The sequence below is a fragment of the Doryrhamphus excisus genome, linkage group LG19, assembly GCF_037039965.1.
Source record: "Doryrhamphus excisus strain RoL-2023G ecotype Guam linkage group LG19, RoL_Dexc_Guam_v1.1, whole genome shotgun sequence".
NCBI lineage: Eukaryota > Metazoa > Chordata > Actinopteri > Syngnathiformes > Syngnathidae > Doryrhamphus > Doryrhamphus excisus.
In genome coordinates, this window is record NC_136375.1 from 8,351,247 (window position 1) to 8,639,604 (window position 288,358).

Sequence of the window (288,358 nt, forward strand, 5' to 3'; positions counted from 1 at the left end):
ATGGAGAATTTTACAACATGTTATGTGCTTTTTATAATACAATATTTTGCCACCAAAGCATCAAAAGTAGCCTATGTACATTTATCACTCAACTCCATGATTGTCACATCAAAACACAGGAAGTGAACATTTTTGGCATGCACACTTTTTTTCTATGATGCCCTGCTGTTTTTATAATATGCAATATGAAATTAAAAAAAAAGTCATATATAAGAAAAAGCAGCTGCAGGGGTATGAGGTCCTTGAAAACCACCCATACTGAGGCCAAAGAGCCACTTATTGTTTTTTGTCATATTCACCTCCCAGCAACTCTTTGGCTGCTTTCCCATCCTTAAATTTTCCTTCTTGGAGATGTTTGAGATGCTCACAATTCCACAATACCCAGATGCTGCCCTTTACCCGCCCCCTCGAACAAACCCCTCCCTCAACCCACGGCTATCATTCATAACCTGGGAGAAAAAGAGGTGGGACGGCGAGGGGGGGGGGGGCGCGGAGAGCAACACGGCAGCTTATTTAGAAGACTTCCTTTATTGGAACATGTGCAAGCAGTTCACACACAAAGGACTTAAATAGGATATTTTCTGTTCCCTATAGTTGCTTTCCCCTTTTAAGTGCTGAGGCAAAAAAAAAGTAAGTTTACAACTCCCTCCTCAATGGGAGCTCTTCACTCTCAGGTTGCGGGGACCTGAGTGACCTAGGAAAGTTAATTAGGAGGCCAACAAAGAGCGAGCTGGAGCAGAATGCCTCGCCTCTCCTCCAGCCAAAGATGTCATCCATTAATTAGGAAAATCTTTAAGGTGGCCTCATTGAATTTACAGAAAGCCCTGTGGTTGGCGGGCAACAGTTTTTTGATCAAGCCCTGACTCAAACAATGCCTTTCTGGGGGTTAAGAAAGAAGAAGAAGAAGAAGAAGGGAGGAGATTGGTGGCTGCGGCGTAAGGAGAAGAGAAGGTGGAAACGTATGGGGCTCGGCGGCGGCGGCGTACAGTTTAATGGTGGGCCGGCTGCCGATTGTGACAGCTCAGATTCACATGGGTGTGGGGGGGCATAGTTTGGGGATGATGTAATGCAAAGGCAACCTGGGGGCTTGGGAAGTAGGAGGCGGGGGGCAAGGGGAGCACTCAAAGTTAACATCGCTGCTTGCATCTGGGCCAAATCCTTGAGAGCTTTTCTTGACTCCTCCTCCTCTTCCTCCCCCATCATTCACAAATTACAGCTAACTTTAATGCTAATGGACGAGCTAGCAAGCCTATATTCATACTTAAAGGGGAACTGCACTTTGGAATTTTGCCCATCATTCACAATCAGTATATTTCTATGCCTTTTCTGTGCATTATAACATGAGAAAACAAGTTAATATGAGCTAGCTGACAATGGACGTCATTGAGACACACATCTTTTTCCACTATGAATACCTCTGAAAAAAAAATGTTACAATTTTGCATGATTTGATATCCATGCTGTGATCCTGCATTAACACGTACACTGATGATAACATGTAATAGTTGCAGTATCTTGCCGTAGTTTGATGATTTAAAACACTACCCAAACTGCTCTCATTGTGATGGCTGTATCTTCCAGCACAAGACATGTGCTCCAGTCCTCAGCTCAAAAATGGCCACAGCTAGGTATCCACTCTTCCGTCTGTGAATGACACCGAGACAAGCGATTAGCGACGGCTTGTGTTAGTCCGAGATAAAATTTGTTTTTCATGTTAGCTGCTACAATAATAATATAGTAGCTGTAGCTAGGTTAATATACAAGTCCGTTATGTAAATTGAACACTGTGGAAGTTTTTTTGTTTTTTTTTTCCCCCCCAATGTCGGCCGTTGCTAACTAGCTTATATTAACTCGTTTTCTTGCCCTGGAATGCACAGAAAAGGGAAAAAATATGTGTTCATGTTTCATATAAGGATTGTGAATGATGGGCAAAATTCCCCCCAAAAGTGCAGTTCCCCTTTAATTAGCACAAAGGCATATTGTGAACAAGGTCCCCCCCCTTTTTTTAAATTTTCATTTATTTAGATTTTCCACATATTTCAACTTTCTTAATTTATCTTTATAATTTCTTTGTCAAAATTTTTTGACTTCATTCCCGTAACTTTTGCCCAACCTAATTTTCCAAAAATGACAACTTTATTTTCTTTAGCTTCTCATACTATTCAGACTTTTTTCATCAATATTTCAGTTCTATGCATCTAAAATGACATTAAAAATGACTTTAAATATTACATCTTTATTCTTAAAAAATCGCATCCATTTTTAAAAACTTTTTTTCTTCTTTCTTTTTAGAAATATTCTTCACACGGTTATGACTTTATTCCCATAATATTTTACCTTATTCTCATGCTATTATAACTTTTTTCCCAATCAAATTTTACCACAAATTGCAACTCTATTTAGTTTATTTCTAATAATATTATGACTTTTTCTGTTATATTTAAACTTTTTTTAAATATTTCACATTAAAAAATATCTCAACTTTGTTTTTCCTCATGTTACATTATTCTCGTATAATTAAGACTTTTTTTCTCTTGATATTTTGACATTATTCTGGTAAAATTACTGCTGATTATTCAATTTATACATATGTACATAATAATACATACGTAATATGACGCTGATTTTTCCATTTTGGCTGTTGCTGTTGTTTTCTTGTTGAATTAGAGTTTTGGAATGTGCCGCAGACCAACAAAAAAAAACCACCCATGACGCCCATGAATGGCCCCCGGGTTGCTCTTTGGACACCCCTGCATTAGATACATATCAAAATAATGTGCTTTTCTGTTATTAAATCTGGTAAACACAAAGTTTGAGATTAAAACAACCACAGATTCTTCTCTTGAATGAAGTGAGACTCCTCTCTCGGACGGAAACAAAGGTCACCTAATGTCACAATGGAAGTGGATTAAGTTTATTTGCAAGGGAGGGGAAAAACAGGCTGCCTCTCTGACCTTTGACCCCTTCAATGACTCGTCAAGATGGCTGCATGCGTGCTGATTTTGGCACAAACACGCAACGTGTTGATTTTGCTGAAACATTCTCAGTGACATGCATGTTGATGCTATCTGCAGGCATGCGGTCGTGTCCACGCCTCCCCTTGGGATGTGACCCCCTCACCCCATCCCCTCCTGGGGGACTAATTTGAGGGGAGGGTCCATGTGTTTTGTTGCCTGCCAGAAACAACCACCCCAAGGCCCATTATGTTGACGGCAGCTTTCAACCCCTACCAGACCCAAAGTTGATGAAAATGTGCCATCATTTCCACGTCTTTTTTAATTAAAACTGTTAGATTAAAATGAATAACAAGTTGATTGAGCGTCCCCCCGCCGCCCTTCACCCTCCCTTGGTCTCCACCACGGCCCACCCGTCCTCTCTGTTCTGTTTGGGCACTGGAGGTTGTCGCTCGGGGTTTATGTCCAGTTCAGTGGAGCTGAAAGAAGTCAGTTTGGTGTCTTGTTATGGAACAAGACGTCTGGGCTTCTCGGGAGCCATGAGAGGTGTTCTGGGCGAGCGGGGAGCTGGGACCGTCCCCCTCCGGGGCGACCGGCAGTGAGGAAGTCAAAGCGGCTTTTGTGTGGCTGCAGTCGTCTGCGTTTGGTAATTATCCCACCACCCCCTTTGCCGTAGGAGCACAGAAAGCGGCTCTTCCAGGAGGGATCCGACCCAAGTGACCCGCGGAAGAGTGCACAACACTCCGTCAGCAACCATTAACTTCTAGCGGTGGCCGCTGAGGTGCCTGATTGGGGGTGACACAGTCAATATGTGAACTCCGGTGTTGTGTGACGCTGATAATGGGTTGTCAGGTTGATGCAAAGCACTGCTGATGGTGTCGTTAACTCATATACGTACATGTACATATACGTACATATATATATATATATACTATATACACTATGTATATACAACATTGTTCATTATCATTACTGAGGCAGCACCTTAAGGCTGAGCCCCCACATCATCTTCGCCTGTGTGATTTTTGATTTTTAAAATTTTGACATAAAAAAACCCTTTTTTGTGTTGTAGCAAAAGCAAAAAATATGTGTGTCAAAGTGAAAGTTGTGCTTGTTTTAGTTGGGAAGTGATATTTTCCTGAAACTTACCGATGTTATTCTGTTGATTACTAAAAAATGGAAAAAGCGAGAACCAAACTTTGTTTTTCTGATGAAAGACAGGAGTCTAATCTTTCTTTTGGGTAGGTTCCATGTTTATTATTATTAGTTGATTATTAGTATTATTTGTCTTTTTTAGGGATGTCTGATATTGGCTTTTTTGCCGAAAACCGATATGCCGATATTGTCAAGTTCTCAATTTCCTGTACCAATATGTGTTGTACACAGTATTTTTTTTAATATCGGTCTTCATGATCAGGAAAAAATCTGATACAGATATCAACCAATATCGCATTTTTATGCTGATATCGGGATGATAATTATCAGACATCTCTAGTTTGATTAGCATCAAAATGTTTATTTTTTTCTTTTTATGTTATGTTGCTGTAGTTTTTGGGGGTTTAATTCTATTTTTAAAAATTGCCATAGAGCAATCAAAAACAAAATTAAGCTGCAAGTTTTGTAAAAAAAAAAAAAGTAAAATTTGTATTTGAAGGTAAAACTTTATTATTAGTCTTATTAGTGTCAAATTTTAACACTTTTTGCTCTTTTTACTCCCCCAATTTTTTATTATTTTTTTGACATCATGCCAGGGTGTACCCCGCCTCTCGCCCAAAGTCAGCTGGGATAGGCTCCAGCATACCCCTGTAACCCTAATGAGGACAAGCGGCCTAGAAAATGGATGGATGTTTTGTTTTCTTGAGTTTTATTTGTACAATGTGTCAGGGGCCCCCATGTTGCACTTTGGACACCCTTGAATGCAAATGTATTTAACAGTATGAAATAAATGTCTTAATTAGTCATAAATATTGTTTAATGTATTTAAGATTTGAGTTTCTGTAGTGTGTAGCATGGTCTACATCCACAATAGAAGGCTAATATGAACAATAGTGTGGATTAGCATCAAGGCTAATGACCTGCCATTGTTTTTATTGCATTTATTTTAGTTTCTTATGCAATAACTAACTCCTTTGTGTGATTCAGGCATAAAGGTCTCTTCAGCCTCCCTCAAGGCGTCATGGTCACCTCTCGCCTACATGGCTCGCTAGAAATAATCTGGCAAGCCAACAAAAGCAAAAAATACGCAACCTGAGCTGTCTCAGTTCATTTGCGGGAAAGAAAGTGAAGAGCATCACTTCTTGTCCGGTCCAACTCCATTTCAACTCCACCGAGCTGGGTTTCTTTTGAAAGACACAGAATAGCCCTGCCTTGATCTGCGTCAATTGTCATCCCGGGTCCCGGGGCCACTTCGGCGGGCCAGTATAGCGGACGAAGTCAGGGCTAATCCCTAGAAAAGAGGAGAATCACGGGAGAGGAGCAAAGCAACAATAACCAAGTCAAGCGTATAAAATGAAAGCGAAATCTCTATTATCACTCGCCGCGATTCCCAGCAAAGTGGTGAAAATCAGGGTTAGTTTGCGATTCGAGTCAGACGCCGAGGGAAGAATATGGGGGTCCCCGCGGGTTGGGAGACTCACACGACGAAAAAGGCCGATATTGGGGGAGAAAAGGGGGAAGAAGAAAGCCCCTCTCCCATCGCGACATAACCATTAAATGCAGTCTGACTTTATGTTGTATAGCGAGGGGGGGACAAGAAAGGAGGCACAGTTCTCCGATGAAAGAATGAGGTTTTGGGCGGATTAGGGACGGCCCGAGGGATGAAGAATAACTTCTGCATAACTTTACAGCTACTTTCTCTCCCTCACGCCAAGAGCCAAGTTGAAGGCCGCGGGGAGTAAACCCGTGTTTGATAGAAGACAGAGAAAGCTTTTAAAAAAAAATAAATAATAAACAGGATGTGGCTACCTTTGGGCAGGGGGAGGTGGCTAGTTTAAAGCTTAAAGTTGGGGTGTCCAAACTGTTAGCGAGGGCCACTTAGTGAAAAATGAAAGGGCCACATGACATGTTGTGTTGCAAAGCAACACATTATTATCAACTTTGGTCCCCCCCCATTTTGTTTCTCATTATATTATCGCATTCAACTTTTTTTTGATTACTTTCATGATTCATTCATTCATTCATTGTCAACCGCTTTTTCCTCACGAGGGTCACGGGGGTGCTGGAGCTTATCCCAGCTGTCTTCGGGTGAGAGGCGGGGTACACCCTGGACTAGTCGCCAGCCAATCACAGGGCACATATAGACAAACAACCATTCACACTCACATTCATACCTATGGACAATTTGGAGTCGCCAATTAACCTAGCATGTTTTTGGAATGTGGGAGGAAACCGGAGTACCCGGAGAAAACCCACGCATGCACGGGGAGAACATGCAAACTCCACACAGAGATGCCCGAGGGTGGAATTGAACCCTGGTCTCCTAGCTGTGAGGTCTGCACGCTAACCACTACACCGCTGTGCCGCTACTTTCATGATTTTATGACTTAAAAATTCATTCATTCATTTTCTACCGCTTATCCTCACGAGGGTCGCGGGGGTGCTGGAGCCTATCCCAGCTGTCTTTGGCCGAGAGGCGGGGTACACCCTAAACCAGCCAATCACAGGGCACATATAGACAAACAACCATTCACACATTCACATTTTTTTCCACATTTTTTTTTGGAGTCACCAATTAACCTAGCACGTTTTTGTCAATGTGGGAGGAAACCGGAGTATGGAGGGGTAGGATTTAATAAGTTTTGCTTCTTCCTACTCCTTTTGGACATGTGGAAGTGTGAATTATGTGATGCACTCAATTGTAATCTGATGCATGTTCAAATTAAATTAAACCATTACCATTCTACTAAAATGGTAAATGTGTGACTTTCATTACAAAATCCATTCAGTTCTTAAACTGCTTCATCTTATATTCACATCACACAATCAGTTTCAATTTTGTTCACATGTACTTGCAGATGCTTAAATGGCTGGAAAATAGCCCACTATAAAAGTAACATTGAGGTTTGTATCATTTCCTTACACTATTAGGAACAGTTTACATTCATTTCAGTGGTCATTTTCTGCGCTATAGTAGACTTAATGTACTTTTTCTGTACAATACCTTGGATTCTAAGTGTATGTCATTTTCTTCGGCACTTTTCCATGTGCATAAAATCAAAAGAAAGTTCAAGCCTCACTATGTATAGTTCCACAAGAGCTCTCATCATCATCATCATCTATTTTATCAGTCTAATTGATGATTTTTGTCCTCTTGGTTTCTCTATCTAGCACATGCTAATGAATGCATTTTTCCCCCTCCACCACCATCTGACAATAACGGTCATCTCAAATAATCATATGCCGATTTTACTTGGTGCTCTCCTGATTAGACCAGTAGAGGAAGAGAGGCAAATAATACTGTAATCAGGATGAAACCAACCCTACCACTGCCTTATATGTCGTAGTCATGCTCAAGTTACTACTATAATGATGCATGTGATAATAATGGTTATCACAGCTGTCATTTTTTTAGTGCACGGACGTTCACAGCTGCTTATAAAGAACAACAAAGGGCTGCAGTTGTTTTGTACTGAGCCCAGCGAGAAAATGCCCGAGGAATGAAGCAAAGTCTGAACAATTAGTTGGTCGAGGGAAGAGTTAATGAGCTGTCGGTGTGGTGTGCACTGAGAGCAACATTAAGGGGGCTCAACTCCATATTTACCACTCGAGTGGTGCACGGCCATTAGAATAGGCAGATGATGTTGCATGCATGCTCTCCCCCTTATTTTCATTAGTCGCTGATGGCTGCAGAATTGATGCGGCCTGCAACTTATCAAAAGCCACTAATTTCACATTAATGGCCATTGACTGCGGTAGCTTGATTCAAGGGCTTTATGACAATTATCACAATCAGGAAGGGGGCCCAGATCGTTGAAGCGGACTCTGATTATTTGCAGCAATGGTGTAGGATGCAACAAATAGATAGCTAGATAGAGTTAGCATACATCCACTTTGAAAGCTGTGTCTCCAAAACAATAGCATTAGCATTCAAATGCTTTTAAATTCAATATTCAGGGCCAACCATTGTTAATATATTGATAGTTGTATTGCAAAAATAGTGACAAAACAAAAATAAATTATTATTATTATTATTATTAAAATATTGTACACGTGTATGATATCAAACAATGTAAATAAATCTGTATTGTCATTTTAATGCCGTAGTCTGCTGAGGTCTCGCGAGAGTAGGAACAATCACATGATCCCACTCAGCACAAACGCGGAAGTCATGGGTTCTCTCACGGGAACTAATTGAAACGAAGGCAGCGAGCTGTCAAACATGCCTCTTTATCAACAAAACACACTTTTAGCGGTGTTGCTGAGCTATATTTACGCTACTGCGTCAAGCGAAGAAGCTAACGTCACACTTTCCGCCTCGGCAGTGGTCAATTCGCCCGTTTTCAAGCCCGCGGAGGTGGGCTCTTCCGCCTCGCTTCGGCTGTTGTCTACTTTCCCGGGCGACTTGGAGATCAGCGACTACTGCAGCGAGCTGCTTCGCATTTTTGGTGAGCGGTATGTGGCCTATGTCAACTGCCTGGTTCCGTCGGCACGGCCGGTTAAAGTGTGTCAGAACTGTTTCGCCAGCTATGGCAGCCTGGTGACAACCTACGCGAACATCTCTTCTGAGGTACCAAAACAGCAACACCAGTGTCACATGACTCACCGGTCTGATGATGTTTACTTCCTTCTTGTGTCTTATTTAAGGACAGTAGTTCTCATATTCCTCACCCCACTTACTTAATGTTGCTTAAATTGCAATATGCATGGCTATGTTGTTTATAGATGGGTCCTGCCAATGAGAGCTGCAGGGACAGTCTTCTTCGAGGAGATCGACTGATGATCATTTATCTACTCTTCAACAACCTGAAGGACCTGTGGATCAAATCAGCCTGCGATAGTAAGTGCATTTAAACACGCCATGGTTAGTTAAATATCTTTCCTGAAAGTCTTAAGAACTTATTATCAAAGTGTACCCGGCAACCCCCACTTATTTGCATGCAGGCCTGGATAGAAATACTGTAGTTGCATACAAACGGTAGGATCCATTCAGTGTTGAACAGCCATGTGACTTTCTCTTTAGTCACTGTTGCTAATCTGACAGTGTGTATCTATTTCTACATTGTCCTGTCCCATGACGTTCAACCATGTGCAGGACATGATGCAGTGGCTGTTTAGATGAATGTGGATGCTTCTGATCCGCACATTGTCATTTGAATTGCATTATGTTAGCACCAACAGTTGTTCCATTAAAGTAAAAGTCCCATTTTTAAACTAATAGATACTGTAAAACATTGGAATGCGTTGAAATTCTTCACTGTGAGACAAATAAAGGGTCACTCACAATGTAGTCATGAATAGAATTCAACTGTTTCAAGGTCAACTGAATAAGTTTTATACAAAAATAAGTTTTTAAGTGTAAAAGAAAGGTAGCCACTGTCGATATTAAAACACTGGAGTTGCATGTTTTGAACCCTGTGGCTTAAACAATGATGCAGCTAATTTATGGCTAAAAGAACTACAGTTCCCATGATGCTTCAAGCACAGCTTCAGGAAGTAGTCAATTGGCTATAAATATCATATTTTGTAGTCTAATGCCATGATTGTGTTGTGATCTGACAAATCTTAAGTAAGTTTGATCAAGTGTAGAATTACGACAACTTCTACTTGATTTGCATGGACCGCGGCAGCTGAGGAATGCATCGACGGCATGCAGGATGGCATAGGTTTATAGTATAGTCGGCCCAGATATACATATATAGATTCACCCACCCACTCAAACTGGTTATTGTTTCCTTGCAGACTGTATCGTAGATGGATTCCAGAACCTAACTGATGACTCGCTATACTTCATATCCACCCTCAACCAAACTCTCAGCTGCTTTGAGAGATACCAACAGGTATGTTGCAAATGGTTTGTATCCCTTTCACATATTCCCGATCAGATGCTTAAACGTGTGGACCTTTGCGTCCCATGTCTTCACAGGGGAACCACACCGAGCTGTGTACAAACTGTAAGAGCGTCTACAGGAGCCTCAATGAGCTATACAGCAGCATGGAGAAGAACCAGACGTTGTGCATCGACATTGAGGATGGGGTATGTGTGTAAAACACAGGTTTTAGTGTTGATTATGTAGGTTTGTGTTCTTTGACTTCACCAAAAATGCATCATTTGGACGTTTGAAGGGGGAAATGTGTGTTAAAAGTGTGTTATTATGTAAAGTTCTTATATACCTGCATTTGTGAGCACCATACACCTAATTGATGACTGGTACTCAATGAAGTTGTATCAATAAGCACCTCCAACCGCTAAGCGAGTATACACATGTCGATAAGGCTCAAGCATGTAGCAGTAATGGACACAGTTACTGTGACAAACACAAGTAGTTTTATTTCCGTCTTAAGTAGCTTATGTACTGTTATTATGTCTACTATATTGCATAATGCAAGAGTAAATCCATTTAAAGCTGTCATTGCAAAACACTGATGAGAAAGTAGAGTAGAGACAGTAGAGTAGAGACAGGAAGTACGCTGTCCAGAAAAAAACAAGGAACTACTAATAGTGTTAGTCTGTTATTTTATTAATGTCTGATATGTTTTATTTCCTCTGATTATAGCAACTATATTGGGTAATACAAATGTAAAGTTGACTATAGGGGGTTATTTAATGTCTAGAAGCCTCTAGTAATGTTAAAAAAAACTATTTGGAAGCTCGCAAACTACGAAAAATATTCTTTTTATTAATATTGAAGCCCACTTTGCCAAAATTTGCTTATCACTGTCGGGTCTGGAACCAACTAACCGTGATAAATGAGGGATGAGCGTACTTGCATTAATGCATATCAGATATTATTACAACTTTGCTGAATGAAAGTTCATTCATTTTCAACTGCTTATCCTCACAAGGGTCGTGGGCATGCTGGAGCCTATCCCAGCTGCCTTCGGGCAAGAGGCGGGGTACACCTTGGACTGGTCAACAGCCAGGGCACATATAGACAAACAACCATTCACACTCACATTCATACCTATGGACAATTTGGACCTAGCATGTTTTTGGAATGTGTGAGGAAACCGGAGTACCCAGAGAAAACCCACGCATGTACAGGGAGTACATGCAAACTCCACACAGAGATGACCGAGGGTGGAATCGAACTCGCGTCTCCTAGCTGTGTGCCTTGTGCACTCACCACTCGGTTGCCGTGCAGCCTTGAATGAAAGTTGTGACAGACCAAACAATTCTAGCGTTAGGATTTGAATGTGATGAACATATTCTTGCCTCATTTTTGCTCATTGTTGCGCATTTGAGCGGCGTTGAAGCTGACAACAGCATTAGTCTATATTCGCTTTGGTTTGTGTAGGCTCTGCCGTGTCACATGAAGCGTCAATAACTGCAGAAAAACAACAAATGGTGGCTTTCCAAGACGGGTCGACTTAATAGCAATATCGCGCCGTAATTGTGGTCATTTGAGCTGAAAGCTTATGTTGGAACTTTGCCTCCTTCTCAGATGAACATGACCCGCAGACTGTGGAGTAAGAATTTCAATTGTTCCTTCCCCCGGGAGGAGACGGTGCCTGTCATCGCCGTGTCCAGCTTCATGCTCTTTCTGCCCATCATCTTCTACTTGAGCAGCTTCCTTCACTCGGAACAAAAGAAACGCAAGCTCATACACCGTGAGTAACCAGCTTAATTCCCCCATTGTCACATCCAGATATTTTGACAGGGTTTTGAGGGCTCTTTGTGGGCTTGTAAGGAGAATGGGGTGGGGGGGTACGTTGACTGACTGTGATAGTGGAGTTTTTCCTTGGGATGGAGGAGGAGGGGTCGTAAAGACTGACCTCGGTACGTTCCAATTTGGTCATATCATGGCCCACATAAACTGGTTCAAGCTGAATTGCTGTACCGTAGAACAGCACAAGTACAAGGACGGAATCGCACCCAAGTCCAGCACGGATGGAGCCTGTAGTAGAATATGGAGATGTCTGGTGGGATACATTGTGTCGTCATCTACACTCACATAGCAAAGTCAATTCTCTCTCTCTGTGTCCATTCGCAGCCAAGAGGGCGAAGTCCTACACCTCCAGTCTGATGAACATCCAGGACAAGCAGAGCTGATAGAAGCCAACGGGGGTGAAAAATTGGCATTTTGGAGGTTTGACGCTCTTCACAGCAAGTTGTTTACAGGCTGCATTCACCTGTCGATATTTAAAGAACACATTCACTTTAAAATTGAATTCCCTGGTATTTTCAATGTACATAGGTAACACCATTTTCCCGTCATGTATATTGTACAACAAGCACACACTGTAAACTTGTCATTAACTTAAGTTACCTTTTTATTGCAGTTGTGATCAGATATTAGGATTTTTCACCCTTTAAGTTTGATAGTGCGGTACGTTGTTACATATACAATACACACATTTTACACACAGATTGTGATTTGATGTAAATGAACTTAATATACAGGAGGTTGGTATTACTTTAGGGCTTTTGGGCCTTGGCGGAGGTCTCCACGAGTCCCATTCTATTTCAAGATTAAACTCATATTGAGCCATTTAATAAGTCGTTATTTAATCTTGATGTGTAAGAGGCCGGTTACTTCCTAGTGACTATTAATTACACATGTTGGTGCACAAAGATCCTACCCCATCCGTGTGTGCATGTTACACATGACTGAATGAGAGTATGCGCTCTGGTTATGGATGGAGAAATGGGTTTTATGTCTGTAATGCATGTTCAGAAGAGAGCCACAGAAAAAGGAAGCACTTGATGTCCATTAGCGGTGACATGTGTCTGCTGCGTGAAGAGGGTGCACATCACTGGGTGTGTTTTGTTATTAGGAGGGGAAAAAAAAAAAACATCACAAGACATAAGTCATGAGAGCAGTCAGTAATGCACTAAGATGTTACCTGCCTCCTGAAATCAGTCTTTAATGAATGCATTCATTTTTTTAAATCTAATTTGTGCTTGTTTTGTTAATTTAATTTACACATTAGATTCATGAGTGGTGATGAGCAAAACAAATATTAGTCACTAATGTCTCATCACTGTTTTAAATGCTTCCATTTCCTCAATGATTAGTGTGGAAACCCATGATTTTTTATGGCTGTGCCAAAGTCTTATTTAAAATAGGATTATCTAAATATAACAACCATGTGGCTATATTGTCAACATGCATCTCTTCTATGTATGAGGTGTGTTATAAAGCTGAACCGTTGATATAATGGCTGGGTGATTAAAGGTGCAGACATGTCCCAAAATCTATGTGTTTTGATCTGACAAATTTTAAGTAACTTTGATCAACTACAGAGCTTATACACCATAGGAAGGTTTGAAATTTTGTTTTTATTTTTTTCAAGCTGCCGCGCCTCCCAGTGAAAAACCTGTGTATTAGATTGATACTGTAACTGCACTCACAGGCCAAGGTACAGGGCGTATAAAGCCGCTCTTCCTCCACACAGCAGGGACCCTTGTTCCAGGTGCTTAAACGTGGTTGCCCTCCAATTTCTTGCATCAGGGCTTTTCCTCCGTCATTAGCCGCTAATCGCTAACAGTGGGATAAAGATACTTGGCCGTTAAACTCATTTTTGGCTTCTTGGTCTTATGGAGTGCAGCCACAGCGGTCCATCAGCTAAGAGCATTACGCACACGCCAAGTCATATGAGCCCCTTTGCAGCCAGCGTGGAGTGTGAAAACACGATGTGTTACTTACGGGTGTGTGTGTGGGGGGGGGGGGGGGGGGGGCTCAACAATGACAGCTTACATTCCCGCTAATCTTTGCGCCAAGCCAGGTCCTTAAGCGGGCCTGAAAGTCAAACTCCACACCCCCACGAGGGCCCATGTTGTGCAGCCACCGGCCGCTCAATTTGTTACTGCTCAATTTGACACTGTTGTAGATCATGGATTGGATTTTATACAGCGCTTCCCAAGGCACCCAAAGTGCTTCATTGGGGTGGCCAAGTTGATACCGGAAATGTCTAAACGTCTGCAGGATCGAACCACCGACCTTCTGATTTGCAGACGACCTGCTCTACGTCCTGAGCCACTTCCGCCCCAACAGGTGAACATGTAAATGTTTGTAATGACGTATTGTAATGTCAAATGACTTTTCACCAGTTAGGGGCACTATTTCATTTGTCCATTTGTTTTAGCAGACTAAAAACAGCGGAATATGAAAATGTTGGAAGGGAAAATGCAGACTGGATGTTAAAATGTATGAATGATTACAGCAGGGTCAAGAATCTAACCAGCAATGATGGGGTTTGGACAAAAAACATTCGACTTCTTGAGTTATGTCACCCTGGTAAACAACATAAATGTTACAGTAATGGAAAACGATTTTACACCAATAGTGTGTCCAGATTTTACACCTGGACTGGTGGCCAGCCAATCACAGGGCACATATAGACAAACAACCATTCATACTCACATTCATACCTATGGACAATTTGGAGTCGCCAATTAACCTAGCATGTTTTTGGAATGTGAGAGGAAACCGGAATACCCGGAGAAAACCCATGCATGCACGGGGAGAACATGCAAACTCCACATAAAGATGCAGAGATGGCCGAGGGTGGATTTGAACGCGGGTCTCCTAGCTGTGAGGCCTGTGCTCTAACCACTCCCATCATATTTATATTTTGCATAAAAAAAATAGAAAACACATCATACTACTAATGTCTTATGCACTTAAAGTGACCGTAACAGTAACATAATGTGTTTTTGTTTCACATACAATGCTAAACATATTTTAAGTATTTAAAAAGAGCAGTTATGATTAACTTCCATTGGATTTTTTTTTGTTGCAAAAAAATAAAATAAAATCCAGAGGTAGGCTGCATGGCGACCGAGTGGTTAGCACGCAGGCCACACAGCAAGGACACCTGAGTTCCATTCCACCCTCAGCCATCTCTGTGTGGAGTTTGCATGTTCTCCCCGTGCATGCGTGGGTTTTCTCCTGGTACTCCGGTTTCCTCCCACATTCCAAAAACATGCTAGGTTAATTGGCGACTCCAAATTGTCCATAGGTATGAATGTGAGTGTGAATGGTTGTTTGTCTATATGTGCCCTGTGATTGGCTAGCAACCAGTCCAGGGTGTACTCTGCCTCTTGCCCAAAGACAGCTGGGATAGGCTCCAGCACCCCTGCGACCCTCATGAGGATAAGCGGTAGAAAATGAATGAATGAATGAAATCCTGAGGTAATCATGGCCTAATGGCACACATAAAGTAATAACTGTCCACCTAATCCACTCACAAAGCCATTTGATGTAAACAATTCATTGTAATTATGTGTGCTGGATTAGAGGTCAAGCAAAAAAAAAAAAATGTGCTGAGTTTCAATCTCTCGTGCTGAATTGTCACATTGCATGAAGCAACACTAAATCTGACCCACTCCAATGAAGAAAACCTCTTCAAATTAAGGGAAATGTGAGATGCGAAAATGCATATCCCTATTTTGCACACTAACAATAGTGCTCGCTTATTGTTTCCCATTGACCTTTGAGCACACTGTGTACATCAGTTATGACAACATAGAAACTGTTAGTTGGATGTTATGCAAGCCCCTAAACCCTCCCGCAACCACCAGCAACACCTTAATCTGTCACTTAGTTAACTGGCTGGAGGTGCGAGCTGAATATGATTCTTTGTTGACTAAGAAGTAAACATATGCCCTCGGGGGGGGTAGGCATTAGCACGCACACTTACACATGCATCCATGCAAGAGTGAATGGGGTGTATTATACACCTGCGAGAGGGGGTCAAAGTCTGTCAATCCCAAGATTATGGCATTATAATAGCTTATGGAATCACTCTCTAATGGCAGTCATTCGCTTGGTTAAGCTATAAATGCAAAAAAAAAAAAAGCACTTTGTGTTCTAGTAAGAAAATGAGCCTTTCTCCTCACTTGTCCCTCGCTTGTTGCACAAAGATCTTATGACAAGTCAGCTGTTGGTGACATCACAGATGCTGGCTGGATCATATGTCAGAAACCTTTGCTGGGCCTGACTTAACATCCCTCATAGGGGGCAGAGGCGGGAGGCCACTTCAGGTTCAAGGAGTGGTGAGGGGGGGTCTACTATTTCAGGGCAGGAACATCTGACCCCCTTTTGTGAGTTTTGTGTGCCATCATCTTGACAAGACAGTTATCATGTGTCTGTGCCAAATGTGGCCTTCTGTTTTTGGTCGGTCTTCATATTATAATATTATAATAGATATTTTTCAAGTCAACAGCGCCATCTGACGACATTGTTTGGAACTGGCTTGAAAGAAAGCTTACCTACAATGCATATAGTATAGTGACAACAACCGTATACATCCATTCATCCATTTTCTGTACCGCTTATCCTCACGAGGGTCGCGGGCATGCTGGAACCTATCCCAGCTGTATTATTTATTGTAAAACAATGATCAATTTGTTTATTATTATCTTCATTATGATCATATTACTTATTTTGTGGTTGCATCATATTTCAATACAAATGCCAGCAGCAAATCAGATGTTAAAAATCCATACTAGTACTGGTAGTACTACTACTACTAATTCATATTTACATACTAAAGTCATATAATAGGAAGAATTATCATTGCATTATTATTATTATTATTATTATTAGTAGTAGTAGTAGTAGTAGGATACAATTAATAATAATAAAATTGACCTAGTATTTTTTCTATAAAATTATATTTAGAGTCCATGTGTGAAAGGAAGTCAGTGACAAAATCTTTATGTATTTATATGAAAAATATTTGTATAATATATTGTTCATTGAATGTCAATATCTCACTATTTTTATTAATTGTCATATTTTTTGTATGTATTATTTTTATTATTCACTGGAAATTATTACATAGAAAATAATCTTTATAGCAAAGTAAATATATTATTAATAATACATTAATAAATGTATGAATTACATATTTAAAAAAAGAACTCTATTGTGCTATGAATTAAAGAAACATTTGTTACAGGTCTTATCTAACCTTTCGAAGGCTAAATGTCCGTGGGTCCCTGACTGTAGCACGGCTGCGGGCTGTGTCGTCATAGCAACAGGTCGCTAACGTAGCGCGGTGATAAAATACCGGCCTGCCACTTCGTCATTCGGTGCGAAACTTTAATTTACCACATTGCAAATATGGAAACAAGTAAGGAAGCGTATGGACACTTACATTTTTCCAGAAGCAAAGAAACAGAAAACAGGTAACGTTGTTGTTCAATTCAACCAACCATGAAACTTTATTTTCAACGTAAGGATAATTCAATTGTATATTAAATGCCAGGGACATGATCATATTTAGGCATTCACTGTATTTATATATGTGTAGTTTTGAATAACCATTTTATTTGTGCACCGTAGTTTTTGTATGTAGAGTGAAGAAAATGAAATAAAATAAGCTGTCACTGTTCAGATTGTCCCAGCAGGAGGTCAACAAAGGGAGCCTGACTCAAGGAGAAGAACAAGATGGAGGGGTTTGTATGCAAATTTTCATTTTATATTCTTAATAGTATAATTATTGTCAATCGTAGTAGTATTAATAGAGCCTGCATTTCCATGGGATTTCACTCCATTTTCACATGTATTGCATTCTAAAAAATGAAATACATAGGTTTATATTTCAGTATACTATATTAATTCATCTCAAGGGACAATACTGTGGAAGTGTACTGTACACTGAGTCAGTGTACCGCTTAGAAACTAGTATCCTCAGTGGCAGCTGTGACTACAGATGTAGAATACCGTCACCAGTGTGTGTAAATGAAGAATGGGTTCTTAATCCATAATCCATTATGTTAGGCACTTTGTGCTCCTCCATCTTCTGTTGGTCCTTTCATGAACCTACCACACTGCTAAGCATAAGCAACTAATTCCACCAAATAATGTCTCTGTGTTGATAGTAAATGCTGCGACACAAGCTGTACACTGACTACTCTATTACTACTTTATTTAACATTCAGCAGCAAGAGTGGCTTTTATTAATGGGTGTTTTATGGGCATCCCACCCGTGTGCAGAGGATTTCCCAGCTGGAGAGACGTTTGTTGGAATTAGTGATCAACATCCAAACTGAAGCTGACGCCAAAGAATCAATGAGAAGGTCGGAATTGGAGGAAGCGCGGAGAATCAGGTGATGATGAAACACATCGAGCGCGGTACAGTCCCGTTTCTAGCTAGCATGCCTGTCCCGCTTGATTCAGATCAGAGATGCTGCAGAAGGAAGCCAAGTCCAGCCAGGAGAAGTTTGAGGAGATCACCAGTAGGTGGTCCCTGGCCGAGCAGACTGCCATCCCTCAGGAGCTGCAGGAAACTTTGACCTGGCAGCAGCTGTTGTGTGCGGAGCTCATTGAAGACAAAAGGAAAGTCATAAAAGATCTACAGCAGGTGATGGAAATACAGATGGATAGATATCAGAATATATCGCTTAACCATCCTTTGACTGAGCAGGAGTTGAAATTTGAAGATGATCGCTACGTGAAGGACTTAAGGAGGCAGGCGGAGGAGATGGATGCGATGATGAAGCGGTCCGAGGAGCTCATAAGTACTCTGATTCAGGCCTACAGGGAGGAGCTAGCCCACATTGAGGTAGAACTGTATCCCATATTTCCTGGAAAATTGCATTGTTTTTATTTAAAGTACATATATATTTATATGTGCTGTGCTAAAAATGATTAGCAGCTACTATAAAAAGTACAAAGTTCTTGCAATAGTTCAATCAGAGGAGGCCATCCATCCTCATTCTGAGTGCATACAGGCACATGGAGGCCATACATGCTACTGAGTCACATGATCGAATTCATTTGATTTTGCTTTCCAACAATCATTCCGACCTTATTTTGTTCTAAAGGAATCACAGCATATATTGAATGAAGTTGGAATGCGTACAAACTAAGCTTAGTAATGTAGCTGCTAAAAGTGTTATTGTTCCGTATGTCACTAATGGTTGCCCCTCTATATAGAGCGTGTACCAGCAGGAACATGACGTCTTGCTGACAAAAGAGCAGACAGAATGGGAGAGCTGCGTCAAGGAACTATGGGACAACCAGGTCAGCAGCACTGGAAAAAAAAAAGGGGGGGGGGGGTGACAATGCTCATTTTTTTTTAATCAATCTGCTGTGCTTTGAATGATTGTGCTTTGAATGCAGGAAGTGAGGCTGATGGAGAGGAGGAGGGCGGTGGAGGAGTACGAAGCAAAGATTCATAATCTGATGATGAATCCGGAACAGAAGTACGACGCCATGAGGGCGGAATACGATGCAAAGTTTCAGGTATGATGATGCACCCTCGTGGAGTGGGAACACAGCAGACACAGCAGTAGCGTGATAAGAAGCTAGTATCTATTCATCTTCTTTTAATGTAGATACATCCAGTTGTAACCTCACAGCTAGGAGACCAGGGTTCAATTCCACCCTCGGCCATCTCTGTGTGGAGTTTGCATGCGTGGGTTTTCGCCGGGTACTCCGGTTTCCTCCCACATTCCAAAAACATGCTAGGTTAATTGGCGACTCCAAATTGTCCATAGGTATGAATGTGAGTGTGAATGGTTGTTTGTCTATATATGCCCTGTGATTGGCTGGCCACCAGTCCAGGGTGTACCCCGCCTCTCGCCTGAAGACAGCTGGGATAGGCTCCAGCACCCCCGCAACCCTTGTGAGGAAAAGCGGTAGAAAATGAATGAATGAATGAATGAACATCCAGTTGTGATAAAACCGCTCCCAGTAACAAAAGAAAATATTACATACATATTTCGACTTCCTTAGGATCTGGAAAGGGAACATCAGCAGATGTTGGCCGACAGCATGATCAGTAATATCAAGCACATGAAACACAAGGCTGACAGAGATGGGTCCAGTCTGGCCCACATGAAGAGCAGGATCACGAGGTAAATGATCGATGCACGTACGTTGTGGCAACATTAAGCTCAGCTCTCACGCTGTTTTTGTTGTCCTAGTCTGCAGACTGAACTGAAGAACCTGAGGAGCAAGTATGCCACTCAGCAGAAACGGTCGGAAAAACAGAGCAGGCGTTTGTCCGACGACTACAAACGTAGCATTGAGCAGTATGAACGAATGCAACTGAGAATCAAGTGAGTCATTCACATGAGCCCATCTTGCTATTCTTCGGTCTGTTTAATCCCTAGTTACCCCCCGGGGGTGCTGTTCCCTGTAAATGCACGTTTACCAACATGAGGTATCAACTAACTTATGTGTTGTATGTTCACATGTCTAAAAGCAATAGATATACTGAGCATGCTAGACTGTGTTCTGTTCCCTGATTATTACAACTTTAATCTGATTTCTGCTTTGATACTGCTGTTTTCACTATGTCTACCTCTGGTGGACAAATGGTAGAATACACTTTTAAGTATTTTCACTAATTCTGACCCTTGGAAGGAGGTGTTTTTCCAGGTCACTCGACAGGTCTCACTTTATAATAATCCATCCATCCGTTTTCTATGCCGCTGATCCTCATTAGGATCACAGCCTCACTTTGTAATACGGTACACAAAATACAATAGCTACTGAGGAACTAATGAGGAACTAAACAGTAGAGTAGTAATAGGAACTAAGACACATACATTTAGAGTAGTTACTGAGGAAGTAATGAGTGGAGTAGTTACTGAGTATCTCAAGTACATACATTTAGATTAGTTACTGAGGAACTAACGAATAACTAACGAGTGGAGTAGTTACTGAGGATCTAAGGCACATGCATTTAGAGTAGTTACTGAGGAACTAATGAGTAAAGTAGTTACTGAGGAAGTAATGAAAAACTGCTGGGTAGAGTAGTTACTGAGGAACTAAGGAACATAGATTTTGAGTAGTTACTGAAGAACTAATGGCTAGAGTAGTAACTGAGGAAGTAATGAAGAAGTGCTGGGTAGAGTAGTTACCGAGGAACTAAGGCACATGGATTTTGAGTAGTTACTGTGGAACTAACGAGAAGAGTAGTTACTAAGGAAGTAATGAAGAACTATTGGGTAGAGTAGTTACTGAGGAACTATGGCACATACATTTAGAGTAGTTACTGAGGAACTAATGAGTAGAGTAGTTACTGAGGAAGTAATGAAGAACGACTGAGTGGAGTAATTACTCAGGAAGTAAGGCACATAGATTTTGAGTAGTTACTGACGAACTAATGAGTAGAGTGGTTACTGAGGAAGTAATGAAGAACTATTGAGTAGAGTAGTTACTGAGGAACTAATGACTAAGACACATAAATACTGAGGAACAAATAAAGAACTAATGAGTAGAGTAGTTACTGAGGCACTAAGGCACATAAAATTTGAGTAGTTCCTGAGGAACAAATGACTAGAGTAGTTACTGAGGAACTAATGAGGAACTATTAGGGTTCCTCATTAACTACTGTAATTTTGTTTACCTTATTGTTAACCTTGTTTGTTTACCTTATTATTATGAAGTGTTACCCTATTTGTCATTCACTACTTTATTATATCTTATTCTTACACACAAGAAACAAGTAGACACTACATTAGGTACACTGTCATTTCCCATAAAGGTTTTTGGTTACGTGACAGTCTGTTTGGTTGACGCTAATATAATGGAACCTCCCATAGACGGTGATTGTGATCATTTGAAAAAAAGTACTGAACAGCTGCTGTTAAAATTGATGCAGGCACTTTGCAGCGACCGACGCCAAGCAATTCGAGGAAACGTGGCGGATGCTTGACAAGGAGATCAGGCAACAGGCCGAGAAGGCCGTCGTCATCGACTCACTGATATGCAAGCACCACCTGGGTCTAGCTTGGGAGAGACCTCGGGGGGACTCCTTTGTGGGTCCAGTCCATCTTCAGAAACAGACAAGTATGGAACACGGGGCGACAAATGTCAACTCTGATGGGATGGATGCGGCATCAGAGACGGAAAAGGTCTCCATGGAGACGCTGAAGGAGCTCATGGAGCTGCTGTGTGACGAGTCGGTGAGTAATATATATTATTAATATGAATATCATTTAATTTAATACCAAAAAAGTCATTGTTTTTGCTTGGAAGGTTCACCATTCGCAACACAATATCACTTAATGTTCAACATTCAGCCATTTTCTGTATGATTTTTTTGTATTGTCCAATTTCATTTCATTTCCAAGGAGCAATCAAACAAGGTTAAAAATCAGGTTGCAACAAACCACACTGACTCGTATATCAAATTCAAGGCCATAATGAGGGCTTTCCAAATCTATGCTTATTATGTCAATGTGACCTTATATGCTGACATAATGATCAAAAATCCATTGGATCGCTGTTCTCTACTGTTTAAACTGTGTATTTAAGTGAAGTCATCACAATTTAAAATAAAATATGAATAACCTGAGAGATTGTTAGCAACCAAAGTTCACAGGAAAATACAAAAGCTTACTAAATTATCATGATAAAATAAAATGTACTCATTTTTTTCTGTTACAGGGCTTCCTTGTGGAAGACAAAGTCCAGCTGCTGTCCACCTTGGACAAGGAAGAACGGAACGTTGTGAAGCTGGATGCACTTCTCTATGTGGGTTAATGTCCACGTTTTTATCACAGCAGTAATTTAGAGTCTGCAGTGTCAGTTTGAAATTCCCAACTCTGTTCCCACTTTTAGGCCTTTGGCATAGAAGAGGAGGATATGTCCAAATTGGCTGCCTTCCTTCTAAATGACCACCAGAGGGAGTCCTATCATGTGAGACTGCCATGTACAACCGTGATCACTATTCCATCATTCATATATATTTTTTTTCCTGTCTGCAGGATATTAGCACCAAGACACAGGGAGGGGCCGCCAGCTCCTCCTCTAATCTGACCTCTGACCTCATCCAGCCAAACCGCATCATGCCTGCTCTTAAGAACTTCCTCAAGCAGCACCACCGCTTTAGGTTTAATATTCATTCATTCATTTTCCTCACGAGGGTCGCGGGGGTGCTGGAGCCTATCCCAGCTGTCTTTGGGCGGGAGGTGGGGTGCACCCTGGACTGGTCGCCAGCCAATCACAGGGCACATATAGACAAACAACCATACACACTCACATTCATACCTATGGACAATTTGGACATAGCCAATTTGGAGTAGCCAATTAACCTAGCATGTTTTTGGAATGTGGGAGGAAACCGGAGTACCCGGAGAAAACCCACGCATGCACGGGGAGAACATGCAAACTCCACACAGAGATGGCCGAGGGTGGAATTGAACCCTGGTCTCCTAGCTGTGAGGTCTGCGCACTAACCACTAGACCACCGTGCCACCCGTTTAATATTCAACATTCTTAAATAGTTTGCAGTAGTTTGTTTCTAATGTTTGGATGCGGTGCTTTTGAAGGAGGATCTCCACTTCTGAGCAGCCTCGCTACTGGAGTGCCGACATGTGGGATTCCTCAGCAGATAAAACCCACTGGGAGAGTCTGGCCAACATCATCCCTGAGGATAAACTCAAAGTGTGGGATGCAGCTGAGATCATACTGAAAAAGCACTTGTAGGTAACACACACACATAAAAGAACCATTTATTAGCAAGTAACTCCTTCTCGTCTGCAGGGCTGTCCTTACAGAGATCTCAGATTGCATGCCTGAAATTGAGGGTCTGGAGCAGCAGAATGCAGAACTTCGTATGCTGCTGCAACAAAACAACTCATGAGTATGTGCATTTTTCATTCTTCTTCTTCGTTATCTTAGTTTTAAAGCTCTAAAGTGGGAAAATATGTGCAAAAAAGATTTGTTATTAAGTCAAGCATAAAAGGGTATCTATGTACTTTTATCAGAAAGTCACCACCACAACATTGTCATACATCAACATAAATAACCACCGACGCAATGTTGTTGTTGTTCTGTTTATTTCAAAACCAAAAAAAAAAGTATTGCACACGTTTCTATAAAGTGAAACCCATGGTAAAAACAGGCAGCTTTAGTGCAAACAATTAAGTGTGTCGTCGGTGAACACCAGGATCACAAACAGCAGGTTGAGCACAGGCAGGCATAGAAAAACACACAAAAAAATGTCGTCTGATTTTGGGTGGGGCCGACAGTTCCCATCCGTTTCAACCAAAGACCTATGTTGACGACGACAAAAGAAGCTTTATCAAGACATGCTAACATGCGACCTGCATGCCCTTTGATGTATACGTCCACATTTGTGTGCAAAGACAATACTATTTGCATGATGCCAGATTTATTGTATGAAATAATACTAATTTTCTAACTAAATAAATATTTTTTAGACGTCTTGGTTTATTTCCTTAACAAAATAGACATCTGATTTCTTTTTCTGGAATATTTTCTAGATGTGTGCAAACACTGCGCGAGCTACACTTGATTTAAAAAAAAAAAAAAAAAAAAAAAAGCTTTAAAGTGGAAATGTAACAATTCCACACTATTATACATTAAATTACACCTGTATAATAAGAAAATGAAATCATCCTTGTTGGGACATTCCACAGTGGGGGCTACCTCAGAGATTTATATAATGTAAAACATCATGTGGACCAGCCAGGACACCTCATGTTTGATTAGCAATTGTGTGCATTGTACAGTCTTGGTAAAAAATATTGGCATACCAAATATGTGAATATTTCTGCCCATGACTGTGCGTATTGAAAATGGAACAAAATTCCACTTGACACCTGTAGGTGGTGCCCTAGAGCAAGATAACAAATTATTCCCGATGTTTGGAGAGTGAAATGACAAAGTAATGTATTTCCTCGCTCCCTGCGGCTGATGGAGAGAGCCTTCCACGCTTTCAGGCGCCAAGCAGTTTCTTGACAAGGTAGCCTGGCATGCTGTAGAGGAACAGGCCCAGCATGACGAGCAGGAGCAGGGCCAGCACAATCTTGATGATGAGCCACTTGTAGCGGTTGCACACCAGGTAGCGGATGGCTTTCAGCGGGCTCAGGAACCACAGGAAGGTGGTGTCTGGGCGGCTTGACGAGCAGAAGAGAGGAGGAGACACTTAATATGCATCATATTTAAAATGATTATAAAATAATTCACAAGGTGGTGCGGTAATGCAGTGTTATGAAGTGATGGCACATGCTGAGTTGCCAGACTGTGGGTCATTTTTCTTTACTATAGTGTTGTGTCCGTTCATGCAATGGCCCCACTGTGGGCTACTTAGTACCTTATATATCATCTAAAGGCACATTTAAATGCTACCATTAACTATTTTAAGCACAGTTCAAAAAGTTAATCCAAGAGAAATTTCAAGTCATGGTTTCTAACAGTGGTTAAAATCATCACGGCACACTATTATTACTGTACTGATGTCAATCTATTATAAAAGCACATTATTAAGACCTTTAAATGTAATATTTTTACAACAAATTTGGAGTCAATTAAGCTAACCTATTTTGGAATGTGGGAGGAAACCGGAGTACCAGGAGAAAACCCACTCATGCACGGGGAGAACATGCAAACTCCACACAGAGACGCTCGAAGGGGGAATTGAACCGAGCTGTGTGCTAACCACTCGATCACCGTGCGGCCTTGTCATTATAAAATACTACATTAATATTAAATATATACTGTATACACATTGGGCTGCACGACGGTTGTGTGGTTAGCGCACAGACCTCACAGCTAGGAGAACCGGGTTCAATTCCACCCTCGGCCATCTCTGTGTGGAGTTTGTGTGGAGTTTTCCAAAAACATGCTAGGTTAATTGCCGACTCCAAATTGTCCATAGGTATGAATGTGAGTGTGAATGGTTGTTTGTCTATATGTGCCCTGTGATTGGCTGGCCACCAGTCCAGGGTGTACCTCGCCCGAAGACAGCTGGGATAGGCTCCAGCACCCCCGCGACCCTCGTGAGAATAAGCGATAGAAAATGAATGAATTAATGAATATATATACATTCATTAAGTACGCTGGGTGAAAACAATGTAATACACAGGGCACACCTGTGTGTGGCGCTGTAAATCTGGGGTCTCGACCCACACAACACGTATTCAAAAAATCTATGGCTCAAATTGATGGCTCTGCTTCACTGACACCCATTATCTTATGAGCATCACAACTTCTCCCCTGTTTGCTAACTTGTCAGACCCATGAGACAAATTTTCCAGGCATGTATTTGTGTTTTTCCGACTAAATGTGAACTGATCGTATTTGTGGTGCTGTGTGGTGTATTTAAAAGATGGAAAGAAACAGTAGGAGTTGAAGACAAGACATAGAAAAGCTTCTACGGAAGGAGTGAAACTTTGCAAGTACATGAGGGCAGGGAGCAACATGGACAGAAGAAGCAGAGGAAGACGTGGTGGGGTTGGTGGAGGGAATAAGGCTACCGGCACATCAGGCCCCCAGCATCTTCTTCACCAGGTAGCCAGGGATGGAGTAGAGGAAGAGGCCCAACATGAGCAGCAGCAGCATGAGGCCCAGAACCTTGAGAATCAGCCAGCGGTAGTTGTGCCACAGGAAGTAGCGAATGGACTTCAGAGGGCCCAGAAACCACATGAAGCTTGTATCCGGGCGACTTTTAAAGAAGCGGGGGCGCGAGAAGGCAGACGGGGAAAAGTAAAACACAGAAAAAAAGGTAAGAAGACACAGGAGGGGAGACAGTTGAAGAAATGGAGGAGAAAGTAGAGATAGCGAGAAGGAATCCTGAGCGGCAAACTAAATGGAATTAAATTAACCATGCAGGTCTACAGGACCAGGAACCTTGCTGATGTCTCACTTTGGTTTCTCCAGTGGATCAGGCTCGTTTCGTCCCAGTCCCACAGGGCTTTTCTCCGCCTCTTCTGCAGTCACCAGATGAAGTTCAGCCTCCACTTTGCCCTGGAGAGGTAACGGTAACTATAGATGAGGTATAGCTGCACAAATAGGATGGTTCAGTTCACTCACGCTACTTGCACTTACACTGCTAGTTAGTGCTAGCACCAAATTAGCCTAGTCAGAAATCATATGCTAACATGAATGAAGGAATAGCAGAATGAACAAGGTGAGCGCCTGAACACCGACGGAAAAACAATAACCCATGGAGGTGTTGCGCGCTCACAGACGGTGTTGCTTGCTACATTGCAAAATATCATTTTGACAACTGTGTCCGGCTACTGTGGCTCACACAGGTACCGTATGTGAATTACACCTCATGACAATCATCAAAAAAATGACTATCGACGATAATTCGTAGCATAATTCAACCAGCAAAATGTGTTACGATACAAAAAAGTTGCAATTTTACAAGATCAAACATGTAATAATGTAATTTCATTTCCCTGACAAGCACAGCACAGCACAGCACAGCACAGCCTACCTTTGGCCTAGACAAATACAACTTTTTTTGTTAATATTTTGACTTTTTTTTCCTATTTCTGTTGTTTTTTGGGGGAATTTTCCAACTCCTTCAATATTTTCTCCTAATTAAGACTTCTATCCCGTAATATTTGGACTTTATTCTCCTAACTTCCACGCAACCTAATTTTGCAAAAATGACAACTTTATTATTTGTTTTTTTTTATTTTGTTTTTCATAATATTCCAGTAGAAAAAAATAGATTTTTCTTGACTCTATCATTTTCATCCTACACAAATAAATACTCCTCTATTTTATTACTTATTACTTATTATTTTACAATTACTCCTGATTTTTTAAATTTAAAAAAAAGCTTGACGTAAAAAAAAAGTCAGCACCAGTTGTGATATTAGCAGTGACAGGCCTACTTATACTGTACATATACTTTCTTCACGTTGTTTTGTTTATTTGAAGTCATTCTGTTTCATTTCCATTGTAGAAGCTGGTGTTTATCATTAATAACTGGTTGAGGGACCAATTGCATTACGTGAGTGAGCGAGCGCACTGGCTCCGATTGTGTTTCTATTATGCAAGATATTAATAACTGGCAGGAAGAGTGATGGCACTGCCTATATGACGTTTGAGGTCACCCTGACATATATATTGCATAATTTACACATCTTTTTAAAATCCTTTCATTATCCTGCTGTTTCTGTCTTACCGTCAACTCCATCTCATCGTTCTCATCCCGGGCGACAAACGGCCACCATCCCTTCACCCTCTTTTGCTTGAAAATGGAAATAGCAGGAAGTTCCTGCTCATTTCGGATCATGTCGATGGAGCACTGCTTGGACGTCTTCGCCCCTCGAGGGAACCGGTTCAGATCCAGCTCGATGGCACCTGGAAGCGATTCAAAATTGAGGTGAAAAGTGCAATCATTGTTTAGGAAGCAACCCGATTGGTTCTTACCGAGGAAGTCATCAGCAGAGAAGTGGTCGGCGTCCCACACCTGTAGCGTGAGGCGAGGGGGGATCTTATATTCAGTCTCGTCCCAAGAGAACATCGATTCTTTCTTGGAGATGACGATCTTTTCCTCCGCCATGAGGTAATCGAAGGGGAAGACGAAGCGCCAGTTGAAGTTTCCCTCCCCGGTCAGGGAGTGGTAGTGGACATCCGTGTCCTGTCTGTCCTCCTGCTGCCCCTTCAGCCACCTGCGTTGAAGACCAGTGAGAGCACGGATCAGTCCCTGGTGACTTTAAGGATCTGACTTTAAGGGGGCGGGGACAGGTTCCTAGAGGCATGCATAGTGTTGGGAATGTTGGTTAGTCATTGAATTTCATTTGGTTGCTTTAATCCAGGAGACCAGGGAACTTGATGTTGGAACAAGAGTCAAGAATACATTTATCTAGTTTTTACCTCCTGGGGCGCCACCTACTGCTGTGTATTATGCCAATATGTTAGCTAAATGTATTTATATTTTAGGTCTACAGATTTACATTATGTTGCGCCAAATGACAAATTAGAGATTTTCTTCCTGTCACTCACGACACAGGAAACTAAGGCTCTCCAGGTGAAGTTATGAAGCTGATTTTAAGAAATATATGATGTTCCTCCTGGTGCTAATATTACTTTCAATTCTCACTTAAAGCAACACACTGATTATTTAAGGGAGACGTGCAGGAATAAGTAGATTCCAGAAAAACCCGGTCATCAATACCAGAAAAAACATTTCCCAAGCAAGCACTTTAACATGTCGGTGTTCATTTAAGGAGCATTAGCGTATAACCTTGTCAAAGCAATGGAGATGCACTCCAGGCATGCAGGCTCTGTGCTGACATACATCCATGCAACAGGCAGGACGTGTTGCAAAATGTAAAGCCACCATATACCACACAAGAGTCATACAAATATGTTCAAGAAAAGATATGGGCTATGGTTTTTGTTTCTGACTGACTTTATTACGTCTACAGAGACAAGACGGGTCAAGATGCAGGATAGCAGAAAAAAAGATTTAAAGGGATGTGAAAAAGGGAGGAAGCTGTGCGAGCCATGCGATGGAATTGTGTGTTTTACCCCCTGACATAGATGTCAGACATCTTCTCTCCTGTCAGGAAAGCATCGTCCTCTAGAATTACGTCATCAGTGTTCCAAATAATAACACGTAGCTCAAAGCTGGACACAAGCAGAGACACACCACAAAGACAAAAAAAAATGGACACACACCACAAATGGAAACAAAACAAAAACAAAAAAAAGTAGTTAACTGCAAACAAAACAAAAAAGCACTCTACACACGACACTCAGCTTACACCCACGGGACGCGGTACCACGTGGACGGCTGCTTGCCCGCTGTACCTACCCCCTGACAAATATGTCACTGGACTTTTCCCCAGTGAAGTAATCATCGTCCTCCAGTATTACTTCGTCTGTATTCCAAATAATCACTCTGAGCTCATATCTGGTAAATGGGGAGGAGGAAGGAACACATGTACATACATAGTTGCACTGCAAATGGAGAGCTCAAAACGGATCAGAAAAAAATAACCAATTCTTCAGCTAGAAAATATTCATAAAGTAACATTTGCATGGTATACTTTTGTTGTATCACTATCATAATTTACATATTTTTTAGTTCATTTTTGTTTTCAATGTAGAAGTTACAAGTACAGTTATATTATTTTCAATTTTTTTTTGTTTTTTTTTAAATGAGTCCAGTGTTTCCAACAATCAATTTTAATAAAATTTTTGTCTAACCATTTTAAAAATCATCCAAAATATGTTTCTTATTTTAATATTATTTAGTTTGTATTTAATGATTCCAATATTTCCAAAAATCAATGTTAAAGATAGATGATTTTTTTTGTATATATATACATACAATGACTCCAGTATACATAAAAACGTTTCAGTAACAGCTATGAAAATAACTGCTTCAGCATACAATATAATAGTAGTTGTCATGACAACACATTGCATTTCACCATGATGCTAAGTTACGTTTAAATCTGGTTTGATTATATATTAAAGTATATATTTCCAATAAACATAATATAATAATGGGATTATTGCGGTACACTACCTCAGTGTTGCCACTGAAAATGATGCCAAATCCCATCATCCCACGCTGGTAAAGTACATATTTTAATATTGTTTTGTTTAAAAAAATAAACAATCTTACCTTTTAGGCTTTCGGGGTGATATGTCGATGGCAGGTCCAGGAGCTGGCATGTCCATCGGAAACATGTCCACCCACATTTCGATACGACCCTTTGCGCATGATAACATTGTAATGGTTTAGTTTATGTTGACAAAGTAGGAAAGTAACACTGTACCATCAATCTTAATACACACTTTTAATGACTTCAAAATGTCTTACCTGCTCAATGCCTGGCTTGTCAGGGTTCAGCAGGGGTCTTGTCTCCACATGTTCCGGGACGAGCCGACAGCCCACCCGGGGGACCTCCTCCCAGTGGTTTAGCACGGTCAGAGCTAAATGTTCTTCTGTTTGTTTCTTCAGACCTTACAACAAAGAAAGAAGCAAAAACTAAAAAAAAAAAACCTAAAACAACATAACCGGAAAGCTTGTAACTATTCCCGTCCTACCGTTTTCATCCTCGATCTCTGTTGGTCCAATGAAGATCCGGTTCGCAACCTTGACTTTTCCTCCAGGGCCGTATTGAGGGGGGTCAATCTTGCCCTCCTTACACAGCTTTGCTAGGATCTGGCTGGGCTTCATGGGATCACGCCACACATTGTATCCATGGCTAACAAAAACACAAACATGGAAGATTTCTATTTGTTCAGCTGCTTTGAGTGATGTCATATTGGTGTCGCTTACAGGGAGTAGCTGGATGAAATGCCACAGGTGGCTCTGTATTTACTATAAAAGCGATTCTCCAAGTCGATCTTTGTCTCTCCAATCAGGTCGTCTGTGCCGACAAGATCCCAGTCGTAAACGGAAACCGTCAGCATGGACTTCATGGGGAATGTTGCTTCGATGTCAAATGACCTGCGTGGAGTGATGGGGAACGGAGACATGGATTTCGGTCAGTTTAATGAGTCGTCTTCTGGTTGCTTCAAGACATAAAGACGAGGAAACATCAACTCGTGAATACAAACAGCATAACCTATATGACCTAAATTTTGATTGACAACATTTTGTTCACAAATCTCCCCAGGTACAAATGTGAGGCGCTAACTTCAACAGCTTGGGGAACTCCACTCCATTCTCTTTTGCAGGCGGTGAATTCATTCATTTTCTACCGCTTTTCCTCACGAGGGTCGCGGGGGTGCTGGAGCCTATCCCAGCTGTCTTCGAGCGAGCGGCGGGGTACACCCTGGACTGGTCGCCAGCCAATCACAGGGCACATATAGACAAACAACCATTCACACTCACATTCATACCTATGGACAACCTATGGAATGTGGGAGAAAACCAGAGTACCCGGAGAAAACCCATGTATGCACGGGGAGAACATGCAAACTCCACACAGAGATGGGTGGAATTGAACCCTGGTCTCCTAACTGTGAGGTCTGCGTGCTAACGACTCGACCGCCGTGCAGCCCGCGGTGAATTCAATATTGCAATATATCCATCCATCCATTTTCTAGACGGCTTATCCTCACTAGGGTCGCGGGGGTATGCTGGAGCCTATCCCAGCTGACTTCCGGCAAGAGGCGGGGTGCACCCTGGACTGGTCGTGCAGTATATCCAACTTTTTTTTGCATTGATTCGATTGTGTTGGCTTTGTATTACACAGCCCGTTTAGGCAGTTAAAAAAGCCCACACTTTTTAAAAGTTTATGTCTTTATGCTTGTTAGGCGGTCCTTCAATGCATACCATAACTGACAAAAAAAATGTTTTATGCCCTTTACTTTGAATCTGGAATGACTCACTTGCCAAATACAGGATTTAGCTGCTTGGAGATGTAGTTCTCTTTGTCCTTGACTTCTGCCTTGCCTAGCTTGATGACGATATATGGGTCCGCCTTGCCGTTTATGTCTGCAGGATGCAGATCTGTGGCCTGAAGTCAAGAACAACCATTAGCGCTAAAGTTGGCGTCAATTTATCCAGCAAGAAGCTAACGTACCCTGACCACATACACTCGAACAAGGACATTGATGGGGTCGTTATGAGGAATGCTCTGGAACATGCCCATGTTTGGATCAAATCCCGCATCTCTTGAGATCTCCTCTGACAATGGCAGCTTGTACATACACAGGGAACCCTAAATCACAGAGCAATGTCACGTTATGGAAAAAGCTCACATTTAGAACCTTACATTACATTCAATTATGGCACAATACCACCTTAAATCGTCCAACAATTCTGTCGTCATCTAGTGTATGTTCGTCGTCATCGCCGGCTTTCCCTCTGTACAGGTTGAAAGTGTGCAGCCAGTCTTCAAAGTCTCCGTATTCGGTCTCCAGCTCCTTGTTGTACACCTGAGCAAGCCAAAAGAAAAACGCAGATTGTGAGTTTGCACAAACTGATCAAGAAATACAATTTTAAAATTAGAAAATGTATTCTTATATGTAGCCCATGGTGTTCCTCAAGGGTCTGTTTCGGGTCCGTTATGTTTTCTATGATATGGTTATTGTCCATCCTTATGGACATGCCACAAATATTTGTTGCTAGTGTCACAATCCGCATTAAATACTTACCACTAACTCGTCCACTTTTGCTTTAATTGTAGGTTTCTCCACTCCATCCACAGCATGACCCCTCTTCTTGTCTTTGGAGCTTTTCTTGTCCTTGTACTTTTCCCTTGTCCTGGAGCCTTTCCGAACAAGGTCATCAGATTTGATATCTGACCAGAGGGTTGATTGGAGGTGGAGGAAGGATGGCATCATGGGGTGAGGCGGAATTGTGCACAACACGCATGAATGTCATGATAGCCGTAAGGCTTGAAGGACATACGGCACATCAACTTACATTACATAGGCCAAAGACTGGGATAAAAGAATGCTTATATTTGTTGCAAATTTCCTGTGCATTGCAGTGCTGTGAGGTTATGGGGTGATTATGAACATGACGATAATTCCGATAAAAATGACTTATGACATCAGTTGCACACAAAAAGAGAACGTAAGTGCAAGTTCCCATCGTTATCCATCCATTCTCATTAGGGTCGCAAGAGAGCTGGAACATTTCGGACATAGTCTCACCCGCAGACAATTTAGAGTCTCCAGTTAAGCTAATGTGCATGCAAGCAAGGGGAGAAAATGCAAACTCCACACAGTTATGTTGCATAATATTGATCATACCTGCCGCCTCTATTGCAATCTCTAGGTCTTCCCTCTCCTCCGCTTCAGCCTGAGCTTCTTCCTGAGCTTTGAGCATCTAAAGCGGCAACATTTTTTAAATCTCATTAGGTTGTAAGGACAACCATAGAATGCTGAAATAGACAAACCTCTTTTAATGTCTCTATGGAAGCAAAATATTTGGACCACCAATCTAACACGCTTTCGTCAGGCTCTTCCTCTTCCTCCACTCCTCCCTTCTTTTTCTTCTTCTTCTTCTTTTTCTCTTTGTCACTCTCTTCCTCAATCTGTTGACACAGTTGAGACTCTGAAGTGATTCTGTGTCTCATCTTAGTACTGAGGTACCAGTGAAACTAAAGGATAATGCTGTACAGTATTTTCACTGCCAGGTTTCTATAGGAACAATGAACTCACCATGTCAACTTTTACAACAGCGTCAGACGTCTACAACAGGGATTAATACAGGGATTAATAACACAGTCATGCATGCAAGGGAAGAGAGCAAAATACACACATATAGTACAAACACACCCTATAGAAATTAGCAGGGAATGCTATACTACAAAAAAAATCTTACAGCTTCTAGCTTGACAAATGTATCCATTTTGCGAATCGCAGGTTCCGGCTCCATGTTCACGATGATGTCACCTGTGGAGCGAGAGAAAGTGCGCGAGGAAACACTGGGTGAGAAGCGAGGCTGGGAGCCACCATTGGTTAGGACCATGTAGCCATTCATTAGTTTAGCTGTTTGGATGTAGCGAGGCCCAAAAGCGAGGAGAGACAGCAGGCAGCAGGAGAGCAGAAGACAGTCCATGACATGCAAGACAAGCAGAGAGAGAAAGAAACGCAATGGAAGGAAGGTTAAAACACACACACAAAAAAAAGCCCAGCAGCCCAAAGCAAGCGTCGAAATCAGCAAAGTTAGTGAAGGAAATTATTATATTTTTTAAATATATACTTTAGCAAACCCCCAAATTTATACATGATTTTCACACAGAGAAACCAACAATTCATGGGATGAAATAAATTTCCCTAAAATCAGTTACCACTGAAATGCTGCACATTTTTTTACTATACATTAAAAATATGTGCTCATGAAAATAAATCAAATTAAAAAAACACATTTTGAAAACTAAAAAACTCTCTTAAAGGGGAACTGCACTTTTTGGAATTTTGCCCATCATTTACAATCCTTATGTGAAACATGAACACATTCTTCTTTCTTTCCTGTGCATTCTAGTGTGAGACAATGAGTTAATTTCTGCTTGCTAGCAACTGACGACAAGATGCTCGTTTCCCGTCAGCATTTTTGACCTTGTGCTGGAAGACACAGCCATCCCAATGAGAGTGTCATCGTAAGTGTTGCAGCTGCTGTGTTGTTGACAGAACTACCATAAGTACGTATGTGTATCAATGCGCAGAAAATAAGTTTGGGTATTGTTTTAAATCATCAAAATACGGCAAGATACTACAACTATTACATGTTATTATCAGTGTACATGTTAATGCAGGATCACATCATGGATATCAAACCATGCAACATTGTTAGAGGCTTTTTTATACAGGGCTTTATAGTCGAAATAGGTGTATCGCAATGACAGCATTGTAAGCTAGCTAACTCAAATTATCTTGTTTTCTTGTGTTATAATGCACAGAAAAAAGAAAGAAATATGTGTTCATGTTTCACATAATAATTGACATTGAAAGATGGGCAAATTTAAAAAAAAAAGTGCAGTTCCATTTAAAGTAAGTAAAGTAGGGTGTTCCTCAGGGCTGTGGTTTAAGTCACAATGTGTTTTCCTTTTATTCATATCTGATACATTATCTCTCATACATTATCTCTCTCTGTGTGTGAATGGGTCGTACCTGCACTGCCCCAGTTATTGGACGACTTGTCTGGAGCGCAGTAGATGAACCGCCTCAGACATGTGACAGCATGGGAGCCAACCAGGGTGTTGCGACCAAACGCCCGGCAGTCCACCACCCTGATGTTGAGCGGAGGGTGGAGAAGCTCATTCTCTGGGAGGTCCTAATGCGAAAACAGGTACACATAATATTTGATATTCTGAATTCTTATAAACCTAAAAAGTTAATCTTGGTTAGATAGTGTCACTCACTACTTCAAACCATTTGACCAAAGTGCTGAAATTTGGGTTCTTCTTGTAATTTTGGATAAGAACAGACTGAACACCTCTTCCCGCACACTCAATGTCCACACGGGGCCGATCCACCTGGGCCAGGTTAATTCTCTTTAGGTCCCTTAGGCCCCAAAACAAAACCTGAATCGGACAAAAGCAAGATATTGCAACAAGAATATTCCAATTGATTCAGCTGTCAAATCTTACCTCTATGCGGTAGCGACTCAGGACAGGCCGGATCCCCAACGGCACCGGGACAATTGGTCCTCGCTCTGAGTCTGTTGGTCCTTCAAGAGGAGGAAGGTCGACTGTCCCTCCTTGACCAATCTAGTGCGGGTGGAATAATTCTTTATTTCATGCTGCATAAGCACAAGCTCTATTAGCTGTGGTGCTGTGATGGATGTCACTACTTGGCAGCAACCTATTAAGTTTGCTGACATCAAAACAAAACGTTTGATGTAGGGTTACTCTGAATCAAGTTTGTTATACATACGGCAATTTAATATGTAGCATATAGACCGGTGGAAATTGAATGCAGTGAAGTTCCCTAAGTTGCACTTTAGTTTCGGATTTCTGTTATTTAAAGCTTAATTGCCTTGATTGAATTAAACAAGGATGGGCAGATAACTGTGAAGGAGACAAAAGCTTGAGAAAAAAAATGCTGATGGTTGGAAAAAAGAAAAGCACCTTTATCTGAGGAACAGCAAAGTTATGGACAGCAATCAGAGCTCGCCTTATCTCCTCGCCATCGAAAGGTATCTAGAGGCACCAGGAATGGAGGGTGCAAGAGGGCGGAAAGGGATGGATATTTCACAGGAGGAGGAAAAACCGCAGGAACACCAAAGAAGTTTGTTTACAAATGGCAAAACAGTGGTATGAAAGCAGGAACAGAATATATGATCAAGATCAAGAAAATGAAAAATACAGAATGGAAACTCCTATTGACCACTCTTGTAAATGGAGAAGTGTGTTATCCCTTATCATTTAAGCTTATGGGTTACCTGAAGCAGCTCAAAAGCAGCCAGCAGTTCTCCTGCAGTGCAGTTCCCTCTGTAAATCTGATAGTACTCCAACTGCGGTGGAAACCTTGGAGGGCCATAGTGCTCATCACACATCTTAATAGTCGGTTTGGCAAATGTCCGACCTATGAACTCTGCCTTTCCCTGGACATAGGATCATAATAATGGGCAGTGGAGACAATCAAGGGACAAAGGAAAGGAGTTTGACATGGACGTGGGACGTGCAGTTATTTATTCTAACCGCTGGATGGCAGTGTTGCTTAAAGGCACATAGAACGTGGATGGAAAAAAGCCTGCAAGTAAAAATTGGACTGGAAACGCCTAAGCTTGAGAAATGTAGTGATTTTTTTTTATAGTGGAAAACTTTCCATGAGATTTAACAAAGATTTAGTGTGAACAATATGGGAAGAAAAAAGAAATGTGCACATTCATGTTTATGTATTTAATGTCAATTATAATTAATTCCCATGGAGAGCATTCAACTTTTAATATTTCTCAAGCTTCCCAGTGAAAATATTCCTATACATTCAGCTTCTTATCAGTGCCAATAAAGTAGAGCTCCTTCTGTAATGCGTGCAGCAATGGTTGTTGAAGGACTGCATGCATATTTTTGTATACATTTTCAGGTTTGAACTGCAGCAGTTCATGCTACATCAACTATAATCCCACTGCGGGATTGCTAACTCCAATTCAGTGTCTGCAGAGCAGTGCAATCACACTCTATTGGTGCATGAAAGAGCAAGGCCGGTGTTCATATGAGGGACAGGATGTAGGAGTGAGTACAAAAAGGTCAGAACATGAGGAATGGAGAAGCAAGACATTTCTATGAGCATAAAGCGTTGACTTTTCTTTCCGTGCGAGATGCTGTTGGGTATAATCCTACCACAGTGTCTTGGTCGTAAATTTCAATCACAATGATTGGCGGGTCGTCTCTCAGCTCACTGGCCTCCCCAAACAGTTCCACATCGTCAAAAACCAGCAGCTGGTCCCACGTAGGGCAAAGGGTCTCGCTTAGAATCTGCAGCACAGATAGTACATGACATGTTTGTGTGGAAACATGCCTAAAGTAGAAATGACAAAATAAACACAGTGTGTTCCTTACCTCTGTGACCTGGCTATGCGTGGAGAAGAAGACTCTGGCGAAGGGGTCGGAAAGTCCGCTGTTATCGGCTGCAAACAAACTTCGAGCCTGGTACATGTGCGCTCTCAACTGGAAGACCTGCTTCACTGTTGGACACACATTTAACTAGATGGGCGTATCCTTGTAAAAAGCGATCACCGTAACATGGATTTAGGTCGTGTGTACATACTGTCATACACAAGGCTGACAGGGGGCGCGGAGTGAAGTGAAGGGCCCGCTTTCGCAACTTTAACCTCCTCGAAACCATTAGGCAAACCGCTCAGGAATTCATTCTTTTGCTTCTTGAGGCCGAGCCATAAGTACAGCTCAAGCTTAGCCTGAACGGTCCAACCAGCCGGGCCGAAACCTTTTTTACCAGGTAACTGTGAACACAGACTCAAACAATCATTTGTATTCTGACACAAACGGCCAAATAACGAGCATGAGAGAAAAGGCAGTGGACTCACTTTGAGAAAAACGGCTTTGACTTTACCGCAGTCTTTTCCTGTCTCCTCATCCACGACGGAGTAGAGAATGTCTTTGGAGGGAATTCGGGCGTACGCAATGCGCTTATTGTTGCTCATCATCCACACAAAGACATCAGGGATGCTGTGCTGTGGCTGGATAAGCATCACATAATGAGCTAATAATGAGCAATTAAAACGATAATGCTAAACAGGAAGGCTAAAATGACTCTACTGTAATAGTAATCACACAGTATCAATTACCATACAAAATATACCCCAAAGGTGGCAGACATCAACCAATCAGAGGATGGAAAAATACTGACCTTAGCTGGCCCTGTGAGGTGAATCTGAAATCTGATTGGTCAAAGAAGCAGACCCTTTGCTAATAGAGTTAAGTGACATTGGGCCAGCACTCCTAATACTGAAGGCCCGGACAGATTACATTGACATGGCAACCTACAGAAGCTGAAATCTGAAGCCAAGAGACATGCTACAAAATTATGATAATACATTGTTGGGAATAAATTCATCTAATTTCATGGAACAAATACTAGAATTTGAAGTTGTAGATGTAGTAAATGTGTGTTCTGAGTGTGTAGGCCAGCACAGAAAGCCTTGCTGGCTTTCTTGTTAAGGCACAATTTAAGCTATGTTCTACATTCAAACATTTACCTCATCAGCAAGGAAGCGAAGTCTCTGCAGGAAGTTTTGTACAAGCTTTAATTTGTCTTTCACTGTGTTTTTCTTCACCTGCGTCCTCATCTGTTTGGATTGCTGACCCATGTTCTCCTGCATGAACAACAATAACTGCTTAAGACACTAATACAAGAAGAAGTACCTTAAGGCAATTAAGGCTCTAAAATTATTGCATTGTTGTTATTACCATTTCTCTCATGCAGGACTTGAGTCTTTCTCGGTCCAGTTTGGTTCTACCTGTCTGGTTTATGTCCTTGTTGGCTAAATGTACAAACCGACTGGGAAAAAGCAGAGAATACAGAAAACGAAAAGCATAAAAACACTGTATAAGGAGTGATTTCATTGCTAGATGGTGAAAAATGTTGATTGTCTCTGAGCTTGCCTGCAGCCAATACTCAGTTCCTCCAGAACTCCCCTGAGTCGGCGCTCTGGAAAAGCTTTTTCTGTCTTAATGATCTCCTGAACATCATTTAGACCCTCTTCCTGCACAGGGAAACATATAACAGCTTAGCAGCTAGTAGGACCTCGAGGTGTGTGACACTGTTAAAAAGTTACATCAGGGTTTCTTCTCTTCTGAGCTGATTGATGCTTCAGTCAGCGAGCTCGGGGCCACTATTACCGTGTCATGGCTTAATGGCAAGTCTATGGACTGTGACTGTTATTCTTGGCTGTCTGAAGGAGCTAATAGGCCATTTGGTCGCACAGCAAATGACTGCATATTTAGTTTGTCCTAAACTACGTATCTTTAGAGACAACTGTATACTGACCAGCTTGTCAGCAATCTTGTCCATCATGTTGGAGTTGTACAGTCGTCTTCTCTGGTCCTGCCACCAGCTCTTGATGTACACACATGGTTTCTTCTCAAAGTATGGAAGGTGGAAGTAATTCCTGTCAGGTCCAACAAGCATAGGCAATATTAAAACCTTTAAAACGTGAAGGCAAGAGGATTTCCATCAATATGTGGAACTTTGGTGAAAATATCTGATCTGTCTTCACTGTTTTGAGTCCCTAAAAGTAGCCTGCTATTTAACAAACTGATGGATGGATGGAGAAACGACAAATATGGTGGTGTGTGATTTATTAGAGACTGATTTGAGTCATTGTGGAACTGTTCCTCCTGGCCAAGAATCAACAAACTAATTGAGTTGGTTACAGCATTCATCATCGTCCATGAGCCAGAAAATCGCTTGCTAGCTAAAAAAAAATACATGAACACACACAAAAATGTTTTAAAAAATACTGTCTGTGGTATATTTCTATATCAGCTAAAAGATAGAAACTTATCTCTTGTTTGGGTGGCTTTTTTGCACAGAGGGCGGCGACATCTTTTCACTATCACAGCTACAGCTCAACTAAACACACTTATCATTCTAAATAAGTACATACTTCACAGATGTCGAACACCTTAGCGCCATCTAGGGGCATGGAAGTTGCAACACATGACAACTCCTTAACACCAGCTATGATTGGGTCCCATCACTCTTTCCTTAACATCATTCGATATCCTCTATGAATTGAAAAGTAGCCTGCTAGCTAACATATTGATAGATGGACAAACAACAATAAATAATGTCATCTGGTTATTAGAGTCACTCTGGAACTGTTTTCCCAGACCTGGAATATAAAATTAGTTCAGTTGTACATCTTACGTCATTGTCCATGAACAAGAAAGTAGGTAGCTAACATACCATAAGACAGCAAAGACAAATATGGCGTCCATGTTTTTTTCCCTCCAATACAGTACATTTGGTAAGTCCCATCCCACTATATTAATACTAATATTATTTCTCTCCCCTATGTTTCCACTCTTGTTAGAGATGTTTTTCTTTTTACCGTTTTGGTGCCTATGCAACTGTTCCCCCTGTCCCAGAGTGCAAAATAGTATGCTAGCTACCTAATAACTGGAGGTAAAAACGAACCAAACCCGGCAAGTTAGCAACACTGGGTATGGTCTTGTTGCCGAATGCGATCCTAATGCTAACAAATTGATAAACTGAAAGAAAAAAAATATATATATACATAAAAATACAAAAATACACATATTTTTGACATGATGAATGATGGTGCTGTTACCCCTTCACAGAATACGAATGGTACAGTCCTGGCCTAGCCTATTCTGTCTATTCATTCAGTCTAGTCTATTCAGTGTAACATTCTCCATGAGCCTGCAAGCTAATGCACAAATTCCAAATACACGGCGCCACAATTTTTTCCATTTTACTTGAGGTTTTGTCGTTTCTTCTCTTTACAGTAGAAATGTTATAGTCCTGTTGTCATACGCTGTCATCCGTCAACCAGGAAGTGCTACTCTAATGTGATACTACTCTTATATATTGACTACATGAGCAAAAAAGGCTGTATTATTCCATCTTAAATGTGACAGTGTATCATATGTTCATCACAATCCCGCCCCCAACCCCTTCATCTTGTGACCCCCGACCTCTGACCTGTCTGTGATGACAGGCCTCATGAGGGGGGTAGATGAGATCGACACCAAGTCCCTTTCCTCGTCCGCCTCCTCGTCGCTGGAGTTCTGGATGAGCTCGCTCTCTTCTTCGTCGCTTTCACCGTCTTTCTTCTTCTTTTTTGATAATGACGGTTTACTTGTTCCGTCTATCTGGTTGCCATAGTTACCTTTTTGGGAGACAGCTCACTGGTGAATGGTGGTATTGTTAGCATTTTTGATTAGGCCAGCAAAGACTTTACCAATTGTGATCTCAAAAGTAATCGACTTGTCCCCAATTTTTCGATCAATCATGGTAGCCTCCAGGAAGGCACCGAAGAGGAAGAACTCCTCCATTTTGCCCGTGGCGCTCTGACCAGATGAAAAAACGAAAAAGAAGCAAGAAGGACAGACAGGCAATAAAGAAAACATAAAAATTTTATAGTTGCCTTTTATTGTTGCCCGGTGCCAGCGGTAAGAATTACTGCTTCTTTTTAATTCCTCACTCAGATACACGCAAATGAAAACACATTTTAGAGAACCTACATTACATTTAAGACTGGAGGAATCAATATTGTTATTTTTCCATTGCCAACCATATTGCAATTGTTATTTATTATTTCAGTTTATTTGACTCTGCATCTGCCTGCTTGGCCAGGTCTCCCTTGCAAAAAAGATCTTTGATCTAAATTGGACAAACCTGGATAAATATATAACAATAAACCATTTAATAATAATAAAATGTATATAATCCATACAAATATAGTAGCATCTGTTAGACAAAAGCTGAGCCAATAGAGCAGTAGACTATGGAGCACGAAGTCTATTGTAGGGTCAGAAGGGGTCATGTAGCGTATTGGTCACATGGCTCGCTGCTCATGTTAAACAGCTTTGACTGTTAATTAACCGGTTTAGGTTTTACCGATGCAGCGCTTTTACTTATTTTAGTGATATACCCAAGTTCTCTTACCTCAGAAATGTTGGAGACAGACTCCATCTGCACATCGGTGGAGCTGATGATCTCTGGAGATGTTGTGTCCAGGATCTCCACGGCAATGGAGAGCAACAGCCGGGCACGGAAGGAAACGCCTTCTCCCAGGCCGTCATTCAAGTCCTGGTGCTCGTCCATGAGGGTGTATTGACGTGTGGAGCCGTACATATTGACCCAAGCTGGACCCAAGGTGGGCAAGAACCCTAGAAGCAAAATGAACACAATACAGCAATCCTTCCTGTATTGCAGTGAATTGGTTCCAGTGAATTTCAGAGTTATAGCATAGAGAACTTGTGTACGACCTTCTAACTACGGGTTTTAACATTATTAGAGCCCTCTAGACATGAAATAATACCCCTATAGTCAACTTTTCCAATATATAGTATATGAGATGGCTCGGGCATCTAGTCCGGATGCCTCCTGGACCCTTTCCCAGTGAGGTGTTATGAGCATGCCCAGCTGGGAGAAGGCCCTGGAGCAGATCCAGGACATGCTGGAGCGATTAGGTCGGGAACGTCTTGGTGTCTTCCCGCCATTTACACATCTGAGTGGGTGTGGATCACCCAGGCCAATTTATTTCCAGTATTTTTTTTACTTTAATTGCACTGTGACTAATTAACACATTTTAACCGGATAAGAATTTGTATTGGAAAAAAAGAGGATTCATGTATTTATAGTGACAGCTAATCAATGGTAATTTGTTTTGCTCACGCCCACGACTCTTGATTTAACCTACCTTTGTCGCCATCATTAGATATTTTACGGAGGTCAATAAAGTGGGTTCCTATAGCAACATCATTGACCTTATCGGAGTCACGGATTTGGACCTTCATGCGTTTGCAGAGCGGAGGGAATAGCTCGGTGAAGATAATTTGCTCGTTCCAGATGGGTTCATAACTGCTTTTTTGGACTGAAGTCTTCCCCTAGGGACACAAAATCACATTGGGACATCCAGCATATTACAACCACATAAAATATAAATGGAGGAAAAGATCTTTTTCCATGCATACCAACTATATATGGACATTGGAAGACAGGAATTAAACTATTCCCTCAAACAATGAAAGGTGAAAAAAGTGAAATGGAAAGTTTTACTTTCTGCCCAGAGAAGTGCACTTGAACGTAAGGATCCACCAGATCTCGGCTCTCTCCTATTAGGGCCTTCTTCACATTGGCCATGATGTTGGTGTTCATTTTTGGAAGGCCCTCAGCGCGGTAGATTTTCACGTAGAACCTCGCCCACTGCCGCTCTGCAGGGATGCCTTCTGGGAGAAGAAGGTTGCTGGACAAAGGAAAGTACAAATGCATGCTAAAATATGAGTGATCTTGAGGAGAACCCTGCAGATATTCCGTCTTCCCTCGCTATATCCGAAAATCGCTCCCTCATGGTTTAATTTAAATTAATTAATAAATTATAACCGTGCAATAAACTGCTTCAAAGATTCGGTCCAATAACCGTGCAATAACCATGCAATATACAAGTGCAAGAACCAACATGTACACAGCTGTATATAATTCTTGATTAGTATTACCTTGATTTTGCACTTGACCTTGACTGATTACCTTGATTTTGCCAACTGCTGTTGGCGGAGATTACATTACATACATTACTTTAACTCTGCATGCAAACTCGTGTCCGACATGACGTGCAATGTGGTGTAAAAAAAAAAAAAAAAAAAGAATAATAGCATTGTCAATGTGACTATAGGGGTGTTATTTCATGTCTAAAAGGCTCATCAATGTTCATTCATTCATTCATTTTCTACAGCTTTTTCCTCATGAGGGTTGCGGGGGTGCTGGAGCCTATTCCAGCTGTCTTCGGGCGAGAGGCGGGGTACACCCTGGACTGGTCGCCAGCCAATCACAGGGCACATATAGACAAACAACCATTCACACTCACATTCATACCTATGGAGAATTTGGAGTCGCCAATTAACCTAGCATGTTTTTGGAATGTGGGAGGAAACCGGAGTACCCGGAGAAAACCCACACATGCACGGGGAGAACATGCAAACTCCACACAGAGATGGCCGAGGGTGGAATTGAACCCTGGTCTCCTAGCTGTGAGGTCTGCGCGCTAACCACTAGACCGCCGTGCCACCGATTAATCAATGTTGGTCGATAATATTTGTTTTCGGAACACAGGTAATACTTTTCTTCTTGTGTTTCTAACCGCGCTTGAGATCTCAACATGGACCAAAAATTATATCTGATTCTTCAATTTTGTGAAAATACAACCCGATGATACAGCTACATACATCATAAACAATGGGACAATACAATGGGGTCACCTACAACAATGTATTTCTGAGTAACCCCACTGCTAACAAGTCAGTGTTGCTCCCACACTTTTCATCGTCCTACCCTTCGATGTCATCCTCGTCGGTCTCGTTGGCCTTGTGCGGGGTCTTGATGTTGTCGCCCTTCCCGACCACCGCAATGTCACACTTTAGATATCCTTTGCAACCCGCCGTGATGTCATCAGGATCAGAAAGGATAGCCCACTTGTGGTAGAACTGGTGTTCTGGTATCCACATTAGTAAATTAGCCCGAGACAATACACACATTTGCGTGCATTGTTGCATTATTATAAATCCAAAGCTTACCAGGCTGAGAGTAAACCGTGCCAACATCCATCTTGAAGGTTCCCACCAGTGTTCCACTCCGGAGAAGGTTTTTAGAGTGAATAACCTTGAATTGCAGATTAAGATTAGCATCAATGAATATATTTAAATCATTCAGGAAATGATGTTAACGATCCTTACCGATAACTTAATGATCTTATCAAACATGACATCAGGAGGGACGTGGAAGTCAAAGACAAAATACTGCAACCAGAGAGCAGAGTTACTTCAAGAGCACATTTTCTCACTCAGAGGCTGAAACGTTAAACAGAAGGCTCATTTCTAATGACGAAACAATCTTTTCATTATGGAGTCAGGCTAGTGCTGCAGAGAGATGGTTGATGTAATCTTCCATTTCCGTTTGCAAAAGAGGAGCCTCTTGATGCATAGCACCTCTTTTCATTGCTCCATAGATATCTATGAAGGATGGCAAACGCTGTGGAACGGAGGTAAAAAACCAGGACAGAAACTTTACTTTCCAGTCGGTGTACCCCCAGGGGGTGTTGTCACAAACAAAAGAATCAATAGCAGACCGACTCGCTTTTGTCTCTCCGCGGGACTCACAAGGTTGAGCTCTGCACGACGCTCAGCTGCTGGAGCTCTTTGGGAACACTTTCAAATGAAGTGCAGGAGCACCTGCTCTGCATTGTGCATTGTGTTGCTGTCACTTATAATAACATAATGAATACCTGCTCCCAATATGGGTAATATGCTGTTAACAGATTTGTAAAAAAAATATATGAAAAGAACCAAAGCATAACAATGTATTGACCTGAATATACAGTATATGGGCTGCACGGCGGAGAAGTGGTTAGCGCATAGGCCACACAGCTAGGAGACCCGAGTTCCATTCCATCCTCGGCCATCTCTGTGTGGAGTTTGCATGTTCTCCCCGTGCATGCGCAGGTTTTCGCCAGGTACTCCGGTTTCCTCCCACTCCAAAAACATTCATTCATTTTCTACCGTTTTTTAATCATGAGGGTTGCGCGGGCTCCTGCAGTCTATCCCAGCTGTCTTCAGGCGAGAGGTGGGGTACACCCTGGACTGGTGGCCGGCCAATCACAGGGCACATATAGACAAACAACCATTCACTCACAACACTCACATTCATACCTATGGACAATTTGGAGTGGCCAATTAACCTAGCATGTTTTTGGAATGTGGGAGGAAACCGGAGTACCCGGAGAAAACCCACGCATGCACGGGGAGAACATGCAAACTCCACACAGAGATGGCCAAGGGTGGAATTGAACCCTGGTCTTCTAGCTGTGAGGTCTGCGCGGTAACCACTCGACCGCCGGGCCGCCTATTCCAAAAACATGCTAGGTTAATTGGCAACTCCAAATTGTCCATAGGTATGAATGTGAGTGTGAATGGTTGATTGTCTATATGTGCCCTGTGATTGGCTGGGCACATATAGACAGCTGGGATAGGCTCCAGCACCCGTGCGACCCTTGTGAGGATAAGCGATAGAAAATGACTGAATACAGTATATGATGACACCGCATATAAGACGCCAACCCTTTTTCAAAACTCATTTTTGACATATTTTGTGGACTCACCTCATTGTAGTAGGGACAATTGGTTGACTCCTTCATTGACGTGTACTTCTTCTCCTCTCCAATCTCCACGCACACCACGGGGTCCATGTTCAAACCAATCAGCTGCCGCGCCTCCACAATTGTGATGCTGATCTGTTTGAAGGTGTAAAAATCGCGAGATCATACAAGCCACTTGGTAAAACGGGAAAAAGATTCCAAGGTATAGGTTGACCACCTGGAAGTTGAATAAATAAATCACATTAACCTCAATCAGTTTTTCACGTAATCCAATCATCCTCCTGACTTCCATTTTACAGTGACATCTCCCAAGGCTAAACTAATATAACATTTGAGGTATCTACTCAATCTAACAATTAGCCTTTAGAGGAGACGAGTGAATGAATATGCATGACAAACATAAATCCTCTGTAATAATGTTGCGATTGTTAGAAACCTGGTAATCCACTGGTCGTCCAGAGCTCGGCTCCATTTTAATATCTGGCTTTGACCTGTACAAATGAGCACAATCAGTCATTTAAAAAAAAAAAAAATCAGATTTAACTGAATTTGTGTATGTTCTTCAACAGATATGAGACCTCTTATTGGAGATGTTTGTGGTGACAGCAGTGACTGAAGCTAGTGAGATAGCATCTGGTTCCAACATCCCAGCAAGACGCATCGCCTTCTTGTCCAGATCCACCATATCCAGGACCGCCGGCTCATCTAGGTACAACATATATAAGTATAACAATGTAACCCAGGGGCGCCAAAAGTGCCGCCCATGTTGTTTTTTTTATTCTTAAAATATAAGAATACAAGAGTAAAGTCACAATATTAAGAGGAAAAAGTTGTAATATAACAAGAAAAACATTGTAATGGTCCAAAATTATGTCATTTTAGGAGCATAAAGTTGAAATATCAAAGAAAAACATATTATTTTTTTAATAAAATCAGAAATTGAGAAACAAAACAACAAAGTAATTTATTATATTACTTGAATAAAGTCAAACTATTATGCAGATAAAGTCATAATAGAATAAAATTTTGCCCAAAACATTGAAATAACGGTAAAGAAATGACTCTAATTTTACATGAATAAAGTCAAAATATTAAGAGAAAATACTTCTAACGAGAAACACACCTAAATGCATCACAAAGCCAAGATGCATTTTTTTCTTGAAATCCCGCATTTGTAGCTTCCTAGCATAGGTACAGTACTTGTGTTGCTTTACAAAATATGAAGGTGTAGTATCTTTTTATCATTCCCACTCATACTATGATGGACCGAACTGTGCCACTTGGTAGGGAATGTACAGTATCTTGGTACTTTGCATATTTTGACAATGGAAGTGCTTACTTTGCTGGGAAATTGGATTCATTTGTAAATACGGGGCCAAATATTTTACCTCCTTTCTTGGGATCATCTTTGGAGCTCTTGATCTTTCCAAGCTTCATGACTGAAGACATTCCCCTCGCTGCTCTGTTGGTATAATGAAGACAGGGACAGAGAGATGTAAGCGATATTATGAACACGCCGTTGATAATCTGAACTTGTGTCCTTGAAGGTCACTTTCCATCAGCGGGCCCAGACCCGTCAGTCGCACTCCGACAACCAACTGGCAACCAAACACCAAGAAGTCCAATCAAAGTGACTGGCCACGACATTTAACTCCCGACAATATAAGTCCAACTCATCACCAGCCACAATCCTCCAAAGCCACGTTCACAAAAACAACAGTGTCCGGTTTCTCTACATTTATTTGATCTGGATCAAATAGCCCGACGACAACAAAGACTTGTGATGTCACCCGCGGGAGACCACAAACGAGAGGCCTTAATAATTGAAGAATGTGTGTGACCATCCAATTTGCTGTGGATATGGATACAGGACAGGAAATTGATGAATAAGGTTTTGCCTTTGTTTCCTTAAGCATCCAGAGTCGGGTATACTGTAACAGGGGTCTAGTTTCTTTTTTGATCCCTGCCTCACGTGTGGAAAAACAACAACAACTGACAGTTTTGAACATATATGAAGAATATTATAGAACAAAACATCATATAAAATGAGTTAATACTGTAGGGCTCCTCATACAGGTGTAATCTACTTTTACACACGCCAGTAAATATACAATAATCCCTTGTTTATCACGGTTAATTAGTTCCAGACTGACTGCGATAAGTAGGATTCAATATTAATAAATTGAATATTTTCATAGTTAGAGCCTGTTTCCATAGTTAAACCTGTTCATCCTTTCTAAATAGGATTTTTGACCATTATTAGAGCCCTCAAGGAATGAAATAACACCCCTATAGTCACCTTTACACACATATTACACAATATATTGTATATATTCAGAGAAAATAAGACTCATGCTCATGAGTGATACAATAAATTTTTTCCGAACGTGTGGACAGGAAGTGATGTCGGGGATTCAAATGACATTGACTCAGAACAGTAGCCTGTGTTGTTATTATGTTGCATTAAACTGTATTTGTATTTTAGTTCATTTTGAACATTTTTATGCTTGAAAATGCTTAATTTAGGCCAAGAATATGTAACATTTGCTTCAATATGCATGCTAATGATAGGCCATAGTCAACCACAAAATAGCAATTAATTTATTCATTAATTATTTGTAAAATACAATAGAGTGAAGAAGTTCACCAACAAAGACTCAATGAATGTGCATGCTAAATGCTAGCAAAACTATATAATGCCTTTGTCTTGAAATGCAGCCAAACATTAGAGATGTCCTGGCTGGTCTGCCAATATTATAGACCTCTAAATACGAGACAGTGTACCATAAACAATCTTTCAAAGTTGTTAGGTTAAGGATAAATTATTACATGTTGTAAAATCAACATGCTTTAAAATCAAGAACTGTAAATAAACATTCAACCCTTTACAAAAATGCAGGCAAAAAGCTTGCACCATTGACAGATTTTGAGCATTAAATATTGTTTTACATATTTTACAATCAAGAAGAATATATCATTGTTCAGCCATTCATGAGAATACAGGTATAAGGAGTTTTTCCATTATTCCATTATATAAGTCTATCAAAAATGAAATGCTAGTTTAAGATAATCATGACATCTCCATCAACAAACGACTTAAAGAAACTACTGTATGTTCTTCATACATACCACATGAAACACGTGTCCAAGTCTATTCAAATGAAATAGAAGGTCATCAAAAAATCCCTTTTTATCAAATTTTAAATGAACATATTTGAAGTCTGCAAGGTCCTGGAGCTCTGAAGCAATGCGTGGGTGATGTGTGGATGGTAGTATTGCTGGGGGTGGGTGGCTGGGTGGGAGATAATGAGGGGAGGGGGAAAATGGATGGATAGCTGTTACATGTGACGCAACTGTAAAAATTTCAATGATGTTATCATCATATAATCACCTTGCAGAAGCCCTTTTTTGTAGATTTAATAGAATTACATTTCAAGTTACATTTCAAATAAAATAATAATACATATTATACATGTGTACATATATTTATACTGTTATTTATACTGTTATTCTGTATATTTTGTATTTTTCATTCTTTTTTAATAGATGTGTCTGCACCTACTATACCAAAACAAATTCCTAGTATGTGTTTGATCATACATGGCAATAAACCTTTTCTGATTTCTGATTCTGATAATTAAATGTAAAATTAATATATGCATTTTTAGTTTTCTAATGTTAACATGTATTAACTAAAATTGTGTAGTTTTCAGCTAATTGAAAATAAACATTTATGACGCCTTTTTAATTAGTATTTGTTCATTTTTAGCAGCATGGCAATGATGGCGCAGTGTTTTGCAACATATTTTTCTATATGCTGCAAATGTAAAATGTCCTATGTAAACATAACACAGTGTGAAACAAATGGTCACGACAGAGCCCTTGACACATTTTTTTTGCTATCTGCTGCGCCTCTGTGAAAAGGCTCTTCATATGTCTTTTTGAAATACAAATGCTTGTAAACGGGTTCATAGCTGGTAAATAAATACGTTAAAAATATACAGTATAAATGTTTAAAAAAATCAAAGTGAGACGTGGTCCCTAAAAAGAATCGTATTAGTAGCAGCAAGAGAGAGTGATCACCTTCCTATTAGACAATCTTTTTTCATCTCTCGGTGAAGCCCGACTTAGCAAGGGCCGAAACAAAAGTTTGAAAAAGCTCATAGAAGATGTGCTTGTTCTTGTTTGTGCCTTGGGAAACCTTCGCCTTTGTGAGTATATATGTGTACAAAACACTTAAAATAGCGATGTCAAATGTTCCTGAAATATGAATATGTTCGTAAACTTGACGGTTTAGTCTAGCTGTTAGCAATGTATCCATGTGTTTTTAGCTAGCTACGGTTCTTTAGCATATTTAATGTACTGCACATTTATACACACTAATTGCATACAGTTACGGAGTTGTGTCGAGGCAAGGATAACAAGAACAAACAGTATTACAGGCGAGGTTATGACCAACTTAAAGACGCTGAATCTTATTTTTCCACTTTATTTCACAGGTCTATTGTCTGCTTTTTGAATGAATGCCCAAAGTCCCTCTGCACTTAGAAGGTTGAAGGTATAAATGACACCAATGCACATAAGCAATCAAGTTCGTTCAGACCTTGTCAGGCCAAGTATAGTTAATGACTGCAAGGTACAACACTAAATAGTTTCTGCACACGCAAGTGTGAAGACAAGATAAAAATGAACTGAGCAGTTTATAATAGTGTGTGCAAATCAATAATAGATGACAGCAAGGATAGATTGCCTTGTAGAGCATGTAAATTGCACTGCAGATGGACGCTCTAAGGTTGCCATATTCCCACGATATTGCACCACAAACACCTCTCACATACAGTAGATGTGAGTTTATCTGTGGAAGTGCTTGGATATCTACAACATGACAAGCTTTGAACTTGACAGTGTCAACAGTAAGGAAGGAAGAAAAAACTGGCAATGATCAATAATTCATTCATGTGTTCTGCACGGGGGGCTTCGCTGAATAGTGTTTGACACCATGTCTGTTCCCTCTTTTGTGATCACATGCACATATTTAAGCACATTCAGCATCACACATAGAGGTTCTATTCTTACACATATTTAAATAATACTGGAAGAGTGTGCAGTTCTCCACTGTAGCCTGTAGCCTATTGGCAGGATCATCCCTCCAAATATTTCCAACTCCTGATATTCTCTTTGTGTCCGTCTGACTTCATATTTTATAGTGCGCCTGAGTGGAAGTTGAAGATGTCCTACATAATGCAGACCGAGGCAGCAAGGAAAGAAGTAACCCAGAGTGAGTTGAACACAATGTATCAATGGGAATCAGACATGATATTTTTCCTCATCATATTATACACATGTTTCATCATCACACAATAAATGCACACACAGCACTCCCTGCATCCACGTGTCAAGTATGGGACAAAAAAACAGCACAATTGCTGATATCACTACAAATCACAGAGAAGAGGTCCTTCACGGAAAGTAGTGATATGTTTTCATGCTACTCAATATAGGATTTAATAAAAGCTGTTAAGTGTCAGCCTTGTGATCATGAGTTATATAGCCGACTTTTGACGTTTAATATGACATTACTTTGTGAGCATTTATGTCATAATCAGCAAATCCTAAAGTTACTGAATGGACAAAATGTGAATGTTACCGTCTGCTGCCAGAATGTCATCCCTTAATGGTCAATGTGTATAGAACTAGAACTATATAGAACAGGTGTGTTCTAAGTACAGCCCGGGGGTCATTTGCTGTCTGTCTGTCTGTTTTTTTTTTGTTTTTTTTTTATTGGTATGCCGCACATTCTGAAAATATAATTTAACCAGAAAACCAAATGACAGCAACAGCAAAAAGGGCAAAATCATCAGGAATTTTAGAAAAACTAAGTAAAAATATTAAGGAAAAAATAATGATTTTATGAGAAGGTTGTAATATGAGGAAAAATTACATAATTTTAGTAGCATATTCTTGAAATATTAAATAAAAAAGCTTTGTTTTTAAAATGTTATATTTATTATGAGAAACAAATAAAGTTAAGTTGCAAAAAATAATGTAATGTGAAAATAAAGTCAAAATATTATGAGAATAAACTAATAATTTCAACTTACAAGAAATAGCTACAAAATTTAAAAACAGCAGAAATGGGAAAAGCAGCTGTAATTTTATAAGAATCAAGTCAAAAAGCTGTATTGTAATAACAAAAAAGAAAATAAAGAAAAATATTTTTATTTAAGTTGTAACATGAGAAACAAAACACAATGAGGTTGTAATTTTTAAATTTAAATCATTATGTAATATGGGACTAAAGTCCTAGTACTACAAAAACAAAATTTCCATAGATTATTTAAGAGAAACGTTGAAATTCAGTTTTCCCTTGCAATGTTGTGGTTTGATTATTACGCCTTCGCTATATCGCGGCTTTCAGAAATTAATCAATAAATGATCGCTGTTTCATGATAAACTATTGTCTCTTATTAGCCAAAGCATATTGAACTACAAGTGATATGTCATATTCTGGTCACTAGGTGGCAGTAATGACAAAACATTGAGACATTACATTACCTTAATATTACATGAAGTCAGCCTTGGCATTTCCAACTTGATAGAGTGAAAAAAACTTCTCTCATTCCATGTGGAAGTGGTAAGGTTTTGATACAGAATGAATAACTAAGCCAAAATAATTCCTAGTATCAACAGTAATTCTATAAGACAAAGCCAAAAGAAGGATTTTAAATAAACATGGTCATAATTAATTGCATACTACATGTGATCCACAGCAGATCTCTTAACACTGCAGAGTGACACTAACCCACTTTGGAGGTGATATTTTCATTAGGGATAACAAAACCTCTGCAGAGCCTTTTCACCAAGGCGCAGCAGATAGCAAAAAAAAAAATGTGAAGGACTCTGTCGTAAATCATCATGAAGGCCGAGAGCCTACACGGGGCCAGGTAGAGAGGAGTTTCTCGCCTGTGGCAACTCGCGGTGCAATTTCTTTACATTTAGGAGAAGATGATTAAATGGTATGCCTTACAAGCTGCCTTGTAAAATGAATTTAGATTCCCTCATACTGGCCCAAGTATTTGGAAAGTCGATTACATGACCTTTAAGGTCTCAAAAGTGGAAAGTCAATTCTGGGTTTATAGTTTGTGTATAGTTCATTTGAATTTCTGTCCACAACATTATGAGCTGTATCAAAAATGATGCTTTTACAAAGATAATAATGCAAAGTATTGATATAAAACATAATTTCACAATTGGTGTTCTTTTTTCATGTTACCTAAAAGATTGTGATGTTCTTTTTCAGCTTCAGGGCATGAGTGTCCTGTGTATTTGCATGTTGGTTTATGTATAACAGCACCAGAACAACACAGAATTATTGATGTCATACACTTCCACAGATGATGCCATAGCGAACCGTCTCTCAACTTTGCAATGATAGCCAGCTCTAAATCCCCTGGGGCGAATTGACACCGTCGAACAAGACTACTGCCCGGGTGGATGTTTGAAACCTCCCTGGGGAGAACATAGCTGCTTTTGTGGTTGTTTTATTGACAGTTGTAACTAAGTGTAGTATTATGTACCTGCATTAGGTTGTAATGTACAGTTTTTGTTACTTCCTGCTTGTTCTTCTGACTCTTGGACGCGACCAAGTAACATTGGAGAACGTCGGGCTTCAACAGTTTGTTAGCTCGTCCAGCTGCATACTAGCCCATGTAGACAAAACAGTCTAATGTGAAACGCCGTTGACAGATAATTTTTTTTCTTTTGCTGGTAGGGAATCAGGAACTCCAACCACTTCTCCCTCATGTTTGCCTCATTAGGAATTGTAAACAAGTTTAGCTTTCCCTTACACCCGAAGAAACACTTCCTCTGAGACATTGTTAGCACCGTAAGCAGAGCTTAGGGCAGGGTAGAGAGTGTATCTGGCCTACATCGCACGCCCATATAAGGAAAGGGCACTCTGTGACATCACATACCGCCAGTGTTACAACCGAGCGTTCAGAGCCATCCCAAACTTCTTTTAGGGCTCAAATCCAAATGAGCAAAACTCATCATCTGAAACTTTGGCTTTGTTTAACACGAGAATACAACATTCTAACAACATTTAAAGGTCTTAAAAATTGGGGAAAAATGAATTTCATTCTTAAAGTCCATATTTTTAATAGTTAAGACTATTCCCCGCTTCACGTTCAGTGTTTAATCAAGACTTTTCTGAGAGAATTTCAAAAAGAGTACAAAATTCCTGAAGCTTAAATGTAGAAAAAAGTGAGTCGATGCTGTGTTTCAATTGGATGTAAAACATTCATTGTCTCACCATATGTATTTAACTGTGTATGCAACCATTACAAGTGTGGTTACATTTGTATTTTTTCACAGTTGAATGCAACTTGGAAAGGTTAATACCTACATGCAGATCAACATCACCGCCATTGCATCCAGGTGGGTCCAACAAAGACTCCAGTCAAGGCTACGTGGCGTTGCAGGTATGTTTCAGTTGACAGTGCCTCCACTTCTGCCCATACTGGTGTATGAATGTGAATGAATGTCAGTCTACACCAGGGCAGATGTGTGAATGAGGAGTGAATGAATAATGGGTACATTGAAAAAGACAATCAAAACTAATCCATTGTTGTGATAACAGCTAAGGACTATTTGTGACTGTGATACATGATGATATCATCAATAAAGTGGTGGATTTGTACTACAGAAACGTAAAATCTCTGCATTGAGACAAAAATCTTAGTTGGAAAGCAGGTCCATATATCACTCACACAGAGTCACCAAACTGTACCATGGATGTATTGTTTTCTTTTGGGCCTTCTCAAACCATTCATTGATACATTTTCTAGCGCTTATCCTTACAGAGGCGGGGTACACCCTGGACTGGTGGCCAGTCAATCACAGGGCACACATAGACAAATAACCATTCACACTCACATTCATACTTATGGACAATTTGGAGTGGCCAATTAACCTGGCATGTTTTTGGAATGTGGGAGGAAACCGGAGTACCCGGAAACTCCACAACAGGGATGCCCTCGGGTGGAATGGAACTCGGGTCTTCTAGCTGTGTGGCCTGCGTGCTAACCACTCATAGACTGTGCAGCCTCTTCTCAAACCATTTGGACACAATTCTGATTCAACCATTAAAAGTGATGAAAACAGGCTAGAGATTGTTGGACCTCATCTCAAAAGCATCCAAGATTGAATAAGTCTGCCTCCGATATAATGGTGTCTGATGCTCTGATCCTCACGGTTCCCAATTTGAAAAAGTCTTAACTGTGAGATAAGGTCACTCTATCATTGACCTTACCATGCCTTGAAGGGTCCAGACAACCAGCGCAATTAACATCAAATTTTCCGCATGGATAGTTTGAAGTGAGGAAACTATTTTCAAGACTTTGGATGGACTTTTTCAACAAGTACAGTACACTCAGGGACATGAAGTTAGAAGAGTGGTTGGCAGTTGTGGGGAACTCTGTGTAAAATTGGAAAAGAGCCAGTTACATGCAGGCAGATTTCTACTGGGAGAATGCCGTCTGTTCATGTCAGGCCTGTCTCGAGAGAAAAGAGCTGGCAAGATTTGGTGGACTTTTATTCAGTGGACACAGATCAACTGTTGGATGTCCTGGATCCATATGGATGAGAGTCCCTTCCACAGCCACAACGGTGCCACTATTGGAACTGCAAGTCCCTATGTGCAAGAGTTTCACAGACTTATTGTGGTTTATATTGTTTGTCCATAAAGATTCAAAATGAAAAGATAGAGCACTCTGAAAGCTACAAATATCCAGGCCAAACAGTGATTGAGACTTAAGGCTGGCAGATACAAAGATATCCTATGCAACAAAAAAGTTCCTGTTGTCCACAGAAGAAGGACCTTTAACTAATTGTACTACCGACAATGACTTACGGATGTGAAACCTGGACAAAGATGGCATGGAACAAACTGTAAATGTAATTGTACAGAAATGCTATGCATATTCGAAGGGCAAATCATCTTTTTCATATCTAGATGGCAGCTACAGGTGCTAATGTTTTGCTGCACATTAAATGGTGGCATCAAGTATAGCGGAGCATAAATGGATAAAAATATTCTGAGCAAGTCTCACAATTATCGTATACATTACCTTGGAGGGAGTAGGGTGTGTAGGCCTCCATGGTCACAATGCTAATCATGCTTAAAGGCCAAAGAAAGAAAAACAGACGCATAAACCTGCACTGCAAAGGCTGCAAAGCACCACGCATGACAATTGGAAATGCACCTCAAGGCAAAACGGTAAAATACATTCTCTTTATCCATCTCTTCTCCTCCTCTCCCCTATAGAGGAGTTATACCAGATTAATGTCAGAAGCACAGTCAAGAACTCTCAAGAAGCAATGGCGTACAGTCTGAAAACCTTTCAGGCAGAAGTACAAAGAGGAGAGGGTAATACAGGAAGTATTGAACCCAACTGACGCCAGCGCCCTGGCAGATATTAATCCGACAACTTTTACAATGTGCATGTTGGACTCACTTTCTGAATGTCGCTATGGATCCTTGTAAGGATCGCCCCGCAGATGCACCTGATCCGTGGCTGTGTCCGGACAGCAGGCTCTCTGTCTCGAAAGTAAACACCCCATCGCGGTCATCAGGAACATCCAGGAGCTCTCCGTTATGCCACATGCCCATTGTGCCTTCCATCGACTGATATCTGATGTCTATGGTTACGCTGGTCTGGAAAGAAGAGGAAAGCTCCATTATACACCACAATTGGTCCGAATGACCCCGAATATAAGACGGCCTCGCAATCATTTTCAAGACCCGTTCTTGGGGAAAATATGTAATGACAAATCAAAGACATATGTAATCTTATTTTGAAATTGGGTTTTCAATATCAGTAAATTAAGCATGAGTAGGTTAGAAAATAATGGCTACAGTGGCTTCATGATTATCTTCAAATTGGCATCATAGCTCCTCTAATCTTGGAAGCTACTTTTTCTGAGGCGTCTCCGTATCTGCAGTCCTGGCGTGTGTGCATGGCGGCAGAAAAGTCGCGGCCTTGGCGCCACCTGCTGGTTTTCTGTAGACCCCGAATATAAGACAACGGTCTATCACATTACTAGACTTGTGACAAAATGCGTATCCTGCAACTGATGAATTTTTTGCCATTTTTGTGGTCTGGAATCGACCATTTCCCCTACCATTTTCATATGGTTCATGGCATGACAAACCTAACATACAACATGTATTGTTGTTGAACTTGAATTGCTTTTGAAATATGGTCACGCATAGTATTTACTCTATATAAACAACTTTGAATGAAAACAATACTAATGAAGCATATTTCATTAGTTGTATTTACTTCTTTACCAATCACAGTTACACTATGGCTTAAAGCTGTAAATGTCCTTTATGTACCTAAACCTATGATTCTTCCTAGTGCTGTGTACAATCACACACATTTTACACCACCACCCTGAGGCTAACTTGTGTAACATTTTAGATTTAATGAATTAAATTGTGTGTGAAAGCAGCTGTCATTATAGGAAATGAACTCTGCCAGTGCTATAAATCATCTCCACGGTGCCTGCTGGGCTAAAAATTAGGGTGACAGTAGTTTAATCCCCTTCAGAAACAATGGTGACACTGAAGTTTGTCTTCTGTGCCTCCTAAGGGGTTGGTTTTGACTGTTTATTCTCCTGACTTTTACTTAATTTTTGTAATGTAATGTTTTTGTTCTCTCTTTTTCTGAGCATTCCCTTAATATTCTCACAGTAGTCAGTGTAGCTTTATTTTTTTGTTACTATAGCAACCAGTGTTTTCAGTATTTGCAATTGAAAGGGTTAACCTTGGGCTTCGGTTCTTCACACCACGGTCTTCTTAATTGTCTGTATGTGTGCATGCATGACTCCCCTTCATGTGTATGTGGTAAGCCTTAAAGCGCTCCCACGGTGTGTGTTATGGTGTGAAAAACAATCCCATCAGCACGCCCAGATCCACCAGCACAACTGTGCACTACAGGGAAGCTTTAAACCCACTCCATTACTGGTCTTATTCCCACATACATAGAGTATGAGACCTATAATTTGGAAAAACGTGCACCGACCCTCTCTTTGTTGTTCCAAAAAACAGTTTCACTCAATAGCTTACTGCAAGAGTACAGCTGATGCTAAGAGACAGTATGTTTGTTTCAAGCATTAAGGAACATCATGTGTATGCAAAATTTAAAATATCTGAAAAGGAGGAATCCTACCCCTTCATGTTTGTTACTGATTTTTGCATCTTGACACTTTGTTTACATTTTGTCATTTCGGTTTTGGTCACTTTTTGCAACATTCTCATTTTAAAAACGCTCGCAATGACCGTCGCTGGTAGTGTGCAAGCGCTGACTCACATTTATGGATGTGTTGTTATCATCTACGAGTGTGTCAGTCAACTCGAGCTGCCCCTCCTCCGCCACCTTCTGAAGCACCATGCAGAAAGTCCCCACCAATCTACAGGGGGGGGAGAAGAAAACAGCACCAATCAATATGTACCATTATGTGTGTCCACCACAGATTAACATGTGTTGTCCTGCTGTTGACAGTAAAGACATTTAATCATTATCACAGTGCCGTTTGAGGCATGTACTCGACTCCCTCGCTGTAAGATGGGGAAGAGTGTGACAGCCATGGCTGTTGAGGAGGATGAGCTCTGACAAGCGTTGAGAAAACTCTACGCTGCTCTATCAGTTCATTTTCTTTGACATAGAGGCCATTATTAGAATAATAAACCGGTTTGCTTGTCGTCACAATTAGGCATACTCTATCCTTGCTAGATTTCTGCCAAAAATAATTGCGGCAACAAATATGGTAGATGTTTGCGTTATTCCAGTGTCACCAGTTTTTAAATAACTGTAATACTATTAACATTTATACAAGTGGAATCATAAAGTAACCAGAATAGGTGTACAATACAATACAATTTAACTGTAGAACACTAGACCAGATTTGGATTTGACAAACTGTACCTATTGATTTATCTTAATCAAATATGACGTTATTACCACCACATCACCACTGTCAGAGACATCCAAGTGACATAAACACTAGATATTATGAGGCCTGCCAACAGCTTAGACAGTGGACTCTTCCGCCACACTGAGGTGCTTGTTACTTAAAATTAAGTCAAATCAAGTAAAAACTTATTCATTACATCCTGTTCCGCCTCCAAAAACATCCTTCCATCCATTTTCTACTGCTTATCCTCACTAGGGCAGCGGGGGGTGCCGGAGCCTATCCCAGCTGTCTTCGGCCGAGAGGCGGGGTACACCCTGGACTGGTGGCCAGGCAATCACAGGGCACATATAGACAAACAACCATTCACACTCACATTCATACCTATGGACAATTTGGAGTTGCCAATTAACCAAGCATGTTTTTGAACATGGAATTGAACTCTGCTCTCCTAGCTGTGAGGTCTGCGCGATAACCACTTGCCCGCCGTGCAGCCCTCAGAAAACATATTGTTACAAATTGGGCAAATACATGCAGTTATGATTCTATACTGTGAGTCACCTGACCTGGTCAATTAGAGCTTGTGAATAATTTAAAGCGTTTACCCCAAAAGTGATGCCCACAAAGTAAGGTCACATACAAAGAACACACACAGTACGGCCACACTGAACCACAGGCTGAGCCATCTCCTGCTTGCACTCTATTATGGCCTAACATAAACATGCAGTATAAGCGACCATACAGGAGTGTTCATATTCATTAGGACAGTCATCAGATGGAAAACACAATCACCCAGTGGGAAAAGCTTGCAGGGAGGAAAAATCTTGTAAAACTAGCACGCACAATCAATATTTGAAGCACTTAGCAGACAGAAAGAAAATCTCAGAATTACAGAAGAGAATGAGGAGGCTATACTGTATTCATTCATTCATTCATATACGAGCTGACTTCGAACGAGAGGATGGGTACACCCTGGACTGGTCACCAGCCAACCACAGGGCACACACAGACAAACAACCATTCACACTCACATTCATACCTATGGACAATTTGGAGTTGCAATTAAATGTGGGATGAAGCTGTAAAAAACACACAAGGAGAATACGTTGACATATGGACATAACCCCTATACTCAGCAAAAAATAAGTACTTTGACGTCACCTGTGGGTTTGCATGTATGAATCTCTAGAATGTAAGACAACCTGCCATTTTGTGGCTTATTTTGAAAGAAAAAGTCTTATATTGCAGTCAGCTGATGGATCTTAGTGATGTTTTAGGTGGTCATTTCCTGTTTTCCGCTTTGAAAAACCTCCACCAGAAGAACTGTGGTGGCAATTACCAGTGCCCTTCTGTTGAACTGACAGCACATCTGTCAACATGGCTACCACCAACTTTTTTTTCTGAGGATTGCCAGTGGACACACACATAAAGACAAAAACAATGTTTAATAGCTGTGTGGGCGACATGTGGACGCATGCGCGCCAATAACAAGCAGCCGTTACTATCTGGATGAAGCTGAGAGGAGGAACAGGCAAAGTAAAATATGACAGCAAATATTAATAGCTGTGATTTTTTTTCATTAGTTTGTGTCAATACAGTGTTAAATCAAACGCACAATAATTAAAGCATGAAGCAGGCTCCACATGACATTCCACTTCCATCATCTATCATGTCACAGTGTATTCATCATGATTTGCTAGTCAGGCCCATTATGGACGATCTAATCCACTTTCACAGTTCTCCTGATGGGAAACTCATTGAGGGCCTGCTGGTGATGCGAACGAAGGAGACCACCTAAATTGAGCCAGAACCAAGACAATAGTGCAATTGTGAAACAGGGCATTAAATGAGAAAATGCGATCAAAGATTGGATTTAAGTACTGCGACACCAGAGAAGGCTTTGTGGTCTGCACACCATTTCACAAACAAGTGACTCAATTTAGTACAAGCACTTTGGGGCTTCGTCGTTTCTTCCTCTTTAGTTGAAGTTGTGTCATTTATAACCAATCACATGCTGTTGTAGGGAGGGCAGGGAGACCAGAAACAATTCTATGTTGGAATCATGCTTGATGTGATCATCACGGGTATACCTGTTAGTGAAGACTTTGCTATAATTGTACACTTGGATCTCCAGCATCTCGCTTCCATCCAGGCTGCTAGCAATCGGCCATCGAAACGTCTGAAAGAGGCACAAACCGAATAGTTAAAAACATAACAGAACAGTAACCAATAACCAGTTTTAATATTCTTGTCCAGTATTAGGTCTATACCTTTATTTTGGACTATACTACTTGATATTTTATTACATTAGAACATCTGAGGTTGAATAAGGTGTTCTCTGCAGGTCAAACACATTCTCCATTGTTCCACTGTTCCAAGATGAAGGCTGAAAGGGTAATTTAAAACCCATTTAACGTCTCCTGCTGTTGTTGGCCTCTCATTCATGAAAACACTGCAGGCTGTCAGGCAGGCGATCCATCAGCCTTTTGTTTCTCTCATTAACCAAATCCTGGAGTTTCCCACCTGCTAATCTTTATGGATCCAACAAACAACGGCCGTGTGCACACTCTGCACAAATTTTTCATGAATCACAGCACATGTGGCTAAAGTTGAGTAAATGATACACACAATCATACACACCAGTAGAAACCTAATTTTGTTAACACCTACAGACAATAGAGAGCCATGTTAATTTCCCCAGAGTAAAAAGACAGCAACTCACTGACAATAAATGCACTATATGTGCAGTGTGTTTACAGGCTTCTCTGCACACGCAAAGTCACATGCACTAATTCAAGGATTCTGCCTTCAGCTTGTCGTCATCGTATATTCGTACTCGTACCCCAAGCCATGCTGCAACAGTGAAACACACGAGCATGCAAAATACTGACGTTACAGTCATGACAATTTTATAAAAATAAAGTTGCAAATGATTGCAAATTACACCATATTCACAGAATAATACATTATTTTCTGACCTGGAAAATAAATTATAATTTAAATGTACTTGAAATGTCCCACTAAAACCAGTGCAAACCAAATGCGGTCTTTGATGGATCAGCCTGCAACATACTTCAAAAGTTAACATTTAAATCCCCATGATATAAAATAAATGAAATCTATAACCCTATTTATAGAACCAATTTAAAAGATCAGTATGTGTTATTGCTGAGTGAACTTCTTCCAAACACTCAAAACCAAATGGCTGAATGGCTGACAACACCATTTCCGCAAGACCAATTTTATGCACTATAAAACACAAATTAGTTTTGCACAGGTGTTTCCCTTTAGTTATGAAGGTAATTGGGTACTTAGGAAATTCTAAAAATCCATTTACGGAAGCCGTGATGAAATAAATGATGTCCTGTAAGTGATGTTCATAGATTTGAGCATAACAGGCTCCCAAAAGGTGATCATTCAGTTTGATTGTATACTATATGATACTGCGCTGTGATTAACATTTCTTCCAAGTCCAGCCACACAAGGCTTGTGTCATGAAGTATATGCGAGAACAAACACAAAAAAGGTTTGACAAGAATGGTGACCCATGTTTGGAAGCCATTTATCATTTATGTGAGCAATGAATGGGTGGAAAAATCCTGCATTGTTAATGAACGTAACAAAGTTAAGTTCAGTACCTTTATCTAGATTCACATAAAACTTTCCTTAGTTATTGTCCCAACACTCTGCACTAGTTGTGGAAAGAATTTTACACGCTGAGACGCACAAATAAACAAAGCCAAACAAGACAAGCAACAGGATTTGACTACTAGAGTTTAAGACAAAAACAATGTACAGTACATTTAACCGCTATAAAACCCATTCCAGGCAAAATACAATATATCACAAAAATAAGCGCTTTACTCAGATTTCAGCAACCAGTTCATTATATGTTCTCAGTGGACAATACTATAATAATGAAACTATAACTTAAGCGTAATCAGCTTGAAAAGCAGTGTAATTCACCAAAGATACACAAATTTGAGACCTTGCAGGCCATCATTTACCACCATCACGTGTTGACTGTGGACAAGGCACAAGTATTCACTTATATTTAGACAGTAATGTCTATGTGTTAGTTACGTTCAGTGGTACTGCTATACAAACTGTATACTAACAACTTTTATTGTCTTTTGAGAAGGTATAACAAACATTATGGTGAAATGAAAACAAGCAACTGACTGGCTGAGTTTTACAGCTATCTCTTTTATCTGGGCTGTCAAAAATGGCTCATTACTACTCAAAGATGTTGCCCTGAACCATCCATACAGTACCACAGCCTAATTGGCGGTGGCGGTGTTCTCATTAAAAGTGACACAGGTACGATCTCAATAACCAGAAGCCGTGATGTCACATGCTGTCTATCACGAGAGCTACGTGCTCAACTGAAGCGTGTATTTTACTGCTGTGATCCTATTATATTGTAACATGGCAATGCCGGGGCAATCATGTCATATCTTAGGACTGTTGCCATGGTCACAGAGAAAGAAAAGACCTCAATAATTATGGTGTGTACTTCTTTTTTTTTTGCAGATGAATGGCAGCACTTTGAAAAATGTCATATTGACAGCAACCCTACCTTTTATCTGGATAGAGGTGAGTGCTTGTTACCTTATACATTATGACATGCTTTTTAATCCGAGCCTTCAGGTGTTAGTGTTTTTTTTTTTTTTTTAAAGGATAAAAGAAATGAGGATAGACTGTTGTCGGCAGCCAGTATTGGTAGGAGTTAAATTACAATCTTTGTTTTAAAGTCATTCAGTCACATTCTTATTAGGAAGTGGAAGCCACTTTCTCATTGGGAGGGAACTCATTCATTAGTCATGGCAGATCATTTTTTCATGAAGTACAAGAAGCCACAATCTCATGAAGTAGAAACCCAGAACGGCCCTTAAAGAGACTGTGTGCAGCGGATCCCTACAGCTACCTGGAGGAAGCCAAAATTTGAACGCATGAATGGTGATGGTAATGGTTTAATTACATTTGAACATGCATCAGATTACAATTGAGTGCATCACACAATCAATTCACAGTTCCACATGTCCAAAAGGAGTAGGAAGAAGCAAAGCTTATTAAATCCTACCCCTCCATCTGGTACTTTTACAATCAGTAACTGTTACATTTGTTCAATATAATTTAAGTTTAAGTTTTTTTTTGTTATTATTTTGTATTTTTCTTTATTTTTTGCCACGTACCGAAGTACGAGGTGATATGACCATGCAATGACATAATGGGTACCATAGTAACTGTCAATATTGCGATATATACGTATAGCACATCATGACTGGTTCAAGACTCTTCATCCTTGTATTTAGCAAACATCAACTGCTTGTATGGTTTCATGAATTGGCTCATCGTTGTGCATTGTTTGAGGTCCTTACTCAATCCATTCCATAGTTTGATTCCACATACTGAAATGCTATGGTTTTTTAACGTTGTCCTAGCATATAAGTGTTTCAAATTTAGTTCTTCACCGAGATCATATTTCTCAGTGAGGATAAGCGGATGGATGGATTTTTGTAGCAAGACCATAGAAAACCTGTTTATGACTTTTTAAATAATTTTTACCGTTATTAGAGCCATGTAGACGTGAAATAACATCCCTTTAGTCACCTTCACACTCCTAATATTATTTGTTTGCAACACATTGCTAATGTGCAGGCTACTGCAGGACACAAGAGATGGCCACGGCTTTAAGCATAGCATGCTATTGAGCTAACTACTATGCCTCCAACTTATTTATTCTAAACTTAAGAAAGGGTTTCAAACAAAGTGGGAAAGAAAGAAGCCAAAAAATTACCACTTCCACACGGACTGGGAGGACGACTCTATCATGTTGGACATGCAATGACTAAGGTAATCTTTTCTCATGTAATGTCTCATCAATATATAATTATCCTCCAACATTATCGACTAATAATGGGCCATAGTTAATTTACATGAAAACCTTTTGATGGACAAATACTGTAACTCCATTAAATTGTACTGCCTTTGTAAGATGGACACCAAAACATTCTAATTGGCACCCTAGATACTTATGTGTACACCGTATAATGACGAAAAAATGCTTGTCAGGACCAAGAATTCCTTGAGAAAGACTAGCGCCGCAGGATACCAACAACATTTAAATGCTTTTCAGCTGAGACAGCATTCTTTTCACTGGAATAATTTTACTTACTTGCATATTCTGCTCTAATAATGTTGTTAGACGCATTGTTACTGCTGAGTTGGACTTATTAAAGCCGAGCAGGTCCAAGCTGTCGCAAGTGGGCTCAAACAGACACACTAACTTTACATCATTATTAAGTTTTAGGTCAAACACCGCGATATTCGGTTATACAGTATATGTGAAACCCCTGCTCATTTGGCCTGCAATAATAATAATTGTAGTGAATTTTCTTTTCAGTGGTGAACTGGCAGAGAATATGTTTCACTGGGCTCGTCGTTTAAGATACTGAGATAGAAAGAGATTAAAAAAAAGCATCTCACTGGAGCAGCCCTGGATTTTTAAACTAATGTATGTAGTTTATCAAAGATGTTGGCAGTATGCTTGTTCACATCACAGCAATACTGTCGCGCTTCAGTGATCAGTGGGGTGAAGTAGAACCTCAGAGTGATGTGTTTTAATGATGTGATGATGATAGAGCCTGTCAGATTAGCGATGCATGTCTGCATCTGCCTCCAACCAACCAGCTCTTTGTCGAGCCTGATGTCTCATTTTGACCATGGGACTTAACCGTCCCTCTGATGAACATTTATGGAAGGTGGTGGTCATCATGAATAACTGAGTATGAAAGATTGCATTACAGTTAGTCGTGCCAGAGGAATGCAAGTGTACCAAATCTGAGCATGGATCAGAGCGCTTATAAATGTGGTGGACTTTAAGGGCCCTAATTTCGTAAACCAGGCGCGGCACACCTGCCTTGTGCCACGCCAACGGGGTGTGGCCAATGCACTTTGCAAATTTCGCGAGCAGCGCCACGCACCCACGCCTCCATCCCCCCCACCTGTGCCTTTAAATGCACAGGACTGGACTGCGCATCAGAGGCCACCATCCACGTCATTCACCACAAAAACGCCATCTTGCTGCGCTTCGCCTGCACCCCGAATAATCAGAGCTGCTGAGCTTTCTCTGCACTTTGCTGCACTGTTTTGTCACGAAATTGTCACTGCGCCAAGCTCAAAATGTGGACTCCTCCCCTAGTGCGCTGCCATGCCCATCTCGGCTCAGTCCAGTCTACCAAATTGGCTGCGCACAGTGGTACACTGGGCCAAATTACCACCGCGTGGGCTGCCCCACGCTCCGCCACCCTGCGCCACAAAATTAAAGCCCTAAGTGCTAAGTGGGCCCAAGCAGCGCATAATTGACCTAGTGCGAGTACCCCCATAGGACCCCTCTTGCAGCACCCCAATTAAACTAGACATGAGATCCCATAGTTCTTACTCCTGTCAGAACTGGTTATTAACTTTCAACACATTTCCAGTTATTCAGTGCTCTTATGAATCACAGGATCTGGCGTGGCAGGTCCAACTGAAACCATCCAAAAAGAAGCAATAACATTCAGTCTTGTGTGACATAATCTCAAGCTTCTTATTAAAAAGTCAAACCGCAGCAGCTGGACGCTCACTCATGGAGAAGGAATATTGGCGCTTCATCATTTTTGCATGAGGTCAAAGTCAAGTTTTTGGACATCTTTTTGGTAAACGAATATGCACCTCGCTATCTCATACACACACACACACACACACACACACACACACATACTCTCGGAGCGTTGCCAAGCATCCAAACTTCATATAACTTGCAGGCTTGGCTCTTCTCTGCTCTACTTCTGTCTTAACTAGTGAGGGGGAGGCAGTGGTGGAGGCTGTTGCTAAAAGCTAAATCCCACCATGGGATGAATAATGAATACGCATTCCCCATCCAGGCATTCGGCATACAAGTTCAAAGGCGTTCTTGCTAGACCATGCATAAAGCAACAAGACTCACAGCTCTATGCTAATGGGCCCTCAACACCAGGGGGCCTGACTGAGCTTACTGAGCCATGCAAGTGTTGCAGCGCTATGTATGAAGTAACATTTCGGTAATTCACAGAAAGACTACAGGCCAACAGGACACTATATATACAGACATGCTCTGGCACCAGCGTACGAACACACCCCCACATATACAAACACACAGGGTCTCGGGAGCCACTTGAAGCCTATCTGGACTTTTTATTGATGCTGAGTGATGCTAATGACTCCTCCGGCACAGAGGCAGACAAGAGAGCAACAAATGAGACACTGTCACAAGAGATCAGTAATAGACGCTCAGTTCAAGCAAGGGATAATGTCATCATAGATATTTCTGACACATTTCTCCCCTATGCCTACTTTTCTTGCAGTCATGACCCATGAGGATAAGAACAGATCGAGGAAATCAGCTCCCTTATGGCTGAATGTTAAACCCACATTTGTCAGACATACCTGAAAATGCATAATGTATCATGATCGTTTCGACTTCTCCTCCCTCCCTCATACAGTGGACTATTCCATATACTATTAATGCACATACACGGATTGATTCCTGAAAACCGGAGCAAAACTTTTTGGCGGAATTGTAGTTTTAGGCAAGAAGTTGAGAATTTTCATTATAAAGATATGAGTATTCAAGCAGTTAAACTATGTTGAATGTTGCGTAATGTTCAATTACAGCAAAGTGTTCACTTGGTGGGTAATAATAAGCCTCCAGGAGGATTTTAAGGACTTTATGTAGCTCAGGAAAACAGATAATTTTCTCATATTCACACATAACATTGAAGATTTAAAAATCTTTTTGGTCAGTGCAGTACAAGGATGTGGAGGGCCTGATTTTGTGTTTCCGTTGAATTGTGGACTCATTCAACAATGCTCCTGATTAAACCGTAAACAACAGCTTTGGTTATCAGTTAAGGAAACAGCTCCCCTTTCCCCCCTGCAGACTGAGAGGCCATCAAAGGCTAAAAACCTTTCTGCATAAAAGCAAAGCATGGCAGAGATGAAAGCGATTGGGATGTTTGGTTACTCGTGAGAATCTACTTGGATTGTGTACGCAAATTGGTATTGCAGTGTACAGTTGTGAAAAAAGCACTTCTATTCCGGAAGTGTTGCACACCAAAGAGTGAACTTTTGTCAAAACATGCACCCCAGCTGTGTTGCCTCTGCTATTACTTTTCCGGCGAACTGAGGTTTATGTGTTAATGCGTGCCCTCTAAATCATTTAAAGCTCAACCCATAAGGGGCAAATGTCAGTCATGCAAAAAACTATCCATTTATTTTCAATACTGCTTATCCTCACTAGCGTCGCGGGCATGCTGGAGCCCATCCCAGCTGTCCCAGGGGTACACCCTGGACTGGTCGCCAGCCAATCACACGGCACATATAGACAAACAACCATTCACACTCACATTCATACCTATGGACAATTTGGATTTGCTAATTAACCTAGCATGTTTTTGGAATGTGGGAGGAAACCGGAATACCCGGAGAAAACACTTAGAAACTAGAGGCTTGCATATTCAAATTAGACCGTGGAAAAAAATAACAGTTTGAAGTGCCTTTGAGCAAATTATCAAACCCCGAACTGCATGGAGCAGCCTCCATCTCTCATAGTCCATGTCTATGGGATCTGATTGTGTCTTGAGTGTAACTCTGATCTTTATGCAGCCTGTTCAGTAACAGATTGAATTTGCCTTCAAGGACACAGATGGACTCATGCAGTGTATTTACAACATGACAAGATGTGCACCTTATTGTACGCTAACTGGAGAGTGCACTTTTTTTGTTAACCGAAAACACGCGAACCGAGGTTCCACTATACTTTTAATCTTGTTTGTAATCAACAGTCGCCATGATAATTGTTCCATTGCGAGTATGCTATCATTAATTTAACTGCAAGTTGGTCTAATTTGTTTACAAACAAACTCGTATGTTAAATCAGGGCCTTGTTAACTACATTACAGTCTGGAGAATTGCCCATCTGTCATGATGGAGTAGGGAAATAAAAAGATACAAACCTCATTAAAGTGAGCCACCTCCTCACAGTTGACCACCACATGGCTGTAGAAGGACAACCCTGAAAGGTAAAGAGGAATTAAGACGTCAGGTTAGGTCACGTGGTTGAATAGCCACATGGCAATAAATGTCATTGTTGTTGAAGTGAGCCGTACACACAAGTGCATGCAATCAATTGGAGGTATTTCATTTAATCTGCTCAATTTTGGCATTCAGCAAATATAGATCACTTTGTGTAGAGTGAGCTAATACTATGCATATAACAATATTGTTTGTGACATTGTTAAAATGGATCATGCAGGTGTACATAATGAAGTGTCCAGTGAGTGTTTACACTCACTCGGTGGAGCTGCACCTGGTTGCTTTGTGATGCTCATGAATGGCGGCGGGTGTTTGTGTGTAATTGTCTTTGTGCAGCAGTTTGTTTTGTGCAGGTGTTTTATGTTTGAGGGCAGACATACAGCTCATGGAACTAGTTGGGATCCAAGTAATTTATACTGGCAGAAAGACTATAAGATGATACTTGAATACTGTAATTTTTTTTTGTGAACTAGCCTGTATTCCAGCCCAGTCGGTGGCGGTAATTACGCTTTTAGCTGATTATCTGCTGCCAATCAAACTTCCACTCAAGAATAAATAGTTACATTTTAATGTCATTTTTAACTGCACTTAAATGTTATTTTTCCTAAAGTTTTCCACCTAGGCCCCTCACACACCAAAAAAACACATCCTTTTGATTTTTTTTTTTAAGTTAACATCACTTAAATGCCAGAGAGGGTTATGAAATCCCTCCTACATTATTCAAAACAGAAGCTTTGCTGCCTTCACAATGCATTTTATTCCACCGAGATGTGGGTTTGTGGAAGTAGATGGTGTGAAGCTTATGTAAGGTGCCCCACTTCAAACTAAAAAAAAAAATTAAATTAAATTATGGCCTTGCCGGCATATAAAGACGAAAGAAAAGTACCAGGGGAAGAACGGAAGATTTTTTTATTTGTGCAGACAAGCATGAAAGAAAGAACTTGCATAAAAGTACCGACATTCTTCTGTTTCATCACCAAATCCTGAAAGACTTATTCATCATTTTATGCTTCATATTTGCCGTTTTTGTGCTATTACATTGTGCTGCAGTATTGTGCCATCACTTTATGATGCAACACTGTATTACTGCAACTTTCCTGACTTTGAGTTGTTCTGTCACTTTTGTAGAAGGTGGTGGTGGTTATCATCAATAGCTGGTGAGAGCTGTGCTCGTGCACGCATGTGCTCACACATGAATTGATCGTGAATGCAAAATTGAGTAGAAGTACGAGCTATGCGAACCACAACATTCCCAGCGGCTGTTAAAAGCAGAATGTCTAATGTGAACTCCAATGTAGTTAACTCTTTAACTATGTGTTATATACTTCAGGCTACTGTGCAGCTGCTGAGTAGAAGCATAGATAATTGCAACTGTAGATAAGAGGGTGGGCTTGTCAAAGTCAATGAAGTTATGACGTCTACTTTGTTCAGTCTGTGTCTCTTATCAAATAACAAGCTGGTTCAAAGTTCTCTGATAAAAAGACGATCAATGCTCTGCTTTCCGTGTCTTATTCAATGAAATTATGACTTGTTTAATTCAGGATTATGTCTCTATAGGGTTGCTGTACTTGTGGGCCTTGTGGCCGATAGGAAGTTGTCATACCTCACAGGCATTAGGGGAATAATCAATTATCTGCTGTGTCTTGCCTGTAAAGCATACAAATTCTCCTCAGTTTCTTACAGTTTTTGTATATTGATCTTATATCAGGAATTGCTTATCTCTGGTCAATAAGCGGGGAAAGTCATGACATAATTTGTGATGCAGTATGATAATTCATTCATTCACTCATTTTCTACTGGTCATCCTCATGAGGGTCGTGGGGGTGCTGGAGCCTATCCCAGCTGTCTTCAGGGCGAGAGGCGGGGTACACCCTGGACTGGTGGCCAGCCAGTTACAGGGCACATATAGACAAACAACCATTCACACTCATTCATACTTATCATTGTCCATTCATACCTATGGACAATTTGGAGTTGCCAATGTCGCCAACATGTTTTTGGAATGTGGGAGGAAACCGTTGGATTCTTGGTAATTTGAGTGTGAGTAGTAAGCTGATGATACATACTCAACATTTACATACTCAAAAAGCATACTTTAGCATACTCAAAAATAGCATACTGCCAGTGTAGACACACTGCATACTCAAAGAGTTAGTATGAGTAGTAGTTAAGTATGCGGTTTCGAACACAGCCTACGTCTAAGTATCCTTGGGCAAGATACTGAACCCCCCTGTTGCTCCTGATGTTGCGTCATCAGTAGGTAAATGGGACAGTGTCAAAGCGCTTTGAGCGCCCTGGAGGTGGAAAAGCGCTATACAAGTGAAAGACCAGTTGTTTTACAATATGTACAGTAATTAGACAAGAAGGTAAGACCTATAAAACATTTTACAAAAGAAAGGCAGCCCCTTATTGCTAGGTTCGACTTGAACTGTGCTCAGATGGAGGAACAATTGGTTGTTAGAACAAAACACGCACACGCACAAGACAAGGAAGGCAGTTGAATTCTAGCGAACAGTCTGCATCTCTGCGTGTACCACTAAGAACCTGGTGAATTTGCTGCAACACCAAAAGCCTCCCTCCCTTCACCAGCGAACACACTGAAAACACACACATACACAAGCAGGACAAAGGAAAGGGGACGTGGTCCTGTGACATCCTTATATTGATGTAAAGTCTAATCAGTCAATCAGTTACAAGCCAGGACTGAACGTCTGCTTTTGACCTGTGGACAAAATGCTCTCCTCTTACACACAGCTACTCACACACACACACACACACACACACACTGTCCAATGCTGATGGCTGTAATCCCTGTACGCAACACTGATTCTTGGTCTGTCTGACAGGATGCTCAATGCAGGTCAAGTCAGGAAAAGGATGAAAACCCTAGTTTCTTTAAAAATGGACTCTGAGAGTTATTAACAAAAAATAGAAACTCTATATTTTTATAAAATACTCCTGAACCGCTGCACACAAAAAGTGGACAATTTGGCAAAACATGAACCCCTACTGTGTTGTCTGTGCTATTATTTTTCGGATAAATACAGTAGCCACGTTTACATGAGGAGTTTTTCCTCTTTCCGAATGGAATCTTTCTGAATGACTCGAAAACAATGGTATACATGGAAAGGAATATTCCAATCTCTTGTCTACATGCGCCGCTATAATCAAACAGAATAGTCAATGGGGCATGCACAGTAAAGCGTAAACATCAACGTCACGTGATACCGACTTCCCCAAGTTTTTCTTTCACTTGTTTGATTCTGTATTGCTAGTTTTTTGTTCGTCCAGGATCAAAAACGAACTTTCCACAGCACTCCAGTGCCGATTGCTCGCCTCCATTTTTAAAACTGAAGAACATCTCGAGCTGCGTGTTACGTCATATCTGAGCATGCGCTGAAAGAACGCACCCGGGATAAATTTAAACAGGAAAAGATAAAATTCAATCTTGCTCATATTTTACGATTTTACAATAAACTTGGAACATGTTTTATATGGATATATATTTTATTTTTAAAGAAAAACTGGAATTGTGAATAAAAGTATAGATGGGTTTAGATTCTGTTCCACCAATGGCGGTAATGCACACCGAAAGCTGCTTGCCAACCACCAATAAACAACAGAAGAAGAAAAACACGATGCAGAAGAACGCACCCTGACAACTTTCCGTTTGAGCTGGTATAAGATACCGCAATTGGATTGGGGAAAGGAATATTCCACCCCTGTGAATCCGATTATATGTTCATTCGCATTGGCACTTTTGTTTGGGAATGAGGTGTATACAAAGGTTAAATTCTTTCCGTTTGAGCAAATAAACCGAATTCAATTGGAATATTTGGGTCCATGTATACGTGGCGAGTGTCACTGTTATTAAACACCAAAGTTTGACCCCGGAAATTGGCTTGACTTGAAATTTCTCACAAAGCTCAATGCGCTTGAGCGTTTCGCTACCGAAATTGGTACACACTTTTAGAGGACTGACAAGTATGTGTATGTCAAATTTGAGCAAGATTTATTGGAAAAACATGGATACCATCAAACAAGTCATTGACCATTTGCTAGCATTATGGTGATATGGCAACACATGGAAGCTGAAATCTGATTGGACAAAAAATGTTGTATACACAAGAGACATGCGATAAAATAATAAAACAATAATAATAATAAAATAATAAATACTAGATTTTAAGTTGTAAGTGGAGGTCAGTGCTTCTCATAGTGTTCAGGGCTAGCAGAGAAGGCTCCACTGGCCCTGATGGCGCACTACTGGCTTATATAGGTTATGTTTATGGTAGCTGTTAAAAGCCTTGAGTAACACTGACGTGCATTACCACGATGCACATACAAACACACACCCCTCCAGAGCCCAGTCCGTGTGTGATCACCATGTGACCACATCATTAACAAAATCTAAGCAATTCCAGATATTTATGTCTCATATTGGATTATTTTTCAGAAGTACCACAATATCGTATTTGAAAATCTGATTTTTCTCACATTTGTTGGTCATGAACATGTACAAAGGACAGGTATTACTGGTATAATATCATTAATAGTCCAATTTGCACATACGGGATAGAGGTTGGAGGTCTCATACATGTACTGTATCTATTAACACCGTAGATAGAGAAACTGAGATTCCAATTTGTTCCAACTTTTTACGCAACACAGAGCAAAAGTAACTTTCTCCACTCCACTCCATCCACCTACCTCGAAATGTGACTTTGGCCATGCGGTCACCTTTCCCCCTGAGGTTGTTGACCGACTTCAGGTGAACCGTGAGGGACATCATGAGTCCGCCTGGGCTGGGGGAGTAAGATGTTACTCCACACAGGGAAACTTGAACCTGCCGCTGCTGGCAATCTGGTCTTTGAATGAACCTCTCCTCCTGAGCGGATCCTCTGGAGTCTTAAATCCTTTTCCATGCGCGCAACATGGAGATTCGATTGTGTTTTTCCTGTCTTCTGTTTTGTATTTCTAATCTACACACAAGCGAGGAGTGAGTTTGCTGCGTGTTCAGTTGCTCCGCAGGCTGCAGCATGCATTGAGCATCTCCTCGTTGCTCCGGTGGAGGGAGGCAGGGTGGGTGGGGACAGGGGAAGTAGTGTTGGTGGGGGGGTGAAGTAAAGCTTCCCTGTAACGCAGCCGCTCAACATACATTACACCTCGTGACGACCTATATGTGCATTTTTGTGTTTACGGAGATCACCACGTTTGCTTTTGAAAGGCATTGTCACTGGATGTACTGTAATTAAACAACAGTTATATTGTTGCCGGTTCGATCCTTGCTCCATCCACCCAGTCACTGTTGTTGTGTCCCTGGACAAGACTCTTGACCCACTTTGGCTCCAGTAGTGCCCACACTCATGTATGAACATGACTGAATGTTTGGTGGTGGTTGGAGAGGCCGTAGGTGCGATTTGACAGCCATGTTTCCATCAGCCAGGGCAGCTGTGAAGCACTTGAGTGCCTCGAAAAGCGCTAAAACCGAATCCATTATTATTATTATCCTTTTACATCACATCAAATTTTACAAGTGACCAGTATGTGTATACCTCTATAATATTTTCACTGCAGGATATTGAACCGTGTGGATTTAACAAGACAAAACAAAAACTATAAAAGTGATCATTGTCACTATTAAGTGACTTGCTTACTACGTTGCTTCAGTTAAACTTGTAATGAATGAGCTGTAAAAAATGTGCAAGGATTAAATGGCTTAGACAGATGCTGACCAGTTGCTAAGCAACCAATTTCTCACTTCTTTTTTTTCCCCCCTTATCTATGACAGTTCTGGTCATGCAGGAGTCAGATCAGGTAAGCCTTGTCAACTGGACTATGGGTTTTTTTTATTTTCCAGGCAATTATTAATAAACCAAATCTAAAATGTACTTTTTATTTCCTAATATATCTATATGAACTGGTAACCAGTCATTAACGGGGCACATACAGTATACTGCGGGCTTCTACTCACCTGTGATGATCAACAATGTATAAAAAGGGAGGGAAGCTAACCAGATTTGTTATCATTTTCCAGAAATGTGCTGACTTTCATACTCCAATCTTGTGCATGCATCTGCTGTATGTGACAAGGCATGGTAGGAAAAACCTTTCAGAAATTCAAATATTCAGACAGATAGCACCGCTTAAGAGCATTGTGATGTTTCCTTGAGGAATCTGACAGACAGGTCACATAGAACTCTGCTCTCTGTAAGAGTACAGTATACAATACAATGGATTATTTTGCTATATACAGTAAATGACGTAACTGTGCTGTTTGGAGTTTTCCCATTGGAAATAATGTAACAACAAATGACCCAGGCTTCCAGGGTCAAACATAAAACCTTTAGTAACCTTCAAGGTGATCTGTAACATATTTGAATATTAATTACTTCTCATGCAATGAGTTTAATGACAAAAAAGAGTGCATGTTTCATCCTGATGACGACCCTGATGAAGGAAAATCCAATGTACTCCTTTTGTTGCATTGTTTCCGGCATGTATAGTAAGCATTGCTTTAAGCTTGTTTTTTTATGAATGCAGTGGTGTTTCCCGTTGTGTTGTGGCTTGTACAAGTCTAATTTGACATCACTGTCTCATTTAGGGTACTGTATACTATGCAGTACCGTATAGGAGTGCCAGTGTACATGTATTTTGTGAGTAAAGTGTATTCTTGTGAGGACAAGCTACTCGTATCGGATTATTCATTAGGTCTGTGAGTTGCAGACTTGTTTCAAGGGTAGCAGTGAAAGTAGTAATTAGTGTGAGACCACAGTGATTACTATTGAGGCTGGTGTCTACAGATGTATATGCCTTGCAGCATCACCTGTCCATTCATTAGGTACACCTGCATTATCTAATGGGATCCAATACAATAACTGGACTGAACTCCTCTCTGTATGGAACTTGTTAATTATTTAAGCAGCATTACATCCATCCATTTTCAATGCTGCTTATCCTCACGAGGGTCGTGGGTATGCTGGAGCCTATCCCAGCTGTTTTTGAGCGAGAAGTGGGGTACACCCTGGACTGGTGGCCAGCCAATCACAGGGTACATATAGACAAACAACCATTCACACTCACATTCATACCTATGGACAATTTGGAGTCGCCAATTAACCTAGCATGTTTTTGGAATGTGGGAGGAAACCGGAGTACCCGGAGAAAACCCACGCACGCACGGGGAACATGCAAACTTCACAAAGACATTCGAACCAGGATTTTACCGATCCCCTGACTAAGATTAGCCTACATGCTAATAATGTAGCTGCTGACATGTCAGTGCTTTCTAGTGCAGATAAATAGTCACACCACCAGAGGGGGTGTTAGTCTAGTTTAGGTAAAAAGTGAAAACAATATTGAAATTGGTCTGACTACAATTTGTCTTTTGGTTGAGGTACATGTTGTACCTCCTTGTGACCACAACCTGAAAGTTTGCTAAACTGTTTTATTTATATTTATGTTTTATTTATTTTGTTATTATGTTGTTTTTTATTTCAATGACTTTTCATTTGATTTTTTTTCTTTGTATTTTCCTGATTTTCATTTGAACTTCATTAATATGATCATGCTTTTAGTTAGCAGTAGTGTAAAACAGTGAATAGATGAGAACACCGGTTCATGTGGACCTTTGAAAAAGCGCCTTAGCACGCCATCTAGCGGGCGTCTTTGCCATTGTGCAGCCTTAGTGTGAGCTGTTTCTCAAATAAGGCTCACAACAAAGTTATATCCCACAAGGTACGATGCATTATGCTGATGCTTATACTGAAACCTGTCTTTAAACTTGCATTTTAAATGCAAAACAATTTTCTCGTATCTATTTATGATCATTTCATCTCACAAAACAAAACAAAAAGTTTCTCCACAGCGCAAGAGACTCCCAGTGGCTGCTAATGGGAGGGTCACTGAGTTCCAGCCCCTCTGCGTCTGTCTGCTGGTGCGTCTCTACTTGCAGCTGTGCGCCACACGCACCATGGCTCTGTGCACAAGTAGCACACTCCTGGCGCTCCTTGTCGCTTTCTGCACACCTGGACGCGGATGGACAGGTAAAATAACCACTTTATCTTTGCTATAATAAGTTCATATGTTCAACTATGCTGAATTGTGACTCTCTCTGTGTTTTTTGATGTGAAGAAATTAATGACAGCTCTCATATGTTGGACTTATGGACATACAGGGTGTAAGTTATGAATTATAGAAGTGGTGGAGGAAGAATAATCAATGGACTTGCAGCTTAACATTAAATGCTAGAGCGGCAATTTTGGCTTGAAAAGTTTCATTTCATGGATGCTCAAGTTAACTTATTGGAACTTATGGAAAATTTCTGGAAGATTTTGAGAAAAAAATCCATAGGAAGTAAATTTTCAGTTGGACACCACGGGAAATAATGGATGTTTACCAGAGATTATCATTATTACTATCATTATTATACAGAAAACAACTTGTCCGAAACAGATATAGATGCAAATACTATTTTTAAAAAGTGACAATTTTTCTATCAAGTCACTTTTAATTTACTTGCTGATTTTTATTCATGATTTATGTTTTATATACCCCATTAGACAATACTGTGCTGCATGACTACATGTATGTACTCTTAAAAAGACAAACCTGACATATTTCAATTTCCCAGTTTATTCCTGTTGGAATATTGCAGTGCTGCTGTCGCCCTTCCTACATGTCCAAATTGATCCAACTCAGCATGGAAATTTACTTTTTAATACACTTGTTTGCTTCACAACTCACCATTTTGTTGCATTTGCCTTGTTTCAGTTTCACGTTCACTCTGTACAGTACAGAAAAATAAATAAGTATGATTAGTTTCTCAATATAATTCCAATTTGGAACATATAAATGACAGAAAATAACAGAGATCCACTGTGATTCATTGCAAAACTATCCTTTAAATAACACTGCAACAAAAGCAACAATGAGACTGTCTAAAGCAGTGTACTGTGGAATTTTGTCAAAGTGACTAAGCAGTGCTTTTTCCAAGTCGACATTCCTCTCCGGTCCTCAGCAACTTTGTGTTGGTCTTCTGTATTTTTTTGTACTGATTCACCGCTCACACATGGGAGCTCCTTAATGCAATTTCAGGTCACCGCTTCTTGGCCTCTAAGTGCAGTTCATAGTTAAAAGGCTGCCTCTCGGGACATTTTTACAGTAGTTGTTAAGGGAGAAGTGAGCCTTGCTCATTGACTTTCTCTATTCACATGTCATCGGGTTGTCAGTGTATTATTTATCAAGTCATTTAATGAAACCGGGCCTGTGGGTGTATCTGGACACCTTGGCAACAAGAGAACAGAGGCATAGTGTATTTGGATAATGTCACTGCGCCTCCTCCTGGAAAGTGGGAAAGTAAGTGAGACAGAGCGGGTGGGGGTGTGTGGGGGGGGCGATCATGTCCTTGCAAGCCAGTGGAATTTAATTTCCCTGCCCCACTTAACATGCTGGAATCCCGCAGCTTTCTCCATGAGAATCATTGGATTGAGGAATTTTAGCGACTTTTACTGTGTTTTAATAAAAAGGACTGTACTATAAGAATAATAATCTTTCCACACCACTTTAGCAACCTTTAGCAAAACCACCTGCAACTTGAACGCCGGCCAAAACTGCCAGCAATGACATGTCTTTGGTCATGATGTCATGTCAAGGCAGCGGTCCAAAGGTTTAAACACGTACCACCTGGGCCACAAACACACCTGTCACTACACCGATGATGTCAGAAAGATACAGTAGAACCTTGAAAGGTTGAATGCGGTTCCTTCTGGAAGGCTGTTAAACCGCTAATGTGTTGGGATTTTGAGGTAGTTTTTCCCCCATCATAAATACTGGAAATAGGAAAAACATCAGTTCCAGAGTCATACTGTCACCGTCATAAAACCTATGCTAACTTTAATGGACATTTTTTAAGTCACAGTCTTACTTACTGTTTGCAATATTAAGACTTCTGTCTTGTAGAAGAAATGTTATTATTGTAGTATTGACTTATTATCAGAGGATTCTGAGTTATTTCTTCAGTAATTTTCCTCATTATAACTATTTTCATTCATTTTTGGACTTTATTATGGCTATTTCAACTTCATTGTCATAATTACAACTGTGTTCTCATAAATTAAATTGTGATATTTTGGCTTTATTTCTGTATTTCTGTTTCTATTACAACTGTATTCTCATAGTGTAATTAAAATATGGTAATATTATGATTTTATTCCCTTATAAAGTTCTACCATTATATTATCACTATATGTCAGATTCATTCATTCATTCATTTTCTACCGCTTTTCCTCACAAAGGTCGCGGTCTTTGGGCGAGAGGCGGGGTACACCCTGGACTGGTGGCCAGCCAATCACAGGGCACATATAGACAAACAACCATTCACACTCACATTCATACCTATGGACAATTTGGAGTCACCAATTAACCTAGCATGTTTTTGGAATGTGGGAGGAAACCGGAGTACCCGGAGAAAACGCACGCATGCACGGGGAGAACATGCAAACTCCACACAGAGCTGGCCGAGGGTGGAATTGAACTTGAGTCTCCTAACTGCGAGGCCTGCGTGCTAACCACTCAGTCAGATACATTTTCATAATTATGACTTTATTCTCGTAATTCTTTGACTTTGTTGTTGAAGTATTATGACTTTTTCCTCCTAAAATAACCAGGATATTGTGATATTTCTGCTTCATTTTTGTAATTACAACTGTATTCTCAGATTTCTATGACTATATTGTTGTAATATTATGACTTTTACTTTCCATGATCATAATTATGATGTTATTCTCATAATTGTATACCTATTCTTGCAATAGTGAGACTTCTTTCCTCATAAAATTAACTGTAATATTTCCACTTTTCTCCTAATTCTGTGACTCCTTTATCGTCTTAATGATTCAGCTTTAGTCCCATAATGCAGACTTTATTCTTACTGTATTATTTTTTTCCTATACTACTTCTAGTTCTCTCATGCATGAAAGCATCGGGCACTGCTAAAACACCCTAGGCTGTTGCTTTACCTTACTCACAAAGCAATCGGATAAAATGCCAACATTTCTTCTGACAGTGTACTGATTGATGTGCTGGTGTTAATGTCTGCAGCCAGAGGGCAACAATCACTCTTCGTCATGAAGTACCGCCATGTTGAAAGGAGTTAACTGAGGGTCAGGTGTGAGGGAAGCCTGGCAGAGGTGCAATAAGGAATTCTGTAGCCTCTGGCATGATTTGACATCCAACCCAATTTACCAAATGCTTGGAAATTGTGACACAGTATGCACATTTTAGAAGCATTGATTAAATATAGATAGCCCGCCTCTCGCCCGAAGACAGCTGGGATAGGCTCCAGCACCCCCCGCGACCCTCGTGAGGAAAAAGCGGTAGAAAATGAATGAATGAATGAATGATTAAACAGAGACAGGTTCACAGAATCTAACGTTCTGTTGTTGAACCTACCCAAAAAGACAACGACATCATTGGTGTTCAGAGTGAGTAATGGTAGTTTTTAGTTATGTTATTAGGGTTAAAGGCAAAGTCATTTGGGTTGAGCTGCAGGTCAGCACCTATGGATTTTTGTGGCAAAGCGAGAGGTGCACTTCCTCAGAAGGCTACCGAGTGTTTTAGAAGCCTTTTACAGGCCTGTTTTGACCTCAGGGCTTACCTGAATGTGCTTCTCCTTGTGTGGGCATGTGTGACCCGTATCCTTTAGCCTTCAAACACACTCTTTCACCCAATGTATCATCATGTTAACCGCTTGAACTGAGGCTCATCTCAAGAGTATTGAGTTAAGCCAGCTACTATGGGTGTGCCATTGATGTGGTTTTATCACAACATTCATTTGATACTGCTTTTGTATTGGACAGCATTATCCAATATGACTTTTTCATGGCAACGTATCCATGTCTGATTTGTATTCCAGCAGAGAAGCCCTTGCGGTCGCATAATGGGAGGCCAACTTCAATGGATAAGAGCCTGAGAGAGAGCTGGGAGCCTTCTATTCTTCTGGATGGAAGTCCTGTGGACCGCTTTGTGGTCGGCTCCAACAAACCAATGAGAACTCACCGCTACACTAGAGTGGGCAAGGAGAGCCGCTCACACCCGGTGGAGGATGTAGGTAAGATAGTCACTGAATGGCTGACCATAAGAGGGAAGGAATGAAGAATTAGAAAGTGCTGGTAGAGGTTTGTTGTGCTACAGTCCTGGTTTGCACTGCGTGACCAGCAAACTAAGCACAGCAGACATTGGTTATTGTGGTCTTCAAGATGAGAACATTATTCCTTCAAGATGATGTTAAATTATTCCCAACCTTGGCCTGTTGTTACTTTACGAATACTTACTGTGTGGACAGTGTGACCTGCTGTGATCGTGATTCCATTTTCTTTCTTTGGGAGTCTTAGCCGTACTTGAACAGTTGGCAGCCCATCCTCTGTTTCTCTGTTTACTGTGCTTACCGAGTATGTGTCTCCCTGGAGTTTTAAGGCCACTCAGAAAAAGGAAAAAAATGTAATATTATGAGGAAAGAGTGTAATGTTGCAAGAGTAAAATCAAATTCCAGCCCAGACTGCGATAGGTGAATTTTTGCTAAGTAGGATTCAGTATTAATGAAAGGAATATTCTCAGAGTTAGAGCATAGAAAATCTGTGTATGATATTAACATTATAAGAGCCCTTTATACATGAAATAACATCCCTATAATCACCTTTATACTCATATTACCTAATATAGTAGACATGATAAGTAATAATAAGACTCACATAGACATATACTCCCAGAATACTGCTAGCTTTGTTCACAACATATTGCGCACCGCTTTTGCGCAGGCTATGGGATCTCTGAAGTGATACAAGAGACGACTGCTGCATAGGAAGGACAAAATAAGAAACCAAAAACATACCACTTCCACATGAAATGGGAGGTGATTTTTTTTTTACTTTGAGATTCACTGTTGCAGAATACTAGTCATATTGCAAGAACATCATTTTCAAATTAAAATCTTAACATTTCAAGAAATATTGGTTGCATTGTAAAAAGTTGTTATGATGTTACGAGAAAAAAGTGCTACAAGGGTAAAGTTATTTTCAATACAAGGCACCATTGCAGTCTGTTAGTTCCTCAGCAGCATCATAAATAACACGGCCGCGTTAGCCTTTGCATCATAAAAGTGTCTGGAAAGCTACTTTTGCCGCATCAAAAGCAGATTTGCTTTGACTTAGTAGGAGAAACATGGATGGGGAGAAGGAGAGTGGGGGAAAAAAACACTGATGGAAAACTTGTGACGAATTCCCAGAAGGAAACGGTTTGTACGGTGAAGGTTTGTTAGCACAGTGATTGCGTACCGAAGTTGTACTGAACACCACTCAAAGCTAGGTAGAAAAATTAGGTAGACCTATAGCCTACAATTTAAGGAGATCCGACAGAAGAGCTGTATGTGAAGGTGAAACTCACATATAATTGAAACTAATTGCCTAAAAACTCGGAATATTTGTTGTGGTATCAGGGATTTGCTTTTTACTCCTCATTCATTGTATTTACTAGGAATTGCAATTTCCATGAATATGACATTTATTATTGTGTTAGTTTTTTTTGTTTAGTTTGCAGTGGTATATCACCACTTTATATTAGTAGACAATTTTACATATAATTTTTATTTTTAGATCCCGAATGGGTAAACCTTGACGGCTTTGCTGTGCTGAGCGCCGCACCTGTCAGCAACTCATCAACAGGTAACAGCCATAGTAGCATCATATAATATTATAATAAAGCAACAATATTAGAGACCCCTTGACATGAAATAACACTAGCAATAGTCTCCTTTACACATAATAATAGAAAATAAGGCATAATATAGACTCATACAGGTTACTATTTTTTCTTTTTATACCACCGGTACTTCCTGCGGTGGCTATTGTCTCATAAATGAAAAAGAAAAATGTATATAATATTGCTGAAACAGGCATTGTTGTTGGGTTTTTTTTGCTAATAATAGGCCAGTCATCCACGAAACAGCAATGATTTATTAATATATTTTGAAAAACCATAATAGAGTGAAGCCGCAAAATTGTTCTGTACCACTGCAGCAATCTAATGATAAACAGTTTACAAAAGCCAAATTTGACACAGCTCTAGTAGTGGATCTCATTACATTGTGCCTAATATTGTTACGAACCAAACTGTAAGCACAGGACATCATTAATGCCTTTCATTCACTCATCGCCTGAATTATACAGTAGAGTTGTTTCCCAGTTTTTCCCGATCACATCCCTTTGCTTCCTGCCCTCAATATACACTCACTCTCCTACGCTCATTACTTCATCCCACCTTCAAACTTCTTGCCTGCTCTTAGTTCCAGACAGCTCATTCATCTCCTGCACTCCCTCCTCTGCCACGTTTCTAATTTTTTAACCCTCATCCCCCTCCACCTAAAATAATGACAAAACTCTGCCCTCTTGGATCCAATAAGCTGTCCACTCTTGACGTCACTTGTCAAACACTTTCCGGAAACAACAGACAGAACAATGTGGAATCAATGATTTAGTGGTACGCTAAACTATTCACTTGGATGGTTTTTCAGAGAGACTTTTAGTTGAGTTTGCGGTGCATAACGTTACAGTCTGATTAAAACCAAATGGGAGTGTTTATGATTAGATTCAAACGGGAATTTGAAGAGGGATGGAGGTTTGGCTATATTACTTAGCTCAGTCGCAACTAGAAGAACACAGACCAATCAAAGCTAGCGACCATGGCGGTTTGTTGAGCAATTTGCAGTGAATAGTACATGTATACTGTATACTGACAACTCTAAAGAATATCCAAATTTAATTTCTATTGTATTGTTTTTTATGACGATATACTGAAATAAAATAGTAGCATGCATTGGTTTCCGCCCACATTCCAAAAACATGCATGTTAAGTAATTGGTGACTCCAACGCCTTCGCCGCTTTTTCCCTCCCTTCTCCTAGTGTTGTCCCCCTTCTTCCCCTCCTTCATCGCCCAATCATCCCATCCTGTCACCCCTTGTCTCACTGCATAGTATGTTGTATATGTATGGACGGATGATTGCACTATTTCGCCTGTACTTCTGTATAAGTGACAAGAATAAAGGCTCGTACTCACTCAAATTGTCCATAGGTATGAATGTGAGTGTGAATGGTTGTTTGTCTATATGTGCCCTGTGATTGGCTGGCGACCAGTCCAGGGTGTACCCCGCCTCCTGCCCAAAGTCAGCTTGGATAGGCTCCAGCATACCCCTATGATGGATACTGTAGCATGATACATCATAAACAATTGTCAGTTCCAGATATCTGGTTCCGAAGTCTTTATGCTGTCATAGCCCATATCCGAATTGTGCCACTTAAAAGCAAACAAATCAAATTGATTGTGTAAATACACAGTGAGTGCATGAAAAGTTGGCCTGCCCAGCTGATTTTTTCGCGGAAAAACCAAGCAACACATTTGAACTTCGTTAAAAACACTTTGTTTACATGCTCGCGCTCACCCAGCATGTGTACTGTATGCATATGTTCTCCAAAGTATCTTATGCTTATCTGACAATGATTATGAGAAGTGGGGGGTGGGGGGTTCTGGGAGGATACACTGCTAACGGTATCATTTAGAGCTCTTGCCAGATCCAGAGGATTGATAGATTTACTAGAAGCCTGAGTTGTTATCAATGTGAACTGTAAATCAGTTCACAAGTAGTAAATTGTCCATTGGTGTGAATGTGAGTGTGAATGAGGGTGAGTGAGTTTGTGCTCTATGGCTGAAAAAAAGTCAGTCGGATAAGTGGATTCCATTTATCACTGAGCAGTTGTGTGTGAAGTTGATTTCAAGTGTATACTGAATGACTATTGGTAGTGGAGTAGGTCACATAAGCTGATTTTTCGGATTTGACCTTAGGTTTACCCAGCTTAGTATTTCAATTTCTAGTATAGCATACCTTTTTTATGGTATTTATAGTTGTAAAAACACCTTTGTCTTTTACCTTTTTCCAGGCCCAGCCAGATCGACATATACAACAGCCAGGAATCAGACCTTTCTGAAGCGTGCTAACAGAGTGAACAGAACAGCTCACCGTCCGGGTGCCTCTAACCCTAGGACATACAGGAGAAGGGCTCCACAGTCCTCCTCTGGACCTGGGCCACCTGAGAGATTTCTGACAAGGACAACTTTACTGGAGAGGAGACACCAGCACCATACCAAGCCTCAGTCTGACCAGAGGAACCGTAACTTGCCCAAATTAAGTAAGACAACCCACCTATTTTACATAGTTAACACACAGATCATTATGTTAGGGCGAACAGAAGAATTCAGCTACAGTACATTCAGAATCAGGAGTATAATGACTGTAAACTGTGTTTATTCAACCTTTAGTGTCAATAGTGTAAACCCTGGTCGTGCCTGGTATCCCTTTCTATTCATAGCATCTGAGTCCGTTCATGTGGTGTCACTGCAGGCACAGAAAGCCCTGGGTCAGAGCGCTCCTGCTAACAGAGCGGCAACCAAATTAACCACACCAGGTACAATGCACAGGCTAATTCCCAATATAGGTCATTTTCATACATGTTGAGAATGTACATATAAATGTGCTTTCCAGAACCTCCTGGGTATGAAGCTAAGGACATCAGTGTCAGGGTCATATCTCCTAAATCAGTCCTCATCTCCTGGGTTGACCCTGCTGTAGAAATGTTGAAGGTTGAGTCCAGTGAACTCAGGTAGTGCAAATATCAAAAGCTTTTAATCAATAATATCCGTTTTCCCAATTACAATGAAAACCTGCTTTGTTTTTTAGATTCTACACAATCAGGCACAGAGAGAAGGGAGAGTCAGCACGCTGGGAGTACAGGAACACCACCCAGCGGAGACTGATGATAGACACCCTGTATGCTGATAGCATGTATGAGTTTTCCGTCAGAATCTCAGAGGGGGGAAATGAAGGAAAGTGGAGCGTATCTGTCTTTCAGAGGACCCCTGAGTCAGGTATGAATGCTTTCTGACTTTTTGTATTATAAAGATAACAGGCTTGAAACACAGATTTCTTGTTGCAGACAATAATCAAACCGTGCATTAATAGAATCGTCTTTCGTGGAGTCTCTTTTTTTACTCAGACCACACTCACTTCCTATTTTCCTTTATGTTATGATTGGATTCTACTTCGGACTGCAGCACATTATGCAGCGGTTCACTGCAATGTCAGCATTAACTTCCTGGCTTTCAGGCGAGTTCTCTGTCCAATTCCTTGCGTGATCTCAAAGGAACGCACAAAATGTATGGCAGCAATGTTTTCCTTGGGCCCCTCGTACTAGTCCACTTTCTAGTTTGCTGCGCTTCGAGGAAAAAAAATTATTTTTCTCTTGTTGCGCCCTACCTCTGTTTCTGATTTGTTCTTTCCTTTCTTATAAGCTCCATCTGGGCCACCGGAGAACTTTGAGGTCAAACCATTACGGGGGAAAGGGACTGCTGTGACCGCTACATGGGATCCTCCTGAAGAAACCAATGGGAGGATTCGAGGTATGGACTAGAAGACCAGTAAAGCTCTGTAAAAGTCTAAGTACCGTATTGGCCCGAATATAAGACAACCCTGATTTTTTTTCCCTCTGTTGTTTGGTAGCTTGCCCAGCCTTTGATACATTTTTTCCTCTCCAGGTCAGTGGTGTGTGTGAGTGTCAGTAAGAAAAGCTCTGACTCGCAACTCCTAGGAAATTTTTTTGGCCAAATATAAGACAACATGTCTTTTTCAGACTTTCTTTGTAAGAGCAAAATTTTAAAATATCTTATTTTTGGGCCCATATGACACTCATTCATTGCCAAGCCAAGAATGGGAATGTTGTGTGATACCACTGCACCACCCATACCAGAGATCTCAAAGGATTTTCCAATTCTCCCTCCACACAGAGTACATCCTTTCTTATGCACCCGCATTGAAGCCATTTGGAATGAAAAGTGTGACGTATCGTGGCAGCACAACCACAGCTACCATAGATGGTCTCACACCTGGAGATCGGTACATCTTTAAGATCAAGGCCACCAACAGGAGGGGACAAGGACCACAAAGCAAAGCCTTCAGTGTTGTCATGCCAGGATGTAAGACAACTTTACTATAAATTTGTGAAATGTGGTTCCACTCTAAATTTGAGACATTTCTCATTTGTTGCCAGCCAGCAGTGCTGTTTCATCATCGTCAAGAACCAAGGCCAGCCAGAGAACAAGCCACAAGCCGTCCAAATATGATGACAAATCAGACCTCCAGTCAACAGAGGAACCAGAAGAACCAACCGCACCCAGTCAGCCGCGCAAATCTGCCCCTGTGACCCGGTGGCGACGCCCACTTTCTCAGACTCGTTCTTATCACAGCATCTTCTCCTCTGTCAGAAGTTCAGTCAGGGGTGGAGCAAACAGAGGCAGAAACTCAGGTAGAGACGATGAGGATGAAGATGACGAGATGACAACCTTGCCTCCAGAAGAAGAAATGACAACCACGGTGTTGATGACAAAAGAACCATATAATGAAGTTTCCCCTGAATCTGAAGACGAAATTGATGGGCCCCCAACTCCTGAGACACCCAGCCTCAAAGTTGTTACACTCTCCCCAACTAAACCTGCTTCATCGCAGCAAAGAAAACCCTTCAAGATTAGAGTCCATCAAAGGGGAGGAGACCATACTGGTTCCTCCTCATCCTCCTTTTCATTTCCCCCTAAATCACCCTCAATTTCTACTATTACAGAATCAGATTCCAATAGAAGGAATATAGCTTCTACTTATCACCAGAGCAAAGACATTTACAATAAACCCAGTATAACAGATAGCAAACCTACCATTTCAGCTACAAAGGAGAACACTCCACCGCCGCCTCAAACAGAGGATAGAGCTGTGGGTAAGGGTTCTACTTCATCTGCACGAACCAGCGGGTCTGGCCTCGGTGGTAGGTATGGTTATGGCAGAAGGAATTTCGGACTTCCTTTTAGAGGAAATTCAACCAGAATCATGAATGGTTACAGACCTAGCACAACATTATTGTCACGTTTGCCCAGCAGAATTCAGCACCAAGCAACATCTCAGTCCACCTTACCAGACCCGTCTCACAACAAACAAACGTCAGATGTAGAGAACAACAACAAAGCACTATCAGACCCATCTAATTCAGAGAAATCACAATCAACATCCACATTGAATAGTGCAGACGCAAGCAGCAGGAATACTAACCCTTCTATGTCACAAAGCACCTCACACTCAAATCCAAATAGAGGATCTCAAAGCTCTTCATATAACCCAGAAAATAAAGGGGTGGAGACAACCAAAGCTGAAGAGCCTACTTCAAGCTACAAAGAAGAACCCACAGAAGAGGCTAAAAAGGAGGAGAGCCCTTCTGAAAAAGATCCTCAAACACAAACTCGTCCCTCCCTTGCTGAGAGATTTAAATTCCCAGGCAGGTCTAGTCTAGGAACGAGACTGTCCTCCTCAAGGCCAGGTGGCAGGACCCACATGAGCAGAGTTTCATCCTCCATAGGGGCTGGCAGACCCATTCTGAGGATACCCACAAGGGACTCGGGGACCACAGGCTCTGCTGGAGTGTCCTCAGTACAGGAGACTAGCGAAGATCCGACAGCCACATCGACGCGTGACTCACTTAAGAATGAGATGGTGGTGGATTCCTTAAAGCCGTCATTGACCAGTAAAAATGCAGACTATAGTGACTCCAGAAATCCAACTTCTCCATCTCCTTCATCCTCTGCAAGATCTTCCAACTTTGACTCTCGCCATTCTATAACCTCTAATGAAGACTATCTTGATAAGACTAACAGTGGGATAAATAAACATGTTGATGAACCAATGGACCAAAAGCATCCTGTCCTAACATCAGCTGATCCCCACAGGAACACAGAGGAGAACGAGAGTGTAGCTACAAGAGAAACGCCGTCAAGGACTGGCTCATCTTCTTTGGTCCCACCATCTTACCGTCGTCCTAATCTCGGAGTAAACGGAAGGATACGCTCCCCTCTTTTGACGACAAGACAGTTTGGTGGATCAAGACTTCCCACCAGATCACATAACCCCAGGCCGGGTTCTTCATCCTCGTCGTCTACCTCATCTTCATCAACATTAACCAGGGTCACTCCTCTAACAAGGGCTGGCGAACTCACAGAGTCCCAGTCTTCGTCACCATCTTCATCTCGAGACACCTTGAGAAGCCAAGGGAGTAGAAGTCGCTATCCTATCCTCAGAGGGAAAACAGCCAATGGAGGAGCTCTTACGCCTGCCAATGGAAATGGTAAAGTCAAATGGTAAAATGCATGAAACAGCATCATAGGTGAGACAGTAAGACAATGACTCTGCTTTAAATCATGTCATTGTTTAGGTCAAAATGAACAACCGAATTTGACAGCAAAGGATAAAGTGTCCTCCACTCATGGAACCAGCAAGGCAGTCGGTCAACGGTTGATTACTGGTCCCGATGGGAACAAATGGGTAAAAGTCATTGACGTGAAATTACGATATTAAAAACAGTGATGAAATTATCATGAGTTTAAAGACCTGAAACTCCTAAATAGACTTCAGTCATTTCCATTTTTGGTGTCTAGATGGTAGATTTGGAGTTGGGCATTCTTATGAATCAAGATGGACAAGTCCTGCAAGATTCTCAAGGCAAACCCAAGAGAGTTGTTCTTGGCGCGGATGGACGCACCATTTTTGGTAATACAGTATAATTTAGAACACAATCTCCAGTTTCCATGTATAAAAATGTCTTTTTTCATCATCAGACCACTTGGGAAGCCCCTTGTTGAACCAGGAAGGCATGGCTTTGTTCGGCCACGGTCGCGATAGTCGCCCTGTGGTCAACCCCAAAGAGAAGATCCTTATGGTTGGAGGAAAGCCGCTGCTTGGCTTGGACTTGCCTCGCCTCAGGACCACCACTACCACCACCACTAGCGCTCCCACCACTACGCCTGAACCCACTACCACTGAGTGGACTACAGAAAAGTATACCACTGAAGAACCCTACCCTACGTGTCCACCCGGAACCTTCTCCAAAACAGATGATTATGGCGATCCAATGTTTGACTCCGAGGGAGTATTAAACTGTTACACGGAAGGTGAGTCTTTGAAAGACTAGGTACTATAGACTTTTGAGATCTCATGTTTCACCATTGTTTGCTCGTACTCCTTGTCTCTTTGCTATCATGTGATTTTGATATTACAGTAGTCCTTTTCTGTTTTGGATTTGTTTGATCCTGCTTTATTGCTGCGTTATGGTTAGGTTCTTGTATCTACGAACGCAGCCAAACACAAGCTGTTTTGGCAGATGTGAAGCGTTGGATTTCACTTTCACAACATGTTTCTCAAGACATGTGCTGCACATGGGGTAGCATTTGCACTTTTCAATTTTTTGAGGGGTGACAGAGTACCACAGAATCATGGTTTTGAAGACTTCTACATGTGTTTTTTGCAATGATGTAATGCCAAAATCTGCATTACGCTGCAGGAGTAGAAGCGATAAAAGAAGAAGAACCCAAATCCTGTCACAATGAAACCGCAAGTAACGCACTGAATTCCTCGAAAATTTTTCATCCTTCATTGTGTTTGTTGATGTGCCCACCATTTACACGCACACTAAAAATTTGCGCTTTACTAACCATTACACATGAATAAAGCTTGTGTGGGTCTGTTTGAAATAATTCCATACAGCTGCCTCTAAATGAATCCATTCTGCTTGACAAGCTTCATGGTAGACATTACAAATCATCAATGATAAAGTAGTGTGGAGAACTGTTTTCCTTTTCCTGATTTCTTATTTTTTTGCATGTTTGTCACACTTAAATGTTTCAGATCATCAAACAAATATAAATATTAGTCAGTGACAACACAACTGAACACAAAATGCAGTTTTTAAATTAAACTTTTGGTTACTAACCGAGAAAAAAACATTCAAACCCTGTGTGAAAAACTGATCTTAGCCCCTTAAACTGAATAAGTGTTAGTAGCAACAACTGCAATTAAGTGTTTGTGAGTCTTTTTAGAGCGTTGTAGAGGAATTTTGGCTGACTCATCTTTGCAAAATTGTTGTCATTCAGCCAAAGGACTCGAGTCAGGACTTTGACTACCACTCCAAAGTCTTTACTTTGTTTTTTTCAGCTATTCAGAGGTGGAATTGCTGGTGTGTTTTGGATCATTGTCCTGCTGCAGAACCCAAGTTGGTTTCACCTTGAGGTCACGAACAGATAGCTGGACATGCCCCTTCAGGATTTTTTGGTAGACAGCAGAATTCATCGTTCCATTTATCACAGCAAGTCTTCCTGGTCCTGAAACGGGAAAACAGCCCCAGACCATCATATTTTACTGCTGGTAGTTGGAGTCCTGCAGTTGTGTGGATGTTGTTGTGGGGTCTTTTGTGACCTCTCGGGGTCAATAATAAAAAGTTCAATAGTAAAAAAAATTTTTTAAATGCATTTTGTCATTGACTAATATCTAAATTTGTGTGATGATCTGAAACATTGAAGTGTGACAACCAAGCAAAAAAAAACAAGAAATCAGGAATCAGCACTGTACATCAAGATCTCTGGTTTAGACGTAAATCTTTGATATCACACTCTTGTTGCTAGATGAGTTTATGGTCCAGACCACCTTGCCACCATCCACCACCACGACACCCCCAACGACAACCACCGCCAGCCCCACCACAGCGATCCCAACTCCAGAGCCTGAACCCACACAGTCTGGACGAGGACCTTCATCTGAGTTTGATCTCAGTGGGAAGAGGCGATTCACAGGTATTCACTGCACAAATACAGATTTACGTGCATGCAGAAAAATCTGCCATCCAGTTGTTTCACACGTGTTTGTTAAATCTAATAAAAAAATAATTTTAGATTATTCTTGTACTAATGCTGACAATCCGTGTTCAGTTTTGAAATTAGTAACATTGCATTGTCAGCCATTTCATGAAGGATTCCTTTATGATAACTATTTTTCATACTTGACAAGGCTCTACTTGCTATTGATGCATTTTCAATAGAAAATGCAGGGCTTTTTGTGTCTGGTCAGCTAGGGTTTTATAGCATTCCTAACTAATACTCACTGCTGGTGCAGTGTGTTAGCGCTAGACACTACAGTATTATACCCCATGGGCCCACTTGAATAACATTTTTCCTCCTTATTGTACCTGTTGTGAAGTAAATATAGGAGTGCCTAGTTTTCCTTTATTGCCTCTTAATGTTGCTCTTTTTGGCTGTAATGTTCAATGTTAAGCGTACAAGCTAAAGCAAACCTCATTCCAGATTATTTATTCTCAAAACAATTTAAACAATTATTGATGGAAAGTACCCGTATGTTTATAGCATGTGTTGAAAGTGGCAAAATGAATCAATAATCACGGCTCAGTCTAATCGGATCATCACAATTATACAGCTCACTGAGGCCAAGCTGCTCCACATTACTCCCAATTTTAACCCCCCCTGCTTCCTCATGTACCATTCATACATGCTTACTTTAGCCTCTCAGTCCTTATCGCTCATAAACTGGTTGCAAAAACAGACTGAAATAGTCTCTTGGTTGCCATGAAAATAACATCTACAGTATTTTATATTGCTTTGTCTAGTTTAGACAACTTACAAAGGCTTTAAAATAGATTTTTACAGCAGATAAATATGTAATCAAAACAAGTATTGACGGCCAAGGCAGGAAGGATCAAATCTAGCCAAATGTCAAAACATAACCCACAACATGAAATCACAGAAACCACACACCAAGACATGAGGGGTTGTTTTTCCGAACAACACAAGTCCCAATTTAAGCGTCTTGGAGCAACCAAAAACATGAAAAACTATGTGGCACTAGCATTTTAATCTTTGGACCTGGGCTTCTACCCAAAGAAAAACAACAGACTTAAATGGCAATTAGCATTATCTCGACTAATTCTGGTGTTAGGGCCTGTTGCTGTTTGCACATTATTGCTGTTGTTGCTGCAGTTCTGAAAGCCTGATCATTACATTTCGAACATGTTGAAATATCTGTGCTCGACTAATTAGAATTGTAATGACTATGCTAGCGTACAAATTAACATACAAAAGGCATCATAACCACTGAATTATATTTGAACAAGCAGTTTCTAGTTTTGAGTTGGACTGAATTTGACACCGGTGGGAGTGGATGTGCCACATGATACTGTATTTTTTGAGTTTGGGAGTATGAAGTTCAAACGACACGTCATCAACACAATGGTTCAAATTGATGCAGGGGGAGCCCGGATAATCTGACTTCAGGTCCTCTGAGTGGTGAACCTTGAAAAACGACACAACCTAACCAAAGCCAAGATAAACATTAATTGAAAACCACATAAAACTCGAAATGATGTGAAATCGGGACGAAGCAGCAGCCGTGCAGTTATTATAGATAATGTGTGTAGATTCAGACAGTGAATAATACAACTTGTCGATCACAGTGTGATAATCTTCCCCGAGCCAAATGATTACATTCATCTGCTCCAAAAGCAACAGTTGTTACTGTGGACACAGTTTATCTTGGTCAGCAACAAGGCTCATGTGATCAGTCTGCACCATCTGAAAGTTATTATTCTTTCTCCCATGTGCAGCGATTAAAAACATGCATTGAATAGCGAAAAGCGGGATAAATACTACTGAATCTATGACCAGGTAGACGTGCCCATACGTCTTAAGTACTCGTATAAATCTCATTTGCAATATGTTACATGTTTTTTTTGTTTTTGGATGAGTGTAATTTGCGTCCTGCTACAGTTTCCCAGTAATTTTTCATCCGTGTTGGCCACATATGTCTGCATGTTTGGATTGCAAGTGGAGGACACACATTCTCAAAATGTAGTTTTTAGAGCGATTTTTAACTGTTGGGTTTTTTTTCATACAATAAGTTGACACGGTAATCATTTTGTGAATTGAAAAAGTTGCTTTCAGCTATACGGGTGTCCCTTAATTGGTTAAAGACAGGGCCGTGATAACTTAATATTCGCAATATAGGATTCAACTAACACCCTTGTAGTCACGTTTACACTCCAATTATTCATCGTTTACACCACATTTGCAACAGTTATGCTGCAAGGACTCGAGATGGCCACTAGTTAGCGATCTAGCAAGCTAACCAGTTAGCCTTGAATTTATTTCTTCTAAACATACGAAACCATAAACTTACCACTTCCACACACAATGGGAGGAAAACTTTTTTTTCATCATTTTGGACATGCGATGACTGACTTCATGCAGTTTTTAGGTAATGTAAGGTAATGTCTTGCGGCATTACTGCCACCTAGTGACCAGAATACTCCATATCACTTGTTTCTCAATATGTTTTGATTAATAATAGAACATAGTCTAACACAAAACAGCAATAATTTATTTATTAATTAATTTCTGGGGAAAAAAACGAGGGAAGGATGATTGCGTTATATGCAATTTATTGTAAGGGATTGCACATCCGCACCGATTTTAGGGGATAGTTACATGACAGGTTAACAGATAACTGAAAAATTCTAAAAACATTGATGTTTTGGAAAGCAAAACTGAGGAAGAAAACAGTTTTGGCCTTCATCGCCTGGCATGCATATTTTGAGAACAGTACAAAAATCGTACTGAAAAATACCGTACAACGCTTTAGTTTTTGTACAGTCTACTAAGTTCTGACATTTTGACGTGTCTTCGTAATAACGTCTCTCAGCATCATACAACGGATGTACAATACATCAGTGTTTGGAATATGAACTGCAGGAGTTTTATGATCCCACATAGACACACAGTACAGTGGGAGCTCACAGACAGTGGTATGTAGATACTGACACGTGGAAGGGCCAGTCTTCTGCAGAGGTGGGAGCCAATCCAGGCTCCTGTGGTTCTGGTTCCCTCCAGATCCCAGATACACTCGGAATTCACAGCTGTAGGTCCAGCTGGCCCTCTCAAAAACTCAGAAAACAAAGACGGGAAGAGGGAGACAGCGGAAAGCCTTGTTTAAGATCACATAAGTTCAGCATGCAAAGTCCAGAAATCAACCCACTAGATTGACACGAATATAATAATTCTTTGTCATTTTTTCTACAAAGTCATTAATCCTAAAATGAAAATGTGTTTCTAAAATAGAAATGAGTTGCTTGTCATAACATCATTAATCACTTAGTTCATTCTGCCACCAGCTCCTTATGTGAACTACATTCAGAAGGACCCAGGATCTCCGTGCTCCCTCACTGAGGCTCTGGAATACCTGCAAGTCGACGTCCTAGAAGACCTAATCAAGAACGACAGTCTCTCCACCAATCAGAAGGAGCCTCCCAAAAACAAACCCCATAATCTCACTGTGGTTGCCATGGAGGGATGTCATTCATTTATCATCCTAGACTGGGGACGTCCATTGAAGGATGATATGGTTTCAGGTGAGAGAGACTTCTTTTGCACTGTACTACTCATGTTTCCGTATTGACCCTGCATGGGAAAACCCTAAATGTGGCCAAATTTAGGCTGAATATAATAATTGATAACATGATTATGAAGTTGATCAATTTTATGGAACTGATTAAACTTAAAGCAATTGACACAAGCAGAAACACAGTTGATTAAATAATTGTAAAGTTTCCTCATTGCCAACAAAGGAAATGTAGTCAAATAATCATTCCTAGAATTCAAGTTTTGTTTATTAGCAAAATGGAATGTGGATTACTGTTATAGTAATCCCATGTTTATCTTAGTTGATTGGTTTTGGACCCAATTGTGAAAATACATTTCTATGAAGTAGGATTCTTTATTTGCAAAGGGAATATTTTCGTAGTTAACACATAGAACCCCAGTTTCCAACCTTATAAGTAAGGTTTTTTAGCATTATTAGAGTACTCTAGACATGAATAACACCCCTATAGTCACATTTACATTTGTTTACCCAATACCAAAGAATAACAATAGAAACTAAGACATCTTAGCCTTAAGACCTAACATAGACTCATGCATCATAGCGTACTTCTTGCGGTGGCTATTGTCTTATCAATATATTGTTGCTGACACCTGTTGAATACTACAATAATGACGCTGTTTGTGGTTCAGGACAGACTCACGGTGCACTTCAATCCCTATATAAACAAGCAGAGAACACATATGAGGTGAACATTCACACAGGAGCTGCTGCCGGCTACAACTCAAACCAGTGCGGACACTCTGCTATACACAGTCAACTCTCGCTAGCTGACGTCGCACACCTCACTTCCCAGGCTCCACTCCCCAGATATTACACTACATATCACGTCTTCTGAATGCCTTATATTTGTATTTTTAAACATTTTATATGGTTGGAAATGCTTAATTTAGACAGGAAATGCTTAAAATGTGCTTAAAATGTGCATTTAGTTTACTAATAACGACAAAACAGCAATAATTTGTTAATTTATTTATGAAAAACAACAATAGAGTGAGGGTGCAATGTTTGAACCGCGATTTGAAAGCTCATTTATCTTATCTATTATAGTTGATAGGTTGATAGAACATGATGAAAACTACTACTACTAGTCTGGGTTGGGTTTCTATAGTTTCTCAGGGAAAATAAAATCCCTGTGATTAAAAAATGGCTAAAAATAAGGATTTAAGATTAGGACCTTCCGTTTGAAAAGTGGTGCACTATCTGAAGTTAGCATTTTCAATGTTTTACTTGGCAGGCACACACACAACAGCTCTTAGTGGTATTGTAGACCAGGCTGTGTGTCTGATGTGTAAAACAGATAGTGGGTCTCTGGTGCCACATTTTGACGATGGGTGTTGTTTTCTTTCTTTCATCCATGAAGTGCTTCCTCTCTGCTCGTGTGCACTCTTTGCTTTACGCTTTTCCTTTGGATCTCCAACAAGTGACTTTTGTTATTTTGCATAGCATACTGCAACAGAGAATTTGCAGTGTGCATTAGGTTTTAAGGGGGCAAAACTCCACAAAAAGTACCACCTCTGTTCTGTTACAGTCTTTCTTATGAATGTTAATGTGTTTGGAGGTTTTTAAGAGTGTTGGGAGCAACCAATTTCTTGGGGAACATTTCATTCATAGCTGAAGTAGGGAAAGGCAGAAGAGGGTATGAAAAAGTAGAAAAAAATCAAGTATTTCCCTCTCCCCCTGTCTACAGACAGCTGTGTTGATGCGTTCCAGTAAAAATAGAAACCCCTCAAAATCCAGCAGTCTGATGTGGTGCCATCTATAGTTTCCATACAGGTTTAGAGGGAATTTTCCAGAGTGCATGACCTCGGGTCACGTACCGGATTTGGGAGCTTCATCTTCACGAGTCAGAGGAATAAGAAAACCAGACGCCGGCTGAAGCAGAGCCAACAATAAACGGCAAATGACACGCCATTTTTTTTGTGTATGGTACTATGCAGGCTACATGGTGCACAGTGCTTCATATGACGACGTGATCAACAATAGATGGTCTTCTAAACCCTCCAGCGGGACACATCTGGCTGTGGAGAATCTCAAGCCCAACTCCAGGTAACGCATAAACACCTTGTAGCACTTATGCAGGGAAGAAATAAACATTTCAAATTGATTTTTTTGCATGGATTTGAAGAAAATGCATAACAAACTGGAAATAACTCAAATTAATGAGGACATCTTGTCTTCAGTTGATTTATTCTTTGCATCTTTGTCTCATGACTTGTGCATGATGTTATGAAAGGTTTCAGCCTCTGGTGTTAGTTCTTGGCTCTCTCTTTGCACTGTTTATTTCTGTTTTGGGATTGTCAGAACAGGATCCCATCATCACACAACGCGTAAAATATGCATCTATTTGTTTGTATGAATTCATTTGTATGGGGCTGATGTCTCGCCTTTATGAGGGGATGCTTTTAGGTCCAACTGTTACATCAAACCTGCTTGATAGTGATCCAAGCACACTGAGTCAGATGTTTGGACGACAAGAAAAACGTGTTTTGAACCGAATGTGAAAAACAGGTCTGTTGATTGTTTCCATTAACAATTTTTATATGGTTTAAAAAAAAAAAAAACATTTCTTTGTTGGGCATACCGTTCGAGTCCTGTTCTTGACTGTAGTGCCATCTGTTGGATATTACGGGGCACTGCACCATTTGTCCGCGATGCAAGTGGACTATAATGACCACTTAAAAGCATGTATCTCCATTTTTATATCGAAAAAAATATCAAAATGCAAGAAAAGACACAAATTAATGATCTGTGTGTAAGAAGTACAGTGTAAGAATAATTAAATTTAGGAATTTTTTTTAAACAGAATTTCATATCCCAGGTATTTCATCTGAGCCTGTTGACAACCGAGTACCTGATGGGGAATTCTAACAAGTTCCAAGTCAAGCTGTGCTTCACTGTGACTTTTTCCAAGAGTTTATAAAGCCCCTCCTTAGTGACCAGTGTGTACCCAAGCTGGCACGTCTGTCTTGGTTACAGTTGCTGATGGGATGGTTGGTGGGACACTGTTGGCATTTCTCAATACTTGATTCTCTCTCTCTCCTTCTGGTTGCCAGGCGCACACACCATATGTGGACATGTTTCCACAATGTGTTCTCCTCATTAGATTGAATCATATATGTATGTCGTGTCACCTTGCAGAATTTTCAGAATAATCTATTTCTAAGTATGTAATAACAAAAAATCCATCTTGGACCACTCAGCTGTAAGTTCGTAGATCAGGTTGTTATGAGGGTTTAAAGCTGATGTTGCCATAGCAGACGTTTTATCAGAACTTGATAACATTTTTTCACTAGAACAAAAGCAGATAACTGAAATTAAGTTTTTTGTTCAGGTCACTCAACTCATTTAGCGCGAAGACCTCACAGCTAGGAGACCAGGGTTCAATTCCACCCTCTGCCATCTCTGTATGGAGTTTGCATGTTCTCCCCGTGCTTGCGTGGGTTTTCTCCAGGTACTCCGGTTTCCTCCCACATTCCAAAAACATGCTAGGTTTTTTTTGCCTACTCCAAATTGTCCATAGGTATGAATGTGAGTGTGAATGGTTGTTTGTTTATATGTGCCCTGTGATTGGCTGGCGACCAGTCCGCCTCTCGCCCAAAGACAGCTGGGATACGCTCCAGCACCGCCGCGACCCTCGTTAGGAAAAAGCGGTAGACAATGAATGAATGAATAAATTTCTTTAGGGAAAAATGGCATATTGTTAATTTTTGCCGTTTCTTTTGGGTAGGCTCTCTTTTATAGAACCTTTTTTATTGCTTAAGTTGATTATTTTCTGACTCATTGATCCATTTCTATACCACACAGAGATGTTCCGATGGCGATACGGACATGCTAATCTTGAAGCCCCGAGTGAAAATCATGCACTTAGCTTGACTGTGTAATGTTTTGTAGTATTTATATTCTGGTTCAAATTTTCTCCTCCCCTCCACCCCACACACCAGCCAGTCGCGTCTTTCATGACATCATCTCTCGCCGCATCTGCTTTTCTTTCCTCTGTTTCCCTCTGTCCACTCTCTCTGGTTTTCTCTGGTGATATACACTGTATATTTTGGTCACTGTTGTTATGTGGCTCTGGTGATTGGATCCAGCAGGCCTGGTGGTGAAAGCTTTTGGCTACAGACTGATCGGCCCATGAAGTGACTGTACGTGACCTCGCACAGAGCTTTCATGAATGGACTCACACTGTTCCTTCTTGAAGTCGTGATATTTCCAATAATTCCACCACCACCCGGAGGCCAAGTTAGCGAAGCCCACGTCTCTGTTTTTACCCTCAGATATGAAAGCTTGTGTCTCACAGCTAAGCAATTTCTCTTTTGAGGTCTTGTCCAAGTTATCAGTCGCCTTCACTTTTCATCATTCTTGTACTTGACGCTTTCCACATGCTTGTCTCTTTCGTTTCCATCCTCCGTTGTTATCTCCTAATCGCCACTTTGTCCCTTCAGCACATTTCCTCCAACATATCCGCTGCGCCCCCTTTGGGTCTATACGAATAGGAAACAGACTTAGTCCTAAATCAGGTCAAGCAAAGCCTGCTCAGTCATCTGCTACGGTCATTAGCATTTCCCACACTTTCACAGCGCTACTACAGAATAATGCTAAATCCTTCTTGAGATTCTTCAGTGCTGGTTTTGTTTTCTTTCAGGTACTACTTCAAAGTCCAGGCCAAGAATGTGTTTGGCTTGGGACCAGTCAGCGATACACTGACCTATGTTACTGAATCAGGTAGGCAGCATGGCAGTGAATATCGCTTGGACACAACTGCTTGTAGCATGACAATATCTCAGTGGGTTATTTATTTAGCCGCAAAGTAATGATAATCAAATAAAAATAGTCCATCCTTGAAGAGATGGCCGTGTGTCAGGTGAACTCATTACACTCAAAGTCTGTCTTTTTACTTTTTCCTCCGCATTCTTTCTTTTAGATGATCCTCTTCTCATCGAAAGGCCGCCTGGTAAGTTCATATAGAACTTTGGCTTCATGCCTTATTGAACATTCGCTGAGTCGTGTTAAGAAATTTGTTTTATGTACTGTACAAACTGTAACACAGCTCTTTATACGGAACCATATTTACTTAAGTCACAATAGAACACCACACACTTCACTATAAGACAGCAGAAAACACTCAACAAAGACAAGAAAAAGTTGGAATAAGAAAAGTATGATGGTATAAAACCAAAGTACTTCAAAAATTCTGAAAAAAAAAACTACAGTGGTGCCTTGGTTAGTGTCATTAATCCGTTCCACAAGGTCCGACTCAAACCAAAACAGACTCTAACCAAGGCAAATTTTCCCATCGAAAATAATGTAAATCCATTGGAGACACCCAATATTTGAACACAAAACACATTTTATAAACAATAATTATAGTTTTACATGCAGAAAAGGATGCAAAAATAATTACAAATGTCAAATAAATGGACAACTGAACATTTAACATCACTTGGGAGGCGAGGGGATTATGCTTGGGGGGCAATACCTGTTTTTTTAACAGTTACTGCAATTATGTGGCACAATTAAATCTATGCAGAGGTCTGCTAATGAATGAAAAACCCGGTTTTCCATTCATATAACATATGCCACAAACATGACATGAAATGTAGAAATGAACATATTAACATCATTTTTGTTAATACAAAAATAAACATGGTTGGCAAAGGGTAAGGATGGAGGAGTTTGGAAGTATCTGTGTATGCTTGTTTTGTTTTTGTTTTTTTCAAACCATCCCAACGCTAACCAGGGCGGATGTTAACCAAGGTACCACTGTATTTCAATGAGTTACTAGTGATGGTAGTAATTTTACTTTACAAGTAGGGCTCTGGCACTCAGCCTTGCGGTACACCAGCATTGAGGATAAAAAAGTAAAGCAATTACTATTAGAATAGTATCATTAATTCAAACATCACTGGCTTTCGGACTCATCCCTGAGGGACCCCATCATTGCGCTATGAATAAATGACATATTTACAATGTTATGTTGACGCTTTTGCAACCATGCTCCACAGGTGGAGAACCCATATGGATTCCCTTTTCTTTCCGATATAACTCCGCCCACAGTTCCTGTAAGGGCAGCCAGTACGTCAAGCGGACATGGTACAGGAAGTTTGTGGGCGTGGTTTTGTGTAACTCTCTGCGATATAAGATCTTCATGGGAGACGGTCTTAGAGGTAGGTTTGAAGCCTTATGGCAACCATGTTAATGACATCATATTGAGACGAAGTATTCTGACCAAAAGATAAACATCAAAGGGGATTATAGGTGAAATGTATGTTTATGCTTACAAATCAGTTATGTTTTACAGATGTCAGTGGTCATGGTAAAGACCAGCCCCAAGCAGGAGGGAAAAATATCTCTATGAAGAATAAAACAAAAGAATCAAATGTAATGCAATTTCAACTAATCCAATCACTTTTCAGAGGAAGTCTTGTCTCTAATCCTTGGCCCAAGGAAATGACGGAATAGTAAACATAAGGTGAACAGGGGGCCAGAAAACATAGCAAACCGATGCAACAAGGAAAATTTTATTTTTAATGAAGTTTACCAAGACGTGACATGAACCGATGAGGAACAAAAGAACCGACGTCCCTAAAGACGTCGTCTTCACACCACAAATAAATAGATGAGCACTCTCCTCTTTATCTTCTCCAGAGCCCTTCTACAGTATAGGAGATACATTTGGACAAGGAGAGGACCATTGCCAGTTTGTGGACTCGTACAGGGACGGCAGGACTGGTCCCGCATATCTCTCAAGTACTCTACCTTCAGCTCAAGGTAAGCGGCTTCAAGGGTACATGCCGCGTTCATAGCTTTCATATCCAGACCTCATTTTCAGTTTGTTTTGCTGGTTTTGAACTTACGTTTCTTTTATGTTTTTCTTATGTATTTATGGGGGCTCGTCCCTGAGAATCTTTTTAGAATGTTTTCCAAAAAAACTCCTATGATGGTGTGTATTTGTATTTTGTTGTTTAATGAAGTTATTTAAATTAATTACCGGGAATTTTTGGTAATTATTTAACAATTTAAACAATAATCATTCATATTTGAATATTTCCATAGTCCCTTACCTTGGGGGAAAAACAGTTTGGAAATGTTTAACATTTAACAACCCCTTTTCACATCTTTTCAGCAACTTTTTCGACACACACAAAAAATCACTATCCACAAATAAAAAAGAAAATCTCAATAATATCATAGCCGCTATATACAGTTGTACCTTGGTTTTTGTTATTGATTTGTTCCAAGACAAAACACACAAAAACCAAGGTAATTTTTTGTATAGGATGTATAATCCTATATATAATATATAATATGTATAATATAATTTGTATAATCAAGTAAAACTTACAGTATAAAATAAATAATTCTAGTTTTACATGCAGAAAACAATGTAAAATTATTATAAATGACAAAGGAATAGAACCTATCATTAATGCAGACTTCTCATACATTCTGGAGAGCTCAAATTTAATAGTGTTTCTCACCTTCTTTATTAAAATGCTGGCATTGAAAATTGTTTTTGGCCCCATGACGGGTTATTTAGCAGTTGCACGTTATAAAACAAATGTCCGGACAATGAGTCATGATGGACAGGACAGTTGTGGCACCATGCAGTAAATGTACGAGTTTATTCCGTGCAATATTGTATGAAAACTTTCAGCGAAAACCAAACCGGGGCGTACGAAAACCGAGGTTTGACTGTATCATGTAGTTTGAAGATGGTTACTAATTACCATATTTCATTCCCAGGATATTATCGTGCCTACAGACAGCAGCCCGTCACGTTTGGAGTTATTGGCAGAAGAACAGCCCACCCATTCGTGGGTTGGTATGAATGTGGGGTGCCTATCCCTGGCAAGTGGTAACGGGCGCTCCCAGCAATCACACACATGACAAAAAAGACTTTTGCCTAATCCCACTTCAGCTTCACATGAAAAGAACATAATACGTTTATACAAGCAAGTGTATCTTTGTAGTGTACTTTTTTTTATTAACATAAAGCGGTCTGTATATGAGGGGAAAAAGCATGTGTGTTCTTGCTTTGTATCATTTTTTTTCAACCAAACAACAGGTCCATACGCAATATTATTTATCTCATCAAAGCACATTCATAATAATAGGCAATTAACTTGTGTATAGGTTTGTTCATTTTCAGTCTGAAAATTGATATATTGTTTATTATTAGTTTCTGACAGCTACTTTATTTTTACCACCATGTTACCCTGTATGTTTTTTTTTATATATGCAGACCACATAACTGCTCAGGAGATCGAATAAAGGGGCCTTGGAAAACCACAGCAATGAAAGATCAGCATCATCTGACACATTTCTTTAATTTGTATTTACTTAATCAGAGCTTGATCAAGTTCTACTTGATCAATCCAATGGGAAATATGAGTCATAACATTTTCTTTAGCCAACCGGAGCAGTTAAAATTCCGACTAAACATCCAAAGCAACATGTTGTGCGCAGATGCACGTGAGAAAGAAGAAACGTGCTTACAGTAAAACTGACGTAAAATCTTACCCTGCAGGACAGAATGCCTTTGTTTTGTACCCAAATCGGGATACAATCTTTCATAGGGGCAACAATAAGTGTGTCGCTCAGCTTGCACTGCTGAAAAGTAACAAATGAAAGGAAATACTTTGCTTGTGATGTGTCGCAGCCACCATAAACCCGGTGGAAAATACCAGTAAATGAGAGGAAAAGCTTTGTTATGTACTTTTTGCCAATTAAATCATTACATCATGAGATTAATTTGTGGCTCAGGGAGCTGTTGCCCATTCCAGCTCGCATATTTCAGCTGTTAGTTTGGACTTGCTGAGCAAAAGTAGCAGTAGTCAACATTCAGCAGTCCTCCTGAGCAGAAAACGCCAGAGGCTCCTGTCAACATCCTGTCATTATGCAATCCATATATCACCAAGATACATGATATACCTCATCTATTATGATATTTATCCTGACGTTAACCAAACCAAAATGTCCAACTTGTAATCGCATCTGCAAAGCATCTGTGATGTCACTCCCCTTTGGGCAATGATGGGAGAGATGAACACTTGTTTCTGCAGTCACACCGTAGCCATTTGTCAAGACTTCCCATTGGGAGTGAAGTAACAAGAAATAATCAGTTCCAAGGTTAAACCTTAACTGTACAGGCAATGTTTTAGGTTAGATATTACCTGTCATAGAAGAGTATAAATAGGGCCGAATGGAGAGAGAGAATTATTTTCAAAAATGTTTACTTCTTTGTCTTTCGGCTTTTGCCTTCAGGGGTCACCACAGCAAATCAACCCCCTCCATCCAACCCTGTCTTCTTCATCTGTCTTCCTCTACGCCTCCTACCAGGCAGCATCCTTCTACCAATATATTCACTATCTCTCCTCTGGACATGTCCCAACCATATCAGTCCGGCCTCTCTGACTTCCTCTGATCTCCAAGGCCTCTAACATGTAATGTCCCTCTGATGTACTCCTTCCTGATCCTATCCATCCTGGTCACTCCCAGTGTGAACCTCAGCATCCTCATCTCTGCTACCTTCAGTTCTGCTTCCTGTCTTTTCCTCAGTGGCACTGTCTCTGGGCCAAACAACACCACCATTTTTTAAATGTTTACATCCACTTCTATTTACACTAATGGACTCTACATTAACTTTGATAACAAGTAATGACTTGCATGGTGACGCTGAACTCTCACTTCTTTGAATCACCCACCGAGACAAAGAGACTGTATGCTATTGTTCAGTGTAACAAATGTGCCAAAGTACTGAAATTTTGAGTGTTCCTTGACAGTGTACTTCCTGCGGTGGCTGTACTGGCACTTAGTGACCAGTGTAGAATACTACATGTCTTTGAATGGGTCTTCTTTATATTTCTAATTTTGTTCATTTTTATTATTGAATTAATTTTGGCCAAAAATACACAAGATGTGTTGAAATATGCATGTTTTGTAACTAATGGCAGGTCTGAGTCAACCACAAAACAACAATAATTTATTCATAAAAGTATTCTGAAAATCCGTGAAGCCGCAAAATTCGAAGTACAAAGTAGCTAGGGGACAACTGTATTAGCATTATTTCTTATGGAAAAAAATCCAACAATGCGCTCATTTTTACCACAAACTGTATTTATATTCTCTGAACTTTGACTTTATACTTGCTAAATGAATCAGAACAGACACATCTGCACACAAGGCCCACTGAAGTCATTTTGAGTGTCCATTTTTTGATCATGGTGGTCTTGGTGGTCCCTTGTGGAAAAAACTTGACACGGCCGGGAGTTTGGCCAGAACGATGACCGTCACTGATGCTGCTGTCCACATTTTTACGTCTCTCCTCCATGTTAACATATGACTTAGTCTAGCTCAGACAGAAAATAATTAAATGGTTACAGCCGTATCCATCAACTTGATGATTATCAACACATCGCCTCATGAGATGCTGCTATTGTCCACTTGCCAAACTGACATTCATTTGCACTGACAAGGCACCAAAACATCAGCTGTCAGCTATTTTCCAGTATGTGTCAGAGCCCCTGTAATAGTTTTCATGCACCAAAGTGAAAGTCAAGGTCTGTGCATGCAGCAAAACACAGATCTTTTACATAAAAAAGGCCAAGAAGCCACGCTAGCTTGATTAAGTCCAGGCCGAGCTGACTTTCCACACGTGGATCTCACATTATGAGTTCAAACTGCAAAAAAAAAAATTTTTTCATTGTTGCCAGTAAAACCTCTTTCATTCTTGGCGCCAGATTTAAAAGCACCTTTCCACTTCACACAAGAAATGTGTTTCATTTCAAAATGATTGAAATAAAATGAACAAACGCATGTAATATACTTAAAAAACATATTAGCTTTGCTCAAAAGCTTGCATGTAGGTAAGAAGTAATCATATTCATTCATTCATTTTCTACCGCTTATCCTCACGAGGGTCGCGGGGGTGCTGGAGCCTATCCCAGCTGTCTTCTGGCGAGAGGCGGGGTACACCCTGGACTGGTCACCAGCCAATCACAGGGCAAATATAGACAAACAACATTCATACGTATGGACAATTTGGAGTTGCCAATTAACTTAATTCGTATGTTTTTGGAATGTGGGAGGAAGTCGGAGTCCCCGGAGAAAGTCCACACATGCATGGGGAGAACATGCAAACTCCACACAGAGATGGCCGAGGGTGGAATTGAACTCGGGTCTCCTAGCTGTGAGACCTGCTTGCTAACGACTCGGCCGCCGTGCAGCCAGAAGTAATCATATTCATTCAGTAATTAGATTTAATTACATGTCGACATAGGCGATATTAAATAAGTGAAGTAATTACACAGTAAATAAAAATTATTGCAATAATTTTGCCAGCTACAATATCCTGCCATGTGCATGCATGTCTGGGGGTTCACACTGTGTATTGGGTTCAGCACCTTGGCACGTTGGTTCCATAAAACAACGGCATGAACAGAGTGAACCCTTTCGGCAGTCATACAGTCTCTGTGTCTTGCTGAGTGGAGGCGGGGCCACTAACATACACACAAGGTAAAGAGTGTAACTTGGGACAAATTCAATTAGTAGGTTGTCAGACAGTTCATTGACAGTTCATGGATAGTTCATGTACATTTAGGAGTTTTTGGACCTCGTGATGGCTGACCGCGCATCTTTTTGTATGCGTTCATTTGTTGCTGTCCAAACTCCTCGTTCTTGAAAATTTACACCCCTTGTGTGAGTTCCCAGAGCGTGAGTCACTTCAACAAAACCAAAAAGTTGTTCATGGTTGCTGCTGCAAGTGAAGGAAATCGTAAGTTTTGTCCAAGACAAAATCTCTGAAAACACTTACAAAGATGAAGATTTACTACACTGGATGGATACAAAGACCACACATGTAGACATTAAAAAGTGCGGTTCAATAATTACGACCATTTCATCGTGCCGCACATTTCAACAAGGTCATATTAGAACGCTGGAACAGACGTATTAATAAATTATGATTAAAATTTGTTTTGACTCAAGTGAATAAAAAATTAATTTAAAAAATACTCTGGTGTCATCATAAAGGCATGAACCTATTCATGTGGCGAACTAATAAATCTTAAATAAATCTCTTTTGGCCAAATAATGCTTTCTCAATGACGAGGGAAATAAAAATGGTTTTAAAAGGATGCATTCGCACTTTTGCAATATAATAGTAGAGGGTTAGTTTTGTGATAGCAAGTGTCATTTATTATTTTATATAAAGTTATTATATTTAAATCAGTGATTGGCAGTTTTGTGGTGTTTATTTTAAAAGAAAGTCTAAAATTTCATATTAGCTGGTTAGCTAGTTTGTTAGCATATATACTTCTAGCAAGTTTTTTTCTAAATCTAAAAAGAATTATGTTCAATGATTAACTGCGATGTGTTGTTTATGATAAGGTTTTAGTCTTAAATGGAAGTCCAAATTGGAAATGCGAAGCTAGCTTGCTTATTAGCCGCTAGCTAATGAGTTAGTTTGCTAGCAAAGATAGAAGAATGTGAAGGAACTGTTTTTAAACAACAGCCTTTACTCTAACTACACCGTAACTCACTATAATTTGTTGTTTTATAACAAAATGTCCCACGTTCATGTTTTGGATTGTTAATGTTCTTGAACCTTCTCCCAGCATTGTCTGTTTTCAACTGAATGATGTTATATGATTGAGGAAGGACAACTCGTTCAACAAAAAAGGTGAGTATGGTTCCATTCTGTTTTCCAAAGAGAATGATTTGTTTAATATGTGCTCTGTTGCGAGCCTGTCAACAAGAAATACGCAAAAGCTTAATCTTGTTATAATCAAAACCTTTCTCTTACGTGCTCTTACTTCATTGGAAAAGTCCCTGCTTAACCTGCTAATCCAAACAAAATGTTGGCAGGTGCCTCGGCCTTTGTCATGTATTGTTTTTGTACTCAGCCTTAAGTGTAGTGTTGACTTCTTAATAATATATTATCTTTTTATAACACCACTAGAGCATAGCCATGCAATAATAGTATGCCAAACGGAACGTCAGATTTGACCCATAACATGTTTCTGTTCTAAGTGCTAGAACTTTCTTCCAGACAGACAAACAAAACAAAAAGCTGTCTGCATTTCTATGCAGTCACTTTTGAGCAAAGATGGTAATCAGCTTACTGTTTGTAGTTTGCGTATGGCAATTTATACCATTTAGAAAGTCCAGATTTATTTAAGCACAGTTAGATGGTGACAGATGTGGGAGAGACAGAAACACCAGTGCTTCCTTCTGTGGTCGCAAAAGGCTTATCATAGGTCTGATTTCAGCATCATACCAAACCTAAAGTGCATAGCGACCGACAATGGCTGGTCATCCAATGCTATGAACTCATAACATGATTTTCCTTGCTGCCTGGCTATTTTGCTCCAGTTAGCTTTAGCTTGACTGCTAACTGTCAGTCTGGCAGCGGCTAACTTTCAGTCACATGTGGAGGTCGATAAGATCGGCGGATAAGATCAGTTTTATATGTAAGGATCAGCCGATCGCCATTTCCCCAAAATGAAAGAAATCTGCACCGTTTTCCTTCATTTTTAGTGTTTAGTGTTAATCTAAAAGCATGGCGGCGGCACGGCGGTCTAGTGGTTAGCGCGCAGACCTCACAGCTAGGAGACCAGGGTTCAATCAAGTCCACCCTCGGCCATTTCTGTGTTGAGTTTGCATGTTCTCCCCGTGCATGCGTGGGTTTTCTCCAGGTACTCCAAAAACATGCTAGGTTAATTAGCCACTCCAAATTATCCGTAGGTATGAATGTGAGTGTGAATGGTTGTTTGTCTATATGTGCCCTGTGATTGGCTGGCCACCAGTCCAGGGTGTACCCCGCCTCTCGCCCAAAAGACAGCTGGGATAGGCTCCAGCACCCAATGCGACCCTCGTGAGGAAAAGCGGTAGAAAATGAATGAATGAATAAAAGCATGGCACATTTTGATTGTTGACTAAATCAAATCACGGATTTACGGATTTTGTGTAAAATAACTGCCATGCTACTGCAGGAGAAAGGCTCTAGTGTGCTATTTTTCAGTCAGAACTTGCAGACATAACAATACTCCCATCCAAAAGTGACTGTTGGACTAGTTTGTAATGAGAGAATGGAAAGAGACCCAGATGGAGGATCTGAACCAAATGAGAGGATTTAGTGTCGACAAAGGGTGTGTTGAAAGAGTGTGAAATTAGCGAAGACATTAGGACTTATTTTCTAAGACCCGTTAGTCACCTTTCAATGCATCTGTTTTGCAATACGGCATGGAAAAATCCCCCGGTAGAGTGGGTATTGATCCCTCATATGACTCCATCCTGTCCACAATCACACAGTACATCTGAAGACGCCACTACTGTTATTTAAATGTGTTAACCTTCAGTTTACCTTTTAGTTTTCCACAATACACTAATACTCTCTTTTGACCCTGTCATCATTTCCATGCTGATGTCAGGTCCAGATGTTTCATGTGTAGATACGCTTAGACAGACAATGAAACAAAACAGACCACAACAATGAAAAGATTCTGAAGGCTTCTTGCACCATTTGTTCTTTTGAGCATGATGTCACTAAGACTGTCAGATGGGAGCCAGCAGTTTCAGTTTTTCATAAACGTGACCTTCATGGCATCATTGAAGCCTACTGTGTATCGTGGGGGTTCCCAAACTCAGGGCCCACTTGTCCGCGGCCCACCTTTGTCCTATAAACAGTACATAGACGAAATGCTCCATTCTCAGAGCACTTAACTTAGTATTATTATTATTATGATAAAGATTGAGGATTTAAATGAAAGCAGGGGGATAAAGGAAGCCCCAAACTTTGAATCTGTGGTGTACAACCAAGACAGAATTAATTCTCAACTTTTTTTTTCTCAACTGCGCTCTATTTTTCCCGCCACTACATACTATGTGCTTCTCTGTTAATGACCCCCTGGCATGAGGTTTCCTCCCACATTCCAAAAACATGCTAGGTTAATTGCCGACTCCAAATTGTCCATAGGTATGAATGTGAGTGTGAATGGTTGTTTGTCTATATGTGCCCTGTGATTGGCTGGCCACCAGTCCAGGGTGTACCCCACCTCTCGCCCATAGACAGCTGGGATAGGCTCCAGCATCCCCCACGACCCTTGTGAGGAAAAAGCGGTAGAAAATGAATGAATGAATGAATAATATTTGCAAAAATTAATCATATTTTTAATGACCTGTAATGGCCCATCTGCAGTGCCACCAAGGCCCACAGAGGGGCCGCGGCCCACACTTTGAGTATCAGGATCAGAGGAATGGTTGGCTTCGATGATTCTTGGGTCATACAGGTCCAAAAACTGTTTTGATATTTTATGGTATTTTTTCTTACAAATCACTTACTACATGAAAATGTGGCCTTACTAAAGGTATTTGCTAGTATCTGGATGCAACTTTTACACTTCTGCAGCATTAACTATCAACCTATACAGACATCATCACAACTCATACATATTCTGTTGTATGGAATGGAACAGAAAAATAATAACAATAGTAACTGAGCCATATACATCCAGGGTGTAGTTTTAGCCCCAATACAGTGGTAGCTAGGCATAATATAGCGAGGTTCAAGGTGTTCAATTAAGCCGTTCCGTGGGAGTTACCCGTGGGATGAAACCCAGTTTTAGATGCAGGCCGACATAATCTGAAACTGGGCTGACCTTTTTGTTGTAATTACAGCTAGGTAGTGGTACCACAATATTAATTTCAACATGGTGTCTTTAGAGTGGAGGCCACTATTGGAAATACTACTTTCCTTTTTGTTTTTCTTTCTACTATCTGGCAACATCAGCACTGAGTAAGGCCTTTAAGTACACCTGGAAGTGAATGAGGAAAATATTTTCACTTGAAGGATGGAATGGAAGCTATTTGTTACGAAAAGCAGCCAGGTGACACTGCTCCTTTCCAATATGGCCGTCAAGGACGCAGCGCCCTGCATTCGAGGGCGGCTTATTTCCTTCTAAATATTCAGCATTTTGGTTTTTCTCCAGTTGCTCTTCACTTCTCTTTAGCCTCTTTCCCATGACACATCTCTTCGCCTCCAGCCAAGCGCTGCTGTGCGCTGGCAGCGCGGACACGCCTGCTGAATTTTGACAGAAAAATCCATCCGCTACTATGATTAAATCCAAAAGGAGTCTTACTTCCAAATTCAACAAGCTCGTTTGATAAAATGAGTAATACAGAAAGAGAGGTGGTTGATTTTGAAACCAATGTAATATGCAGGTATTGTGTTAAGGTTACAATAACTTGTTAACCTCATATTAGCACCAATTTAAATACACAATTATTTTGTAAAACAGTCCTTAAACGGGTCCAGTGTAAACTCACATGACCCCAAGTCTGCATAGTTTTAGCACACTGCTGTCTGAAGAACATCCTTAAGTGTTACATAACTGCAAAGACCAAACTATCCATGGTTACACCCTCTTCTAAAACAACCTCCCTTCTTTTTCTCAGACAAAGTATTAAGTGGGGAACTGTTAATGCTTATAAGTGCCACATTAAATGTGCTATATACAGTGCGGTTTATGGGCTGCTATTGTTAGTACCTTGAATGTATCGCTTCATTAATCAGTGTTGATGGTACACTGGTGTCTCTGTGGTTGCCAAGGTAACACCACATCAGCAACTGAATAGTCCAGACGTTTCTCGTTGTTGTGTTAGTGCTTGTTACTGGCTAAAAGTTGCACAAAATTGTCTGTTCGGCAAGCATCAAATGTTTGTTGTTGCTTTTTCTTTGACTTATTGCACCGATAAGGAAGCATGTTACGCCACACCGTATTTCTATATTCGTTTGACCGTTATTAAGATCAAAGAAAAATATAATAAAGCTTCATCATTGAAATATTTGTGTTCTATCTTAGGCCCTCTCAGTTTACAAAGCAGCTGATCCCAAAAGTTTCCCTCGAAAGAGCCGTACCTCGTTTATCGCAGTTAATTGGTTCCAGACGTGGTTTCGGCGTGGTCATTTTCTACCACTTATCCTCACGAGAGTCGCGTGGGTGCTGGAGCCTATCCCAGCCGTCTTCAGGCGAGAGGCGGGGTACACCCTGGACTGGTGGCCAGCCAATCACGGGGCACATATAGACAAACAACCATTCACACTCACATTCATACCTATGGACAATTTGGAGTGGCCAATTAACCTAGCATGTTTTTTGGAATGTGGGAGGAAACCGGAGTACCCGGAGAAAACCTGCGCGTTTACCACTGGGATGCCATGCAGCTGTGGTTTTGACTTTCTAAATATAATTTTTTTACAATTATTAAAGCCGTGCAGATGTGAAGTAACACCAATAAAGTCACCTTTACACTCGTATTATCCTTTACACTACATTGCTAATGCGTAGGCAAAGGAATAACTGCAGGGACACACGGGTGCATAGCATGCTCACGAGCTAACCAGTTAGCATGCAATTTATTTATTCTAAACTTAAGAAAGGGTTTCAAACGAAGTACAAAGCAAAAAAACATACCACTTCCACACGAAATGGGAGGAGAACCATCGCTGCAGCTATGTTTAGTGTCATTATTGACATTACTTAGTTACTAAGTAATTTACTAAGTAACATTACTTAGTGGACTGAATACTACATATAACTTATATTTCAATGTTTTTGGACTAATAATGGGACACAGTCAACCACTAAACAGCAATCATTAATGACAGCGATCAAAATTAATGAATTAATTTTTGGAAAAAAAATAATTCACTTTCTGGGCCGCAAGTGGTTAGCATGTTGGCCACACAGTCAGGACATCAAAAAAGACCTGGGTTCAATTCCTTGCTTGGGTATCTCTGTGTGGAATTTGCATGTTCTCCCCATGCATGAGTGGGTTTTCTCCGGGTACTCCGGTTTCCTCCCACATTCCAAAAACATGCTAGGTTAATTGGTGACTCCAAATTGTCCATAGGTATGAATGTGAGTGTGAATGGTTGTTTGTCTTGGACCTTGTAAGTACCAATATCCTTCCTCACAGTGTTTTCCGATGTGTTATTTGACCTCCACCAGTCTATACAGTTTTGATATAAGATTTGTAAATAAATTACCAATAATACACAGCCTTTGTCAAAACTACAAAAGACCTCTTAGGAAAAGAAATGCTAACTGTTTCATATGCTTTTCTCTCTGCAATCATAAAAGTGGAAGTTTAAAATGAGAAAACTACTGCAGCTTTTGTGTGTGTGGTGATGCAGGCTGTAAAGTGAAACATTAGAAAGGGGTGGGCATGCGCCCTCATACCCACAATGACTGTAAAGTCAGAATAACACAAAGCCATGTGCCAAAATCGGCAATTAAAAAGCTATTAAGAGTGGTATTTTTTTAATGGCACAAAAAGGTCAGGTATCCTTATTAGTGTGGGGAGACAGCACTGAGAAAAACAGGAAGAAAAGGGAGGAGAGGCAGATTTCAGTGATGAATTAAACGCCATAACTGAGTCATTTCCTCAATATTTTCCTTCTGCAGAAACTTTATCTTGAGGTCCTTTTTTTTGGGGGGGGGGGGGGGGGGGTGGAAAAGGGAAATCAATTGGGCACGCCCGTATTTTTAAAGCGAAACTAGGCCACTTTTAGACAAACCATCATCCCATAAACGTCTATAGTTGTCATTATAAAGGCTTTTTAAACTCTTCTTTGTTAGAATTGGAGGCGCTTCATGTCAGACGTTATGTACTGTGCATGATTCATGCATGTAATCAAAACTGAGTTTGTATTTTCAACAGTGATGCATATTACACTACTCCATGATGTATAGGTTTCACAATGTGGTCAACACGTGCTTGCTGCATCTACATTTTGAAACCTACTTCTTGATCTTTGGAATGTGACATTCCCACTGGCAAAAGCATCAGTCGGAATCAGTGAACACATATGAGGAACCAGCTGGGAGCCATTTGGATAGCTAGACCTGAGACCTGTCCTTGATTGATACGTTTTTCCATGACCAAGTGTAATGAACCAAACTAAAAGGCACACACACACAGTGTTATAAGTTAGGGTGAAAAGTTTATATAAATGTCATATTTTGAGTCAATAGTACAGAGTTAAATCCATATTTAGGACGTTTCCAGATCTTTGTTTATTTTTTAAAAATCATTGTATGCAAATATTTTTGAAATATATACAGGCTCGTGCTTCATATTGAACACGAGGCTCAGTAGTAACACTACCCAGTAACCTTAGACAACACCGCCCTCTTTTGGCCAAATCTTTAAATACACATTTTACATTTACAAATAAACTCTTTAACGTCTCACATAACATTTTTTGTATCTTTTAGTTTTATGGGGCATGTAATTTATTTATTTTTTTTTAGCAAAAATGTTAATGTTTCAATTCAATAGGTTCCAATAAACACTGTATTTTCCTTTTCTATTTTGCAAACGTGCAGGAAATTTGACAAATTAATTCACTCTCCCTGCACTTGGCAGCTGTCAGTGAGGGGATGGAATATAAAACACGTGGATGACATTAAAGCCCAATTCTTTTTTTAGCAACTGGATCATGCAGCAATGCCGCCATTGCATTTGTATTATAGAGTTGCCTTCTACCACTTGTCATAGTCATTTTAAGTATTTGGGTACAATCACCGTCGAGTTTAGTTGTTATAAAACTCCATACTGAAGAAAAGATTAGCAGGTTAATGGTTTTGTCAAAACCGGGCATTTCTGTATAAAAAGACACAAAAAAAACAGGATTTTCATTGTCATGAGAGTTAGAAGCCAGTGTGATTGTTTTAATACAACTGGATATATTTCTTTATTAATAGACAAACTGAGGACACCACTCAAAGGTGTCTTTTAAGAAGCAAAATTATTTACCTATAGCAGTTCTATCAGAACCGGAGAGAAGCACATTGAAAGATTATAATTAGCATGAATGTTGCATGTTGCAGCAGTATGACACTGACGGATTTCCTTTGTGTCAGGTTGTGAAAAGCGTGACTAGTTGCAATTCAAGTCATATAATTTTATTATTAGACATGAAAAACATGGACTGCAATTACATGAACTGCGACATGTTCCTGATTAGCTTCTGACATGACAAGTGACCATATTTGTGCGCTTTTTGACCTTGTGCTATTTGCTATGCAAATGAACACTTCAGGGTCTAAATACAAAATAGTACAAATGATTACTTTTCAATACAGGAGCAGGCCAGTGTGGTACATTACAGATGGGCCGAGTCTATTTCTTGGCAGTCTGTAGACGCTCGCTCACATTCTCCCAGTTGATGACATTCCAGATCGCTTTAACGTAGTCTGGCCGGACGTTTTTGTACTGAAGATAGTAGGCATGCTCCCATACGTCGATACCCAGGAGGGGGATGAGACCTGAAGGTCAAGCAAAGTTTAGGTAGCTGGCGAAAGATGACAGCGAGTAAAATCTAGAGTTACGAAAACGGACCTGTGGTCCCCTGAAGAGGATCCTGGTTGGCACACGCCGCAATGCTAAGTCTTCCACTCTGCTTGTCAAAGCCCAGCCAACCCCAGCCTGAGCCTTGCACCGCCACCGTGGCAGCAGACATCCTCTCCTTCATCTTCTGGAAGGAGCCAAAGTCACGCTTGATGGCCTCCATGAGCTCCCCTATACGGAGACACAGATAATAATATTTAGAGACAAGGACAGCACAGCAGTGAAGTCTGAAATGATCATGTGACAACGGAAGGATTGGCCTAAAACTTTATGATACCTTGTGGCTCGCCCCCACCATTCGGAGAGAGGTTTGTCCAGAAGATTGTGTGGTTAATGTGACCTCCCCCGTTGAACTTGAGAGCAGGCTGAAGGGCAACCTGTGTTGTCACATCTCCTAAAACACAAAAGTAAGGGAAAAATGCAAATATACAGGAAAAATAGATTTTAGGAAGTGTGTATTTAATTTGAAATATACATATTATTATTAATTGTATGTGTGATAATAGGTTTTACGATGGTGACTGTATTCATGATTGATTGAGTGCTCATGATGTAGTTTGTGTGTATGTCGAGTACCTTTGGCGAGTGCTTCTTGATACTTCTCCTCTGTCACGTTGAGGTTGTTGACGTACGTAGCGTGGTGCTTGCTGTGGTGCAGTTGCATGATCTCTGCATTGATATGAGGCTCCAGGGCGCCATAGTCGTAGGTTAGGTCAGGAAGTGTGTGCTTCTGCCTGGACGCAGCTACCTGCTGTATGGCTTGGCTGACACTTGCAGCACACCTGGAAACAAAAAGAGATAACTTCATATAAGATCCCCACCTTGTTATTCCACATTACCATCCTTTTGTGTCAATAAAACCCATTTCCACAAAAAGGCCATTGATTCCAGAGATAAAAAGTTCCTGTTATGGTTTGAGGTGGGCGATACTACAAATTATGGCATCAATAAATGTGAATAAAACATGGTGAAAATAAACATACACAATAACTAATATCGACCTCACTAGCATTTATCCAGAACCAATACTACCATATATCGATAATCGATATTTGGATCGATCTGCTCACCTCTCGTAACGTCTCGTGTCTCAGATGCTACTTGTACCTAAAAAGTTATCGGATTTAAAAGAAATTGAGCCGAATTATCTATAAATGTTCACAGATGTTTCCTGTATACACCATCACATGCTCAATAATTAAGACTTTTGTGTCACTTTAAATTAGTGCGCCACACACTAACCTAGCCAAGCAGCTATAGTGGGTTAGCCTCTCGCTAAGACAGCTAGCAATGGCTATAAGAATGGCTAACTGGTGTAAAATATGTGCACCCATACAGACTGGTGTAATAGTTCGGATTTACCTGCGTATCTGACCAACTCTGCAGAGCATGTTCATGACGACGTAAACAGGACAGAGCTGAGCCTTTCTGCTGAATGAATGCTGCCCTTGAAGTGGACTATTTCAACTTGACAGTTCATGCGATCGTACCATTACCACTATGGGGGGGGGGTCTTAATCTGTTCTGATGGCGATATTTACGCATTAATTTAAAGGTATTTGTCTAGTTGGATGGAGTTTGTTACTCTATAAACACAATAAGTATTATCCAAATCGTATTTTTCGTAAAGCGTATTGCTTTGTGAAATTAAAAAATAAACAAACATTTGTATTTTTACACACAAAGTAGGTCCAACATATTAGAATAATACAACTTGAAGCAACAAAAATGGTTGGTGACATTGTATGCAATATTATAAAAACAACATTTTGGCAAATTAATCGCAAAACTTGGTGACGTCAGACAAGAGTAGCAAAAGATCGTATATGCAAAGAAGAGGGACGTCTCTCTTTTATTGTTCAGGTGGAGACGCTGACACAAATATTGGTTTGAAAGCTCTAAAATTCATATTCCCCTACATAAATAACCACAAAACAACACATGTAATTATAGTTAACAATTTCAAATGTGTATTTTTAACACGGTTGCTGTTCTGTTGGTACGGGTCTCTAAACAGTAGCAGAGTGAGTTGGCTTTCCCTTTACACGGTGTCTTGGTCGTACTCCGCACAGGGCGAGCAGAGCACCGCCAGCCCCATCCTGCCATTCTGTCCTGCCCTCACCGAAGAAGATGGTGGTAACCAACGCGGTTCGCCCGGACCAAATATAACCCGCCGTTAACTTCGCCCTCGACGCCAAACGCAAGGAATTGTTGCTGTTTATAGACCAAGAGACCGCCTGCAAAAAGGGGGCCGGTAAGTAAACCAAGCCTTTGACGAAGGCCTGTTATGTTGCAGTCAAGGCGAGCTCTCTAGTTTGAGGAAAAGGAGCGAAAGGGAGGGAGTCGTTTCCTTCACCGCCATTTTGTGACAACAAGGTGCCAAAAAACAGACACAAGATTCGCGCGCTTCCCGCCCTTAAGTCCATGAATATTGAAATCAGGCAGCGTTCATTTGATACCAGTGGTCTTATTTTAGCAACGGAAGCAGTACAGTATGTACTTAGCGGAGTAGCGTTAACATTAGCTTGTTCTCCGTTTCCTGCTAGCAGCTAGCGGTCGCGAGGCTCTAATGCTCTTTGCTAGCCGTCAGCTCCATGCTTATTTCTTCCTCTAACATTGGAACCTCAGGATATGTGCATATTTGGTAGTTGACAAGAGGCCCCATATGTCGAGTGCAAAGTGCGTCCGCATGTGATGCAGTTATTTTGAACCTATTGCCTTGAAACCACAAGTGTTTTTTCTTTTACAGTTCACAATGACTAACGAGGAGCCTTTACCCAAGAAGGTGAGCCTCTGTTATTGTTGTTGTTCTACAATCACTTCATTGCATTTAGTGGTCATTATTAACGGTTCTGTGTTGTCTTTTCATCCAGGTTCGCCTCAGTGAATCTGATATGAAGACCTTGACCAGAGAGGAGCTGTGCACTAGGTACATATTAAACCACTAGTGACATATATCTTGTGCATAATGGGTCGAGAACCGCATTATCACATGTATTCTCCTTTCAGGTGGAAACAGCATGAGGCATATGTGCAGGTCCTGGAGGCGAAATATGCAGAGCTGTGTTGTAAGTATCCAAACATGTCACTGCGCGTGACATAAGTGAAATTATTAGATTTCACTCGCAATATTTGTGATGGCAGAATATTTTCTGATGGTGTTATTTTCCGTCAGCCAATGATGTAACAGGCCTGAAGGAATCGGAGGAGAAGCTCAAGCAGCAGCAGCAGGAATCTGCACGGAGGGAGAACATCTTGGTCATGCGGCTTGCCACCAAGGAGCAGGAATGCACAGTATGTATATATGAGTTTGTTACTATCAATTAATCCAAGCACGGGGATTGCAACATACTTACAAAAGAAAATGGATGTTATGGTTGCGCACTGGGGTACCTACATGGTAAAGAGTCAAACTAAACGTAATGTGTAATGTTGTAGTTATTATAGTTGTTTATATAGCCCTGTATTTGCTTCATGCACATTGGACACGTAGGTACTTTTAGGTGTTGAGTACATGTAAACAGTTTAAGTGGTGGCGGTAAGTTCTTTTCACTGTGGCGTTTAAAGGACGAGCTGTTTACTTTAATGCATGATTGTTTTAGATAGTCCCGTTCCAACGCTGACTCTCCTGCCAAGTTGTCACAATCCTGTATAGTTCTTCTTACATAAGTGGTGAACTTAAAGTCATGTCTTTACTTGAAAATGTTAAGCCATTTCAAATGCGTCTCAACGTGGAAGAAAACGATCGCCTGTAGTTTGCCTACATGCATATTGTGACATTGCCAACTAGATTGTTGTAGAGTAAACATACCCATAAGAGTACAACTGACCGGTCACACCACATGAGAGGAGAAGTTTCCAAAGTGTGACCTCTGCTCTATGAAAAACCTACCCCAGACTACTGACTCTCACAGTAGGAACTAAAAATTAATTAGTTTGCCTTAACTGAAGTTATCAAAGCCGCTCGCTTTGGAAAATGCCTCGTGTTGGTGCACCTCCCTGGAAGTCCTCCGGTGCCTCCCACTTTGAGAACCAGTGCAGCAGAGAAGTCCTCCTCTTTGCCACTCATTAACACCAGGTTCTTTCATCCTGCAGACGCACATCCAGTACCTCAAGCAAGTCCAGCAGCCCAGTGCGGCCCAACTGCGCTCATCCATGGTGGACCCGGCCATCAACTTGTTTTTCCTCAAAATGAAGGGTGAACTGGAACAGACTAAAGACAAACTGGAGCAGGCCCAAAATGAACTGAGTGCCTGGAAATTTACACCTGATAGGTAAAGACGATCAAAAAAAAAAAATAACACCCGCCCCACCGCCACCTCCCCAATAGAAGTCAAGACTTCCTCACGTCTCCCCCTCACCACCACCCTCACTCTCACTGCAGGAACTATGGTGGGGGGGAAAGCTGACAAAAAATGAGTCACGCTACCAAAAAACGTCATGTTTTTGTACTGTACTACGGCAGCCGCACTTCACATAAACTTAAAAAAAGACAGTATGGTCAGGTGACACTTGTGACACTTGTGTCTCAGCTCTGTGTACCCCAACGCCGTCCAAGGGCCTGAAGGAGTCTGGACTGTTCCTGAAGAGGCGGTCGACCCCCTCGCCCCCCCTCTTTACAACACGGATATGCCCTCCCGTCTTCTCCGTTCAAAGCAAACTGCTAAAATTGGGGGCGGCTAGCCTAAAACTTCAATTGGATTAATTTAAAGACAATTGTCGTACTCATAAGCTGTGGAATATGCCACACATACCTGAGACATGTACTGACTTGTTGGACAGTCTAGATACGAGGCAGTCGCACCAGGACAGTTCTAGGATTTAAAAGTAAGACTACGGGGCGAGGGGGGCAGTAGAACTGTGGGCGGAGCCACGTCCTTGTCCACAAAAGGACTTGATTGAAGCGCGAGGGTCCACTCGCCCACTCACGGTAGAGTGTATTTCCATGTTTTGTGTTTTGTTTAATTTTGTGACTTGTTTTCTTTTCATCGGCCTCTCATTTGACTTTTTTTTTTTGCTGCAAAGCAGCATACACGTACGGCAGTGTGTTTCCCCACGACACGCTTGTGAACATTTTGCACCCAGACGACAGCGAAACACACTGCTGCACGTCCACATGAGTCCTGTTTGCAAGCTGTCAATGCAATGTTGATGACAAATGTATCACTTGTATTTCTGTGTTTATTTGTGAGCTTCAACCTCATGACCGCTCTGGTAGCCATGTTGTTTCCCCCCCTCTATAATCGCTCATGCTTAAGTTCATTCAGTGGCTTCACTGCTGCAATAGGGTGGGGACTTGCTTCCTCGCACCAATCAAGAGCATTAAGTGCCTTGGTAACAAGTTGTTAAAGGTGCAGTAAGTTTAAACGAGTACTACTTTAATGACATTTTGTTAGACGGGTATCCTCTGGCCTGTGTAGTCAGCCCGGGTAGATACACATTTTGACTATTTCAGTATCTCATTCAAGTTAGAGAATTTTGTGAAACGCAGGTCCAGATTTTGCTCTTGTTAAATCCACTGAAAAGGTAGCAACATGAAACTCATTGATTTTGACTGTTTATTGTTGCTTTGTACTCAAAAGGGATGATCTCACAAAGCTGGTTGCTACTTTGTTGCTACTTTTGCTTCACTTTTTGTTGACTACTCAACACAATGTATTGAATGGTGCATCCCATCATTTTATCATTCCCAGTGTGGATGGCTGGTTTGAGGTTCTGGTAACACTTAAGTCTTCAGAATACATAGTTCATTGTGGTGCAATTGGAAATTGTTACAGAAACCTTTTGATTAATCTCTACATGTTTTCTTTGTTGGTGATTTTTGATTGTTGGTTGATAGTCTTAGTCTGTGCCTAGCGTGGGTGTCTTGATGTCTTTGTGGGGAATGTCTTTGCCTCCCGTGTTCATCATGTGATGTGAGACTTGTTTCCTTTGCAGCCAAACCGGGAAGAAGCTGATGGCCAAGTGTCGCATGCTGATTCAGGAAAACCAAGAGCTGGGGAGGCAGCAGTCCCAGGGACGCGTCGCCCAGCTGGAGGCCGAGTTGGCCCTGCAGAAGAAGTACAGTGAGGAGCTGAAGAGCAGCCAGGATGGTAAGAACGTAGCCTAGATTTCAGTATTTGTCGTTATGGCGGAAAAGTCTCTGACTTTTTGATGATGCTTCCACCCCTGCAGAGCTGAATGACTTTATCATCCAGCTGGACGAGGAAGTGGAAGGGATGCAGAGCACCATCCTCGTCCTGCAGCAGCAACTCAAGGACACCCGCCAGCAGCTCACCCAGACTCAGGGGGCTCCAGCCGGGCCGGGACCCAGCCGGACATCGCCCTCCGCCTCCGAGCAGGCAGCCCAACTCCCCCAGCAGGCCGACGCCCACTCTGACTCGGCAGGCAAAGATTTGGCAAGGGTGGCCAACGGGCCCAGCAAGGGCGGTTCATCCCAGAGAAGCAACACCACCACACCCAGCCTCTACCGGGAGGTCAGTAGCACCGACGAAGACTTTGCCATGTCCCCCATGGCGTCCAGCCCCGGTGAAGCCGAGACCAAACTGTCCAACCACTCCGAGGAGGCATCAGGGAGTCAGAGTAGTGCCGTCCGGGCTGGAGGACCCGTGGGTTTGAGCGCAGGGTACGAGAGTGTGGACTCTCCAACAGGCAGCGAGACCTCATTGACTCAGCACTCCAACGACACGGACTCCACCACCGACCCGCACGAGGACAAGGCTGCCCAGGTCACCAAGGGCACCAGGACTTCAGGGTCACGGCATGCTCAGAACGGCCTGGACTCCACCACGAGCGACGGTGCTGTTTTGTAATGTTCTCTGAAAAATGTCTGGTCTCTTTTTCTTTCTTTTTTTTTTATACAGAACAAGACAACAATTGCATAGTGTGTAACGCAGCACTGCTGTCTGAGATGTTTAGTTTTGCTGACCTTCTCCCTTTGCTTCTTGTGAAAGCTATGTCACATTTGTGTTGCTCAGCAGGGCACAACATGGCAAATGGTTAATGTTAGACATCCATTGAGTGGTGTATGATTTCAAAACTAGTACGTTTCATCCTGCTCTTGATTTGAGTCGGCCGCTGACCATCTGGTGTTGTAACTCATTAAGTCGCTCAATTCACAGAATTACAGCACATCTCACTTAGTATTGGCCTGTCTTTATTTTTTATTTCAATTTTAAATTTCATTAAAAAGTTCAGTTGGGAAGATTCTGTGAGTAGTTTATAAGCAATGTTCACATGCTGACTTCAGTCATTTTCATGTACTGACCAAATACCAATAAAGATTTTTAATACTAAATCAATCCACTTATTACTCCTGAGCAGTGCAGAAGACTGACTGTATTGCTAAGTAACTCGTTATTTCACGCTAATAGATCTCATGTGAATACAGAAATAGTTTATTTTTATTTTCCAAGCTAAGGTAAATAAAATGATGTATCGTTCGGGACATTTATTTTAACGCAATGTATCGTTTGGGTGTATGTATGGGGTATGACGGTTGTTTCGCCGGGACACAGGGCGGCGCTAGCGTGCGGTTGCGCTCCAGTAACAGTGACTGAAGTGTCAGAGTGAGTGGCAAACAGGACCAGCAGCTTGATTGCACACTTGCAGTGCACTGTGTACACACCGGGACGTGATCAGCAAACCTCATGATGGCATCTAACGCGGACACACATCCTGTTGTCATCGTTTCTGCCTCACGGACACCAATTGGTAAAGTATACTTAACATTTAACACCACGTTCATTCATTTAGAAACATCTTAATTCGCGCCGTTGTTTTCATCTTGAATTTCGCTTAACTGTGTCTCGTCGTTCACTTGGTCTTCACTCGTCTTTTTATTCTTAACCATTTGATTACATTTGGTGAAATCATTGATAATGAGCTGTCTTCGTTCGCGGGAGTTTGTATCATTGTATCATTCCACTTTGTCAATGAGCGATTTCATGACGTCAGGTCATGCTCATCTCCCATTGGTTCACGAGTTGCTGTGATTGGTTGATTGCTTATAGTGCCACTGAAATACTGAAAGAACCCACGTTGCTCATCTGCTTAGCTAATCGTTTAAAGCATATCACTCGGTGAGCTTCGTACCTAAAGTAAGGGTTGTCGTTTTCGTCTTTTTTACTGCGTAGGACCAATCTAGAAACTATTTCATTCGCGCAAGTCGTATTAAACTACTGGAAATTATGTATTTTATGAGCGGAGTTTGAGTCAATGAGTGAGTTCCTGGTTTTTCACTATGCCGATCTCCTATTGGTTCACAGTTGTGTCCGGGTAGGTTGAGGGCTGTGATTGGTTGATTGTTTATCGTGTCACCGGAAGGAGCCCTCTTTTGATTGGCTATTCACTATATGCAGGTCATCGGATGTTTGTTGAACCAGATTACATGTCATAGAGCGTCTCTGATAAACAAGAGGAAGTCATTTTTGAACAGTTATTTTTTATCAAATTTATTAACTCTTTTAAGATGAAGTACATTATGATTGAAAAAGTCATTATGGAATAAAATACGCACTTATCTTCTTTCTTCTACTTTTTTTTTTTTTACACAGGGTCCCTCAATGGTTCTTTGTCCACGGTACCTTTGCATGACCTGTGTTCAGTGGTGATAAAAGATGTCCTAAAGCGGGCGGAATTGAAGCCGGAGGATGTGTCAGAGGTCATCATGGGCCACGTCCTGACAGCAGGTAATATCACTGGGAACGTCCAACATGTCCTCCCAGATTTTTTGAACCTATTGTTTTTCAGGTCATGGTCAGAACCCGGCACGCCAGGCCAGTGTCGGAGCAGGCATCCCCTACTCTGTACCAGCGTGGAGCTGCCAGATGGTGTGTGGATCTGGGCTGAAAGCTATTTGCCTGGGGGCTCAGTCCATCCAGACTGGAGAGTCGACTGTGGTGGTGGCGGGGGGCATGGAGAGTATGAGCAGGGTAAGACCACCAGACATTTCTGTTTTATGGTTAATTTAATTCATAACAAAGCAGAACAAAAAACAACCTAATATTTTATGAATATATGTCATGTATTACTCAAATGTTTGTTTCCCCTTATTACACGGCAAGTGCCACACTAACAATATGAAAAATAGGATTGTGACATTATACTTAAAGCACCGCTTTAAAAGAAACAGCATCTTCTGGTGGCCAACCGCTGCCACTACATTTTTACTTATTTTGCAGAATACTTAACAAAAATTAGCATTTTATATATATATATATATACTGTATGTGTGTATATATATACTGTATATATGTATGTGTATATATGTATATATATATATGTGTGTGTATATATATATATGTGTGTGTGTGTGTAAGCCAAATATAGGGGAAAAAAACTAAAGTTACTGTCTTCTTAGGCTCCTCACACACTGCACATGAGGGCAGGAGTAAAACTGGGTGATGCCGCCCTGCAGGACTCCATGGTGGCAGATGCTCTGACGGACGCCTTTCATGGCTACCACATGGGCATCACAGGTGTGCCATTGTTGTAATGCTGGTGGGAAAACTGTTGCAAGAAGCTATACAAACCCGTCTTTTTTTGTTTTTTTTCCCCCCCCTGTCGCAGCGGAGAACGTGGCCAAGCAGTGGGGCATCAGTCGGGAGGCACAGGACCGGTTTGCTGTCGGGTCACAAAACAAAGCCGAAGCGGCGCAGAAAGCAGGATACTTCCAGCAGGAGATTGTTCCAGTGGCGGTGCAGTCTCGGAAAGGTACGCCCGGCTTATTGAGTCATTAGGTTTATGGACCGAGGTCCATCTTAACTGGCTGGAGGAGCAATCATAGTTATTACATGTGGCCATTTTGAAATGAAAACATGTCTAGGGCCAGTGGAAGTGACGGTGGATGAGTTTCCTCGACATGGCAGCAACCTTGAGAGCATGTCCAAGTTGAAATCCTACTTCATTAAGGACAGCAGTGGCACCGTCACGGCTGGCAATGCCTCAGGTGAGATTAGTTTTATTTACATTCTACTTCCTGTGTTTTTGTTGATCTAATTTTTTGTGCCATGGTATTTTAATACTAAGGTATTAACGACGGAGCAGCCGCCACAGTGCTCATGAGCCAATCAGAAGCTTCGAGGCGGGGCATAGCACCCATGGCCAAGATTGTGTCATGGGCACAAGCTGGCATCGATCCATCCATCATGGGTACCGCTCCAATACCCGCCATCAGGAAAGCGGTGAGATATTACTACGCTACATGGGACAAATGGCAAACAAATTGACCCTCGTAACGTCGAGTCTGGTTCTTCACCAGGTTGAGAAAGCAGGCTGGCAACTGGATCAGGTGGATCTATTTGAGATCAACGAGGCGTTCGCTGCACAGTCTGTGGCGGTGGTTAAAGAACTCGGACTAAAAGAAGAAAAGGTATATGCCGCAGGTGTGCTCCCAGAAAACGACTGAAATTCAAACATTCTTTGTTTCAGGTAAATGTAAACGGTGGCGCTATTGCACTGGGTCACCCCGTGGGGATGTCAGGCTGCAGGGTGTTGGTGACGCTGCTCCACACCCTCCAGAGGACAGGGGGGAGAAAGGGAGTCGCGTCCCTGTGCATCGGAGGAGGGATGGGCATCGCCATGTGCGTGGAGAAGGTCTGAATCAGGGATTTTAAAATGTACACTTAAATTGCTTATGACACAAACATGTTAATGGAAAAATACCCAATGCCGCAAAGTGTTTTTTAGCAATGTAAATTGTTAGCTAACATGCATCGGTTACTTGACTTCTAGCCTCTTTCAGCAAGTCATTTTATCCCTCCTCGATCTATTCTACCAGTCTTAAATAGTCTGTTGGTGTCAATCACTCTTCACAGTAACGCACTGAGTGTGGGGTCAAAATCATTTCTCATTTTAATCGTTTGGCGGATGACAAAACTGAGTTATAATTTGTGTCATTAGCACTTTAAGGTGTGAAATCTAACACTGTTTACTTGCCTGACACTAGTGACCTTACTTTTCTCGTTGTACGCTAACCAACCGACCTACCGCGGTAGCCTGGTACTCTCTGCAGCTGAGTAAATGGACACCGCAGCCATTAAAGCAGGGTATTTTAATAGAAGCTACCTGCATCATTTATCCACCCAGTGCTAATTAACAACACTGGAAAGCTAACAGTTTCTCTCGTGCTGTTAAATGAAGACATTCCACCTTTCTTCCTGTGCCATGCAGTTATCGCTGCCTACTGTAGTACTTCCTGTAAATAACCTGATATAAAGCAATTAAACCTAAAACAGTCATTATGGAGTTTTTATTAAGTGGGGGGAGGACACACACACACACTAAACAGGCAAAGTGCGAAGCCTACACTGGAGCAACAGCCAGGAAGAGTTCTGTAGGTAAGGAAACAAGGTTGACCTGTCAGCCTCTTGGTTAACCCTCCAGAGATCCGGACTGCACGGCATCCCTGTACGACTGGCCGCCCTCCTTCTGCTCGGGGAACAGCTTAATGAGGTCGTCGATACGCAGGATGGTGATGGCCGCCTCGGTGGCAAATTTGAGGCTCTTGGTCTTAACCATGGTGGGCTCGTACACGCCGGCCTGGCGGTTGTCCCTGGGTTTGCCGTTCAACAGGTCAAGGCCGATCCTGCACGATAATTAGTTAAATATAATAAGTATGCCATATGAGTAGGAGGGAATCACATTTATAACTAACAGCAACAACAGTCAGCCATCTTGTGTTGTATTGCTTCAGCTGTTGGTCTTAAGTATGAAAGGAAACACTCACCACTTCAGATTTTTGCGTTCAGGATTAACTTGAGCTTCATTGTGGAAGGCTCGCAGTTTGGCCACCAGGTCGGTAGAGTCCTGCGCTGCGTTCACTGCCAGCGTTTTGGGGATGACGAGGAGCGACCGGGCAAACTCTGCGATGGCCAGCTGCTCTCTGGAGCCCTAAAAACACGTGATTCAAAAAAACCTTATTGCACTGCAACTGACGTCCAGGAACATAACAGCTTTTCCCGGTGCTTACCATGCTAGTAGCGTAATTCTCCAGATAAATTGACAGGGCCGCCTCCACAGCGCCCCCTCCTGGGACCACAGACTTTGACTCCAGCACCCTCTTGACCACGCAGAGTGCGTCGTGCAGTGAACGCTCCATCTCATCACACATGAAGTCATTGGCGCCGCGTAGAATGATGGAAGCTGACGTACGTGCTTTGGTGCTAAAAGTACACAAGTAGGAAACGTTAGAAGATGCTAACACTTCACTGGGTGGCAGTACGACATCTGGAAAAGAAGAATTACTTCTTGACAAGAATGAGTTCGTCATCACAGACACGTTCCTGCACGACTTCCTCGGCTTGGCCCAGCATAGTGGCCTCAAACGTCTCCTCTCCCTCCAAGTTGGTCAGAGATGGGCAAAGGATGGCTGATGGAGAGAGGGGAGACAGGGGCAAACACCATCACAACACCGTTACCAAAAAAAGATGGGGGGGGGGGGGCAGCTTTCAGCTTCATACCGCCTGTGGCTTTGGCGATGCGTTTGAGGTCCTTCTTGAGAACTCTCCTTACTGCCATGGCCCCCACGTCCACAAAGTACTTCAGGCACATGTCATCAATGCCACCAGTGGTCAACACCACATTGGCCCCGGACGCCAGAATCTTCTGGATCCTTTCCTTGGTGATGTCAGACTCCCTGGAACAAACGTTTGCTTTTATTAGTCAGTCTTGGCTCCTGTCAATAACAACGATGCAGTTAAGAGGCTGGATGAATAGTTCCCACATGAAGTCAGTAGATACGTCATTTCCTGTGTTTTCATTCAGATTGTACAGTTGTATTTATTAAAGGGAAAGAGTCTATTTTTTATGATAGGATTCCATTGGGCACTTTGTTATATTGTTCAATACAATTCATTTTTCAACTTAATGAAAATGTATTGAAAGAACTAATTTGTGTTGCATCGAAAAAATGTTTTCTAGATTAATCGATTATAAAAATAACAGTTTAACCAAACCCTAATAAGTAGTTGACCAGAACATGATGACATCAGAAGATACTAATAAGTCTGGAGCCACAGTAGAAGGATAAAGGAGGCACAGGGAGCAGACCCATGTACTAGGCGGTCATACCAATGCCTGTACTAATGTCACATCACATATTGCCCGTATGACTAATAAAAGGCTTAGCATGGAGCTTGGAAGTCAACCTGCAACCCGACATCCATATGTACAGCCCCACATAGTAGACCAACAGCTGAGAAGCACTGCCAGCTGGACTTGAAGGAGCTGATGTTAGTCTTTCCCACGCGTATCACTGTGTCGACTATTGGTTAAGTCACACAGCAAATTTAAATGGGATGATTTCTGAAGGAAGAGAGGAAGAAAAAAAAAACACCTTTGTCGGATCTGGTCAAGCTTCTCAGGGTCATTGATGACGACTTGGACCCCCATCTTCATCTTAGTCTTCTGCAGACTGAAGTCCAGACAGGCGATCTTGGCGTTGACCACACGCTTTATCATGCCTTTGGTTAGGAGGAGAATGTAGACACATTAAGAGTCGCATTTGAGAAGAGCTTGAATGAGAGCGTGTGGTCAGGACAGAGACGTCATGGGTCATGAAGCACCCTGACAACAATCTTCCCCGAGCCGGTGTGCTGTATCCCACGCGTATCACTGCACGTGTCATCATGTAGGACAGAGCAGCAAAAAAGAAATGGGAAATCTGGCAACCGAGGAACAGACATACCTTGCGATCCTACGGTGCAGTTGAGCGCATACCCGTTCACCAAGAAACTCTCCTTCTGGCTGCGACCGTGCGCTTTCAGCACGTTGACGGAGTTGATAGGATATTTGGCTATACCCTTCCCATCCACGAACTTTACAGCCAGAGCGGCGTCCACCACCATGTTGGCGAAGAAGTCTGCGTCACTGAGTTTCCAGATTAAGGCAGCAACGGTTCATCGGGTTAATTCTATCTCAGACATCAAAGCAGAAAGGATACACTCCGATGATCTTGGAGGACATGGAGGTCTTGGCTGCGTTGAGTAAGCACTCCCTGCCTAGGTCGTCTGTCCCAATGGTGAGGTTTTCGTTGATGTAGCGCACCGCCTCCCTGAACAAGAACAGACACGTCACACAAACGGAGTCAGAAGCAACTTTTTTTAGTGAGGAAACCTTACTTGCAAGCCAGGCGGTATCCACTGATGACCGACGTGGGGTGAATCTTCTGCTTGACCAATTCATCTGCGCTCTTCAGCAACTCTGCGGCAAGAATGACCTAGCATAGATGGACATGATTAATCAATTAGCAATAATACTGTACATACTGCATGTGTAAAGCCTAATGGATTTCATTACACATTGCAATTTAATAATGTCCCATCCTTTCATTTGAGGAAGCAGAGATGAGGCTGCTTGTCCTCTTCAGACACAGATGGAGGTTAGTTTCTCTTTCCTGTTAGCATAGCCACACACCCGTGGTATATACGGCACATGTGTGGTACTAAAACAGGATATTCCACGATTCTATTTGCAAACGGAGCCCACTCACCACCGAAGTGGTCCCGTCCCCGACCTCCTTGTCCTGCAGGTCAGCCAGCTCACAGAGGACTTTAGCAGCCGGGTGCTCCACTTCCAGCAACTTCAGGATAGTAGCACCATCATTGGTGATGGTCACGTCCTGGTTGATGAATGAACAGAATGAATATGTCCTACAGAGACACTAAAAAAAATATGATGGATGCAACTTACCCCAATGTCGTCCACCAACATCTTATCAAGACCCACTGGGCCAAGGGAGCTCTTGACAATGTTGGCAATGGATGCTGCGGCCATGACTGAAATGACAAAGAAATTCACGCTGAACATAGACAATATAAACCACATTGATAGACAATTTCTAATATTGCTATTATTCTGTCATTTTATTGGGTGAGGAAACACAGAGGTAGCCACACCTTCAGACCATGACAGAGTTGTTCTATCCCATTAGCATAGCCATCCATTCATTACAATACGAGTGGAAGGTACTGAAATGGGATTAGCAAAATATAATAAAAAAGGTCGGCGATTAGCGGAACATGTACAGCTATGGCGGAGATGTCAGGGTTACTTTTAAATAGGCAACACGAGCACACAACTCGATACAAGCTAGCGTTAGCATGTAGCGTCACACGTGTGCTATACATTGGAGAAAGGGAACTGGCTTTGTTGTCAGCCATTACGGCGCGCGTTCACTTAAAAGAAACACATTGGAAATACGGCGTAAATGAGCTCAACAACTCACCATTTTGAGTGCGAACCGACTCGCCAGTCGTTCTCTGGCCGAGCACGTTTAAGGGACCTTCCAGTAGCGACATTTTAGTCCGCCACCACACACCCGAGAAGAAAGGAAGCCACGGCGCAGTGCATTATGGGTAAACCGGCCTTAATCGGAAACTTCCAGAACGCAAACGCTAATATGCATTTTCAGATACAAAAATGTAATAATTTCACATTTCTCACCAAATATATAGATTAAACTGGATCTATCTGCTTAAAATAAAAGCTCCAATGTCGAATTAATAGTACCTTTCGTTGATTTTACTTTATATAAACTACATTTCCCATATAGCTGCGGTTCTTCTTCGTGTATTTTGTTGGAGTAATATAACGCCATCTGCTGGTCATGTTGCATACAAGCGCGGCTATTCATCAGCTTGTGGAGGTGGGAAGGGCTTTAAAAATATAATTATTCAGTTTATTTTGATAATATACAGCATATAATTGCTAAAATAAAATATTTTTAATGTTATTTTAACATTTTAACAAATGATTTTTCATTTAAAATATATAAATCACACTTGATTGTGTTATCCTAATAAACACATAAATTACATTACTTCTCTCTTATCGGTATCTTTCATTTCTATGGCCTAATAAATGTATCTTTAGCATCACTGCTGTGATTCATTTAAAATTCCGTCATGTTATGATGACATAAAAAAAACACACACACACAACAGAGTTTACAGTTTAGAATTTATTACCTCCAATACATTGTTTTTGTTGAGCAATGACATCTAGGTCATTAAAAAAATACAGTACACTTAACTTAAACTTGAGAGCATTGTAAAGCATACTATGGCATACAAGAATAACTTTCCTAAAATGTACATCTTTACAAAGTGTTTACAAAGTTGACGTTTGAAGTGCAAAAAAAAAAAGGAGTCAACAAAGACCGGCAAGCCCCATCTGTGAAGCCAAGGATGAAAATATACAATGAAACAAAACAACATACTTCATATTCTTAACTTGTGTTTCCTGATATGAACAGTTTACCGTCATGTTGTGCTTTTTAATCTTTATTATCTTTACATTTGGAACTTGTATGAAGCAGTGCACAAAAGGGAAAAAAAACTACCCATTCACAGTATTTGATTTGAATGTGGCGGAATAACACCCCCAAAATCAAAATAAACTTTTAATAAATACATTAATCTTTCATTTACAACCTGTAACGGACCTGCCCTTGGCGTGAATAGTAATACAAGTAATCAAAGGGATGCTTCTGAATAAATAAAATCCTTTGAGTAGTGTGTAGATTTGCTGATATGAAATATGGTAAGACAACTATTAATGAACAGATCTGTGTAACTGTTGATCAGTAGTGTGATACACAACCACTTACTTTCCATTGAAGTAAAACACCGTACAGTATTGTAGTCCTTAAATCAACCATCAGTGTGGTGCCGGATTAAAATCCAGATAAAATAAATATGTTTCTTATAATGATGATTTTTTTTGTTACCCTAAGACACAGACTGTATTATCACGACAAATCCACATGTTTGATTATGCTTACCCTATTAAATTTGTAATATCTAACATGTTACTTTTGTAAGATTTATCGCAAAAAAAGCTTGTTCAAAGTGAGCCTGGGTAGCATATCCGCTGCAATTTGTAAAGCTGCTGATGTGACGGTTTGGATGTGTGGCTAGGTGCTGAAAATGCTGATTTAAAATAAGCTAAAAAGACTAATAGGAGGTCTCTACAGAAGAAGATCCTTTTGTGTAACGTGGGATTACTTCATGAGAAGAAAGGAAGTGCTAAGGCAGCCTGCAGGTAGGATTCAAAGCGCCATTGTTCAACAACAACATCCTGTGCTCTTTACTCCGAAGCATAAAATAGAGTTAATATTTATATATACAGTACAGTGTTAAGAAATTGGCTTACTTAGAACATGTGCTACATTTGTTATATTCCCTTTTCTTTGTAGTAGTAGTAGTAGTAGTAATAGTAGAAGCAGGGACTGTTGCAACGTCTGCGGTGTAATATATTTGGCTTTTGAGTTGACTCAGGCAAAGCTGCTGGAGCTCAGACATTGAAACTTTTCCCTCAGAGATTGGACAATTTTGGGTTGGTTCTGCTGTGGTTCACTCCATAGGTACTTCTCCAGTTGCTCACGATCCAACGACGTCAGCGGGTCAGAGGAGTGCACTGGCGTGCACGGCAAACTCCGGGAATGGACGAGACCCCTGTTTGGATATGAAAGACCTGCCACGGAGCTGCAACTTTGCTGTGTCATCCCGCTCTGCTCTGGTTCGATTTCGTCCTCGGAGCGGATCTCCACATAGTCGTCGTCGTCCCCATTGTCTTTGAAGTTGGCGAAGTAGTTCTGGGTGGCGGTGAGGATGCTCAGGGCGGACGCTCGGTTCAGGACAAGTACATGTTGGCCGTCATGTAAGGTGAGATCTGAATCTCCTTGGGTGGACCTCTCCGGGAGGCTGCTTTGCCGACCAGCGCGGCCCAAAGAGGGACCTTGGAGTCTTTCTACAGCAGGTCCATTACATATCAGTCCAGACTGGTTATTCTCCAATTGCTGGCTACTTAAAGAGCTGACTGACTGACAGTGTCTTGTTGGAGAGGCAGGCTGTCTCTTGATGGTACTGTACACATGCTCGTCTTTCTCGCTGGGCGCCGATATGCACGAACTCCATCTCTGTGATGGTGGTGAGCTCGGGGAAACCGGGGCCATCTTCAGAGAAGGGATGGAGCAGGAAGTTGTAAGTTTGCGCTGAGGCGTGGATGAGGCTCTTGTGTTGCGCACATCGCCGGAAGAAGACATGAAGCTGGAAAGCTCTCCATTGCTGTAGGTGGAGTGTAGCCATTCCTCCTCCAGGGAGGTCTCAGGCATCGACGGAGAAGACGATAGACCCGGGTGGCTGTGGTGCGCTGTTGCGGAAGAATCCTTGAACATGACCTGGTCATAGAGCTGGGAATACTCTGCTATCCTTGCACCTGCAGACGGAATACAAGATAGAAACAGGATTATTTAAATCACACAATGGGTAGAATGGAACTACACCAAGGTCAAACTATCCTGAACCTGTCAGTCTAACTCCTGAAAAGTTATGACATACCAGAAAAATACTGTTCCACTGCAATCATGCAGAATCTGGTGGTTCTTTGCCCGACTTAGCCCAAATGCAAAGAGACCATAATTTTCTTCATCTGTACTAAAACTGCCACCTCGGGATGGGTGGATCTTAGCTTTTATCACTATATTTTTGGGATGTATCATATGATGATAAATACAGTGCTTCTTTTTTATTACAGCATATGAACAGTGTTACAGGCTGAGCCTGGCCCTTTAAGAACTACTACATTATAGAAAGTTGAGTGTCTGTCTTTTCAATTGTTGGTCTGTCTGCACCGCCCATTGTCCTCTGCATCCTGATTGGCTGTAGACTATTGTCAGTCAACCTCCTTCATGCCGCTCCGTTGTGTCTGTTTAGCTTGAAGGTTGGACTTCTGAAGGACATGCTGAAGGAATCTAGACATTATGCGGCCATACGGCGCTGTTATGGAATACTGTCAATGAATCTTTGGTTCAAAGCAGGACTGCAGCAGAAGTAGTGCTGAATTATGTTTTCGCAAGGACACAAAAACACTACAGTACGACGGGACACTGGTCACAGGAGTGCAATACGTGAATCACTTTCTTGTCTCCAATCTGTGGGTTGATCATTAAAATTCAAAAGGAAGGTTTTAACCTTTTTGAGTGTTTCAACCAGTGAGAATTATTTTATGAGAAATTGCTTGTATTTTGACTTTCTTATTGTGAAGTGTGTTTTTGTGTTACCTATAGCAGCTCCTCCTTGTTTCTTTTCCTCTAAGATGGCCGCCAGGTCTTTCTGCCTCCTGTCAGCTCTCGGTCGACCACAAGAGTCCCCAGGATCCATGCTCCTCATACGCAGCAGCTGATTAGCTTTCTTTATCTTCTGGCTATACTGCCGTGCCATCAGAAAGACACGACTCTTGGTTTTGTCCATAAGTTCTAGAGGAAAGTCCACTGATTCACCCAGCAGCAGAGAGGAGGAGGCCAGCTGTGAATCCAGACCTGCGAGCTGCCCTGGAAACAAAGTATGGAGATCCTTGATAGGATTTACGGTCTGAGGAGGGGTTTTTGGAGGAAGTTCCACCAGGTCATCGTCCTCAAGTCGGAAGCTGCCGCTACTGAGGCGAGCCAGTCTGTTGCGGATGCTCTTCACTGTGCCAGGGAGGGGCTCTGGTGGGACTGGAAGCGGTTGTGGACTAGGAACAGGACTCGGGTGATCGTCTTCAGTGGTTCCGTCACTTTGAAGGTCAGGGAGGTTGATGACTGGGATGGTGAAGGATTGTGACGAGCGCATAGGAGGAGGTTTAGGTTGTTCTGCTGGGGGGGTCTTCGTTGGATGGATGGCTCCTTGGGGATCTGCCCCAAGACTGGTTTTGACTGGGGATGTCGTCTTGGTTGACTCAATGGCACTGACTGGGAAAGCAGCAGGCAGTCGGTCGGCTTTCCTCTCGTTGTTCTTGATGTAGTTTTCCAAGTCATTCCAGAGCTCATCAACATGCTCTGACATTTGATCTCCTTTCTGTGAATGTTGGGAGGCAATAGAAGCAGATGATGAGGAGAATTCTAGATTGAGGGCTCCTGGTCGTTCATCGTCTCCAAAGCGGAGACTCTCCTCCGATACAAACGCTCGGATGCTTCCATTTAAGTCCTGTTCAGAAGCCGGCAGACTGTCTCTCTGGTGATCAGGTTTAATTCCTTTGACTTCTATTGATGGAGGATCCCTAAAACAAATGGTGTCATAGATATTCTCCTCGACTATCTTCAGCTCAGATGTCTCAGCTGGCTTCCCTTCCTGAGTTGAGAACTGGTTGCTCTCTAATTTGATGGCAGGCTCTGTGGTGTCAAGGACCTCTGGAACGTTAGGCGTCATTGCTGGTTGGCTATGTAAGCTGTGTACATCAGAAGGTTCTTTCCGTATTTCCTCTGAATCTCTTCTGATAAGGCCCATTCTCTTAAGGTCTTCATAGCTGATGTTGTCATATACATTTTCAATATCATCCATCGTTAGCTGTTCAGCTGACGAGGATCCAGATATGTCATTGCTGGAGGATTCTGTGTGTATCACTTCCAGGTTGTGACCAGGCTGGTTGTCATCCGGACTTTTCTTAACCTCTGTCGCATTCTCCCCAACACTGCTCGCCCTTCGCAGAACCCTGCTTCCACTCGACGGAGGTTCAGTCTGCATAGTCGGGAGCTGTTCTACATGCCAGCTGCACGGCCTGGCCATTCTCGGAGACAAGGTGGCATCCAATCTCTCTGAGGGCACTTCAGGTTCTGGTCCGGTTGGTTCTGTCGGAACAAACATCTGGTAGATGTCCTCGTCGTCATCGTCAGGCTGCATTGTTCTCTGTCTGGTGGGGAACATGGCCCTGCGAGCTCGGTGGTCTGCCCAAATGTTCCGAACAGAGTGATCACTATCTGTCACGACCACTGATGGGATCGGGGACTCTGGGGGTTCTTCTGTGACATGAGGGATCCTGCGAAGTGGAGGGTGGTGACTTGCGTCCCTCACAAGGGATTCTCTGGCTCTCTGAAAGGATGGGCATGGCAATGAGAGCAATGTGATGATAAGGTGCAAAATTTGAAACAATGACGAAGAATTGAGGAACAATGCCATACCTGTAGATCTGAAGCGCTCATATTGAAGGCTTTCCACTGTTCGATACTGTCCACAGATGCTTGAGGGTTCAGCCTCTTCCTACTGCCTTTACCTGGGACTCGCAACCTTTTCCCACCTCCCTGAATGAAGAATCAGACATTTTAGCGCCAGAAGGGGCCATACTGCTAATTAAATGCTGGTCTTACACATACCAGGCCGCTATCATCCTCATCATCAGCATCTTGCTGATGTGGCTCCTCCCCTTCCTCTCTATCACTGTGGTCGTAGTGGTCACCAGGGTCCAAGGACTCCTGTGATTGGTTGATGAGACTGCGGCTGCGACCTATCGTTCCCAGAGCCAGCTGGGACACCGGAGAGAGCAGGGTTGCGCCCAGACTTGTTCGCTAGGATAAAGGAAAATAAAATTGTTATTTCTGTTATGTAAGCGTCAATGCCTGCGTAGGTGTTCTTGTTACTTTGACTTTAACCCTTTAGATGGTACTTATTAAAACACCAAGGCAGCTTTTACGGTAACTTTCATACTTTTCCATTTATTATTGCTTGTAACAACATCATGTTTTTACTTTTTTAATAATAATTTTAAGTGCATGAGGAGCATTTGTGGTATTTCATTATACATTTTCCATTTAAGACCAACCTTTTCACCATCAGTGTTGGCAGCATTCTGTCTGGCATTCTTCAGTAATTTTGACAAAGGTTCTGAGGATAAAAAATGAATAATTTTGTGGTTTTATTCCTGGTTTGATGATGCGAATTGTTCCGAAAATACAATTCTTACCTTTCCTGCGTCCTCTTCGAGGGGTGGGGCCCTCTTTTGCCTGAGGAGAATCCTTTTTGTCGCTATCAGGACTGCTGAAGTGAAATCCAGGATGGTCTGGAGGAAAAAGAGGATTAATTCGCAGTTAATTCATTCCGGATCTGACTGCGCGATGTGAATTTCTGCAATTCAATATTAACAAACAAAAACACCTTTTTAGGATTTTCTAAATACAGTTTTTGCCATACGTGTGGACATGACGTAACACCCCTATAGTCACCTTTACAGCCGGCACTAGCATAGCAAGCTACTGAACTTATTAGCTTCTCCAATTTATGTATTAGAAACGGTTTCAAATGGTGTGAGGAACAGGGAAAATGTATCACTTCCACACTGGCAGAAGACCTTTTTTCCACTCATGTCATGTAGAACACTTTCAAGAATTTCTTACTCATAATAAACCATAATCTAGCACGGAAAAGCCATCATTTATAATGAATACATTTTTGAAGGACTGCGATGGAGTGATGTCTGTATTGATTTTTCTAATTAATTATCATGACATTTTGACACTCACGCATTGCATCCATCTCCAGAATGGCTTGTTTGGCCTAGAAAAAAATGGCAGAGGGCAAGATCAGTACGTTATGCAGCGGATTTTCACACTAGGTGGCACCAAAACCCCCACATTTAAACGTAATGGCAGCAGAAAATTCAAGCAAAACAGTTTCTAGAAAATAATTGAACAGGTAATTTACTATAGTGGATCATATGAGGATAAAGGAAAGGAAAGGGGAAGTAGGAGGCATAAATCACTGCACCTCCTACTCACAGGATTTTTAACAAAAGGGAACACAGTCAGCAGACAAGCCGTTTTTACCTTGGCAGGGATTTTGGCAGGGTGGTTTTCAAGTATGAGCCTCTTCAGGTGTAAGATCCACGTGCGCTTATCTTGCTGGGATTTGGCCTGGAGGCAGTGTAAAGAACATCACAGTGAAGATAAGAGCATGTTGGGGATAAACCCTTTCAGTTTAAAATGATGAATAGTGTAACAAAAATGGCTGATGGAATATTCGGATACCTGGACCGTGTGCTGTAGTTTAGGGTTCTTGTAGTGAAACACGCTGAAACTCAGCGGTTCTTTAGGGATGACTTCCACCAGCATGAGGTTGCAGCACTGCAAAGGAGCAATGAGACGTCAGGGTTTGAAATACTTTGGCCAAAAGCGTCACATGATGTCGCAATGGGGACCGACCAGGATGTGGGCCTTGTACGTGAAGGTTTCTTCTCGTTTCTTAGTGATCAGCAGGAGCTTATCGAACAGGAACAGCGTTCTCTCGTTTTTGGCTCGCTGCAGACGAAACGTTCCTTCGAGGACCAGCTCTCCATAGCCGATCAGATCAGGGCCTTTCCAATTGGTTAACAAGCTCTGGATTTCCTGCATGGCAACAGATGAACAGAAGGAGGGTTTGTTGGTAGCTTTTTATCAAAATAAAGACAAAATATTATAGGAGAACACAAACATGAAAAAAACAAATAAAGAATAAAGTTGCAATTTTAGGAAAATTTTGTTGGATAAAAGGTATCATATTATTACACAAAAAAGTCATAAAATTATGAAAATAAAGACATAATACTACAAGAAAAATTGTACCAGGAGAATTGAATTGAATAAGGAAAAAAGTTCATATTGATAGCACACTGCTTTATGATTTTTCTTTTGTTGTTAGTGGATTTCAAGCATATTACCATTATTACCATATTACCATATTTCTGTAAGACTGATACAATTGGGGGAAAAAAGATGACAAAAATAAACAACAAATTTATATGAATAAATAATTTTGTATAACTTTCCTTAAGAAAATCAATTTTGGAGAAATGTATAAATCCAGAAATGCATAATTGGAGATGACCACAATGTACCCACAGGGCATCTTTCATTAAAATTGAAGATATGCTGAGAACTCAAAGCCCGAAATCTGCACATGGGCCAAATAAACCTGACCACTGTTCTGCACATAAAAGAATCTCTTCACCATGAATACCCTAAGGTTGTATAGCGTGAATGGAAATGAACTAAAACTTGTGATTTTAAAGGTTGTCATTTGCTTCAATAATAACCAAAAGATTGCACACATACCAGGATTCATCTGACCGTTTTGGTGTCCAACTGATAGAAGAAGCAAAGCTTTTATGTGTTCTCCTTATGCAAGGCCATCATTAGCCCAGTGGAAAATACTGTGACTTGCGTAAGACGTGCAGAGGAGGATCAGAGCCTTGGCTCAGTCCAAGCCTGAGTTCACATCATTCAACTGAACCCAAAAAAAATTGGCTCGTTGAAAAAGCCCTGAATCGGGCATGTGATTGCAGCTATAAAAATGTTCAAGAGACTCACTGTTTGAACTGTCAGCCTGCCATACCTGCAGTCTAACAGCGTGCTCGTGCTTCCTCTTCATGTCATTGATGTGCCAGGCTACTCTCTGCATGGTGTCTATGGCTTCCTGCACGACCTCATACGTCTCTGTGTCCTTCTCCATATGGTTGGCTATCTCCTGTGACACACAAACAACTCCAGTCAGCAGTTGCATTGCTGCCACAAAGCGATGTCAAGATATATCCATGCATCTATTTATCTATTTAAAGCATGGCAAAATTCACACAGAGTGCCGTATGTCTCAACATTTGGCTCCAACAATAGAACAGAAGAAAGTCTGATGTTGTGCACATGCAACCAAATGCTCTGTATGAAGGCATTTCAACCGTTCAGACGTACATGAAGCAGCAGATGGTACTTGAGGATCCGCTGCACTGGCTTCAGCAGGTAGGAGCCCAGGGGCAAGGAGTGCCGCAGAGATTCCTGGCGCTCGCGGAAAAACTTGGCCAACGCCTTGTTCCTCATGCACTCGGTTAGCACAGCCACCGACCTGCCGAGTCAATAATTACAGGCGTAAACTGTAAACTGTAATTGGGCAAGTGCATAGTACTGTATATGTACTGTATATTATACTTCCTTAATATACTAAAATCATACTACTGATAATAGCGGTGTCAGGAAACAAGATGATACACAAGATCCGGTCCACAAGAACAAAATTTGAACTTTACTTTTTCGTAAAGTACAATGAAAAAATACATGCCAACGCAATCTCTACTATGTTACACTCTGTGCTGTGTGTTTATGCTAACGGGCCCGCCTCCACCCCCCACCGAGACAAAGAGACTGCATGCTTTTGTTCTATGGAACAGTTGTCTCATTGCCTAGCTATTTAGCTTCCTGTGTATTAGTCCTGAATATCCCCGATCTGCATTTTTGTCACATTTGCATCAAAATGTTCCCCGACACATGTACCACACCTCCACAAACTTTCATACTGGTCAGCTGTGTAGCTTTTTCCCAATCCTGCTCATTTCCAATGATGTAAAGTGACTGTGTGTGTGTACAGTGGTTAAATGAAAGACCCTTATAAGTAGCCTAAAATGTCCGTGTGTGTGTGTGTGTGTTTGTGCGTATGCATCTCTGCATGTCTAAATTCCAGTGCGGCTCGACACAAGCTGCACATTGTTCTTGGAGGAAACCCGACCTTGGAGCCCTACATGACCTCAATACATCTGCAACCTCAGTGTGTGTGTGCGTGTTTTTAACGTGCGTGAGTTAGCGTCTCCTGCACTTCTGTGTGTGTTTGTCCTATGTGTCCTAAACTGGGGTCACCAGCTGTGGTTCGGATGTGGGGAAAAAGACTGACAGTAGTCTTTTACATGCACTCACACACACACATCTCAGTATTCAATGACTCATGATGAGTGTGCTAATTGTATCTGATGGGGATTAACATACACCATGGATAGAAATTGTCGCTTGAGGGTGAGGCGTGTGTGTTCGGTGGATGCACTGTATCTCATTGGCATAAAAAAAGCCTCACGTTCCCCACTAAATGATTGCACAATGTCACATTATTCCGTACAGGTGTCCCGTAGGACCACCCACCCATGCAGAGAAGAATAAAACATTAGTAGAAGTAGGTCTGATAAGATGACAACAGAAATACCCCATCTGTCATCAACGGGCGCTGTAAGTCTGTCAATAAGCAGTGAATAAAAGAATGAAAGAAAAAAAAAGGAGGGAGGAAAGAAGCGAGGGAGGGAGACCCCGAGGCACAAGTGCAAGCAGACAATTTGACTCCTTAGCGAGAAGCTAACACATTGACGGTCATACACATCCGTGTTATTTGAGACGCTGGGAAGAAACGTGGAGATGAGATCAGGGCGACAGTGACAACAGGATGATGTTGACAGAAACACATATTGCACTGCAAGCCTCAAAAGTCTTTATCTGATGCCAGCCCGGACAAGAAGGGGAAATTGTCATGATGACCATAGAACAGGAAATTCCACTTTCATGTCACGTAATTTGATTAGTCATATTATACAGTGGTTAACTTACATTTTTTTTATTTTTTAATGGCAAAACAATGTTTTCAATCTTACCTGGGGTAGTTGGTGCAGTACTGGGTGTAAATGTGGAATTCTTCACTCTGGAATGAAAAAAAGTGTCAATGAAATGACAAATATATGTCACAGGAAACGCACTTAAATGAAGCCTTGCTTAAAATAAAACTCATTTTAATGTGGTCTGTCTGCGTGGTAATTTTACTCATCAACCTGTGTTTAAAAATAAGTGAGGAAGAACCACTTGCAAAACGTGCTGACAGAGCTTTTTTTTTTTTTTTTAAGTCAAAGGGGCACCGTGCAGTAGAACCCAGACAAATACAGCGTCTTTATTATAAGCATGACTAGCGTATGGTTTAAAGTCTTTTAAGTTCGCCTGTGAGTGCTGGGATTAAATATCCCCTGATAGAAGCGCCCCGCCCCTTTAATTGAGACGTTTCTCACCCTGCACGCCGCCTCGCTGAACATCAAACGTATGTTAGGCGGCATGACTTCATCAAAAGTCTGCATCGACTTTTCCTGGCAACTCTATGGCATGTGGCCACTTTTGTTTGCCTAGAAGGTGATATTTGCATCACTATTTGCTTGTTAGGGTTATGAAGAAAAAAACCCCGACATAACAAATTCTACAGGGGTGTCACAAGACGAGGTTAAAACGTTCAGAAAAAAATGTCTTGGCTTGGCCTAAATCAATTCATAAATTAAAATGTACTGGATCATTTTGCCGGTCTCGGTATATTGCCACGTGCATGAGTGTCTGCTTTCCTCGCCTGCCGAAAAGGGTTCACCCTTGGCGTGGTTGTTCTATAGAACAAAGGGATGAACGGAGTGAGCCTTTTTGTCAGTCATACAGTCTCTTTGTCTTTGTGGGGGGGTGGAGGCGGGTACGCTAGCATACACAGAATGCAGAAGATTACAATATGGTATAATGGCATTGTATTTTGAGTCAAAAGTAATGCTATAATCTCGTCTGCATTCATGTATAATTTATATAATTTTTTACAAAAAAATTAAGTATTAGAAATTTTAGTTTGCTTAGGCTTTTAAACCCAAATGGCATCCTTATTGTAAAGTGGTGTTAAAAAAATATTTATTAATTTGTTACTTATGACCATTTGTTATGTATGAATTATTATTATTGTTGTGCAAATACTATGTAATTTAAACAGAGTATGATGCAATGCATTTCCATGCTACAATACAACAAAATATAATTCTGATGAATATTGTTGTCTTTGTTAGTCGACAGGATTATGCAACATGATTATCGTTTTTTGGTTGATACAAATTAGGATTGTTTTGGCCTTGGTGGATATTTGTGTTGTGTTGATTCTGTTATTTTTCCCATGTTGTTATCATGTTATTGATCTTCAAACTCCTCATCTCTCATTCGGCTCTCTTGTAGCCCCCATGGTCCACCCCCGCTATTACATAACATGGGGGTCTTTTTGTGTCCATAAACACTGTGGGGGGGCTGCAGGATGCTGACAGAAAACAGGAAGCGACATCATAAACACGAAGGGAAGATTGTCAGATATCTCACCTCGTGTCCAAACAGACATGGTGGACATTGTGTTACATATTGTGGACTCTATTTTTGTCACTGTTAGGAAATATACATTGACTGCAAGCACCCCAAGCAAATAACAAACTCAGCTTGAGCTCCTTCGTGGGAAAAGGCCTAAATTGAAGAGCAGAGGTCTCCTCCTCGTCTCCAGTAGTCTGCTACCACAGACCAGACCTAAACACAACCAGATGTGCCACCATCCATTTATGACGACACATGCAGTGCTAATAGACACTGGCTGAACTTGTACGCTGACCACAGAACACATACAGTAAATGTTTCTATAGAATACTAATTCATGCGGCGCATGCAATAGCATATGGGAAAATACAGACATACTGTACATGCATGCATGGCCTCTAAGTCAACCACATTTACATTTAGTAAATCAGTCTCTACAGTCTGTTGACAATGTTTCACAAAGGAAAACTTGGCAAAATTAAATCCAAAATATTCAAAATATGTTATTTTTCATGTTCAAAAGTAAAGAAATACAAATAATACAAACACAATATCACTTTTAAAGACGGGAGTGGAGCTGTGAGTCACCATGTCAGCGTCTTGTAGCTTTGATGTCATTGTACAACCGATAATAGAATTCTCTCGCATTAGTCATCATGTGTGCAGAGAAGAGCATGATTCGACGTATCATTATTCCAACACTAGTTTGCATGTTCTCCCCGTGCATGCGTGGGTTTTCTCCGGGTACTCCGGTTTCCTCCCACATTCCAAAAACATGCTAGGTTAATTGGCCACTCCAAATTGTCCATAGGTATGAATGTGAGTGTGAATGGTTGTTTGTCTATATGTGCCCCGTGATTGGCTGGCCACCAGTCCAGGGTGTACCCCGCCTCTTGCCCGAAGACAGCTGGGATAGGCTCCAGCACCCCCGCAACCCTCGTGAGGATAAGCGGTAGAAAATGAATGAATGAATTATTCCAACACTACTGTAGGTAGTAGTAGGTAGGTTGGTATCAGCTAACTCTTCCACTCCTGAACCGCTTCCACACAAAACATGCACCTCACAAACCATACCATGGTGTTGTCATTAAACCCTCAATAAGGGACCATGTCTGTAAAATTTGAAAAAAAATTGGCTGAAATATCTGGCTGCTATCAAGCAAATTGTCCTTGCAGGGACCTATAGGTCATTGACCATTTGTCTAATGAAAATACAGTACAAAACAAAATCAAAATATAACATAGTAATGCATCAAAATGTCAGACTGTAATCTTGAACAGGCATAGACGTTATTTAAAAATGGGTGTTTTGCTTGGTTACAGTTCGTTTGCTTTGTTTACAGTTTTTTGCTGAAGTGAAACAAGCCTCAGACAACAACAGGAAAACATGTTGTTGGACAGTGCTGGTGACGCAAAAGCAAAAGCTTATTTTGTCATCCATGGTCAGGTTTGCGGTGTCGTGTGCAATGGCTTCAGTTTTGAGGAAATGTTGGAATGCGGCACCATGGGACAGGCAAGCATTTTATGGGAACTGGTTGGGAGAGGCACAAAAGCAAAAAAAAACACAAACAAAAAGAGTCACTGGCTGCTTGTTTTTTCTTGATGAGGCCTCATCAGCTTCTTGGACAGTCCTTCAAATTCTTTCACAATTACCCAATCTTTCTAAATAGTGTTAGTCTACATGAATTGAATTTTCCCTCTCACACAAATTGCCTGTTCTCCATGCCCTGTCCAAAGTTTATGTGTGCGTGCATGTGTCAAATGCAGCTGTGAGAACAGGCCGCAACAAGCACAGTACTTTAGGAGTGTGCATGTTAGCGAGACGACACAGTCTTGGGTGGGGTGGGGTTGGGTGGGGCAGGGGGTGGCGGGTAGGTGAAGAAACAAACTAGAATTAGAAGAGCACTGATTGATTTCAGTTCTGCGCCAAGGTTAGGCAATTTGGATCAGCATACCTGCATAGCACTGGATAGCCAGAAGCATCGGGAGAATTGGCGATAATTGGCGCACATGGGCAAATCTTTCATGCTGCCAGCTTATTTTGCACTGAACAGGAAGTCACTGTGTGCACACTGTAATGCTGTGAACCTAGGCACTAATGAGGAAGTTGCCATTGCTACAACCCATATCTGCATAAACGCCCCTTTGGGCCTCAAATTTGAAATCGGCGAAAGGTGTCAACATCAACTTGTATTGTTTTTATTGTTTAATAATTACTACCTATAACGCCGTCCCCGTGTGGGAGTATCTTATTTACCTTTGATACGAAGCATTCTGCAATGGCCACAGGGTCAGCGTTGCACTTCTCCAGGTGGTGAAGCAAGTCCCTGAAAACAAATGTGCACAAATGATTAGAAACTTATCAGGAATATCGCCGCAAAACATGCATGTAAAAATGCTTTGATTCATTGTTTCTAACTATTGTGTTCAATTTCAGGAGTCACACGGGGAACAGAAATGAAAACTAAGCCTCTGAGAAACTTCCTTGAATTCAAAACTACAGCTCCTGTGTGTGTGTTTGAATGACAATGATGGAAAAAGTCCACTGGTAAGGTTATTGTTTCATGTCTAAGGCATGAGGTCACTGGGAATGCTTTAAACTGTCTTAAAGCTTCCTTTAACCGGCCCAGTTTTTTTTCCCTCTTGTTTTTGTGCATGACAGCTGACAAATGAATGGGTGGGAGGAATAAGTGTATATTTGTGTCCGAAGACCACCATGATGCTGAACTAGCCTTCAAACCACACAAACACACATTTTAGAGAGGTGACGGAGGAAGCAAATATGCAGACGTGGACTGACTTCACATACAAAACACACACAGGAACAGACACACACACACACACACCTGACTGTCATAAGTGCGGCATTCCCAGAAATCAGCAGGCTGCTCAACTTAGTTTCATTATTACTTAAAAATCCTCCCAGTTGACATTTGATCCATGTCTGTATTAGCTTATATAACAATTAATTAATTAACTAATTAATACAAATTTAATGCTAATTTGCATTATTTGAATAATTACATTCTTAGAACGCATGTTAATGTTTGCATTCTAGCTATTTTCTTAGTTAGACACATATGTTAACACTTACCACTGTCATGCTACGTGTTAGCATACAATATTAGAATGTTAGCATTACTAGCATTCTAATATTAACATTTTTTGCTCATTTTCATAGCTAGACGCTTTTTATATAAACACTCACCACTATTATGCTAGTTTTTAGCATGCTAACATTAGCAGAGCAGCATTTCTAGCTATTTTCTATTATGCTATTCACTATTATGCTAGGTGTCATCAAGCTGATGTTAGCATTGCTAGCATGCTAACATTAGAATAGTAGCATTTTTAGGTGTTTTCCCAGGTAGACTATTTTTATAAACACTTTATAAGCATCATCATGCTAAGTGTTACATTTGCATGTATAGTGCTTGGCGGAGGTCTGTGCTTTTTTAGTTCTATTCTGTAGTTGTATTGGGGACATTCGGTCCACATCGACAGGTGGTGAAACTGGAAACAGACTAAGTTATATGCCATTAACACCTTTTGAATACTTGTTGGTCTTAACTCTTAATTCTTTTTTTTTGTGATGTCTCATAGTGTGCCAAGGAACGGTCCATGCCTTACCTGTTAAAGTGGTAGATGTCCTTGATGTTGCCAAACAGAGAGCCTTTATCCTCAGAGCTCAAAGCCAATCGAGGCTGGTTACTGATATTCTCTAAGTAATCCTGCAGGGAGAAGAAAAAACAGTTAGGATTGCTTTCTAATAAGGTGATTTTGAAAGAAAATCCCTTCCCGGATCAATAAAAGGGAATCACATGGAACTTGTAAATGGAGAACTGACTTCAACCAGAGGTCATGTCATGGGGTTATGTTAAGATTTAGTTGACCATCAGAGGTAATGTGTAAGGTGATGCTTTATTAGTCACAGGGTCGTGGATGTGACTTGGCTTGACCCGCTCACTCGTCGCATTCGCCTCCAGTCTAACAATGGGCAGCTCAATCACACACACCTCTGAAGGTACACTCCCCTGCTAAGCATCAGACACAACATGTACCAACTTGATCCGCTCCGCCGTTAACCATTAACCTCCTCAAGTGCACGCTCGATTCCAACTCAAACACTTTACACTGCACTGTAGTAGGAAGTCATTACTCTCCACAATTCCCAGTGTAAACATCCAAAGATTCAAACATTGAAAACCTCCCTGGACCGAGTAACGCTCCCAGGTGACTTCCAAATTCCTGGTCAACTTCAAAAGGCAATGCTTTCCAGGTGCCAAAGTGCAATAAACAACCTTACAGATGACTGATAGGCCACATTATGGCCTCTGTTGCATGCAGCTAAATATAAATGCACACATGATAGATTGCATGAAGGAAGGGTATATGACAAAGTGATGACCACCGCACCCCTGCTGAGAGAGCTGAGCCCAGGGGAGTCTGGGTAAATATTTGTCTAAAGCCTATCAGACTCTCTGTGCTTGCAGGAAGCAGCATGGGCTGGAGGATTATGGAAGACTGGGGTTGCAATAATGGAGGCTTTGGTGACCATCGGGGATGTTAGTATTGCTTCTGATACAATCATCCCTCACTATCATTAAAGAAGCGAGGACAGCCTAATTGCAGATATTTTAATGTCCCGGTGAAGTAGAATGCACTTGCATGTGAGTGACAGTCCAAGGCTGGGTGGTCCGTTTTACCACTTTACTACTGGTGGTCTGCAGACAGTAGAAGGTGATTAACTGTCGCTCTTAAGCTCTTTTCCGTGTTTTCTTAACCTGCTGCAGACACGGTTATCTCTGGGCTAAATCCCTCTTCCTACTCTCCTGTCGAGCTGTCCCTTTTCCTCACCTCTGCATCCTAAAAGTACAGAGGGGGGAAGGAAGACTGAACATCAATCAAAAGGTGTCAGGTCAAAACTTCGGTGCCTTTACTTATCCCGTCTCGTGAGAATATAAAGTTCCTGTTTGGATTTTGACAACAGGAGACATCCTTATGTGACGCACAGTGGCTTGAAAGGTTCTGCGTTGAAATCTTGTCTTGGCCCTTGCTGTGTTAAGTTGGCATGACTGGGTTCTGATACTCTATATCAGGGGTCTCAAACTCAATTTACTTGGGGGCCACTGGAGCTCGGGTCTGGATGAGACGGGGCCGTATCAGGTTTTCAAAAAAAAAACAACGCATTTATTAAAACCAAAAAAACTTCGCTTTGGTTCCAATTTTCTACAAGAAAATCTCAGATAAAACATTCCACTGTTCTCAAATATCTTACTTTTTATTTTTCTACACAAAATAAGATGAAAAATAAATAAACAAATCAAGAATAAAGAAAATCAATCAATCAGTAATAAATAAATAAATATAATAATAATAATAATAATAATAATAAAACGGCAAATAATAAAAACTTAAGAAACCACATATAGTTGGTGGGTAGACAAATTATTTTTTCAGATTAAAATTAACAAAGCATTATTAGAGCCCTGTAGACATGACAAAACACGACTATAGTCACATTTATACTCTTTTTATTTACAACATATTGCGCAACTGCAGGGTCTTGAGACACATGCTAACTCGCAAAATAGAGGGCTCGCGACCTAAACGGTAGCCTTCAAGTTATTTCCTTTAAATTTAAATACCCAAAAATTTACCACTTCCACACTGATAGGGAGGATAACTATTAACAGTTATTTAACCTGAACATTAATCAAACGTAATAATTTTTTCTGGGTACATGATACCATACAGCATCCATATCAAACTTTCATATCAAGGCGAGGGCCTCAAACTAGTGTCCTGCGGGCCACATTTGGCCCATGGGCCGCGTGTTTGAGACCACTGGTTTAGGAGATATTGGAGTTGATTTGATTTGCAACAGCAGATACCTGCAAAAAACAAATTGAACAAACAGGACCAATTCAGCTCCAAAAAAATCATCAAATTTGTCAAAATGTGTGTATGTATCATGCACACACGTTTTTTTTTTAATGTGTGTCTGTTCCTGCAGCACAAAAGCACTGGTGTCGAGTAACTCAACCGAACCCAAGCCCTACAAGCGAGCACAGGTGACCTTATTGTGTTGAAGGTTCCCAGCAGACAACAAGTGGCAGTGTGTGTGTATGTGTGTGTGTGTGTGTGTGTCACGTGTGTGATGAGAACCACAAAAGGCTCAAACCGTGTGTGTGTGTGTGTTATCAGCTGATTCAAAGACCTCCACTCCTGAAAAGAACAAAGTCAACCACCCGCCGCTCTGACCTCAACCTATCTTGACCCCCAGTTTACTGATTAGGAATCTGTTTCAGTGTGTTTTTAAAATTAGTTTCAAAAGCTAAAATGTAAACATTGGTTGAGCAAGATAAAGTAATCAATTAATTAATACTGATTAGGTCTAACAAAAACAAATAACCAGCGCGGTTTTATAATTAACGCAGAGTCAAAAAACATGTTTCTATTATTTATTTCCCTTACCTCCACAATGCTTCTGAGGTCCTGGACATAGGTTCTCTCTGTGTCCAGTATCTCCTGCACCACCCGGTCCACATACGTTCTGGGTCCTTGCACCTCACCAATCCGTTCTCCCCCCCTGTCAAGACCCAGCTCCGGTTCTGAATGATCGGTTGCCGTCTGTTCAGTGCCCTTTCTCCCAGGCTGCCTTCCTGTTTCCATTCTTCCATCATGTCTTCTGTCCTCCTCTCTGCATCCCAGCTGCTGGGCCGGAACCAGCTCCAAACGTATAGCTCCAGAGTCCTGGTCTGAGGTCACAGGGTTACAGTGAGGGGTGTGGACAAGGGTGGAGCGGCTGCCCAGTGAGCAGTGACTGTCCCGGGAGGAAGCGGAGGATGAGGTGGAGCTGTAGCTGACTGGCCTTTCGGCGCTGTCTGGAGAGGAGTCCATGCTGTGTGCAGAGCAATAGCGCAAGGAAGCGTAACGGAAGGCCGGATTGCGTAGGCAGCGAGTCGGGATGTCGCTGGAGCTCAGGACTGAGCCAGAGTCCGGGACTTCAGGAACAGGTGGCAATGCATCTGGCAAGTAGCTGTAATCGTCTGCAGAAAAAAGATGAGAAAGAATCATTCATGGTAGATGTACAGTGTTGAAATCCATAACAAAACCACATTCATATTCTTAGAGAGGCTACAGTATCTGCTTACAAACTCAATTCCTCACATTCCGTCCGACCACAACCAAACAAGGGCTGCTAACTGACACAGCGGTAAGAATCCTGTCAAGAAGAACCATTAGTCCACTCTCTGCCACGTGAGATAATATACTTTCAAATGAAAAGGAATGCAGAGCATTTAGATGAGCAGATGTATTGAGATACTAAATCTAAACCTTGAGTGCTCGCCTGCCGGAGGCAATGAATGAAAGGCCTATTTCTACAAAGACAGGCAGGTTTGTGTATTTCACATCAGGACGGTGCCAAACTGGCTCATGAGACTCGTGTCTGTGGACGGAGCCGTTAAGATGTGATCATTTGATTCCTGGAGCCTCGCAGTCAGACCAACTCAAGTGAAAGCACAGATGAAGTAAACTCAGTTGATGTCCACCTTAAAATGATGCCATGCCAACCCAGTTCAGGTAATTCCTCCAAGTAGATAAAAGAAATCATTATTACCCAAAGTTCACGAAACATGAATTAAAATCCTGACAGTTCCTCAGCATTAAGGCTGGTTTTACAACCCTGCAGGTCCGCTATTGTGGTAACCTGCTGATATCCTATGCCCTTTACACCGCCCTCTACCTGCCAGGCAGCAGCGGCTCCATCAGAACTCCTCTCACATCAAAGTGTCCGAGATCACACACTCGCCTTCAAAAAAAAAAAAAAAACATGAAATGTGAGCTCAGCCTCAAAGAAGCCCAAGAATACACACACTCACCTTTCTAGTAGGTACCTCAGAGAACTCTCTATGTTGCACGGACACCTCTTTTCAGAGGACTTTGGCTGACACCTTTGTTTGTTAGGCTGTGATAGGAATATCACTGGTTTGCTACTAAACGTTGAGCCAAATAATGAGCCAAAAGTAAAACTACTGACATATTATCAATCTATAAAGTTGTTATAGGCTATTTTTAGCCACTATGTGCTTGATAACCAGGACTTTTCCAATCCAGATTGTACATCAGAGTGGCATTTTTAACTGCTTGAAAAGGTTTATTTTAAATTTTGTAAAATCGTAAAAAATCGTAACACAATTTAGTAGAAAAATTGACTTATTTTCTAATAACTATGTGCATAAAACAATTCTAAATACAGGGTACTTTGTGAGATAAACACCTCCTTCTTCAACACCACCTTCCTGTTTTGTCATGAGTGTTTTCTTGAATTCAATATTGTTTTTAGTTTTTTGTTTTTTATCAAAATGTCAGACATTTTGGGGGGGCTCCATTTTGGGGTATTGAGGTGAGAAAAGCTGTTGAATTCAAGAAATAACCCATGGCAAAACAGGAAGGTGGCGTTGAAGAGGATTGCGTTGATCCCACTGCTATATGGTGTCTTTGGGAACAGTCATGTAAACCACTATGTGCTTGATAACCAGGACCTTTCCATTCCAGATTGTACATCAGAGTGGCACTTTTAACTGCTTGAAAAGGTTTCTTTTAAATTTTGCACACTATCGTAATACAATTTAGTAGAGATCTGTAAATTGACTTATTTTCTAATAACTACGTGCATAAAACAATTCTAAATGCAGGTTACTTTGTGAGATAAATGCCTCCCTCTTCAACACCACCTTCCTGTTTTGTTATGAGTGGTTTCTTGAATTCAATATTGTTGTTGGGTTTTTTTTTAATCAAAAATGCAATGCAAAATATTGGGGTATTGAAGTGAGAAAAGCTGTTGAATTCAAGAAATAACTCATGGCAAAACAGGAAGGTGGCGTTGAAGAGGAATGCGTTGATCTTCAATGAAGGTAAAAGTCACCTTAAATGTTCATATATACCTTTCATTCATCATTTATTCATGTATTTGCTTAGCGTTCATTTCGGCTAGAGCCAACCCTTATTGTGTCCATTTTAAGGAATCGAATGTAGTTACTTGTCCTATAAAAGTGCATGGGGCAGTTTTGAATCCACATCTGCTCCAACTCCATTATGGGATGTTGATATGCTGTACTAATACACTGAATGATTGCATTAGTGTTTCTTATTAGGATATCGCTCAGTTTCCGTGCCAAGAAAAGCAACAGGGAATTGGAGCATCAAAAATAACATTACAAAAAGTTTGTAATGATTGACAACAACGTGTGCGTCATTCTAAATGCCTGCACTCCCAATCCTGACCCACTTTTTAAACAATTATACAGACTGTAATAATGGAGTGGATGAAAACACACGCCGTGTTCAAGTACACAAAAGCACAAAGGGCTACATTATCACTGATGGTGATATTAATGGGTAACTGAACATTTTGTATGATATACTCTCTCTTATCACAGTAAGCAATGCACGGCGTATGTGGGTATGTTGTTTAAAACGCAGCTTTATCACCAAAGAGATAAGTCTAACTGAGTTAAAAACTTAATGACCCTCACATTAACGAGATATGGGTGGACAGACACACACACACACACACACACACACACACATACACCTAACAGTGCATAGCTTTGCATGTCTATATTTTTGTCTGAAGGGAACTCGCTCTCGTCACGTGATAAGGATGGACAACAACCCACACACAAATCCAGAGAAAGCACCCGTTTCCGTTTGCAGTGAAACCCAAACATCAGTAGAGATTGCCCCATCTTGTGTTTGTCCAACCCCTCCTTCCAACCTTCCAGACTCATGTTTGGGACCCACCCTGCACGTTTCCTGGGTGAATTGGCTCTTGTACACACACACACACACACACACACACACACACACACACACACACACAGAGCTAAAACAAGCAATCTCTGGTTACCTGCTCTTCAGATTATGTTCAACCTGATCCATGTAAATGATCTCTAATTAGGCTGCTAAGTATATACAGGTTGGGACTGTCTTCCCTGTGTGTGTGTGCAATGTTAGCATGGTGTGCAAGTTGTGTTTTCTACCAGATAACAAAAGAGAAAGAGAGAGAGAGAGAGAAACAAGAGTGAATCAGCGCAACCACCGCAGCAACCAGGCTTCAATCTCTGCTTTTCATTTCACTTGACAGAGACAAAAAGCGAGGGGGGAGGAGGGTTACAGGATAAGGCGGCCAAGTTTAATATGTTTAACATCGGGTCTGTCTGGAACCAAAGCAACAAGGATCAAGAAGGAACACCAGACAAAAGTCCAGCAGAGTTCAAAATATGCCTAAACTTAAACCTAGAACTACTAAATTTAAATAAAATTACATTTTAATATTCTATGTTAGTGGGCTGTGATAGAATAGCATCACTGTCCAATTATCATTTCTTGTTTTTTTAAAAAATGATTTTTAACTCAAGGAGGCACGGCGGTCGAGTGGTTCGCGCTCAGACCTCACAGCTAGGAGACCAGGGTTCAATTCCACCCTCAGCCATCTCTGTGTGGAGTTTGCATGTTCTCCCCGTGCATGCATGGGTTTTCTCCGGGTACTCCGGTTTCCTCCCACATTTCAAAAACATGCTAGGTTAATTAGTGACTCCAAATTGTCCATAGGTATGAATTTTGAGTGTGAATGGTTGTTTGTCTATATGTGCCCTGTGATTGGCTGGCCACCAGTCCAGGGTGTACCCCGCCTCTCACCCGAAGACAGCTGGGATAGGCTCCAGCACCCCCGCGACCCTTGTGAGGAAAAGCGGTAGAAAATGAATGAATGAATGATTTTTAACTCATTCATTACCGAAGATGTGGTTAGATTTTTTTACAAACCCAAATAACCAAACCCAAAAACGAGATCAGCATCCAACAAGTCAACTGTGCTGCATGGATGCAATCAGTGACGTTTCAGCATCAGTCCCATCAGGTTTAATGACTCATGTTACAACACTTAAAGCCACACATTTCAATCGCACACTTTATGGTCACACAAGCTTGAAGTGCTCTTTATTGTCGGAGTGGTCAGCAAACAGCTGTGAGGACCCTCCTTGGTTTAGAGCCATGCTTGAAGAGCCTCAAAAGAAACAACAAACAGTTTTGCGAGCAGGTGAGCATCCAATGATGGCACATTCAAAATGTGATTAAGGGCAGTAGACGTCTACTTAGTTTGACGCCTTTCCTCCGATATTGTCTTTTTGGACCTTTCTTTCTCCTTTTTCCTGCCATTCAAAGTGTCCCCCTTCCCATCATTCAAAGTCTCCAGTGTGCGTATTACCACAGGACATTCCTCTGGGCCTCTCCAAGCATATACTTTACTGTGTAAAAATACACACGCATCGCTCGCTTTATTTGACCGCAGACCACCAAGGCTCAAATTTGCATTGGGACCACACGTGTTCATAAAAGTGCATGACATTAACACACACAATTATATGCAAAATGTGCTAAATACATTAATGCTTGAATGCAGTGATTGACTTCTGATACAAAAGGTAACGCAATGTACAATTCAGTATGTGTACTTTGTTCGCTTAAGATAATAGAAGGACAGTGCATGGTGACACAGCGTCATTTTACTACAGCTGACCACGTAATTACTGCTTTGCTCACGCCAAACAAAAGTTTGGTTTGAGCTCTCTATTGGCATACATTTTCATAATCCTGCAACCCTGTCTCCTAAAATCGCAATTGTACTCATTTATTTTGTAACTACCTTTGAATTTCCATTCAAACCACTCACATTCATACCTATGGAAAATTTGAAGTCGCCAATTAACCTTACATGTATGTTTTTGGAATGTGGGAGGAAACTGGGAAGAACATGCAAACTCTGCACAGGGATGCCCAAGCGCAGAATCGAACCTAGTTCTTCTCCTACGAGTGTGGTGCACTCGTGCACCGTGCAGCCCCTCTGAATTTCCCCTACAATTTATAGACTTGTTTTCCTTAACTACATTCTAGTTCCTTAAAATATCAGCCACTAGCTTCTAATGGGTAGAATAGCATATCTGGCATTGCAATGGCCACCGTGTTTAACCTGCTTTACTTTACTACAGGTGGACCAGCATGGACACTGCTCCTATTGTGTTAGCAATGCTAATGTTCCTGACTGTTACTTTACAAGACAAGCGTCTCCCCCCTCCATGTTTTGTGCATTTTTGGGGCTCATTGCTTGTTCTTCTTTTGCTAATGTTAATATATATCTCACAAATGTAAACATCTTACTATATCTTCACAAGAAACAATACTAAAATGTGAAATTGAGGACTATTTCAGTGAAATGTCTGATTTAGTGGTCTTATTTATTGCAAGTAATTTTAATTCATTTCAATTATCATGTCATTCTTCATTTTCTTGACAAAATGCCTGAATAAATTATTCTAAAATGCACTGGACATGTGATTTGGAATAAAAACATTTGCTTGGTATCAGTGGTGGGCAAAACTGTTCATATCAGTGAACCGGATCGGGGGGTGACCTCGTTCATTCCGTTCACAAAGAAGAACTACTTCTTTTGACCCGTTCGTTCATGACCGACACACCACTACTTGGTATGATTGCAAGAAAAAAAAGTTTGAATAATAAATTGTTGAATACAAGGGATTTACAACTGAGACCATTTGAGACCCCCGTCTCCTGCTTGTACAAGGACAGCTAACTTGACACACAGCCATTTTAGCACGACTTTGTACAAAACAGCAACAAGTGAGTACACCTTACAGTGATCATGTCAATATATACTGTCCCTTGAGAATACACCACCCGAAGTGTGAGAGCTGTACTCTCTTTTTGGGAACATTTCAAAAATGTGCGAAATGTATGAGGAGGAGAGGGACTCAAACAAAGAAAGTAGGAAGAAAAGACGCAAGAGGAGGCCAAAAGGTCCAATGCCACCCACTCCGATGCTTTCCCTTGCCTTGAACGCAAGCTTCTGAAGCCCTTAAAATGACCAAAACTCTGAATTTGATGTCACCAGAATCCCTGATAGAGATGCAGGCTTGATCTCAAGTGACGCTAAGGACCTTAAAGTGTCACTCAGGATTTCACAGGGACCACGGAGGGGCTGTGGACGGAAAGAAGAGAAAGAGGGCAGGAGTAGGATTGTAGTCAGGAGGGGGTGGGGTCATCATGGAGCCTGTGCTAACTCTGCTATCCATTATTTAGGAGCAAAAAGCTGCGGAATTGACCATGTCTTTGTTGTTTAAACCGAGTGACTTGAAAGACTGCTGTGGTTTTTACTGCCTCACTAAACATGGTTAAAGTAAACACGGCTGGACTGCTAATTAGTGTTTTTTTCCTCTGCTGGCAGTGAATGATAAAAGGTCAACATTCGCAAGTGCAATGATACATTTTACGCGCAGGAGATAAACTCTAGTCTCGTTCCGTGTTTCACTTTTGGTTTTGACATGCAAGTGAAATGTGCGGCGTTTCGCCCCTGTGGGAAAAGTTCCACTTGCAAACTTACACCGCCTATTTTTGGGGAGAGCCACCCCGTGCGACCCTTTGCCGCACCCGCCTCGCCTCATTCTCTGACCTGATTGGATTTCATCCCAGTGAAATACCTTCACTGTTTGACTCTCGGCGTCTACGCGACATTTCTCCACTCACGCTTGAAAGGAGAATGAATCATGAGAATGGAAGACTATTGATTTGAACAAATGATTCCAATGGGACTTCTTGCCCTCCGTTTTGACCCTCCCTCACCCACTCATGCCGCCTTAGTTCCCTGCATGTTCATGATGAAGAGGTGGGGGTGAAGGGACGGATGGAGGTCCCTCTATTGTCCCCGCCACATCAGACCCAAAGAGGTTGCTCTAAACAGTAATTATACCCCCCTCGTTCCTTGCTTTGCCATTTGTACCCCCCCCAGTCTAAAACGGCTACCCTGAAGGCTCTAATTTGGGTCACAGGCTGCAGAATGGCATCCCAACACTCCCAGTGGGAAGGAAACTGGCAAGCATTGGGTTTCAGAAGTAATAAGGAGTTAAACATATAAAACTTGTCAGCACTGCTGATGACTTTACTGGACCGTATACAGGATGGACACCATGGTTTCAACAAAATTATGTTAATGTTTATATATAATTATTATGAAATTATAATTTTTCATAATAAGAACACAAAAAAATTCTAATATGAACTGCAGAGGAAACAAATGTGACTGGAAAAACACATCCTTAACAAGTTACATTATGCATCACATGCAATATTCACCTGCAAATGTCTGAAAAGGAGTAGGAAGAAGATGGGCTTATTTAATCGTACCCCTTCCCATGCCTATTATTGATAATTCGTTCACACCGTATACAGTTGCCCATTGTTACATTGCAGTTCTTCAAAAAGTTATTAATAATCATTGTTTCGTGGTTGACTACAGGCCATTATTTGTCAAAACCATACATTTTATGTACTATTCTGGCCACTAGGCATCAGTAATGATGCATAAAACCATTAACGAGGCATGAAATTACATCACAATGCATGGAGTCAGTCATGGTATGTCTGAAATGATATAGTAGAAAAAGTTCTCCCATTCCATGTGGAAGTGGTAGGTTTTGGCTTCTTAACCACCCCCCGCCATGCTGTTTCAAATCCTATCTTAGATTTTAATTTAACTAATTAATTTAACTAATTACTGAGCTCGCACGTGTGCTATGCAGCTGTGGCCTTCTCTTGTGTCCCTGCAGTGATGTTGTAGCATGTCCAATGTGGTGTAAACAAAGGAACAATAGGAGTGTCAGGTGACTATAGGGGTGCTATGTCATGTCTACGGGGCTTTATTAATGGTATTCTAGGGCCGCACCATGGTAGAGTAGTTAGTATGTTGGCCACACAGTCAGGGGATTGGGAAGACCTGGGTTCGATTCTCCACTTGGGCATCTCTGTGTGGAGTTTGCATGTTCTCCGGTTTCCTCCCACATTCCAAAAACATGCTAGGTTAATTGGTGACTCCAAATTGTCCATAGGTATGAATGTGAGTGTGAATGGTTGTTTGTCTATATGTGCCCTGTGATTGGCTGGCAACCAGTCCAGGGTGTACCCTGCCTCTTGCCCGAAGTGAGCTGGGATAGGCTCCAGCATAGCCCCCTACTGAGGACAAGCAGTATAAAAAATGGATGGATGAAAGTATTCTATTTTTTAATATTGAATACTACGTCGCAGAAATTCGCTTACCGCGGTCAGATCTGGTACCAATTAACGGTAATAGTCAAAGGAATATTGATTTTGCTCACTGCTCACAGTGACCTACATTGGATTGGTTTTAATGCACAATATGTATCACGTGCATCAATAAAAATAAGTGCAAATTCACATTTAAGAAGCTGAAATCCAGATTTAACAGTTTAGCAATTAGAAATACAACCACAATGTATACCACCTGGCAGTACAGTAACCAAATGACATTGAATGGATGAGTTAAACATGCCATAAGATATCAACCAGCGGAGCATCGATCCAGAAAGCAAACGTTCTCCATTCAACACTAGCTGGTTGGTGATTTGGGTTTGGGGTGGGGGGTGAGAAAACAAGAAGAGGACGGTGTTCTGAACGCCGCAGAGACACTTCACACGCAGCTGTCAGCCGAGGACTAAATATCACACAGACACACCGCAAAACAGCAACAAGGCAAACCATCAGTGACTAATCATGACCTGTAGTAAAGTTGTGTGTGAGATGTTTGGACACCACAAAGACTGACTTTTTTATATGCGCCAGATGTCACCATCAAAACAGTAACATCTGGGAAAAGGATTCAATTTGCTTACCAGTCGGCATTGTGGCTTGGCTGTCCTCACAACAATATGACTTCAGGTGATGGAGTCCTTCCAGAGCGCATCACATTATCTGAGTGTAATCCTAGCAACAGCTTGCTTTAGAAGTCCTGAATTCTCATAGCGAATCCCTTCTCCTGGCAGCAAACAATCCACTCCTGGATATTCACTCAGCGAGGCTGGCTACTGTGTTCTTTGGGCTCAGTGGAGTTTGCACGGGGGGATCCCTTCACTCCGCTCTTCATGCTTCCCTCCTGGAGCAACACATCCACTGCACGCATGAGTGTGTCTAAAAGTGTTCAAGAGTGGCTTTGAATGCCAGTGTGTGAATGGCCTCTGCTCCTTCCCTGCTGGGTAATTCCCCCTCCCCCTGACTCCTCCCCTCATCTCTCCCAAGCAGCAAATTACAAGGAGCTGGGAGTTCTCCATTAATAAAGGCCGCCTTGCCCTCCTCCTTCTTCTTCTTCTCCTCTCTCTCCTGCCTGTCTCTTCATCTTTTTTCTCTATATTTTCAAGCTCAATGTAAATTCAAAGTGGAACCATCATGCATTGTAGGAGATCACACACGTTACATGGTGGCTGTGCGGTTGATCAGTAGCAAGGTGCAGACAAAAAGCCCTGCATTGTGTGGAACATCAGAAGAACTTCAATGAACACAAAAACCTGTTATAAAAAAATAAAAAGGAAGACGCCTGACTATGCGGGAGGCCCAAGCGCAACTTGTACGTTAATATAAGGAAGAAAAAATAACCATTCAACAAATAATCCTGAAAAGATTGATTGATTCGGCAAGGAGAGAAGTACCCTTTAAAATCAATAAAGTGCCTCGTTAGCAGGGTCAAATTGGATGTTTGCATATTTTTTTTCTCTTATTCACACAGGGTCAAAATGACAGTCATCCCTCACAATGTCGCAGTTTGATTATCACTGTACTGTTCCCCCGTTACATTGTGGCTAACCTTTCACAGACTGTTTCGCTTTGTTTTTTTGTGCAATTTGCAATTTTAGTGCTTTTTTTTTACTGTGTTCCATAGCCTGGCCCTTTAAGAAGAATTGCATTGTGAAAAGTTCAGTGTTGTAGTTTGGTGCATTCGGAGGAGCTGGCTGTATTGTTCGCTTTTCTATCTGCACCACACATTGTCTTCTGCATCCTGATTGGATGCAGACCACTGTCAATCAAGCTTCTACAGCGTCGCCGAAATGTTTTGCACGTTTTTTGGAGGGCGCTATTATGGAATAAATGAATGTTTTGGTTCAAGGAGGAAAATATGACGACAGTTTACCAATGTTTACAAATGGTATGTAGTATTCTGGTCACTGTGCGGTAGTAATGACACGTTACCTTACCTTAACACTGCATGAAGTCATGCAGTCATCAATCATGGCATAATAGAGTGCAAAAAACCTCTCCCATTCTGTGTGGAAGTGGTAAGAAGTGAGTATGCTGGCTAGCTTGCTAGCTACCAGCTGTCTTGTGTCTCTGTCAACAGGTTTTCATTCATTCATTCATTCATTCATTCATTTTCTACCGCTTGTCCTCACGCGGGTCGCGGGGGTTGCTGGAGCCTATCCCAGCTGTCTTCGGGCGAGAGGCGGGGTACACCCTGGACTGGTGGCCAGCCAATCACAGAGAGCACATATAGACAAACAACCATTCACACTCACATTCATACCAATGGACAATTTGGAGTCGCCAATTAACCTAGCATGTTTTTGGAATGTGAGAGGAAAACCGTGAAAACATGCAAACTCCACACAGAGATGGCCGAGGGTGGGATTGAACTCAGGTCTCCTAGCTGTGAGGTCTGCACGCTAACCACTAGACCTCCGTGCAGCCCATAAACAGGTTTTCTATGCTCTGATTATGAAAATATTCCATTCATTAACATTCACTAGCACCAAATCCGCCCCAGTTAGCGTGTTTTTTTTTTAGTTTGTTTGAATTGTACGCAGAACTTTGCCTCGGCTAGTGTACAATATTGTGCTATGAATACACTGTGTAAATTCATCTGGATTGTTGATATGTTTTTAATCAGAAAACATCCATCCTCGTTAGCATCCTATTAGCTAACCAACAAAGGTAAAAGGAGGCTTATGTGTCCCTTTAAGGACCATAGTCTCAGGGCAACATGTTGACCAAGACAGACGATAAGACAGAGACCGGTCCCAGCAGCATGGGGCTGCTATCCCCTCCCCATACCAATACAATAATCAAGACCCCCATGGACCATCCTCACATACACACACATAGAGATTGGAGCCCAAGAAGCACGACCCCTGTCTTTAATGGCCTGAGGGTCCATTGACCCATGAAGACCTTTTACCTCCAAACGCGAACCCTCCCCCCTCATCACCCTCTGTGCGTAATGAGCACCTCTAACTTTGGTAAACACCCTCGGCGGCGGCGACCGTCCCAACGCCTCAGTTCAGCCAAGCACGACCTGCTGATGACAGAAGCGGTCATCTGGCTTATCTGATGCCCCTGTATGCGCTCCATCCTCCTCCACTGCCTGAAGGATGGTGACCTAAGACCCACTTTTGTTCACATGTAAACACGGAAGGACAAATTGGTCAATGCTGAGGTCTTTTCAAAGCTGCTGCACTTCCTTCCCAGGGTTGGGGCTGGGGGGTGTATCGTATTTTACAGGTCTATTACTGCTTGATCTGCTAATTTGTGTGTGTAAAAAACTATGACACCTTCCCTACATTTGTTACAGATTGTGGGGCTGCATGAGTGCCGCGGACCGGCACTGGATAGCTGTGGTTCATTGATGGAAGCATGAATTCAGAAATCTCCCAACAGAAACACGACCCCCAACACACTCCCGACTATCCTTTTCAACCGACAGTAGAGCCAATAAACTACTCCATTCCTCATCACTCTGGGCTAGTGTCAACACTAAAGCAGTGCACAGGGTTCACACACACGGCCTATTCAACATTTACTGGCACACACACACACATATTTGCTTTTGGACGGCAAGCCTTAAAGAAAATGGCCTCTTAGAAATGTTTTAGTATGTGCAATTAGACGTAAAAAGCAAATCCACTTGTGCAACGTGCATGACACTAGGAAACATAAAAGTGGGAGAAGAGCAGATACAAAGAATGAGCGAGACTGTGAGTAATGACACAAGTTTTGTGGGAGGAAGGAGAAGATGGTCATTCATATACAGTTTCCCCCTCCCTTGGAGACCCTGACTGTGCTTGTCATTGGGGAGATGGATCATCTGCAGACACACATAGTCTCTTTTTTTGTCCAAGAAGACTCATAGAGGTCTTTGTTCTGGACATTTGAACTCTTCATTAATCTGGACACTGGACAAAACCATGACAGACTATAACACATGAGGTGTACTCTACCACAGCATTGATATACGACTGCACAGTACAGTAATGGACATTCAATAATCAACTCATCATAAATTAATATTAAAATAATAAGTAATAAAAATAATTGCAAAAAACCCTGCAGATGAATGCCAAATTCATACATTTTCTATACCACTTGTGCTCATTATAGTTCAGTCATAAAGTTACGTCTAGTTGCCAAAAAACCTTTTGTGCTATGAAAAGCTTCAGGAATTTGCTCGAGTCCCATATTGATTATCACTCCATTCCCAGATTTATGGGGCTTCCAGATTCCCGGATGGTATTCCCGCAGGCTACACAATCTGCTTACATCGCCAAGACAAGTTTAGGAATTTGAAACTCTTGCTGACCAGAAAACATGCTCCTTTCACTTAAAAAGGTATGACTTCAGAGAAGTGAAGGGAACGTCCCAGTGAGTAGCCCAACTCCGTCACACAACAACAACAGTACAATGATAATGACTGTGATAATGACAACGCAGGGAGGCACAGCCCAGGAAAGGCAATTATAATGGGAGATAATGTCAGTATGAAAGGCAGACTACACCCTGGACTGGACATGAGCTACACCAAAGTCAGCTATGTGAACCACAACACAAGTGGCCGAACAAAAAAAAACATATTTTCAATGTATGTATTGCAGCTAAGGGTTAGGCGTGGGACTAAAACAAGAGAATATTCAGAGATTTATTATCTTGCACGTGTGTGTGCGTGTGTGTGTGTGTGTGTGTGTGGTGGCGGATATGTGCAGGAAGCTGTGTTTGGCCCCAGATTAAAATGCAGGACGAGGTTCCCGATCCAGGAAAGGAGTCCAGCCGAGCGGAGAACGAGGGACTTTTCTGCCATCACAGGGAAACATGTGACACATACTAAAATAAAATCGAGGACACTACTGCTATACTAAGTAGTTCCTTCTGTAGTAGTCAATTCAGCGTGTATACAGATCCCAGGTACAGTAATTCTAATTTAGAGCTTTTTTCCAGGGAAAACTGGGAAGGATTTTGTAAAAATAAATGAATAAGTAATAAAAAAGCTTATTATTTACACTTATTATTATTATACTTCTTAATGTTTCGAAGATCCTCGCACGGTTAAACCCCAAAATTAGATTTAAGAATAAAAATCAAACACTATCTGTTAAAATAAATCCAATAATATCATCAAATGGTCAAAACTGGCACCCCAATGGTGTCATCCACTGACAGCCACAATAAAGCACTCCCTTTGGTGTGTGTCCTATTTGCTTCTTGCTCCAGTTAGGACACACCAGAATGACGATGTGTGCACATAGATACCAAAAACAAAATAAAAAAAAAAAACACATAAACACGCCTACAGAGGATCTGCTGATTTTAGGTGCAAACATCAATAGCATGACAAACCATTTAGTAAAACCCAAAGCCAAAAAAAATGCAAGCCATGCTGTCTAATTAAAAAAGCGGGCGAAGGTGGCGCTTGAGCTCAATTGCAAGTTTAGACTAGATAATTGGAGGTCCAACTGGGTTTGATGTAATGGCCCATGTAAAATTATACTTGGACGTGTTTTACTTTGTTGTTCTGGACAAAAGTGCTACACAAATCACAATAATCTAGTAGTCACTCACCTCTGGGAGGACATTCCCAGGACTAGCGTTCCCTCAGACGCAGGTATCCTAGTATCCTTTCGCTGGTTAATACCATGTCCAAGTGTTTTAATGGGTTTCACACTGTTGTGGAAAAAAGTCAATATAGGGTTTTGTCGAGACGATCCAGTCTATGTTCCACACCTGAACAAGGTCAGCTCCGATAGGACACTTGATGGATCAGATGGAAGCAACCCAACTGACGAGAAGGAAGAGAAGAAGGGGGGGGGGACGGGATGAGAAGAGCTTCCCCAGCAGCCCACTTCCTGCCCAATTACTGCTGCAAGACTGGCTCCTCTCCCTTCTTCTTTACCAACTGGCCCTCGCTCGCTTTCTCTCCTCCCATGCATTTGCGGTGTGTTTGTGTGTGTGTGTATGGGGGGGGTATCGCAGCAAGAACTGGGGAGCAGCCAGTACACTGTGGGCAACTGACATAAAATGTGACAAGGCAGCGACAACGAAGGATGAGAAGCCATCCATATTTGGGAGTCTGGGTCGCTCGCAGTAAAAGGGTTGGTAATTTTGACTTTTATGAACTGAACATGAATGCTAGATGTGATTCATTGAGGGAAAAATGAATCCCATCATGTACTGGGGGCGGCATAGCCAACTGTAGTCGTCTCCCAAACTGAAGGTTGTGGGTTTGATCCTCCCGTGATCATGTCCAAGTATCCTTGGGCAAGATACTGAAGCCCCAGTTGCTCCTGATGCTGCGTCATCAGTAGGTAAATATGCTAATGAGGTCAAAGCCGTTGACCATCAAAATCTGAAGCAGACCATGATCCCCATTCTTTACAACATGAGCCCAAACACAACACTTACGTATCCTTATCCTCGACTCATGTTTCGTTCTGAATCATGTCTCCTCAACGGAAGTGATACGTCGACCGAGAGGGACATCAGCGTGGCTGTACCGGCGCCACTCAATGCTAGTGCCTGACTTTCGGCAACACATCATCTGCAAGGAATAACATAGGACAAGACAAGTATTTCTGCGTAGTGGAATGGTATGACGAAAAAATATAAGGTGGTATACCTTGAAATCGGTAATTGACCCCATTTCTGGAGTTCAAAGTGTCCACCAGCGTGACAACCTATCCATCATGTATGGACAAATCAGAAATGCATTAGAAGTGAAAGACAATTCATGATATTTGGACTTTTTGCATGGATAACTTTTCAACCACATACAGACAATGTACCCAAGCTTGTGGTCATTGTAATTGTAAGGGAGAGTCATTTGCTCATTGTTCTGCACCCTAACAGAGCAGGATGGAGGAAAGTCCCTTCAATTGGAGCCAGTTGAATGCTTCCTGAGACTGATAAAGCAGCTGCTGTGCTTTCACCGTCTTTTCCAGTAAACGCAAACCGCGCATGTTCCTAGACAATTGCAGATGGTGTCACATCTTGACCTTTGATAACCTAACGCACTTCTTGAACGCACCACTTGTAGACGGTCGTATAAAGCGCTGGTGACTTTTGAAACATATGTCAATCAAGTCCTGAAGTCCAGTGTAGAAGTCAGCGGCCACCTTATAAACAGAGGCGATGCAGGTCAGCGGCTGGGTGCTATTATGTCGACCTTTCAACCCATGAATGCTATATAGAGCCTTTGGAACTGAACACCCTACCTTGCACTATGAAACAAACGAAACACAAACTCTTCTAAATACAAAAATACATTTTCACTGTTTAGACACACAATTGATCAAGTGCAAATCTTTCTGTGAGGAACAGGAAGCACAATCACCGTCCAACACCCCATTTCCTGCTTGTCTCATTTAGTTGTTTACAGACGTAGCTATCAAACAGGACATGAGCTCATTAAGCAGGTGAATCATCCTACTCATGTGACAATCTAGTCACCACGCTGTCACCGCAAATGATCTCAGCGGTGTTATCGCTAGTGCTCTTGAGCTTCCTGCGGACATCTGATCAGCACAGTTGTTCTTTTATTGTTTGGAGTGTTTATCTCTCGTCATGTAAGCTGATGATAAAGTAATAAACCTTAAGACAACCTTTGGTTTGTAGGGAATGACTGACACAACTTAGGGTGCAGTCATACTGGAACATTTCAATTTCTATTCCTTTTTCACTGCTATTCTACACAACACTGTATTACCAGAACTTAACTTTGTGGATTATTTTGAGTGATCCTGTTTTTTTTATGTAAGGCATCTGTGTGTTTTATTTTGATTGGTCTGTGGCACATTTAAAAAAAAAAAAATCAGAAAAAACTAGAAAAGCACTCAGAGTGCAGACCTTCACCAAACGCCATAATTCCGCCCACATTGTGATTCTCAGCATAAATATTAGTCCTACATTTGTTTTATATTAAAACATGCTATAGAAGGGTTTGACTGACTTAAAGAATGTTAACATGCTAACATTAGCTTGCTAACACCTAGCATCATAGTTTGTATAAGTGCCTAGCTCTGAATGCTAAAAATGTTGGTCTTATATTATGTTAGTAATTATGTTAGCATACTAACATTAGCATGTAGACACCTAGCATGATAGCACAAAATGTCTGCCAAAGTGCATATGAAAATTGCAAAAAAATGCCAGTATGTTCATGTTACCTAACATTAGCATGCTAACCTCGCATAATAGTGTCTACCTATAAAAATTTATGAAAATGCTACTATGCTAATGGTAGCATGCTAGCAGTGTGAACATGCTAAGACCTAGCATAGTAGTACTAAGTGTTTATGAAAGCGTCAACCCATGAAAACGGCTAAAAATGCTACTATGTTAATATTAGCATGCCACCGATGTTAACGTGCTAACCTTAGCACGGTAGGTGTTTACCCATGAAAATAGCAAACAATGCTAGTAGGCTATTGTTGGCATGATAACAATGCTAACATGCTAAAGGTAGTATGATGATCATAGAACTACCATGAAGGCAAAGTGACCATTTTTTGGGAGTTATCTGCACAAATGCCAAAAATGGTCCATGGTCTTGCAATATTAAAGAATCCTTTCAATCCTTTCCTGGATCCAGACGGCGATTTGGATCACCCCCAAAAAAAACTCTGAAATTTTGTCCAAATCCATTCAGAAATGTAAGTAATTCTACAAGCATAAAGTCAAAATATTAATGATACACATGCAGAGGCAAAAGTAGTAGTTTGAGTGTAAGAGCATCAGATCATGAATCAGTCTTGAAATCATAGCCTGCGACTTCGTGTTGGCAGCTACGGTACATGCAATTGAAGTTGGAAATGATTTTTCCTGGTGCGGTTTTAAGAGCGTAACTGACACTAGCTCTCCTGCTATGGGGCATCACGGTGAGTACATGTGTTTAGTGTTAAGATGAAAAACATTACATGACTCACAAATAGACAGGATGCAGTAGTTAAACCACTGAACAAGGTCTCAAATGAGGTAGGAGCCTTTTTCACCATGTTGTTGTTAAGTTTATGATAAGTTGGTTTATGGAAACGTCTGGCTTGGATTTCTGTAGAAATTTTGGCACCCTGGTGAATGAATGACCTCCTTTTACCGAGTAAAGCTATGCGAATTAGACTGAAGTATTGGTTTGTGTCCTGCCTGTGTGGGTTTTAGGCGGATAAAGAGGCAGGAGTGTGTGTTGGCAGCTTCCCTTTGACCCGCAGAGGCTTACTTTCCCTCATATTCATATCGTGCTAATACTCTCTCTTTCCCATGCCAGCTCAAGCCCCGGTCTCACTCTTTAGGGAACCTAAGATGTCACTGTGGACAAAAGGAGCCGTGAAAGCCGTCCAACTCAAGCGGGGGCTATTATTTACAGTAGCAAAAGAAAATCGTTCCTGTCTTGAACACTAACTCCCCCCAGTCAGACGTCTGTCTCCTTGTAATGCTTCCCCCTGTTTTGCCCTTTTCCAATCTCCTTCTTTCATTCGCCGTCCTTCTTTTTCACTGCCAAACCTCGTCTCCCCTGACATAATAAGGTAAGTGCTGGGTTTTGTTGCCAGCAAGCCCAAAATTAGGGGTGAGCCCTCAACCAAGGCTTTGGAAATCTTCATTGAGCCCTTTAAAACCAGCTATTGGGGAAACATCACTAGGTGAACTTTGTCAGAAAATAAATACGAGCTTTACATGATTTATGTCCATTACTCTCACGTTCCAACACACTGGAGAACAGTAATGCTAGAACATTAAAGGATCTACCCCAAACTGTTCACAGTACATCCAACTGTTTGAAAATGTCAAAGATGTCTACAATCAAAATGACCTTAAACTTTCCACCACTGTGTTGACACTTCTTAGCAGCAAGTCTTAACTCATCCCAGATGTGACCCAAAATGGAAGATGGGCCCCATAAAGCCTTCATTGCCCGCAGACATGCTGACACAGCACCTCCTACACACACCCTATAGACACAAACAGGAAGCTTATCTGTCAGGTGACTGCAAATGTCCATCCACACAGAGATACTGTATTAGTAGTGCATTTGAATATGAGGCATATTTGGCAACACACAATCAGCCTTTTATATTAGCCAGGGTCGTTTAGTTTAGACCTAGGCATATGTTAGGGGTGCAGAATGAATTTATATACAGTATATATATCTTCCCAAAGAGACAATACTATGGAAATGAATGTTTCCTGAATTATTGGCATCTTTTGAGTCATTCGGTCTTTACTGTACACCGCCTTTTTGTCTTAAGTTAACTGCTCAGCACACCAATGGGATCTGATTTCATCTGAAGTGTGCTGCTAATATAGGCCATGAGTGGCCTCACTCCGCTACCTTGGCCCGGCCTGGACCTCCAACCTGTAACACACACACACACACGTGTCCCCATGGAGCTGTAACAGAACCCTGAATCTAGGACGTCCGCCCCAGAGAGAGAAACTGGCATGAATTTGAAACCATCACAGCCACTGGAAAAAAGGGCTTTCAGATAATGCTGACTTGGGGTACATTTACAGAAAAAAACAGGAACACACAGCTCTGCAAAAAAAAGACTAACACTGCTGTCATATGCATGCCAGACCAATAGTGGGTGGTGTCACAAACGTGCACCATCAACAAAAACATCTTTGTGGTTGTTAAACGTAAGCTTAAAAAACATTTGAACACAATCATTGCTAGCCACCTTCGATTTGTTCAAATTTAGAAATAGTTTCGGGAAGACATTGTCACGTATGTAGTGTTTGCAGGCAGGAATGAGGATGAGTGGGATGGAAACGGGAAGAAAAGAAGGGAAGGACGGTTCCTTTATTTTTAGACTGTGTTCAGAGTTTCATCTGTCACACTTGCATGTCAATTCTCTCGTTTCGTAGCCCCACTCTCGTGTATCATCTAGTCTCGTGACACGCCTACCGCCTATGACAACTTTTTTTTCCAAGTTGAAGGTCAACTAGATTGTGTTTCAGCTTGGATGTTTCACTGTGATGTTCTTTCAGTATGTCTTGTCCACCTGACACTGAGTCAGTGGCATTTAGTATCTGTTCATTTGTTTGAAAGTTCTAAATGGATTTGGATGAAATTTTCAGTAATTGTCAGAAAATGGGTATTGAAAAACCAATTACATTTTGGGGGTAATCCGGATCACCATCTACATCCAGGATTTGTTTTAAAGGATTCCTTAACATTGCGAGATAGGACCATTTTTGGCACTTTGTGCATTCATTCATTCATTCATTTTCTACCGCTTACCCTACTGAGGGTCGCGAGGGTGATGGAGCCTATCCCAGCTGTCTTCAGGCGAGAGGCGGGGTACACCCTGGACTGGTGGCCAGCCAATCACAGGGCACATATAGACAAACAACCATTCACACTCACATTCATATCTATGGACAATTTGGATTCGCCAATTAACCTAGCATGTTTTTGGAATGTGGGAGGAAACCGGAGTACCCGGAGAAAAAACATGCGCTAACCACTTGTCTACCATGCAGCCCTCACTTTGTGCATATAACTAAAAAAAACTTAGAACAAATACACATGACAAGTTTCCAACAGGTTCTACAAAATATCTGATCCAAGAAATATAGGAGTTTTGAATCACAATACGGGGAGAACTATGGTGCTTGCCAGAGGTCTGCACTGTTAGAGTGCTTTTCTGGTTAGGAATGTTGCCCTGTGTTTTTATCATTGGATTTGAGATTTCAGGCTTCACTGCTCATAGACACATCAGGAGACTTTCATGCATTGATGGATATCATGTGGAAACTTGAGGTGATATTTCCCATTAAAAACTATACCTCCATTTGGCCAAAATAGGGACAAAATTGGCTTTATTTTGCTAGAAATTAAAAAAAAAATGTGATTGATATTCAAACAAACGAGCACCTGCAACATCTCAACACAGTCCAACTTCCTACAGTACAATTCAGTCACCTCAAACAGGAACAGGCATAATGCAGCAAGAACTCATGCAGACATGAGAGGCTATTTATACGCCACTTCCTTTTATTTACCCAGCTCATTGTTCGGACCACATCTGTTGAGAGCCGAGGGCACAATGGCCTGTCCGAAGCTGACCACACACGCACACATATTACACACACAAGGGCTGTAAGGCAGCTGTCAGACACAGGCTTTACTTTACTTCAAATGAGTGACAAACTCCAATAGCTGATACCAACTGTCAGACATTCTATGTGCTACCACCACCTAAAGTCCTCACAATAAGCAATCCCATGTCAAGGGTCGCGCACACACACACACACACACACACACTTCAGTGGACATTTTGCCGAGCGCTAGAGATGACAGCTCGTTACAGCCCGTCTGTTTCATGTCAGCCATAATACAAAACGAAAGCCAGTCAAGGACTTTCATGGAAGCTTCCACTGCCTAAGGGCTCACACCTACCCAAAGTCACATGCATAAAAAGTCCCAAAACGACGTTCCTCAACAAAAATAGCCATTTATTTATACAGTGCCAAATACCATGCAGTGGTTATCTGTCTGTGGTGTCTCTTTTCTCTCTGACCATTTACTCTCAGTTATTTCCGATGAGGACAAAAATGACCCAAAAGTGGCCCAAAACGGTAAACAGCTCTGATTGCGATCTTTCACAGGACAGACATTGACGTTGCAGTGTTGGGAAATACTAAAGCCAGCAAGCTTTTGTTTTTATACTAGCAAACACAGATTCATAACGAAAGAGTCTTTGACAACCTAGACGAGTAGACAAGATAGACAAGATAACAGATCTTGGCACTGCATCTGATGTTTTTTTTGTTTTGTTTTTTAGGCAAGCAAATCATAAAAATGCGGGTTTAAGCTGATACGTGCAGGGAAAAAAATGTCTGCAGCGGTTGCAGTTTTGGGTTACGGGAGACATTTGAGGCGATGTGGGCGATATAACGAGGTGCAGGGCTCTTAAAGTAACAGTATGGAATGGGTGATTTGTTTTTATTGTATGTTATTAAATTATGTCTTCAAATAGACATTGTCTGCACAAACAACTCCGAACGGAAACGTAATCATTGATGCAAGCGCTAACACAACGTGAGAGGTGTCCTGGCTGGTCCACCAATATTATACAACAGGCACTATTATACCATAGTACTATCACAACCATTTTGAAGCTGTGATTTTCATGCCATACTGTTCCATAATATTACTTTAAAACATTCAACAGCTGTGTTTTCACATTACGTCCTTAAGTAAACGTTGAAACAACAATACCAGTAGCATTAATGCTAGAGCTAACACAAAGAAAAGGTGTCCTGGCTGGTCCACTTATATTATACAGCGCTAAAGCAGGGGATCAACAGTTATCATGGAAATGACAAATGTCAGAGTGCTACCACAACCATTTTGAAGCTGTTATTGTCATGCCACACCGTTACATTATATTGCTTTAATACGTTCAACTTCTGTGGAAATAAACACTGCTAAAAAACTGCTAACAGTAACGGTAGCATTGATGCTGCAGCTAACACAAACGAGAGGTGTCCTGGCTGGTCCTAAAGCAGGGAATCAACTGTAATCATGGAAATGAGAAATGACAGTGTACTATCACACCTATTATGATGTGATTATATATTTTCATGTTGAACTGTTAAGTAGATCTGCTTTAATATGTTCAACTGCCGTAGTGTAACATTATGTCCTAAAATAAACATTGCCTGCCCAAACACTGCTAACAGTAACAGTAGCACTGATGCTACAGCTAGCACAAAGGAGAGGTGTCCTGGCATATAAGATTATGCCTTAAAATAAACATTGATTAAAGTTTGTTTGTTACCCGACACAACAGTAATGTTAGTATTGTTGCTAGTACTAGAAACACAGTAGGTGTGTCCTGGCTGGTCCATTATAGATGTGATCCAAGGTTACCATGGCAATTACACACATACTGTTCTCATTATTCCAAGCAGGTGCAGCATTCTAATCATTGTGAATCTGGTATTTGCGTGTCAAACTGTTACATAGTGATACTTTAACACTGCTGTGTTGAGGTGTCCTAGCATAGACCATTAAAGTAGGGAATCTATGGCCACCCATCAGTGTTATGTACAACTGTTCCATAATATTGCTTTAATACATTCAGTTGCTGTGGTATCATTTTATGTCCATGAAAGTTTTCTTTAAAAAATTTTTTTTACCAATGTTGCACACAGCTCTGGAAAGTAATGTGGGCACTGATGCTAGTGCTAATAGGACGGGTTCCCCAGCTGGTCCACTAATGCTACAGTAGTTTATACGGACTCAAAATGGCAGAACAGATACACTACTCCTCTTATACAAGCAAGTGTACCACAAAAACCATGTTATGTTCATGCCAAACTGTTACATACTGTTGCTTTAATACATCAAACCGCTGTTGAGTACAGGCAGCATGTATGATAAAACCATTAATAAGCTCTCACAAAACACGGCGCCACATAAACAGGTGTTAGGAAGGAGCGTGGCTGTAAGACTAGCCGGAGAGTAACGGCTTCCAAAACCTCGCTCATTTAGAAACCAACTGCCTCTCCTAATCCGCCTCTAAGAGCTGAGCATCCGCACTCGGAGGGAGTTGGACCCCTGTCCCGCTGCCTAACAATAAAACAAAGGCATCATAGTGCGTCTGGTGTGGGGGGCATGCAGGGGTGCGGGTTAAAGTGAGAGGAACAGCTGCTGGGTGGGAGACTCGGATAAAGAGGCGACGGTGAAGGAAAGCTGGAGGAGGGGTCTTCTCACTTTTTTTCACCGTCGGGGAGATAAATTACTTTTATGTTTGTTGTTAGGGCGAGGCCACAAATTGACAAGCCCACAAAGACGCTGACCCGACCCAAAGCTGCACCTCGTTTAGCTGGGACATCCTAAGCATTTGCATAGCCCTTAGGCATCCCTGCTCACACTCCTTCACAGCAGCTCTAATCCATTTAAGTATGTATTGTTGTTGTACTATGACAGAAATATACCGTATTACTAGAATAAAGTTGTAATATTATGAAAATAAATGCACAAATAATTACAGATGTCCGATAAATATTGGTTATAATTATCAGATAAAAATGTGTTATCGGTCGATATCGGGATCAGATTTTTTTTCCCCAATCGCGTGCAGGCCTCACAGCTAGGACACCCGAGTTCAATTCCACACTCGGCCATCTCTGTGTGGAGTTTGCATGTTTTCCAAGTGCATGCGTGGGTTTTCTCCGGGTACTTCCTCCCACATTCCAAAAACATGCTAGGTTAATTGGCTACTCCAAATTGTCCATAGGTATGATTGTGAGTGTGAATGGTTGTTGGTCTATATGTGCCCTGTGATTGGCTGGCGACCAGTCCGGGGTGTACCTCGCCTCTCGCCCGAAGACAGCTGGGATAAGCTCCAGCATCCCCCCGCGACCCTTGTGAGGATAAGCAGTAGAAAATGAATGAATGAATGAATGAAACTGATATTTTTAAAAATGCGATATACAACACAAATGTGTTCATGCCCCCACAGGAGATATGTTATATACATATCGGTATTGGCTGATATCGGTATCAGAAATTGAGAGTTGGACAATATTGGATTTTGGCAGAAAAGCCAATATCGGACTCCCTACAAAAAATACAATACTCAGTGGTTGGTTGGTTTTGTGGGCTCATTAATAGTGGGCTTCTTGGGTTTCAGCACCTCTGCACTGTCCGTGCCTGAGGCTGATGGTGGATTTACCTTGGCATAGTTTTCCTTTGGCATATGAAGTGACATGAATCAGGCGACAACGACATCAACAGTGAGTAAGGTTCCAGCGGACGTCTTGGGTTTCAGCATCTCTGCACTGGTGCATGAAGGCCTTGGCCTTTGGCAGCCTTTGGTGCCGACCTGGACTCATGAAGCAAACAAATGTCACCCAAATATGCAAACAAGGCGGCGCACAACGAGCCACGCTTCCAATGCAAAGGCACGAGGCGGTATTGGGAGTTAGCTCTTGGCCGTGCCAACATTGCAAACACAGCTGCTCAGCCCACTCAGGCAGCTGCGAGCAGAAGAGCAGCCAAAAGTAAACGTTTGCCACCAAAACATTTATTTGAGGTACTTTAGCTCATATATAGCCACTCTCTAATTTGATATAGCAGTCAAAAAACATTTCTAAAAGCTCGCCAACTTCCTCACCACTGCTTTTAATATGCATCATTATGACCCCACTTTACATTGACAGAGCCTTTCTCACGTACATTCAAACGGACGTGTGGCCAGAAATAGAGCAGCATACTCACGCAGACTGTAGACATAACAACAGAAAGGGAGGACAGAAGTCGGCTACATATAGCCAGCCCTGATGGGTACACAGTCTGTGCACATTTCTATTGGCATAATGATAGTGTGGAACAATAAGTGTTTTATTGGAGGCTGCAAAACCAATTCTTTTATGGGGGGGAAAATACAAAGTCACACAAATCTTTGGAATTTGAACCTGGCGGCAGAAGGAGATCTCAGTTCAGTGAGCATCAACAATTAATTATCTAAGTCAAGTGTCCAATATGTGGCCTGGTGACCATTCGCGGCCCATGGCTACTTTTGCTAAATTTCTTCTCATAGTATGACTTTATTTCCACAATATTTTGCCTTTAATTCCATTATATTATTTTTAATTAAAATATTATTTAATTTCCATAATATTGAATTTTTATTATTATTAATATTATATTATTATTATATATTTATCATATAGTTTTATACATTAACTTTTTTCTTTGAATATTTGACTTCATTCTAAAAAAACATTTTTTTTCCCATTTCTGTTGTTTTTTTTAATTTCCCAATTACATTTTTTAAATATTCCAATGATTTTAATTTTTTCTAAATATTTCGGAATATTTTGAAATTATTCTCACATTTTTACTTTTTGTGCAGCCCAATTTTCTAAAAATTGCATTTTTATTAGTTGTTTTCTTTGTTTCACATAATACTACGACAAATATCTTTCTTTCATATTTCCAATGACATGGTATTTCAATTTTTCCAATGATTTTAATTTTTTCTAAATATTTCGGAATATTTTGAAATTATTCTCACATTTTTACTTTTTGTGCAGCCCAATTTTCTAAAAAATGCATTTTTATTAGTTGTTTTCTTTGTTTCACATAATACTACGACAAATATCTTTCTTTCATATTTCCAATGACATGGTATTTCAATTTTTTGCTGTTTCTTTTTGTTTTAATTAACTTCCAAGAATTTGCCGCAAACTAATACAAAAAAAAACAGCTACGTCCTGCAAAGGGCCCTTTTAAGTGGATGCATATACATTAAAAAAGTCCCTTCCAAGTATTTCCAGGTTGGTTCTGATTTAGTGCAATCACCTGTTTTATTTTGGTAGTGAGATCCTCTTTTTCCCCATGACCTTGTCTTGATAGGACCTGCAGAATACAGAACAGAAAGAGTTTCTTATTGTTTTTACATCTTACTAGGAGCAGTGCTTAACTTATTTTTACAGTTGTTTGCCATTATTGACAACATTGCCTGTGTCATTAATAAAGGTGTTATGATGTTGACACTTCATTCTATCCATTTTAATGATTTCCTGTAGGAAAACTGGAACACACCCTGCCCAGTCATCACTGTGCCATATGATGTAATTACCAGCAGAGCTGTTGACATTTGAGGTATGTAATCGGCCACCAAATCCTACTTGGGATTATGTTCATTCATCGGATTTTAATCTCACTGATACCTGATGACATACCAGATTTGAGGTCAAACTAGAGCTGGGCGATATGGACCAAAAGTCATACAGAATATTGATATATATCTCAATATTTTTTTCCATAAACTGAATTTAGACAAAAGTCAAAGCCAAATATATGTGCAAAGTTTTATTAAAATGCAGTGGTAATGGAAAAATAGCCACTGTAAAAAAAACAGTATATTCTCTTCTTTTAAATAAACATATAAAAAGTTAAATAAAATGTTTAATCTTACTGCCATCATATTGCACTCACGGTAGTCTCTGCAGTCGGATTGTGACCGTCTTCCATCTCACGTTCCCCATGACGACAGACGGTAAACATGGTACCGTCTTTTTCGCTATTCATTCCCGCTATCAGCCTCTATATCTCCGCGGGGATATCCGATCATTCGGCGTCACGAAGGGATGCTCAAAGCTAACAGCTGCTCCCGAGTATAAAATATGGCGGCAAGCTGCAAACGTAGCAAGATGAACATCCATAGCTGCACACTTGCTTAATGGGTCGGCATGGTAAGTAATAAACAAAGCTCTATTAAACACTAAAAACGCCGCAGAAGAAACGAAGCTACATTAGTTAGCTAGCTTGCACCTGGGCGGCGCCATCTTGAAACATGTGACCTCCGATATGAACGATACGCTTGTTTTTAATATAGTGCTTAACAGAAATATCAATATATCGCCCAGCCCAAGGTCAAACAATGACAGAATCCCCAATTTAACGCCGTGGACCTTTACTGTGTTAAAGACTGTGAGTATGTGATGGAGTCACAAGTCAAGATTGTCAAAAGAGAGCTGTAGCTAATTTTAGGGTTATTTACATGCTATCAACAACTGGCCCGCTACCGTCAGAGTATTCCAGTTTCCCCTTGCCCCTGACCTCATGACCTTCTGGCCTGCCACACAACCTGCTGGGAGCACTGGGCCTGTCAGGGCAAGTGCATGCTGCCCATGTTCAATGCTATAACTGACAGTAGTATCTTTGCAAAATAATGCAAAACAATCAGTGCTGAAGTGATCAATTCAGCCCAAAATGGCAACATGCTAACATGAGAGGTGTCCTGGCTGGACCACGAGTATTGTATACTGTGTACAAAGAACACCATGTTTTGAGCTACAAAATTCATATGATGTTAAAATTCATTCATTCATTTCCTACCGCTTATTCTCACTAGAGTCGCGGGGGTGCTGGAGCCTATCCCAGCTGTCTTTGGGCAAGAGGACTGGCCCTGGACTGGTCGCCAGCCAATCACAGAGCACATATAGACAAACAACCATTCACATTCATACCTATGGACAATTTGGAGTCGCCAATTAACCTAGCATGTTTTTGGAACCCACGCACGCACGGGGAGAACACACAAACTCCACACAGAGATGGCCGAGGGTGGAATCGAACTCGGGTCTCCTAGCTGTGTGGCCTGCGCGCTAACCACTTGAGGTATGCGCATTTGCAAGTGAGCCCTGAAAGAAGTTTAGAATGGCTCAAAATACTCTGTTTCAAAAGGCATGGTGAAACTGTTCCTTTGTGATGTCACAGAGCTCGGATTTCCTTATATGGTTCATAGTTAGGAAGAACTTTGGGCGTGTGACCAATTACATGCCCCGAGGCGGGGCGTGGGTGAAATAAATTAAAACAGGCAGGAAGCCCAAAACAAAGGAAATACAGCTGGAATGGGTGTAGATTCTGCAGAATCTAAAAAGTTATTGTGTGTAGCTGCTCTATAGGGTTGAAAAATTAGCGTAATAGGTACCCTTTAATATTATGTCACATGATAGATCGATAGATCACACTGAAATGTCTCTTATAAGTAACTCCAATCTGTGTCATGGTCCTCTTTCAAAAACACGTTTAAATACTTTCCAAGATTACCATCGGGGCCAAACTTTCCCTCTCCACCTCTCAAAAGCTTATAATTACAAGAAACATGTTTTTGCAGCAGATCTCCAAAGTAAGTGGCGGTTGGAAGAAAAACAGAAAGCTCCAGCATGTACTCAAATCACAGTTTACAGGTGGGACCGCTGGAATGCGGTTCCCTGGTGACATTCATTTGTCAGCAGATGCACAGGATCTGTTGTGACATACGGTGCACAGTCAACAAATATCACACCCTGTGTCTGTGCGCGTATGTGTTTGTGTTTTAAACAGGCATGCATTAAATGAGCTGCCGTGTGTTACCTCGACAGGTCAGATCAAGTCAGTGGTGCCACCAGTATTTCAAACGTCTCCGGCTTGTTTTTCTTGTGTGGAAAAAAAAAACATGCACAGTGACCTAAAAACCTGGGATGACTCTATTTTTAGCCTTGAGGCAACCTAAATTATGCTACCTACCATCCATTCTTACAATTAAACAACATTCTGTTAACCACATAACATGGAACTGTGGTATGAAAATATAAAAAATAACAACACTCCTGCAGATAAGACAAGGTAATTGTTCAGATCAGGGGTGTTCAAAGTGCAGCCTGGAGGTTATTTGCATTCTAAAAACATCATTTGACAAATGGAAAAATCAGCAGTAACAAGAATAACTGGGCGTCACGGTGGTCTAGTGGTTAGCGTGCAGACCTCACAGCTAGGAGACCAGGGTTCAATTCCACCCTCGGCCATCTCTGTGTGGAGTTTGCATGTTCTCCCCGTCTTCTCCGGGTACTCCGGTTTCCTCCCACATTCCAAAAACATGCTAGGTTAATTGGCCACTCCAAATTGTATGAATGTGAGTGTGAATGGTTGTTTGTCTATATGTGCCCTGTGATTGGCTGGCGACCAGTCCAGGGTGTACCCCGCCTCACGCCCGAAGACAGCTGGGATGGGCTCCAGCACCCCCGCGACCCTTGTGAGGAAAAATGAATGAACAAGAATAACTAAGGCAAAAGTTGTAATCTAACAAGAAAAAGGAGGGGAAAAATGTAATTTTAATGTCACAAAGTTGAAATATTAAAGAAAAAAGATTTTAATGAATCATTAATTCATTATTGTCATATTTTGAGAAAGGGTTTATATTATATTTTAAAAGTGTTATAATGTTAGAAGAATAAAGTCTTTATTTCTTGTTAAAGAAAAAGCTTGACATAGTTGGAAAATTCAAAAACTACAGCAGAAGAAATTTAATTTCATGAGAATAAAGTAAAAAAAAGAAGAAAAAAACGTAAACTAGTAATATTGTGAGGAAAAGTAATGTCATTTTAGTAGCATAGCACTGAAATATTAAAGACAAAATACATTATTTTTAATTATTTGGGACAATTAGCTTGGTGAATAGATTCAAAATATCATAGGAAAGAAGTAATAATATTATGAAACTAAATTTATGAATATTATTTAAGAACAAAGTTTGAATATTCGGGAAAAACAGCAATAAAAAGACCATAGTTTGTACTAAAATATCACAAATTTAAGATGCATCTTTTTTCTTGAAATAGTATATACTTTATAAGCATATAAAGTATAAGGGGGGGGGGGGTTGCTGGAGCTTCCCCAGCTGTCTTCAGGCGAGAGGCCGGGTACACCCTGGACTAGTCGGCAGCCAATCACAGGGCACATATAGACAAACAACCATTCACACTCACATTCATACCTATGGACAATTTGGAGTGGCCAATTAACCTAGCATGTTTTTGGAATGTGGGAGGAAACTGGAGTATCCGGAGAAAACCCACACATGCACGGGGAGAACATGCAAACTCCACACAGAGATGACCGAGGGTGGAATTGAATCTCCTAGCTGTGAGGCCTGCGTGCTAACCACTCGGTCGCCGTGCAAGGCAGCTCTTGTCAAAATAGGATACTCCATCAATAATCTGAAGTAATCCAGAATTTCACCACAGAGCAGGTCGGTATACCCCACGTATACTGTAAATACCCGACTACACAGGATACAAATGCACCATATCCATCAAGTCTAACCACACAGGAAACATCAGCCTTAATGTCTCCTCCACTCTAGATTGTAATTTGTACTCTTATCTTATACATACCTTAAAATTATCATGATATACAACAGTTTTGTTGGTTTTCCAGTTCAAACAAAATGGATTTATAATCATTTCTACTAAATTGTCACTGGAACATGCAAGGAAACGTATTGCATACATCAAAACCACCACAAACCATCGTGCCTGAGCATCCACGTCATCTTCCACAGCTGCTCGTGGTGAGGTTCTTAGATACATAACTCATCGCAGATTAACAAACCATTTTTTTTTTCAGAATCTGTCATGTAGTGAACATCCACAAACAAGTACCTAGACGCTTTGCTTGTTTTAGTAACGCTCCTTTCTTTTTCCTACTTTTGTGACCAACAGAAAGTAGAGCATAGGAGATGACGTATATCTACGATTGACTGGCGACAGTCTACCCTCGCTTCCTCTTTCGCTGTTCCTCGCCGCCATTTGGGTGCCTGGGAGGGATTTATTGCAAAAGTTTTGACTCGTGAGCCACATGGTGTTACAAAATTTGGCTTGGGGGGAACATCTATACGTATCTAGATAGATAGATAGATAGATGGATGGATGGATGGATGGATGGATGGATGGATGGATGGATGGATGATGGATGGATGGATGGATGGATGGATAGATAGATTAAGCAAATGGTGCAACAAAAAAAAACACCACACATACTGTGAATCAACAACTAAACACTCAACATAACACATAACTTAAAACTTTTATTTTGCAAATGACCGCAAGGCATGCTGGGTGGTCCAGCTGCAACAAGAATATGAAATATCAATTATAAAACATTGGCTAGCAAGAGTATACTAACGCCTCCTTGTTTACCTCTCTGTCGACCTTTTCAACATGATTTGCAATCAAGCAAAAATGCAACAAACATGGCAAAATGTTGGGAGAAAATGTACCACAAGCTACCTAGCATGCTTTGCGGCGGGAATATATAGGTGTTTTTTTTGGCAGGGATATTTGTTTGTATGACCAAATGGTGCAACATACTTTGTGTGTTGACGTGACATTGTACAGGCTACAGATTGCCGCATCTGTTTGCAACAAAGACTAACAGGAGAGTAAAGGAGACTACGTTATTTCATGTCTTGAGGGCTCTGAAAATGGTCATAAAGAGGTTTTCTATACTCTAACAGTGAAAATATTCCGTTTATGTCATGTTGGATCCTACTTCGCAGAACCGTGCTAAACAAGGGATTACTATAGTATTGTTCAGGTTTTAGCTTTCCCTCCTCAGTTTCTCCCTGTCAACTCCCCTTTTTGTCAGTTCCTTCACGCCTCAGCTCTTACATATGACCTCCTAGCAGGGGAGGCTGCCGGCCGCAGGTGAAAGGTCGCGACTCCCAGTGCCCTCCTGAGACGAGCTCAGCTTTAGCCGCGAGCAAAGCTTTTTTTTGGAAAACAAGCGGATATCACATCTTTCAACACCAACCAGTTCATCAGGCTGGATTTGTAAATCCTATCATCAGGTCACCTGTATGACAGGAGAAAGGTGAAAGTACTGTGGTATGGATGATGTAGACTTTTGCTTTATGGTTTTGTGCTTGCTATTCACTGGAAAAGAAGTCTGACCCTAGATGTTGGAGGTTTATGAGGTCAACGGGGGTGTACGTTCCTTGTCAGACTCTTTTAAAGGGGACCTATTATGCTCGTTTTTCGGCCATTTGTATTGAGTTGTGGACTCCTGTAGAGCAGCTACACACGATAACCAGCACACAAAGCTTTCTAGTTCTTCCAGAATCTGCACCTATTGAGCTGTATTTCTGTGGATTTCATGGTTCCTGTGAAAAAAGTCTGTTTTAATGTATTCCTGCAGGTACGCCCACCCCAAAAGGACTTCCGGTTTGTGCGGCTAGCTGAGAACCACATACAGCCACATGTGTCTGATTCCGAATCCAATCCGGAAGTAGCGACTGGACAGTCTGAAGTTTCTCAACAAAGAAGGTAAATTCAGGATGTCTCTCAATGGTCAGATTAGCATTTTATCGTTAACGTCTATTGTGGCTAATAATTGTAGTGGGAAACGGCTATTAGCAACCCCGCTCCCTGTATTGGCTCTATGACTTAGGCGCAAAATAAACACACTTAAGACACTGATAAATTGTTACTTACTGCTTGCTCTTCTTAGGTTTCTGGTCCATGATCACAAAACATTGACAGATTAAAATGTATTTCTTTTACTGGTAGGGAATCAGGAACTCCAACCACTTGTGCCTGATGGTGGTGTTTTTAGGAATTGTAAGCAAATGTGGCTCTCCTGTATGAGCCATTGATAGCAAGTAAAACAGAGAGTTTATCTGGCTTATGGCCACGCCCATATATGAAAGTCCGCCCCCTCTGTGACATCGTGTTAGCTTTGCTAGCATGCTAACATTATCATAGTATAATTTTCATAGATAGACACTTAGAAAAACACCACTGTTATGCCAGGTGTTAGCATGATATTGTTAGCATGTTAGCACTGCTAATATTTATGGTGTAAATCACAATATGGGGGAACTATGGCACTTAGTGGAGGTCTGCGCTCTCCGAATGGTTTTCCATTTACATTAGTGATTGCGATTTGCTAGCTGCCATATACCCATCTGGTTTGTGGTGAATTATTAATTTTTCACTTAATTTCGAATTCATGTCAGCTGAAATGGGAGAATAATAAATGTACCGAGTGGTGGCTTTAGTTAATTTAGTGAATTTTGGCCGTAGCTTAGCTACACATCTCCCCAGCTGTCAGCGGCTACATGAGCTAGCTAGGCTAAGCTAATGGGTAAAGACATGAAGGAGCTTAAATGTTTTTCCCTGAAAGATATCAGGGAACCGCCATGAAAAATGTGCTCATTCAGCCTTTTGCTACAGTTACATAACAGCCAATATTAAAACATTTCCAATGAAAATGTTCCTGAAACATTGCATTACATAACATCAGATATAGGAACATAAGTGTCAAAGGGCATCGTCGTGAAACAGCTATTAAGAACATAAACATGTCTATCACCAACTATACATCTACCGCTCCCTAATATTCTCTTTCTTATCTTAAATCAGTGTTTTAGGCTGATCCAAGCTTCAGCATGACCTGCATGTCCATGTACCTGCCAGGTTGTTAACAGGGAAAGCTTAGTAATTAATGACGCCTGTAGGTGCTTGTAGGTGAGACTTTCTCCTCTGGTGAAAACATGATGTTATGATCACTGCTTTGCTCAGAAAAAAATGATGTAGAGTTGTAGACAAAAAGGATACCATAGGAATTTGGCAAACTAATTATTGACATGGCTTAATAAACAAGACATACCACAAGATTCAATGTACCAAAAGCTAAATTACAAGAGATGATAACCAACCATTGTATGAGAATCATCCAAAACCAGGGGCGTTCAAAAACTGAGGTGTTACTGTATTTACACCAGGGTGTCCAAGGTGCGGCACAGGGGCCATTTGTGTAGCACAGATGTTTTTTTATTGGCCCGTGGCACATTCTAACAAGAAAACTAAAAAAAACAACAACAGCAAAAATTGAGAAATCAGTTGTTATTTTACAAGGTTAAAGTCGTAATATTATGAAAAAGAATTGTGTCATTTTAGTAGCATAAAATAGAAATATTAAAGAAAAAAGAAAATTTTTGAAAAATTAGGTTGGGGAAAAAGTTATGTTACGAGTGAAGTCAAAATATTATGGGAATAAAGTGAAGCAAATTTCCAAGAATAAAGTTGCAGCAGAAATGGGAAAAAACTGCTGTAGTTTTACAAGAATAAACTCATAATATGATGAGAAAAATTTATTTTAGTAGGGTTAGGGTTAGTAGGGTTTAGGGTTGTTAAAATTTTTTTGCCCAAAAACTCTCAATTTCCAATACCAATATCAGCCAACACCGATACAATACATGTAACATGACACATCTATTGTTGTAGAATGAACACATACAGTATGTGTCTGATACCGATATTTACCGATGTCACATTTTCATGTTGATACCGGGCCGATAATTATCAGCACCCATAATTATTGTACATTCCTAGTCATAATATTATTACAAACACATTTAATTTGCGGAATATTATGGGAATAAATTAAAAAATATTATGGGAATAAAGACCTTGAAAAAAATTACCAGGATTATTTAAGTACAAAGTGTGACAAAAAAAATTTGTTAAAAAGAGCAAAGGATAGACATACTCGTAAAACGCTTTTCCACCTCTATCAGAAAGCATATTTTTTTAACAAAATATATAATTTTTTAGCATATCTAGTACATGTATTGCTTTACAGACTACCAAAGTGGTTCTGACTTTCTTTTGTTTTTAAGTTTGTGGCCATGATTGAGCCACTAATGGCAGTGTCTTGAGTCGTTTTCATTGGGTAGTAAATCTACAGTCGAGTGCGATACAGGCCTTATGCTGACTATTCTAAAGTGTACATGACAAATGATGATAGCATCCATGATTTGAGTCCCTCCCATACGAGCGAATGTAACCCAAAACCAACGTCCAGCCTCTTGTCTTGAAATAAAAGCCCATCATTGAGACACAAACACACAGGTGTTTGATTTGTTTGCTCCTTCTGTATGGAAATCGGGTCATAGTGAAAAACCCCAGGGAGAGAACTGGCAAATGTCTATTATTCATATCCCAGCCCCGCCTTTCTGGGCGCTTTATTTTTCCCACATGAAATGTAATCTTATTCCAGTGAGAAATAGCATATAAACTGTGGTTCAGTGGGTGTGCACATCCTTTTGTTTTGTGACTGTATTGTTAATATAAATGTGATTTATAGGTCCCAGTACTATGCAGTCAACAATGCTGGCGACTTTGCGGCCCATTTGGCCGGCTTGGTCTAAAAGGCTTTACATACAATATCATCTTTCCCAAAGCGAGATGACTTCATTGTCAACTGAAACCACTAAATATCCTGACAGTGATAAGCATTTGGCCTCAGGTAGCAGCTGAACAGACAAACAATGCCAAAGCTGTCTATTAACATTGCTGACCTCTCCACATGTCAGCGTCTCGGCTTCCACAGTGAAAGACGTTATAGATGGCGGCTGTAATAGTTTTCTTTTCTAACTTTTCGGCGTGAACAGACATGTTTCATAGTCCAAATAGTTTGGAGTTTAAGTGAAACATTTATGATCCTGGACGTGCTTGAAGATGCCAGGTGTTTTGTTGAGCATGCAAAAAGTGGACTGCAGTTTTTAGTCCCTTTAATAGTACTGCTGCAGCTAAAATTTGTCTGACACTTCCAGATAAGGGAGAGCTGCAGATCAGTTAGGGGTAATGAGAGAAAATATATAGGATATGGTGAAACAGGAAAACTTGCCTTGGTTTGCCTTTATTTTCTGGTTAGCTTAAAATATGGCATGCGTCTTGTGATGTTATTGCACCAAGAGGCTGAAACCAATGACGAGATGAGGAAAACATATATTGAATATATTGAAGCCGGCAACATTTCATTTGCAAATTTGATTTTGCTTATGGAGCCTGCTTATGCCCCTGGAGATGCACAGTATATGAATGAATGTAGTAGACATCAAAAAAATAAAACCGGGATATAACTTTCCCACTTTTGGACAGATACACAGTATCTGTACACAGTACATGGACATGCAGTACACAGTAGAGATACTCAATTGTTTTAGGCCACCATTAAATTTACACAAGTACACACAATCTACACTGCAAAACCGCTGCTCAAGCTCTGCAACCATTCTATCCAGTGGACAGTGATCAATTATATAATAATCATTATTATATTATTAATTAGCCTATTATTATTACTATCGTCATTCTTCTTCTTCTGATTATTACTGCTACTACTAGTAGTAGTAGGCTAGTAAAAAAAATATAAAACTATTTAGGGGGACTTAAGAACATTTTCGTGGGGCTGTGAGAAAAACACACACGCATGCACATGGCAATATATAGAAGCTGGCAAAATGTGCAAATTCATTTCAATTTATTTTGTGATTGCTGTCATTAAATCATTTATTATCGTCCCAGATATTTTGCGATGTCATTGTTGTTTAGCGTAGAAATACGCCGCATTGTACTGAGAGTGAATAAAAGAATCAAAATACAATACAAAACCGAATCATATGGAAACGTGGTATTTTTCCCCATAAGAAATTATTTTAAAAAATACATTTAATTACAGTCGCATATGCAGAAAGCAATGCAAAGCAATTATAAACGATGAATGAATGGAACTTATAGTTGGTGCAGACGTTTCTCACTTTCTTTATCAATGTACTGGTACTCGCAACTTCCTTGGCTACATGTCAGGTTATTTAGAAGTCGGGCTTTATAAAAAAATTCACGGACACGTCAGCAACAAGGGTGTTTTGTTTGGCCACTCAATTCTGCAGAACGACACAAATTTATGTGCAAAACCGTATGTTAGCAAATGTTACTACAAACATGGTATGAATTGTACTTTAGGCACACTTTCAACAAACTTTTGAACGTGTTTACTCAAGGTGTATTTTGCAGCTAGCCTCGTGTACATTTGTTTACATTAGCGCTGCATTAGTGAAAAGGCAGTTCCAGACGCTTTTCCCCAGGGCCAAGCTATACTGTAAAGCCTGCAGGCTCGCCCTCCCCGTACAGGCACGTTTTTAGACACCTCCACCCATCAGAGGGCTTATCTCGGCCATCAGCTGGGAAATACTGGGAGTCACGGTCCGCTGACTGTGTGTGGGGGAGCCTTTGTGATATCATAGCCTGAGACAGAATGGCCTGTCGAGAGTTTGCCAGGATTAATGGACATTAGCACATGAGGTCATGAGGAAAGCAGGAAATGCCTGAGAGGGCGTGTAATGCCAACTGATCACTGCCCGCGTGGCACCCGACAGCTACACTATTATGCTGATTAGGTGGGAAAATAGTAGGGCTTTTATATGCAGGGCACACAGTTCAGATGCTAAATATAGAAATGTCTGCCATGTTAAATAAACCATTGTCTTGTCCCTATTATGACACATTTCTAACTTCAATGTCGTTTATCTATCTACAAAGGACTATACATGCTGCCAGAAGTTAACATATGCCCGTCGTTTGGCATGAATTTTATTTGTTTGGGGCCTTTGAGGATTTATTCATTCATTCATTCATTCATTTTCTACCGCTTTTCCTCACAAGGGTCGCGGGGGGTGCTGGAGCCTATCCCAGCTGTCTTCGGGTGAGAGGCGGGGTACACCCTGGACTGGTGGCCAGCCAATCACAGGGCACATATAGACAAACAACCATTCACACTCACATTCATACCTATGGACAATTTAGAGTCGCCAATTAACCTAGCATGTTTTTGGAATGTGGGAGGAAACCGGAGTACCCGGAGAAAACCCACGCATGCACAGGGAGAACATGCAAACTCCACACAGAGCTAGCCGAGGGTGGAATCGAACCCTGGTCTCCTAGCTGTGAGGTCTGCGCGCTAACCACTCGACCGCCTTTGATGATTTATTATGACAATAAATTAGCGGTGGGAAGCATTCACCTAAGAGGTATCAGACTAGATTCTATTGTAATGATAGACTAGCATGTCGACGAGGATGATAAACGCTTGCGAGCGTGCTATATGCAGCACAAAGTAATAATAGGAGTGTACAGGTGACTATAGGGGTGCTATGTAATGTCTATGGACCTCTATTAATGGTAAAAAAATTTTATTTTAAAGTCTCTAGGGCCAGACGGCGTACAAGGGGTTAGCATGTTGGACACGCAGACCTGGGTTCGATTCTCTATTCTCTATGAATGTGAGTGTGAATGATTGTTTGTCTATAACAGGTGTCTCAAAGACGAGGCCCGCGGGCCAAATGTGGCCCGCAGGACACTAGTTTGACGCCCCCGCCTTGATATTAAAGTTTGATGTTAGTGCGGCCCGCGCAAGTTTGATATGGATGCTGTATGGTATCATGTACCCAGAAAAAATTATTACGTTTGATTAATGTTCATGTTAAAGGTTAAATAACTGTTAATAATTATTCTCCCTATCCGTGTGGAAGTGGTAAGTTTTTGGGTATTTAAGTTTAAAGGAAATAACTTGAAGGCTACCGTTTAGGTCGCTAGCTCTCTAGTTTGCGAGTTAGCATGTGTCTCAAGACCCTGCAGTTGCGCAATATGTTGTAAATAAAAAGAGTATAAATGTGACTATAGTCGTGTTTTGTCATGTCTACAGGGCTCTAATAATGCTTTGTTCATTTTAATCTGAAAAAAATAATTTGTCTACCCACCAACTATATGTGGTTTCTTAAGTTTTTATTATTTGTTTTTATTATTATTATTATATTTATTTATTACTGATTGATTGATTTTCTTTATTCCTGATTTGTTTATTTATTTTTCATCTTATTTGGTGTAGAAAAATAAAAATTAAGATATTTGAGAACAGTGGAATGTTTTATCAGAGCTTTTATTGTAGAAAATCGGAACAAAAGCAAAGTTTATTAATTTTTCTGTTTTTAATAAATGCGTTTTTTGTTGTTTTTTTTTTTTGAAAACCCGATGCGGCCCAGCCTCGCTCCAGTGGCCCCCAAGTAAATTGAGTTTGAGACCCATGGTCTATAAGTTTCTCGCCGAAGCCGCGACTCACGTGAGGCTAAGTGGCATCGAAAAATGGATGGATGCATGAATGGATGAGTATAGTTCTTAGCATATGTATTTGGCCATAGCTGGAAAGCATTCGAACACCCCTCTAAAACATTCCAGAAGAAGTCAGGACGTTATCCTGTGAGCCACCCTACTTTATAGATAGCCGACAGATGGAAGTAGGCTGCCACTTTGCTAAAGTTAGCATGCAATTAGTTCACACGCTAATGAGCTGTGAGAGGAGCGGAGGCAAACCAGATTTCCCCTGGTGTCTAAAACAGCCTGAATAAAATTAAATGAGGTCTTGAATCTTTTATTTTTTTTTGGTGGTGGTATTCTCTGAAAGGAAATCGGGAGTGAGTAAAACAAGGAGAACTGGTTCAAATTTGCTGTTTAGCTCGGACTGTTTATTTAATTTATTAGGTCTTTTGAAGCAAGCATGAAACGCACATCTGTTCTTGTCTTATGTGAAAGGCCTTCGCTGGTTCTGGTTAGCATGTGGTTTCACTTGAGGGCCAGCAGTTCCCGAACAGGCTGGAAAAGTGACTCTCTCAGACGTGGGCTTGACAGTGATGACGTCCCACATGCTACTTTATTATCTATCCACAGGGTGCAAATGTTTCACCCTCAACATGCATTCCAGCTTAAAGGAAAAAAAACATGCACGTACTGTACTCCTATTTGTCTTTTGACCTTGCATGAGCAGGATGGTGTGTGTTCAGATGGTCCCTGCCATGTGCTCGACAGCTTTACGGTCTTTATTTATGTTAAAAGTATAGATGAGCTATTCCAACAGGTGCCCACTCTTTTTCCTATAAGCCTTTTGGCAGTGTTGTGTCACTGACAGTGGAGGAGAACTTCTCCGGCATCAAAAGAAAGCAAGGGATCGTTCTCTTTGTTGCAAAAATTAGCCATTCATGCACTTGTGCTCGCCCTGGAGGGATGGGATCCGGAATCCCACCCATTTACCAGAAGAAGGAAAGTGATCCACATATGAAAGCTCAGGGTGGAGCATTGTTTTAGTTGTTTGTGCAGCCCCTTTTGCAAAGAAACCTTTACTCCTTTCTCAAGGAATCCAGTCTGCATCAGCTAAGTTCATATTTTAAAGACACTGGAAGGGATTGTTTGAGACTCTTTTTGATTGTGACACCACATCCGTCTAGCACAGGGGCATTCAAAGTACGGAAGAAATGTAAGACAACTAAAACATATTACTGCCGGGGAAATAATGCCATATTACTGAAGATTACTGCATATTATTGAAATAGTTGGGGCAAAAAACAGAAATGGAAAAAATATAAAAATATTAAGAGAACTAGAAAGCACCTGGAGAGTGCGGATCGACCTCCGCCAAGAACCATGTTCCCCCCGTATTATCATTTAAACCATAAATTTGAATCCTACATTTATTTTATCTACCTGCTAATGTTATCATGCTAACACCTAGCATAATTGTCGTAAGTGTTTATGCAAGTGTCTATCTATAAAAATGGCTAAAATGGTACTGTGCTAATGTAAACATACAAGCAATGTTAACAAGGTAACATTGGTATGCTAACATATAACATAATAGTGTGAAGTGTTGATAAATGTGTCTAGCTATGAAAATGGCCCAAAATGCGACTGTGATAATGTTAGCATACGAGCAATGCTAATGTGCTAACATTAGCATGCTAACACTGAACATGATAGTGCAAAGTGTTTATTTATGTGTCTATCCATGGATATAAGTAAAACTGCTAGAATGCCAACATTAGCATGCTAACACCTAGCATGATAGGGCTAAGTGTTTATATATGTGTCTATCCATGCACATACATAAAATGATAGAATGCTAACATTAGCATGCTAACACCTAGCATGATAGGGCTAAGTGCTTATATATGTGTCTACCCATGCACATACGTATAATGATAGAATGCTAACATTAGCATGCTAACACCTAGCATGATAGGGCTAAGTGTTTATATATGTGTCTACCCATGCACATATGTAAAATGATAGAATGTTAACATTAGCATGCTAACACCTAGCATGATAGGGCTAAGTGTTTATATATGTGTCTACCCATGAACATACATAAAATGATAGTATGTTAACATTAGCATGCTAACACCTAGCATGATAGGGCTAAGTGTTTATATATGTGTCTACCCAAGCACATAAGTAAAAATGCTAGAATGCTAAAACTAGCATGCTAAGACCCACCATGATAGTGCTAAGTGTTTGTATATGTGTCTACCCATGCATATAAGTAAAAATGCTAGAATGATAAAACTAGCATGCTAACACCCACCTTGATAGTGCTAAGTGTTTGTATATGTATCTGCCCATGCAAATAAGTAAAAATGCTAGAATGCTAGCATTAGCATGCTAACAGGCCAACACAAGTGTAAAGTGTAAAAAGTGTGATCCCTTGTTGAGCTCATTTAAACAGCTTTAACTCTAACGTTTAAAGCAATAACAACAATATAATACCAGATGGAGAGCCATAAATCTTGCAAGCACACCTAGTAGAGTCCATAAGTAGCGTTCATTCGAGCAAGCCCATGGTTCCCCCTCAAGGGACCCTTCTACCGAGGGCCCACAGGAGCAAACTGCCGGCCCATAACTCTCCCATTCTTCCTTGTGACAGGGAGCTTTTCATACGCTCTCATTTACTTAAGTAAATCACAGAGGGGAAACAGTGTCACACGCTTTTTTTTTTTACTGCCGCAGTAACTGGTGGCAATGACGGGATGTCTGAAAGCATTCAGTGGAGATGAAGCAGATGTTTTTCCAAGCAGATAAATAAAGACAGGGATGAGTTCATAGGCAAGTGGAGTGTCAAAAATGGCCATTTTTCCAGTTTTGTTTTCCAAATGTCCTTTGTACTGCAGCACTCATATCTGACATTTAAATGTGATCTAATCCTTTTACCCCCCCCCCCAAAAGAGCTTCAAAAACGCTCCCAGACTGACAGGCAGTTGTTGCAAGTGTGTTTTTGTTAAAGGCCCCCCCTTACGAGTGAAACTATTCTCCGATGCACCTCTGACACTCATCTGGACCACAACAATGCCCCCTTTTTTCCCTCTCTGCATCATGCTTGGCTAGGCTCCCTGAATACCATCCCTGCCGAAATAATCCATAACCCCCCCCGCCCCCCAGGTCTCACATGCACTGACAGATATTTAAACACACAAATACACAATGCTGGAACTTTATTATGAAGTATTAGGCCTGCACTGAAACACAAAGGGGTACAGAATGTATCCAAAACTTTCCATTTGAGCTTTAATGTATAGAATATGAATATGAACGTTTCTCCTTATATAACACCTGCAGTACATATCCTATGTATTCACTGTATCATCAGTATTATTAACAACATTGCCCTCTTGTGGAACTCTTATGAAACTACAATAAAATCGAAAGTTTGATTTATCATGACTTTGCTTGTTTTGCCATATTATCAATATTAATTATTGTAATGATTGGGCATGGGAAAATAGTGTTAGAACCTTTTATAAAAGCAATTATTATTCAAATATAAATGTGAAAATAAAAAATTTAAAAGAACACTGGAGAATAATTGAAATAAAAACACAATTTAAATTTTAAAATAATTTAAAACAAGATTTTAAAAAATATATTTATTCATTTTAACTTGTAATATGTAATTACTGTACATAGAAAATCAATAATTTCTATAAAAATAATATAAATGGCATTTTTGTGACTGGTTGAAATATGACGATAAATGTATTTTTCATTTATTTGCATTTTTATGTTTGTTTTTTTTTCAGAGTTAGTGCACACCGCTTTTGCTGAGAAATGGGCGAGCTCCTACAAGGTTCCGTGCTACGGACTCGGCTTATCTTCAGTGTGCATACTGCAGCATCCTTGGATGTTCACACACACTTCACAACTAAAGAAACAAGTAAGTGCTTTGCTGCACACTTTGCTACTTTGTTCTATCTGATAATAATAAGAATAATGTGTGTATTTGCTGCATATTAACTGTCACTGCATGATGGGTTGTTTATTTTATGTTGTAAAATAATACACAGACTATACGAAAGGGAATGTATATGCTAGAGGCATTGCTAATTGCTTTAATTATGATCTTTAATTAAAAAAAACAAAGAAGGTGCTTCATGTCTAAGCTTTTTGATGTTTTTGGTGCCAATTTTATATTTAAAAGTCACCAGTCGTCGCCCCTGGCAGAACAAGTTGGTCTGTGTTGATAAGAGAGTTGAAGCAGTGAGGTCGTCATTCAGAGTTCTTATCTTGACTGCCATTTAAAGGGTAGGTGCCTTTTTAAGTGTTTTCTGTTTGAGTTACTTGACATGAGGGGATGATAGATGGTGCGTTTATGTGTTTACATTAATTTATTGTGATAAAAATAGGTTTATTTATGATATTTGGTGGCCAAAAATTGTGAATAAATCCGCACAGAACTAGTGTGTAAACTAGTAAACACACTCAGGGCATCAACTTAGTTAACAAGTTAATTCTAACAATGTAAGGTTAGCAATAAGTGTCGTAAAGCATGCTTGGAATCACTCCTGGCATGCCTTGTGGCAACTTTTTGTAAATATTTGCTCCAAGTTTATGTTTGGAGTTGATATATAGTTGATGCACATTCTAAAAAAATAACAACAACAACAGCAAATCTGGCAAAATCAGCAATAATGAAAAAAAAATGAAGCAAGAAAATGTGGATATAATTTTAATGGCATAAAGAGGAAAAATTCATAAATTAATTTAAAGTGAAACAAACTCAACAGCAAATAAAGCTGGAATTTCTGGAAAATTTGATTTAAAAATGATAATAAAGTCAAAATATTATGGGCATACAGTCATCATTATGAGATGAAAATTTCCAAAAAGAAAGTTGAAATACTTTTAAAAAATATCTGTAACTGTACAAGAATAATAAAAGATAAAAAATAATCAACGTATCATGTCATAATATTATGGGAATAACGTCCTAATATTACAAAAAGATCATTCATGAACATTATTTAAGAAGAACGTTGAACTATTTAGAAGAAAAATTAGGAAAATAATACGCTTTTTCATTTCATCACCATATCTACATGTGTTTGTTTACAAAATATCAAAGTAGGAAGGAAAAAAAATGTGGACCAATGGAAACACTGGCTGACAGGCAAGCCACACCCACTTATTGGCTGTGTCATTGACAATTGAGGCCTGATGACTGGACACAATAGAATCTATAAAACAGCACACGTGGAAAAGAAAGACAAAATGTTAGAATTGTAACTGAGCTGTTGAGTATATAAAGGTGTGTGGTCACAAAGGTGGTTGCTAATCCGTCTGCGGTCACGGCCGTGGCGATCTTGAGGAGGAGGGAAGAATCACATAATCTGACGTCCCGCCTGCTGCTCGACTGAGCTGGCGATGGTCTGGACAGGGGAGGGTGTTTCCCGGGATAGCGTCCCTAAACGGATTACAGGACCAGCGAGAGGGCACCTGGACACACACACACACACACATGCGTCGACACAAACACACTTCACACACCGGTGAAGCACACAAGCAGAACAGATTAGTACATTTTTCACCCTGTGCAAAGAGCTTAAAGTCTTCACCAGCTGAACGCCACTAAAGGTGAATGATTCTCTTGTCTTCCAGCGACTGACCCCACGAATCACTAAGTCATGGAAGAAGACTCAAAGCTCCAGGCAGAAGCACCGCCTCCGGAGCCAGACACAAACACTGAGGCAGCTGCCGTCGACACGTCGGACGACACGTTCGAGATGACGACCGGGAGTTTGAACGAGCTGATGAAGAGCATGGAGCTGTTGCTGTCCGACGTGGAGCAGCTGAGGAGCCACTGCAGCAACCAGGCCAGCGACCTGCTGAATGCCGCCGTGGAGATCAAGCAGCAGCAGGAAGACCTGAAGGAGAGCTACTTGGAGCTCTCCCGGGATATGCAGGAGATTGTAGATGCCATGGAGGAGTTGTTCAGCACCAAGAGCGCCTTCGAAGCCAAAGAGCAGGAAGCGCAGAAACTGAGCAAGCAGTTCTGAGGGACGCAAAGCGACTTTAATCCTCATGGAAGGAAGACTGATGGGTCTGGTTTAGATGTGAATGTGTGAGACGCCATTTAGCTCGTCTTTTAATGGCTTTAAAGTAGGATAAGGAAGATTTTGTTGCTTATGGGGGTGAAATGAAGTTTGCTTTGCATGCTAACCTACCAAAGACGCCAATGGATGTATGCATAACGAAACGACAAGCACAACATGGGAGCTGTCCTGGCTGGTCCACTAATACTACGGCCTTTAAAGCAGCCACACCATTGGTTACTTTGGACTCAAATTATTACATAATATTGCTTTAAGATGATGAGTGACAAGATTAGCTCATGCGCTTGACCCGAATATAAGACGACACCTCTTTTTCAAGAAATATATTTTTTGAGAATTTTTTTAATTGTGTTTTTGATATCAGTAAAATAACAGTGGACTTCTTCATTTACACTCACATTCATACCTATGGACATTTGGAGAATTGAACCCGATCTCATGACTGTGTGGCCAACATTCTCCCCACTCGACCACTGTGCGGACCCCATTGAAGACCATGCATTCATTCATTGATTTTCTACCACTTCATCCTCATGAGGGTCATGGCCATGCTGGAGCCTATCCCAGCTGTCTTCGGGCGAGAGGCGGGTACACCCTGGACTGGTCGCCAGCCAATTACATGGCACATATAGACAAAAAACCCCATTGAAGATCATTTTAAGAAAAATAACTTTTTTTGAGTGTGTTGCATCTCTCCAGATGAATGGTGTGTGTGAGTGACTGGAAGAGAAGCTTTGTCTCTCTTGGGAAGAAGTTGAAATGCAGTCATCCCTCATTCATTGTGATAAGTACATTTCTGCAAATTTCCTGATTTATAAATAGAACATTTTCATAGTTGGAGCAATTTATACCTTCTAATTACGGTTTTGACTATTATTAGAGCCCTGGCATGAAATAACACCCCTATAGTCACCTGGTATTAGCCAATATAGTAAACACAATCTGAGAAAATAAGAAACAATATATAGTCACAAATGGGGATGTCAGTACCAATAATTATCGACTTGATATCAGTGTCAAAATGTGATATGGGTTGATATCGGCATCAGATTTTTTTCCCGATCATGAAAAATGATATTTTTAAAATGCTGTTTACATCACATATGTGTTGATTCCACCACAGGAGATATGTCATGTTACACATATTGGTATTGGTATCGGCTGATATCGGAAATTTAGAGTTGGACAATATCGGACATCCTTAGTCATAAATGTTAGCATTGAATTCTTTTTTTAGTTATTTCTTCTAGGACTTCATGTAGTGGCTAATGTAACATTACTGTCACCTAGTGACCAGTGTAGAATACTACATAGTTCATGTAAGATTTTTATGCTTCATTTAGGCCAAAAATATGTCAAATTTGCATAAATATGCATATTTTGGACTTTTCATAAGACATATCACAAAATGGCCTGATTTATTCATTCATTCATTTTCTACCGCTTATCCTCATGAGGGTCGCATGAGGCGCTGGAGCCTATCCCAGCTGTCTTTGTGCCCTGGACTGGTCACCAGCCAGTCACAGGGCACATATAGACAAACAACCATTCACACTCACTAATGAACATATATTTTATATATATATATTTTTTAAACATGATCAAAATTTGAACCCTGACATAGTGAGGGATGACTGTAATACCGTCTTATATCCGGGTCAATACATGTCATACATCGTGATTGTCCACAAATGCTTCAAATCATTAAAATAATGTAAATGCTTCAATATGGTCCCTTCTCATTTTGCGTTGACATGTTGGTATCAAATGAAAAGCACCATCAGCTGCAACATCAGTATCGTCCCCAGATCATAAACAGCCTCTGACATCCATAAATGATAGTCAAACATGGACTGGAGCATATAAAGAGGCTGTGTTTTCAGTGTATGGCTGAGCTCTGATACCTGATTGGCTGTGCTGTGCTGACAGAGTGTAGAGTATAGAACGCTGGATGTTTGTGTACGGCATTACTCCTTGGACCTACACTGGGACTGGACGCATTTTTTGGGCATTCTCATTTAGAAGGTAAGACTGATATTACATAGTGTTGATAAAAGTATTGGGACACCTAGGTATGATGCTTAGAGAAAGAGAGCATTAAAAAATGTATTGAGAGTAGTATGTAATGAACTTTTCCTTTGTTACTACAAAGTTCTGGCTCGATCTGTCCAAATGTTTTCAACCTGTAATTCCAATCCTTGTCATTATTTCTGTAGTTGCCAATAAAATGGAGAAGCTGAGAGTCCTGGCTCTCCTACAGTTGCTGGCGATACCCGCAGTCTTTACTGTGAGTCTCACATCTGGCAATGTTTTCCAACTTTCAGTACAGTATGTTCTAAAATGTTTACATTCTTCAAAGTGCTGGCCGCCTCTGAATGAAAGCGTAGACTTGTGTGGTTAAAAAATGTCCCAGTGTGTATAGTATATAGTGTGTCGGGTACGTGAGACTTTTGATGCTTTTGCACTTGCAGCAGATACAGCCGTTGCATGATCACTGGGGGGAGTTTGGCCCCTTTGGCTCCTGCAGCCGCTCTTGTGGCACAGGCGTGGCAATGAGAACCAGGACGTGTATTACATTAAGGTATTTGCACACTTTTTATCCTTTTTTGAATGGAATAGCAACGCTAATCATAATGGCTATAGGGCTAGACCAGGGGTTTTCAAAGTCTGACACGGCTGGGGGTCTCCGCTTCATTCCACTTTTACAGCATACAGCCAAACCTCGGCATTGGTACGCCCCAGTTTTCATTAAAAAAAAGCTTTTGTACATATTGCATGGACTAACACGCTGTTTTTATTGAGTTTGACTTCTAAATAACCTGCCATGGGGGCCAAATCATTTTCATCCATTCATCATTTAGAATCATTTCATATTGTTTTCTGCACCTAAAACTATAATGATTCTTCCTATTGGAAACACTGCCTCGGTTTTTGTATGTTTTGGTTTTCTGCTGCACATCCAGTGGATACCTGCCCAACACTTTGAAAACCCCTCAAATGCTATCATTTATGTATAATAGTCTTCACAATGTATTTTGCATAATGATCATTCTTTATATTTGCACTTAATGTTTGCTTCCCTTGTCTTGTTTTAGGACAGATGGAGGTCATAACTGCGTGGGATCATCCAAGTCCTTTCAGATCTGTAATACAAATGTAAATATTTACTTTCCGTGCAAAATGTGGCACTCAAAACTAACCATGACCATATAAACACTAAATATGAATGTCTTTTATTATTATAGGAATGTCCAGTGGGTTCCAGGGACTTCAGGGAGGAGCAGTGCTCCCAATTTGACCGAATGGAATTTCAAGGCAGGCATCACACTTGGGTGCCATACTATGGAGGTAGGGTACGAAATACTGCAAAATAGATGTAATGTGATGAGTGGATGGAAGATTGTTTTGTTCTGTTCTGCAGCCAACCCGTGTGAACTGACCTGTGTCACTCGAGAAGAGAACATTTTTTACCGTCACTGGCCCAAAGTACAGGACGGGACACTGTGCCATGTGGGACGCAGTGACATCTGTGTGGACGGCATCTGCAGAGTGAGGATGATGGATTATTTTATGGCAAATGATGATTTAAAGAGACTGTAAGTAACTATTTGTTGCAGGAAGTAAGCCAAGGAGTGATTTTGGGCATGGAAGATGACACATATCCCGATCCCCCGACGGAGACCCAAATATATGTGTACAAAACTGGCACCTACGGTGACTGCTCAGCCACCTGCGATGGAGGAATGCAGTATCGCAGCGTTGAATGCTGGGTTCAGGACCCGGTGAACCCCCATATGGTGGATGAAACGCACTGCATTACGCAACGCTTGCTGAGACCCCAGTGCCAGCAGGTGTGCAACATGCACCCGTGTGATGCCAAGTACACCGTCTCCAGCTTTGGTGAGGTTTGTATCGTTCAAATGCAAGACTTTGATGCACTACACGTGAAGAAAAATCATTGTGATTTGTATTCTGATTAGTGCTCAGTGACTTGTGGGGAGGGCCAGCAGACAAGAGAAGTGATCTGTGAGGGTCTCGAAGGGCGACAATTGGCGGATGAGGCCTGCGTAGGCCTGGTAAGACCTGCCTCGGTCCAAACGTGCAGGAGAAGAGTCTGCCACACACACATCAGCTGGCATGTGGCAACCTTTGGACTGGTAATTATAGGATTTCAATACTCCCCCTCCCCCATTTTCCAGGGTCAAACTGTCATATCATAAAACCATACAGCTTTTAATACATAGACTCACAAGTGTAAAAACCATTTCACCACAACTGCAAGGTGTCCAAACCTTTTCCACTGAGGGTCACATACTGACAAATGAAAGGATGCAAGTGTCACTTGGATATTTTGTATGTATTTCAAGAAAATTTCAATGTATTATTAGTTTAAATTCTGTTCTTTGCTCTTTTTTCCCCCCATTTTTGCTGGATATTTTTCAAAAATGTTCATATATTTCAACTTTTTTTGTAAATGTTCTTTTCGCAATATTGCCTCCATTCCCATAATATTTTGACTTTATTTTCGCAATATTCTAACTTTATTTTGTTTTGTTTTGTTTTCTCATAATAGGACTTCTTTAATATTTCGACTCTATGCTACTAAAATCCTGTTATTTTAGTTCATTCAATATTTTATTCTTGTATAATTGCACGTACAATTGCTTGTAAAATTGACTATTTTCTATTCATATTTTGAATTTATTCTCATAAAAATACAGTTGTTTTTGCCATTTTTTACAGCTGTTTTTTTTTACTGATTTCAACTTTTTTTCTTGTAAATCAGGATTTTTGTAACAATAGAAATTTTTCTGTAGCCCAGTTTTCCAAAAAATTACAACTTTATTTGTTATTTTGTTTCTCATAATACTAGAACTTTTTCTGTAACCCAGTTTTCCACAAAAATACAACTTTATTTGTTATTTTGTTTCTCATAATACTAGAATGTTAAAAAAAGAATAATTACTTCTTTAATATTTCAACTTTATGCCACTAACATATGAAAAAATACATTAAAATATGTTTACGGCTTTTTCCTTGTAATATTTCAACTTTATTTTGTAAAATTTGATTTTTTAGAAAATATTTTTACATTTTGGCTGTTTTTTTTGGATACATCATATTTGCATGTGCATATGCCCCCCAGGTCCCTTCAGTATCACGCAGTATTAATGCCTAAAAGTGTTTTTGTCTAAAACTTTGCAGTGCACTCGCAGCTGTGGCGGCGGTGTGAGAGAAAGGCAGGTGGGCTGCTTCGACTCCGATCTAAAACCCCACCCGGTGGTCAGGTGCGGAATCACGAGCAAACCGGTAACTGTGGAGCCATGCAACACACAGCCCTGCCATGAGGCTCAAAGTGAGGCAACTTTGCATTTGTTCAAATGCGATTGCTCTGAATGACTTCAGTGGATATTGTCTCCCTGTAGGAGTCCCGAGTCTGCAGGATCCAGGGGTGCATGAAAGCACCATGACAGGATTTGTACCACATGTTCCTGGTGAGTCTTCAGGTGTGTTTAAAATGAACATTGAATATGCTATTAAAATGGTAGATTTGGATGGGATTCATCCATGTTGTGACTTATTTTGGGATATTACGCTCTGCATTTAGTTGCTTCCACACCAAACACTGACAGTGATGCAGTCGTCCCTCCTGACTGTCAACGGTCTGCTTATGGCTGCTGCCCTGATGGCCATACATTTGCCACTGGACCCACAAATGAGGGCTGCTCCCAAGCGGACTGTGTTCACACTAGGTCTTCAAACTTCTTTTTCTACCATATACTGTCAATATGCATTTCCTCAAGTAAAGTACCTTCCACTTTTAGGTATGGATGTTGTTTGGATGGAGTGACTGCTGCTCAAGGATTTGGAAGAGCTGGATGCCCCGAGTACCAGACTGTGGTAGGAATGTCTATTCTTGTATTGTATCATGACACATGAGACCTGCTACATAAAGTTTAATACATTTGTTCACTTTTCAATCCAACTTCTATCTAATTCTAATTCTTCACCTTTGTTTCCCATCCAGCACTCTGCAGATCCAACCCCTCAACCTGTACAGACTTCATGCTCCCTACCACGCGACGAAGGCCCCTGTGATACCTGGAAGAAACGTTTCTATTACAACACAAGCAGCCGCAAATGTACAGAGTTTTGGTTTGGAGGCTGCCAAGGCAACTCTAATAACTTTTTTTCTCTGGCGGCGTGTCAGAGAAAGTGTGAGGACAGGGAGCCTCCTTCTGGCCCTTTCAGACGTACCGCTACATCCTAAAATGTCTTTCTTTCTTAAGCATACAGTGAATGCCTGTTTCATGCTGTTGGTTGTGATGTTAACCATTGCAAGTTTTGCATGCTGGTGACTGTAATTTGTGTATTGTGGTCCATGGGATTCAATAAATTACCCATTTTAAATAACTCATCAATATATTCGTTGCTGTAATGTGACACCAATAAAGACACAGTTTCACTATTTTAGCATTTTCAGTTTACTTGCCTTGCGATGCTGTTTCCAGACCACACTTTTAATTTTAATCCAACCTTTATTTTGAAGCCGGTGGACTTCGCAACCGGAAATATACTAATTCCACTTCCCTTAGCTAGTCTTAGCATAAGTAGCTAGTAGCTACAACGTAAGGGTGATTGTAAAGCTTCGAGTTTTGTTTTAGCTTACTTTCCTCGTCCTATTAAACCCAAAGGTCCAGATTCAGCACAGATATGGTAAGTGGGTGTGTTATTTTCCACCTGTGGATGTAAATTTGCAACATAATTATCACCGACTGCTGCTGATGAGCCACAGTTGCTAGGCTAACATGCTAGCAGGCTAAAACTGTCCAGTCGGATGTGTTCTTCTTATACAGTTAAGGTATAGAAATATAAATAATATTCAATTTCAAACAACACTAATTGATGTATTATAATTTTGCAGTCGCACACAATCCTTTTGGTACAGCCCACCAAGAGACCCGAAGGCCGGACATACGCAGACTATGAGTCTGTGAATGAATGCATGGAAGGTGAGTCTTTGTGATTTTAAAAAAATGCAGTCAACCTATATAATTTATGTAATTTGCGTAACTATAGTCCTTCCTTTACCTCTTCCAGGTGTGTGCAAAATGTATGAAGAGCATCTGAAGAGGATGAATCCAAACAGCCCATCGATCACATATGATATTAGTCAGTTGTTTGACTTTATTGACGACTTGGCAGATCTCAGCTGTCTTGTGTAAGTATCATACAACTAAAACACCGATTTCAATGTGTGTGTATTGTTTCAATGAGTTGTCCTTTTTATTCTAAAGTTACAGAGCTGATACCCAGACGTACCAGCCATACAACAAAGACTGGATCAAGGAGAAGATTTATGTCCTGCTGAGACGCCAAGCTCAGCAAGCAGGAAAGTAGAGAGACGTGATACTGATATTGTCCTTCTACACACATCTGAAAGGAGTGTATTGTACAAAACATTTACATTGCAAAGACTTTCTGGAGATCTGTGTAATAGGACAACTGTGTACTGTAATGGGGGGATGCCCATGTTTTATTTGTGGAAGGCTTAGGTTGTACGGCACACGTTTGTTACCGGATACATTTTGAAACTAGACACCTTTAGCAGAATGAAAACATTTTAACTTGCTGTTTCACAGTCATTTGACCTCCCATTTCTTTAGCAGTAAATTCATGTTTGGTTGTATTTAATTTTTACTTTCACAATTGGATTTCATTCATTTATATGCAGATGGAATACATCTTCATCCATTTACTCTACCGCTTGACCTCATCAGGGTCACCGATGAGTTGGAGCCTATTTGTTTTGATGTTACTCTGAAGTCTAGTGGTTACTTAAACCATGCTTAATGCTGTTTTTGTAAACCATTTGTTTTTACGTTTGTATGTTATTTCAGGGAAATGGCGACAGCGGTTTGTTTTCTAATAAAGTTTTGGTATCAAGACTGCTATTTTTGCTATTGTTTTATTTCTGAACTTTACACCAAGAAAATACTCAGAGCCTCATGCATATGGATTATTTCGTATTTAAAGAATATGAAGTCAAAAATAATTAAGTAGACCTGGGTGAAAATGTTTTGTTGGTTGTAATTTAATGTGGCATGCTTTTGTTTTCTAATTTTAATCCCTGATGAAAAGTTTATAATGACATAAGCATTTATTAGCATGAACATTACATATCTACTACGTCATTATGAAATGATTACTGAAAAGGCAGCACAGTACACGTAATAAAGTCACTTCCGTCACGCACTGTCTCTTTAAATGTGGCGGACTGCCCTGTTGTTGCTGTGCTGGAAACCCCGTACAGACTGTTGGGGCCCAAGATGGCTGAATACTCACGGGGGACTGTTAGCAAATAACCGAGCAAGACATCGGGAATGAATGACAAATAGCATTATGGTGTAAAGCAAACGCTTGAACTAATTTTCCGATTACGGTCTTGTTGGTTTGCATTATTTTCGGAATGTATGCCTACCAGTATGGAGAGAGTTTTCTCTCCGCGGCCCCGAGCCAGAACATGGCGGAACAGTTTGGGAAGAAATAGCGGCTAACGCTAAGCTAGCTGGCGTATTATTGAGTGACATTTACAAATATTGTTCTGGATTAAAAACGCTCAGTACTGTCCGCAATTGTGAAATAATGTTTTTGTTATGTAGCTGTGGTTATTTCGCATTAACGCGGTTAACATACGAAACGCTGGTGTTTGGCTTACATGGGGGCAAGTCAACGCGTTAGCCCAGCTATTAGCTAACGTTGTCCGCCAGAGCGCAACTAAGCGGCGCAGAGTGTTTTGGGGGAATAAAAGTATTGTAAAACTATTGTCACATCAACGCGACATAATTAATGTCAACATTGTTTTGTGTAGCAGTCGCGTGAACGCAGTCCCCTCTGCGTGGTGCATTTCCATGTTTTGATGTTGTGCTAGTCTTCAAGCTGCCTTTCCGTAGTGCGTGATCATCTGCTAGAAGTTTGTTGGTAACACATCGACATAATATAGTGTAAATATATTAAGAGTGAAGGAGGTTGAACAAGTTGGACGTACGGAGGAAGGCGTGTTGGTCAGCTTGACCCCGGACGCAAGATAGCAACGATTTGGACTGCTTTTGAAGTTGTGGCGTTACTAAGGTGAAGCAGACACCCTGTAACAGCCAGCGAGGCTCGGCAGGAGGGGTGTTGGGGGGGACCGGTTGCAAACACCTGTCAGGATGACGGACACCCGTCGACGAGTCAAAGTCTATACCCTCAACGAGGACAGACAGTGGGACGACCGTGGAACAGGACACGTCTCGTCGGGCTATGTGGACCGACTGAAAGGCACGTCTCTTCTGGTGCGGGCAGAGAGCGACGGTAAGTACATGCACCTTGCTTACATACTTGCACTTGGATGTATACATTGAGATCACCTTCATCGAATGGCCAACATTGGTATTGTCTGTATTGCTGCCAAGGTTCCCTACTACTGGAGTCCAAAATAAACACAAACACAGCATACCAGAAACAGCAGGTCAGTGCTTTTTATAAATCTCAAGTGCAGTTTCCACGCTGATAAACCAGACACCGTGTATTGATGTACATTTCTTTTGCTGGTCCTTTGCCAGGATACACTCATTGTGTGGTCAGAGGCTGAAAACTATGACCTGGCCCTCAGCTTCCAGGAGAAAGCCGGTTGCGATGAGATCTGGGAGAAAATTTGCCAGGTGAATGCGCCTCTACTTATGTTTGCTACCTTTGTTTATTTTGGCTGTCATGTGTAGGACATGAATTACAGCGTAGCGCTCAAAATATTGCCAATGATTATCATTATACAGTGGTTGAATGATAATATTGGTATATTTGAACAATGTTATCTATGTATCTTGTATAATAAAATGCACAACATTGGAGAAGTTGGCCTCTACGTGTGTCTTAAATCAGCAAGATGACATTTTTGTCAATCATTGGATTACAACATTCTGCCTATTTCCTAATATTATTGGCATTTTATTAATTCTGCAACAAATTTAATGCCATTGTCTCAATTTGTGACATGGTTGGATTGTTCACCAAAATGAACAGAGTGGAACTGCTCCAAATGAACTCAAAATTTCAACTAGTCTCTAGTCTCTTTTTATAGTAACAGAACATTTTAATCACTGTTATGAGCAATGAGGAATTGCATTCAAATATGCTATGAAGTCTAAGTTGAGTTAACATTTTGAGTGTATTGAGCATACCTAAATACAGCAAATTGTAGCTTCTGCATTACGGGTTGATGTGCCCATCATGTGAACATTGCCTGGCTAGCACAGAGAGAATATTGCTAGTTCAGTCCTGCTCTGACACAAAGGACGGTTATGGAGGTGTTCATCGTTTGTGTGTGTTATATGAACCAATAAGTTCATAAATAAGTCAAAAGTAAGTTACTTTCAGTGTTACTGATGAGAGTATCCACTTATGATAACACAGTAATACATGACATTTACTTTTTATAATGCTCTTGTAAGTACTATTGTAAGCACTAATGATTTTGCTGCATTCTCAAGGTGCAAGGAAAGGACCCGTCAGTGGACATCACTCAAGATGTGGTGGACGAGTTAGAAGAGGAGCGCTTCGATGACATGTCATCGCCCGGTCTGGAGCTGCCTCCATGTGAACTGAGCCGCCTGGAGGACTTGGCAGAGCTTGTGGCGTCCTCACTCCCATCGCCACTGCGGCGCGAGAAACTGGCGCTAGCCGTGGAAAACGAGGGCTACATCCGCAAACTCCTCGAGCTTTTCCGCGTGTGCGAGGACTTGGAGAACCGGGAAGGACTGCACCACCTGTATGAAATCATCAAAGGCATTTTTCTACTCAATCGCACCGCACTTTTTGAGGTCATGTTCTCAGACGAGTGCATTATGGACGTCATTGGTTGTCTGGAGTTCGACCCGGCGCTCCCACAACCGCGGCGGCACCGTGAGTTTCTTACGAAGACGGCCCGTTTTAAGGAAGTGATCCCTATCTCAGACCCTGAACTGCGTCAGAAAATACACCAGACTTACCGGGTACAGTACATTCAGGACATGGTACTGCCAACTCCCTCTGTTTTTGAGGAGAACATGCTGTCCACCCTGCACTCCTTCATCTTCTTCAACAAGGTGGAAATTGTAGGCATGCTTCAGGTGAGCTTCGTGACATTAATCTGCTTCTGAAAGGTATGGGTTTTTCTTTAAATCATGAAAAGGTGAAAGGTGGGTTGAAAGATAAGAGACATGTAAATCATACTGAATATTCACAGTACTAATCCAACGCTGACTATTATACTTTGGTTCTCCAGAATGAATTTTTTATCAAGCTGATTGGTGCTGCTGTTAGATTTTTTTTTTTCAATGATCATGTGACCTTTGTACATTGTGTGCAGTTGTCACCATAGCGACTAAGAGGTGTTGCGTAAACCTGTCATGCCGTGATAGAAGAAAAGTGAAACATTTGTGCTGTTGCCTGAGGTGACCTGCAGAAGTTTACCCCCATTTTTCCTCATCACTTAGCATGAAGTTGTCTTGAGGACAAAATTCGTATTCCTTGAGATTAGCGTTTGAAATGTCACAGAACAGACAAAATGTAAACTGCATTACTTCTCGATGTTACTTTTTCTAAACTTTTTATTACAAACGACAGAAAAAGTCTTTTGCTTGTATAAAACAAGATAGTTATGAAATTTAGTTTTGGGTTAATGGCTACATGGTACTCACATTTTCCTTCCTATTTGATTTCAGGACGATGAGAAGTTCCTGACAGATCTTTTTGCACAGCTAACAGACGAGGCTACAGATGATGACAAAAGACATGAACTGGTATTAACACTTGTTTCCTTTCAATAAAACCAAACTGTTCAAACCTCTAAATGTGTCAATTATAAAATATACATGTCTTTTCCCCATGTAGGTTAACTTCTTGAAGGAATTCTGCGCGTTCTCACAAACATTACAACCTCAAAACAGAGATGCCTTCTTCAAGACACTGTCAAACATGGGGATTCTACCTGCACTAGAGGTCATATTGGTGAGTACAGGGTGTGTGTTGCAATCCCTTTTAAATGGGATTGTGTAATGTAAATAACTATTGTTTGTTCCTCTTGTGCCTCTTTATTAAGCTGCAATTCTCGTTAGAAGGCGAGAGACTTTACAGTCCAGTGACTGATACAACCTTTGCTTGTGAAACAGGGAATGGATGATGTCCAAGTGCGAGGGGCAGCCACAGATATCTTCTCTTATCTGGTAGAGTACAACCCCTCCATGGTACGAGAATTTGTCATGCAGGAGTCTCAGCAAAATGATGACGTGAGTACTCTGTAATTGCTCTGAATTACAGTGGAACCTAATTACTGTGGAATAAGAAATAATCAATTGTATATAAACCATTTACTAATTGTACAGGGGATATTTAGTATAATTTTAACAATACAAGTGTAAAAATAAATGAACAGCTTGTGTGATGTCTTGTATTCCTAATACTCCCTCAGGAGTGTTGAACCGTTGTAATTTTTTTCTGTATCCTAATATGTCATACAGTTGCCCGTTTATTGCACTTAATTGGTTCCACACCCGGCCACAATAAGTGCATTTCTGCAAAGTTGGATTCAATATTAATAAATGCAATATATTTGTAGTTACAACAAGTCACTTTTTATAGCTATCTAAATAGGGTTTTAACCATTATTGGAGCCCCATAGAAATGAAATAACACCCTGTAGTCTACACTCCTGTTACTGTTTGTTTACATCACAGTGTGTAACTGTAGTTACAGGGTCGATGCATGGACATGAGACCACCGCTGCTTTATGCATAGCATGCTACTAAGCTAAATAGTTAGCATCCAACTTATGTCATAGCATAAACTTAAGGCTTAAGAAAGCAAAAACCTACCACTTCCACATGGAATGGGAGATTTTTTCCCCCCACTTTGTCATGTGGGACATGCCATGGCTGACTGCATTTGTTAAGGCAATGTCATGTCTCATCCATGGAGCATTACTGATGCCTTGAGAACAGAATACAACATAGGACCTCAATATTGTTTGACCAATATTACGCCTTATTCAACCACAAAACAGCAATAATTAAATTAGATTGTACCGCAAAGTAAAGGGGGATGACCCATCTGATATTTAAGTGTGAAATAATGGCTACACAAATTTATGAGTGGTTTTTTCTTACCCCCCTAGGACATCCTCCTGATCAACCTCATCATAGAACACATGATCTGCGACACAGACCCAGAGTTAGGGGGGGCAGTACAGCTGATGGGTCTGCTCCGGACTCTGGTGGACCCAGAAAACATGCTCGCTACTGCAAATGTGAGTTTGCGTGCTACACACACAGTGTGTTCTGGGTCTTCTGTGGTTGCCATCAAGTAATACATTGATTAATATACTGTTGGTTACATCACGTTGTCTTGTATGCTATTTTGCCAGAAAACAGAAAAGACAGAGTTCCTCAGCTTCTTTTACAAGCACTGTATGCATGTCCTGTCAGCTCCACTACTGGCCAACACCACAGAGGAAAAGCCGAGCAAAGGTATTCAATGTGTGAACAAGTCATGTGCTTATTTGTCTCAAATCAACAGCTGAACAACTCCCTCATCGCCATTGTCATCACTCTTAGATGATTTCCAGACATCCCAGTTGTTAGCCCTAATTTTGGAGCTGCTGACATTTTGTGTTGAGCATCACACATATCACATCAAGAACTACATCATCAATAAGGACATTCTCAGGAGGGTACTGGTACTCACTGCCTCCCAGCACGCTTTCCTGGCACTATGTGAGTTTTGAGCTCCAACAAAATCAAACTCCAATGTGGTTCGCACCTTCATGTTCTCAATATTGCCTCCACTGTGGCCAGGTGCTCTGCGCTTCATGCGAAGAATCATCGGTCTGAAGGATGAATTCTACAACCGCTACATAATGAGGAACTTCCTTTTTGAGCCTGTCGTTAAGGCCTTTCTCAAGAACGGCTCACGCTACAATCTCATGAACTCGGCCATCATTGAAATGTTTGAGTATGTCCGTGTGGTGAGTATTTTTCTATCAAAGCACATTTATTTGCTTGATGTGAGAACGTGCAACTTGCCAGTAACACTCTTATAAATGTTTATATCAAGTACAATACTATCAAATTGCTAATGAACAAACATTTATGCACTGGAATGTGGCCTTGTTGATACATACTAATGTTTTTGGTCTTCACCTCCCTCCCCCTCTTCTGTTGCTGTTTCTTATTTTTCCTACACCACTCTCCCATCTTATCCGCATCATTATCCTACACTCCAAACTACCCTTGTTCTCACCTTTCCATACATTTACTTCAATTCCCCACATCCTCCCCTCCCCTTTCCTCTCTTCCATTTTTCCTAGGAGGATGTGAAATCTCTCACAGCTCATATAATAGAGAATTACTGGAAGGCTCTGGAGGACGTGGACTATGTCCAGACCTTCAAGGGCCTCAAGCTGCGGTATGAACAGCAACGAGAGAGGCAAGACAACCCCAAACTGGACAGGTGAGTTATTCCAGTGAGTTAAGTATATGAGGGGTGGCATGGTTTTCCTTTACCATCTGCATGTCTATTTACCACTCTAAGAATGCCATTTTCATAAATACAATATTGTCAGCATAACTTTGGTGTTTTATCATGTTTGAGTACCCTGCACTCAGAAAAACAATATTATTGTGTTTTGCAAAGCATCTAAAATGTAATTTTTCATTATTATTACTCAATAGCATGCGCTCAATCCTGAGAAACCACCGCTTCCGCCGTGATGCACGGACGCTGGAAGATGAAGAGGAGATGTGGTTCAACACGGATGAAGAAGACCTTGAAGATGGCGAGACTGTAGTACGTCCGTCAGACAAGATGAAGAATGAGGAGGACCTCATGGAACCTATAAGCAAGTTCATGGAGAGGAAGAAATGTATGTTTCTATTTTTGTGTTTTGTTTTTCCATCAGTAATTGATAAGCAGTGTTTACACTTGCATGCATTTTGCCTTCACATTGTTTAGGCATAGGTCGCGGTGCGTTCACGACTACTTCACAGAAATGATGTATGCTGATGTGTTGTTAAGTTAATTGGCAACCCCAAATGGATGTGAGTGTGAATGGTTGTTTGTCTATATGTCCCCTACGATTGGCTGGCAACCAGTCCAGGGTGTACCCCGCCTCTCACCCAAAGCCAGCTGGGATAGGCTCCAGCATACCCGCAACGCTAATGGCATAGAAAATAGATGGATATTTATAATAACGGCTGAGGGTGAATGCAATGTTTCCTAAAGACAAAATGACCGATTTTCAGACAAAAATATTTTTGACCAAATGAACTGTTACCCATGGGGAACATCATTTAGAGTTTGAGCATTACTTGAGTCTGATAACCACAGAAGTTGGACGTATTCTTGAGTGCACGAAATGGTGAGCCATGTCTTGTAAACTGTTTCTTAGTAGCATCTTTGGTCTCCCTCTGCTTGCAGTGAAAGACACAGACGACAAAGAAGTTCTGGGCAAGTCAAGCTTGTCAAGCAGGCAGAATCCCAGCTTCAAGCTCTCCTTTTCCGGCTCCACCAAAACCAGCCTGTCAAGCCCTCCTTCATCCACCTCCTTGAATCCTGGTTCTCCCGGTTCACCTGAATCTCCTGGCTCAGGGACACGGAGCTCACCTCCCACCCCAGCAGTAACCACAAAGGTGTGTAAATGATGCCAGTACAGTTGATTTGTATGTGAAAATTATGACGTCATATTGATTAAATACGATGCTCCCGTGAGGCGAGATAACCCGTACTGTGCAGGTGAGCAATTCAGGCAGTCACTTTTTCATGCCAGGTGGCACAAATAGTCAAATCCAGATATGTTTGAGTCTTACATTTATGTGTGCAAAAACTATAGTTAGATCAAAATAAAAAAAACTAAGATATGAAAAAAATGAGAAGCAGAAAGTTATCAGCATTGGTTGAAAAAAAAAGATACTTTATACTAGGGATCGACCAATATGTTTTTTTTTGGGGCATATACCGATTTTTTTCCATCACCCTTAGCCGATGGCCGATATTTGTGGCCGATACTGCTTTTGCTCCCTCAATTTACATGAAAAAATGACCATGATAAATATTACAGGTCTCATGTTTAAACAAATATTTATTGAAATGTAAACACTGAACACAGTAGGATTCAGCTTTCTTAAACACATTTAAACAGCATTATCAACTTTAAAAGGAATAAATATTCAACCATCTGCAAAACATTTCTGTCGTAGTTTAAATTTATCTAGCATCGATGTGATGACTGCTCCTCCGCAGTGTGACACCCCCCCTCCCCAGCCTCTACACACACAAACACATCACACTGACACAATTTAGGACGATATATAAAACATTTCTCTCATCATTAAAGTTCGCGTTGTGCACGATAAAGACCTCTCATAAGCAGACACGGCTGCTCCAATTCCTTCTGTGTGTGTGTGCTCGGGAGTGTGCACTAGCGCACTAGTGAGAGGGCTTTTATTCGTCTGTTGCGTTGGTATGTGATGTTTTTGGGCTTTCTCGTTGTCACACCATGACTTAAACTGTTATACCTAGCGATCACCCAGTGAAATATGATGGGCTTGGTAAGGTGTAAGAAGCAAGCTAATCCTTCTACTTGTGAAAACGCGGCCTTGTTGTGATTCAACAGTGGGGGTGGGGTACCGCGACTGCGTGTGTTGCGGGGTCCTCTGCAACACAAAGCTGCCCCGGCAGATGCCTGACTGTATCATGTGGCCGAAAATATATCGGCGAATCCACATGTGTATCGGCCGATACCGATTCAAGGAAAAAAAAACCAAATATCTGCCCGATATATTGGCCGGCCAATGTATTGGTCGATCCTTACTTCATACATAAGAGCTGTGTACCTTTTTCTGCAGGGAGGATTAGTGGGACTGGTGGACTATCCTGATGACGACGACGATGAGGAAGAGGAGGATGAGGAAGAAGGAGAAAGTAAAGACGACGCTCCGCCACCTTCAAAAAAGTCCAAACTGAACTCCTAAAGACGCGCAACTATGTCAGTGTAGCGCTCCACTTTCAGACAGTTTCTGAACACAGACTTTCTTCACACGGGAATGATCAAACTTGTAAACACATGGAATGAACGAAAGCCACACACTGCTGGTGGTCACAAGAGGAGACGGACTTGAAAAGATTTGGAAAAAAGCCTCCTCTTCCTCCGACCAGCCCAATTCAAACAAGTGCCAATCAGGAGGCCAGAAGGCAGAAAAAGTCTTGAGGCGAACAGACAAGGTGAAGGTCAAGTCAAGGGGGTGGGAACAGTCGCACAAGAGTTCTTCAGCAGTCTCGGACATGACCACAAAGGTCTCTTGGAGGAGATGACAACGTACAAAATAAACATGTATATTGCAGGCTGAAATCCCCCAAGAGATTGTGGACTTGGATCATAACCCCACTGACCCCCGACCCCCCTCCACTCAGGGAAGGACATCAATTGCCCAAATGGTTCAGCCAATTCAGACTCACACACTCATCCCCTCATAACCTCTCCAGAATCCACTTGTTCTTTTCTTCCTCTCCTCTTTGTCCTGTTTAAGTTGGCATCCAGGAGCAGGCAGGAGGCAGCACGTGGCAAAGAGAGCTGTCTTTGGTGTACTTTGATGATGTCATCAGTGTTGTCGTTCCTCAGCGGACATCATTTCTCCCAAAAGGAGGGAGAATTAAAAAAAAAAAAAGCCAGCAGTTTTCTTTCTTCATTTCATTTTCTTTCTCTTATTTGTCTCGCTTAAACCATTCTCCTGTTCTTTGTTTTTTGTAAATGACAACAAAAAGATGACCTGCCTTTAAATGTTCAGGATGTTTTCAGTCACACTTGAACAGGTTTTTAAGACCTCAGTAGGTGAGCTAGTTTTACCATTTTTGCCCTTTGAAACTGCAGATTTTTTGGAGAAATTTGTAATCCCGTCTTGATTAAAGATTGAGTGGAATTCTAGATGTGATGTATTTTGTCATATCTTCTCATTTTCTTTGTTTTTTTTCCTTTTACATGAGTGTATTAGTTGTTCAGAATATTTGGGACCATTAAAATGATCTTTGCTGTAAGATGTCCTACTACCGTTTGTCCTTAACTGTTTCCTGGTTTGGGGTTTACACTTTTAGAATAACAAATCCACCTTATTAATAGCACAAATAATTCACTTCATGTGTAGCAAAGATCTTTTCTATGTTTCCTGTTACACCGCTCAAATAACGACTGATAAATGTGGCATTAGGTTGCAGGTCCAGTCAGTGTCCACAAGGTGGCAAACCTAGCCTTGCAAACTCCATTAATTGTAGTTAATGGGACCTTTTTCTTGCAGTCTGTGGATCCTGCACTCTGTTATGTGTAATTATGTCAGGGTGATTATGCATTACTTTGTGCTTACACTATCAGAGAGGTAATGTTAAAATATGCTTATTTGTGCAGTTGAGACAAAACAACCAATCCAAATGCCAGGCTTGACCATGTTTAAATGCATGAACTTCTGCAAGCCACAACACTTTTTACAGTGTTATCCCCACAATACTCTGTTCATGCTAAAGTGCATTACAGCCTTCAACCATGGCTCATTAATTAAAACCCAACTAAGCAGGATCACTCGTACGCCTATTAAGGTCCCCTTTCAGATGAAAGCCATCTTTAGACAAAAGGAGCCCTCCCTACCACTGTGTGTGTGATCTTCCTCCTCCGCCGACACCGCTTCCACACTGCCAAGGCGCCGCAGCCTGGCCCGGCCCGGCCCGACCCCGCCTGTATGTCTGCCAGGCTGGAGTGTCACCATCACAGACATTGCTGTTGCTCTGCTTCCTGCTGGGCCTGTGAAAAGCATCTTTTGACAGTACTTGTTGATTGGATCAGCTCCAGAATCATCTTCCCTGTTAGATATCAAGTGTTTCTAGATACACATGCACATATGGGAACACTCCAATCTCTATATATCTACACCCTATATAAACCAAACCACTGACAATCATTTATTAATAAAGTATTTAATCAACCATGTGCTGGATGTGGTCCCCCTATAAAACATTTTAGACTAAACCATTAAGCTGACAATTAATATTTATGTCTGCTTATTAAGCACACTAGCTAAATTTTAAAATATATGAATTTATTTTGTTAGCATGCTAGCAAACAACAGGATAATAGGTGTTTTAATACTTGGTATATAATTAATTAATCAACCAATGAATCAATATCTATTTAAGATTCAAATTAAATAAAAAATATACATACATTTGTTAAATGAGTTAGCAGGTTAGCACCATTGTAGGGCTATGGAGTTCGTGATTTATACAACCAATTTAAATTTTGGGTGAGACCATTTGTACGGATACGAGGGGGGTGTTCACGTACACTTCAGCTTTGATAAGTACAGTTAGTTAACTTTTACTCCATTTAGCGACAGGATGGTACCATTAGAATAATAATGGAGGATTTGGAGTGTCTTAATGCTTGGAAAATATAATTATATTGATTGAATCAAAATATTGGGTAAGACCATTTGTAGGGATATAATGACAGTTGATAAGTTAGCTAACAGATCACAAGTGTGTTCAAGAAGCGTAAATAATTTTAAAATTGTTTTTTTCTACGGGCTGCTATGTTGATTATACTGTGTGTTACAAGTCAAGAAAAATAAAGTTACATGGATTGTAATCCTGTTAGCTTGCCAGGATATGAAATCGGAAATACTGTGTTGGTCACGCTGCAGTCGAAAGCTCGGCCGAGGTTATGTCAACACAGGCAAGAAGTCTACCTTCATGGCCCCCCTACCGGGTCGGACAATGGCTTGTGTTTCCACGGCACAAAGTACTCTCTGTGCACACTGGAGTTCCCCGGGCCTCCGTGGAGGTGTTCATCCCAGCATGCCCGCCACGGTGCGTGATCAATCACCGCGTTTGCGCCCGGAGCTGATCGTCCCTCGGGCGGTGGTGCGAAGGCGGCACGCGGGGCCTCCATCGACGGTGACCCCGGGGCAGTCAGCCACGATGCCCGCGGGTCAGCAAAGCCTCGGTCAGTCCATGAAAAGTCATCATCCGTCACATCTGGTTTACATTAAAGAAGAGGTGAGATACAGTCACGCACAGAAGCCCACTACATTTCACTGCGTCCCGTATGGTGGGCTACTACTTTGATGGCTTGACAGGTTCAAGTCAAAAGGTCAGCAAATCATATTCTCACTCAGTACAAAAACCTCCAAAACCAAGAAATTGTGATTAATTTGACATAGAAACAGTGGGGACATTGTTGCCTTCCTTATTTTAAGGTCACATTGGTGTATGTCTGTTTGAAATGTATATACAGTAGATTGGAAAGGCCTCTAAATATATACTGGTTTGTTTTCGTACATTATTTGAACATTTGAACTGAGCTTAAGGACTTTGCTTGGGTCTAACCTACAAGAGATTCTTTGTGGTATACAAATCTCTTGAGCCCCCTTTTCTCCATGCATTATACTTCAATTCACTTTGGTATGGCACGTGGCTTTTGTTTTTTTTGTTAAAAAGTGATCCCCAACATTTTTGAGCTCGTTTCTTGTCCTGTTGTACATAACCGTGGTGCATTCAAGGGCCGTTAAAGTGTGAAAACTTTGAAACATTCATTGAGTCATTTTCTACTGCTTATCCTCACGAGGGTCGCAGGGGTCCTGGAGACTATCCCAGTTGTCTTCGGTTGAGAGGCGAGGGTACACCCTGGACTGGTGGCCAGCCAATCACAGGGCACATATAGTCAAACAACCATTCACACTCACATTCATACCTATGGACAATTTGGAGTCACCAATTAACCTAGCATGTTTTTGGAATGTGGGCAGAAACCGGAGCCCCCGGGGAAAACCCATGCATGCACTTGGAGAACATGCAAACTCCACACAGAGATGGCTGAGGGTGGAATTGAACTCAGGTCTCCAGCTGTGAGGCCTGCCCGCTAACCACTCGTGCAGCCAGCATTGAAACATAAACGTGTTAAAGTTGTGGGTTTTCTTACTGTGACTGTAACCTGAAAGCATGTATCGCTCTTCTCAACGAGCAGCATGTACCCTCATATATCTAAAAGTACTAGTAGTAGTTCATATATTATTTGCTCTTGAGTCAAAGATTAATTAGAAATTTTTCCCATGGCCGGGAGGGTTAGGAAGTGGAGGAATTTAGCCCTGATCTGCCGTCGCTAAATGTTAAGTGGTCTGTGTTGTACCTCCGTGTGGGGCACAGGAAACATGGACGTCAGCGTAAGACCTCCAAGGCTGTGCACGAAATGGAAATGTCACAGTGATAAGGAGCGCACCTTTCTGTCACGACGTGTGTGTGTGTGTGTGTGTGTGATGAGTCGGAAGTATACAGATGGGGGTGTGCTGTATATTCATAATATGAGTTAAAGAAAGCACGCTCATACATGTGCTTTTCCACTGTTTGTGTGTTTTTAGTGTCACTAAAGCTAACCACTGTATAGTCACTAAGTATGAAGGTAAAGTTGTTAAAATGTTCAAAATGTCTTCTTAAAAAGTTAAATGTTTATACATTTTCATTTCGTCATATTATTCCCATAATATTTTTACTTTATTCCAATATAAATGTTTCACATTCTTTATTTTGTTTTGCTTCTTTCTCGAATTATGACTTAAAAATGCTTATAGTTCCAATATTTAAACTCAATGCTACAAAAGGGACCTTATTTTTCTTCATATTCTGAATTTATTCTTGTAATTTTGCAACAGTTTTTCGCTTTAGATTACAACCTTTTCTGAATATTTTCTGAAAATTTATTTTTAGAATGTGCCAAGGGCCACCCCATGTTAGTGTGACACTGACACCTAGTGGTGTATTGTGGGTATTGCTGGGAGTTTGAATAAAACTTGATTATGCAAGACACAACTCTTAAAGCATTAAGCTGGTACTAAATTGATCCATAAATAAAGATAACTTGTTACAAATGTGGCTGCGTGGTAGACAAGTGGTTAGCGCGCAGGCCACACAGCTAGGAGACCTGGGTTTGATTCCTCTCTGTGTTGAGTCTGCATGTTCTCCGGGTACTCCGGTTTCCTCTTACATTCCAAAAACATGCTAGGTTAATTGGCGACTAAAGTGTGAGTGTGAATGGTTGTTTGTCTATATGTGCCCTGTGATTGGCTGGCGAAGTCCAGGGTGCTGGGTGCTGGGATAGGCTCCAGCATACTCCCGCGACCCTCGTGAGGATAAATGGTACAGAAAATTCAAACAAATGCTTAAAATCAACTTAAAAGTGCATTTGCTCCACAACGCTGCCATTTACTGGCGGCATTAGTAATGCATCCAGCAGCTTTATCTACCTCTGCATGCGCTTTAAAATGTCTGCCCCGCTACTCATGATTTAAGTTAAATAATTAAGAAATTACCAGCTTCTCTCCAATTATAGCTATCTTCCAATGCATGCCCCCGTCCTCCTTGCGGTTTAGCTAAATAAACACCCCCCCCCGCTCACCCAGTCTCGTATATGTCAGTGCCTACCAAAGTGCATGACGCTCCCAGTGATTTAAAGCAAGCGTACACACAGTGTGGCCTCAGCCGAAGGTGCCGTTGAGAAATGAGGGCCCTGAAGAAAAAATAAAGCACAAGGGCTCCTGTGAAGGCAAATGCAGTGGGTGGGGGGAAAAAAAAGAAAACCTATTAAAAATCACCCAGAGCCAAAATCATGATGCTATATGCGAGCTATTGAATCGCCACCTCGTGTGTTAGCATGAATGAAGCCCTTAAAGGTGTCAGTTTTCAGTCAATAAACAGTGCGATCGGACGCACGGTTCAGTGGGAGTTGAACATGTGGGACCAGTAACTCGCACACATTGCCCCTACGGCCGCTTTTATCAGGATGTATACATTAAAGTCACTATTCAGCTACACATATCCAAACCTCTGCTGGCTTATGGCTTGTAACACAACCCTAGGCAAACACCAACGTTTCCCCAAAATACAGTAGCAATCAAAGCTGTGTTTGACATTCATAATTTTAGACGGAATATCACGCTATAATGTATTTTTTTTTTCATTTATGCAGCCAGGCATGATGATGGCTCCTGCTGCCGGACTGTCTGAGGCTATTGATGGCGTCTCCGTGTCATGCGGTGTTGGCGTACGCGCCTTGCCAGCTTCATCACGCCGGGCTGGTGTCGTATGTGTGTGGTCAACAGGCGACGGAGGCACCGTAGGTGACCGCTGGAGCTGTGGGGTCAAGGCCCATTTGGTATGGGAATGATCATATTTAATGGCTGACCTTGAATGAGTCTTTCTTAGAGTACACATGGCACGGTGTCCTCCAAAGACATATTAGCATACACTTAACACACTCACACACACTTAGAGCTCATCTTTCCTCTCCCCCCACGCCCCCCCACACCCGGTGGCCAAGGGCATATGGTAGGAGCTGGGCAGCAGATAAGAGGAATGTGTCAGCGTGCCGTCCTGAACAAACCATCTTTCATTCCTCCCTTTCTTCTCCATTCCTTTTCCTCCTGTTGCCCCCTCTCTCATCCCGCCTCCTCACCTCTTCCTTCTCGCTGACGGCTGGGCACAATTAGGAGCAGGAAAAAAAAAAAAAGAAGAAGGGGCGCTGTTATATTTGCGGGTGACGGAGAAGAAGAGGGGAGGAGAGGCATGGAATGGGCTTCAGATGGTCTCTCTCTCTCTCTCTTGGAATGAGGGGCTCCAAGGAGAAGAGGCGGAATGAAAGAGCCTCTTTCCTCTCTCCGCTCGGGCACTTCAGAGGCGTGCTGTCTTACTCGCTTCTGCAGCGACAAAGGTGGTTTCCACCCAACTCTGCTTCCATTTATCTTTGGCTTCCTCTGCATACGCTCACACATTTGCACGCCACATGCATGCACATGCAGATACTCTGCAGTCGCTTTGATTCCTGATTGCTTTGGTTTCTGTGGCGGCATTAGAATACTTCCCCACACTGTTATAGGTTGACATAATAACCAATTCATTATAGGATTAACAGTATGTCGAGTTATGATGCTAATTGTCATCCATTTAGCAATTGTTGGCTACCATGGCTTGGATGACTCGTTCTTTTTCTACCGCTTATCCTCACGAGGGTTGCGGGAAGTGCTGGAGCCTATCCCAGCTGTCTTCGGGCGAGATTTGGTGTACAGCCTGGACTGGTCGCCAGCCAATCACAGGGCACATATAGACAAATAACCATTCACACTTGTTAGATTACTAAAATACTAATTTTGCTCAAACGCTGGACTCTTCTTGCTCTGTGTGGATGAAAACAGTCTGTGCCTCATTCGAAGCAAAGCGGAGTGAATGATATCGCTTATTAATCAACTCCATGCACTTCATCATGTCTCTCAAGCTCCCAAGAAAATGCACCACGGGAAACCATGGAAGTGAGAAGGAATTTTGCTGTTGTTTGCCGTTAATTCCGGGCTATTGAACCCACCTGAATAAAATCTGTACCCACCAAATTCATTAATGAATTAATTTTCTATCGCTTATCCTTGCGAGGGTCACGGGGGTGCTGGAGCCTATCCCAGTTGTCTTCGGGCGAGATTTGGTGTACATCCTGGACTGGTGGCCAGCCAATCACAGGGCACATATAGACAAACAACCATTCACACTCACATTCATACCTATGGACAATTTGGAGTCGCCAATTAACCTAGCATGTTCTTGGAATGTGGGAGGAAACCGGAGTACCCGGAGAAAACCCACGCATGCACAGGGAGAACATGCAAACTCCACACAGAAATGGCAGAGGTTGGAATCGAACTCAGGTCTCCTAGCTGTGAGGCCTGCAGAGTGAATATACACATGGCTATTATGCAGAAGTCAGTGTTGGGGAATGGGGAATAGGGAATAGCACATTTCCAGCTGCTATAATTAGCACGCTGTTCCATAGGCACCCCCCCTCCTTGTCTCCTGTCCAACAGGAGCGTTTCATCACTATCTGCTTCGCTATCGCTACAAGGAGGACAGCTCCGCTTCCATTCCAACAAGTCTTTTTATAGGCTCCTACGTACATTGTGTTACACACTCACTGTGTCAAGGGCTCGGGGTGTAAGAGTTCCCAGAGTCAGGCGACACACTTATCCTTTCATTGTACGCTCAAACACTCACGCCCTTGACCGGCCCACCTTTCAAGGGCACCGTGCTGGCATATCTCACAATTGGCACATACAAATAGACACAAATATAGTTGTGTGAAGAACCCCTTCCCCCCAAAACCTTACCGTTTACATGAAGTGTCTTACGTTACCGATAAGTGCAGCGCTACTGACAAGGGTCATAATGGACCACATAAAGCAGGGGTGGGGCAAACTACCGCCCGGGGGCCACATGCGGGCCACCAAGCGTTTCAATCCGGCCCGCCAGTTGCTTTCTAAGTATTTCAACTTTTAACATCCAAACTGGCAACATGACTTGCAAGTCGGATGTCTTATTTAGTATAAAAAAAACAACAAAACTAAAATTAAATGACATAGTTTGATGTGGTCTGATGGTTTAAAGTGCGCCTGAAAAAAGGGACACGAGAACATACAGATGATAGTATAACACTTTTACAGATAAAAATTAGACAAATAATTCAAGGAAAATTATAAGCATTAAATAGTGTGTATGTGTGTTTGTGTCTGTTAAATATATGTTCGGACAATATATATATAATATATGCCCTGACATAAGGGATGTAAATCTTTTTTGATGGATGATTCGATTCCAGTTTAGATATGCAGGTAATGATGCAATATATTTTAAAGGGGACTGATTATATGTTTTCCACTTTTCTGACCCAGATAACTGGACATGGGCCAGTATGCAGCTGGACTAGTCGACAACAACGTCTGTTTGTGAAGCCTGACATCTTTTCAACATTAAGCAAACCGTAAGTAACAATTTATCCTATGTCCTATGTGTCCTAACTGTGTTTTATTTATTTATTTTGTGTAAGTCATGGAGCAATGACGCTTGTCTGTATAGCATTATAGAGAGCATATAGTTATTTTTATAGTTTTAGTATTTAGTATTATATATAGTTATTTTTTTTTTTTTAGTACTGCAAAAAACATTAGAAAACGCAAAAATGTTAAAGCTACTCACCATTAAGAGGCGTCTTAAATAAGGATCGACCGATACATCGGCTGGCCGATCAGCTAGCGACACAAGAAATCGGATCGTTTTCACAAGAAGCACGAAATCCAAAGAAATACTAATGAATAGGTGCAGATTCTGGAAGAACTATAACGCTTTCTGTGCTGGTTGTCGTGTTGTGGACTCTAGCGGAGAAAAATAGGTCCCCTTTAAAATCAGAATGATTCGATGCAGTGTAGAAATACGCTAAATATGTGAAATAAGTTTTCCATCTCCTTTTTAAACGGGTAGCTTTTACATAATCACTCTGTGGCACATTCCCAGACTCGCAGCAACAATGTTCCAAAAAAAGACACTTAACGCCCAAATTGGATTGAATGTGATACCCACTGTAGCTACGCGGCGCTATATAAATGTACGTTTAGCTCACACGCCAGTCCTCAGGCCCCTCGAACAAAAAATAAACCGCCAATTAACAGCGTCTGACACGAGCTGGAATTCCACTGCGTTGCTTTTGTGTTTATTAGCTGACCCGCGACCAGCGCAGTGTTGGTTTAGCACTGCTGTAACAACGTCCCTGGAGTTGTGCGGCCGATCCTCGGACGAGACATCTGTGAGGTTTGTAGGCACTTTGTGTTTTTACAGCCAGTGTCAGTTCCGAAGTTCAGGGTTGGCGCTGTAGGAGGGGAACTCTGATGCAGTCTAAACATCGGTCATGACATCTCGTCCCTGTCGGGCGCTTGGGCTCTTTCTGACAAGAACATTCGTCGTCAGCAGGACTTTGGGGTTGGTTTTAACGTAAAAGTCATGAAATTTTGTTGTTGTTGTCATTTGTTTACATCAGGGGCCTCAAACACGCGGCCCGCGGGCCAAATGTGGCCCGCAGGACACTAGTTTGAGGCCCCCGTCTTGATATGAAAGTTTAATGTTAGTTTGATATGGATGCTGTATGGTATCATGTACCCAGAAAAAATTATTACGTTTGATTAATGTTCATGTTAAAGGTTAAATAACTGTTAATAATAGTTATCCTCCCTATCCGTGTGGAAGTGGTAGGTTTTTGGCTGTTTAAGTTTAAAGGAAATAACTTGAAGGCTACCGTTTAGGTCGCTAGCTCTCTAGTTTGCGAGTTAGCATGTGTCTCAAGACCCTGCAGTTGCGCAATATGTTGTAAATAAAAAGAGTATAAATGTGACTATAGTCGTGTTTTGTCATGTCTACAGGGCTCTAAAAATGCTTTGTTAATTTTAATCTGAAAAAAATAATTTGTCTACCCACCAACTATATGTGGTTTCTTAAGTTTTTATTATTTGCCGTTTTATTATTATTATTATTATTATTATTATTATTATTATTATTATTATTATTATTATTATTATTATTATTATTATTATTATTACTATATGTATTTATTACTGATTGATTGATTTTCTTTATTCTTGATTTGTTTATTTATTTTTCATCTTATTTTGTCACTTATTTTGTTTTTTCATCACTCTCCCCATGCTAACATGTGACTCTTATTTATGTCTTATTTACTGTTGTTATGTCTACTATATTATGTAAAACAATTGTGAAGGTGACTATAGGGGTGTTATTTTCTGTCTAGAGGTCTCTAATGTTAAACAGGTTTTGTATGTGCTCACTGAAAATATTCATTTTATAAATAAGGAATACTTCCTGGTGGAAATTTACTTATCGGGGTCGGGTCTTGAACCAGTTAAACACAATAAACGAGAGATTACTGTATTAATTTCCAATGTTTAGTGCATTTTGGTTGCTCTAATGTACACTAAGACAGTGGTCTCCATCCTTGGAGTGCACAAATCAAACCTCTGACCGACCGGTAGCCCCAGTACTATAAAACCGATTTTTAAAACAAAGCAAAATATCAATTGTTTCTCGCCACACACAAGTGGTTGGGTGCAAAACCATTTTCTTTCCTGTCTCCCCGTTATCCTCATTGGCCTAGGAAGTCTTGCATATGGCCCCGCCCACGGCCGGGTGGCTGGGGAACCCAGTCCGAAGATGAAGAAAGCATTTGTCGGGAGCTACATATATTTCCTATTCCACGCATGGGAGGGGGTCGAAATTCCTGTTTGCTTCCATTAAATCCTGCGCCTGTTGGTCATGGCGCTCACAAGGTATCGCAGCACGTCACTGCTGTGAATGTCAGCGACCCACTGGGTGGTCATGTTCGTCAGGTGTGCCATAAAGTGATGCTGACGCTGAAATTTTTTTGGGTAGAGTCCAGGAAAATGCTGCTCAGCTTTTTTAAAAAAAAAAATATTATTTTTTTTACTTCCGATTCAATTACAACATTAATAATTATTGGTGACTTTGGGTGTTCGTACGTGCAGTGTAGGGTTTACTCTTCCTGAATGCTCCATTAGGTGATGGTTTTTATTTGACATTTAATATTTTCAGTCAGATGGCTGATTCTTGGTTTCAGTGGGACACAGCCAATATAAGTATGAGTAAGTATGAGTGTGTGAATGAACCTATAGAAAAGAGGACTGGATGTTTTGGACCAAATCCAGTCTGGGATACTTTTTAGTAACTTACTCCAAGTTGGAGAACTAAAAAAAAAGTCAACTTTTGTTGTCAAGTGTTTTGTCTGTGTGGTCCTCTTTCCACCATGTTCTTTACTTCCTCTTGTCTGGTCTGTCATCTCCTCCACGAGTCTCAATCTTGTCAGTGCTCCTCCACGCCCTGTCCAAATACCGCAACCTAAGGCCCGCACATGAAGGTCGAAGTTCACCTGTCCCTCATGTGACCCCCGCATGACCTTCTCTGATGTGAATGACCACTAGCACAAAAGAGCCCCAGTAGTCTGTGGTCACTAAAGGGTTCTGGTCCGCCCGTTAGCCACAGTGGGGGAGGGGGGGGGGGTTAGATCGGGGAAAAGGTTTCTGGGTCAGAGGTCAGCGAGATGCCACATGCTCGGTCGTCTGTCACATGGTTTGGCACAGCTCTGATGACAGTGTACGGCTTTGAGAGGCAAGACGCGGGTCCCCTGTCCCCTTCCCCCTCAGGGATGTGTGTGTGGGGAGGGGGACATCCAAGTTGGTCACAGTGTAGCCGCAATAATGTGTCGTGACTGGGATAGCCTTCATTGTCATAATAGTTTTTACAGTGGAACCTCTAAGGACAAGATTTTGAAATTATTTGTGGTAAAATAATTAATAATTAGTTTCACTCTCACTTTCCTCACTAAAGACCGTCATGCTCAAATTAATTCAAAAAGTAGTTTTCCCAATGAATTGGTCATGTAAATATAATCAAATGCCCATCCTAGCTATGATAAAACCTTTATACTCTGGTGCCTTGGTTAACGTCACTCTGTCTCTGACTCAAACCAAAACGAACTCTAACCAAAGCAAATGTTCCTATACAAAATAATGTAATGTAATAATAATAATCCAATTAACCCATTCCAGACACTAAAATGTACTTTTGGCATGTAATTATGTGTATTAATAATTTTGCTTGGTTTGCCTTTAATTGAAGTGTAAACAAAAAAAGAAAAAAATTCATTCATTTTCTACCGCTTTTTCCTCACGAGGGTCGCGGGGGGTGCTGGAGCCAATCCCAACTGTCATCGGGCGAGAGGCAGGGTACACCCTGGACTGGTCGCCAGCCAATCACAGGGCACATATAGACAAACAACCATTCACACTCACATTCATACCTATGGACAATTTGGAGTCGCCAATTAACCTAGCATGTTTTTGGAATGTGGGAGGAAACCGGAGTACCCGGAGAAAACCCAAACATGCACGGGGAGAACATGCAAACTCCACACAGAGATGGCCGAGGGTGGAATTGAACCTTGGCCTCCTAGCTGTGAGGTCTGCGCGCTAACCACTCGACTGCCGTGCCGCCGAAAATAATACAAATATATAAAAATAAAAATGACTTAAAATAATACTTATTTCTATAATACTATCTATATATATTCTATATACATGCACATACATACACGTTTAAAATAAAAATGACAAGTGTAAAAAAACTATCAAAATAAAAAAAACAAACAAAAAAAATCACTTGCTAAATAACGTGTTTTGTAACTTAAAGACCAATGAATGACCAGGTTGAGTCCATTTGAGAATCCCTGCTGTCGGCCTGACTTTGTATAAATGTTGATGCCAACACCCGAATGATGATCACATTTGCTTTTTTCGTGGAGGTCACCCTGTCCAGACTCCCAGGGTAGGGCGCTGGCTTTACTGCTGAGGAGGTGAAATGTGAGCCCGCTCTCTTTCCTGGATCGATGGACTCGCCTTTGCTGTCGTCCCAGGAGTCCACTCCCTCTCGATCACTGTCACCGCTCCCCCTCCCCGTCTTCATGTTGGCACTCCATGCTTTCGCTTCATGAGCCTGTCCCCTCTTGGCTCATTTTCTTCCCCTTCTTTCCCTGTCAGTATCCTGACAATGCTTAACATAACACAATCTGATTGATCAGAATTATCAGAGGTCATATGAAATATTCAGCAGCAAAACCCCTTAATGACCAGTATCTGTTCACTATAGCTTTTATAAGATGCCCCGACATCCTGCCCCGCCCTCTTTTTACATCCTCCATCCTGTTACGATGCCTTTGTTGGTTCCATCCTAGGGTTTTACTTTCCTCCGTATTGATCTGATTCGGAATCAACTGGTGTAAAGAATCTAAGGAAGCTTTTTTATTGATGGATTCAACCTATCCATGCAGGGATAAAGCAGTATGCACTTAACTGTTTCTATTGTGCACTGAAAGGGGTTGTATATCTGGGTAACTGCATGTCAGCATCATTAAATGCTCCTAATTGTCTGCACTATCTGAGCCCATTATAATGTAAAGGGTAATCATTCAGAAGACTAGGGTTAATAAATGGTGTCTTAGCAGTATTTTAATATACTCGTTCACCCACTCATCTGTTTGCTGACAGGGCAGAACTACTAATATTTATTTTTTGTTAAATTTATTCATAAAACATTTTTTACTATTATTTCACATTTTTACTATTACACTCACATGATTAATAATTATCAATAATTATGATTTATAGAAAATTATAACAAATAAATGACTAATTATTATAATTATTGCTTGTAAATAATAATGTTATATATATATATACATATACAAATAATTACGTTATTATTCATTCATTTATTTTCTACCACTTATCTTCACGAGGGTTTTGGGGGGTTGCTGGAGCCTATCCCAGCTGTCTTTGGCCAAGAGGCGGGGTACACTGGTCGCCAGCCAATCACAGGGCACATATAGACAAACAACCATTCACACTCACATTCATACCTATGGACAATTTGGAGTGGCCAATTAACCTAGCATGTTTTTGGAATGTGGGAGGAAACCGGAGTACCCGGAGAAAACCCACGCATGCACGGGGAGAACATGCAAACTCCACACAGAGTAGTCTGAGGGTGGAATTGAACTCGGGTCTCCTAGCTGTGAGACCTGCCCGCTAACCACTCGTCACTGTGAAGCCCCTATTATTGTTATTTTTATTATTATTATTAGGAGTAGTAGTATTCACTACTACTATTACTGCTGCTACTAACACTAATGTAACTTTATTATAATTAATTACAATAAATTCTAGCAAATATTACAAACTAATAATTTAAATCAACATTCATTTTTACAATTATTGTTATACTTAACAATTAATACTACTACTACTACTAATGCTAACAACAATAATATAATTATATATATTTTAGTTTAATTCATATTTTCTTTGGAAATGTAAACTAGTAGAGTCAACAGCGCCTCTGCTGGTTACAGGCATGTATGTTCATTTTGCCTCAACTTGAAGACATGATTAATCAACGATCAGTACCACATCGTCAGAACATTTGAATATGTGTCAAAGTTTATGCCCATTGCTGAATAAAAACAAATGATCTCCTGTCCGCAAGCTAGCTAACAAACAGGTGGATTACTGAAAATGCATGATATGTTGCAACCGTTTCAACATTTCAAATTTGGCAGAGATATATGCTTTATTCATCGACAGCGTCTTAGCATTTTGTTTGACATTTGATCTAAAGTCCTCCTAAATTCGTGGTAGGACAGCTGTTCCTGAGCAGCTGTAACCGTGGCCGTGTGTGTTAATCATCACTTTGCCTCAACCGCGCTGATGAAAAACAAAAAAAGAGAAGAATTCCAACTGTGAGTATTTTCCTGTAAACATTTTCTTGCGAGTGAGCGGCATCAATCCACCTCTGGCAGCGCTCCTCCCGGAAACAAGGATCACATCCAGTCAAAACAGGCCAGTGTTTGGTTTCCACCACAGAGCTCGGTCAGACGCCAGTGGCTAGACTCTCACTGTCAATGTGTGTGGGAGGCGGGGGGGGTGTTTGGGGTGGAGGGGGAAGAACCTCTGCTCTCATGTGTGTGAGAATGAGACACAGGTGAATAGCATGCACCCTTGTATCTAATTTGTTAATTTGCCCGGGAGCAAAGAAAACCTTGACAGCCGCCTCCTGCAAACGCAGCGAGGCTTTCATCTCTTAACACGGTAATTGCCGTCCAGTTGTTCGGGCCGCACAAACGCAGGCGAGGACGCCCGTTCTCCTCAAACATATGTTACAGTGCTTTTGTAATGAGTTGAAAACTCCCATCTGTAGCGGCCTTTCTGCTTCCCCTTTCTTCTCCGGGTCAAGAATATCAGCCATTAATCATCACCTGGCTGTGTGACAGCCGCCTTTTCATTGGAGGTTTGATCCCGGGCGCTTTGACAGCTAGCTCTCACTAGTTGGTGTCGCTAGAGGGGCAAAAAGGTGGCGGCGGTGGGCGGTTGTGTGAAAAAGGAAGGGGGGGGGGGTCGAACACACATCACAGGAAGCATAATTGAGCGTGAGTGAGCGCTTACTGGATCAGCAACCCAGGCTCCTGACTAAGCATTGTGTGTGTGTGAGTGTGTGTGTATGTGTGTGTATCCGCCAACCTGGACCCCCTCCAAGCAGCCGGGAATATTTTTAATTTCCCTCCTACATCAGTCCTAAGGAATGTATCACCCCCCACTCCCCACTCCACCCCCCGTACCCGCCGGCCCACCTCTACCTATGCATGGCACACTCCGCCTCCTCTCCGCCTATCTCCCATTCATTCACTCTTCCTCTGCTTCCCATTATCTTTATTTGAAATGCAGATCTATATTGACTCATCAGAAACACATGTGCAGATCATACATGGCAAAGCGGGGCGTTTAAGTGCGCATGCTTTCATTCTGGAAGTTGATATGTGGGTTCACTGTAAAACGGGCCCAGGGTGTACTCCGGAAATACCTGTAAATGAAAACCTGTATGGGTGGTGTTTTTATGCCGACCAGGTCACCGGGGCTCACAATTTTCAAGTCTGCATTTCTGATTTACCGCCATCAGAACTAGGGAATGTTACTAAAGATGAGCCAGATGAGGTTTTGGAAGGGGCCCTTGGGAAAGACACAGGACAAGCTGGAGTGCCTATGTCTCTCAACAGGCCTGGGGGGACCTGGACCAAGTAGCCGGAGTGGGAACTTTGGTCTTCCCTGCGTAGGCTGCTGCCCCTTTGGCTGAACTAGTACCTGCTTTTGTCAGTGAAGCCGTGTCATTAGCAAGTTTAGGCATGTCAAAGGGGAAGACAACAGTGATTTGCAGCTAAAACAAGATTTGAGGTCAATATCATATCAATATCAATATCAATATCATCTTGAGACATGCAGAAGTGTGTCATAAAGATGAAGAAATATATAATACAAAACTTGGGTTTCAGCTGTATAACAGCTCATTGTGCACCAAACGCGTTTTGCTGTACTTTGACTAAATGTGTACTTGTCACAAATGTGACTAGCGTTATGCGCATATGCAAATGAGCCAACCTCTGTAATATTCTTGTTGTTTCTGCGGTTTCCCTGAAAATTCTGACAATAACGATTCCTTCTTTCTTTCTTAATTTATTTCAGACATGCATACTATGTTACATTATTCTTTCTCACATATACACTTACAATACAATACACTTACAATATCTATATATATACATACATGCACACACACAACACCTCATTACTACACATGTCTGAAAAGGAGCAGGAAGAAGCAAAGCTTATTAAATCCTACCCCTTCTCCACGCCATAACAGTTACCAATTCAATAAGTGATTTTTTCCACACATGTAATCACAGAATCTTACATAAGACAAAACAACAAAAGAAGAGTGGGAACATCGGACACCCCAGCAAAACCCCAGGACATTACCAAAGCACACCACCAACCCCGCCAGTCAACCCACCTGGCCCTGACCCCCCTAGCCCCTGAGTGCACCCACTGAGTGCCCAGCACCCCAGCAGTCCCTGCACATTCCAAATCTGAAATATGGCGTCCAGGAACATAGGTAAGTTTCAGGAAAATGTCAGTTCCCGACTAAAAAAAAAAGCATACATTTCAAGCATAACTTTCACTTTGACACATTTTTTTTGCTTTTGTAACAAATCAAATATGTAAAAACAACTATACCATAACATAAACATACATAAAAGGGTTGTTTTCACATTTGGAGCTGAGCTATTTGTGTGTAAGTGTGTGCATGTGTTAACTTTCTACACTCCTCCGCATTCTTCCACTTCCTCCCTGCTGTCATGTATGTTTTTTCCATTCACATTCACATGCTGAGCTCTTAGTAAATTTACTTCTGCCACCTCGTGGATGTTTTCATGACTTAAAATTGCTCTCAAAGGGACATCTATTAGTGCACAGTTGCATCATCACTTTTTAGACTGTTGAGGATTCTCAAAAATGTATAAATACATCTTTGGTCGTGAATGAGTGATGAGTGAAGTGATGCAACTTCTTAGAAAAGTATTTTCAATTGTTTTAACTAGGGATGTCTGGTATTAGCTTTTTTTGCCAACTCTCAATTTCTGATACCGATATCAGCCGATACATGACATGACACATGACACGCCACATGCAAGTGATACTTAAATAGTTTTTGCTTGCTATGTCGTGATTTGGGTACCCCTTTCAGGAGAATGACCCAGGTACTGTGCAGTGGAAGGGGCCCATCTCATTAGGAAGCACAGGCATGCCCCAGCTTCTACCTCTCGTTTTCCAAACCGTATCTGCCAGATTCTACAATAACCTTGTGCGGTTTCACTTTCAAATTCTTCTTGTTCAAGCAACCTGCATGCCGCCAATCCCCCCCACACACCCTCTCCCTGCCCCTCTAATGCCCCTGGGAAACGATGCTTGTGCTCGCACCGTGCAAAAGTCTTAGGCCCCCCACTTGCTTTGTTGTTTTTAATGGCCTTTTTCACAGCAGTCATTTTGACATAGTAAAAGAGCTAATAGCAGGACACAAACTTTAGTAGGATTTGGGCTGAAAATACACCGATACCGATTTGCATGAAACTTTGTAGAGAGGTAGTGCATGTGCCAAGGAAGAGACCATAACTACTAATAGGACAAATTGCATGTGATTCCTATTATTAAATAGACATTTCTAATATAAAGTGTGTAAATGTCATCTCATACAAAGGCTGCCACATGCTGAGAACATCCAAAAGGTGAGGAAAACCTTGCGTTTTTGTAGAACTCCCCCAAGGAAGGTGAAAGGGGTGACGTGCTTTCACAGGGTTCACCACCAAGGTCTGAATGTGTTCATCTGTGTGTGTGTGTGTGTGTGTGTATGCGTGGCCTCTCTCCATCATTAGCAAGGTCCGCCCGAGGAGAGCCCGTTTCCGCCGTCGAGGTAAATTCCTACGCGGGTTCTCTCACCAGTGTCAATGCCGACTACGAGTCGTCTTTGGGGGTGGTCGCGCTCAAGGGGCCCCCCCACCGCCACCCCCCAGTTTCACGGCATGGCCAAAATAAAGAGGCTCTCTGTCTTTGTGCTCTGGAAACATTAGTGATATACTTGAGTGAAGTAGCTTGTGTTTCAGCTGCCAACAGAGGCCTTTATGGGGCACAAATGCAAGGAAAGCGGTAATCGTTTAAATCGCATTGAGGGAAAATCCTCTTGCGGGACACTTTATGGATTTGTCCCTTTCATTTCTACAGTTGATATTTGTTTACATTTGACGAGAATGTACTGGGCTATGGATGTTTGACTACCATTATTTTAAAAGCAGTATGAAGTCATATTTCCCACAGGTAATACAGAAACACAAAATAATTTTTGAATTTGCAGGAGAGCACCAAACATGGCAAAGTGAACGGTCAAAGAAAGAAAAAACATAACATTCACGGTCCGGATGATTTATGTTACTAGCATGACAAGGAGATCCCAACTGAGATCTTTTCCACACGGCACATCATGATCCTTCAGTGGAACAATGAAGCTTCCGGTTGTGTAGGGGCGGCAAACGGCAGCTGGCTATGTGGAGATGTTACAGGGGGGGGCATCCCTCCTGACTTCAGGCCCTCGTCTGTGTGGTCATAACTGGCTTTTTCAACAGGACAACGCTGTAGTTCACAATGCCTACATGACGAGGGTCATAGCCGTTTTAGACTGCGAAACAGCAGCAGTAGCGTCCTCCGAAGCCCAAAATGGTACCTTTTGTTCATATGTATGTGCTTACCATTACACACACACAATGTTTTTAAAAAAGTATTTTGCACATTATCAACAATCCTGATGACACGTATGTCTTTGTCGTTTCTGTGCGTTCTAAAGATATAAAAAGAGATAAAAAGAGACATTTCAAGACTGTACGTAATAGGATACACCTGTGCCACCTCCAAAGACGTTATATCGGAAATGATACATTTTCTAATGAATTTGTTCACTTTGTCTGCTTGAGGATGGAGACACACTCGGCTTCCTCAGAAAGGCACATGACATATCGAAGGTGCGTTTGGTCTCATTATTTTGGAAAACTGCCATGCGGCACGGTTTCTCAGGGGAAGGGATCACGCTTTTCTTCAGAATGTTATAGCACGTGTTTTTTCAATTCATGTTCCCTCCGTGTCTGCAGCCCCAGACTACGACACTATCGCCTACAAGACACTCTAATTCTAATATTCTACAAAAACTAATTGCACCCTTTGAAGTGTTTTGGATGGGGTTTAATAGCATTTAGCAATGAGTCACAATTTAGTCAATGATTTACATTTTGAAGGATTACCATTTGTATGTCTTGTGCTGGAAGACACAGCCATCCCAATGAGAGCGGACATTGTAAGTGTTGTCGCTGCTGTTGTTGTTGTTGACAGAACTAGCATAAGTATGTGTATCAATGCGCTGATTGGCTCTTGTTTTAAATCATCAAAATACGGCAAGATACTACAACTATTACATGTTATCATTATATGTGTGCAATGTATATCAAACCATTACCATTTCATCCAATCACTTTGTCTTTGATTGTTTGTGTGGCTGGGTAGAGTTCATGGCGTCATGTGATTAGTACAAAAAGCCTCCACACACAAGCACTACTCGACTGTGCTACTTCCAATTTAGAGAGCGTTTTTGATCTCCAGCCAATTAGAGTTGAAGACGTAGATAATTATCACTGTTGTTGATTATCCTAATCATGTTTTGGGGAGGAGCCGCCCAAACATGCACAATAAGCCCCTTATTGTCTTTCTCAGTTGGACCGTGGAGGGAAATTGAATGCAAGAGGGGAGGGGGAGGCGAGGACTGACCGCTGCTGTTATCTAATATAATATAATATGATGGGATTTTTTTTTTTTTTTTTTTTTTTTTTTTTACACCTTCATGTAACAAAGCCAGCCCAAGTCAGCTGGGGGAGGGGTCTCCCATCGATTCCCCGCACTCCTACATCCCTGTTCACATCCTCTTCTTTGTTCGATAGATGTTCAGTAGATGCAGTAATGCTGTAGATACATGACGTCATTCTGGCGGGTTGCACTCATTACTGTAATAGCTTAGTGGGCTCTGTGAGGGGAGGGGGGAGACCAGACAGATTTTCTTGCGACAGTCTGCATTGGTGGTGGATCATCTTCCTTTGTCCAGGGCATCACTTCTCTTCTTGTACCTCTCTTTGTTGCCCTGTGCAGTTCACTTCACAATTTTTGGATGAAGAACAACAAAAAAAAAAAACACTTTTTGGAATGATTTCTGGAAGGATGGCGCTTGTAGCCACGCATCTACATTTTTGTGCAGTGATATTATTTTTTTTTAACTGTGTTTTTTGTGGATAGATGTTCTTTGGAGCTCAAACTAGCACCTCTGCTGGCTGCAGCCAAGAAGTACACTCCATTTTGCCTCAACTGCTATACAGTAATCCCTCGCAATCTCAGGGTTCGATTATCATTCCCTCACTATATCACTGTTTAGACCAGGGGTGGGCAAATATTTTGACTCGTGGGCCGCATTGAGTTAACAAAATTGTCCAGGGGGCCAGAACATGTATTTAACACACACATTTTCCTTGAATGATTTGTCTAATTGTAGCTGTATGTTCTCATGTGGCTTTTTTCAGGAGCACTTTAAACATCAAACTATGTCACTAAATTTTACATTTAAAAAAAAATGACTAAATAAGACATGTTGCCAGTTTGTATGTTAAAAGTTGAAATACTGAAAAAGCAACTGGCGGGCCGGATTCAAACACTTGGTGGGCCGCATGTGGCCCCCGGGCCGTAGTTTGCCCACCCCTGGTTTAGACTATGGCCTATTACTAGTCAACCTAAAGGTATTTTCAAGGATAAAATGACTAAATGAAGGACTATACAAGGCCTGGGTACATGTACTATACAGTACAGGAAGTTATTGTTTGGTTTCCTCTGCACTGATTGGCTCACCCTCATTATGCATGCATTATCCACCCTCATGTTGTCTTTCACATGTGGTTTCTAAATTGTTACCCAGCAGGAAGTATATTTGCCCTTGTGAGGGACTGATTTCTGAGAAATGGTTATTATATACAATATTATATACAATGTATATATATATATATATAATATATTATATACAATGGTTACTAAATGTGCTGCCCTTTTCTACTGTATTGTTTGTCTAATTGTTTTGTATGGCAGTAATGTACAGGATTATTCATTCATTCATTTTCTACCGCTTATCCTCACAAGGGTCGCGGGGGTGCTGGAGCCTATCCCAGCTGTCTTTTGGGCGAGAGGCGGGGTACACCCTGGACTGGTCGCCAGCCAATCACAGGGCACATATAGACAAACAACCATTCACACTCACATTCATACCTATGGACAATTTGGAGTCGCCAATTAACCTAGCATGTTTTTGGAATGTGGGAGGAAACCGGAGTAGTACAGGATTATGTTTACTATATTTGGTTATATGAGGGTCAACGCGATTATGGAGCGTTATTTTATTTTTACAGGGCTCTTATAATGTTAAGAACACGTATTGAGGTTCTACACAGGTTTTTAAACACCTAGCCAGCAACGGGCATCAAGGGAAATACCTATTTTGCCGCTAAAGCCCTCATGAAAAAAAAAATCAATAATTTCGCTACAAAGACTCAACAAGATGCTCGTTTGCCGTCAGCATTTTTCACATGAGGACTGGAGCATGCGTCGTGTCCTGGAAGATACAGCCATCTCAATGAGAGCGGACATAAGAGTTGTCGCTACTGTTGTTATGAACAGAACTACCATAAGCTTGTGTATCAATTCACAGAGGAACTACGATTGCGTTGTGTTTTAAATAATCAAAATACGGGAAGATACTACAAATATTACGTACGTGTTCATGCATGATCACAACATGTATTTCGAACCATGCAACGTTGTTATTATTATCCATCCATTTTCTTCCAGGGTCACGGGGCCTGCTGGAGCCTCTTCCAGCTGTCGTTATATATACTATTTATTGCGGTAAAGACATAGACGTACACATCCTGTGCTGGAAACCAAAACAGATCAGAATTCACCCTTCCAAAGCAAGACAAGTGAAAACATTGATCTTGTTGTGCCCTGTATCTTTGTCTATTACTGTCACTGTTTATTCCTGGTAAGTTTTACCGTCTTCATCCATCTACACCCTGACCATGGAGCACATCTCCCTCTAGACATGACGGCTTGAATGTGAGTGATGTAGCCTGCTCTTTGCAAAGTGCACTAATAATGATGACCCTGCGGTCTGGTGAACAGGATGTCTTGCACCACCAGGACCCCTCTGGGAGGTGTCACTACCACTTGCTGATGGTGTGTGTGTGTGTGTGTATGCACATATGGTCCCTCCGGCTTGTGTATCGGTGGTAATGCAATGTAAACATCAATCTTCGTCGGATGAGAAAATGGAACATCAAAGCCGATGGGATACCAGCGGATGGAGCGCTCCGTCTAAATGCGTCCGTCATCAGCCTTAGATGTGATTGATTAGAGCAGCCGTAGGGTTGTGCCTGCTATTCAGGACCTACATCGGTGTATCTCATGAGTCTGAGAAACGAGGAGGAATATGTGGACCGAGCTCCTCAACCCTCAGCGGGGCAATGAGACATGATGGGTGGTGACAATACAGCTTTCACCAAACCCTGCATGCTGTGCCCCCCCCCTCATCTATCTCTACCTTGAGGTCTTGCCTTGCAAACCTCTGGAGCATCCAAGCTGCCCTCCTCAAACGGCTAGCTGTTAACTGTCACCGTCAGCCATTGAAGCCCTCAGTGGGGCCTCCGACCGGAGAACTAAGGGAAAGCGTGGAAGTCCTTTTCATATGACGTGGCCTGTAGCACGGCTTTGATATGAAGCCAATCTGACAACGGCAAATTACCGCCAACGAAGGGCAGCGAGGCCGGAGGGAAGCTATCACACACAATGACGAGTACAAAGCTACTGTCCTGCTGCATTAGTCGTGCCGAATTTTTTATTCCCAACTCTCCGTCCTTCTTAAGCCTGGGAATATCGGCTAAATGCTCACATGTGGACAATCTGCCATTTATGGATTCATTAAGCGTCTTTTTTTTGTACAAGCTCTTAAGCAAATGTTGGATTAAGGTTTTGTGTCACGCCAAGGTTGTTTGTCTGCTATTGATCAGCCATAATCAATCACGTGAAGCCCAGCTTGGGCGGCGTAAGGATGCGAGCGTCACGCGAGTGTTGGACGAAGTACACGCTAATCCTAACGTTTCCTGCTGATGCCAGTTGCTTGTAATCTCGTCCCGCTTGGCAGCCGGGGCCTTGGGTGGTCGCCGGGACAAGGGTGATGTAACCTCCGTTCTCTTATGAGTGATCAGATAAGGTCATGTGATCCTGCAGAGGACGCCTTCGCTTCATCCCTCGACCCTGCTCTTACTCCGCATAAAGAAAATTACTGTTAACAATCAGCAGGCTAACGCCATTGTTGTCCGGCTCCCACCCTCCCTTACTCCCCCGACAAATTATAAGTACCCCACTGGGCTCTCGAGGAAGCCTGTCAGCCTCAATTCTGAGAAACCGGGGCCATCTAAACCGTCTTAAGATGGCAGTGAAAAGAAAAATGTTTCTCCTTTTTTTTTTTTTTTTGTCTTCAACCCCTTTTGTCCTCGCCGTCTATGATTGTCTTTTAATGGGTGGCGCTTTGAGGTTCGAATTCAGTTGAGATTTTCCCATGCCGGTGATTGGGCGGATGGAGAAGGGCCTGGGAAGGTGAGGAGATACAGTCAGCAAAGCAAAACAATATGACCTTTGGTGGAATTGGAGGTCTTATAGTGTATAATGTAGCTTTTAATCTTATATGGTGGTACTTCATTTTCTTTATTAACTGGAGTATTATGTTCTTGGGATATATAGATATGTTATATACCCAAAGAAAGATTAGACTCTCATCTTTCATCAGGAAAAAAATGTTTGTTTCTACCTTTTTTCGTTCTTTAGTAATTAGCAGAAGAACATAGGTAAGTTACAGGAAAATATCAGTTCTTAATAAAAAAAAAAAAGATAAAGTATGGCGACACAGTATTGGGAAAATGTGCGAGTTTATGTGCCATACCGAACAAAAACTGAGGCAACATTTTGTCTGACTGTAGTCTGTTTTCTCCGATCAGAATCATTTGATACATTTCATGAATTAGATTTGTTTCCCTTTGACCAATCATGTGAAGTTGCCCTGTTGTCATATTTTAACTTTGTGCCAGCAGTCCAGAGGTTAGCGTGCAGACCTCACAGCGAGGAGACCCGAGTTCAATCCCCCCCTCGGCCATCTCTGTGTGGAGTTTGCATGTTTCTCCGGGTACTCCGGTTTCCTCCCACAAATTAATTGGTCACTCCAAATTGTCCATAGGTATGAATGTGAGTGTGAATGGTTGTTTGTCTATATGTGCCCTGTGATTGGCTGGCGACCGGTCCAGGGTGTACCCCGCCTCTCAACCGAAGACAGCTGGGATAGGCTCCAGCACCCCCGTGACCCTCGTGAGGATAAGCGCTAGAAAATGAATGAATGAACTATCAAACAGTGAAAATGCCAGACCGTAAGTCATTGTCATCTGTCTCCAGGCTTCTTTCAGTTAACATCAGCCCTGATAGTGTAGTGGTTCACTTGGCTGACTTCCATGCAGCCAGCAAGCAGTACTTTTTGCTATACATGCCTGTGATTGACTGGTGACCAGTTTCTTTTGTCCTAAGTTGACTGGGTTGTATCAAAAAAAGGATTGGTCTCCAAGCGAGTTGAAGCTTGTCTTCCTGTCACTCACACAAACATACATCAGTGACCTGGAGGGATGCAGTCGTGACACAGGAGGTGTGTTTATGCGAACTGTCAATCAGCTAAGAAACATAGCATTTATTGTTGAGACCAACCAGTTATTTCACCAACTTATATTCATCACTGTTGTATATTCTGTTCGATATAGTCGTGATTTCTCAAGTTGGATCGAATGCAGGTCTGAAATGCAGTGGGTCATAGAAAACCATTTTTCTTTGCTAAATTGTGTAGGTGTTGTTGCGCGATGGAAAGAACCAACCACTGTGTGCATCCTCCATCGGCGTCGTCTTCAGAGTTGCGTAACTGCGCTTCCTCGTCCTTGACTGTCACTCCCATCATCTCTTTGACTCCTTAAAAATAGATATTGAGCTGCTTTTGCCACTTGAGTGTTCTCCATTGTCCCGGGTCACCTTGTGTGCGTGCGTTCATGTGCGATTAAATCACCCCCCCCACACACACACACGATCCTTTAAGTGTTGGGATATGAATTTGAATAGATTTGCCTCACAGTTGACAATTTGCATATCAATTTAAACACGGATGCTCTCATCATATTTCATGGATTCATGGAGTATCATATCTGGGAGATATGCTCAGCCAGATTAATTAAAAGCATTTATCTGTGGAAGCTACCTGCTGTGCCCGAGGACATGACCATTTTTCTCTCCTGGAACAGAAAAGGAAGAGCATCAAAAGAAAGGTGGCACCTCTTTTTGGAGACAAAGAGGCGGTCCCGATTGAGTGTTATTCGGCGCCGACGCTGATGGCATTCGGTACATTGTGGAGCACCGAGCGCACCATCCTCTCTAAGCCTCCTGTTGTTCGTTCGCATGGCACCCCCACTCTAACCCGTCCTCCCTCCTTTGCCTTCTTTCTGTTGCATAATAGCTGCTGATGCTGAGAGCTTGCAGCAGCAGCCCCGCCCACCTGGATCCAGCCGTTACTGAAAAGCTGCCAGTATTTCATCATCCTTCCAATCCCCCCCCCCCCCCTCACCATGAACCCCCTGTGTTGCTGCCTTACCTCCTGCTGCCTCAGGGTGGCAGCGTAGACGTGTGTGTTGTCTGTCCACAAACCAGACACATTGTCCTCGTTGACTCTGTGTGTCTGTGTGTGTGTGTGTGTGTGTGTGTGTGTGTGTGTGGCTAACGGCTGACAGGAACAGAAAGCGCCTGGAGTCTGCACTGCTCTCACTACAGTCTGGCACTGGCTATCAACAAGATACACCAGGGAGAGAGAGAGCGGGAGGAAGAGGAGAGAAATAAAGGGAGGGGAAGGAGATGCTTGGAAAAAAAACAGGACAAAGAAAATGCAAAAAACAGCAGAAAGAGGAAGATGGAGGGGGCTGTAGGGGGGGATGTATAGAATGATGAAGTAAGAGAGAACGATGGAAACAGACACAATGGGATGCTCATGAGGGATTGGTGGAGTTAAAACCAGGGAAGAGGTAAAAATAGAGGAGACGAATATAGAACAAAAAGGAGAGCTGGAGAGATTTAAAGACAGATGTGCACGGAGTCCATGTAGGACAAATGGAATTAGGCTCTTTGTGTTTAGAACATATAAAAAAAAAAATATACTATATGCGCGTGTGTCCGTGGCGATACCTCAGCTGGGATAGGCTCCAGCATACCCACCACCCTAGTGAGGACAAGCGGTACAGAGAATGGTGTAAATTATTTAATTATATGAGAATACTTAAAAAATTGTATGTAAAAAAATTATAGTGAAAATTACCAGGCAAACCTAAACACAACAGAATTTGCTCATATGTATTCTATGGGTAATATCTTAAAATATTTGTGAAAAATACTTCATATTCCTGTAAAATTAGATTTATTTTCTTGTATTACAGCCACATTTTTATTAATTTATATATATTATTTAAGCTTGATGAAAAAATATGTAATCATGTTGTTGTCCTTTGTATTGCAAACAAGTCGAGACAAAAACAAACAGTGCAATTCACTCCATTTCTCCTCACTTAGTAATGATTTCCTTAAAATGAATGAACTCTTGACAAAGGATGATTATGTGTGGCTAACACTGCATCATAATTATGTTATGGTAATTCAACTGTTAGGATGGTGGCTGAGCATATTGCAGACGCGTTAGGAGGAAGGAGCCGGGGCACTTAAGCCTGCACCTGTCGTGTGCAGGAGTGTTGTTTTTTGTGTGGGCGGGTGGCAAAGTGAATAAGAGAAGCGAAACAGAGGGGGTGGTGGGGTGCTGGAATGCGGCTCCATCCCTGGAGGATAGCAGCTCCCCAGTGTCATGCACATCTTCCCCAATGATGCCACATGGCTCTTTTATGACCTAACAATGCAACCGCATCTACAGTATAACACACACACACACACTTGCACTCCTCTGCACTGCGGAAGGTACACGATAGGAAATGTTGGCTAATGTCCAGAGGATTATATCACTTCCCGTTGCTGTGCACTTTAATGTGTGGAGTGAACGGGGGCCATAGAGTAGAGCCCCACCTGTGCCAGTGCTTCCCCTTCCCCTATTTGGCACCTTTACTGCTGCCAGCTGCACGTCAACTCATGGGGATTCCGGCTGGTTAGCAATTGAATCCAACGGCAAGTCTTATCTTGAACAATAAATATCTGTAACGTCCGAGGGAGAGATTATCTAAGCCGTTTTTCATCACCACGTCCTCTTCCTTGTATACACACAAACACACACACACACACACACAGGCTATGTCTACAGCCTATGGGTATATTTAAAAATGTTTAAAATTATATTTGTTTGTTTTCAGGGTAAGAAAAAAAGCCCAGCCAATATCAATATTTAAAAGCAACTATTAAAATAAATATAAATACATAAAATAGACACACAATGACACATGGAGGAAAGGGTGAGTCTTATGTTTGGATTAACAATGACAAAATAAACACACAACCATTTTGGGTGCAATTTCGCTCCCTCAGTTTTTTCAGAAATGAATTAATAAATGACAGCTGTTTCATAGTAGACTATTGTGTATTATTTGTCAAAACATATTGGAATACAAGTGATATGTAGTATTCTCGGCACTAAGACGTAGTAATGACACACAACATTGACGAAATATGACCTTTCCTTAACACTGAATGAAGTCAGCCAAGTTTTCCTCCCATTCCGTGTGGAAGTGGTAAGGTTCAATTTGAGGTTAACTAGTTGGCTTGCATATGTGAGTTTTATACGGGCACTCCGGTATCCTCCAAGTTCCAAAAACATGCTAGGTTAATTGGCGACTTCAAATTGTCCAAAGATATGAATGTGTTGAAATGTGGTGTGAATGGTTGTTTGTCTATATGTGCCCTGCCATTGGCTGGCGACTAATCCAGGGTGTACCTCACCTCTGGCCTGAAGACAGCTGGGATAGGCTCCAGCATGCCCACGGCTTTTGTGAGGATAAGTGGTATAGAAGATGGATGGATGGATAGTTGGCTTGCTAGCCTGGTGGCCGCCTTGAGTTGCACAATTTGAGATAAACAATGAATAATATGAATGTAAAGGTGACTATAGGGGTGCTATTTCATGTCCACTGGGTTTTAATAATGTAAATTGTATTTTGAAAGTCATAACCAGGTTTCCTATGCACTAACTATGAACATAATCTATTTATTAATATTGAATCCAGTCTGGAACCAATTAACTGCTTTAAACGAAGGATGACTGTATGGGTTTCATATTATTGTGTGGACAGTTTTGCTCAAGGGAGCTGTAAGTCCGCAACGACAGCCTAAGCTTGGCTCAAGTGCGCCACCAGGGCTTGTAATGATGATATAGCCAATTTTCTTTGTTATCTCTCATACCGTTTTACAGTTTTAATCTATCCTTTTAAAATCTCATTGGGTGTATCATTTTATGCCTTCATAAAACCCACCAATCTTCAGTGTTAATAATAAAGTCATTTGATCCCCCAAATGATGTATTATTTTCAGACGTTAACCCCACCCTTGTAAAGACTCAAGTAGAAGCCCCAATAAAAAAAATAAGCATTGTCTGGACCCCTTTTACTGCGCGGTGACCTCCTGTCATAACCTTTGACCTGCAGATTGTACCCACAATAGAGAGCAATGAAACACCAGGGATGTGGTAAAGTAAGGGGAGCTCCCCAAGGTCAATGGCTTTTATTGGCCTGAAAGTGGGGGAATAAAGAGAAAAAGAAATAAAATTGACAGGAAATGGACGTGAGAGCAGAAGGGATTTTGGTTGATATCAAATTAAAAAAAAATGGCATACATCAGGAATTTATCACAATGAGCCCATGACGTCACACATGTAGGAACACAATAGCCTACTTCCCCCATTGTTTTGCCTGAGTAGAGCTCCCCGAAGTAATTATGAAAATTAATTACGATTCCTCGGGGAGTTGTATGGTAATGAGCGCCCATGTTTCTGAGCTGCTGGACGGATTGCAGAGATGCGGCTGAGATGCAGCTGAAGTCACCTGACATCATCATGACAATCCCATTTGTTTGCATTGCGAAACAATTGTTCCCATAGGAAACAATAGACTCTATCCGCAATGATTTATGTCACATTTTTGCAAGCATAAAAAAAAGTTAACTTCTCTATATTTAAATGGACGGCATAATTAATTCATCTTTTCATTGATTGATTTTTAAAAAATATATATTTTGTGTAAAATGGAGTACAGTACTCTGCTGTAACCAGCAGAGGTGCTGTTGATTCAGTCTCATGCAGTTTCCTGTCTAAAGAAGTACAGCATGTCAGCTACTGTACAGGAAGTTGAGCGCCACCCACTCAGGTCTCCATAATAATAATATATACATATATATATAATATAATAATAATAATAGTTTATAACATTAATCCCTTTCCCTAATGAGAACAAAGCAGTAATATTTAGATTAAAAAAAAGCAATTTTACAAGATGAAAGTCATAATGTTATAAGAAAAAATTTACAATAATCCATTTATGGTGATTTATTTGTTCCACAACCGGCCGTGATAAGTGAATTTTTCATTTTTAAATTGAATATTTTCATATTTGGACCATAAAAAAACAGTTTAACACATTCTAAATATAGTTTTTAGCATTATTAGAGCCCCGTAGACCTGAAATAACACCCCTATAGTCATCTTTGTACTTGTTTAGTCACTATAGTAGACAGAATAATTGAAAATAAGGCGTCTTTGACATATGTAAGGTATTATATAAACTCATCGATTAGCATTGCCAGCATACTGTGTGACTATTGTCTCATCAATGTAACCTTCTTGACACATAGTGGCCAGTGTAGTAGAATACTACAGAGAACACATATAACACAGAAGCACAGAACATATATATATATATATATATATATATATATATATAACACAGAATACAACATTCACACAGAAGCTGCTGTCAGCCACAACTTGCCAGTCAACCATGCTAACACTTAGCACACACAAGTCACTTCCAGGCCCTGCCTCTTAAAGGCGCACACAATGTGACAGATATTCACTACATATGACATTTAAATGCCTTATGTTTGTATTTTTGTATTATCGTATCTATTATCTATAGTCATTGCATTCTTTTTTGTCTTCTAAAATGCCAAACGAAAAGCAAAACCACACAAGCAGAGTAAATTTCTTTGTTGAACTGAGCTTTTGCGAAGTACGCTAATGTCTTGTTCGATATGCTCATGCAATACATATATGTATCACAAAACCACAAACGCTACAAAAAGTCAAAGAAAAAGGAAAACATGCTATAATTCAGGTCTTTATTTTGCCTCAAGTCTGAATTTTTTGCGACTTTTAAGCGACTTTTTGGTCCAATTCTTCACTGTTCGACCTTCGGGGCATTTAACTTAAGCGATTTCCCAGCCCTGAACAGACCCCAGCTCGCTGTAGCTTAAAGTGCGTATGAGTGACAGAGATTCTTATGATGTTAGATCCGTTGGGTGAAAACAGAAAACGTCCAGAATCAAGTGCGACACAACAGCCCATTAATCCAGCCAGGCTAGCACACAGATGTGCCGCGAACACAACCCAATCCAATCACGTCTGGGCGCCGTGGAATGCAGTCAGATGCCATAACAATATAGGACATCAAAGCTCGCAGGCTTGTAAGCTCCAAGGGGTTGAATAACCCCTGAGATTAGTGCTGTAAGTCATGGCAGTCATCCCCGCTCAGGGACCCAGACGTCATAAATGTCCCCAGACACTGAGAGCCAGTGTCGGGTTTGGCCCTGCTGACCTCCCTGGCTCGACGTCTCCGGGTGGTTAGAAACGTAGTTAGCCGGCTTCCGAGGTCAGGCTTTGTTTGTGTCACGCTGGGTGTTAAAAGCCCGTCAGGCTTTGTCTTAGATGCCAAATGTGGGACCGTGTGTGCACAGGAGCAGCTGGGGAGGGGAAGGTGCACTTGGTTGCGGCCATGGATTGACCCCCAAGTCACCGTGACCTTAAAATAAGCAGACATGTCCTTGAGTTGCACTAATCAACCTCAATGGAAATGAGTCATTATCATGACTGATTTATGTAAATATCGCCCCGTTTGAAGCATCAAGATGGCACTGACTAATCTCATGTGATTGCACACACTCATGTCTTAAAATGCCTAAAATATCCCAGGATAGAACTTTGTTCCTTCAACTATTTCTACTAAACACTCACCCCAAATAATTTTTGTGACAAAATCTACTGTTTACCATTCTTTGTTAAATTATTATTCCTATGCCAGAAAATGTGATGATGACCATAGAACTTGTGCTAAAGTCGTACCCATGTCTCTGTCGTTGCAGCTCAGTTCTCACTTGTTTAACTGTTAATAATACTAATCTTTATAAAATATTTTAAAATATTTTTACAGCAGTTCGCTCCTTTTGACAGTAATAATGTTAAAGTGGTACCCAATAGGTAATAAAATGACATTATAATAAAACCGTTTTTTTCAAGAAAAATATGTTATGGATGTTTGCTATTACATTTTATAATTATAGCAGTTAACTCCTTTTTATACTTTTATACTGTATGACAGTTATAATCAAAGTAATAAATACCACACTACAGTGAGACGGGAAACCTGTTAAACAAATGGTGTTATTACCTTATTAATTTTATGAGCTGTACAATTATGCAAACATAGCAGTTGTGCATGCATGTCAAATATTTACGCTGCATACAACAGAAAATTCTGTGGGGAGGCATGTGTTGGTGCCATCAAAAAATGGAAAAATGAATGGAAATATAAATCGTACAATGGAGTCTATGTACTGTAAATGACAGGATGCAAACACAATCTTCAAATGGGCCTAGTAATTGTACTGTTCCTATCACAAATACAACCTCCACTATCATATCATAATCCTGCCCGTGAGCATAGGAGTCATGGTTCTTGCCCCCCCCCAGGCTTGCACTGACTTATGTTGTGGGCTGCTAATCATATTACAGTCGGCTGCGGAAAGCTGATGTTCTTGGCACGGCCCCCAATGTTACGCCTCTTTGACTCTGCAGCCTCGAGCTCCCAGTGATGGAATGATGCGCTGGAAGTTTCCTTTTATAATGATTGTTTTATTGTCCAGGTCAATGAGGTTTATAAACAACTTGGGGTTGGGGAGTTGTGGTGTTCTGGCTTGCATAACCGAATATTGACAGAATATTTCATAACGGTCATAGGCAATTTACTACTGTATATTGAACTGAATATAAGACTACCTTCAGTGTAAGAGGTGGTTTTGGAAACAAAATAGAAACAATAAAAATTGTTAATAATAATGATAAGATCACTATGCTGCATAGTTATTATGAATACAGATTCTGTTGTTTATTTTTGCATTAAAAACATTTTTGATCGGCCACCTCCTCGTCATTCTTACAACGTCCGGATAGACGTAACAGTACAGTGTAGAGATTAGTGTTGCTGCACCTAGTGTGTTTTGCTGCGGACGTGACTTGTATTTACGAGCCAAAATTACATTTTTAATGATCTTACATTCAATTCAACGACCTTGAATATAAGCCACTTCCACCAAATTTTCAAAGAAGAAAAAAAAGTGTCAGGTGTCCACGTGGTAACATGGGATATTTACACAGAGGCACAAAGGCATACTATAAACCTTGCAATACTACCTAAACTCGGTGTTCCCAGCTCCGGTGTGTTAGACATCCATCCATCCATTTTTTATGTCGCTTATCTTCACTAGGGTCACGGTTATGCTTGAGCCTATCCCAGCTGTGTATACATATGTGCCCAGCCAATCACAGGGCACATATACACAAACAACCATTCACACTCACATTCATACCTATGGACAATTTGGAGTGGCCAATTAACCTAGCATGTTTTTGGAATGTGGGAGGAAACCGGAGTACTCGGAGAAAACCCACTCACGCACAGGAAGTACATACAAACTGAATCCAGGTCTTCCTGATCTCCTGACTGTGCGACCTACAGCCAAACCACTTCACCACCGTGCCGAGTTCAACAGAAGCAGTCCAAGCAGAAGCTGTAATAATTCTACACCTGATCAAACTTACTTAAGATTTGTCATATCAAAAAACGATCGGGCGGCACGGCGGTCTAGTGGTTAGTGCGCAGACCTCACAGCTAGGAGACCAGGGTTCAGTTCCACCCTCGGCCATCTCTGTGTGGAGTTTGCATGTTCTCCCCGTGCATGCGTGGGTTTTCTCCGGGTACTCCGGTTTCCTCCCACATTCTAGGTTAATTGCAACTCCAAATTGTCCATAGGTATGAATGTGAGTGTGAATGGTTGTTTGTCTATATGTGCCCTGTGATTGGCTGGCGACCAGTCCAGGGTGTACCCCGCCTCTTGCCCACAGCTGGGATAGGCTCCAGCACCCCCGCGACCCTCGTGAGGAAAAAGCGGTAGAAAATGAATGAATGAAAAAACGATTGCTGCATAAGACTTCAAAACGTGATGTTGGCATCGATTTTACTACTTCCTGAATCTGCACTTGAAGCATCATGGGAACTGTAGCCATGAATCAACCACGTCATAGTTCAAGCTGCAGGCGGCATTTTTGCATTCATGCACTATTTTTTGAAGGAACTGTCATTTTCATTGCCTCCTTCTTGTTGATCGAATGCATAAACATTTCAAAGACTATCGAGTTGAATATTGTTTTGCTGTATAATCCATAGCAGATGCATAAACAAAACGGTTATCATATTTAAAGAGCAGCGCGCTTTGGAGTCATCATGTTTGCTACTGCTGCTGTAAAACGGAAGACACCAGTTAAACTCTATCAGATGGCAGTGTGTATTTAAGTACTTCAACATAAGGTTGTCATCCGTTGTGCACCCCACACAGCTGTAAAGGCGTACATGTGCACACGCCATAGTTTTGATGTCCGCGTCCTAACCTTCACCACCGATTGATGAAGGAGCAAATAAGGGGTGAGGCCTTTTGCAAGTGGTGGGCCTGGGATGACTCAGTGCTTCATCACCTCACACAAGCCCTCAATCATCACCAACACCTGCCAAACAGAAGCGCTCACACACAGGAAGTCAGCTGTACGGCCAGCGGATGTCGCAGACGTTGCAGCGCACATGCCCTCGCCATGTGTTTAGCAGCTCCGGGTGCCTGGTGGCCAGCCATCCCCTAACATCTAGTCCATCATGACATCATGGTACCATATGACTGACAGGCGCGCTGTTTGTTTTCCCCTTTTTAGAAGGAGTCCATTTCCTGTGCTCCCTTTGTTTTAGATGGTATATTTTAAAAGGGGAGGGGGGGAGGAGATCTCCCCTTTTTAAATGTGGTGTTTACATTGTGTGAGTGCTTTGAGGGAAAGCACAAAGCCACCGCACAGTGGGTGGATTATAAACTTGGACTGAGTTTCAAACGGACTGAACTTATAAACACAGAATTCCCCTCACATCCACCCCCCCCCCCCCCAACACACACTCTCAACGCGGGTCTTGGCCTGCTCGCATATTACTTTGGATCAAACCCAGACCGGGTCTATGTTTTGACTTTGTGTCTGTGCTTGTATTGTGTTTGCACCTACTTCAAAAGTAGCATAGCCCATCATATTTAACTCTCAAACCCCGGGGTGCGTTGACAATATTTAGTTGAAAAATTTCATGTGCAGACATTCCCTGCATCGTAGTATGCATGGCAGGCCAGCAGTCGTTGGGGAAGAACAGGCTTGGGCACCAACACTGAGGGTTTTGCGGTGAAATGTGCAAGTTTTTAGGTCTACAATTTTATCTATATTCAGTTAGAAACAACACCGTTTCTACTGCTGAGTGTGCAAATTTGACACATTTTTTGCATACGAATTTAAGACATTCAGAAGACACATTCAAAGACGCTGTGATATGTAGTATTGTAGACTGGTCACTAGGTGTCAGTAATGCCACAGTAATGTTTGGTGTGACATGCAAACTCCAGACTTGATTGCCGGAACAACAGCTTTTTATTGCATGTTTGAATTATCTCACAAATCCCTAATAAAAACAGAATCATTGACATCACATCCTGTCTGCCCAACACTCATCTTGACATTTATAACGCACACAAGGACAATGTATGGATAATTCACTCTTATGTCTACTATATTGGGTAATACAAGTGTAGAGGTGGTTGCACGGTGGACCGAGTGGTTAGCACTCAGGCCTCACAGCTAGGAGACCCGAGTTCAATTCCACCCTCCGCCATCTCTGTGTGGAGTTTGCATGTTCTCCCCGGTTTTCACCCGGTACTCCGGTTTCCTCTCACATTCCAAAAGCATCCTAGGTTAATTGGTGACTCCAAATTGTTCATAGGCATGAATGGAAGTGTGAATGGTTGTTTGTCTATATGTGCCCTGTGATTGGCTGGCCACCAGTGTACACCGCCTCTCGCCCGAAGACAGCTGGGATAGGCTCCAGCACCCCAGCGACACTTGTGAGGATAATTGAAAATGAAAGTGAATTAATGAATGAACAAGTGTAGAGGTGACTATAGGGGTGTTATTTCATGTTAAGAGAGCTCTAACAGCATTAAAATCCATACTACCCATACTATAATTATGAAAATACTCCATTTATAAATAAGGAATCCTAAAACTTTGTCACTCAACAAATCTGGAACCAATGAACCGCTATACATAAATATTGCAATGTTGCAGCTGCATAACTCACAGTTTTGTTCTGATGTTTAAAAGAGAATGCCAAGTTTGAACGATTTCCAAAACAAAAAAGGGACGAAAGTTTAGTTAAGAATACAGTCCAATTCTTGTGTGTGTGTGTGTACGTGTGAGAGTGAGAGGAAGAAAAGCTCTGACTTTCTTGGGAAGAACACCTGTTGGATCCCGAATATAAGACAACACTCACTGTGTTTCACCTGGATATAATTACTCTCTGCGCAGAGTGGTGCCTCTTGCGGATATTATCTGGACCCAATGTACTGCACCCAACAGGACAGTACACATATTTTCTCATCAACATATTACAGATGCGTACGTACCATACTGAAATGAACAGTCCTCCTCATTAGAAATGAGTCTTGAGGCTTTCCATACGCCCAAATTTTTGAAGTGGCCCATATCCAAGGGGTACAATACATAGCACATCTTGACATGTGAAGAGGCAGTCGTGGCATGGTTTGGCCCTTTAGCCAGCACTTTAGCACCGATGCCTGGTTGTCCCAGTGTGTTGAGGCACACGAGAGGGGACGACCTGTGAGCTCCATGTCCTGTGTGAGCACTACAAGGACCTGAATAGGCATTATGTGCCAGCTGTTCAGAATGAGGAGTAATTGCACTGTTGGCATGACTCCACATGGGCCCCAGCGCTGTGGCTATACACCCCGCCCCCTTTGCCCCCCTTCACAACCACCAACCACCCCCATCTTTGGGCACCTTGCCAAGCTCTCCCGCACGCTACATCCCTGACCCATCCTACCAACCACAACCAAAAACCATACAGGCCCACCCCTTCTTACACCTCAGCACCCGACCAAACATCAACCCCCACCACCTCGATCCACACCCATTACCACCATCCCCTCTGTTCCACATTCCAAGGGGGGCACTGGTTAAATCTAATCCCATAATAAGACGCTCAGCTGTCCGGGAACAGAAAGAAAACTTTCCTCTGGTAAATTCTAGACTTCCTTTTTTCTTCACGCCCTCCCTTCTTTTCAGCCAAAGTGGAGGCAAGATGACACTTTGGGCCCCATCGCCCAGTTGCTTTTGTCTTTCTACGACCTTGATTTATCCTGTCGTTCTCAGTTTTATGTTTTTTGTCTTGTCAATGGCATAAAATTGCCTCTGTGTTGGGTCCTGGGAGCTTGAATGCACACACACACACACACACACATTTGTTTTAGGCCCCAAACAGACAGATGTAAGCAATTTTACACATTAGAGCCCCTAACGTACTTAGTCATTTTTGTTGTAAACCAATTGCAAAAAAACAATTGCGCTGTTATGTAATGTTGACTTTGAGTTGTATCATTTATTTTCATGAGAGGATAAGGCCATTAACCGTCTGTTTCATTTGGATTTTATGCGCTCAGAAATCTGCAGGTTTGATTGACTGACTGCCTGCAGGGTGAAAGGAGAGAGTCCTGTGTTGTAACTGATAACGACTGCACATTTAGGTTTTTGCAACATTTATTTTTGTAGAAATGACTGGTATTCTTCCAAGGATGCCTCCATTAAATTCTGGTGAGAATTCATACGTATCAGGCATAACAGACTACAGGGGAACCTTCAAACTGGAACACAGACGCTTTCTTGCTTCAATTTGTGCGGAGTTTTTCCATGATTGTTTGTTCCGAGGGCTGCAAGGTGGACGAGTGGTTGGCACGCAGGCCTCACAGCTAAGGAGACCCGAGTTCAATTCCACCCTCGGCCATCTCTGTGTGGAGTTTGCATGTTCTCCCCCGTTTTCTCCGGGTACTCCGGTTTCCTCCCGCATTCCAAAAACATGCTAGGTTAATTGGCGACTCCAAATTGTCCATAGGTATGAATGTGACAGCTGGGATAGGCTCCAGCAGCATAAGCGGTAGAAAATTAATGATTGTTTGTTCCGAGCGACAGTTCCTTTCCCACTTAGACTCATCATGTTTCCGTCCATGGATCAGAAAAAGTTTTGGTACCACCGTAATAGACCGCCCTAACATTTTCGCCCAGTTTCATCTTGTCAATGAAAACTCTACCAATGTTTATCTCATCACCATATCGTTGTCGTCATGAAAGCAATATTTGTCAATGAAATACCATTGTTGTCAAAATAATAAGTATTCCTTATGTATAAATTGAATGTTTTTTTCTGGCCAGAGTATAGAAAAGCAGTTTACAGTCTTCTAAATATGTTCAGGTGGTAGAGTGGTTGATCATCCGTCCTGCTGTGATCATTTTGAATCGTGGTGATCCATTTTTAGAGGTTCCAGTTTATTTCATCCGAAATAATTCCGATTTCACACATTTAAATTTCAAGAAACTGTTAAAACACTGTAAATATTCAGTAAAATATGCACAAAATATGTGCAAACTGTCCTGCACTTCTTTGATCTAATGTTCTGACACTGCGTGGGGAACGGTGTCTTCTTGTCAGGAGTGGTGCGTGAAGAGGGCAAAAGTGTGTGTTAGGTACTAAAGGGTTTGTTCCCAGTGTGTGAGTGGAAATCACTAAGCCTGGTTATCAGCTTTAGGAGCCTGGGAAACTGTAATGGGCTAAGATAAAGGTGAACAGAAAAGGCAGATAGAGAGTTAACCATAAACTGTTGTTTTTTCATTTCCATGAGCTGTTTAGTAATACTTTTGGATTAGGTAGAAAAACCCACTACTCTTTAATCATTATGAACTATCTATGGATGTAATGGTTTAGGACTGGGGTGGAGGGGGGGTTAAAGGGTGGGCAACCATGGGGAAAAACCAAAACAACAGATGGTTTGTGTAGTGTCCTTAACCCAGATTTTACCTCTCTAATCCTGTCTTCACTACAAGAATATCCACGTTAAAACCACCAAATGAACATTCGGGTTTGGCGCTGGGTCAAGGTACAGTATATGGACGCTAATCCAAGCTGTGGTTTTGTTCAATGTTTTTGGCATTTCTTTGAAAATTGCTTTGTAGATTCTTTGTAAATTGCACGACTCATTTAAGGGTGAGCAGTTGGCGTGGGGGTTGTGGGGTGTAGATTGTCAGCTGTCAGGATCTGAAGGCGGGGGGGCGATGGGGTGGCATCCGTCAGCTGATGTAGCGTAGGGTGGGAGTGGAGGGGTCGGTCAGCTGATGGTATCAGGAAGAGACGAGGGGGTGCTGAATCAGTCAGCTGGCATAACATCATTCATCGTTATTTGACCTTATAAAACCAGGTCAGTTGGATTACTTAATCACCCTTGTTACATACGTACATCCCACCTACCCCATTTCAATATCTACATCATAAACACTTAGTCTTTATTTGTACAGGCACATACACGACAAATAGATTCAAATTCCTGGAAGTAATATAATTTTGAAATGTGTATAAATACAATGGTGTGTGAAAGGAGGCATTTGTGTTATATGACGGTCAATGGGATTCACGGTGGTGGGACTTCTGCCCGCCAACAATGGTGGTTTGGGTGGTATCACCATCGTTGGTATTCCTTTCAGACGTATTGATGGTCATGGACCCACCTGAAACTAAGGTGCCTTGTTTATTTGTTAGAGGCTAAGTGATCTTTTAAGAACCGTAGAAGGAGCAGCATTGCATGTGGGAGAAAGGTGGCGTCGCAGACCTCCCCATCTGTTCAGAGATGGTTTCTGGACCTTAACGTATGGCTGCACTCAAAAGACAACCCCTTCAGTACCGGCCATTTTAGCCGATTTTGACTTATCTTTCAAGGCACACAAAATATTGTGTTTTGTGGCTATATAAACAAAACAATAAACAAAGTTCCCGTCTTTCATCAGAAAAATAAAATTCTGTTTCTACCTTTTTTTAGTTCTTTAGTAATCAGAAGCAGGTCACATGTAAGTTTTGGGAAAATATCAGTTCCCGACTAAAAAAAAACAACACCTTTTTGTGAAAAAATTTCAAACATAACTTTCACTTTGACAACTACAAACACCTAAACTATTATACCAACATAACATAACAGGTGTAAAAAGGTGTTGTTTTCCATCAAAATAACCATTTATTTATTAATAACACCATTAACTATTTACAGTTTTCACATTTGCAACTTAAGTGTGTGTGCATGTTTTAAAAATTCTCTACAGTGCATAACCATATGCAATCTACAAGCCTCTCACTTCCTGTTTCCTGTCATATGTCTCTTATCAAATGCACTTCTGCCACCTTGTGGTTATTTTCATGGCTTAAAAGTGCTCTGAAATGTTAATGCATTAGTGCATAAGTGCATCATCACCTTTTTTTGCCTCTCGTAAAAGATGTATAAATACGTTGTCGGGATTACATACATCTTTGGTATTGAAAGAGTTAATTGCGTTCACCTCCAGTTGCAATGTTGACATCAGCCTCCATAACCTTCTTTTCAAACGGCCCAACTGCCCAAATGCTTCACGCTTTAAGTCTTACAAATTCCCCTCAATAGCTGACACCCATTAGACACCCTTGCCCATCCACGACTTCAATATGTCAAACCTTTCTAGGTCAGGTCAAAGGTCTTGCTGGGTGTGAGGGATTGGCCGGTAAATTAGTTGATTACAAATCCCTAATTGCACACTTCTAATCTTTGTCCGAGTGCCAAATCTCTAACTTAATCGGAAAATCTGATTTTAGGACCAGTAGGCGATGAAGTGTGAATGGAAATGAGATTAAGGGAACCTCATTTTTGACAATAATTATACATCTTATTGACTTAAACATAACTCAATGCATTTTTCAAGGCTTGTTGAATTTTCATGCTGTCAATTCAGTTCAATAACAGCTGGTAGGTTGCAATAAAAAGGATATAGGATAAGGAAATAAGTTTTCTATGCTCTAACTACGAAATTCTGTTCTATTTATAAATCAGAAAACCTACTTTGTGGAAATTCACTTATCACGGTTTGATCTGGAACCGATTAACCATGGTAAAAGAGGGATGACTATAAATCAAAGTCTTGGCAATTTTGTGGTTTCCAGTCAACATCCATTACCTGCAAGGGCCTAATGGTATTAATGATGTTAGCTTACAGTTAGTCGTGCTAGATATCCGTTGGTATTGACTCCTCCCTGTCCAGTGGCATCACAGCAGGTCTCCATTCAATCCTGCAAGAGAGTCATTGATGGCTGGGTAAAGATAGCTTCTGCTGATTCTACTAGGGGATCAATACAATTCCAGTGCTGATGCTGCAAGATGGAAACCAGACAAGAATCAATGGGAGCGTTAATGGGATCAAAACCTTTCTGTTGTCATAACGCCGCCAAGGTTACGAAGCTCATGCACGCAAGGGTGTGATCTAACAAGTCTCTAAAATAGTTCCCAAATTGGTAAATGTTTGAATCTCAGCAGTTCGGTAAATGAAGCGTAAATGAAGCCTAACACGCTGACACGCTGGGGGTGTGCGGTTAATGCTTTATTGGATAATCAGTACAAATGTTATTTGATGAGAGGCACAGGGAGTTCTTCGTTGCGGAGTTGAGCCGTGTCTTAACGATCTAGCAGCTAGAGCAGCTGAATCACCAGAGGTCACAATCAGGAGGAGGATGGCAGGGTCCAAAGATCAAGGAGGTCAAAGTCTTCCTCCTGCCCTCTGCACTCCAGACGGCTATAAACTATCCTTCATTAGCAGAGGGACTTATTATGCCAATGATTGTCAGGAACATATGATGGCGGTGCCACTAAATGTTAACCTACTCGTATTTGAAACATTTCATTCATCACTTTTCTTTAAAGTGTTGTCTTTTTTTTGTTTTATGTATTCCTCAAAACAGAGTGCGTTGACTTGAACTGGTTAATCAGCTTATTGATTTCTGGCGCTCGGTTAAGTCGTATCAAGCGAGTCCAATAAATAGTTTTTATGAAAAGACCTTCTGTTTGGCATTGGTTCAGATTTGAAGTTGTTTTTAATTCAAAAGGTCTTATTTTTCCAGATTAGTGTCTTTTGAGACCCCATCCTGGGATGCAGGTTTAGCTGGCACTGATGGTTATAGGATCGTGGGAATGATCGTTGGTTTCAACTTCACATGTAGCTAAATAGTCATTATGCTCTTTGGTAGGTTTATTACCAAAGAATAGGCTGCCAGCTTCATGAAGATTTGATAAATTGGTGATTAAAAACTGGATTTACCCAACTCTAATACTATCCTGCTATTACCATAAATACTTTTTTCACACATTTTGAACCCTGAGGCTTCAACAATGGTGCATTTATTCATTCATTCATTTTCTACCGCTTTTCCTCACGAGGGTCGCGGGGGTGCTGGAGCCTATCCCAGCTGTCTTTGTGCGAGAGGCGGGGTGCACCCTGGACTGGTCGCCAGCCAATCACAGGGCACATATAGACAAACAACTCACATTCATACCTATGGACAATTTGGAGTGGCCAATTAACCTAGCATGTTTTTGGAATGTGGGAGGAAACCGGAGTACCCGGAGAAAATCCATGCATGCACGGGGAGAACATGCAAACTCCACACAGAGATGCCCGAGGGAGGAATTGAACCCTTGTCTCCTAGCTGTGAGGTCTGCACGCTAACCACTAGACCGCCGTGCCGGCCCGGTGCTACTTTATGGCTCAGACAATTGCAGTTTCAGTTTCAGTGGCAGATTACTATCACTGTCCTGCTCCACTGAAAGACATATAACCTTATTATATATATGTTCCACATTTATTTATTATTATTATATATTTTTTTATTTTCCTCATCTCTCCTATCTTGCCTTAGTTGTTTTACTTAAGTGATGAAGTTTATTGTGACATTTTTGCCGAGCCCCTCGAAATATGAGTTTCTCGTTTAGGTGCATCAAATATCTATCGAGTTATAGTCATGCTTAGAGTATCAAAACAGAAAGTAGTACATTTCCGCAATAGAAGCTAATATCACATGTTTTGCAGCGATCATGTTTTGATCCTACAAATCTTAAGCTGTAGCCCAGACATCGCGTGTAGGTAGGATCGCAAGGTTTATAGTGTGTCTTTGTGTCTAAATGTCTTTGTGCGACTTATGTATGTCCACTTTTTTTTCTCTTTAAATTTGGTGGGTGGGCCGAGTGGTTAGCCATCTCCGAGTTTGTATGTTCTCCCCGTGCATGCGTGGGTTTTCTCCGGGTACTCCGGTTTCCTCCCACATTCCAAAAACATGCTAGGTTAATTGGCCACTCCAAATTGTCCATAGGTATGAATGTGAGTGTGAATGGTTGTTTGTCTATATGGGCCCTGTGATTGGCTGGCGACCAGCCCAGGGTGTACCCCGCCTCTCGCCCAAAGACAGCTGGGATAGGCTCCAGCACCCCCACGACCCTTGCAAGGATAAGCGATAGAAAATTAATGAATTAATGAATTTGGTGGGTACAGATTTTATTCAGGTGCGTTCAATAGCCCAGAATTAACGGTAACAACTGCAAAATTCCTTCTCACTTCCATGGTTTTCCGTGGTGCATTTTCTTGGGAGCTTGAGAGACATGATGAAGTGCATGGAGTTGATTAATAAGCGATGTTATTCGCTCTGCTTTGCTTCGAATGAGGCACAGACTGTTTTCATTCACACAGAGCAAGAAGAGTCCAGCATTTATGGAGCAAAATGACGTTTTCTTAGTAATCTACGGGAACACACATCCGAGGACCAACTGTATTTGGGTCAATGCTGTAATATCTAGCTGAATTTTAAAACAATGGCCAGATGACGAAGCTTATCACGAAATGAAACAGTTGTTGCTCAGGTTTTCAGTGTCGAAGTGTGAATCAGCTACAGTTTAGCTGTTCTTTTTTTATTAGTTTTCATATAAACTGCCAAATGGACCGATGTTGTTAAATGGGTTTTAAAATGTAATGCGTGTTCACTGATAAAAAAAAATGTTGGAATAATGAAATGGAGGGTAATGATCTTATAAAAAGGCAGCATTTAAACAGAAGTGATTATTCCAAACTGCCATGTTAAGGGGTTACTGACTCCGAATAAGAATAGATGCTATTTATTTTCACTGCATGCAGTGGTTGAAGGAATTTGGGGTGAAGAAGTGGCGGAAGGAGGGTGAAAGCGACATGGGGTGGGAAAAAAAAAAGTGAACATCGTAGAAACAGAAGGCGGCTGTGTGGGCGTTTTTTTTACGGGTGTCATGAGAGGAGAAATCAATAAAAGAGGTGCAAAAAGCCTCCCGGTTTTAAGAGCTCCATCACTGAGGCAATTAAAGGGGCCTTCAAAGAGTCCGTCTAATCAGCGGTTAAATAAAGATAGGAGCAGGCGGTGCTTTGGATGGCCCTGCTCCTGTAATCTAACACCTACTGCCCTGTACTCAGTGGCCCCTTGAACTCAATGTGTGTGAGTCTGCATACACATACTTGTGTGTTTATGTGCGTTTTTCTCCTCTTATGCACATGTGGGTTGTACAGAGAGCCCGGACGTGTTTCTGACAGCTTGTACGTGGTTAACAGGCTCTTAAAAACGCAGATTAACCTGTTAAAGCTTCCACTCGGCGTCCTTGCCCTGTCAGTCTCGTGTGTCTGACCTCTTGTCTAAACCGTGGCACTGAGACAAAGCAGATATGTATGCTTAGTTTATATATTGCACTCGTACAGAGACAGTCTAACCCCTGTATCCATGAACCTTCCGTTTACCTGCCGTCTTATCAGCTGCTCCATAGACTCATTCGTCATCTGTATAGGTTCTCACCGTGATAAGGTGCCTGCCGGTGAGTCAATACTGCAGCATTTGGTCTTTCTTCGCCTGCCTCTCCCCTTGCTTAAAGAGGCACCGTGTGGACACAGCAGATTCCAGTCTAAGCAATGAGTTTGCTTTCGGCACACAAGAGGGCAAGGATGAAAAAAAGGTCCTTTGTACAATGTGACTTCAAGTCTACAGTGCAGTTCTCGTAATCGTATTATATTAAACATTCTAGCTTTTCATGTCTTGGTAGAGAATGCACAGCGGAAGTTTGACTTTAAGGGCTAATTCGATTTAGATACGATCTGCAGGCTGTTCCTGGCTGTAAATCAAATGTTGCCCAATCCGTGGTGAGTCAATGCAGCATTTAGCACTTCAGGTGAACTCGATTAATTATGGTTGTGTCATCAGGTATTAAGGCATAACCTGTTGGTGCTCTGGTTGCAGCAATACTCATTCACCGCTCTTTTTGGAGGTTCTCAGTGATAGACATTTGCCAGGACGGATGCCACATTAGGATATCTCCATACAATAAATTCATTCATTCATTTTCTACCGCTTTTTCCTCACGATGGTCGCGGGGGTGCTGGAGCCTATCCCAGCTGTCTTTGGGCGAGTCTGCGCGCTAACCACTAAAACGCCGTGCAGCCACAATATATTGTGATGGTAATTAATTTTGAATTAATCACGTTACAATTCACAGTTAATAGATCTTGTTGAATGAATACAGACAATGTAATACTTCAAGTAGTCATAAGAAATGAGAATACTTGATTAGACACTGTAGCTTTGTATGTACACAGTGATCTCCTCCCATTCCTTGTGGAAGTGGTAAGCTTCTCGGTTCTTCTTTCCCACTTTGTTTGAAACACTTTAGGTTTAGAATGCTTGCCTGACACTGCGTAGTATTGCAATAATTATACTTTAACATGCATTAAACAATGCAAAATACTGATATGAATAAAGACTAATGGATGGAAGTTAGTGTTGACGTAGATTTCCCTTACATCCTGGTGACTTTGCAGATTGAGTCTTTCTTGGGTGTTTCTCCTTCTTTGGCCCCATGGCGGGTTATTTAGCATTCACTGTTGGTTAAAAAAAAATGCAAGGACAGTGAAGGGCAGCCGAGTGATACAGTACAGGGCCAATATTGTACAAAAATGAAGGCAAGATTTTGACATCAAAACATGCTTTTAGCTAAGACTTTGCCATTTTGTGTTTCTTTAGAAAATTGCGTAATCATGATGTGAAAGTACCCAAAGATTGATGGCACATCTCGCTGCTTTTACTTATCAGTGTCTGTCACAAAACGGTTTTTGAAAGTGGGCATTAACAGTGATACAAGTGGTCCCCGGCTGGTAATTAGAGGTTGAAGGTGCTTCCACATCGGCTTTTCAGAGGCAGTGGTTTCAAGTACAATTTTTGTGGATGTTCCCCCGAATCCTTCACCCCTCCTCCCATTAACCCTTGACACCTTGCGCCTCCCGGCACGTCCCTGTGGTTAAGCCAGCATTATCGGTGGAGCTCATTAGGACAGCATTAGTGTCAGAGATGGACACAGTGATATGGCTCCACCGCTGGATCAAGGAAGCCAGAGAAGACACCCCAAGCAATTTTGAAAAAAGAAATCTTCTGACCGAGCTTCACTGACTCTTCATGCTATTGTTTGGGGATGCCTCAGTTCTGACACCGAAGGTCAGAGGTTACTCGTCCACTGGAGCGATTGCGCTCCTTCATCCCCCCGTGCACTGTCACGACGATTCACCAGTCACACTGGTCCCTGTCACTCGCTTCCGACACAGCCGTCACTCACACTTAGACTTATGTAAATATGCTTACATATGCTCTGCTGGCAGACACAGCTCCTCACAGGCCCTGGTCTACTTAAAAAAACATAGCGTGAGATGACAAAGAGAGCCTTTTCTTTCATAGTGACCCACATTTGCAAAAAGCCATGCACACAATGTGTTTATGAATGTTCCTCGTGTCCAAACATGAATGAATGCAAAGATATTGTGTTTTAAGAGAATGCTTTTTCAACTTTTTGCTACTTTGCTGTTTAATATGACCTTTTAGCTTCGTATGTCTGACCTGTACTGGCAGGAAATGTTCATATTGTGAGAAAAGGAACATTGAAATGAAAATGTTGCCTTTATTTGGTGTTCAGGTTTGTCCACACTCCTGTCATGGTATGTTGTTTTACGTTATGCTATCTATCACCTTTTCACACAAATGCTGCCATTGTGCAACCAAGGTGCCTATTGTCGCTTTCCCTCTTTTCTATTTTCAACTTATTTTGGAGGGTAGTAACTTTTGTAGTGCAGTTACTGCACGGTGACTCTCAACAAGTACTGTAGTCTTCCATTACATTTATGCTTTATTTGTGTACTGCATATAGCAATTGAGTGACACGACTTACTTTTACATGTGTCATATTGTTTGTATGTTGTACTATGAACTAGCAAGGGGCATCATCTTGAAAGAACTGAGGCAAAATGCGGTGCGTTACTTGGTTTTGACCAGCAGAGGCGCTGTTGATTCAGTCTCAACTACTTTAGTGTTCAGTCATATGAGAAGTTGAGCTGCTTTGAATGAATGGCATTGAAACAGGAGTTCAGAACATTCAGAGACAGACATTCTGCCATCTCATTAAAAGTCATATTGATTAATTGATGTGTGCCTCTGCAAAAAAAAAGTTTTTATATATGAAACAGTATAATTAAAGTTTTGACACCCCATGGTTGAGATCTTGTTAGCTAAGTTTATGTCAATCTTCGAGACAAACAAATGGGATCAAAGCGTTTCCAAAAGTTTGCATCTTTTCCACGTGAAGCGAGGCGGTGAGTGTGGAACCCGATGATACAAAGTCGGTAGCCTTGGCCCTGTGACCCAGATAGCACCACTTAGGAAACCACTGCCCACATTCCCATCGCTAGCAAACAGCCCAATCCCCTAATCATTAACATACAAATGGACCATGTTCCCGTGTGTTTATGCGTATTTGCGTGTGTACTTTGTGCTCAACACAAAGCTAGACAGACATTAAAGCTGGGAGGCTTTATAGGTGGAATCGTTTTTTTTAGCTGTTTTTATAGCTTTATAACACACAGACAAGACAAAAATGTGTTTGGGTTATACAATAATTTCCTTTAAAATGGACCCAGCATTTCCGCACTCTGTATCTGTGTTCTCGTGTTTGTATGATTGGGATAGTCTGACACAGTACGTTGGGCAAGCTAAACAATAAAGGTGTTGTAGTTTTTATGATGCTGTAAGGAGTGTTTGATCTATGCGCTGTGTATACACGTGTGCACGATATGTTTCCACGAGGTCATGGTAGCTCATCACATGCTTTTCTTGTGTTTTTATGTCCTAAAAGTCACTCTGATATTTCTTCCGGTGGGGGAGGGGGGACTACCTTAAGGCTGTTCATTTAACTACACAAAAAAAGCATGCATGAAAGAAACCAAGGTAATAAGATGAAACGCCAGCAAAACCTTGACTCAACAGTATCGAGTGTTCAGGTGTGCATACGCCAGGATGTGTGTGTGTGTGTGTGTGTGCAGGAGTGATTGGCTTCACCCCTGTCAGGTGACCGGTGTCCTTAGCAACGAGCCACCTCAGGGAAGCCATCTGATAGGCTGGGCAGGCCCTGAGGAGACAGGTGAGGGTCAAAGGTGACCGGCAGGAGGCCAGGGGTGCTATTGAGAGAAGAATTTTTGACAACACGGCTAGTCAGAAGGTCTCTGCCTTCTTTTTTTTCCCAGCAGTCATGACTTTTTGGACATTCCCCTCATTTGTAGTCATAATAAAATAATTTTTTGGATATTTAGTTGCCTTTTTTGGCACGTTGTACAATTAACCGTGTTTTTTTTTTTTTTTGGCCAAATATATGAAACATTACAGTGCATTTGTTCCATCAATCAAAATATAACTTTCCATTATTTACATTTGTTTTCAGCTTTCTGATCACAAGCCCAAAAGAAGTAGGCTGAAGCAAAAGCTTATAAATGCCTACCCCTTTTTGCAAGATATAATCATGTTCATGCCACTGTCTTTTTTCCCCTAATATTATTATTGTTATTATCACTATTATCATTATTGTTATAATCTTTATCATTATTACCATCATTATAATCATGTTGTTGTAAGAATTGGTGACTATACTACTTTTGTGTCATCTTGTCAAGCTGTCTATTCTTTGCATTTGCACTTTCATTCTCCCGGCGCTTCTCCTTTTAGATGTCTTGAACTTTCCCCTTCAAGTCTTATAAAGGGAGCAGCAGGAAGCATTGGTGTAATAATGACAACTGTTGAATGAATGAATGAAAGCCTTCACACTGTTGGGTGTGTGTACGTACGTTATCTCGCCCCGGTGTTTTTATCGGGATCAAAGCATTAGCGACAGAGGACGGTGCTCTATAATATTAATAATTGTCTTCATGCTGGAGGGCGGTGCCATCGGTTGGCCCGTGTTCAAGGCAGCGAGGGGATTTAGTGAAAAGGAATTCACCCACTCAAAACTCATCCCAAATTTCTTCAAGGCAAGTTTTAAACCTACACCACCCACACTCTTCAGACTGCTAGTGAGCCACTGGAGATGTGCAGTCAACTCATGGCATATCATCTTGGCTTGGGGGGGTAGGCATATTGTTGCAGGTTGAACCACCTACAAACAATAAAAAAATGAAATAGACTGCAAATATAATAAGTCAAATATAAGCAAGATTAAATATCGGAAGTCATGGTGAAAAACACTTATTTTTGCTTATTCACTGAAATCTGAAATTATTGACCTAGAAGAAACGATTTTTTTTTGCAATATCCCGATATCGTCAACCTTATCAACCGATATTTTGCAACATGTGATGCATTTCACAAACAAACACTATATATTACAATGCAATGTAAGTTATACAATAAGTGACATTATTTTGCAGCATTTTGTCGAAACAAACCTATAAAAAAAGACGCCTTTTTGCACCCTCTCAACGTTTTTACAGTCTTTACAAATTGCATATTTGCAATCCAAAGGTGACACTTTGAAATAATCAAAATTGATAGCTATATGAATTACTGTTTAATTATTTATCTATTTAAGGTATCTAAATAAGCCACTAGTGGTTATTTGTTTACAGACCTGACCATGATAATTAAATTTCCGCTAAGTAGGGTTGGCTATTAATAAATGGAATATTTTTGTAGTTACTGCATAGGCAACTCGTTAGTCACTTCCTAAATACAATTTGTACCATTATTAGAGCCCCGCAGACATGAAATAGCACCCCTATAGTCACAGGCGACGCCATCACTGCAGGGCCACGTTAAACATGGCATGTTATTGAGCTAACTAGTTAAGACTAGAATTTATTTATTTCAAACGTAGGAAAGGATTTTCAGAGTGGGGAAGGACTAAAACATACCACTTCCACAATGAATGGGAGGATAACTTATTTTCAGTATGTGATATCGGACCAGAATACAACATATAACTTATTAAAAATGCTTTGACTAATTGACTAATTGACTCCATAGCCAATCACAAAGCAGCAGTCATTATTTTTGAAAAAAACGCAAACTGCTATGGAGCAAAGGACGGCTGTTTATTAATATGCCAAGCAGAGAATGGGACCCAGGTCTCCATTCTCTATTCAGCGTACCATTTCTTGGACTTTTTATCTATGGATAGAAAACCAGTAGATCGTAGGTTTGACTCACCCTACAAACACTTCCACAGTGCCCTTGAGTAATGTAGTCTATATAAAAAAAAGTAGTGTAGATTCAGGCTTTTTCATAGTCCCAACCATCAGTGAGTGAATCACTTTCCTTCCACGGAAGCACACACGGCCAGGCGATGTTGTAAATGTTCCCTCTTCACGTCGGAGAGGTGCAATAAAAAAAAATACAGCGTTTGATTTTTCATTTTTATTTTACAAGAGAAGGGGCTGTTATTTTCCTGAAGCAATCAGGTCTTCTGACATGTGGGTTCTTAATACAAACCAGGGAAGATATACTGTACTGTACAGCACTTCTCCAAGGACCTTTCATGTGTTTGTTTGCACATAAAAATGACGACTTCAAGCTCCCTGATGCGTTTTGTGACCATAAAAGCGGACTTGTGCGCTCTTTTTTTTGTAGAATATTTGATTGAACAGATCTACAAGCTTTAAACGTCTGTTCTCAGCTGAGGTCAGGCCACCATAGTCAGAGATCATCTAAACACACAACAGGTAGGGATTAATATAATCCACCTTGATCAGGTCTCCAGACAAGAACACACGACCCCCCCCCCCCCGGAGTTATTCGAAAACTCCTAATTACATGTGAGTGGCTCTCCACGTATAAATATCACAATAAATCATCCTCCTCCTACACACCTGCATACAGCTGAACGTCTCGTAGCACCTTAAGCAATCACACCCGGCAATTTGATAATATTACCCCCCCCCCCAAAAAAAAAAAAAAAGTAATGACCGAGTACATAATGATTGCGTGGGAGAATGTAGTCACGGTGTAGATTTCATTGCATTTTAAATCATTGCCCTTTCCACCCTGACTGCGTCTTTTGAAGTGTCGGGCTGCAGACGTCTACCTGCCAGATATATGGATTTTTTTAACCACGCCCCCCCCCGGCGTGTTTAACACAACACAATGCAAGCCAAAGCCAAAGGATGACTGCTCGTTTGATGTGAAGTTTGAAAAAAAATATCCTTTAGCTTTGATGTGTTACCTTTAAATCCATCCTCCTTTCTCCCCGCCGTAAGTACCCATAAGCACCATTTCCACTATGAAGTTTAATAAACATTTTTTTGCTCTTCCATTGGCGAAAACATAACAAAATACGATTACTACTACTACTATTGTTATTAGGGTTGTATATCTTTTGTGGTGGACTTATAGGTTATCACATGGTTTGTCTGGTATCAGGCCAGGTATCTGATACTGACACTTGGGGGCATGATACTGGGCCTGATACCAGACAAACCATGTGATGATCTTATTATCACATACTATTTAATCATGAGCTTATTATCACGTACTATTTAATCAAAAGACCATTTTGTTTCCAGAAAAATTTCAGTTTATTACATGTATTATATCTAAACAGTATAAACTGTGTGTTCACGGTCGTGCGCTGTTCTCTGATTGGTTGTTTCACGGGCACGATACCAGAGTAGCGCGCTCTGAGTGGACAGCTACGGGCGCTGATACTGGACATGGTTAAACTCTATATTTTATCAGTATCACTGCCCTGGGCTTTGACACAGTATCATTTCGGTCTTTTTCCGTATCATTCATGGGCGGTTTCTAGGGTACAGGGCCAATTAATACTGTAGTATGTGATAAAGTTCCATACACATCTGGATACACAGGTTATGATATGATTCAAATCCAACAGTTTTGTATGTTTATGTATGTTGTTTGCTGCAATTAGAGCCTCAACGGTCCTTGAATGCACCATCTAACTTTCTCACCCCTCGTGAGGATAAGCGGTAGAAAATGAATGAATGTTGGCGTCATCCAGCAGGGAGAGGACCTATAGTGTAGTCCGAGGTGTTGCAAGTGTGTCGTGCATGTGATTTGTGGCATCCACGTGCTTGACTCTCGCCCTCCATCAAAAAAATTGTCAGCGTTTGGATAGAGTGCGACTTGTGACTCGTGTGTGTTAGGTGCACTTCATGTACTGTCGTACGTTTTACTCACAGGGAACGTAGTACGTAGGCTCATGCCCTCCTCATTCCCTTCAATTGCAGGATGGGCGTACTGGCTTTCTACGGCTTTCGTGACCGGGAGAACCAGAGTGTACATCGCGAAGAGCCAATGTACACAATGTACTTTTAAACTTGAGACCCACGCAAGGGTCACACACTCCTCTGCCTTGGCCTTGCGACCTGGCGCCGTGCAAGGTTTCTCTTTGGTGTCTGTAGTTTTTAGTCAGCTACACAACCTATGTAGGAAGACGTTTTATGACTTTTCATTATTTTGCTGTCACAAAACATGGAAGAAGGCAAAACAATTGATTGAGATAATTTGGGGTCTACATAGCAGTTTGCCCACTTAAATTAAATTAAATTACTGATCATAACTGATAATTTTTCATGATATGAAATGTTCATACTGTTTCACCTTGACTTAAAAGTATTGTTTTTGCATCCAGACTCTCACTGTTGATTGACAGTTCATTAACCAACCAGATGGCAGTAAGGTGTCGGACTCTTGCCATACTGACTCAAATATAAGACGACCTGGACTGAAAGTTAGAATGTACATATCCGTATCAAACATGGACAGCAGTCATATGCACGCCAGTAAGTAGGAAACAGATTGTTGCACACCGTGACTCTCTATATCAGGGGTCTCAAACTCAATTTACTTGGGGGCCACTGGAGCTAGGATCTGGGCGAGACTGGACCGCATCAGGTTTTCCCCCCAAAAAATACAAAACGCATTTATTAAAAACAGAAAAATGAATGAACTTAAATATAACTAAAGCTCTGATAAAACATTCCACTGTTCTCAAATATCTTACTTTTTATTTTTCTACACAAAATAAGATGAAAAATAAATAAACAAATCAAGAATAAAGAAAATCAATCAATCAGTAATAAATAAATAAATATAATAATAATGATCAAACGGCAAATAATAAAAACTTAAGAAACCACCATATAGTTGGTGGGTAGACAAATTATTTTTTCAGATTAAAATGAACAAAGCATTATTAGAGCCCTGTAGACATGACAAAACACGACTATAGTCACATTTATACTCTTTTTATTTACAACATATTGCGCAACTGCAGGGTCTTGAGACACATGCTAACTCGCAAACTAGAGAGCTAGCGACCTAAACGGTAGCCTTCAAGTTATTTCCTTTAAACTTAAATAGCCAAAAACTTACCACTTCCACACTGATAGGGAGGATAACTATTAACAGTTATTTAACCTTTAACATGAACATTAATTAAACGTAATAATTTTTTCTGGGTACATGATACCATACAGCATCCATATCAAACTTGCGCGGGCCGCACTAACATTCAACTTTCATATCAAGGCGGGGGCCTCAAACTAGTGTCCTGCGGGCCGCGGGCCACGTGTTTGAGACCCCTGCTCTATATTGTTCTACTAGGTTTTGCATGTACACTGGTCGAAGTAGTTGCGTTACGCTGTGCACACGCTTTTGCACGTGCGGAAGTGTGTTTGCAGCCCTCGAGTCTCTGTTCTTGCCGACCTTTCCCGTCACGGTGCGTCTGGGATTCAGGCAGGCTTTGCGAGATTGGATCAGTCTGAGACAGGAAATACCCCCTAACAAGCAGAGTCAAAATGTGATTAGCCTTCATTTTTTCCTGATGTCTGTCGGGTTTATGTGCGCCGGCCTGTTCTGGTGAGTCACATCGCTCAGGTAATGACACATTATCCCTCAACACACACACAGTAAAGCCCCTGCTACTTTATAGCCATGATCAAAAGCAGTAGTCATGTTGTTTCATCACTCTTATCCTTATAAATGAGGCCAATCATAGCATTTTATGACAAGTCTCCAACTTGACCTCCAACTTGCTTTCATGGTTATTCTTCTGCCATGTTGCTTCCAGACCTTCAAGTTCCTTTCATGATAAATGTTTATTTCCTGTATAGTACCTTTATGACAAATTGTCCTACCAAGACCTGCTAGTTGTGTTTATGATGAACTCCTAACCTTAAAGCCAGCCTTAACGAGGGTTCTGCCAGCTCGGTCCGGCAGCAATATAGTCTCCCCTCAGTCGGACACTAACGAGTCGCCGCACACTGACCTCTGCAGCGGCTCAAATTAGATGTAAATTGTGCCTGATTTTTACGGGAGTCCCTAACGTGATCCAGATCTCCTCCCGCCATCGCTGCCAGCGGGTCAACGCCGTGAGAACGTCTCGCTCCCTAACGACATTTGGAGTGGTCGATGAGAGGGGTCGCGGGTAATGGTGACCTCACTGGCCTACACTTCACTTCCTTCTAATTAGAGCGCCGGGCCGGATCAAAGGAGCCAAGCGCATCGCAGCGGGAGAGCTACTGAAGGGTAGTAAAGATGGAGGGGAGGCGGGAGGAAGATGAGGAGGCAGGAGGTAGAAGCCTTTTCTATAAGTAATTTGGAAGTTTTTTTTCATTAGTTCTTGAGGTCAAGGGAGCACTCAACCTATGGGCTGCAATGTGGAGCCTCTTCTATAAGCATCAGGAGAGCCTTAAAGGCTAAGGAAGGGAGAACTTTGACATGCCTACATACTTTGGCACCGTCTGCTGGCATGTTATGTTATGTGTGACCCAGGCGCACAGGAAGTCAAACTTCCTCAGCTTTACTTACCATTGTACCAAACCACAAGAATATCACATTCAAAGATGTCTAAGATGATCCGTTCCCATGGTTACGAAAAAAGGAGCTAGCAGCATTAGAATATGTAATTGTAGATATCCACATGGGCACATTTTGTTCCAGTATGAGAAGAACATGAAGTGGCAATTTAGTTGGAAATCATATCCCAAGCTATGCCGTGTAGTTTGTCAAAATATGATTTTTTTTTTTTTAAGCAAAACCTGATGCGAATTTCAAACTTTGAAACTGCTGTCATGCAAAATGTCAACATACCTCGCTAGGCCTCAGGTTCAGCAAACATCAAATTGATTGTTTTGCTTTTTTGGCACTGGCTCAAGGGGGTGTTTCGAGAAAAAGATTCAACATGGAAAGTGCATGGAATCAGCTTTCAAATAATAAGAACGCTAGTCCTCCAAATGTATGAGCAGCAGCCATGACTAGAGCTGTCCTATCAAGTCAGACTACCTAGTCTTTGAGCATGAACTGATGAAGCCTGTTCGGACGAACCTTGAACAGTCCGGTTGGATGATATTAGGCATGATCTTCTTCTTTCGGCTTTTCCCTTCAGGGGTCGCGACAGCAAATCAATTGTCTTCTGCATCTGTCTCTCTCACACCGACTGTCCTCCTTCACTACATCCATAAACCTCCTCTTTGGTCTTCATCTACGCCTCCTACCTGGAAGCATCCTTCTACCAATATATTCACTATCTTTCTTCTGGACATGTCCCAACCATCTCAGTCTGGCCGATAACTGACTTTATCTCCAAGGCTTCTAACATGTAATGTCCCTCTGATGTACTCCTTCCTGATCCTATCCATCCTGGTCACTCCCAATGAGAACCTCAGCATCCTCATTTCTGTGCTACCTCCAGTTCTGCTTCCTGTCTTTTGGCATGATATTATGTTAAAATGGGACTCTTTTCCAGCATCATAATGTCAAGGTGTAATGTGTCTCGTGCAAGATGTCCAAGCATGTATTCAGTTCGGCAAACATCTAAAGATTAACTTATGCTTTTCTTTGGCTTTGTGTGGCGCTTACTTACATTCAAAGTTTTTTTTTGTTTGTTTTTTTTTTATACATAACTAAGGGACCTGGTGTTGCCATCAGAGAATTGATGAAAAGCGGTCCAGTAAGCTAAAGTTAATTTCCATTTAAGGACCGAAATAATACTAATTATTTTAAGTCAAAATAGCAACTAAATGCTGATTAATATTTTTCTTGAATATATCCATATTTGGTAAGGTGGGAAAGGTGTGAGCTGGCAGCGAGTTCCATAGACGGCATGCCCTTGGTACGTAAGAGGATTGGTGAAGATGTGTGCGAGACCTGGGGATAGTTACACAGTATGGATGTGCAGTAGAGGAGGATCTTGTTGTCCTTAAAGTAGCAAACGCCGGGGGATGATCGAACCAATTTCCAACGATGGCTTGAGTTAAAAGAATAGACACATGAAAAACACTTGAAAATACCTTTTTGCATTCCAAAAATGTGTATTTTTTTTTTTATCAGTCAAGTTTTTTTTTTTGTTTTTTTTTGCACATGTATGGTTTGTGTATGTTCCCGGACACACTGTTCAGTGGTGTTAGGTTTTGTGGTTGTGAATGGTTACACCGATTACTTACGCTCTTTTGCTGACATGTTTTTGGTTTTATGGTGGTCTTGGTTAAAGGAGTATGATTTTTTTGCATTGTATCTGTTATATCGCTGAACATATGGTAGAAATGTAGGCTAATGTGATACCCTTCAGTGAGCTTTCAGTAGTAATCTCCGCATTTTCTGGAAGAAACAGATGCTACAGCCCAAATGCTGCGAATGGGGAAAATTGGGAATGTCATAAGGAGAGGGCGATGTACAGGGGATCAGGAAGCTTGGGGAAGTTCACGGTGCTTTGCTGGAACCAGACTTCCAGGAGCTGCCTGTAATTGTCGGAATAAGACCATGTCATCCCTGTCACTCACCTGGATTTATCTGCAGGAAATCTGGGAATGAGACGGCATTCCTCCAGCATACACAAGAGGGTCACCGGAACAGATGAAATGGGATGTTAGCACTGTACCGCTATCTCAGGCTTGTCAAAATACAGTATATCATCAATCTAGATTTTGGATTGTTTAGAAACTTGCGGTGAAGTTAAACTTGTCGTAAATCACGGTGATTAAAAACTTGTTTGTAAAAGTCAAAAAGCAGACCCTCTCCAGTCAGCCATGGAAACCCCTGGGGGGGCAAACCAGCACACTATACAACCCCCTACTATTGATGTTGACATGTTCACTGACCTAGTCTATCAACACACAACCCCCCCACACACACACAAATGCTCAATTGGTCTACCCCTTTCGTGCAAAATAGCATTTGTGCCGTCTGATAGGTTCTGATTGGACCTCAGTGTGTGCCCTCTGGTTTCCCCTTTGGGGTTTACGGCTATGGGGTTTCCCTCCGACACCCAGACAAAGTTCTTTTTTCCTTTAATAGCTGTACCACTGGCGGAGTACACTGGGTCGCCTGCAGTACAAAAAAAAGGGAATAATTGTATAGATAGGTGTTTACAATTGAGCATAAATGTCACACACACATTCTGGCTATTATGGAATTAGTACTACAATAATGAGTCAGTTATATGGAAAATGTTGGCATTATGTATTGAGTTGTTTATTTTTATAGTTGTAGCGGTGTAGAACTGCCCTGAATCATACTTGAGGCACCAAGGTGGGTTTTTGATGTTGTCCAGGTGTACCTAATGAAATGACCAGGAAAACCTATTATGTAAAGGATGAAAACCGGCACATCTCGCATATTTAGAGTAACAGTACTCAAGTGCTGAACTAATCCAATACCAAAAACATATATACGTATATACAGTTTCTAATCCCAAACGCCCAATCCGTTTTTTTTGCATAAGAGGCAAAAAGAAGTGATGATGCAACTCTCCACAATTGCATTTCACTTGTAAGCCTCCACATAAACGGCCACAATGTAGCAGAAATGCATTTCATATAAGCTTGGCAAGGTTCATGCCAAGGGACAAAATCACACATGACGGGAACGAGAAAACAAACAAAAAAAAATTTTTTTTTAGTAGGGAACTGACATTTTCCTGAAACTTACCTATGTTGTTGATTACTAAAGAATGGAAAATAGTACAAACAAGCTTTTTTTTCCAGACAAAAGGCGGTAGGTTCCATGTTTATATAGCCATAGGACACAATAGTCAGTGTGTCAAAAAAAAAAGGGGTTGTCTTTTTGAAAAATGGGATTGAATGAGTTAAAAAGTAAACTAATATCACCTCAAAAATTCTCAGACACTGTGAAATGTAGCCTTAAATATATGAATGAATCAGTTGTTTGTGTTTGCTTGTAAATGTGTGCACTATCCGAAGTCTGCCCGATGATGTTCATTCACTAAAGTGGGCTTGCAAACCAACTGACAGCTATCCACACCAGCTCGTTATGGTAACAATTACCTCTGAATCAACTGGTCGAATTCTCAAGCAATAATTGAGGCCTTATTGTGCCATGGTGGAACACAGTGGGCCCTCTTCTCATCTCCCCTCCGAACGCATCATTTTGGGCTTGACCCCTCACACCCCTTGAACCCCTGCGCTCGCTTCCCCGCTCCTAATACCTTCCTGTCTCCATTATTGGCCCACGGAGGTCACTCTGTGTAAAGGTCGGAGTTTAGGGGTCATGCCGTCGCTCAAAATAGGTGCCCTGTGATTTTTAACCCATGCAAGAGTTATGTCTTTGTGTCATTCGCTTCCATTACATGATTAGCGCATGTATACTTGGACGAAGGCTCTACTGTAAGTTGACTAAACAAGTGGATACCAGTTGTTTGACCCACATACCAAAGGTCATTGTTTACAAGCAGTTCTTTAAATCAGCCCCCGTGATAATAGCTGCAGGGAGTGGTGGACATAAAAAAAAAAAACAAAAAACAAAAAGCCTTCAAGGCGATCTGTATGCAGGATGCCTGCTGGCACAAGCATGAGCCACGGTGCTGCAGCGCTGCTATGTAAATCAAAAAGATGCCCCCGCTTGTATAAATCAATCCCATCCCCAGCAGGCACAGTCTGCAGGAGCTGAATACGCCTGCATGACGGGCCGCATTCCCAAGCAGCGCCTCACCTGCTAAAAGACTCATCAGGGCTCTTCACCTCAGCCAGCCCCCCATCCCCCACCCCCCCCCTCCCTCCAGCACCCCCTTTTCTTGTTTCTGTTAACACGGTGCCTCTCCAAGGAGCTGCAACGTGAGAATACTTCTTAAGGTGCTGGTGAATAGGACGAGCCGATGTACCTGGTTAACTGACACCAAGTGACAAATGGTGCGCCGCACATGTAAGTGCGTGCGGGTAGCTACAATTACCTGTAAAGTAAAGAGGACATAGTTTACCTTCAAACCTAAGATTGACTGCCACAGGAGTGTGTGTTTACAAGTCCTTAACTGCACTGAGGCAGAGTGCACCTTAGAGCAAAGGGTACTGTGAGGAAAGATCTCAGCAAAACATTGTTTGATGCTATGATAATGAAAAATGCCTCTGAGAAAAGATTTTGTTTATTTCCTCACTGGAGAGGCAGGTTTTTCCACTCATTCACTCAGGTCATTCACTCTTAATTCGGTAATCATTTATAAATACAGCTATAAGACAAATCTACCAAGTAGGAATCAATATTAATAAATTAAAACATGCTAGGTTAATTGGCGACTCCAAATTGTCCATAGGTATGAATGTGAGTGTGAATGGTTGTTTGTCTATATGTGCCCTGTGATTGGCTGGCCACCAGTCCAGGGCGTACCCCGCCTCTCGCCCGAAGACAGCTGGGATAGGCTCCAGCACCCCCGCGACCCTCGTGAGGAAAAAGCGGTAGAAAATGAATGAATGAATGAATATTTTTGTAGCTTGAACAACAAAACCTGTTTTGACCATTATTAGAGCCCTGCAGACATGAAATAACACCCCTATAGTCACCTTTTACACTCCTATTATTATTCTTATTTACAACACATTGCTCAACTGTAATGCACAAGCTACGGGATCACTTCAGGGACATAACAGATGACCACTGCTTTAAACATCGCATGTTACCGAGCTAAGTAGTTAGCCTCCAGATTATATATTTTACACTCAAGAAAGTGTTTGAAACGGAGTGGGGTAAAAGTACAAAGTAAGAAGCCAAATTTTTTTACCACTTCCACACTAAACAGGAGGATAACTTTTTTTTTCCCAGAAGGTGTTTCCATCATGAACACAGAGAACTTTGAGTGACTCTTCTCTCAAAATGGGAGCAAACAAGTGAGCGATATTGTGAGGATATGGCTCATCTGTGACCCCGAAGCAGTAAAAAAAAAAATCAATGAATTAAAATGTAAAGCGCCTTTCATCAGGAGATGACACACAAAGCCAAACTATTTGACTTTCCCCTATTAAAAAGGAGAAGGAAAGGATGATAAATCACACCTGTGCGGCCATGTCTTCCAGAGGATGTAAAGTTTCCGAGCTGCCCGTATGCACCACTATAAAGACTCCCGCCTCCTGACCCAGAGGAGCTTAGCCTGTAATAAGAACCATCAAAATCATGTGATTGATCACGCAGCTGAGAAGGCAGGCGGCAACCTGGATGAGCTGGTGCTTGCCAAGGCTGAGGATGGTATGCAGGGTGCGTGTTTGAGAAAAAAAAACTGGGAAATGGGTAGGTGTGTGAACCTTGGAGCGAGGAGGGCGGGACCTGACAAAAGTAGCTCGTTTGTTCATGTGCTGCGACCGATTACGGAGCTGTTTCTCAACAGCTTTGTTTCGCACCAGTTAAAACACCAGCCGGTTGACAGTTGCATGATGGATGCCCCGCAGCACAATGAGGCAACAAGGAGTGGAAGACTTGAGCAATTGTTCATTCCCGTTTTGCATACCTGATGTCATATTGAAGCGAGCGCCTGTGCTTTCTCACGGTTTGTTATGTGATGTCTCAGCGACTGTTGTGATTTTCATACATCGGTTATGTGTGTGTGTGTGTGTTAAGTCAAGCTGTGGAGGACACCGGGGTCTTTTAATCCGATTACCCTCCACTGTAAACCCTGCCCTCCTGCGGGCGATGAGGGACGAGGAGAGGCACACCGATTCCCGCCATGATTCACTCACACCTGCAGCCCCCCAACTTCCACACGTTACACTCCACTGAACGGAAGTCTGATCCCCGATAAGCATTGCGCCTCTATGGGTCGAGCTGCGGAGCGAGCTGGAGAGTGAGAATGTGATTGAGAGTGAAACTTGCGGGGGAGGAGGCTGGTATGAATGTGTTCCTTGGTGGGTGGGAGGCGGGAGGCAGGAGGTGTGCCCCCGTCGGGGCAAGTGACAGAATGATGATAGGGGCGGATCAGAGCCCAAAGCTGTTTCTTTTTGTGTGACGTTAGAAAGAGTTGATTGATTAACGGTTTAGAACACCCTGAGGGGAAACATGACTTGAACTTCCTGTGCTGTTCGTAGCTCTTGCCTTAAACCAGGGGTGTCCTAATTCTTTTATTGGCATATTCAATTAAATATCAATGGTATATCAATGACATATTACGTATTACACACATTTGTTTATTTTGAAGCTAAGAGGTTTTGTTTTGATAGCTTAGCATATATTGACCTACATTAGATTGGTTTTAGACATTTTTAATGCACATAGCCTTCTACATCCATCCAATCCTCAATTAGGCACGTTAATCACATGATGAGGCATTCAAGCGCACACTTCATAGGCATAGGCTTTCGGAAATCGACCAATTAGTCGCTGTACGCCTGTGAGCTGGTCCTACAATGCCAATCTGAAATCTGATTGGCTAACGAAACATCTCAATTTCTAAAAGTGACATCCGGCCAGCAACCCTTACTCTGAAGGCTATGAAGTCTGATTGGACAAAAAAAGTCACGATTGACAATTGTAACTAATATCATAGTTTAAGTTTTAAATGTAGGTCAGTGCTTCTGATGGTGTTTAGGCCAGCAGAGAAGGTCTTGCAGGCCCTGACAGCCCACCACTGGCATTTGGTCATCCAAGTGAAAAAACACAAGGGTTGCGGGGGTTGCTGGAGCCTATCCTAGCTGTCTTCGGGCGAGAGGCGTGGTACACCCTGGACTGGTCGCCAGCCAATCACAGGGCAAAAAGTGTGTCACGCAAGCTAACCACATCGTATTGGTTAGCTCTAAATGCAATATACTAAGTTCTATGTGAAGTATTTCCATAATGCCTCATATTAACTCACTAGCAAGATCTCAGTGTATAGACTGGTCATATATCTCATCTCGTTTCATATTATCTACATACTGTATTGTATATAACTCTGGGAAAAACTGTTGATTTTGTTAATACTTGGGTTGTTTATATTGTTTATTTTTCTATATTGTGTATTTTGTACTGCTTAACTGACTCTGTAGTCTTGCTGCTGTGCAATACAAATTTCCCCACTGAGGGACGAATAAAGGCATATCTTAATCTTAATCTTAATTTAATCACATTCGTACAGATTTTGAAGTGTAAAAAGAAGACAACAAACGTTGGATTTGGGGCAGCAGAATTTCAAACCACAGGGATGATGTGTTCTGTCCAAAAATAAAAGCTACAGAAAGACGTCCGAGCATGCATGCTACACCACTTCCTTCCATAAATACCTGTTTTGGATTTACTTTGAATGTGTTTTCGGACTGTTTATATTAGCGCACTTCTGTTGAGTAGTCATTTGCACCCTTACCGTCTTTTAGGATGCAGGAGCAGTAACAAAGGTGCGTTGTTCAGTTTATATTGCTAAATAAAAAACTGAAGAGGAACAATAGAATGTTTGTGGACACGGCGCAAAGCAACGGGGGGGTGAGGAATAGGCAGAGTGCTTTTGTAGCAGAAGTTGTTGTGCGAGTTAAGTCGGAATGCAACGTGTTTGAGAAGATATTAGGTAGAGCTGGCAGAACATTCTCTTGAGTTTGGCTGTGAAGCGTTGGAGTGAACGCCAAGCCCTGTTCCTCTGGCGAGGTCCAGTACTGCAACAGAATGTGCGCACACACACACACACACACACACACACACACACACACACACACTATTTCAGCCGGAGGTGCTGTTAACAGGCTGTATAGCGAGATATTGCCTAGGGAAGAGAAAAAAAAAAGTCACTGTGTGAAGTTGCTTTGTGACTGTCAGATTATACAACAGTTCGGCAAAGCTTGTGACAACTCAGCCTCTCCTTCTACGTTGAGGATGTATTACTCATCCTGGATGTCATAACACAACTTACATGACAAATCAAACCCATTGAAACATACCTACTAGATCCACTTACAGATTCCACCCTGCAGGTGAAAAAGACAAAATGCTCTCCTCTTTCTAGGCGTGTCCTTAGCTTCGGTGGGCTTCAAAGCTAAATGACAAACAATCCACAGGATAACATTTCAGTGTAGTTTTAGCACCAAGGCAGTTAGCCTACAAAACACTGCTGATATAGGCTAGTTTTAGTCATAACATAACTTATTCATAACATTTATGCACAACACATTGGCGAGCCATGGAGTCAGTGGAGGTATTTATGGTGGGGTATGGAAGGTGCTTCAGTTGTCGTCTTAAACTGGTCCATCAAGAGTTGGTTTCTCCATTTCCCGGTTAGAATTCCCAAAAATGCATGAAAAAAACACAATATATACACTACAAATTGAAATAAATCATAAAAAATAAACTAATTCATTCATTTTCTACCGCTTTTTCCTCACGAGGGTCACGGGGGGTGCTGGAGCCTATCCCAGCTGTCTTTGGGCGAGAGGCGGGGTACACCCTGGACTGGTCACCAGCCAATCACAGGGCACATATAGGCAAACAACCATTCACACTCACATTCATACCTATGGACAATTTGGAGTGGCCGATTAACCTAGCATGTTTTTGGAATGTGGGAGGAAACCGGAGTACCCGGAGAAAACCCACGCAAGCACGGGGAGAACATGCAAACTCCACACAGAGATGGCCGAGGGTGGAATTGAACCCTGGTCTTGCGGAGACTGTTGATATTTTTAAACAAAAGATTAAAGACACATCTTTTTAATCAGGTTTTTAACTAATATTTTTAAACTTTTCTCATTTTTTTATCTTTTTAGTCCTATTTTATGCTTTTAGCTTTTAACTCCAGTATTTCCTTGGGGGGGGGGGGGGGGGGGTCCTCCACACTGGGGACTGTGTCAGGTCTGCTGAGGGGGTGCCATCCTTGGGTCCCTTCGACCCGGCTGGCTGGGGGTTCCTCCCTTTAATGTGGGGGTCTGCCCGTCTATTGGAGTCGGGGGGCCCGGGTGCTGGTCCCCCGATGGCATGACCTGCGGCTCCTCCCAGTGTGGACGCCCCCAAAGGTGGCGTTTCCTTGATCCTCAGTGCCATGCCATGTCTCCCTACAGTGTGTGATTGTGTGTGTGTGTCTGTCTAGTATGGATGGTGGGAGGGGCTTTCTTAGTATTTGTTTTTCCTTTTAATTGTGGTAATTGTTTTTTTTTTTATTCTGTAAAGCACTTTGTGTTGCATGTTTTTGCCGGAAAAGTGCCATACAAATAAAGTTGATTTGATTTGATTTAGACAATATTGATAATGATCACTTCCAGGGTCCATCAAAACTTGATTCACTGCAGTACCAAGATTGCTAAAGCTTCTGCATTCATTCTATATAATTAGATTCAAATATTTGACCGTAACGTTACTGTATGTTGGGATAGTTCATGTTAAACTGGTCGCCCACCGCCGACAACCCGCCTCTGCGCCGTAGAATGTCCCGACGCAGCGTTTTTGTTGCATTTTGCGTGCGTCACACAGAGAAAACACAGAGGCTGACGAGGGCAAACGCACACTCTCACACGGTGACACTTAGGCTCCGGAAATCTGCTGACATGTTGGCTTTGTTACCGGCGGCGCTCAGCCTGTGGCGATGGTTGACACCCGCAATGACAACGTTCACCCAAGGGTGACTGAAGGACAGTACCGGGGTTAGAACTGCAGAGAAAAGGAATTTTGCACACAAGAATTGTGCCTTCGCCAAGGCCAAAGAAGTCATGACTTGTGTTTCTTCATGTCGTCTGTCGTCTGCTGCAGAATCAAAACAATGAATAAATGAAAGCGCACTGAAAGCTCACTAAAGGGGCTTGGTGCATTATTGCTGATACATCTACTCAGCTTCTAGACTGGAAATCAGACATCAGCCATTTTTTTTTTTTTTGCTGTGGAATTGTTTGGGTTGAGGAGGGGGAAAGTGGGTCAGTGTCAAACACCCCGGGGAAGCAAAAGCTTAGGAAGAGCAGTACTGGCTGGCGCGTGCATGTTAAGGGGGTGAGTAGTTCAGGGAATGGGAGTAAAGTGAATTGTGAATGCTGTTTTTCTACTCATGCAGAAACATTAAACCCTTGAACCTCTGCAGTGGTGTCCCAAAAAAACATCAAAATGGTTGTTTGTTAAGGTAGCACGCGAGCTATCATAGTGTGTTGGTTTTTCTTAGTGCCTTGGGTGATTCACCATTGGTCAGATGTTTTATCTGACAAAATGACATTGACAGTGTTGTATTGGTATCAACGAGCAGCGGTGCATCTTGGAGTAAGAGTGGCTACAAAGGTTAGTAGTGGTTTATCCTCTGGAAAATAGGGCAAAAGAAGGCCACAATTGAAGGAGACTTTAAATCGGGGCAGCGTTTCACTGACATTATCATTGACCTTCAAATTTAGCAAAGTCGAATATCCAGTGGTAGAATGATGTTTGGGTATTGGTGGCCACCCCTGCTAATATCTTAGTCCTCTAAAGATTGGCAAACGGAGGCCGCATTTGAAGAAACTTTCAAATTGGGACAGCCTTCAACAAGTTCATGATGTAACTGACCTTCAAATTTAGCAAAGTCGAATATGCACTGGTACAATAATGTTTGGGTATTGGTGGCCACCCCTGCTAATATCTTAGTCCTCTAAAGATTGGCAAATGGAGGCCGCATTTGAAGAAACTTTCAAATTGGGACAGCCTGGGAAGTTCATGATGTAACTGACCTTCAAATTTAGCAAAGTCGAATATGCACTGGTAGAATGATGTTTGGGTATTGGTGGCTACCCCTGCTAATATCTTAGTCTTCTAAAGATTGGCAAAGGAGGCCACATTTGAAGAAACTTTCAAATTGGGACAGCCTTCAACAAGTTCATGATATAACTGACCTTCAAATTTAGCAAAGTCGAATATGCACTGGTAGAATGATGTTTGGGTATTGGTGGCCACCCCTGCGATATTAGCAGTGTATGCTCTCAAGATTGGCAAAAGGAGGCCGCATTTGAAGAAACTTTGAAGGTCAGTTACATCATGAAGTTGTTGAAGGCTGTCCCAATTGGAAAGTTGACTATCTGAGTTGAGCAACTTGGGATATGAGTGACCGCATAGGATGCAAGCTTCCAAAAAGATGGCAAACAAAGGTGGCAATTGAAGCAACTTTGGGATGTCAATGGTCTTCGAATTTTGCCAAGTCGAGTATCTGATGAGAGAAGAATGTTCTATAGAAGAATACAAATGGCCACGATGGACAGTGATGGTGTATTTTCCAGTACAAACTTAAAAGGCCACATTTGAAGGAGCCATAAAGTTGGGAGAGCTTCTGATGCAAATGGCCTTCACATTTTGGAAAAAACAATGTGTGGCCACAAAGGATAGTACTTGCGTATCCTTGACAAAATACAAAAATAATGGTGTATTTGAAGGAACTTTCCAATTTGGACAACCTTCAACAACTTCATGATGTAATTGAACTTCAAGTTTTGCAAAGTGTAATTGATGTAATTATGAAATAAGTCTCCAGATTTAGCAAAATTGAGTAGAAGTATCTTGCGATACAAGTAGTGGTGAAGGAAAATGGTCCAAAAATGGTGACTTTTGATGGAACCTTTGTATTAAGACAGCCTTTGAACAACATTGGGATGTCACTAGCCTTCAGATTTAGTCAAGTGGAGTATCTGATGATGCAGTTATATCCTTCAAAAAATGCAGAAAAAAAATGCTGGTTTGAATTCTAAAGTTCAATCAGTTCAACTTGAGTCCAAACTTGACTTGACCTTGAGCGGCAGTGCCAAAAAGGCATAATGTGCAGGGCTCAAACAGGGAAGTAAGTGAAGCAAGGGATGAATGAAATAGTAATGAGAGGAGATGGACAGGGGCATCACCGTCTCCGCTCTCGTCCTCGCCTCCCGCTGTGATAACGTCACCCCTCGTTTTCGTCTCTCCTCTCGTAGCTTGCACCAGCTCCTTCCTTCTTCCTTGTCCTGCCTGTGTCCTCGACAGCAGGGGAGAAGCAGCCAGAAGGGGTGAGAGACGTGGATGTGTGAGAGAAGGAACACTTTCTTCCACTTGCTTGTATAAAGCCATCAGTATCCCTGTTAAGTCCCTCCGCCGTCTGTCCTCCTCACCCGCCGCCTGCTTGTCAAAGTGTTTATTCAGCCTGGCATTGTTTCCTCGCTCCTCATTTTCACAGAAAGACTCCGAGAGCGTGATTCACTGCATTCACTTGAGGACAGTAGGGGAAATGAAAAGACATTTGGGGGGTAAAGACCCCCTGCCTCAAGTGCGCCAGTCAGTGGGAGGCTATGGAGGCGCCCATGCCAGTGAGAGGTGGCGCTAAGGTGGTAAAGAAATGGAAAAAGGGGGCCTCTTCAGGCCGTACCCCTGCTGATTGAGATGTACCCCACACAGGCTAAACCCACTTTGGGGTGGTTCTGTAGCGCAGAAGGCCCCCTTTAGCCTCCGGGGCGCGCCAATTCCAGTCAAGAGCCTGCTGGGCAGCAGCTTGTAGAGGAGGGGGGGTGAACTTGACATGCTGCTGGATGGAGCCGAAAGGATCCTGTGGATAGGGAAGAGGCGAGGCAGGCAGCAGCGGGGGTGGCGATGGGGTACTGCTCGGTGCCAGGGTTGCCCAGGTTACGCGGACATTTTTTTTCCCCTCAATGTTTTTTTTTTTTTTGGTTTTGTTTTGTGGGTTGTGTGTCGCTACACCGCTGTGGGGATGCTCCGATCCCTGCCGCTCTGGTGTCTTCACCGCTGCCCTTTGATCACACACGCAGGCAAATAAAGAGAAAGTCTCTCATACTGTTTTGGCATCTGTATCACTTTCCTTTTCAAGCTATAGACCTGACACTCACTGGCTATGTTTACATGAAAAAGACCCTCTTTTAAACCACGGGTGGAGCCAGAGTCCTGTTTGGGCCCGCAGCACATTCTAATAATAGAATTTAACAAAAAAAAAGAGAAAAAAAAAAGAAAAAAACAGCAATGGGAACATCTGCAGTAATTTGACACAAATAAAGTCTAAATATGAAGAGAAAAAAGTTGTAATCTTACAAGAAAAAGTTGTGAGGAATAGCATAGTTAAAACAATTTCAATATTACAGAGGCAAACAATAAAGTTGTCATTTTTGGAAAATTTGGTTGCCAGAGTAAAGTGAAAATATTATACCAAAGTCATAAAATACGAGAGGAAAATTTACCCCCCAAAAAGTTGAAATAGAACTTTGAAATAGAACTCAGAAACGAGCGGAAAAATGTCCTGATATTATGATGAAAAATGTCATTTTTAGCAGCATATAGAGAATAAACATTAATTAAAAAAAAGAAATAAATATATAAAATATTAGGTGATATTAGGCGATACAGTTGTCATTTTGGGGAAATTTGCTTGTCAGAGTAAAGTGAAAATATTATACCAAAGTCATAAATACGAGGAGAAAATTTACCAAAAAAAAGTTGAAATAGTTAGAAAACACAAAAAAACAACCACAGAAAAAAGGGGGAAAAGTCCTTATATTATGAGGAAAAAATAATGTAATTTTTATCAGCATAAAGAGAAAAAAAATTTAATAAAAAAAAGAAGCAATTTTTAGAAAATTATATTAGGCGATAAAGTTAAATATTTAGGCAAATAGTGAAAATATCATGGAAATAAATTCATAATATTAAAAGATTTACAGAGATTATTAAAAAAAATTGAATTAATTACAAATAACACAATTTCTATTTGAAGTGGCTCTTGCATCCTTTCATTTTTCACAATGTTTCCCACAGTGAAATGGGTTCGGACACCCCCAGTATAGTGGAACCTCTTTTCATAAACCATTGTTTTCATAGAATTAATTTTTTGAGGAAAATGTATGTACACTGTCTCTGTTACCTGTCTTTTTCGTTGTTTATGTACCATTTAAGCCTACACACTAGCTAAAATGACCAATAAACTAAGAGTGATATACAAATAATCTTGGGTAAATTGTCCCTGCATTTGAAGGAGGTAGTAATAATACCAGGAAGAAAGTACTTAGGATAAAATCCATCCGCATTGAGATAACTAAGTTATTCTTTCCGGGACAGTTTATTATGCTTTGCTACCTAGACAAGCCATGCTAAAACCTAAAAAACATACACACTTGTAGTTGAGCATTGGTTGTATTCAGTCGCTTTTATGACGACCTAATCCGAATAGTTAGAGAAATTACCAGCAGATTGATTGTGTGTGTGATTACAGGAGTCTGGCTTGTGTTAAGGCTCTGTCCGGGGATATAAGGCACTGACTGTACTACGGGCTACCATGAGGTGTTCTGGCATCCATTTGGACGACTCGGCACTGATGACTGGGGCTCGGGGAGGGTGGGGTGTGGGGGGGGGGGGGGGGTCTGGGGGGGGGGATAACTACTGCTCTTCCCTGATCAAACAAACCACCAACGGAGACCTCGGTCATGCTCTCGCTGACTCTATTATCCATATTTTCCGACTTTCACCCCCTTCTCTCTGTCAACTGACCTCTGTTAAGTCTTTTTGCCGTCTGCCTCGAACAATCAACATTATTCAGCCAAAAATCCCCACGAGGGAAGATGACGAGAGGCGAAATGATCCATGAATCATCAGCTCAGGCAAAAGACAGGAAACATTTTGCAGCAAATACCGACCTGAGTGGAAACGTTATATACCTGATGTGTATGAGTGATGCATGTAGGGATGCTGGGGATGAAAGGGCGGTCGGGGTGGGGGTGGGGGGGGTGGTTGGGTAGAGAAGGAGGCCAGACAGTTACTCTTGGAAAAAAAAAAAAAAAAAAAAAGTTAATTGGCCTGAGCGGGCTTCATAATGGAGCCGTCAAAGGGCTCTTCTTTCACGGCACAATGGCATTTGTGTGCTTGGGTCTATGTGGGGGCGTGAGCACATGCTAAGTAAATGTACGTGCAGGAACAGGCTTTTAACATGAGGCCTAAAGGTTTGGGCCCTTGCATTCCTCTGGTGGGACTTTAAGGTGCCCACAAGAGACCGCTAGAAGAAGTGCTATAACCATTAGCATCATGTATACACATCATTCAGAATACATTGATTCTGAGAGTAAGCCTTGCTTATGCCTGAATTTTATCATTAGTATGAATGCATTATTCAGCAGGGAATATTGGAAACGTTTCTCTGTGATCACAAGCGGAAATCCTGGATCTAAATGTCATTGTCCGATCTTGCACCATCCACAAGTGAAGCACGGACACACCCATCAGAAGGGTACCAAACATTAGCTTTACTTTTCCATTGATGTACATGGCTTATTTGTTAAGAGTAGGAAGTCCAGTAATTACTTAAAACTTATTTTACAAATGCCCGCAAGTCATGCTGGGTATGTTAACTCCTCCTTGTTTACTTCTGATGACTTTAATTTGGGGTTTGGATTGCTTTTTCTCCAAGTAACAAATGGCATCTGACTATTTTGGCCACCCAAGTGTGCCACAATAGTGCCGCAAGTCCTGTTTCCAGCCCACGGGCCGCAATTTGCACACCATTGCTCAACCAGGTCACACCATAAATGAGTAGGAAGTCCAGTAATGACTTAAAACTTACTTACAAATGCCCGCAAGTCATGCTGGGTGAACAAAGTATGTGAACTCCTCCTTGTTTACTTCTGATGACTTTGTGATTTTTGGTTTGGATTGCTTTTTCTTTAAGTAACAGATGGCATCTGACTATTTTGGCTACTCAAGTGTGCCACAATAGCACTGCAAGTCCTGTTTCCAGCCCACAGGCTGCAATTTGCACACCCTTGCTCAACCAGGTCACACCATAAATGATACATTGTTGTTGAGGTTATTCAGTGGCGAGGAAACTGGTTTTCTACGTACCAGTTATCCGCGACTCCTGCCTCGGTCTGAATCGCATGTCAGGTGACCCTGAAAGTGAGCAATATGTTGGGCCCGGCGCCGCTCAGCGCTAATGAAGCAGTTAACGGCGGCACAGTTTCGTGACGTTTCATACCTGTAGACCGGTAGAAAGGTAATAGTGTACATCTCTTGTTTAGAGTCTTCACCATCCATGAGAGCTTGAACTGACGTCCTTAGTTGCTTTGCAGCATTGATGTCCTTTAAAATAGATGATTTGGGACAATTTTAGGAATGGGCTGAAAGAGAAGGGCACGAGGAAAGAAGAGACTAAAGCAGACAAGAGCAGAAGAGGGCCTAATCCCTCCTTGGTGGCCTGGCTTCCCTTCAGCACAACAGGTCCCATAATTACCCCCTCTTCTCTGGCAGCTCACACTCACAACTCTAGCAGCGGGGAGCGGCCTAATACTCTTCATCCTCACGGCACGCACACATCGCCGTCTGGAGAACACACCGCAAGAAAGGCAGACACGGGAGAACGGTACGGCCGCCGTGACCCCTGCCAGCCAAAAAGTCTGCCAGGAAGTCACTCGGCTGGCAGAAGGTGTCGTCGAGTGGCTGTTGCTCTCTCTGCCGGTCTGTCGGCCTCTCGCCTTCTCTCTTTTGCAGCTCACCTAATTAACACCATCTTGCCGCCAAGAGAGTTTTGGCGGGAAACAGCCACTCTTCAGCACAACATGTAGCAGAACAGCACAGGGTGTTTTTTCATCCATAATCAAATGTTTTATGTATGAATATTACATCATTTACTCAACATCTCTTAAGTCTGTCCACCTTTTTGTTTTCTGTAACTTTATTTATAATTCAGTGTGATGAATAGAACAGACAACACAAATACAAGGGTCACTTTGATATTAGATTCTTCTTTTTCTTTCAGTTTTTCCCTTCAGGGGTCGCCGCAGCAAATTAATCATCTTCTACATCTGTCTCTCTCACACCGACTACCGTCATGTCCTCCTTCACTACATCCATAAACCTCCTCTTTGGTCTTCTTCTACACCTCCTACCTGGCAGCGACTTTATCTCCAAGGCCTCTACATGTAATGTCCCTCTGATGTACTCCTTCCTGATCCTATTCATCCTGGTCACTCCCAGTGAGAACCTCAGCATCCTCATCTCCTGTCTTTTCCTCAGTGGCACTGTCTCTAGACCAAACAACATGGCTGGTCTCACCACAGTTTTGTATACCTTTCCTTTCATTTTAGCTGAAACTCTTCTATCACACATCACGCCTGACACTTTTCTCCAGCCGTTCCATCCTGCCTGCATGCACACGCTTCTTCATCTCCCTTATTCTGAACTGTATCTCTTCTCCCTGTAACCTCACTCTTCCACTTGGGTCCCTCTGTGGAGTTTGGACTTTGATATTAGATATGATAAGAATTTATATAGATTGTAAGAAAAGAAACAACATTGTTTTGTGATATACAGTCATCGAAAAAAATTGCAAAAATGCAATGTTATTCATGGATTTTTTAAAATTAATGAACTAATGAGGTTATGGCAATGTGGTGTGGTGTTTGTTGGGTTGGCTATAATTTAAGGACACTCCAAAATGTGCAGTTTAACATTACGGCTGCTCAAAGCGGTAAAACAAATGATGGATGTATGTAATTAATTGCAACTGTGGCTTTACAGCACTGCATTTCTGCCATGTTTGTGGAGTGTGGTGTAGTCAGACTGGCCTGTTATTTACAGATGTCTGCATGAATTTGAATGCAGGCCACGTCACCTATATTACTGTGTTCAAACCTAGCCTAGTGCATACATTACAGTCATTATGATTAGTAACCTATGCTGTGAAGTTGACTTTAAATACTCTTCCTTCCTGTTCTCATGGATAGCTCTCTACTGTTATGTGACTATATTCCAAAATAAATGATTTTTCCGTTTCTTGCATCTTGGTAGGAAAATAAAACAGCCATCTGTAATGCACAGGGATCCACCCAGCAGGAGTTTTCATGTTTAATGAAGCAACCATAATGGACTGCCGAGAACATTAATAATAGATATGCTCCAGGTCTCTTATAGCTACTAAATAGCTTCGGAACATGATGCTATGACATATCCCTAAATCGATAAAAGGACACTTTACACTCAGCGCAGATTTCCGGCTCGGGAATGAACATCCTTGAGCACTCTGAATTGATTTTATCTCATCTCATTGGACTTCAAGTGGGACAACTTGATGCTGTAAACTTGAGCCTAACCCTTCCATTCATCATTATCCAGGCTTTGTGCTCCAGGCCATTTACATTGATGTCATTTACTGTATATAGCTATGAGGTTCAGCTCATTGGCCAAGACAATTAATACAACTTCCTGGAGTACAGTCATGTCTTATTTATCACGGTCAGTTGGTTGCAGACCCATCTGCAATAAGTGAATTTATGTGATATAGGAATAAATGTAGTTAGAGCATTGAAAGATCTTTGTTTTTGACTTTCTAAATATAATTTTTGCCATATTTAGAGACCTGTATTTACATTTCCACTCCTATTCTTCTTTGTTTATGCCACATTGCTCAACAGGCTATGGTATCACTGCAGTGACACACGAGACGGCCAATTTATTGACTGTATTCTAAATCAGAGTAAAGAAGAAGGACAAAGAAGCCTACAACTTACCACTTCCACACCGAATGGGAGGAGAACTGTCATGTCAGACATGCAGTTTGGCGGAAAATCCACCAATACCATGGCTAAATAGGTGAGCTGCGTCACCATGGCAACCTTGGACTAGTCTGCTCGTTAAGCCAGGTGTTTTAAAGTTCCGTAGATGAGGATTTGACATATTGATTAGTGTTAAAGCAGCAATAGAAAACAACCCCACATATGGGTTGAAATGACCAAATAAGATTTAACGCCAACATTTGCAACTTTTGGATAAGAATAACCATCCTGACTTACACATGTACCCCCACAACCCCCCCACACACCCTCGCCCAGCCCACCTCAACCAACCATGACCCCCCCCATGGGGGTCATACAATGACTGTCATGCATATCATTATTGGTGGAGGCCCTCCTTCCCCTCTGGGGGTCCGCTCATTGACCTCCCAACAAAGGATGAAAGTGTCCTGTCCAGGGGAGGGGGCTGGCCCGAGCCGAGGTTGGGGTGAAGGGCCCGCGTCCTTCTCCAGGTCGGGATAAGACCCAGCAGGGCTTTCTTCACGCTAATAGGCACGACCCCTGAACCCCACACAAAGAGCATCACTTCAGGAGCCGTGGGCACTCGGTGTGTGCGAGCAAGTGGGAACCAATGGGAGCGGGCTGGGGGCTTCTGGGTACCTTTGACAGAATCGGACCAGTGACTTTACAGAAGACAGAAACAAGAGGGGGAGAAAAAAAAAGACAAGAGAGACAGAGACAGGAGATGGAAAGAAGTTTCAGTTTTTGTTTTGAAGGAAAGAACTATGCGGAGGTTCAAGAGGGCTTCTCTTTTAGTGGTCTCTTCCAGACGGTGTTAATGGCCAAAGTGGGAGGGATTATTGTACTTTTCACATCCTGCTTAATTACTTGTTGCTGTTGTGTGTTTGAAATGTTACAACTGTGTCCGACATGTGTATCCATGCTATTATTTGACTAGGCTTTTCAATTGAGGGGACTAAAGTACGGTCAGTACTTTAGTCCCCTATAAATAAATTTAAAAAATAAATAAATAAATAAAAAATAAAAATAACAACTTGTAAAAAGATAACAAAAAACCGT

General features: G+C 41.5%; 13 protein-coding genes, 2 long non-coding RNA genes and 1 other non-coding gene across 37 annotated transcripts; 9 read left to right on the forward strand and 7 right to left on the reverse strand.

Moving 5' to 3' along the window:
• The first annotated feature begins 8,245 nt into the window (after positions 1-8,245).
• Positions 8,246-13,298, forward strand: ostm1 (osteoclastogenesis associated transmembrane protein 1). The gene is made up of 6 exons (XM_058056901.2): positions 8,246-8,679; positions 8,835-8,949; positions 9,852-9,949; positions 10,036-10,146; positions 11,555-11,720; positions 12,104-13,298. The coding sequence occupies exons 1-6, from the start codon at positions 8,332-8,334 to the stop codon at positions 12,160-12,162; spliced, it is 897 nt and encodes a 298-aa protein (XP_057912884.2). The 5' UTR covers positions 8,246-8,331; the 3' UTR covers positions 12,163-13,298.
• A 3,737-nt stretch (positions 13,299-17,035) lies between these two features.
• Positions 17,036-24,169, forward strand: drc1 (dynein regulatory complex subunit 1 homolog (Chlamydomonas)). Of its 3 annotated transcripts, none has more exons than XM_078799123.1 (13): positions 17,036-17,517; positions 18,059-18,171; positions 18,242-18,626; positions 19,001-19,087; positions 19,187-19,309; positions 19,802-19,923; positions 19,993-20,127; positions 21,678-21,981; positions 22,466-22,552; positions 22,640-22,717; positions 22,786-22,910; positions 23,350-23,502; positions 23,564-24,169. In XM_078799123.1, exons 2-13 carry the CDS (start codon positions 18,134-18,136, stop codon positions 23,661-23,663), a joined length of 1,737 nt encoding a protein of 578 aa, XP_078655249.1. In that variant the 5' UTR covers positions 17,036-17,517; positions 18,059-18,133; the 3' UTR covers positions 23,664-24,169. The 3 variants fall into 3 exon arrangements, with proteins under 3 accessions (XP_078655249.1, XP_057913616.2, XP_078655250.1); XM_058057633.2 differs by lacking the exon at positions 17,036-17,517 and having other exon boundaries at positions 17,630-18,171; positions 18,242-18,425; positions 18,489-18,626; XM_078799124.1 differs by lacking the exon at positions 17,036-17,517 and having other exon boundaries at positions 17,630-18,171; positions 23,350-23,506; positions 23,564-23,663.
• Positions 23,827-74,710, reverse strand: otofa (otoferlin a). 13 transcript variants are annotated; one of them, XM_078799115.1, is made up of 48 exons: positions 74,370-74,710; positions 69,581-69,639; positions 61,634-61,722; positions 58,943-59,042; positions 57,083-57,282; positions 47,957-48,030; positions 47,147-47,273; positions 47,005-47,059; positions 46,572-46,703; positions 45,151-45,213; positions 44,992-45,076; positions 44,750-44,909; positions 43,481-43,667; positions 43,122-43,308; positions 42,365-42,588; positions 41,658-41,766; positions 41,399-41,585; positions 39,719-39,839; positions 39,334-39,434; positions 39,139-39,229; positions 38,928-39,044; positions 38,256-38,408; positions 37,979-38,171; positions 37,771-37,895; positions 37,555-37,686; positions 36,651-36,812; positions 36,337-36,408; positions 35,857-35,976; positions 35,629-35,790; positions 35,378-35,540; positions 34,089-34,255; positions 33,926-33,955; positions 33,661-33,798; positions 33,515-33,590; positions 32,912-33,057; positions 32,558-32,692; positions 32,338-32,475; positions 32,144-32,271; positions 31,086-31,256; positions 30,851-31,011; positions 30,624-30,766; positions 30,426-30,514; positions 29,321-29,419; positions 28,217-28,458; positions 27,969-28,147; positions 26,691-26,791; positions 26,302-26,489; positions 24,793-24,942 (listed from the first exon to the last, which is right to left on the reverse strand). In XM_078799115.1, exons 1-47 carry the CDS (start codon positions 74,449-74,451, stop codon positions 26,309-26,311), a joined length of 6,156 nt encoding a protein of 2,051 aa, XP_078655241.1. In that variant the 5' UTR covers positions 74,452-74,710; the 3' UTR covers positions 24,793-24,942; positions 26,302-26,308. The 13 variants fall into 13 exon arrangements, with proteins under 13 accessions (XP_057911963.2, XP_057911962.2, XP_057911953.2 ...); XM_078799116.1 differs by having other exon boundaries at positions 32,912-33,027; positions 37,552-37,686; XM_058055974.2 differs by having other exon boundaries at positions 37,552-37,686.
• On the forward strand, positions 54,989-103,929 carry fndc1 (fibronectin type III domain containing 1). Of its 4 annotated transcripts, XM_058055988.2 has the most exons (22): positions 54,989-55,048; positions 77,516-77,704; positions 81,574-81,768; positions 83,309-83,377; positions 85,647-85,895; positions 86,076-86,171; positions 86,249-86,366; positions 86,444-86,631; positions 87,055-87,162; positions 87,547-87,735; positions 87,810-89,921; positions 90,009-90,118; positions 90,232-90,343; positions 90,412-90,744; positions 92,251-92,418; positions 95,802-96,038; positions 98,008-98,116; positions 100,713-100,792; positions 100,992-101,021; positions 102,073-102,234; positions 102,716-102,838; positions 103,814-103,929. In XM_058055988.2, the coding sequence occupies exons 2-22, from the start codon at positions 77,632-77,634 to the stop codon at positions 103,927-103,929; spliced, it is 4,977 nt and encodes a 1,658-aa protein (XP_057911971.2). In that variant the 5' UTR covers positions 54,989-55,048; positions 77,516-77,631. The 4 variants fall into 4 exon arrangements, with proteins under 4 accessions (XP_057911971.2, XP_078655245.1, XP_078655246.1 ...); XM_078799119.1 differs by lacking the exon at positions 54,989-55,048 and having other exon boundaries at positions 77,193-77,704; XM_078799120.1 differs by lacking the exon at positions 54,989-55,048 and having other exon boundaries at positions 77,193-77,704; positions 81,577-81,768.
• An 11,193-nt stretch (positions 103,930-115,122) lies between these two features.
• On the reverse strand, positions 115,123-118,001 carry sod2 (superoxide dismutase 2, mitochondrial). The gene is made up of 5 exons (XM_058057389.2): positions 117,845-118,001; positions 117,059-117,264; positions 116,760-116,876; positions 116,474-116,653; positions 115,123-116,400 (listed from the first exon to the last, which is right to left on the reverse strand). Exons 1-5 carry the CDS (start codon positions 117,877-117,879, stop codon positions 116,255-116,257), a joined length of 684 nt encoding a protein of 227 aa, XP_057913372.1. The 5' UTR covers positions 117,880-118,001; the 3' UTR covers positions 115,123-116,254.
• Positions 118,002-118,549: 548 nt separating this feature from the next.
• wtap (WT1 associated protein) lies at positions 118,550-123,779 on the forward strand. The gene is made up of 8 exons (XM_058057388.2): positions 118,550-118,736; positions 119,232-119,267; positions 119,356-119,411; positions 119,492-119,550; positions 119,658-119,776; positions 120,578-120,756; positions 122,420-122,574; positions 122,657-123,779. Exons 2-8 carry the CDS (start codon positions 119,238-119,240, stop codon positions 123,292-123,294), a joined length of 1,236 nt encoding a protein of 411 aa, XP_057913371.2. The 5' UTR covers positions 118,550-118,736; positions 119,232-119,237; the 3' UTR covers positions 123,295-123,779.
• A 260-nt stretch (positions 123,780-124,039) lies between these two features.
• On the forward strand, positions 124,040-127,722 carry acat2 (acetyl-CoA acetyltransferase 2). Its single transcript, XM_058057648.2, has 9 exons — positions 124,040-124,195; positions 125,038-125,172; positions 125,234-125,415; positions 125,844-125,961; positions 126,053-126,196; positions 126,309-126,431; positions 126,512-126,666; positions 126,744-126,854; positions 126,914-127,722. The coding sequence occupies exons 1-9, from the start codon at positions 124,132-124,134 to the stop codon at positions 127,082-127,084; spliced, it is 1,203 nt and encodes a 400-aa protein (XP_057913631.2). The 5' UTR covers positions 124,040-124,131; the 3' UTR covers positions 127,085-127,722.
• tcp1 (t-complex 1) lies at positions 127,720-131,867 on the reverse strand. Its single transcript, XM_058057647.2, has 12 exons — positions 131,709-131,867; positions 131,174-131,259; positions 130,974-131,102; positions 130,603-130,700; positions 130,425-130,535; positions 130,170-130,351; positions 129,819-129,945; positions 128,944-129,119; positions 128,729-128,852; positions 128,454-128,646; positions 128,211-128,374; positions 127,720-128,069 (listed from the first exon to the last, which is right to left on the reverse strand). The coding sequence occupies exons 1-12, from the start codon at positions 131,779-131,781 to the stop codon at positions 127,856-127,858; spliced, it is 1,677 nt and encodes a 558-aa protein (XP_057913630.2). The 5' UTR covers positions 131,782-131,867; the 3' UTR covers positions 127,720-127,855.
• On the reverse strand, positions 131,328-131,464 carry LOC131107691 (small nucleolar RNA SNORA29). Its single transcript, XR_009120307.2, has one exon. It is a non-coding gene; the product is annotated as a small nucleolar RNA SNORA29 (small nucleolar RNA).
• Positions 131,868-132,425: 558 nt separating the features above from the next.
• LOC131106821 (pleckstrin homology domain-containing family G member 1) lies at positions 132,426-165,192 on the reverse strand. 2 transcript variants are annotated; one of them, XM_058056262.2, is made up of 17 exons: positions 164,904-165,192; positions 150,633-151,207; positions 147,786-147,886; positions 146,413-146,482; positions 142,667-142,713; positions 140,955-141,105; positions 140,602-140,733; positions 139,434-139,616; positions 139,260-139,355; positions 139,059-139,145; positions 138,756-138,789; positions 138,200-138,295; positions 138,059-138,120; positions 137,613-137,804; positions 137,421-137,540; positions 135,546-137,331; positions 132,426-134,701 (listed from the first exon to the last, which is right to left on the reverse strand). In XM_058056262.2, exons 2-17 carry the CDS (start codon positions 151,056-151,058, stop codon positions 133,758-133,760), a joined length of 4,527 nt encoding a protein of 1,508 aa, XP_057912245.2. In that variant the 5' UTR covers positions 151,059-151,207; positions 164,904-165,192; the 3' UTR covers positions 132,426-133,757. The 2 variants fall into 2 exon arrangements, with proteins under 2 accessions (XP_057912245.2, XP_057912243.2); XM_058056260.2 differs by lacking the exon at positions 164,904-165,192 and adding an exon at positions 159,923-160,300.
• A 9,835-nt stretch (positions 165,193-175,027) lies between these two features.
• Positions 175,028-177,482, reverse strand: LOC144902085 (uncharacterized). Its single transcript, XR_013630341.1, has 3 exons — positions 177,363-177,482; positions 176,650-176,706; positions 175,028-175,168 (listed from the first exon to the last, which is right to left on the reverse strand). It is a non-coding gene; the product is annotated as an uncharacterized LOC144902085 (long non-coding RNA).
• A 15,983-nt stretch (positions 177,483-193,465) lies between these two features.
• On the forward strand, positions 193,466-197,120 carry LOC144902128 (uncharacterized). Of its 3 annotated transcripts, XM_078799159.1 has the most exons (3): positions 193,475-193,491; positions 193,779-193,859; positions 195,213-197,120. In XM_078799159.1, the coding sequence occupies exon 3, from the start codon at positions 195,239-195,241 to the stop codon at positions 195,608-195,610; it is 372 nt and encodes a 123-aa protein (XP_078655285.1). In that variant the 5' UTR covers positions 193,475-193,491; positions 193,779-193,859; positions 195,213-195,238; the 3' UTR covers positions 195,611-197,120. The 3 variants fall into 3 exon arrangements, with proteins under 3 accessions (XP_078655286.1, XP_078655285.1, XP_078655284.1); XM_078799160.1 differs by lacking the exon at positions 193,779-193,859 and having other exon boundaries at positions 193,466-193,491; XM_078799158.1 differs by lacking the exon at positions 193,475-193,491 and having other exon boundaries at positions 193,593-193,859.
• Positions 197,121-197,171: 51 nt separating this feature from the next.
• On the forward strand, positions 197,172-202,109 carry paplnb (papilin b, proteoglycan-like sulfated glycoprotein). The gene is made up of 13 exons (XM_078798917.1): positions 197,172-197,692; positions 197,884-197,954; positions 198,139-198,248; positions 198,763-198,823; positions 198,913-199,015; positions 199,089-199,216; positions 199,285-199,572; positions 199,648-199,824; positions 200,873-201,023; positions 201,094-201,174; positions 201,276-201,420; positions 201,493-201,568; positions 201,696-202,109. Exons 2-13 carry the CDS (start codon positions 197,895-197,897, stop codon positions 201,936-201,938), a joined length of 1,623 nt encoding a protein of 540 aa, XP_078655043.1. The 5' UTR covers positions 197,172-197,692; positions 197,884-197,894; the 3' UTR covers positions 201,939-202,109.
• On the reverse strand, positions 198,617-201,763 carry LOC131106826 (uncharacterized). The gene is made up of 3 exons (XR_009120146.2): positions 201,679-201,763; positions 199,139-199,209; positions 198,617-198,810 (listed from the first exon to the last, which is right to left on the reverse strand). It is a non-coding gene; the product is annotated as an uncharacterized LOC131106826 (long non-coding RNA).
• A 125-nt stretch (positions 202,110-202,234) lies between the features above and the next one.
• erh (ERH mRNA splicing and mitosis factor) lies at positions 202,235-203,622 on the forward strand. The gene is made up of 4 exons (XM_058056268.2): positions 202,235-202,384; positions 202,593-202,680; positions 202,769-202,889; positions 202,966-203,622. The coding sequence occupies exons 1-4, from the start codon at positions 202,382-202,384 to the stop codon at positions 203,066-203,068; spliced, it is 315 nt and encodes a 104-aa protein (XP_057912251.1). The 5' UTR covers positions 202,235-202,381; the 3' UTR covers positions 203,069-203,622.
• Positions 203,623-203,956: 334 nt separating this feature from the next.
• On the forward strand, positions 203,957-213,769 carry smek1 (SMEK homolog 1, suppressor of mek1 (Dictyostelium)). Of its 2 annotated transcripts, none has more exons than XM_058056264.2 (15): positions 203,957-205,021; positions 205,123-205,178; positions 205,273-205,371; positions 206,197-206,814; positions 207,409-207,486; positions 207,578-207,694; positions 207,856-207,972; positions 208,857-208,988; positions 209,106-209,208; positions 209,296-209,454; positions 209,536-209,705; positions 210,048-210,190; positions 210,412-210,602; positions 211,157-211,368; positions 212,584-213,769. In XM_058056264.2, exons 1-15 carry the CDS (start codon positions 204,880-204,882, stop codon positions 212,707-212,709), a joined length of 2,463 nt encoding a protein of 820 aa, XP_057912247.2. In that variant the 5' UTR covers positions 203,957-204,879; the 3' UTR covers positions 212,710-213,769. The 2 variants fall into 2 exon arrangements, with proteins under 2 accessions (XP_057912247.2, XP_057912248.2); XM_058056265.2 differs by having other exon boundaries at positions 210,051-210,190.
• Positions 213,770-288,358: the final 74,589 nt, after the last annotated feature.

Coding starts and splice junctions, on each gene's coding strand:
- sod2 (XM_058057389.2), bottom strand. CDS start 117,879: ATGAACATGCTCTGCAGAGTTGGTCAGATACGCAG. Junction 116,877..117,058: donor TCAAGAAGCACTCGCCAAAG/GTACTCGACATA, acceptor TTTGTGTTTTAG/GAGATGTGACAACACAGGTT. Junction 116,401..116,473: donor TCCTCTTCAGGGGACCACAG/GTCCGTTTTCGT, acceptor CTTGACCTTCAG/GTCTCATCCCCCTCCTGGGT.
- drc1 (XM_078799123.1), top strand. CDS start 18,134: ATGAGAAGGTCGGAATTGGAGGAAGCGCGGAGAATCAG. Junction 20,128..21,677: donor CGAATGCAACTGAGAATCAA/GTGAGTCATTCA, acceptor AAATTGATGCAG/GCACTTTGCAGCGACCGACG. Junction 22,911..23,349: donor AAGCAGCACCACCGCTTTAG/GTTTAATATTCA, acceptor GTGCTTTTGAAG/GAGGATCTCCACTTCTGAGC.
- ostm1 (XM_058056901.2), top strand. CDS start 8,332: ATGCCTCTTTATCAACAAAACACACTTTTAGCGGTGTTGCTGAGCTAT. Junction 9,950..10,035: donor GCTTTGAGAGATACCAACAG/GTATGTTGCAAA, acceptor ATGTCTTCACAG/GGGAACCACACCGAGCTGTG. Junction 11,721..12,103: donor GAAACGCAAGCTCATACACC/GTGAGTAACCAG, acceptor GTCCATTCGCAG/CCAAGAGGGCGAAGTCCTAC.
- LOC144902128 (XM_078799160.1), top strand. CDS start 195,239: ATGGAAGAAGACTCAAAGCTCCAGGCAGAAGCACCGCCTCCGGAGCCA.
- LOC131106821 (XM_058056260.2), bottom strand. Junction 138,121..138,199: donor TCGAAGAGGACGCAGGAAAG/GTAAGAATTGTA, acceptor TTTTATCCTCAG/AACCTTTGTCAAAATTACTG. Junction 137,332..137,420: donor TGAGCGCTTCAGATCTACAG/GTATGGCATTGT, acceptor CCATCCTTTCAG/AGAGCCAGAGAATCCCTTGT.
- erh (XM_058056268.2), top strand. Junction 202,681..202,768: donor TGTGAATGAATGCATGGAAG/GTGAGTCTTTGT, acceptor TACCTCTTCCAG/GTGTGTGCAAAATGTATGAA. Junction 202,890..202,965: donor GCAGATCTCAGCTGTCTTGT/GTAAGTATCATA, acceptor TTTATTCTAAAG/TTACAGAGCTGATACCCAGA.
- acat2 (XM_058057648.2), top strand. CDS start 124,132: ATGATGGCATCTAACGCGGACACACATCCTGTTGTCATCGTTTCTGCC. Junction 125,416..125,843: donor GCATGGAGAGTATGAGCAGG/GTAAGACCACCA, acceptor CTGTCTTCTTAG/GCTCCTCACACACTGCACAT. Junction 126,197..126,308: donor GGCGGTGCAGTCTCGGAAAG/GTACGCCCGGCT, acceptor AAACATGTCTAG/GGCCAGTGGAAGTGACGGTG.
- smek1 (XM_058056264.2), top strand. CDS start 204,880: ATGACGGACACCCGTCGACGAGTCAAAGTCTATACCCTCAACGAGGAC. Junction 207,487..207,577: donor ATGACAAAAGACATGAACTG/GTATTAACACTT, acceptor TTCCCCATGTAG/GTTAACTTCTTGAAGGAATT. Junction 211,369..212,583: donor CCCCAGCAGTAACCACAAAG/GTGTGTAAATGA, acceptor CTTTTTCTGCAG/GGAGGATTAGTGGGACTGGT.
- paplnb (XM_078798917.1), top strand. CDS start 197,895: ATGGAGAAGCTGAGAGTCCTGGCTCTCCTACAGTTGCTGGCGATACCC. Junction 197,955..198,138: donor CGATACCCGCAGTCTTTACT/GTGAGTCTCACA, acceptor TTGCACTTGCAG/CAGATACAGCCGTTGCATGA. Junction 201,569..201,695: donor GCCCCGAGTACCAGACTGTG/GTAGGAATGTCT, acceptor TTTCCCATCCAG/CACTCTGCAGATCCAACCCC.
- otofa (XM_058055970.2), bottom strand. CDS start 74,451: ATGATGTCCCTCACGGTTCACCTGAAGTCGGTCAACAACCTCAGGGGG. Junction 39,230..39,333: donor GAACTGAGTATTGGCTGCAG/GCAAGCTCAGAG, acceptor GCTTTTTCCCAG/TCGGTTTGTACATTTAGCCA. Junction 24,943..26,690: donor GATCCACTGGAGAAACCAAA/GTGAGACATCAG, acceptor CTGCTCGTCAAG/CCGCCCAGACACCACCTTCC.
- fndc1 (XM_078799119.1), top strand. CDS start 77,482: ATGATCATTTCATCTCACAAAACAAAACAAAAAGTTTCTCCACAGCGC. Junction 83,378..85,646: donor TGTCAGCAACTCATCAACAG/GTAACAGCCATA, acceptor ACCTTTTTCCAG/GCCCAGCCAGATCGACATAT. Junction 98,117..100,712: donor AATCTCAAGCCCAACTCCAG/GTAACGCATAAA, acceptor GTTTTCTTTCAG/GTACTACTTCAAAGTCCAGG.
- wtap (XM_058057388.2), top strand. CDS start 119,238: ATGACTAACGAGGAGCCTTTACCCAAGAAG. Junction 119,777..120,577: donor CCAAGGAGCAGGAATGCACA/GTATGTATATAT, acceptor TTCATCCTGCAG/ACGCACATCCAGTACCTCAA. Junction 122,575..122,656: donor GCTGAAGAGCAGCCAGGATG/GTAAGAACGTAG, acceptor CCACCCCTGCAG/AGCTGAATGACTTTATCATC.
- tcp1 (XM_058057647.2), bottom strand. CDS start 131,781: ATGTCGCTACTGGAAGGTCCCTTAAACGTGCTCGGCCAGAGAACGACT. Junction 130,701..130,973: donor GGGACGGGACCACTTCGGTG/GTGAGTGGGCTC, acceptor CATCTATGCTAG/GTCATTCTTGCCGCAGAGTT. Junction 130,536..130,602: donor GGATACCGCCTGGCTTGCAA/GTAAGGTTTCCT, acceptor GTTCTTGTTCAG/GGAGGCGGTGCGCTACATCA.